The sequence below is a fragment of the Apus apus genome, chromosome Z (assembly GCF_020740795.1).
Source record: "Apus apus isolate bApuApu2 chromosome Z, bApuApu2.pri.cur, whole genome shotgun sequence".
In the NCBI taxonomy this organism is placed as follows: Eukaryota; Metazoa; Chordata; class Aves; order Apodiformes; family Apodidae; genus Apus; species Apus apus.
The window spans coordinates 28,128,034-28,416,391 of record NC_067312.1 but is presented as its reverse complement, the minus strand read 5'-3'; the positions used below and the strand labels follow the sequence as shown (position 1 = coordinate 28,416,391).

At 41.8% G+C, this 288,358-nt stretch overlaps 3 protein-coding genes across 7 annotated transcripts in view; all 3 read right to left on the bottom strand.

The window, feature by feature from the left end:
- Positions 1-46,754, bottom strand: part of DMRT1 (doublesex and mab-3 related transcription factor 1) — a 56,233-nt gene extending 9,479 nt beyond the window's left edge. Inside the window, exons 1-4 of the mRNA XM_051642105.1 lie at positions 46,461-46,754; positions 43,539-43,722; positions 25,239-25,522; positions 15,495-15,657 (exon numbers count right to left, since the gene is read on the bottom strand). Coding sequence (XP_051498065.1) covers positions 15,495-15,657; positions 25,239-25,522; positions 43,539-43,722; positions 46,461-46,745 — 916 coding nt within the window. The 5' untranslated portion in view covers positions 46,746-46,754. The remainder of the gene's footprint in view (positions 1-15,494; positions 15,658-25,238; positions 25,523-43,538; positions 43,723-46,460) is intronic.
- Positions 46,755-62,231: 15,477 nt separating this feature from the next.
- KANK1 (KN motif and ankyrin repeat domains 1) lies at positions 62,232-190,270 on the bottom strand. Of its 5 annotated transcripts, XM_051642084.1 has the most exons (14): positions 190,212-190,270; positions 182,774-182,865; positions 162,128-162,261; positions 119,592-119,708; positions 89,326-91,980; positions 77,501-77,722; positions 76,561-76,669; positions 75,431-75,640; positions 73,386-73,473; positions 70,402-70,621; positions 67,636-67,778; positions 66,907-67,107; positions 63,848-63,946; positions 62,232-63,223 (listed from the first exon to the last, which is right to left on the bottom strand). In XM_051642084.1, the coding sequence occupies exons 4-14, from the start codon at positions 119,626-119,628 to the stop codon at positions 63,161-63,163; spliced, it is 4,047 nt and encodes a 1,348-aa protein (XP_051498044.1). In that variant the 5' UTR covers positions 119,629-119,708; positions 162,128-162,261; positions 182,774-182,865; positions 190,212-190,270; the 3' UTR covers positions 62,232-63,160. The 5 variants fall into 5 exon arrangements, with proteins under 5 accessions (XP_051498044.1, XP_051498043.1, XP_051498045.1 ...); XM_051642083.1 differs by lacking the exon at positions 182,774-182,865 and having other exon boundaries at positions 190,212-190,242; XM_051642085.1 differs by lacking the exons at positions 119,592-119,708; positions 162,128-162,261; positions 182,774-182,865; positions 190,212-190,270 and adding an exon at positions 114,285-114,305.
- Positions 190,271-208,435: 18,165 nt separating this feature from the next.
- DOCK8 (dedicator of cytokinesis 8) lies at positions 208,436-277,452 on the bottom strand. The gene is made up of 47 exons (XM_051642074.1): positions 277,354-277,452; positions 272,969-273,144; positions 269,836-269,907; positions 266,661-266,784; positions 266,228-266,440; positions 265,571-265,656; positions 264,955-265,021; positions 264,565-264,714; positions 263,997-264,077; positions 263,020-263,182; positions 262,288-262,421; positions 261,962-262,055; positions 260,635-260,797; positions 254,607-254,724; positions 253,051-253,121; positions 252,245-252,383; positions 250,712-250,813; positions 249,932-250,027; positions 248,637-248,871; positions 246,483-246,647; positions 244,561-244,736; positions 242,817-242,912; positions 241,376-241,471; positions 240,913-241,062; positions 239,080-239,193; positions 237,899-238,054; positions 235,974-236,113; positions 235,215-235,384; positions 233,441-233,586; positions 232,590-232,772; positions 231,808-231,943; positions 231,303-231,390; positions 228,977-229,073; positions 227,587-227,721; positions 225,586-225,738; positions 224,429-224,587; positions 223,597-223,697; positions 222,950-223,142; positions 217,642-217,785; positions 216,581-216,712; positions 215,687-215,821; positions 215,064-215,153; positions 214,397-214,633; positions 213,561-213,704; positions 212,403-212,509; positions 211,395-211,562; positions 208,436-210,775 (listed from the first exon to the last, which is right to left on the bottom strand). The coding sequence occupies exons 2-47, from the start codon at positions 273,094-273,096 to the stop codon at positions 210,712-210,714; spliced, it is 6,111 nt and encodes a 2,036-aa protein (XP_051498034.1). The 5' UTR covers positions 273,097-273,144; positions 277,354-277,452; the 3' UTR covers positions 208,436-210,711.
- Between the last annotated feature and the right edge of the window lie 10,906 nt (positions 277,453-288,358).

Below are 288,358 nucleotides of genomic sequence, written 5' to 3'. Positions count from 1 at the left end.
CTTGCACAAAATTGCTGTGCTACAGGGCCAGCAGTCTTGGGACTCTCTAGTCTCTCCCTGTTGCTGGGCACAGCAGCAAGGCAGGGATCTCAGCATTCCACATGCTTCTCCTTTGCGGTCACCCTGGAAGCCAGATCCATGAAATAAACTGTATTTTATGAAAAACAAGTAAAACATGTCTATTTTTATTTTATTTTTTCCCCATAGAAGAGAAAACAAAGCATTGCACAGATCCAGGTCAGAAGAGGCCATGAAACCATGTGAACAGGCAGCAACTTCCTGTGGCAAGGCAGAAACAGAAACAGAACTGTCTAAAACTCCAAATCTAGGCATGGGAATCATAGAACAGTTCGGGTTGGGAGGCACCTTTAAAAGTTATTCTACACCCCTGCAGTCAGCAGGGACATATTCAACTACATTAGATTGCTCAAAGCCCTGTTGAACCTGACCCTTGAATGTCTCCAGGGATGAGGCATCTACAGCCCTTCTGGGCAACCTGTTCCAGTGGGCAACTTGTTCCAGTGTTCCACCATCCATCCTCATTGTAAAACATTTCCTCCTTGTATCTAGCCTGAACCTACCCTCTTTTAGTTTAAAAGCATGATTCCTGTTGCTATTGCAACAGGTCCCACTAAAAAGTCTGTCCCCATTTTTCTTGTAGTAAGTATTAAGTCCTAAGTATTACAAGACTCTCTTCCCCAGGCTGAACAGATGGACTCACCATCCATCTGAACCCACTGAGGAAAGAAGGCAAGTGTCTAGCTGAATCCTCCACTTGTCCCACTAGGAGTTTTCAGAAACAAGATTTCAGCAAAAAAAATCACCGAGTTACATTTTTTCCAAAACAAGTTTTGATGGGAACAATTTCCAGCCAGCTCTAAAGACAAAAACATGGTGTAACCTCTCTGTACCCTACAGTCCCCTCAGGAGTAATCTGGGGACCTCACGCTAATTTTATGGAGTCTACTTACTGTCCATCTACCTCCAGGTCTGCATCTTCTCCTACACTGGTGACACAGGCTTTTCCATACTTTCCCAACACCACCTAACCAACCAATAACGCCACACAGAGATGACTGAAATGGACATCCCCAGCTGCTGTTAACTAGTGGCAAGGTAGTCACACTCAACAGAGCTGTCATGCGGGATGAAAGACTGCTCACTGCTCCTTTGTGGGATGAGTGCTGACACTGCAGGGGGCAGACCAACAGATGTGCGGGCTGCTCCTTGTTTTGAGGAAAGACCTCATGTGCTACATCTATCTGCAGTGCAACACAGGAGGCACTGACTCCTGATCTACTTCTGGGCATTGCTACAACATAGTTGCCTTTGTTTTGCTAGGTATATATACTTAAAATCTGTCTAAACAAGAAGTTCATTTTATGTACCTCTAGGAGCATCAATTGTCCTACCTAGAAAATTCACAGCCATTTGCAATAGCTTTGGCAAAAGTATTTTTTTTAAAAAGCAATGGTAATATTAAAGGAAAGAGTGCACTCAAGGTTCAGGATAATTTCATCAAGTAATAGAATATGTGGAGAGGCAAAAAAAGGCACAAGGTTTCTCCCTTATGTGCTATACTAACAGAAAGAAATAGGATCCTAGAGCTTTAATAGTAATGTTTAATTTTCAGTGTTTCACACAGAAATCCAAACATAAGACTATTTTGGCTGAACATCCTGTTCTGAGTCAGAAAGGCTCTTAATCTTCACTAGTGTATCAGGAAAAAAAGGATTTTACAGTTTGTACAACACCAGGACTATCCACATAAATTAAATCTTAATTCTTTATGTTTTTATTGTTACCAATATAACTTTTAATTTATGAAACAAGGATGAAATCCATGCCTGTTATCATCATAATGCTCAAAGAGTAACCAAATAGCTAGTAACGATGGCATCAACTTTTTCACATTTAATGAAGTCTTAACTTTAGAAACTAATAGCTCAGTGCAAAACTGCCTTATTGTACAGCTTAAAAGATTTTTTGGAAATGTTTTGCAAGCTTTTGGAAATCAAGAGGTTACTAAACAGAGAAAATGCAAAGTCTAATGCTAATTGCTAATCTGTTACAGTAGATACAATAGATTTTTCACTTGCAAAGATGTAAATACTTTTTTTAATGCTCTTAGAATCTAAGCTTCCCAGCCAGGAAAGAGAACAAGGATGTTCAACTCATACCATCCTAGTGAAAGCAGCAGGAAGTTTGTCACTGACCAGCATGAGCAAGACTGTAGTTACCAACAACTGTGCTCAAAATTGAACAAGAGGGAAGAAAGAAGAAGCTTTATCATTTATGGTTTACAATTTAAGTGAATCTGCAGTTTAAAAAGCCCAGGAGGCTTTAAAGTGACTTAGTATTACCATAACAATACACTTTTTAATATTAACTATAATTTGGAAGCAAGTCAAACAGATTTGCCATAAAATGGTTCAACAAGTGTTGATGAAACACGCAGCACAAGGTGGGCACATGCATGAATAGAGTAAAATCTTGCTACTTATTTTAAAGTGAGATTTATTCTCTCTGAAGTTTAGGAATCTCGCTGCAATAAGTCACAATACTTGAGAAAACAGGGACAAAAAACAAATACAAAACATTTTTGAGGTAGTCAAAGAAGTTAAATGAAGCTTCACACAACATTAGGCTTCAGACAGGCCTGGTACATTATATTTATTTCCACAAACACAACAGCAGTATTAAATGCAGACTGTGAAACATCAGTGAGGCACAGAAGCAGGTCCTGCCCAGAGGTGAAGGGCCAGCCTCCAGCTCCCCATATGCCATCAGCGAGAGGGCATGGGCTGCACCTAATAATGCTGCTGGCTGCACCAGCAGTTCTCATGAGGCTTAGGAGGTCCCTGCTGACTTCCTGCCACAGTAGCAATGCAGACCTGGTGGGACAGTCAACCCTCTAGTCTCTAGCACTTTCTTCAGGATCCTGACACCAGTAGCCTTGCTAGAAAGGGCCAAAATCCTCTGAGACCAAAGGTAATGGTCTACAACCCATGGCCCAATAGGCCCCCAAACCCTTGGTTGTTTTAGTTTCCTGCAAGGATACTAGGTCACTCCAGTGTTCTTGGGCCATCTTCCCTTACTAATGTAACTGGAACGGGCTCAAGTGTGTGAACAATTTACAGTGTGCTTCCCCTGCCCTCGCTTGCCATGGTCAGCAGACAGGAAGATGAAATTTAAATCATGTTTAAGTGGCAGAAAAGTTCTTAAATAAACAAATAGATAAACAGAAAGAAAATTAGAATTTTGCTGCTGTCACCTGTTGTAGAGAACTTCAAGACAGGTTCCTTGGGTGTAGTGGGCCAATCCAGACACTGATGGATGTATCAAAGACTGCCTGCTTTCAAGAGGGCCACTCCAATGCTACACTTCAGTTAATTTCAACAGTGCGCAACTCTGGTCAATACAAAACTGATAGAACACTGTAAGGGCAAGGCAGAGAAAAGACAAGGGAAGCCAAAAGTGGAGCTCATCCTCTGCTGCATCATACAACCCTGCTGCAACCCACTGCAGTCACAGGGCGCTGACGTGGGGAGAAGGCACGGGCTGCAGGAGATTGCACCACGCAGAACAACTCCCTGGTGCTGTTCAGGGTCACGGCAGGTTTCTTCTCTCCCCTGGAACACCAGGCAGGCAGGCACCTCTGCCTTGCTCCACACACATAGCTGAGAGGCATAGCAGTTGGATGCAGCAAGGAAAGCAGATGAAGTGGTCCACCCTGGGCAGCTAAAGATACAAGGGTCAGCTCCACAGCTGAGGAGGAGTAATTACTTCAAATGTAAGGGTTAACCCACATTCCTCTCTTCCTACTCCTTTCTAACTACAGCTTAGGCAGCTGGAGCTCCCTTTGGGTTAGTGCTGGCAGAAGTGTCCATGTAACAGGAATACAGCAGACCCTTCTAAAGAAGTCAGTGTTATTTCACTGTCATGTAGATTCTGTTTGCACATACCCACGTGTAGCATTTATGCCTTGGAAAATTAAGAGACTCAACCTATAAATTAAAATCCCTGGAAACAACTGTGACTCAGGGAAGCACAAGGACAAGACATGTTTGACGCAGCTGGTAGAGATACCTCTATGAACTAGTTCATATTTATCCAAGAGAGGGGGATAGCAAAAACTGATATGAGCACAGTTTTGGTCTAGAGTATTTAGTAGTTTTACACTGCATTTAAGAGTACACAACCAGCTTAAATCGCTCAGATTGATATTTATAAAAACGTGTTTTATATAGCCAAAAGACAATCCAAAACTCTGCTAAAAAATGTAGTATAAACAGTTATTTCAGGTGGGAAAACACTCCTTGCAGTGTCTGCAACTGCTCTGAGCCAGTGTGACAAACATCAGGCATAGAGCCTTCAAACTGGCATTGCAAATTACAAAAAAGCAGTAAATAAATGCAAAGAGGTTAAATGCCATTCTTAAAGAAACAAATTCACAGTTTTTTGTTTAACTCCTACGTGACCCACAGGGAGGGCTACATGATAAACCTGACTTCCATTACGCACCAGCGTAGTGATACAAGTCTGGTATTCTTCCACTTTTCAAGGGAAAAAACACTTTGTTTAAATAGCTCCTTGTGTGTTCTCTTGGTAGGACAGACTAACATAATGTCACCGACAAGCAGAAAGCAGCTGTAACACTTGCATGTCTTACGTATTTCAACAGGTATGGAAAGAAGGAATTCTATTTATTATAGCCTGTTTAGCACTGCAACAATTGCCCTTCAAATCCCGAAGAAGAACGATGTAATTGAACTTACATGCCTTCTTCCCTGCAGAAACCTCAAAGAGCCTCAGGCAAGAGCTAATACAGATGTACTACAAGGCATTAAGCGAGCTGGATGCTGTAGCTAGCAATTACCCTGGTATTTAACCAAATCTATCTCTCATCAGGAAAGCATTTAGTGCAGTAGTCAGAGCGAGACAATCTGACACAGAGCACAGCTACTTAACTGTCCCCTCCAGCTATTACACTTTCTCAACCTGAGAGTCATGTCAAATTAACCAACTGCACATTGACTTTTCACTTCTATAAACATTAAGGTATGATTCACAACTCCTGGATGCTGTAAGACAGTCATTATAATCAGCCAACACACTGTGACCTTATCTGTGGTGTGTTTTTTTCCCCCTATTCTCAGCAACTTCTTCCTGGGCTATTTTTACAGTGCTCTGTAGATACATTTGCTTTGATTCCTTGCAGGGTCACCGTAACAGAGTGTCACCCCACCACGGGAACTTTGTATGAGTGTGGGAAGGCAACATTAAATTAAGTGACTTAATCCGGCATACAATTTGCCTTTTCTTTTCTTAGTCCTGCCAGCACCTACCCATTTAACTCACATCTAGAGATGCTGGGACAGTAACAACTGGATGCTGACACTGCACTAAGAACTATTCATGTGGCACGGTTCTGGAGTATTTTTTTTCCCCGATTCCTGTCCCAACTCATGGCATTCTCTTTAAGTCTATGTATTGCAGACACTGCAAGAAGAGTAAGTCCCCTGCAAGAATGGAAAATTTAATGGACACACTCTGTGACAGTGTTCTGAGGATGCATTTGCAAAGACCGCAAGTTTCCTAAGGCCATTAGTGTCCTTACGTCAAGACACCGCCTACTACTTTTATATGAAGCCCAGAGCTTAGTAAAGTTACTAGAAACCAAACAGGTACATAAAGCAGTGAAGGCTGTGAAGAAATACGTCACTTTGATTTTACATGCAACGTTCTGTCATCTGAAACCACTGCCATTGTAAGTCACAGCTTTACTCTCCACTCCTCTAATTCAAGCCACAAGAGTAACATAAAAGATGTCTGAAATTCCCCATTTCAAGATAAAAAGAGAAAGCATAAAAATTTTTCAATACCAGTGCTTAACACTTCTCTCTCATTCCCCCATCATCTCTAAGAAACCCCACTGGATCCTTTAAAACCGCTGGGAAAGAGGCAGGTGAGATCAATAATGTATTACTAAGTTAATTATGAACATGAACAAGTCTGCAATGCTACTGGTATGCCTGGAAGCCTCCGTATTTACCTGATTAGTGGATCTGAGGCTTTACTTTCGTACTGCCTGCAGCAGACTGAAAGGTAAGCTTTACAGTATTTTTTTAGAAAAAACGTAATAAATCAATTAAATAAAATCAGTAACAATAACCATATTGGTGAAAAGTATTCTGAGCTAGAAAAGTATGGTTTTACTGCAGTATTAATATGCACACAAAATCAACTGCAGGAGCTGAAAAACGGTGAGAAAGACAAATGAAGTACAGTTATCTCTGTGGGTCTCAGAAATCAAAAATTAAATGTAACAGTATTTCAAACATCACATCTCTCTTCTGGTTGAAAATCCAGGCAATAATAAAACTAAAACACTTCACAGAAGGGTCCACAACATGCTAGCTCTGATTCAAACATAGAGGACAAAGCAGTTGCAACACTAAAGACAGTGAAATATAACTTAATTACCAGGTTTTGCAGTACAGCACTGAAATCACACGAAGCACTTAAAAACTTTGCTGGTCTACATCTGGTCTTCTCTTTCATTCTTTTAACCAGTTAACTGCTACTGAAGTACCTAATTTTCACTGAAGCAAGTTAGTGTCCTTGTCTGTAGGCAAAACAACACAGCCTGCTTTCCACTTCATGTGGCTATTTCTGTTTAACTCCAGGGATTCTTCTCAGACTATCAAATTCCCAAGACAGCAGATTTACTTCCAAAGACTGAGCCTCAATTTAGTCATACAAAAAATGTCTTGGGTTATATTTTGCACTGACATCCTACTTAAGTAAATGGGCAAAGGCACCTATTATTTCATCTTACTATCAATGACCTCAAGTCCACACTGCAGCTGAAGGAACCGAAACAAGCAGAGAGAACATCTGTCATTCCAGCACACAGCCAGATGTACCAGGAACTTTTGTAGTTCCAGTATATTAAGGTTTCTGGGTAAATTTCCTCCCAATATTCTGTTCAAAGTTGCATCTCCCAAGCTTTGGGAGACATTTGCACAGAAAATCAACAAAACCCCAACCAAACTAAAACCCAGCAACGGGCCTCAGCTCCATTTTGGTGCTCAGCAGCCAGCTGCATCGTCTGTACATCTCAGGAATGACACTCTCCAGCTGAGCTGCTCCCAGAGCACTCTGCCTTGCCAGAGCTTGGCTGCCTGTGGGGCGCACCCAGGTGCACACTTGCTCTCCCAAGAGCAGCACACCAACTGTATCTAACACACCTCACAGGTCCCCTGGCTTTGATGCTGAGAAATTCAATATTAGCATCTGCTACCAAGAAACCAATTTACCTAAAGAAAAAAATTAATTATGAAAATTCCCACTCTGTATTTCTAGCCACAAATCATAAACCTCTAATACTCGAATAACTGTATTTTCAGTGGTATTTTCTGAAAATAAATGGCTCTTTTGCTGAAAAGTTAATACTAAAATGCAGCATTTCAACAGAATACTCAAATAATTTTAAGAAATAAGGACAGGAGCCCATCACAGAAATCTGTATTTGACCACACAGTGTTTGTATACAGAATGTGTGCACAGCATGTGTGTATCCATATATCCATGTATATATATCTCTCTATTGATATAGGCACCCACACACAAGTACAGGTATGTGTAGATTATATATATATTATATATAAAGCTAACTTTCAGTCCTCAGAAAACAAAAGCTATCCCCATATAACAGCCAAATTCCTACATAACTCAATTTCGACATCTCATCTGGTGTGAACTGCACTCATTCCTAGTGTAAACCCCAGCGCGCTCTGCAATGATATACTGTAATGTCACATCGCAATCTGGATTTACTATAAAGGGCTGCTGACGAGTTTCAGAGCAGTAAACATTGCTGCGAGGTGTATTTCACACTGAGCTGGTTTTTATGAAGAACACTTCACCGCCCAGCCACGGCACCCAGATGATGAATGGTGAAAGATGCATGACAAGCTTCATCATTGTTTGTAAATCTTAACTGTTCCTGCTCACTAACTCTGCAGGCAATTTTCAAAGACAGCGGCCGACAGAAGGACAGCACAGCTTTCCTGAAGGTTATTCAACTTGTGCTTGGCCTAAGCTATGCCTGCAAGGAGCACTGGAAATAAACTCATCAGTTACACTGAAGTGTAGAATTAAAAACACTTGATGGGCAGGCATGCTAAAGATTGCTAAATTAAGAAAGCCCATTAAGTAGCCTTCGTATCTGCCCCCCACCCTGCCCTGCAGGGTTACATACATCATGTGCAGGCAACAAATCGTTGTATTATTTACACATGCAAGATAAATATGCATATTTATAGAACAGGCAGAATGAATGATGGGCTGTCTGCTCACACACCGATTCCCCGGTATCCTATGCAGTTACACATAGTGCTTGACTGTCCCACAGCTCCATTGCCCACTGCTTGCAGGAAAGCTACTTCTCTTCTGTCAGAAGTTCATCCTTTTGACAGGGTATAATGCATAGAGAAAGGAGACTACTCATGGCACGCAAGCATGGCAGAGGGGAATGATGTTACCCTTGTTTCCTCTCAGATCATTCTGAAGTGGGAGCAGCACCATGGACTGCCACAACCTCTTGCAAAGAGTAAAAATTTGGCTCATTACCTCCTTGCTAGAAGTGAAGCCAGTCTACAGCGCTACAGTCTTAGAAATACTGCCTTTTCCTTTCTTCTTCCCCTTTCCCTCTCCTCTCTTTCCTTCCTTTTCCCCTCTCCTTCCCTTCCCATTCACTTTCCTTTCCTCTTCCTCTTCTCTTTTCACATCAGTAGCAAATTCTTCTTTTCCTACAATTTCTAACAGTCTGCTAATGGTAATGCCTTTACAAGCAGAGGAGGCTGTAGAAGCATCAGCTCTGCTGGAGACTCTCACCTAAGCTGCAAAGCTGGTGTGAATTGCAAACTGCTCTACACAGACTCTCACACACAGAATATGCAGAACACGGAGTGAGTTCCCTCTTCTCTTAACCAGTCAAGCTATGTGAATGCAACTGCACATTAAAGCAAAGCAAAGAGCCAAGCAGTACCACTGTGTGTCACAGTTACAAATTATGCTTGGATAAGCACACTGTTATCACCACTGTCGTGACATGCTTTCATTTGTTTTATCACTTTATGGCAAAGCTTGTTTTACTATTAACGATTTCTATCAATTTCTGCTTGGAGTAGGAGAAGTTATGTAGCCAGAGGTAATAAAATCAGAGCGTGAAACTCACACTGGGTGTAAAAGGAAGCAGCTTGACTGGTACTTTTTCAGTGGAGTATTCAACATACTTTATAGTGTGAGGACAAAATCCACACAGCCTCACCACCTACATTAACATACTCCACTCCACACAAAAAACTGTTCAGGCAGGCAGAAAGTAAGTCCAGGATTGCAGTGGCTACAAACCACTGGTCTTGGACACATGACTCTACAATGCTCCTAAATGCAAGATGGACTGTGTAGAAATCTCCCTCTGTAAAAAAAGGTAAAGAGAGAATGTGTGCAGGAAAAGCAATCAGAGATGTTACTTATCCCAGTACACCACTACGGCAGGGGCTTGCAGAGAAACACTGATGGCCAGAGTGGGACCCAGAGCCACTATGTGTAGTCTGTGGTGTGCCGTCAAGGTAGCATCACTTGCCACAGCACCTGTTCTTTGCTGCACCTCCAACAAGGGCCAGCAAGAGTGAAGGGTGTGCATCAAAACCCACTGTTTCAGACCAGGGTAGATGGGACACCAGGAACTTCCCTTCAGAAAAAAAAACTAAGAAAACTGGAGATTTTGGCAGTAGGCTTAAATTTATTGTCCTGTATCCACACTGGCTGTAGCCCACTGTATTGTTGATGTGATTTTCCCAGGACTTTCCTTAAATCCTTGTTTTACCATACCAATGCCTGCAAGCTCAAAACACAAGCTTGAATCTTAAAAACGCTGCACACTTTTATCCACACAAAATACTAGAGAGTGGAAAAACACATGCCGTGACAAAAACTTTTCTTCCACTGTTCAGGACGGATGGGGTCCCACTGTCATCTCTCAAGGTTTCAGGCTCCCCATTCTCTTGTGCTAGGGTGCTGGTAAGTGAAAGCATTCCTAGGTAGCTTTCATGAGAGTGTACCATTCCTCCCAGAGGATGCTAGAGCCTTACTCCAAAAATACCTGCTTTTCTACAGAAACAGGCTTGGGGGAAAACCAGCAGAAACTACAGCTTGCTCAGCTCCTGCAGCAGGACCAGCAGCTTCCCCTAGAGCAAACAGCAAGGGCTCATCAGCCACCCTGGCATGAATTAGCCAAACTCATTAATCACAACCATAATTCTGAAATTGTCCAATGACAAATTGCTTTGCTGCACATACTATTTCATTTCTGTGTGCTTTTGAGTGAGCGTAACATAAAGGTTGCATTTCAAGAAGAAACTATGAAAATAAACCTCTTAATCAGATATTAGCTGAAACAAAACCTGATGTAAGCAAATGCATACGTTAATTTCTTTTCAGGGATTCCCTTCACTAGCAATCAGACATTATAAAATTATTTTACTATTGGTCACATCTTTACCAATCCAGCCTCATTTAGAGCACAGACCAGTAACTTACAAAAAGGCTAGAACAAACAGATGAATGAGTTGCCAGAGCCTATACTGAATATGCCTCACGTTCTCAAATGTATTTTGATAGGTGCTGTTCAAGCTAATGAAATGATGAAGCAAGAATTTAAAAAAATCAGGGTTAGCAACTTGCTTGGTTTAAAAGACCCACAAAAATCCCCAAACTCAACAACTGTCTCATTAGTTAAGCCAAAAATTAATCTTCTTATTGAAAATTAAAATGGCATGCTAAAGGACATCTGCATAAAAAGGTTTGTAAAGTCTTGAAATGCACATGCACAACCAGCAGTGTAACCAGGGTTGGAGAAACAGTTCAAAATCTGTTTGCCAGCCTTGTAGTAAGTGCCTAAGGAAAGCTGCACACACCATAGCCATCTGGGACTGTAAGTAGCAGCAATGAAAATGCATAAAAAAAGAGAAACAGTTGTGCAAAGATTAAGTGACCCACCTGAACTGACTATTCAAGTTCTCCAGATTCGTATTATTATCCCTTTGTCTCTTCTTTTGTCTTATTTCAAAATTTACCAGTGAAAGTTTTGTGTAAGATGGATAGTGGAAAATACCACCTCGAGTTTCAGCAAACACTGCTTGCTCCTTCTTCACTACAGACAGTGTAGGATTTGAAGAGCGCTCACTTTTTAAACAAAAGACGCACAGAGAGAGATACCAAAAAACACAGAAACTATGCATTACTGAACTGGATCAGTTCTAGAAGCAAATTTATATGCTTCCCACGTGCCCCCTCTGCTGCTGAAACTCCTCACAATTCAAGAGGTATTTCTAGTGGTGTTCTGCTGAAAAGGTGCACAGAAAAGAAGTGGTACCTCTCAGGCTTGACAATGTTCAGATCGCAAGACGCTGCAACAGCTACTCTTCAGCTTACACTGATGGACAAAAGCTGGGCTATGTTCTACTTACAGAGGTACCCCACTTATCTTATGTTCTTTATTAGCATAGCTCTGCCTGCCAGCTGGCTGTGAATAAACTGTAAATAGATGCAGGGTTTTACTCCACTCTTTGGGGCAATTTCTTTGCCATACCAAAACAGCCTGCTTTGTTGCAGTGCCTTCTGTGTAGCCTGAATACTTGCAGAAAGCCGTTCAGGTTCAAGGAAATGGTCTCAAAGACCTTTTGCCTACCAGGACTCCTTGGCCTCTCTAATCCTACAGCCAGGGCCATCTGTGGCTCTGGAGCATTACTCCCACAGAAATCAATGGGAATAAGACACTTGGCCATTCAAAATCCTCCAAAGGAAACACATGTTTTAAAGTATGCTTTGCATGTACAGGGACTGGTAACAACCTTTCATACACCTTTTCCTCTCACTGCTCTTGAAGAAAAAGGGAGAGGAAAAATCTTTTGAAAGCACAGGGTGCAAAATCCTTCTCCTATCTAGAAATTCTTATATACAATTTACAACCTGGTGATCTAAGAGACCCCTCCAAAAACATCCTTTTGCCATTTGTCACTGGTTTATCTTCTTTTTCTCTCAATTTTTTTCCAGTTTCAGCTAGAAGGGCAGCAGCTGTGCTTAGCTGGAAGCAAACCCATTTTACTTAGAACCACTTCAGATTGCAAGGAGGTTGACTGATGGTGTTTTGCCATTCAGAAAATGTCAGCCCATTACTACATGCAACACACTGTAACATGGTATGACCTCATGTACAAATGTCAGAAGCTTCCTGAGAACTTCGCATCATTCATAAAAACAAAGTGTAAATTGTTGATCTGCCAGCTCATCTCTCCTCCCTTTCAATATAACTGGTCCAAGCAGGCAGTTAACTTAGCAGAACGGAATTAATGAAATAGTCTGACTGAAATAATAACTGAGGTAATACATGAACTGTCAAAACCTCTATAAAGCTGAAGTTACAACTGAAGTGTGGGTAATAGACTGCATGTGTTCTAAGGCTATCTCAGACTTGTGCTTGGGAATTTAATAACCATTTTTGTTAAAGGTACATATTTCTGATGCTTTGAAAGTTCGGCTGCAAAATGAGTTTTTTATTTTGACCTGTTGCTCTTCTATACACACTGTTACCTTTCTGTAAGATTTCTGAATTAACAACACATAAATCTTCACATAGATCTTAACAAAATTAGTTATGGGCTTGCTGCATGAGTTATTACGTGAAGTTTTACAGTCTGTGATATATATAGCAAGTAAGATTAGATGATGTTCCCTTCTGGACCTAAAATCTATGTACACAGAAACAAAACAAGTTCATAGAAAGAAAGCAAGTCTCTGAGCACGGTTACCACTTCAACTGCAGAGAAGGAAGGAGTAAAATACTACTTTTTTATTTAAAACATGCACTAGAGTTGTCTTTAGCAAACAGCAACCACTAACGCTGCAGAGAAACGTCACTGGGCTTCATATAAAGTGACTGGGATTGCACAGGAAGTTCAGTCCAGCAACCAATGGAGAAACATGTAAGAATGTGTCTTTTGAATGAGACAGCACTTGAAAGCATGGGCAGTCAGTACTCTGGGGTAAATGAACCATCCACTTTATTACCCAGGATCCACTGGTCACAGTCTGCTGAATGACTCAGCACTCATAAAGATGAAAATAAAGAAGCAAAAAATCTCAAACCCTCTGAGGACTGTTGAAAGCATCAGAAGAGAAGAAATCATGGGAGTACAAATAATCAGCTAACACCCTGGGAACATTACTTTGTCTGTAGATGGAAAAAGTAAAAGCAGCAATCTCTTCCAAGAATGTGCATGATGAAAAAGAAGATGCTTCTACGAAGCCCATTAAATGGGTATGGTCTTGCTTTCATGTTCAAGCTTCTCACAAAAATACTGGTGCCTCTTTCACCCACTAGCTCCCTGCTATGGAAAAACACTTCTTCAGAGTCTGGAAAATGCTGTTTGATCTCAGTAAATTACATCTTACTGCTTGTCAGTAGCTGATTGATGGTGTAACTTAGGGAACAATATCTGTGTGTGGAATACTGTCTGGAGAAGCAGTCAGGGATTATTGAAAATACAGTATTTATGCAGTTTAAAAAATCAGTGGCACATTGTGCACAACTTTTTTCTAGAGTGATGAAAAATTACAGAAGTGCATTTGGGAACAAAGGGTAGGAGGTCTTTTGTCTATTTGTAAGAACACTCGACTGGTTAGAGTTCTTAGTGAGTTAGTAGTGATGGATGCAAGAAAAAGAGTCAACTGTGGTTGAACATAAAGCCAACTGCTTCTCTAACCAATAGGCAGAAAGGAAGACGTCACTGTTCAGTCATGGTCAGAGAAGAGCGAGGAAAATAAAACTGAAGAAAACAGATGGAAAATGAACCAAGGATCACTGATTTCTCTAAGCCATTTAAAACACTGAAGATGGAGGAAAAGTCTAAGGTTTCATCATACCATGATTTGTTTCTTCATCTGTCTGACATGTCACAGTAGTTGGAAGACTTTCAGAAAACAGCCACTCTGAAGGAGCAACCACCTCCTCAGCATAAGCAATTCTTGAGTTACTGAATTCAAGGGCTCAGTACAAATTTACACTAGCCACATATATTATGTTATACACACATCACCTTCCAAAATTTAAGTCCCTAAGGTTCTGCCATTATATAAGCACTGTATTTTTCACCACAACACAAATTCAACAGATAACAGGACATTGGCCACAGAAAGGCCATGACTGCAAACAATTATGGAACCTATGCAACATACATCCTGCCATCAGATATAAAGAGAAGATTAACTTCAATGTGTAAGTGCATCAGACAAGCAAATGAGAATGGAACACTGTTGTCAATGATGTGACTCTCTAAAAAAACCCCACAAAAACAAAACAAAAGCCACAGAAATTTGGCAGGTGTAAATACAAATATATACTTCCCACAGATCATACAAAATTAAACTGCTAAATTAATTGAAAACCACAGAGAGACAAAAAGTGCAAAAAACTTATGGAAGGATTAGCTCAATTCATGGAGTGCAGGTCTGCTGCTGGTAACTGATATAATGGTTCAGAGGCCATCAACAGCTCAGGACACCTTTGAATGCTGCAGGGGTATAAGGATTTTGGACATACCAAGTAGGATCACCCTATTCTCTGCTTTTTGTTTCTCTAGCACCAGTTACTGTCCCACTCCAAAGGCAGGGAAGCAGCTCTATAGAGTTGGTCTACTCCAGCAGGGTCCTGTTAACACCTATGTGTGTGCTCTACCTGCTATCTGAGCAAGGGAACAAGAAGTGAGAGAAACTCTGTCAAAACCACAGGGTAATTTCACAAACACTCTCCTGGAAATTATCAGATTTTGGTAATCCTTAGGACAGCCAAGAAGCACTGGATATGAAAAGAAAAAATTAACTACCATAGTTTTAAATGAAGTTACATGGTATGAGGAGTTTGAAAGCAAACAAGGAAGCATGTCTGCAAAGGGCTTCCTGACATGGTTTGTGACACAGGAAGAGTTTCCCCATGTGGTTCAGAAAGAAGAGGACAGCAAAGACTCAGTGGAAGGCCTGTGGAAAAAAAAATGGATGATACTTCTGAGAAAAAACAAAAGAGAGGAAAGATAAATCTGTGGTTGGGGCAAAGATAATCCTTTGTTCCGCTGAGGAAGACAGGCAGTGAGCACCAAAGACAGCTCCTCAGGTATATCTTCAGAGATATACACAGAAGCAGAAAGTTATGACTAATTGTGCTCCTGAACCACAAGACTTTTGAAGTTCAAGCTTGCACTTCTGTACAGTAACAGCCCTCCATTGCCACCACACTACAAGGCCACCAGAAAACAGCCACCATCTTGTTAACACCTACCTTCTGAAGCCTTCCTGCCTTCCCTGCAGCAATCCACACCACCTGGGTGCCTGTCCCAAGGCAGTCCCAGATGTCCCCCTGGTGCACTTACCTCTCGCTTTTGACTCCGAGTAGGAGGGGATGTCATCAGAAGTCATGACTTGGGGGAGGCACGTGGGAGTGCCAACGCCCTGTCCCAGGTAGGAGGCGGCTGGGTAGTAGGAGCACATGTGGTACTGGGAGCTGACGGTGTGGCGGCTCTCCATGCCCTTCACCTGCCAGAGAGAGAAGCGCAAAAGCTGAGCCCCAGCACCATGCGGGCAGCCCGCTGCTCCCTACACATGGCTCTGAAGGAGGTCACAGGGGGGGCATGGGATGTAAAATTCTGACATGCTAACCTTGGGTTTTTGCTTTGGTTGGTCCACGGCATGCCCACATCACTCAGCTACAGGTAAGCTGGCGTGGTATGGGATGTGACCCAGCAGCAGCACTGGCATAGCAATGGCTTGTTTACCTTACCTGAGGTGAAGCTGCATCTGGCACACAAGCACATACCCCTCACTACAAAGAGCTTCCTGGCAAGCCCCCTGCTTACGGCACAGACAAGACCAAGGAAGCTTTCCAGAGCGCTTCAACTGCACGCACCCAGCCACTGTCAGAGGTGAAACGTCCATCCACTCCCTACCCCTCCTCAAAGACTAACCCATCTCAGGCTGGTGGTAACTGCTCTGACAGGGACCTACAAGGTGGCTAAGGAGGACCACTCATTTGGGACACGCTGCATGGCATTTGAGCAGTGACACACACACATTCTTTCTTACAAACCAGCAAGGTGAAAAAATATTTTCCTGATTTATCCAGAGAAACCAAGTTGTGGACAGACTACATGGGAAGCCCGTAGTGGAGCAAGAGCTGGACACCAGCCAGCAGGTCTGCTATGTCTGCAATGTGTTCACCAGACAACTTCTTCTCCCTCCCACAGCCTGCAGCTAACTTGGCAGCAGTCAGGAATCAAACTTTATTGTGCTCCAATGCCTGAAAACATCCAAACCGATCTACTCAGAGGTGGTAACACTTGTTTAAATTTTTGTTTTATGAAAGAACTACCATCTACTATTATTTGCCCCAAAGTCCTACAACATCAAGTCACTACAGTGCTCAAAATTATGTAGCCAAACACTTCACAAGATCAGGATTTTCAACAGAAAAGGAAACACTACCTGGTCTCCCTAAGTCTGCTAGCACCGAATGACATTAAGATGGAAAGCTTCCAGGAGAAAAAAGTATCACAGTTTCATACTAGGTATAATGGTAGCAGCGCCAACAGTAATGCATGTCCACCCATGCCACGAGATGTCATCTTTGCAAGCAGATGTGCTTGACAGCCCTTTCAGCTGCATCTTGCATTGATTAGAAAAGCTCTGCCTGCCCCACTGTGATTCCCTTCAGTCCCAGCCAACAACACTCAAGCACTGCCCAGTCTGCAAAGCTTGGGCTCATGGAGCAGCGTAGGCAAGGGTTGAACCTGCTGTCCCGTGGCAGCTGCCCCATGCCAGCAGACCCCCAGGGTCTGGTGCTGGCAGAAGGTGCCACCGGTACCTTTTGGAGAGGCAGCCAGAATGCAGTCATTCCTTGTTTTCCAGGGGTCCACTTAATAATTCAATATTCATTTTATTCTGCCTAGCTGGAAATAATGTGATACAAGTCACATAAAATCCTGCTGGTGCTCTCTGAGACAGAAGGCAACATCCTGTTTTCCATGCTGAGCTTGGCCTGCAGGGAGATTAAGTGCCGAGAGTGAGGAGTGACTGTATACAGGAAGCAAAGTGCATCTATGCTTGTCTTCTGACAGCAGCACAGTTGCAGACATTTGCACATGTATTGAGGGATCCGCAGAACATCCTTTTAGTCCATAAAAATTTTTCTATTTTAAATTAAAGTAATACTCAAAAGGTTATTTTTGTACCATTTGCACCCTGTGCATGCAGAGAAAGTTTCAACATGCACCAAAGTTTCATCCATGAAAACCAGTACACTGGTCTTAAAAAAATGTAAGTTTTTTTTCCTTCCCCAAAGAAGTCTGAACTCAAAAGAGCCACCTACATCCCCTTTGCTGCTCTAAATAAGGGCAGTCTCCTCTTGGAAACAGTCATCTGTACTTTTGCACAGACTCCCTCAACAAAACCCAAGCTGCCTCTGCCCTGAAATTATGGATCGGCTACACAAATTGCCCAAAAGCTCAGTGCAAAGGCCATTTTCAATCTGCACATCTGCAAAGCTCAATAGGTCTGGAAGCAGTAGGGAAAAAAGTTAGCAAACTCCTCTCTCCCTGCCATTTTCCACACACCGCCTTCCTTCCCTTGGTTGGGGAAGGACTGTGGGCAGCACACACTTGTCTCCACATCTCCACCTCTCCCCTGCACAAGTACCACTAAGAAAATGTCACATGCAGGAGACAGCCTTCTTTCAGCTGTTATAAAATGGAGGGATCCCTCCCTGGCACTGAGACACTGGCATGCACGTTTCCTCTCCCAGCAGAGTGGATGTAGTGACCTGTTTCCTTTCAAACAGTTTTTTAGGGTTTTTCTCCATTTATTAAAAAAAAAAAAAAAAAAGTCTAAAATCTCTGGATGCAATGCGCTATTACTACTATTATTACTATTAGTGTGTGGCTAGCAAGAGACATGTTTTATAATCTTAGTATCCACACCAAGTCTATGAACCACAGTTTGACCAACAGCCAGAGGCTTGGCCCTGCAAAGAATATGCTGTGCATTAACCACTGGAGAAAATCTAAAAGCTTTTGGTTTTGTTTTATTAAACTGTTTAGAATACACACTGCAGTAAATCTGAACTATAACATTTCCTTTTTATAGTGCTTAGCAATCCCATTTTACAGTAACAATAAAAAAACAACGAGTCATAAAAATTCTTGACCTTAGCACTGCATTAAAAAGGGGGCTTAGGAGATCATTACCCCATGAGAAGGGGCATTTGCTCTGTATTAACTCCTACACCTCTGGAGAGTCTTTGCACACTTTTAGGTGCCAGAAAGGGAGGAAAAAAACCCAACAAACCTGGAATATTCAGATTATTTCTAACCTGGGACAGTCTGGCCTTGAATACTGCAGCTGTGTACCAGGTTTGGGATCCTTCCCTGGGCCCTGTTCTGGGGGAATGCTGGGGTCATGCAGGGATCACAGGAGGAGATATTGACTCTCTGGTGGCTTCTCCTGCCTCTCTCACCCCTTCCTCCCCTTCCAGCCCTATAGTGAGACCAAGACCGGAAAGAGCTGGGACAGTCCCACAAGCCATTCTGGTTTGTATCACCACAGTAAGAGCAAAGTATGTTTTAGGTGAGGAAGTGCTGTGGAAGGGAAGGGCATGGACTTGGCTCTTTGCAGAGAGCAAGTTGAGCTCCTAAAGTGAACACCTGAGCTGCTACAGCTTGTCCAAAAACATGCAAGCTGGAAGCAAGATCCGTCCATCACCAAGCACAATCAGTGCAGCCCTGCAGCACTGCCCAACAGTGGCAGAACATGTACTAAAAGCCAACGAAGAATGAAGAAAATTTTCTTGCATCAGTTCAGACCAGTCTTACAAAAAAGCTTTCTCAGTAGCTGACAGGACAGCAACATAATGCCCAGCTCCTCCTTTCAAGCTCCTGCCAGCACCTGCATAATCTCTACGTATCTTCACTGAGAAAGAAACAAGAAGGTGGCCAGATCACTAAGGCAGGCACAGGCAGTGAGTAATTTCTCCTTCCAGCCTCAGAAGCTAGAAAATGAAAAAGACTGCTTCCAGCCTCAGAGACTAGAAAATCTGGCCCTTCAGAGATTATTTACTCAGACAAAACATCACCCAGATAATTCTATTATTTATGGAAACACCAGAGAAATGCCATTACAAGTTTTAACATAGCCTCCCCCTTCTGCCTTTGTCTTAAAAATAAAGCCAGCTTTAGGGGTTGTATACAAAAATAGCATTTTGCATTTATGTGTCTGCAAACAACAGAATTCACAGGTTGGTTTTTGGCATGAGGCTAGAAGGCACCCACTAGGTACCGGAGCAGAAATCCAGACACCAGGTATCTTCCCACTCTGTCACCTGTGGGCTGTGAGACCGTGGTCAAGTTACTTAACACCTTCTTCATTTAACAGTTCCCCCAGCTGTAAAAAACAGCATTGTTATTACTCTCCTACACTGCAATGCTACTGGCCATGAGCTGACCCCTCACAACTACTGCTGCATTGGCACTGCCCAAGGTGGCTTTGTCTTGTTCCTAAAACCAGCTAAGCATGTTTTCCAGCAGAAGGGAAAACTGAGTCTATGATACCCTGCCTTGACTTACTTTGATTCTAGCACAGAAAATACAAGAGACATCTATATCTGTCCCTCCTTGATAGACAAACTTAATTAACCTTTGCTATTCTGTTCCAACCTACTCTTTTAGACAAAGGCAGTGACCCATAAACAATATGTTACCATCAGAATCTCAACTGCAGTGACACCTAGAGATATAGCCCTATCAGCAGTATCGGAAAATAAACAGCTTAGATTAGCTCCTCCAAGAAATATGGATTGCATTCATGTCACACATGAGCTGTCAGAAACATTAGGATACTTTTAGCATAAATCTGTATTGTGAAGGGTATCTTATGAATACAGTATATAATACACTGCTTACACATAAAATTAGGATTGCGAATGCACAATGTGTGTACCTTTACACACACATGCACATATATGTTACACATTTTACACCTATTTCAGGAGAGTTAGACCGCACATTTCTGTACGAAGGCCAGGCTTACTGGAGGAAAAACTGTGCCAGAATCTAGAAACAGGTTGTGGAAGTTGAAAAAAGAAGTATTTTTTACTAGCAAGCAGCTATTCTTAAGAGTTCAAGTGCTAGCTGTCCTATGATGGCCAAACTTTCCTGGACTTAGTTAAAGACAGTTTTGTATGTTTCCTACTTCTGAAGAAATCCTAAAAAAAACAGGTTTCCTACCTCACCAAATCGTAAATACCATTCCCATAATAGAAAATGCGTTAGAATTTCACAGTTTGACTTTCACCAACACTTATTTCAGGTTTTTGGTCTGAACTGGTTTAAGCAAAGGACAAAATACTGAGGTTTGGAAGTGAGGACACTGATTTGTCAAGCTAAAAAAAAAAAAAAAAAAAAAAGGAAAGAAGGAAAGCAAAAAAAACCTCAGAGCATCTTTCTCTGAAGCAGAATCCCTGGAGTAACAAAGACAGTGCAGCAACTGGTCCTTAGGTGTACAGGTACATTCTCCATCCTGCATGTTAGTCTGGCTGTAGGAACCAGAAGAGTTTTAACCATTTTTGGGGAGGATGCCTACTCATGGGAAGCCATATCCTTATGATGTGGGTCACAAGCCAACAGTTTAATTGCCAGCTTAGAGAATTAAATCTAATTAGATTCTGGTGTGTCCATCCTGGCTTTACTTTTGCCATGGTAGAAAAGACTGCAGTCACCTCAACATTTTCCAGTTGCTGTCCCTAAGCAGGTCACAGTGAGACTGGTTTCAGAAGCACCAACTTCCACTGAACACCAACACGCTCTGACTTGCAGTACTGATGTTGGTGAACTCATTTAACTGTTAATTGAATTGAATGCACATAAATTCTTGTTGTAATGAACAATTACGAGAACTCAAAAGGAGGGTTCAGATGCCCACACAGAACTAGAGTGAAAGGAGATGCACAGTAACCACCACATCTGCTACATTCCCTTCTGACATAAGCTTGCCTTTTCTTAATTTGCAGTCCTAGTCACATCTGATTATGTGCCTTAGAGCTGGCAAAACCATCAGAATATAAATGACTTAAGTGGTCTTAAACAAAATCATCATCTTCATTATGCTTATCAAATAATGATAGATACAGCTGTATCTATACAAATTAACAAAACCTACACAGAACTATCTAAAAAATGTGCACCTCTATGAATCCACTCAAGTACGCAAGCCTCTGCAAAGAACAAAGACTAATGAAATCTGACATTAATCTACATTAGAGATTCACCTATTCAGTTTATTTGCCAAGGCTCAATGATGCATTAATCCTCATCACGTCCCACACACACTCACATGTTTCCTCCCTGGCTTTTCTCCCTTCTCCTTAAATTCTGAAACAGCAGACAGCTGGGCTGCTCAAGGCCTTGTCTGCATCCAGAAGTATGCAATTTTCCTTGTGTGGTTACAGTTATTCCAGGACAAACGAGCCTCCACCAACACAGCCTGGAAAAGGGAGGGCTCTTGTCTACACCACTTAAACCAGAATAGCTTCCAGGCTTATACCAACAGAGAAACCATCCTATGAGCTCACAGCTTTGCAAGCTGCTCTGATTTGGTCACAGGTGGCATTGCACAGCTATCAATCTGGTAAAGAAAAAAAAAAAAAATCCGAAACCTTGATCAAAACAGTTACAGCACGACCAGTCAATGAGCAGATTCACTTGTACTGGAAGATCGGTTAAAAAAGCCTGTGCATGTAAAAAAACCAGCCAGTACAGGCAGCCCAGCAAAAATCCCTGTGTAGATACAGCAGTGTGTTTCCTCTAGAGAGAATCAGCCTGCATAGCTTTGCCAGCAAAACCCCCTGAAGGTGTAAGCAAGGTCTGATTCCTCTTTATGGATCATGCTTTGAAACTCTTAACTCCTTACTATGTTTGACTGAGAAACTTGTTCATCCTTCTCCATTTAACACTGTATTTCTGTGATCTTCCCTTGTTGGTAACCTTAGAATAGTAGAATTATAGGGGTTGGAAGGGACCTCTGAAGATCAAGTCCAACCCCCCTGCTGCAGCAGGAACACCTGGGGCAGATCACAAAGGAACACATCCAGACAGGTCCTGAAAGTCTCCAGAGAAGGAGACTCCACAAGCTCCCTGGAAAGCCTGTTCCAGTGCTTCATCACACTCATACTATAAAAGTTTTTCCTCATGTTGAGATGGAACTTCCTGTGTTGTAACTTGGTGCCATTTCCCCTTGCCCTATCACAAGGCACGACGGAAAAGAGACTAGCCCATTCTTGACATCCACTCTTTAGACATTTGTAGACATTAATAAGGTACCCTCTTCATCTTCTCAAGGCTAAACAGCCCCACGTCTCTTGGCCTTTCCTCGTTATGACAGGACCTTCCACTTGCAGAATCAATGTTTAACCACGTGTAGCAGCTGAGAGCTTGTTCCCCTTGCAACAAACCATCATCAGTGCTGCACAGTGTTTTACAACCTCAGCATCACTGCACCTACTGCCATCAAGCATTATCTAGCCTAGCTCTCACTAAAACTTTTTATTTGTGCAATATTATGCTGTCGTAACAGTATGCAACCCCCGTGATTTATAACTCTTCCAGCAATAACAATCCTTCTTGCAGATCAGCCTCTGAGAAACAGCTAGTAAGCTGCATGACACTGACCTTGGGTCCTGGTTTTAGGCCCTTTAGAAGCTGGGGAGATGTCACCTCTGCAGGCAGAAAGCACCACCTCTAGTCTCTCTTCACAAGCATTTTGCCAGAACACCACTGAGAGATGCCAAAAGGATCAGCTAGGGAAAGTTAAAATTTTAGGTGAGGTAAATAATTAAATTCCCATGGAGGTGAATGGAATCGTGCGATACATGCTGCAAGGTGAAAATGAACATGCAGGACTTGGAGCCTGGAAGAAAAACGGTACTTTTTGACAACCACCACCTCTTTTTTCCTTAATTACCTCTTCAGTATCCCACAAACTGAGCGGCACTCAAATCAGAAGATACTTTTAGATTCTGCAGGGCCCCAAGATAAAAATGCATGGTAAACACACTACTGCTTTTCTTTCTTTAAGGGGTGTCAAAGGTCGCACCAGAAACAGGAAATTTCACAGTGAGACAATGGACACGCTAGACTAGGACTTCACGCATATACAGTCCAGTTTCAAATGACAGCACAGAAATGAGAGGACACTCCTCTCAGAGATCATCAGTCTTCACTGCAATGTCTAACATATTTCATCATAACCTCATGTATCTCTTCCTCAAATGCTATGCACTAGTGCAGTCATCACCTCTAATTTACTTTCCTTTTTCTCAAGCAAATAAAATCACAGAAGTCTCCACTGGCTGGAGGAATGGTGAAGTGCGGGACCAGCACCTTGCAAGAACATTATTCTCACAAGACAAATGTGCTGCCCCTTGTTTGCGTTGTGATGGTGTCTCCAAGCTCAGCAGTAGGCTCGTACAAACTAGGTACTATAAACCTTCAGAAGAATTAACTTTCTATGTGAAATACACTGCTATGATTTATCAGGTTATCTCAATCAACCAAAATGAAAAAGCTAAAAATGCACTGGCACCTCACCACATTAACACGCACAAATCCTGTGCCCACTTTGCATTGACTAACTCTCCCTCTCGTCTGGTGATCAAATTCAGTAGCTAGAGAAGATGCTATTAATTAACCTAAGTGAAAATGTGCACCTCCATGTATTTGAAGGTTATTTGGATGAAGCCTATCAACAGACTAACAGAAGAAAGCTCTTGTGGTGTGGGCTGGCACAGCAGAAGAAAGGGAGACAGCTCCTTCCCAGCTGTACCCATGGTGAAAAAGGGACATGGAATAGTACTAAACGAAGACTGCTGTAAAGCCATGATTTTAAAATTCATGGACTGGCCAGCTGTTGCCCCAGGAGGCCCCTGCATTTTCAGAACCCTGCCATGAAATAAGTGTCTAATGATAGTAAAGCCTCACTGAGGACAATGTGGACTGCTACAGCAACTGTAATCATCCTGGTCTTAGTTCCAGCACCTTGGTAGAAGAAGTTAAAATGCCCTTTCAGAGCTGGTCCCTGTGCCAGAATTGCTAGAGAAATTCTTTGTCAGCAAAGGGGGACGACCCATCTGTTCCCTTTAGAAAGGAGGTTTTGGTGGATGTTTTATCTTTCACAGTCGAGTGGTTTCACAACAGAGTCTTTGCAGAAGGCAGCCTGCCCTCCCTTAATACTCTGCAGAAGAGGTCTGCCCTTGGACAAGGTACACAGATGTATGCAGACTCAAAGGGTGCAGCCTCCCAGGTTCAATCTCAGACGGAAAAGCACCACTGCAGCCCAGGACCAAGCAGTCTCAAGGTCACTGAAGCAGTTCCATTTACTACGCCAAGAATCCTCTGCCTTGGCAGACTTCCCCTTTTTCCAGTCTTTGACAGTGCTGAGTAGCAGGCTACAATTATCAAGTCCCAGAGTGAGAGGGCTCTGCTGGCTTTATACCCAAACTAACAAAGAACAGCGCTCAGGTGCCAACTTCTAGGCACAGCCCGTAACTTCAGCTACCCAAGTGGAAATCGCAAGCCCTGGAGCTGATACTGTTAGAACACACCATTAGCAACTCATCAGGCTACATTCAACTGACTGCCACCAACCCACTGTGAAATAGCATGGTCTCCTGGGTCACTTCAGCACCTTGGATGTGAAAAATAGAAACAGAACAGATTCCTGATGCCTCTCAGAAATGACACCTGAAACTCCCAGGATACGATGCTGGGTAACTCAGTTGGACTCCTCTTCTGGAAAAAAGCCCCAAACCTACTATGATGTAACCAAAGATAAAATCAAGTGGGTGCCCTTTTCTCTGCTTGCAGCAACCTACCTATACTTGCATCATTGCTTTTGTTGTGCTGCATCATAACGACCCATTCTGGCTAACTCTCCTAACATGGGTCCTAATCCCATCCTGGAATCTGGTTCTGGTTATGCACTGTCAAGAGACCGGTAAACAGGAGGTCAGAATCAGGCCCAAGAAAGACCTTACCGTCCACCTCACGATTCTGTGTAACACCTCTGTAACATCATACCTGCCACTGTTTTCCCGACTGGCTTGGCATGTATGTTGCTGGGAGGCTTCGAAGGCTGTTTTTCACGGCTGACCCTACAATCGTACCCCCCACTTCACTTGAAGAAGGCTCACTGGCCATGGCCATTTGGTACTGGGAGTAGTTGTAGAGGTTGTTATAGTAAGGATACAGAGATGGCTGGTAAAAACTGCTGTAGTAGGTGGAGTCCACAACCAAATCAGACGTGCTCTCCAAGTGCCCCCTGCTGGGGATGGAAGAGATGTCCTGAATGAGCATCCGTCCCTCTGGAAAAGAAAAAAAACAAGACCTTATGAAACAGGAGGCTCCATGAAGACCACTATTTTTCACCTTCTGATGAGCTGCCACTTCTCCTGAAGGCTAGACAGATAGCAGTAAAGAGGTGAGAGCTGAAACAGAAACACAGCTGGATGCCGGTGGAAACTCAAGTAGACTGACGTCAGCTGAAAGTCCAAGACAACCACCTACACATACTGCAGACTGCAAAACAGGAGACAAACCAACTGCATGTTAAGACAATGCTCAGAGTCCTCAAGCAGCATCAGTTGACCTAACGATCTACACCAGCTAAGGATCCAATCCTGTATCATTTTTAAATTGTACAAGTGTGCCAAGTCTTTTAACTCCCTGGAAGTAGAAAGGCTCTAGCTACAGAATGACCCCTCTCCAGCCAGTGTCCTGCAGGTGAGCGACACTTTCTGAACATGCTTCTAGAATTGGCTAAGAGCCACAAGTCCAAGGCTGCACGCTCCATTGGTTGTCTGTGCAAAAGTCTGCCTCCCTGTTGTTCCCTAAGATGGGGAGGCTTCTCAGGATATTTTAGGTCCCATTTTTTCTCACTCCACTGCCAACCACTGCTTTGCAATATTTGCAGGGATTGAAAAAGGCAGGTGCTCGTTTCACAGCCAAGCTCTCTGATGCTCTACATCAGCTACTTGCTCAAGCCAAACAAAAAACTGTCACAACCTTAGAAAGTCTAACCACGCAGTGAATACACATTTACATCTTAACAAGAGAGCAAATGTACATTCCAACATTAACACAGCCCTGGTTCCAGCTTGCATGCCTGCAACCCTGCCTTCCATCAACCCTCAGAGTGTCTGTAGCATAATGATCCCTTCTGCAAGGTGCTGCTGCTCTTCCCATGATTCTGTCTAACTGCCATGGTGGAGAAAAGGATGTGCCTAAAAGCAGCATGGACAACAGGCATGTATGAAATAACAGGTCTAAGAGAGATGTCCGGTAGGCATTGCCTAGTTTGTTTTGTGTCCTTCTCTTGGTGTATCTGTACCTTGGTTATTTTCCTGAGAAATTAATATAGTAGTAATCACTGGCCTCTCAGAGTCATGTAACAACTCCCACTGTATTGTGTATTGGCTGCACACTAGATCCAATTATTGGTTCTACCAATTATTGCCATTTACAATGCAATTCTGTTTCCCTTCTTCAGCTGCAACAAAAGCTTTCAGCAACCATGGATAGTCTCCTTCCGGGTCACTAAACTATACAGTGGTACCATTCAGCTCTTGATGACGTTTTGTTGACATCAAGGAACTATGCCCATTTATTAGCAAATGAAGTGTTTTATGCCTTCTGTATCTGATTTTTCTGCTCCTCAGCCCTAAGTGAGCGAGAACCAGGCCAGCTGGCCTTTGTCATCAGGAGTTCCTCTCAAATTTGCACAGAGACCAGAGAAGTCTGCAATACCACAAAAGACCCTTCATAGTTTTCACACTTTTATATTTTAATTAAATTTTATTATTGCTATTATTCTGCTCCCCGGCAGGCCTCCCAACTCCTTTTATCCATGCTTTCAATGAAATCAAAACTTAGACCACTGGCACTGAAAAGCCAACAATTCTGATAAATCACAGCACAAGCCTGACTGCCCTCTCCAAACTTAGCTTCTAATTAAAGCTTGCAGTGCATCATAAGAAGGGATACATCTTTCCCCTAAGAACGTTAGCACCAGAAGGTGGGGCCTCTTTACACCTAGACATGAAAGGTCAGCTATACTGTGGTGTCAGCAGCTAAAGGAAGTGGGAGGGAAAGCAGCAGGCTTTGCTGCAACTTTTGGAAACGTCTTGAGCACTACAATTCCTAACCTGTGACAAGATGAGCTATGCTGCAACAGAGACCTGCCCATAGCTATCTACAAAATCATAGCAGTAACCTTGATCTCTCTGTGATGTTCCAGTAGCAGGTAGTGCTTCAGATTCTTCCTGAGGAAAGACCTGTGGTGACAGTCTTCTGTTGCATTAAACAGGAGGTAAAAACCCGTGCTATTTCTGCTTTTCTCTTTCTACACCCTATCTGTGATTTGGGTTACCATCATTTGTCACCAGAGGTGCAACAGGGTTGACTTGCTACCCCCTCTTTTTTCCATTCTCTATCAGCACTATAGCAGCCAGCAGTTCAGGGCTGCTCAGGGCTGTTACAAATCCACCAGAATACTTCTCTGCTTTCCTTCTGCTGTCCCTCTGCTCTGCCACAGCCTCTCAGATGCCCTCTCAAGACTCAATGTTGAGTCTGTGGAGCCAGTCACCTGCTCATTCAGTCATCCATGCACCTATGCACATAAATCCCCAGCTGTCAGGGAGCAGGGGCTTTTTTCTTTAATAAATACAGAATGATGGAATCCACGGTCCTCGTAACAACCCTAGCACACAACGCCTCTAAGCTGTGGCCACATGACAAAATGTGCCCCAGCAGATCAGCAGAAAAAATAAGGAGCCAAGAGAAAGCAACAAGTTCAAGTGAAGGCACAGACTCATCCAACTCCACACAGAACTCCTGCGACAGAACTGGAAAGATGTCGAGAAGAGTTAATCTCCCTAAATCCCAAGCCACATCATGCTTCTGAAGATGGAAGGACTGGTCACATTTGACAAAGAGCACAACAGCCAGTTCTCTCCAGCTGAAGTCCCCTAGCCAGCTGGTGGGCAAGCACGTTGCTTCTGGGCTGTGGCATCCTCAAGTACAGCCAGTGTTTGCAAAACAGAGAAGATATATTGGAAGCAAGGCTGTATGTAACTAAGCTTTAACTCACTGGGGTTCCTCTGGCCTGTCTCTGGCCTGTACCTGTAATTCTTCACTCCTACCTCCAGGCTGAACTTTCCCACAGACTTGCCTTCAGCCGCTCAATGAGCAAGGTGTCCTCCTCAAGGGAGTATGTCAGCCCATGGATGTGTTTTCTGACAGCAAGGAGAGGATACCAAGGTTAAGAAAGCAGCGTTCAGCTGTGGTGTTGCTTTTTCCCCCCACAAATTTAATTCAGCTGAATGGCTCTGCTGCCTCAGAGCTTGCTCCATTACAACACCTGCACATAATGGGAAGCCCTGAGGTTCACTGCTCTAAGAAGAGCAATATTCAAGAGGAATTAAGCTCTCAACACGGTAACTGCTACAGTGCCATCAGACTCCCACTCTGCACCACCACCTGCCCTTTAAAAGAAGAGGGCTGCTGCAGCAGCCGAGCCCATGCTTCATCTGTCTTCACCTTCCACGTGGAAAAAACTAGGAAGGGCTCCTGGGTCTTTCCCCTGCCACTAGCCACAAATACTAACATTTTGCAAGTTGCAAACAAGACACAATTAAAACTACGTGAATGAACCTGTACAAGAATTAACAAAAAATAGGGGAGGAAACCAAATAAAGAGTGGTTAAAATTCTCACTCCATTTTTGGAACACTAAATCCACAACACAGGGCCGTCAGAGGCCCTCCATCTGTAAGCAATGCTCTCACAGGAAACAACAGTATCCCTTCATGCAGTTGTGCCCTTGGATCTCTAAGCTCTTTTCTATGTAGAGAACCAATGCTACTTTTTTTGCACTATGTACACAGGGTGAAATATGGCCCACTCTTTCATAGAAGATCAATATGATGCACAATAAATACTGTTATTGATCTTGCAGTGTTGTAGACGACTCTCCAGCTCTATGGCATATTAATAGTAGTTAACCAGTAATTCATTTCAGGATGGCTGGGATTTTCTTTTAAGGAAGGTGAGCTCTCGAGGTCAGTTACATACATGTGTCTTATACATTCAGTAACCTGGGGGGCTCCTGTCTTCACTTAGCACAGCATGGTGAAGAACTGTGGTCCAGTCCCCAGTTAATGTAAACCAGTCTCAGACCAATTATTGCAATGAAGCTACAGCAATTTACACAGATTACAGCTATGCAATAGCAAAATCAGCACAGAAGCCAGTATATAGATCATTCTTTCCCTTCTTACTTTTTGGGAAGAGAGAAGAAATGTCAGGGAATTAACAGCAATTTTTATCAACATTTCTATCTCACAGATGCAAAGGTGTTTTTAAGCATAAACATTGAGAAATGCAAATGCTAAAGTTCTGTCTGTAACATTCACTCATTCTGTAATATAAGCACTGAGTATTTTCTATTCCTACCAGTACAGTTAAGGGCCAGTTATACATTGACAATATTACTAATTTAAACATGCCTGGGAAAGCTTCTAATGCTGAGGTCAAATGGCACAGAGTCCATACTATCAGATGTCCTTAGCACCTAAAACACAGTTGTAGCACCAAACTGCCTTCTGGGAATGGTTACTGGACTACACTTGGCAATCTGGGGGAGCACATTAGTCACCCTGGGACAGACGCACACCAGGAACTGCACAAATCAGGATAGCACACAGTCACATTTCAATGTCTGGGCCTGTGTAGAGGCATTGTTAAATTTACTCATGTGGCTGCAACACCTGATTAGTCTCCATCTGATTGTCTATTTCAGAAAAAAGATTCTGTAGCTGCAGTGTGGCAATTAAGAGAATTTCACTGGCCGTACTTACTGACATGAGTCCTTACACCTTATGGTTTGTAGTTTTTATTTCTTCTATGCATACAGAGACACTAAGCACACAGACATGCTGCTAAAAATGTGAAACTGTGACTACTAAAGCCACACATTTACTCAAGGGAAGCATAGCTATTGCCCAGTGAACAGAATTCAGCTTCTGGTAGTTTATACATTTCCTGTAGTTTTCAATTCAGAGTGACTGCTTGAATCACTGCAGTGTCAGCATCTTCCTGCAAGCCATCCTCATTGGCAGGAAACAGCTGTGCCATTAAAAAGCCAAAAAATTAGTTATTCAGTTAGGAAACACTTGTTCAGACCTCAAAAGAGTCTAAAAACTTCCCCTTGCTCAGTATACAAAGCATCAGAACACTCCTATTAACTTCTTTGGCAATATTAGCTCTTGCAATGCATTGGTTCAATTCATAGCTGGCTTTGAGGTCGGACAGTAGCCTTGAATGAGGCTGGTGTGAAATCACTCCCTAACATTATAATCAGAAACACTGGAACAATATGTTTCTCCCACCACACAATCACGACAGAGCTATTTCAGATGTCAGACAAAGCTGGCACCATTACTGACTTTCTGCGGAGACACTGTGCCTCCCGAGGAACAAAACCTGCATGCTCACTCTGCCTTTGAGAGAAGTATTTCTGTTCTCTTTCCATTAGAAGTTGCGGATTATCTTTGGTTCCAGCACTGAACTTTTAGCTTGCTATAAAGTTAATGTGCTAGACAATGTTCATTTCAGGCAAGGCAGTGGGACTGTGTATTTTCTGCCACCCCCAAAATAGGTCATTATCTGTAATTACCCATTACCATGCATAATTGTTTCTTCTTTTCTGGTCTATGGCCCCCAGGACTTTATGCTGTTACAGCTCACTGCATTACCTTATCAAATTTGTTAAGGAAGCTTTTTTGACCTTTTGAGCACTTGTCACAGCATATAGGAAAGCCAGCAGTAAATTGCCTAAGCATGTAGCATGAGATTTATTTTTTGTACCCTGCATAGTGATACCATACAAAATATTACACACTAACACCTTCCCTATTCACACTCCCCGCTCCAGCTAAAATGAAAGGAGGAAAGGAAACCTCTTAAGTAAGCGATGGAAGGGAACGGGAAGAGGCTGGAGTCTCTCAATGGGAATTTGAGGAACACAAGAGCAACACATGGCTAAGCCTGAATGTCAGGCTCTGCAGAAGGTCCCAGTTCTGCTGCACTCCAATGCCACCTTTTCTCTTTCTCCTCCATCCTCAGACTCTGATTACCTCATTTCAGCTTATTTTAGCATCTGTGTAACCTTGCTGAGCTCTAGTCTTTAATACAGAAGCACATTTAGTGCTCTTTCAGTAAGCTGAGAGGTGCTTTAAACACACCACCTCCTCCTCCCCAGTTTAGCTTCTGTCAATGCAGTATGGGTTCCTAAGAGACAATTTAGATCCAGTATGAGAATCGCAGAGATTGTTCTTTATGATTACTGATGTGAGTTCTCAAAGCACAGGGGTTTTGTCTCCACAGCACTCAAAGCTCCCAGAGAAGGACCAGACACTGACCTGCATCGCAGCATCATTTGTTTTGGCTAATAGTCTCACTGCACTACAAGTCCACACACATGAGAGATGACTATGCATCCTGATTTCTGTTTTCCCCAGAAAAGCACCAGAGGGTGCTTTACCTTAAAACCTTTCTTTCGGGTGCTTTTATGTATAAAACTCTCAACCCACAGCCCTATTTGAAAAGAGATATTTAAGAAATTATAATTTAGCAAGTTCTAATAAAAAAAAAAAGTTATGCTTTTGAACTCTGATTGAAAAACTTCCCAATTACATGGATAACAGATACTTTTCTACTGTCATGACAATTAAAGAAAACATCAAGGATCAGGTACATTTTGGACTATAAGCACACAGTATAAATTACTGTAGCACAAGGTATGCAGAATCAGGCCTTACAGCCCCGACAGTGAAAGGCTTCTCCCTAAAAGAAGAGTGAAAATACAGAGACCCTGGACTCCTGAAAGCACTCCTGAATTCAGGTCCTAAGATACAACGATCTGAGCCACTGCTATGAAGACAAAACCCTTCTCCATGCTTCTCCACAGTTTCCAGACCTCTGGCCCATCGCTCCATGCTGGCTCTTGGGCAGTGGGGAGGTGGAGACCCTAACAGCGGTACAAGGAAGAAAGTCACCTTGGGTTCAACAAGAGCCAGCAAATGCAGGTGAAGAGCAGTGTCTGCAAAACAGCAGGGGAGCTTGCACTCATACCCCTGACCTGGAGCCTGGTTTGTGAGATGTATTGGGCTGCCCCACTCTCATTTGCCTATGGAAAACCTCCCAATTGTCTTTATCAGAAAGCTTTCAAGTAAAGTAAGTTTCTTCCTCCCTCCTTCAATTGCCAGTAACACTACAACCCCCACCTCGAGCTCAAAGGACAAATCCGGTGGTTCTTTTTCCTCCTGCCCAAACAGCCCTGGATGCCCAGCTGTGCTCCAACTAACATCTGTTAGAGGGAGAGGTCAAAAAATATGTTATCAGCTGCATCAGACGCGTGGGCTAAAAGCAGCTGTAACTCCAGGCTAAAGAGAATAAATCATGGCCAAAACACCTTATTGCCATTGCAGTCTATACCTATTTCTTCAGCTGTACCCAAGAAACACAACTGCTTAGCAGAGATATTTTTTACAGAGAAAAAAGAAAATAAAAGAAAAAATGCACAGTCCAGCAACTCTGAGCCTCTTACAGGCTCCTGGCCTCTTTCCCTGGAGCCAAAGTGTACAGGGACTGATACACCATCCCAGCTTACCATGGCTATGCCTTGCCCAGGCACTTATTCCCTGCCAACTCTTACCACACTTTTCACCTCCTCCCACCGCCCAAAGACAAAAAACAACCAGTCATGGCACCTCTTGACAGCTTGGCAGAGCAAGGATGTTCTGCAACACTCCTCACCAGACGGAGAAGCTGGAGTGCAAGCTGAGCTGGCATTACTGGCGAGTAGCGGGCATAAAGGCAGCAGTGTCTGCAGGTACAAGGCTCACATCGTGGGAGCAGGAGATGGCTTTATCCATTAAAACATCAACAGCTGTGCTCTCCTGCTTCTCAAGGTTAACTCGACTGCTAGAACAATACTAATTTTCACCGCAAAGAAATGAGTATTACTTTTTCTTCCCTCTAGGAATAATGCTGGAGTCATCATTTGAGCAAAGTGCAACAAGTTTTCCAGTTCCACCCATAAAGCCAGTCCTAAATGGGACAGCACATCTTACCAAGAATGACATTTGCCAGAAAGAGGCACTCCAGGACAGAAGTTAAGCAGCAAGGACAGAACATTTTAAGAAAACCTGGGAGACCCTAGAATTTAGGCTGTTCATTATGATCTTGCTTGAGCCCTGTGGTGGATGCACCCAACCCACAAGCTTTGCATGGGATTCTGTATCCACATGAGGCTTCTGTTCACAACATCGAAGTACATCCTGTGAAACAACACAGAACTTCAACTCAAGCTGGTCTAATGTGGCAAAGGCACAAGTGACTCAGAACAATCATATGGGGATCAATTAACTCTTAAGATGAGGTGGTCACTACAGGGTAACACAAACTGCTCTCTCTTCAGGATGTTTTCTGGTCTCTCCATCATTCCTATGTATCCTTCCTAAGCCCTTTCAGGTGTGCTGGTTCAGACCATGGTTATATCCTCACCACCAGCTTTATAAAGGAAGCCTAAGACACAGCACGAACAGGGCAAACAAACACGATACCTCCCTCACCCCTCCCCCAGCTTCCCATAATTTTTGGCTCAGTCATGTTCCTGAGCCTGGTGTGCTATGCTTCCTTAATAACCACCACCAACTGCCCTTCCAATATCCATCAAGAGCCCACCTTCCTGTATGTACAGAGTCACCAGGAAAGAAGTCCCAATAGTCCCAGACACATCTCACCAGTTTCAGGCACAGAAGACACCAAGCCTCCTTCACGTCACCACAGGTCTGTCTGGAAGTGCAGCACCAATCATCCTTTTCCACAGGGAACCACTAACACTCAGCATAGACCCCTCCTGGCCACCATCTCCTCTGCAGCTATTATGTTTCTCAGGTACAGACTCCTCCGTCTTGTCTCCTCCACTGCTTGCCAGTCCATGTACCTTTCCATCATGTACCAAGACAACCCTGGTGATTCCAAGCTTGCTTTCAAGATACCAGTGGGAAGACTACACAGCTTACAGCCAAGGGCAGGTCCCTCTTGAGACTTCTTCAGAAACAGCACTGCATTAGAGTCCCCTACCAGACCTATATTTTCAGACAGAGAGCATCATCCTTCTTAAAGAATGTAACACATAAAATATTGATTTTCCGCCAATTCAGTTTTCTAATGAAGAAGTTAGGGCATACAAAAATCTAATGCTTTGCAGAATTTGATTGCATCAGTATGGCCACTTTGTCAAGCAATTTTGTAACAAGAGAAGATTATTAATTTCACAGACTCTTTTTATGCATAAACTTCTCTTAATCCACATTGTCCGAGCATCCTTTAATGGTTGCCTTTCTCCCCCTCCTGCACATTTCAGTCTGCTGTGAACTGTACCACTATTCTTAGAAAAACTTAAGTCAGGCTGACAGATTTGTAGCCATGCATCCAACCACACTCGCTACTCTTACATACTGGAATGAAATCAGCTTTCTTCCAGGCCTTACTAATTTTACCAGTGTTCAAACACTTACTGGAAATCTCTGTTAATGGACCAGAGGTTTTCTGATGTTTTTTGTGTTTTGTTTTATTTTTAATTCTGCATCAAGTAACTCAATCCTGCCGATTTCAGTTACTGCTGGAAATGAAGGCAGAATGTCACCACATCTATATACAGCAACACAGCCAGCCTTTCTTCAAAAACTAAGATCAGAAAAAATTATTGAACATTTCTTCCTCTCTTCTACATATAGATATTGTCCCATAACTCTGTGCATGTGTGTTCCTAAATACAACAAAAAAACCCTACCAAATTTAAGATTTTTAGTTAATTTAAAACTTAACACACTCTTTCTTTTCAAAGGAAAATGTAATTTGGGAGAAAAAAACTAAGAAGGTAGAAAACCCAGCCAGAAGACTGCAGCTCGGCAGAGTAAGTTTCCCAGTCCCCATCCAGCCCCAGCTAAGGTGAGCTGAAATACCACCCCTGATTTCAGCAGAACTAGAGAGGGCACATTTTGTTCACATTTACCATACACTTAATAAAAATGATCTGTTGCAAACATTTAGCATGCAACATAAAAATCCTCCTGATACAGCCAAGAAATAAAACCTACAGAAAATATTTTTTTTTATTTCCACACTTCAGGCCCTCAATAAGATGTCTACAGCAACAACTCCACTTTCACTATCTTCTGCCACTGATTAGAGCAGCATAGTTCATCTTTTTATGTGAGCTGGGGGCCCATGTTTGTTCTTTCCTTAATTGCATTTTTGGTCTTTACAATTTCAAATCTGATCAATTCAAATTGGCAAAAAATAATGTCTCTAGTAAAGAAAAAGCATTCAAATCTTTGAACATGGCTTTTAATCTGTGAAGATGTTAGTCACTATTTTAATGCTCCAGTATATGTTTGTCCATGTTGAACTGAGATAGTGGGATTATTTACATACCTAAGTTAATAGCATGCATAACAGCTAATAGGATCAGGACCAATAAAATTAGTGCTTCACAAAATTAGTGCATGAGAAACAAGTGCCCTTTTCAATCCTCAGTATAACACTTGAGAGTGTGACTACTATCTGTACATATATTTGTATATATTAATCTGGAGACACTTGATTTGAGAAGGAAATTTACAAACACTTAACTCATTGCATTCAAACATTACCATGCTACTAAAGCATGTACAGCAGCAAAACTTAAAACCAACACAGCTTCTAGAGGAAGAAATTAAAAGAGAAAGGATATTAGGAAAGAAAATCAGGTTTCTTGACAGTGATGGAAAACAGCCCAGACACCTGCAGGCACAAAGAAGCTAACTGAGAGGAGGAGAAAGAAACTTGGTGTGGATTTAACATAAAGAGATTTAAGTCATTAACGAGATCAAAGAGAACATTAGAAGGGAGGGAAGGCTTTACAAGTGTCTGAGATAGGAGACCTTGGAGAAAATATGACTGGGATAAAATCATTATGCCTCACACGAAAAATAATAAAGGGAGTAGGACAATGGTTGGAATTGGCTGGAGTCAATGCTTTCTTATAAGCTATATGATGACAGAAACTCAAAAGGTTTCTAAAAAACACCAACTAGAAATAAAAGGAGGGTTTTTTCATTCTGTCTACCTAGTATGTGATGGAAAAACTAGTATCAGGAGCAGTAACAAACCACTATAGACACCAACTGGACTTGGGCAAGTAAGCAAAAATTGCATGCACATACATCACTCTTGCACACGATCAGCAGTGTTGAATGGGTGCAACAACATTTGCAATCAAAAAATCTGCTTCCATGCAAACGCAATTTGATCACTAATTATTTTTCATCATGCAGACAGAAAAGCACAGTGACTAGAACTAGAACTAGACTCAGCTTACATCTGCTGAGGTTCAGTTGTGCCCATGACCACAGGCAGCCAAGTCAGCAAACAGTGGCCTATGCTGCAAGCAACAGAAATAGCATCAACAGACTAGGGATAGGAATTGAAAAAAAAATTACATACATATACATACATATATATATACAAAAAATTAGGCATTCAGTCTCATTGCAAAGGAAGAGAAGCTCAGCGACTAACCGACTTTCTGCAAGCTCTTCAGGAAAACAGAGAACAGAAGTGTAATTAAGTAACTGAGCTATTCAAAACTCTTTAGAAAAGGTTGCAAAAGGGGAAAAAAAAAAAAAAGGAATTAGAGGAAACATATGAAAAAGCAGCCATACAAAAGAAGACTTCAAAACTGCATTTTAGTCCCCATATCATTGAATGACAAATCTACTAAAAACAGAAAATGGGCCAACAGGCTGAATTCGGAAGTTAGCTGATAAATAAAGGCAATGAAAGCAGTCTTCAAGGTAAAGAAAAAGAAAGCATGTGAAAAAAAGAAAACGCAAGAAATCAACGCCAGTGCTCAGTTAAGGAAGCATGCAGTCCTCCTTCACTCCCCACTTCTATCTTTTCTAAAAAGCAAAAGAAAGACCCACACATTCAGATAACTCATAATAACTGTTTCAAGGACACAGAAAGGAACAAGAGGTTAGCTGCAGATAGTGTAATAATTCGCCCATGGATATAAAATTCTTAGTACATCTTCTGCTCCTACTCCATTCCTTATCTCACTGTTCATAATGACAAATGGAAAGCACAAGGCAGCACAGATAACTCTAAACGCGAATGCACAGATGCAAATGCAAGCATGGAAGACGAAGAGCTTCTAAGGCACAGGGGGTGCCGACCAGCCCTGTTGGACCCAGCTGCTAAGACAGTGCGCCTGGTTAAGTTGGTTCAGCACACACCAAACACTGCTTAGCGGGGACCTTGCTTTAACAGGTAGCTCCTCATTTGGAAACCTCACCTGATTCAAGGACAGAAAGATGCTGCAAACACAGAAAGCCCTATGGTGAAAGATTCTGGAATATGCAGGGGGGGAATCTGCTACCAACTCTTTAGGGGAACAAAGCTCTTCTGAAACATGAAAGAACGACAGAAACACCTCCTGAGCTGCCTGTGGTTTTCACCTCCACCTCTACAGCCAAAAGGCAATCACAGAAGCTCTGGGGCTGAGCAGCCCTTCATTCGTAAAATAAGCAGGTCTGGGTAGGTCACAGTTGGTCCCCAGGCACTCTTGCTTCCCCAACATGCTACAGAAAGCTCCTCCCAGCCCCTGCCTCTGGTGAACACACCCCTGGAAAAGATTCACAGTATCTCTTGCAGAGAAAAAGAAAAGCTATCTTCTCTGAGGTTTTAAAAATCTTTTTACCTTACTATTTATTACATTACCACTGCAGCTTCAGACAGGATGAAAAGCCTGAAAGGAAAAATAAAACTTCTACATGTAGAGACTTAACTCTGATATTGTGTCACCAACACTACAGAAATGCCACATTATTGACAGAGTCTGTGCCTCCCTGAATAAAGAGGTATGGCACTTCAGACGTGAGCTCAGTTTAAACACCGACACCTGCACACACACACACACAGAAGAAGCAGCAAAGACAACAAACGACTATTGCTTGAAAAGAGGTGCAGATAAAGTGCAAGCTTTGCAAGCTGTAGGCTCCAGAATGGGAGAATTAACTGGAAACATCTAATCAGGGATGCAGAACCCCGTAACATCATGATTTATTTAACACGGTCAAACAATGGCCAGAGGCAATGAATCATATAGGAGATGACAAAGCTGCAGGAGATTTCAGTCATCTAGTTTAACCTGCACATTGATCGGAGTTTACCCCCATATTAATCACTTGAGATTGTAATCTAACACACTCTTAAACACCTCTCCTGATTATGCTTCACTTACCCCCTTGTCCTTATGCAGGTCACTCCGTCGGTAATTGTGCTTCTAGTTAGGAGAAAAAGTGTCTACTGTCTAATTTAATTTTGTCTTTTTTAGTTTCAAGCCGTTCCTCCTTGTTATGCTGTCTCAAGCACTGTAAATAATCCCTCCCCCTCCTCCATATTATTACCTCTCAAATATTTATAGACTGTTATATCCACCCTTAGTCTCCTTCTCTACAAGCCATACATCATTTTTGTCACTCTTCCTTCTATCCTTCCAGATTTATCTATGTCCTTTTATAATGAGATGCTCAGAACTCCTTTGCAGTGTTCCCAAGTACAGTGAAACCAAAACCAGAGCAGCAGATAAAGGCAGAAATGCTGCCCTTGCTTCACAAGCAATATCTCTGTAAACAACGCCAAGCAAAACACATGTAATTTCAGTAGAAACTGAAAATTACAAAGCCATGGCCACCACACTGCAGAATGCTTTGTTCATCACATAGCTGTACCAGTCAGAAGTGAAAAAAGCCTGCTAGGGCAAAGTTTTATCCTAAACAAAGGAAAAAATTTTCAAAGTGGAACAGTCTCCTGGTATTAACTTAGTCCAGTTTGAAAGAGATTTTAGTTGACTGTGAAAACTACCATACAGACAGAAGACCATCTCCAGCAACTGCTTCCCAAGACAAAGTCCAACTCGTGCTGTCAAAATAATGCCAACAAACTAGAGGTAAAACAGTTCACAGACTCTTAAAAGAGACACATGCAAATGTGTTTCTTCCTCTTTCATCTTAACTTCAACCAACTGGACACATTAATAGGGATGGAAATATAATAGTTATTCACAGGTGAAGGATGTAAAACTTGTTTCTTTGCCAGCTGTTACAATCCAGTGAAGACACAGCGTGTTCAACTACCCTCTTTTCTTTGGAACAGAGATTTACTGGCTGTGGCAAAAGACGGAAAAAGCATCAGGAAGCAATGGCTGGGCTGTTTGGCTCTCGGTATCAAAAGAGAGTTGACAGGAGGCAGGCAGCAATTAAAACTGGTGAAGAAGTAGTAGTGGGTGCAGCAGAAGAAAATAATCATTAGAAAGTAACAAGGAAACAAAGCCAAAAGGAAAAAGTAGTATGATGAACTAGTACCCACTGCAGACCCACAAAAACCTATGAGGATGTGTAGCCACCATGTTAGCTCTGGCACAGGCAGAAAAAGCATTATGGTTACTGCTAAACTCCTGCTGAAGCTGCTGCCATCTCAACTAGCAATCCTCTGCACCACCTGCCAACTCTCATTATGCTAATTTTTTCTTGAAATCTACCACAGATTTAGTCAATGAGTACTTTTAGGTCAAAAGACTGAGGATTTCCTTCCCAGGCTTGCAAATGCTCATCATTATTGAAGCTGGTTGAAGTTCACATTTCAATACAGGAGGTATTTCATATATCCACAGATTTGTTTGGTTTGGAAAGGACCTCTGGAGGTCGGTGGCCCAAACTCTGATCAAAGGCCAATGGGATGTCGACCATCACAAAGCACAGGAGCAGGAGCCGGCACTTCACCTCATGCTGTAATCTTGCCTGTATTGGATGCTGCTAAACTGGGCCAACATGAGCACAGTGTAGCAGAAAGAATGGGTGCTTTCCAGTACCTTCCAGTCACCAGGGGAAGTGTGTTGCACCCACCCCACCGCATCCACCAAAGGCTAAACATGACCCTTTCTCTGTGACAAGAACCAAGAAAAATGGAGGAAAGATGAAATGCACTGTGTGAACAGCTCCCACTTTAAAAGTATTTCACTTGGCCTTCCCTGCCTGCTCCCCCACCAAGCAATTTCTAAGTATTAAAATGGCAGAGATACCAAACTGACATGGAACATGGAAGAACCCAGGCTTTAAAAACTGAGTGTATCTGAAAGGCCTGTTTTAAATGCCTCACCATGGTCTCTTCCTGAGCTTTGCACACTAGTCAGCCTAACATGTTGTACTTAACCTACAGAAAGGACAATTACTTTAGATGCCCCGGGATCACAACTTTTTGCTGGTTGGTACAATTAAATGGCCTTTGCTCTCAGCAACCTGCAACTTCTTACGGGAAAATGCACAGAAACCACAAAATCTGTTGGCAAGAGGTCCTGCTAGTGCCCTGCGACCACAGTCCGCTCCCTTTCAACCACCCTACAAATTCCCAGTTGGTTTTCGAGTGAGGAAGACATGCTTAGTCCAAAGTAAACATGGTTTCAAGCTTGAGAGGGTAAATGCACAAATCCCTATGCTATGACCATAATTCATTTTGCCCTTCCTCAAAAACAGCATGTTAGGTAGAGATCTGAAAAATTATCTCTGGTCTCTCCAGGTGTCACAATATTTCTGACCTGCCGATAAAATGGATACAGCAAGAAAAGACTCCCTCTCTGGCACTGTCTGATTTGTTTGACTCATTCAGACATCACTACTCTGCTAGCAAACAACACTGCATGATGGGAGTCCAAAAGAAAAATTGGTCTTGTGAAGCCAAAAACTTACGGGAGGAACAGAATTACTGCTGTCGAAACCACTCTCTCGCCCGGCGTCATGTGTGTCGCACGGGGCACGCTGCACTCCCAGGACCTACCACTTCCCCTGGGGCTTGCAGGGAGCTGCTGACTTCCCTGCCACAAAAGGTCTCACTCTCTCTGCCTGCCTTAAAGATTACAGAAAGTTCTTGCTAAATCAGCATCCCAGCATACCAAACTGAGACACTGTGACACCTGCTCCCACAGGGTCTCTCACTTTGCTTGCAGTTGGCGGTACTGGCAAAATGATAAAACAGCAATTTAAGAGTCCTTGAAGTGCCTGATCCTGAAACAACCTGACACCTAAAATAAGAACTTCACACCTCACACCTGGCAGTTTCTTACCTAACACGATTTTTATATACTAAAAAAAGAAAGCATTGGAATATTTAAGCAGTATTACTCTCTGAAAAAATCAGACTTTCCAGGATGAAGCTCATACTCTGACATCTGATTAAACTACCCTGTATGTCTTGCTGAACGCTGAGCACTTTCTCCAGCTTCACAGCCAGCACACAGTCATCGGTGGCACTAAATCCATATCCCTGAGTTACTTACACTGCTTTCAACAGATGAAGCAACATTATTTGGGAAAGACCTTTACAGTGCAGTCGTTTTTGAGCTAAGCATAAATTTCTGTTGCTACTTAGGTGCCTAAAACCAAAATTATTAACCCGACTTCCTAATAAGTCCTAGATTCTTCCATTTCTGGTAAAAAAGGCTGACCCTGCCTTGATTCTTGGCTGGAATCATATCTTCTCTCTGGATAAGAAGCTGTTTATTTTCCATGTTGTCACTCGTACACAGTTATTTAGTAAAATACTTGAGAAACAATGTATTTGATTGCTCACAAATAAAAATCTGCTGTAAGAAAGATTACTGCAAACAATGTACAGTCACTTCAACCAAAATTTTTCAAATAATTCAGTTTACTTTAAAATTAGACATTTTCATGTTTTCAAGTCTTTACACAAGAATGAGAATATCCTTAGGCTCATCTAACGAATATTTTTCATCAGATGACCATAATTTAATATGAAATTTTTGAAATGAGACTAATAAATACTGCCACTGAAATTTTTTAAACAGAAAGATCAAGGCTTATGTAAATTTTGTTGACAGTAATACAATTTGTTTTCAGCCTTTCTGTATAAGCAAGGGTTTTCTTGTTCTCCTGAGTTACACACAATCTCTATACGTTACTGAATATACTACTTTAATCTTTACCCAGCTTCTTCCATGTCTATAGACAAAGCATGCAGTAATCCAAATGTGAAAGGTGTAATTGCATCGATTCAAAGGTGACACTAACATGACTGCAATCATGAAAACAAAAAAGCTAATAAAAAGCTATCTATTGTTTTATCAACCGTTTTTTCTAAAAGCCTCCCAAAGAAATTCCTCCACATTGGTCTGAAACTGACGGTCTGCAACGGATACAACAAATCCACCTGTAGATCATTCACTGGCCTGCAAAACAGTGTGATGTTTGACAGACACACATACGTACTGTCCTTTTATTAGTTAATGCAAGGCATTGTTCATTTTAGAAGCATCTTTTTAACCAGGAAGTATATTCACCTGTATTGCTGACATCAGCACAGGTAATTAAAAACGAATGAAATTTCCTTTTCATTCCCACTATGTTTGTCTGCTTTTTTATTACACCTATACAGCAGAAATAAATTACATCAGTTTCATTTTTATACATATTCAATTGCTGCATGTCAGGCATAAGCTCTGCATAGGAAAAAACATTTTGCCTAGCATCTTCATTTCAGTACCTTTAAGTCCTGGTTGTGCTTAGCAACTGCTTTACTGAGTCTACAAAAAAAAAATTGTTTGGGGTTTGGTTTGGGTTTTTTTTGTTTTGTTTTGCTTCATTTTTTACAAGATTTAAATGGAATACAGTAAGGTGCAGCAGAGTAAAAGTACTGCATCAGTCTTTCATAGTTCTTCAATACCTGGCCACATGGAACAGATATAACAAAACGTCAAATCAAGTAAAATGGGCAGCCCTCTGCTGCTGGGGTCAATGGAATTACCGAAATTGGCTGCTTTTCTGCTTAAAACTCTCAAATTTAGACAAAGATGCACAGCCATCCAACACGCAGTTGCCACGTGGCAGCTGCACATACCTGGGGAGGAGCAAGAAAAGCTCCTATGTCTACTTGCAGGCATACGCTCTACTGAATTCAACTACGCCACCAGTCTATACCAACCTAATTCTGATTTTCAAGTAAAAAGAATTAAAATATGCAAGACTGATCCTGGGTTCTTCCCTCTTGCTAACCATACCAGAAGTGCAACACTGTCCTTGGAGAGGGGGCTCTCCACAACTCTGTGGCTTCAGGCAGGGGAGGAGGTGCAGGAGCAGGCAGGCACAAGCAAAGCCAGCCTTTGCTCCAAGCAGTCAGCATTGCTCTCCCAGCATCTTACCTGACGGTATGCTAGCTGCCGTCGTGGATGTACTCGTCGAGTGTGTAGGGCTGCTGCTTTCCAACAAGAGACAAGAGCCGCCACCACTGTTCTTCTTGATGAATGCCTCGGGGGCACTGGGCAAGGGCACTGGGTGGCTAATTCCCAGTTCCTCTTCCTGAGCTTGCTGCCTTCTCAGCGCAACCTGTGGACAAGAAGACAGACATTGGTCCTGTTCTCTGGCTTGAGCACAGTTTATAAAGGCAGCAACACAAGACTCAAACTCAAGTCTTTTTTTCCCTCTGGGTATTCTCTATGGTGTTGATTTCATGATCCAGCCAGTGCGTAGAGGAGGATATAAAGGTTATACAGCTATTTACCATCAACCCCTTTTTTTGCCCTAACATGTATGAACAAACCTATGAAATGCCATAGACGTCCTCCTCCAACAAGGGCACATGAGGATGTTTTAAGGCCGACTGCACTCACTCTCTGTGCTCTTGGGCAAAGCATACTGCGAAATGTGTAGTCGCTACCACCCTCTCCACTCATACACAGCTGCAGGAGATAAGAAATTGATCTGCTTGCAGGGCTCTGCTGTGTCTCTTCAGCACTATAACGCAGTTCTTCATGAGGACTTAAGCCTGCATCTGTTGCTAAGTCCAAGCCTGCTGGGATCACTCTCTAGCTCTTTGCTAGATATCTGGGCTTGAGGGAATTTTCATCAAGGGAGTACGTCAGAAGGGAATTTCAGCACACAGTACACCATACAGAGACAACCACCATGGAAGAAGTACAGCAAATGTGGGGAACCATCCTGCAAGCATCTCAGCTAGCATCACACAAATTGCAGGTAGCTGTCCAGGCCTGGAGCAGCAGGAACTCCCCATCTTTCCCAACACTTGGTGATTTTGTAAACCCCAGCCAGCAGTGGCCAAGCCCACAGACAGTACACAGTCCGGACTTTGGTGCAAACAAACCATATTCATTGCTTATTGATGACACAGAGGACCTCTTGTGCCTCATGTGAGCTGGCAGACCAGTTCTGCAAAGCTGCCTACCCATGCCAAGTTGGAGTGTCTAGGCAGTATATATGACACTAGGGGTCTTAGAACTACCTACTCTGCAACTTGCCAGGTGACTGATTTACATTTGTATCTGACCCTTGGAGATCTGTCCCAAATTGCAGACTGGGATCATGGGCTTTTTGCATTGGAAATTCTTCTGGGTAACTTGGAGGTGACCCTCCCCCATTTCCATGTTCAACAGCAACATTTTTCCAATACAAATGCATAATACCACTACAGAAATTAACAGCAGGTCTTGCAGTAGAAACACCCCAAACAGAAAGAGTAGACTTGAAAGCACCACAGCTAACTTTGACTTCACAAGACAATAACCTTGACCTGTAAAATTCCACCAGAGCCAAGGGGCTTAGTGCAGAAATATATCAAGATGGGGAAAGACAGACTTTCAATGTGTACTCCTACACATAAGTTTAGTCAGCGAGGCTTTCAAAGCCACTTTCAAATACTAGGCAGGAGGGCCACTGCCAGAACCTGCTAGCAGGAGGCATTAACCATGTGACAGAAGCTGCCGGGCAGCAGCAGAAGAGTCCATGCGGAACGAGACACTTGTGCGGGCAACACCCCATGTCGTTCCCCCTCCCCCAAAGCAAGCAGCAAAGTTTATTACTCCGTGGTTCAGACTGCGCTGAGAAAGAGCAAGAAACTTGGGCATGACCATCTCTGGACTGCCGTCCTGCCGCCAAGGAGAAATTATTTAAATGAATGAAAGCTCCCAGTGGCTTCAAAGGCCATTTAGTGTACCTGCACCGAATAACTGAGCAAAAGCAGGGAAAGATTTAATCCCGGACTGTTCAGGAATTTTAAATCAGTGGGACATTCATTCCACGGGGGATCATGAAGCTCTCAGTGCACATTAGTTGCAAAAAGGCTCGGTGGGTGTCATGCTTTGGTTGCACCCGGAGTCCTAACGCTTCGGGTTAATTCGTCTGCAGATGACGGTGAGCACGAAGAGAACGTGCAACCCCACTCCCATAGAGCTCAAGCACTTTGTAGCAGCCATTGCACGCCCAGGACCCCTTTTTGTGAAGTTTTCAAGAAAAGGATCAGAAAGTTTAAAACAGCGCTCATTTACATTACCGAAGAGCTGCTACTTCAGCGGGAATACCTAACGCAAAGAAGTCAGTCCCACACAGAACTGGATGCAATCGGGTTTCTTGGCGAACATTACCGAATCCTCGTTTAGATGTAAAATGACCCAGACACACAATCATTTGCGGAGCCGCTTTATGCAAAATCAGGAACAACGCCGTTAAAAAAAAAAAAAAAAAAAAAAAAAGGATTTTTAGAAATGCACTTAACTAGAGCCACTTAATACCAAGAAAACCAGATACACCACATCCAAAGCCACCAGTGAGAAATATCTCACTAACCAACTAATTGGGTAGACTGTTAGCTATCTAGTTAAAAACAAGCTGGAAAACGGCGTCTTCCTCTCTGAAGGTTTTAAACCAGCTCCGCGCAGTTCAGAGCTGCCAGCACGTCTCGGCTCTGCCCGTTTTCAGACGGAGCAGTGCTCCGACGTGCTCAGCAGCCAGCGGCCGAACCTCGCCGCTGCAGCTCGCCACCGATCGCGAACTCAATTCCTACACGCCTTCAGGGCATCTCCTGTTTTTATGCAAAAAATAAACTAATTTTTAAAAAACAATTAAGATAGGAGAAGGCTAGCGAAAAGCCTCCCTACGCGAGTCGCACGGCGACGCAGCTGCAGCGCGGGGCGAGGCTCCCCGCGGCCGCGCAGCCCCAGCGCTCCGCTCCCGCGGGTACCAAAGCCCGGCGCACGCCGAGGAACGGCCCCCGAGCCGGCGAGCAGCCACCCCGCCCCGGGCAGACCCCGCCGAGGCGAGGCAGGGCTCACCTGCGCTGCCATCACCCGCTGCCGCTCGGCGATCAGGCTGCACTTCTTGCACTGGCAGTCCCGCCACATGCAGAACCGCTTGTGCCCCTTCAGCGGCGAGGAGTAGCCGTGGTTGCGGCAGCGGGCACACTTGGGCAAACGCGGCGGCTTCTTCCCCGCCGCGGCGGCGACCCCGTCCGCCGGGGCGGCCGCCATGCGGGCCGCCGCCTTCCCGAAGCCGCCCGCCTTGTCCCCCGGCCCCGCGGCGTCCGGGGGCTTGCTGAAGGCCGGGGCGTCGCTGGGCATCGCGGCGCGCTGGGGGCAGCCGGGCGAGGGCTCGGCGCGGCTCTGCCCTGCCCCGTCCCGCCACCCCGCGCTTTTTGGCGGGCGGCTGCAGCCCGACGTCGCCCCTCCCGCCGCGGCCCCCCCCCGGCCGGTCCCAGAGGCCGCGAAACCCTCTCTCCCCCGCGGGGCAGGCGATGGGGGTGGGGGAGCGGCCACCCCTCCCTCCCTGCTCCTCCCTCTCACCCGGGCCGGCTTGCGCCGGCCGCACGGTGGGGAGCGGGGGCCGCTGGCCGGGCGGGCCGTCGGGTGAGCGGAGGGGCGGTGGGTGCTGCGCCAGGGCGGCCCCAGACCCACGCCGTCGTGGCAGGTCCCCGCGGGGCTGGTCTCGGCCGCGCTGCCCGCAGGCCCCGCTTGGACAACGTGCCTCTCGCCCCGGTGGGACGCGGCTCCCGTGGCCGCTCTGCGGCCTCGCTGTCCTCCCTCCCTGCCGGGGCAGGGGCCGGCCCGGGCCGCGTCCATGGCGGTGCCGCCGGCCGTGGTCGAAGGGAGGACGCCGGGCTCGAGGGAGGCCATTTTTAAGCCCTGTTGCCCGCGGCTGCACAGGCCGCCGTCGTGGCGGCCAGCGTGGCCTGGTCAGTGGCTGTTCTTCCTGACGTTTCTGGTGCCTTGCTGGACTACGTGTCTTGTTTGCGGGTTGCCTTACTCCTGTCCCTAACGGGTATAAACACACTTTGATCAACATCTGTGCGGGCAGCTGATCCCAGCAAACAAGGAGATGGCGAGCGTGCACTGACTCGGTAGCCTGCAGCCTGGAGCAGGTGTGGATGTTGAGAGTGGGTATGATCTGCAGAAGAAGACGGGAGGATGTTTTTTCTTTTGTTGTTTGTTCAGGTTTTTTCACATGGGCTCCCCTTCCAGCTCGGTGCTGTGTGATTTATAGACCCATGCAGCTCCACAGGTATTATTTACAGTATTAATATTTTGTCTGTTACAGCTTTAAATCTTTCCAGGCTCAACTTAGATGACGCTATCTTCTTGCTGAAATGAAACTATTAAATTACATCTCAATCTAAGATGAATGACAACTGTCAAATGACTGACTCAACAGAGATGAAGCAGTAAGTGCCCGAGATTATGTGAGGCTGATTTATAAAGATTGCATAAAGATTTCTATAACTCCAGCTTCATGACTCAGCATATCAGATGGTAATAAGTTACAGCAGGTGGAAATTTATTTCTGCTAGAAGAAGCCAAGGGAAGCTTCTCCCTCTCCAATATCGGCTATCTCCCAGCTAATTCTGCTCAGACTGAGCCTCCTTGGCAGAAACAACCAGTGCCTATCCCAGCCTGATGACAGCCCCCGATCCTTGCTGCTTGGTGCTTTAGCATGCACTACATTACATTTAAAGAACTGTTCAGCTTATGGTGAAATGTAGCAGACCTTTATGGCGCTTTGCCTTCCAGAGAGACCACATTAAAGCACTCCTGTTAAGCCCCAGTCTCGAGCAGTCAGATGCTCCTCAAGTGGGGGCAGCAGCAGAAGCTGGGTGAGCTTGATGTGGGGGTGTTACAAGTGTTCCAGCTTGCAAAACCTGAAACTTTTCTTTGCATTGTTTTGCTGCAATTGACATTTCTGAGTTCAATAACTGCTTGTTTTCCTGCAAAATGCATTAAGACAATGCTTAGTGGAATGAGGATATGATTTCCTTATATGTCTAATGGTCTGCATGACTAACATTTAAGGAGGTGAACAACGCATACAGGCATGCTTAGCATGCTTAGCCTCCTATATTGAAATACGAAATTCCTCCCTGAATGAAGTCAGTTGCTATCTTCCCATCTCTTAGGGGCAGTGGTAGGCTCTGGAGCTGCTATCTCAGAATGAGTCTTGAAAGTGAAACTCCAGTTTGTGAAGTTCTGTGTGTGGTTGAGCACACCACAGGGATGTTTTCAGGTGCTCAAATGTAAATTACCTTATAGTCAATTGAAAATGTGAATTAGAAGTCTAAGTCAAGAACAAGAAAGGCAAAATAAAACCTAGCAAACTGAAGTATGAAAAAGCAGGAGAAGAAAAAGCACATCAGAAGTGATGAGGAGGAGAAAAAGAGGAAGGAGTGAGAAAAGTGAAACACAGTGCATAAGGCAGGTAAAGATAGACAAAGGAGGACTAATAGGACTCACCTGCTGCTTATATATGGCTTTTCACTAGGAACTAAGTGGGACAGCAAGTTCACAGTTTAATTACAAGATGAAAAAGATTCAAGAAATCCAAGAAGAACATAAATTCAGCTGTCTTTCACATAACCAATATTTTCTGTTCCTGCTTTTCAGGCTAATTGCACAGATTTCTATTCATAATGTTACAGAACCTATTGGTGAGGAACAAAATACTAGTGTTGTTAGTACCTATCTAGTGTTTTGTGTTCTGGATGAATGCCACCAAAATACCTGGATGCGTGATGAATATATGTATACAGTTAATCCTTTAATAATTAATTGCTTTGGTTTTGCTAGCTTAAGTTGCACTTGGAGCATGGGCTTAGTATCTAATATTTGTCTCAAAAAATTTTAATGTGTATTTGGAGGTATGACTGCACATTAGTGGATTTTACATTTGTTGGAGTGATGAAGGAATAGGAGTGATTGTAAAGTGCCAGAACAATCTCAAGGCAGGTCTTCAGAAAATCCTAATGATTCATTTAATGTAAGTCTCGGTATCTCCTGTTTGAATCCAGCAATGATGTCAGTGACTAAACATTATTCAGTTTGCTGGCACCTTCGGAAATACTAGTAATTAATGTTTCTGGTAGAAAAAAAGCAAAACAACAGAAGCAAACATCAGATGAATCAAATAACATTTTTGCTTCTTTGGTAGGTAGCTGATAGTTATCCTTTCGCTTCAATTTTTTTGCACAATTCAAGTACAGATTGTCATCTGTTAGTGACATCTGTCCTTTGCCAGTGCATGCCTTTGGCTGATCCATTGAACCTTGCAAAAACGTTTTATTTGCTAAGAAGATCATAATTTTGAGGGACATATGTGAACAAACTATGTCCTCATCACCACATTTGGCTGGACTCAGTATCTCAGTAGAGTGGTCACATATTAAAGAGGACTCAATTCTGACACCATTGCCTGGAAAGTGAAGACCTTTAGTTTCACGTAAGTCAGCAGGGGTGAGGACGTTTACTAAGTCCATCTTAGAGATCTGCTAGTTCTGATTCTGGTTAGTATTTTTTTGTGGTCAGTAGGTCAAGCCAGAGGACTTTTGCCCTCCCTGTTCACACCAGATCTTTTTCACTCTCTGGTCATTTTGCAGACTGTGTCACCAGTGCTGGTTTTGGATTCCCACCGGAGCCTCAGCTGCTGGAGTGGTGAGGGATAGAAGATACAGCATTCACACTGCTAGTCCACGTATTTTTAAAACATTGATGTGTCCATAAGCACTCTGGACATCTAGAAAAAATACCAAAGGCAGCAGAGGGAGTCAAGCAAAGGAGAGAAACGGTGCCAGCACATTCCCCTTGAGGCACTGACAGGGGCTGGGGAGCTCCTCGGTGCCGGACTTAAGTGCTCGCCCGAAGCTCTGGGTGTCGTGGCTGCCCTGTGGCTATCAAGTTGGCAGAATAAGCAGGCATACAGCTACCCGCATCTCCAGCACTGGAACTGTTAGTCCACATATGTTATTTACTCGTATGAGCCACCAGCTCTATGTCAGTTGGGGTACTTGTGCGAGCAGCCTCCGGTGCAACCGTATTTGCTGGAGTGACAGACGAGATCGTGACGGCTAAACCGATTGAAAAGATACTTCAGGAAAAATCCAGTAGGTGGCATAAATAAGCCATGTATTTTTTTTTTGCAGTTTCACTTGTGTGCTTGTGCCGTTCTTCTCTTAATTTCATTAATTCATTATTTTAAACCTCCTTTAACTTAGAGGACGGCTGAAGTTTTGCACCCGGCTCTTAAAGCACAACCTCCCATGCAAAGATTTATATTCCAGATGGAGAATTTTCTCAACACTTTGTGTCAGCATATAAGTGAGTTGTTGGGTTTGGGGTTTTTTTGTTCTCTGTCTGTAGTCGTGTTTTGACACTTGTTGTTTTCAGGTTATACCTCTCAAACTGCCTGCACCACAACAAAAAGTGAGGCTTTCTTCTTAGGACAAGCAGATCCAAGCCCAAATCTTGCCTTGAAATACCAAATATTTACAAGAGTTTAAAATCAATTCTAGAGTTGTTGCTTCAGACACTTCTCAGTGACACTGTAACAGTATTGGCATCAGCAGCATTACTCAAGATCAGTGAAGTCTGATAAGCCACTGATGACTTTTGCTTACAGTCCATTCAATCAAGCTGAATCTTTCATTCACACATAAGATTTCAATTACTTCATTCTTCCTTTCTCCAAAAAATGTTTCTAGGGCATGGGGCCTTAAGTCGTAGAGGCCCCCAATACTTGGTCCTCTTCTCCTCAAACTCCTTTTTCCTTTGCTGGTCTTGGTCTCGGGTTGTTGTTCACTGAGTGAAAAACAGAAGCAATTTATAGCACTGCCAACACTTGCTTCCTTGCTGATTTTCCTCACTGAGAGTTAAGAGAGTCCCTGAGGAAGAGATCCGCAGCTTCTCATCAGGGAGATCAGGGATGTCTTTCTGCATCAGTTGGAAAAGGTGCTGTGCCCAGACCACTACTTGTTGCAATAGATCAAAAGAGCATAAGCTCTGTCCCAAATTAGAGAACGTCTGCCACAACAGGTAACATGCCTTAATGGCCATTGAAGTGGGCATTTCATTCACACTCTGCTTGCTGGTGTTCTTACATGTGGGAAGGGAGCCGCCACATCAGAAACTTCAGATGAGCTGCAGCTGAGAAAAGCCACCAGAGATTCTTGCCTGAACAAGTGCATGTTTGTTAGAGAGGTACAGACCAGTTAGAATCTAGAATGTAATGGTCCAAATGTCTGACTTCTGGTAAAAGCCTGCCTATAACAATGGATAGCTCTTCCCTTTCATGGTTGTGAGCTTAACCAATAGCACTGGCCCACAGTGCTCAAAAAAGATACAGTTCACTGAAAACAAAATTCACTCTTGCACATAGTGCCAGAGATACAGTACAAGGAGAAAGCAGTTTTCAAGTACATTGAAGCAAATAGAATTAAAATATTTTAAAAATGCATATGTTTGTCAAATCACCACTGTAACCATGATACAAGAAAAAATTACTGGGTTTTTTTCCATTAACAATTACATTCTCCATTTCTTCTTCTTTTTTTTTTTTTTTCTTTTCTTTTTCATGGAAGTCAGAATCATTTCATTGCAGACTTGAAGGCTGAACAGAACACACTGTCAGCTCCTTGGAAAATTCAATCATTGTTAATAATTGATTTGGACAGATATTTGGAAGCAATATTAGTTCTGACTTAAAACCAGAAGTAAAACAGTGAGCATGGGGAAACCACTGGATTGCTTCCTCTCAGTCTTCATTGTTCATTTTAGGCACACTTAAAAATTAATCGGATCCAGTGACTTAGAACATTGAAGACCCTTGCATGACTCATTAAACTGACATCTCTAACATTTGTAATTTACACTGTAAGAATTATAGAATCACATAACCCATCTATACATTTGAGCTTTTTCATCAGGGTAGGACTGTTGCAGAGAATGCCTTTAGTTTTGAATATCATCATCAATTCAGCTCTAAGACATCTGTAATGGAGCTGAATTTGATAGACTGCCAGAGTGTGACAAACTAAGCTCCAGCCTCTTAAAAACAGGCAACACAATTAATTGCTATTTTTTCATTTGTGATCTTTAATCTTTTAATAGATACAGTTAAATTCTCACTTCATTGAGCAAGTCCATTGGTATTCAAAGGAATAAATAGATAATTTCAAATTATAAAGCACTTAATTTATTACCTATGCTTTCTTTTGAATTGTTTTTATTGTTTTATGCTCTTGATCTTCAGAACCTAAAACTGCTGGAGCTCCATGATTGTGAGGGATGGTTACCACTGAGGTAACTGAAGGAGTAAGTTTTGCTGTGTCAATTTATTGGTTGTCAAATTTATTTCATTATTTGTGCATTATTATTTGTTGCTTCTAATTCCAATGCTTGATAGAAGCAAATACTTTGTTACAACATCTCCTTCCAAACGTGTTTTCTTCTTTTTTCTTTCAGCCTAGATAAATAGAAAGTATCTTTTTCAGGTATTATTCTGCTCTCAGGGAAGCACATTTCATTCTGTGGGCCTTCCCATTAAAATCAGCCAGTGTAAGACATATTTTGTGCTGCTCTCCCCCCATTTCTCCCCCCTTCCCATGTGAAATCTTTCAGATTCTCTGAGGAGGTGCAGGGCAAAGGGGGAAGGGGTGTCAGAATTGCCTCCAGCCACAGCTGAGCTCCTCCAAATATTTTAATGAAAGTTAAATGACTGTTACTTAATCAGCCATGCTGTGAAATGGTTTGATGTGAGCTGCTGACCTTTTGCATTTCCTAGTCTGAGAAAAAGAGTTTCTTCTTCCCTGTCTGCCCGACTGCCTTTCCCTGCAGCCTCTCCCATCTCCCCTTGGTGTGCCAGAGCCTCCAGAGAACCGAGCAGTTCAGAGATGGTCCTCAAACACTGCAAACAGTGAATTGGGTCCCCCATCTTCAAAGGCTGATGGGCTCACCCTTCCTCCGTGGTGGGAATCCAGTTCAGAGGAAGGACCTGGGAGATCTGAGTCCCAGGAGACCTACACCTCTCAAGTAAGGCTTTGTTTAGTTATATCATGATACAGATAATAAGAGCACTTAAGTTAATTGGTTTCCTTAGGTAACAGTTTTCTTCCATCACTTGAATGTTGGTCAGCAGTGTTGAGGTTGATGATCTCTGTACATCTTATATGCACATGGGTTAATTAGGAGTAACTTGAGTTTCACCAATTCTGTTGGCTAGGAGGTGCTAAGGAAGATGACACATTGTTAGAAATTATTACAACTGTCACGCTGTTAATTTTATTTAGGCTGTCCTTGTCTAGACACAGTGATGCCTTGTCAGGTGATGGGAACATTGTGTAGAAACTAAGTAATCAGACTTTTCTGTCATTGCTATGCAAAAAGTGACTCTTGCAAGTGCCTGAATAAAGGTGTTCAGAGCCCAGCTCAGCCATCCTGGAAGTGCATGCAAATATTCACATTGCCTTACTAAAGTATTTTAAAAGATCCTCTGAGTTTGAAATTGTAACATGTAACACACAGTAAGGTTGAGAACAAAGAGTAGCTTTGCTGCATGGTTAAGCTATTGTTTTCTCTAACCTGTTTAAGAGAAATTAAAGCATGGCAATCAGGACTTACTCTGTTACTCCCAATTGGCAACACTAGAGAGTCAGGGATAGAAGAGTTGCACATTTTCCTTGCAGACTCATGCTTTCCCTAACGCTTCATTTAAAGTCAATAATAAATTTCCACTTGCAGCCTTCTCTCCTCCTTTGCCTCACCACGGAGAAAATGTGGCAGTTCAAGATGGCAATTTAGGCATCCTTCAGCTGTGTTTGTTAACATTGATATCAACGCACTCAGCTCTCTCAGCCACAGGAAAGGGTCAGGTTTGCTGCCCGTGGAAGGCAATCAGCTGTTTCTGGTACATTGAGGCAGTCTGTGTTACACTGCAGGTGAAAGTCTCAGGGATAGCTAGTTCTCCAGCTCAAGTGTTTCTGTGTTGGAGCAGTATGTCCAACCCAGTTAATTTTCATGCCCCTCAGCAATAATGGGTGCCAGCAATGGACTGTGGGATCCCGTGGACAGGGCTGTGGTAGATGAGAGCCTGTTTTTCAGATTGGTACCTGCTGTTGAAGAGCCTTTTTCTTTCAGGCTTGAAAAGACTAATACCCTTCTGCACTTGGAAGAAAGTTTCAGTCTCCATCCTCAGTTGACTGCTGGAAATTAGGGCAAATGTCCCTATTGATCTGACTGCTGGTCAGGGGGTAGTGGGGTGTGACATGTCTTTGTGTTTATCACACTTTAGCTGGAAGAGGCACACCTGGACACTAGAAACATGTCTCCTGCACCAGGTTGCATGGCAGGTGATTTTTTTTTAGCATCCTCAAGAAAATAATCTTATAACTTGAGGGAAACTTTAATTCCTGGAGCAGATGTAGATCTCAGGGGCTGTAATCCTAATACTTCTTGGGTGAACCAATTTCTTACAAACCAAAAATCGCCAGCCTTAGATCTCCTAAAAGGTAATGTCAGGCTCCTGAACTTCTTCCACGCTGACCTGGTGGAAGAGCTATACGGGTTCTGCAGTTTAGCACAGGGTTACATGGCAAGCTTCCTTTCTCTATCTATGTATCTTACATCTCTGTTAGCTGTTGTTTTGCAATGTTTGTCACGTCTTCCAAAGGCAATGCTAGGGCACGGGCCATAGCATTTTTCCATTTCCTGACCCCAGATCTCAGGAGAATGTTTCTGGGCCTCCTTGTAAGCACAAAACTTGGGTACAAAGCAGTGGGCTACTAATGCAATATTAAGTTAGGTAGAGAAAATAACTACCTAAGACCAAAGCTTGCATACAAATCCTACATGCAGGCCCTGACATAGCAGCTCTTGAAGAGATTATTAAAAAAGAAAGAAAATTAATTAAATAATACCAGAATACTAAATAAAAGTGCCCCCCAACCAAACCCAAAACCCCAGTAACTAATGGTTATGTCAGAGTCCGGTTGTTTTTCCCTGCACTCTGGTTGGATTTATCCTGCCTGCAAAGGTCTCCCCACTGTGCAGACAAGCCAACAGGGAGGCCAGAGCAGTACGGGAGGACTCCTGGGCTGCAGCTGGGCTCTCCACCAGACCAGCAGGGCATGGCAGGAAGGTACTGGATTGCTTAATTCACACAGCTTAACAGAGGGATTTACAGTCTTCTCTGTAGCATGCTTTTAGAAACTTATACTTACCCATTTTCATGTATCTATATGTATTGCTTTTGTCTCAAATTTTTTACCCTATTATGAGTTGTTGTATGGAGGCCAGAATGGACAATTATCTCGTGACACAAAAAACAGAGACTGTGACAAGCTCATATTCATGTAAAAACTCACTCAGGCTTCCCAAGAACTAAAATCTGTTGGTTTTTTTTTCAGAACTGCCCTACAGAACTTTCGCACCTTCAGCTGTAGCACTTTGCTTTGCTTTACTGCCCTTTTGCAAGTAATCTATAGAGCTTATTGTATCAGCAGTCACATACTGTGGGATGTTTTAAATTCCTTATTTACACTATTTGTGTCTTAGCAAATCAAAACTATGCTTTTAAACTTTTCCCTTATTTTTAACTCCCAGCTTGTTAACAGCTGTTGTTGGTTGGGCTGATGGTGGCAACCTTTAGAACTGTCTCATTAGGGACATACTGACCATAGATGCATTGCCTCTACCAGGGTCAGGTGCCTCTCTCCTCCATCTGAAGTGGACAAAAATATGCATGGACCGTTTTTCACTCTCATCATCCTGTCAACTGTGGTAAATTTTTGCTGTGATTGCACTGCCAGTTCTTGCTTAATTCACTTTCTGGGAAGTTCTCTTTCAGACTGAAGAGTTTTCTAACTTTCTCTCACTCTCATAAACTCTCACTCCCATATTTTTCCATAGTTGTTTCAGTCTGATTTCCCTAAACCAAATCTCATTATTATACCATGTTTCTTATCTCTCTCAACCTCTTTGTACAGTTTTTCTGCTCACACTCCTCCCAAGCCAGCATTCACTGTAGAAGGCATTAACATGCCTCTTGCTCCTCCTGCTAGGCTAGTGATGCAGATTAAACCCGCCACAATAAAGGACATCTGAGCAGATATATGTGGTTGGACTGGAAGATTCTCACGCTAAATTTGCAAGAATGAGTGCATAGGGAGGCGGGGGTGCTATTTCCTGGACCAGCCTCTGCCTGCTCGTACCTCCCCAGTACTAAGGGCTTGTATCTGACTGTCGCCAAGTCTCATGAAGCCCTGGGACGGGAAAAAGTTGCCCTTTTTGTCTCAGAAAATGCCCATGAGCAACACAGGAGCACCACAGGACAACAGTCAGAGACAGCAGGTGGCTTTTCATGCCTCAAAAAAAGGTGTGATACCATGGCCAGGAAATAGGGAAGGATGTGTATTAATCTGCTTCTTTGCCAACAAGGGGGGGGGAGGGGGGGGGGGAAAGATTAAAAAAAAAAGGAAGAAGAAAAAAAAAGAGGCAGATCTTAATCTCAGTGAAGTTAATGTGGCTGAGTGAGGGGGGAGAATATTACTGGGAGAGCATAAGCTACTCTTTCAACTCTGCAGCTAGCCAAAGACAATGCAGCAAGGGCTGTTTCTGCAACATTGGCTAAAACCAATTAAGTGAAAATCTGAAGAAAAAAATTACCAGGATATCTTCTAGAAGTATCTCTTTGCTACTTCCATTCAGATCAGCACTTACAGATCATACAAAAGCATGTGTAGTGCTTTAAAAACCTGTTAACCCCTTATGTTATCTAAATAATACTTCTGGAAATGGCTGTAGTGCTGGTTAGAGGACATGGATGGAGATTGACATCTGCTGTTCATAGCTGAATGTATAATGATGTCTTTATTTACAGGTCTCTACTGTAGAAGTCTTTGAAGGGCAGTTTTCTATAGCAAGAATTATTTAAACAGCAATTTATCTTTGCTGGTGCTGGCTGTGTTCGTTAACCAAACAGAAAATGCACAGATGTGGTTCCCAGTGAGACATGGCCAAGGGGAAAGACTGCTACTTCCCTAGTAGCACAGGGCAAAGGAACAAAGCATGGGATAAAATGACAGAAGGGGGAAAAAAGATTCATCAACTTGTCTCCTGAGCCCCTCACCTAACCTGCCACTCCCTTTAAGGACCCACAACAGGTGCTCACAACAGGTACCAACTGATGAAGGGTCCCATTTTCCCTGGTGACCCTCTCATTCCTGAGATCTCCTCAGGGATCACACATGGGTGTGGGTGTGTGGACGTATGTGTATCTTTTAACATGAAAAGTTAAAAGTGCATTATATTAAGGAAGCAGAACACTTACAACAGAGGTTTTGAGGCACTGAATTAATTAATCACTTATAATACAGAACTATCTGATATATTGACCAATGTATGTATACCGCTGTAAGGCAGTACCACTTCCTGCATGTTTTACTCCTGTGCTTTGTTCCCATTAATTGGAACTGTAATTTTACAAACCCTGTAATTTTACAAACAACTTTAAGGAGTTCTTACAAACATCTTTGGAAATAATAATAACAAAAAAGTTACAGTATTTTCTGCATAGTATCTTATACAGAGGTTCCCAAAAAATGCTTATTGAGAAGAGATGCATCTACCCAGGCTCTTCTGTTCAGCATATGCACACACAGAGACACAACCAACCAAGAACAGTGAAAAGGACAGGGATTTTTAAATTTACTTCCTTGCATTAGGCTGTGAGTAATGAAGGCTAATACACAGTTCCCAACAGAAATATGAAACAAACCTGAATCTGGGTAGCCCTTTACTCTAATCTCATTGTGGTCATTTTATGAGCGTTCAATGCGAAATCCTCCTTGCAGGTTTTCCAGCACGGCTCCTTGACCCTCTACATCTGTTCCTTGTCCCATTGCCAGACTCTCAGAGGCAGTCCCAAAGCATCCCCATGTGGACTAAACATCTCTAAGTATCTTTCTAGCAAGGAAATGCTTGTAGTTAAGCTTTCAGTCAATGGACCTGGATGCAGGCACAAGAGCAGGAAGGGATGAAGTTTACAGACCCGCATGCAGACAGAGCCCAGTGAAGGGGGCTGCTTGCAGCTGAAGGAAGAGTATGAGCACTGTTTTGGCCAGCTCTGCTGCTGCCTTTCAAAGGGAGGAGGACGTCTTTAGCCTTTGGGCTGCTTCCATCCCAGCAAACAGAGCCAGTCCTGTGTCAGGGATTGATGCCAAGGCTTGCATTATTCACACCATGGCTGAACTGGACCCAGAGCAGCCAGATTTCCCAGCCAAAAGTATGAGACACCAGGAGAAATAGACATCAGAACTATTTCTAAAATAACTTGAGTTCTTCCAGCTGTGTCAAGGAGATACTCTGCAAGTATGTCTTGCAAAAATGCGCTCCTCAGTCATTGCATTTAAATCACTATTGACTTCGCTAATTTCCATAATTTTAAAACCCAGTACCAGTAACCCTCACCTCTTATCCCTTAGGGTGGTTTTAAATGGCAGCTTCACTTAATGTATGACAGTGTAACTGGAAAAAGACAGTGATGTATTTTACAGTCTTGAAAAAGTGCCAGAACTTTGATATATTCATTGACAGAGTTCAAAGGTGATGACAATATCATGCTTGGATATACGGAGAGTCAATCATCATCTGATCTGAACTGAAAAACAAATGCCAAGGAGAGTGTGTAGGGGGAGCTCAGTTGAGAGCGGGTATGCATGGTAAAGCCCTTAATCCTGGCACCTGTGATAAAGGCATTAACAAGTGGAATTGAACTTGGCTTGCAGAGGGCACTGGTGGATTCAAATGTTTTTGAGAATCTCTTAACTATTTCCTGGGAAAGGGTCTGACTTCCACAGTGCTCAGGTGTTGAGACAGGAGTGCCATCCAGAATAAAATGCTAAGGGAAGTAATTATTCTTTTATTCTTTCTTCTTCTCCTTTTTTCTTTCTCCCTAACCGCATAGTCCAGTAAAATAGTCAGTTTACTCTGTGCTTTTCACTGATACCCACCAACACATCCAAAATTTTGGCTGCTTATGGTGATCTTCCTGGCATGTCACACCACAGTGGCCTACTTCACCATACAGCTAAAACTGGGGGCACTTTCCTTTACAAGGCATTTTAACTCAAGACAGTAAGCTTTAGGGAAGAAACTTAACATTGCACAGAAATGCAGAGTCCACAACTTCAGTGAACATTTTCTAATGCTCTAGGAGGCCAATACTGGGTGAACCCTTTTGCTTACCCGAAAGATGGCATCTAAATAAAGCCAGGAACTCCTAGTTGCATAGCCTGACTCTTGCATGCTGTCAGAAGGGTCAGATTACTCCTTGGCCTTCTGACAGTCAAGACCATTAAAAAGCAGTGCAATCACTACAAAAATTTTAATGCCTAATCTGTTAGTTTATGGTATACCAATTCCCTACAGTGTGTGTGGGGGGCGGGGGGAGAAGAAGAAAAAAAATAAAGGGATGGAATGTTTATTTTGACATTCCTCTTCCTATTATTATTTCCAGGTTAAAAAATATATATTAAGCTACATTTGGTGACTCTCCCTTTGTCGTTAGACACCTAAACCACTGGACCAGGTGTTCTTAATATTTCTACAATAGTCGCACTCTCAGGACTCCCTTTGATTTGTGGAGGAAGAGACAGGGACTTGTGCCAACCCAGAAAATAAGTCATGGCCCTCTGCAAAGCCATTTCCCAATTTTTTTAGCCTCAGGCTACAGTATGTTTAAATACATGTATGCAAATTAAACACAACAGCAAGGTAGTAGAGTAGTGACAAAGATAATAGTTTAAAAAACCTGTTTTTTGAGGCATGTTACTAATTAAGGTAGAGCAATACAGTGGCATTACTGAAGAAGACATTGTCAGAAAACTCTGCGTACTCTTTAAACATGTCAGACTTTGAAGCATAATCTAAAGGCTACTACTGAATCTAAACTACTGTCATAGAATTACTGAGTGTCTCCAGTTGGAAGTGACCCATGAGGATCATTAGTACAACTCCCTGCTCCTTGCAGGACTACGTACAACCACTGTCATGAGATGCAAGTCAGAGTTAAAAGTATGATTACTAACTTCCTTAAGAAAGCACAACTAGACTGTCTTTGGTCAAACCAGTGCTAAATAAAAATTACATTCTCGGTAAACCTGAAAATAGAAATCTGCCCCGGATCCAAATTTTGTCCTGGCAGTATGATATCTCCTCACTAGACAAGAATTTAATCTATTAGATACAGGCAAGACTGTATAAATAAGTGAACTGGATTTTCTGTAAAATTAGATCAAGTTCTAGAGAAAGATTAAAGCAGTAATCTATTTCTCCACTTTGTCAGCTTGACTTAACTCCAGCACTGTGTAGATTTCAAACTCATAAAGACAAGAACAGATTATCTTGTCTTTGCTTTCCAGACAGTTGTTCAAACTGTGGCAAGCAGTGGCAGACCAACAGATCTGAAACGGAAACAAAAGCCACTCTTGCTATGCCAAAGGCAGGGAGATCCAACTTGTGTTAATTCTGCTAAACAAGAAACCCTCCCAGCTCCCGAGCAAACAAACAATTGATGGGCCAGCCTGCTCTATTGTCATACACTGCATGTGACCAAGTCTCAGGTCATTGGGTAGATGCACACGTGGGGCAGAGCGTAAGTCCCTGCTACACAGGACAGCCTGCACTCACAGTCTCTGACTGAGATGGCAAAATGAGGGGCATTTTTTTCTGTTCGTTTTTTTACAGCTGCTGCTGCCATTTGTCTTCAGAGGGAAGGCCTTATTTTCACTGTAGTTTGGCAAGTTGGTGACATACCTCTTTTTAACTAGCAGGTAGCACCCAAGTGAGACACCATCCACAGAAAATTAAGTGAAGTGTGAACTAAGTGAAGAGTGAAAAGGAAAGTTGGCTAAACAAAGGGGTTCAACAGTAAAAACTGACTGACCTCAAGGTGGGGCAGGCCAGGTCTTGTTTGGGACTGCTATGTTAAGACATGACCCCCAGCAGAGATATTTCACCTGCCCTTTGCCCAGGGGACACATGCAATCATTGGGCTACCAGCCTGGCACTGTTTTCACACTGTACCTGCAGAGCTGCACCAAACCAGCTCTTGACAGCTCACAGAAATTTCATGCAGCCCAAGCCACCAAGTCCAAGTAGTCCAAGTGGACGGGACTGTATTTCAAAGGGACTACATAGGAAAAGCTGTTTGATAAGGATGTAGGCAGGGAAGGAGGAAGGACACAGAACAACACTAGTGTTTAGGTCCCTTGAAGGAGGGCACTGAGTTGTGGTTCTCTGTCTCATCAGTTAGGTCTGAAACAACAAGGATACACAGGAACTAGTTTAGGACTTGCCTCAAGGCCATCTGAAAAGTACTCCATTCACCAAGCTGCCAGGTTTCGAAAATCAAGCTCAAAACCAAAAAACTTTTCAGTTTTCAGCTGGTAACTACTTTGCAGTCCAAGCAAACCACTTAAACACCATCCTTTGGTGCCTCTCCATGATGCATCACATGGCTGAGATGGAAATTCTCTCCCAAACCGTGAAGGGTCCAACCTTTGCAGCATGTGCAAGACCAGTGATGGCAGATTGTTCTGGGAAAAGCTTTTTACTCTGCCAGTCAGTAGGAAAAAGCTAGTTTAGGTACCGGTGCTGCTGGCATCAGCAGCCCCCAAGGCCTAAGCTAACCTGTCCTCCCGGCCTTGACTCAGCAATCTACCCTGTTTTGCTGCTTCAATTGTAATTTGCAGCATTTGTGGGTGGTGACAAATCACATGTAAAACAGGAGAGGAGTAAAATAGCATAATGAAATTTTATTCTGAAAATATGGCAAGAGTCTAAGGCACTTCAAACATTTCAATACACATGACTAAAGTGAATGTGACAAGGTAATAGCATTCCATAAATATGCACTGAAAACTACACTCAATTCCACTCAAGGGGAATATATAGCTGGTACCTCTAATTTTACTCTCCAATGAACATGTATGGAGCTTATAGACTGACACAGTTAATAAAAATATGGTAACAGGACATGTAATTCTTCATGTATTTTTTAATTATTAAGGAATATAAAATGTTGAAAATACTGTGCGAGTTAATTTTATAGATACTAGTATCTTTCATAAAAAAAGTTATACATTATCCCCAATTAGCAAAAACTTACTTAGTGAACTTCAGACCTGACGAGAGGCTCTATCCCCAATACCTACCCACTCACCCACCAGCTCAAGATCCATGGAGCTGACTATACAAGCAACTGCAACTTCTGAATTTCAAAGTAATTAAAAACATCAAAATCATGTTGGAATGAAATTTATGAAAAGGTTACTGTGATAAAATCTAGGTACAGTAAATATGTTTTAGAATTATTACAAATAAGCCACCAGGACACCCCTGCATGAATAGCTTTAGAAGTCTTAGGCTTCACATAACACAGGAAAGGATCATCTATAGCAAAGAAAAACAGGATTTATGCCAGTGTACAGAAAGACAAGTAGGTGAGCAAAAGAATAGTTCTGGCTAAAGTTCTCAGCTGAGCACTACTTAACTACATGCTTGCTTCAAGTTTACAGTTTTCTACCTTTAGCACTAGATCTCTGCTTTCACTTTGCTGGTGAGTCCAGGCACAAGACAATTACATTCAGTATCTGTCTCAGTAAAACAGTAACATTTAGCAGCTTAAAGATGGCATAGAGATTTTTACAGATATTAATGCACTACTACTCAAATGTGGCTCTGTGGGTTGGACCAGGAGATGTCTTTCTGCTAAGCCTAGGAGTGCCCTAGAAAAGAGGAAAGAATAATTAATCAAAGGGAAATTAATACAAGAACACAGCACTCACAAGCACTCTTTTCACTCCTTTGCCTTTAATTACACAGATTAAGCTTTCTTTTTTTTGCCCCCCTCCATTTTAGGAAGAATAGTGCCAGCTATCATACAGCCTGCTAACTAAGAGTGTGTATTGCTTTAGACGCATAAACATTTAGCAGTAGTTTATCAGGAGAGTAAGTTGGGGCTCAGAGAGCAGGTGGATAGCTACCAGAAGCATATGACAGCTGTAATTCCAGAACAGCTGTGTTTTGGTGACCAGGTCAGTAATTAGTATTATAATGATGCAACAAGCACCTCTGAAAACTAGCCAGAGTCAGTGAAGCCTGAGAGTAAGCTGTCTGTACCCAGAGAAAGGGGAGGAGGTATCCTTCAGTAAGGGTTCAGCTCTCTGCAGTCAAACTGTATTTAAAAAGGTACACTTAGCAACATAAAAAATACCTTGTGAATAAACTCACAATTTAATGTGCTGTACGGCTGTACAGCTGCTGGGAGGGTAATTTTTTATGTTTATGTTTTACTATTATGTTCAGGAGCAGTAAGTTAAAATATAAACTGTAGGAGGTTGTGTACTAACCGGTGACTGGGTTTTGGAAAAGTTGACATGGGCATAAAGGAGAACAGCTATGTCCTTATGTCCAGCTTCCAGGGCTATTGAAAGTGCTGTGCTGCCATCCTGAGAGAAGAAAGGAAGGAATAAGAGAATTAGCACTTGTGTGCATTAACAGATCACTTAAAAGCCCCATCAGCCCACAGAGAAGGGGAATTATGGAGACCGTACTGCTCAGAGAGACAGCTGGGTTAATTCAGAGTCTTATTTAATTTATTTTGTTATAATTAAGTAACAATAAGCCTTGCACTGCTGTTTTATGAGGTGGTCCAATTGTCAGAGGCATCATAATTTCTCTCAACAAGGAGTCTCGATTATTGCTGAGGAAGAATGAGCATGCCATTATCACATAACATTACAAGTAGTGCTGTGTATGACCAGTGATTTCAGAAGATGGGATGTCTGTGAGAAACTACTGTCAGTGAGGAGTAGAAGAGAAGACAACGGAGACAAATACTAGTCTAATATCACAATACTTGCTGTGTTACAATAGTAATTGTGTTAAGAGCTCCCACTAAGAGCATTTGCACTCATAATGCCAAATGCTCCTTTATGGAAGTCTAGTTACAAACAAATAGACTTACCTGGTCAAATACCGTCACTTCAGTTTCTCAGAAGAAACCATTGCTTTCAGAAACCATAGCTGTTGAGGCTGCTAGAAGCTGAGTGCATTTGTTGAAAGAGTAATTTAATAACCTGCTGTTCTGCCTTTAGACCATGTTTGGTCCAGGAAGAAGTAGATGTCAAACAACCTGTGATGTGAACCTCTGAGCTGTCATAGGGACACACTTGTGTGAAGCTGCCACATCCCCAACTCTGCCTTCCATGCTTCCTTCCCTTCCTGAAATTGGTGCATCACATAGCTACAATGATAACTCTCCAATGGTAACTCTCCGATGGTGTGTAAATTACAAGGTGGGCAGCTAAAGCCTCAGCACAAATCTCACAGTGGCTTGCTGGTCCACTGCCTGGCTTTTGGTTCTTGTGCATGGAAGTTTCCAAAAAAATGCCACTATTTGAAATGTCCTCTCATAAAGATTGCCTCTTATGTTGCCTGTCTGAACAGAGGATGTTTTCCAGCCACTGCCATAGCACTGGTATTGGGGAGGTCAGCACCAGTTTTTTAAGGAAACTGGTTTAGGGAAACCCTTTTTCTGGCATGAGACATGATAGCACCCAAGTGCAAGTCTTCTTATGACACTATAGAGAGTGATAATACATAGATTTAATTGTCCTGAGCAAACAGGGAGCTAGAAGAGCTATCCACTACAGTACAATACAATGCACTACAAATGCACAACAAAAACTCCACAGTCAACACCAGGAAAAGCCAAGTTCTTAGAGGGATGCTGAATCACTGTCAGAGTGGCACACAACACTAGCATGAAGCTCAGCTTAGTACTACTGATCATGCTGACTGGAAAAGCATCACTGTCACATTCATAATAGCTAGGAGAAAGCTAAAAATCTCATAATCTCACAGCACAGACCAACTAATTATAAAATGAATAATAAGCAGCAGACAAGCTGTGCTGGGGAAACAGTATCAAACTGTCTACAGAAATAGTTTAGTGTCCTCTTCCCATAAAGACTTTAATTATTGATTAGATGATTTATAGTGCTAACAGCATCCAGACTGAAGTAACCTTGACTGCCCCCAAAAGTGTTTGTTACACTGAGGCCTTCTTGCATTTTCCTCTCAGGCCAGCTGTGACATCCCACTAGTGCCATCAAGCAACTGAGCCAGCTCCTGCATTAGGTGAGTGAATGAACTGAAATAATGTCTCTGCTTCTCTGTAACAGCTTCAACAAATAACCACCTACTGCCCTCCCAAATCCCAAACCCAGGTTCTACTTTAGTGGTCAGTGGGTAAAGCAATAGGAAGAATGGAAACATACCCAAGAAGCAATGTTAATGAGAACACATTAGTGGCAAGTCTAAGTCAACATTTTCATGCTTGAAGTCTACAGATCAAATTGTCCGCTGCATTATAGGCTGCAATGATTCTGACAACGGAGAAATATGCAGGTGCCTCCCTAGGCACTGAAGTCACAGCCTGTATCTGTTTATTGCCAGGATAATGTATCTTCATGACTAGGACCAAACTTGTACACTCAAAAGTAATGGTGTAGATACTGTGTGAACATTCTGTAAAGAGAACTGTGGGGCTGACGTTTGCCATGGACACAGAAAAGCAACACAACAAGGTTGTTAAGTCTCCAGATAAGGTCCTAACTGAAAATTGGAAGATTCCTGAGAAAAGGGGAAGGAATGTGGCTAGGGGAAAACAAGTGTGACAAGCAGGTCAGGGGAGGTGATTCTCTCCCTCTGCTCTGGGGAAACCCCACCATGAGTATGGTGTCCAGTTTTGGGGCCCTCAACACAGGAATGAGCAAGTCCAGAGGAGGGTCACAAAGATGAGCAGAGGGCTGAAGCACAGAGGCTGTGGGTTGCTGGGGTGGTTCAGCCTGGAGAAAAGAAGATTCTGGGCAGACCTTAATAGCAACCTTCCAGTACCTGAAGAGGGCCTACAGGAAAGCTGAGGAGGAACTTTTTATAAGGGCATGTAGTGATAGAATGAGGGGGAATAGTTTCAAACTGAAAGAGGGGAGATTTAGGTTACACACTGGGAAGAAAATCTTTCCTGTGAGGGTGGTGAGACACTGGAACAGGTTGCTCAGAGAAGCTGTGGATGCTCCATCCCTGGAAGTGTTCAAGACCAGGCTGGATAGGGCTTTGAGCAACCTGGTCTAGTGGGAGATGTGCATGCCCATGCAGGGGGTTTGAAACTAGATGATCTTTAATGTCCTTTCCAACAGAAACCACTCTGATTTTCTGAATGTGAGAATGGAAGATGTTTTACCATGAGATAGCAAATGTTTTTTTCTGTTCAAGCATTTGGTAGTTTGGTGCTGTGAGTCAGAGATTTCAGCAGCTCTCCACTGCCTCAAAAAAAAATGGAACTGAAAAACATTTTAGAGCAGAGAAACTATCTGATGAAGTACTATCTGGAAAGGCAACTCACATTGTCCTCAAGGGTGCCATTACACCCAGTCTGAGCCAGCAGAAGTTTGACAATCTCTACATGTCCGTGTTCACTAGCACACATCAGAGCTGTCGAGCCCTCGTCGTCCTGGATATTGACGTCTGCACCACAGCCTAGTAAAGCTTTAACCATGTCTATCCGCCCATGACTCACAGCTAGCATCAGTGCCGTCTGACCAGCCTGCATGGAAAGAAGAGGAAATCCCAAATAACTACACAATCAGTGACAAAGCATGCTCACTTTTGTTGTTTGGCACTGTGCTTCTGGTTGAAAAAAATATGGTTATTTTATACAGCAGTCTCAAGGCTCTGCTTGCTGTTATTGAAATACCTTTTATGCATAATATATCCCACATCCACACAGCTATTTATTAAATTGATGGAAGATATTTGGTCTATTTCCAGATATCTGAAGTTCCTCAGAAGCTGCTAAATGCTGTATTTTGTAAACGCCCCCTGAAACCCAGTATTGGTTCCTTCATACAATAGTCAATCTTCATTTTTAGAAGAGATCCAGACCTAAAGCTTGATTGTTCTTCCTCAGCTCCATTTTGTGTACAGCAGTCAAAACATATACAGGAACATCAAGGACTGTAGAAGGCGAAGTGAGTGAGTGCAAAAGCTGAACCGATGGAATGGGGGTGGGAGCATGGATGGAAAGATAAAGACATGGGAGTAAAAATGGTGTCTTGTGAACAACTTGACTGACCTGGCTGGCTTTAGCATTCACGTCCCCACAGCTGAACAGTTCCTCCACTATCCTCATGTCCTTCTCTGCTTCCACAGCTGCAAGCGCAGCAAGCATGATGGGGGTATAGCCGGCCTTGTTCTGATGATTTACATTACAGACATCTGCAGGGGGATGAGATAATTTCTTTGGAAAGCAGGAACCCAAAACGCAGCAATTGTGCTAATGAACTGAATAAACTGTTATTAGAACAGCCTATAAATAGAAAAGGCACTAACTGCTCTCATAATGGAAGCAATTCAAGGGAAAGTGGAGAAGAAAAAAATAAATGGGTGTGCTCTTGAGCCTGAGAAAGAAAATGATTATTTTCTACTATGTATGCAACACAAGTGAGAGCACAAAACCATTTTATATGTCATTATTTAGGGCTTTTTTTGGTATTTTTTTTTTTCTGTCTTAAAAGCAAGTGGTTTCAAATTTGACATGACCATCAGGGTCATGGGTCCGAACCCCAGAAACACCATCAGGAGAGTATTTCAGCTCCTCTCCTGAGGGGATCTACACTGCAAAACAAAAACAACCCAGCAACATGGTCAGCAGAAAAGCTGTTTCTCCTCAGCACAAACATTTTCCTGTAATTGGTGTTACTTTAAAGATCTGCAAGTGCACTTGGACATGTTTCAGTGCTGCAGAAAAAAATCTTTCAATTAAAGACTGTTTCCAGCTCTACATAGTCTATTTGACTATGTACAAAAGTACTCTGGGAACAAATACAGTCAAGTTCTCCAATAGGTGCCAGTAACTGACAGTTCTTTTTGTTTAAGTCTAACCTCCAGTCTGTCTCTGTGCCTAAAATTCTGCAGGAATACAACAGGGCTGATTATTTACCAGGCAGCAGGACTTTCAGTGAGCTCATCATATAGGAAAGCAAGAAGTCAGGCTTACATAAACAATGTCTCTAGACTCGGGGTTAAAATGCACCACAGACATCGTACAAGCAAAAAATCTTCCAGGAAATTCTTCAGATTATTGCCAAAGGCTTTTTTTTCTTCCTTTTTTTAAAGTGAAAAGAATGTTGCAGAAGTGATACAAGTGCAGATATAAGAAAATGCACATTTTTTTCATGTTCCATAGACAACACTTGTGCTATCTCATAACTAGTAGCTTAACCCTATTTTCAGATGCCACTTCTAAGAAGCCACTGAAACCACAGAACATGACACTGCTACATGCAGTAATGAATAATTACTGGAAAATATGCTTTCCTAGCTTGACAAGACTTCTTCAGCAAAGCAGTGTTTTTCGAGGTCACATTTCAGCTCCTTTTCTAGATGGCTAACAAGCATAACTGTTTTCCTGTTTGTCCTCTTAGTAACACTGCATGGGGATACAGAGGAGTCTCTTGCCCCATCTGCTCTTCCCACCAACACACAGACACCAAAGCACACAGAGTTCTTGCACCAAGAATCTGCCTGTGATATAACCACACTGTAAAGTTGACTCTAGTGACCATTTAGACCCAGTCCAGAGAAAGACTGTTGTAACCTGAAGGAATCTGCCTGTTTACAATTTTCCAAGCTGCTGGCACATGCAGTGTGCTCCTGCACACCTGACACACATTGTGGTTGTTGCAGTTCACCGTTGTTACAAATCCACTGTGTTCCAGCTGACTTCCAACAACAGATGAGTGTGTCCATGCTACCCTGAGATACCCAGAGCCAGCCTGCTGCAGTTCACTGCGCTCCTGACATTCCCTGCATTCCCCCACCGTGACTCACTCTTCCCAAACGGCTGCCTTCAAACAGGACCAGAGATATCAAAGTGCTCGCTTTCCTGCTGAGGAGGTCCCTGCATGTGTGTCAGATGTGCTTTGTAGGTTATCAAAGCTGAGATTTCTATCATTAATATCATTGTTTATCTGATGCTACCCTTCTGGATTTATAAATATTGCTAGGCTTACACTCCAGATGTGTCGTTGGTCTAGTTAAGCCTCACAAACAGTTGTGACAGGCTTTATAACTAATTTAGAGAAATAAACTTCCATCATGGAGCAAAACTAGGCTCAAACAGACCACATCCTGCCTGGAAGCAGTTTCAACGTGTGACATCTGCTGGCTGCCTTCTGGTTTAGTGCATGTGGGGAACAGACACCCTAGAGTCTACCCTTTGCCACTATCCTCACTGTGTGTGTGTTGCAAGGGGATCAAGAGAAGGACGCAACAACAAAAACAACCAAATGAGGCATTATCACATTGCTCATGGACCAGGAAAATGCTCCTGTATGGCAGAATGCCTGTTTCTCAGGGGAGCAGCACCAACACATCAAGAAGGTGGCCAGAAGAAGCTTCTGTACCACTCTGGTAGGATAAAGCTAAACTAGTTTGAGTGTTTAACATGGATTTTTATAGCTGAATACATGTTCCTTCACCAGTATCCTACCTCTGACTGAGGCTACATTTCCTCCAGAGAAAACTAGTGGAGTCTGGTGCTGCTGAATTTGGACAACAGTCCAAGAGTCGGGGATCTACCCATCTGTCCCAAACATGGGTCAACTCTGTACATAATGTCCTTGAGCATTTCTGTAACTTCTTTAAGAGTCACCACCATCACCTCCAAAGCCAGTGCTAGAAACAAGGATTCTAGACTCCCCAAGTGAGTCACCGTGTAACTGTTAACAGTTATATTTGCTGCTGGAGGAAGCCCAAACTCTTGCTCATCAGGAATTTCACTCCTGAGGATTGCAAAAACCAAAATAATTGAAAATAACATGCGAACAAGTCAACCTACTTGCATCCAGAAGAAGCTTTACAATTTCAAAGTTAGAATGTGAGACACTGTAATGCAGAGCTGTGTTTCCGTTTCCATCTGCCATATTGATGATATGTCTGAGGACAGCAGGGGAAATCTCTTCAAAAGTAGTTATGTAGTCTCCAACCATTTCAGGGACAGCCGACTTCTGACTTGAGACACGAAACCACTCATGCTGGATGGTATTTAAACAAAACCTCTGCCAAAACCAAGATAGAAAAATTTACATATGGGCAATCTATTTAAAGGATTTTCCATCCCACAAATCAGCAATGCAGGAGGTCAAGCCTTTTTTAGTCAAATGTGGGAAGAAAGTATTCAGCTCACAAACAAGATAAAACCCCCTCTGACTTAACCCTTCTTTAAACCACCAATTTTTTACTTCCTCTCATTTCACCTAATTTTCAGGAATGGTTTGCATCTGAGAGCACAGAAGTTTAGGATGAAATTCCTGCCAGAATTAATGAGTATAAAACACTGGTGAACAGAAAAAAGGCTTGGAGAAAAGCATTGTGATGAAATACTTAACTCAGTTTGTAAATCACTGATGGACTCAAGAGTAAGAGCAGTGGGAATGCACATTTCTCAGGGCATTAAAACAACAGCATGCTAAGTCAATTAGGTTCAATCCCAAGGCATGAATTAATAAATGTATAAAAGTACAGGAGAACTGGCTGGACACCAATTCTGCAGGAGAAGAGCTGGGCATTACAGAAGATCACAAGCTGAACCTGTGTCAAAAACATCATGCTGTAATGGGAATGGCAAATACTGGTTTGGGGTGAATAAATAGATTTATAGCTGGCATAGCATGTGAAACAGCACTGTGAAGGCAACAGCTGGACCACGTTGACCTGATCAGATCACTCAACAACACAAAAAACTTGGCTGAAACGTTTTCAAGGGTGAGCAGCGAGAACAATTAGGTCAAGGAAATCTGACATATGGGACAGAAAGGACTGGAGATGCTCTGCAGAAAGAACAGCTGGAGAAAGGAACCCTGTCACATTTTCACAGTGCAAAAGGCTGTTGCACTGAGGGAAAAAAAAAGAACCTGTTTTTCACCTGCAGGCTGGCTGGCTGGCTGTGTAAGGGATTTTAGCTGCAGTAAGAAGATGCAGGCTAGACATCCAGGATAAACTTTCCTATTGGTACACACTGAGGGTGGAGGGATAGGAGCCCCTTAGGTCAAGTAACTGTCTGTTGGGAACAACATAAGTAGAGCAGATCTAGCTGTAAGCCAAAGAGGTTCCTTCAGTCACCAGCCACTTCTGACTTCCCTAGACAAATCCTCTAACCTGGAAGGACCTTCTCCTCTCATAAACCCTACCTGTAAAGTGGCCAGTAGGTTCATGGACAAATTTGCAGATAAGACACTCAGCACACTTCTCTAGCCTCTAGAATAAACAAAGGACCTGTAGCAGTAGCTCCAGAAGGGACCTGTATCTGGTAAAGGGAGAATATTCTGCACAGGTCAGAACTACATATGTATCTGTAACTACACATACCTATATACAGAATATTTTACATCAGTACTACTAGAATACAAACTTTAAAGGCCCAACCATTTGAGTTAAGAGTCCACAAGTACTGTGAACATATAAAGCTGAAACACAAAAGTGGTCATAAAGTGATACAATATAATTTAAAAAAAAATTTTTAGGCACTACTGAGTGCAAAACACCACTAAGAATTTTTTTTTACCGCCACAGTATCACACACATTATTACAAAAATGGCACACTTTCTTAAAAAATTAAAGTAATCCATCACATCCTAAAGGGAGCAGCCTGCAGCTATTCCTGGTTTAAACAGCAGCTACAAAAGCTGAGCATGTTGGAAGAGGTTGGGACAATTTATACATATCCTTAGCTGCACTGAAGTTTACCCTTTTTTGGCAGGACTTCTTTATCAGCAGACAGAGAACAAGAGCTGATTAGTCTGCAATTTTCAGCTACAAAGCACAACTTGTGCTGGCAAGCACTTTAAGCACAAGAAAGATACATGTAAATTCTAATTACACTTCCAAGGCAGAGATTATCACCTGCTTATGCAATTTTTGACACTTTCAACTCTAACTGGGCCTAGAAGCATTTGTTGTTTGAAAGCCTAAACTACTCCTGAAGGACTGACACAGGACTAAAAGCTACCCATCACAATTGTATTAAACAACCCTTCAAAACATTCCAATGACCACCAGTGTCAGAACTGGACACAGATTTGTCTGTGTCTTACAGACAACATTATTGTGTGTAAGATGCAGATGCTGTACAGTAGGGGAGACTGGCACTGGATTGTTGCCTTTTGCATCATCGCACAACTCTAACAAATGCAAAATTCAGTTTCATCTCACTAAGCAGTGTTCCTTTGCTTTCTGATTGCTCTTACAAAGTAGCACAGGCAATCTGTAAATTAGGTATGTAGGCAATTCCTATATGAAGCAAATACAACCTTATTTCTTGAGACTGAGTATTGACAATGAATCCTCCAGACTCCTTGCTGCACTGATAAAAGCCACCAGAGTAGTAAGCAAGATGGGAGCATCCCTGTGCTTAGAAGGAGGCAGAGCATCTGCAGCTTCAGAACAGACTCAGAACTTTTGTCATGAGAAGAAACAGGCTCCTCACCCTCTGCAGTTGCTTAGTGCGAGGCCTGAGAGATGCCCACAGCAGTGCTCAACCAACACTTACAAAAATAACATGGGAATGCACAGATGTGTTGAAACTGTGCTTTCATGTTACTATTTTTATGTGTGTGCCTTGGGACGACAACACCCCAGCACACCACAAGTACATTCTCTGGACAAAAGTCTCCTGATAGAAAAAGAACTTTGTGACTCTTCCAGGCAATATTAAATCCTCTTCTGCCTAGCCAATGCAGGGCTGGTCCTGCAAAAACAGAAGTTAACTCTCCCTGATGTTTTTCTGTTGTAGCTCAGGAAGAATTTTGCCTTACATTACTTACCACATCTTTGTTGGTCAATGCCTTGGGGTCATCAATGTTGTTCCTCAGCAGATGACAGGCAGAAAGCATCTTTTCACTTAGTTCATATCTGAGGAAGACAACAGAATACATGGTGCATTTCACTTTCCTCATGTTTCAGCACAGAAACATTTACCTTCATGAAAGCTGTGTGGGAATGAAAGTTTCCATCAGCTGCTGCAATAGAGAAGGTGCTCTGGCAGCTCTTGTCAGCAGGGACTCCCCCTGTGGTGAGTGGAGCCGCTGGCAGGGCTGTGGACTTCCACGGGGAGGAAAAATGTGTTTCCCAGATGTACATGAGGAGCAATGGGAATAGAGAACAGGTGAGCCATTGCTTCTGTGCTTTAGATTTGGCAGCTCTTCTAGTGGAAATTCTCACCTACTGCGGTACAACTGCACAGCATGTAATATAGACTCTGTGCTTGATTACTTCATTAACAAGAGGAAATGCCAATAGTTGTGAGGGAAATGGAATTAACTGGTGGGAAAGGGCACAGGCGGTGCCTCCCTAATGGTTCCTATTCACTGGAACCATCCTTTCTCATCCCATCCACTCCGCAAATTTACTCTTTTTCTCCAGTCCCTCTTGATGTTTTCACTCCCCCTCTTTTCCAACACAAATTTCAAAACAGCTGAAAATGCCTCATGCCGCACAGCATGTCATGCTGTGATCAACCATCTTTGCCTACAACCTGTCATAGAGGAGAATGGTAATTTTCTAGGAAAATTCTCCTAAAAAGCAGAGAGGCTAACACACTCATGGGTAAGGCAGGCATTCTAGCCCTCCAGGGTTACGAGCCAGCTGCTAGCACTTCCAGAGAAATGAAATGCTCCACCATTGCAAGGACCATGCTTGGTCCCAGGTGGCTAAGTGACCTCCCTCCTCCCCTCAAAGGGCATTACCAGGACAGTCAGCTTACAAAGAATATGCTCCAAAGTATAGATGGCTATATAAGCTGTCATGTTGCTCCTCTTCACAATAATCCTTGCTAGGGTAAACATATATTAAAGAGATCCATTGAGAGACTGCCCACCTTTTTATGCCACCTGTAAAATAAGAGGCCATCCTACAGTACTGTATACATAAAAGCTTAGGGCACTTCAAAACTCACAGTTCAAAGGCCTACAAATAGCTCTTAATTATTAATTTCTGCATCTCTTATTAAGCAATTAATAACTACATATAAGTTTGATGCTAAGCTATATCTCAAGTGGAACATGACAATAATTTTGCCTTAGATCTTTTACTGTTATTATTCCACTTCCGTAATTTTCCAAGCACACTTGTAAACACCTAATGAACACACTAACTGTGAAATATCCCTTCACTGTCTATGTTTATTCTTCCTTTTGTCCATTCACTAATCAAGAATCAGTAAAACTCTCCACACTATTGCTTTCCATGTGCTAAACAAAACTAAAAAAGCCTTGCCCATCAAACGCTACTTTACATTGCTCATTATCAGCAATTTGAAGAGTACCTTAGACATGAAATACTGAACAAGTGTGTGACGGTGGCCTTAAAGTATATTAAAGTATATTATACTATATGATCTCATATGAAGTATGTGATCTCAGGATTGGAAGACCTCTTTGTTAATGTACCCCATCATCTTACTGAGCAGTATCACCCACAGCTGAAATGCTGTGGAATGTGCAAATGCAAGATGGAATCCCAGCAGGCTGCTGATTTGGTGTGCATTGTTCAAGATTCATTTGCTTGCGTACTTACTTACTGTTTTAAAGACCAAGGTGTTAACAAGGCATTGCTTGCTCCAAAATGAGTGCAGTTTGTGACCTGGGAGAGCCTCTGCTTGGGGGGAGCCACCTGGATCTCACCACAAATGGATCATTTAAAGCCATTGGAAACAGCCACTGGATAGGACACCCTCACCCACTGGAGGAGGAGGGAGGTGGGCAGCAGTCAAGCAGAGATGGGGGGCTGGATCCACCAGCACGGGCACAGTGGTAACCCTCAGCAGTGGTAATCCCCTCAGAGGTGCTTGAGAGAGGGTGAGCAAGCCTACCTCTCTCTGATTTCCACATCCTCAGCCTCGCTTTCTGGAGGGATGCTGTCTCTCTCTGCACCCATGGCACAGACCTCTGGAGCACAGGGCACAGGCTGCCCCTCCTCTGTGTGCCGGCTGTGGGGGTACTCTTGGTCTTCACAGTCCTCCTCTGAATCTGAGGAGGAGCTCTCCTCAGAGCTGGAGTCATCGCTGGATGTCGTCTCATACCTGGGGGCAGAACAGGCAGGGAGGTTGCTTGCTCAGTGCCATTCAAGAGCCACAATTTAATTATTTTTTTTTTTTCCTGTGACAATCCAAAATATTTTTACATTTTAGGTGGAATTTAAATTATTTGAACAATTATAATGTTGACTCTAATTAATTGTCTTACTTCACCAACATCAGCAGCTGACAAGTTAATGTACTAAGACTATTCTTCCAATGTATAACAGTGATTTTTAAGTGACAACTTTCCCCTACTGTAAGTAATAATACTTTTAGTCAATATGTAAGGAATGAAGTAACTGATATTTAGGCTATATATTGCACAAGACATTTGTACTAACATTGAAAAACTAATCTGAGGAAAGGGCTAGAAAAGCTTTATAAAAACAATTAAGTGAAACCATTTTTAAAGTTCTTTCCAATATTCTGCAAAGGTAAGTAATATTAAAAGGTCATTTTCCATACTGTTTTCTGTATCAGTGTAGCAAAGTTTCTGCATTTATCCAGTGCAAAGACAGAAAAGTTAATCCTTAGGTAATGCCATCTCTTGCTGTAAAGTTCACTAGCACAATGCTGCATTTGTCAGCTGCCAAAGGCATATAAAATTTTCCTTATTAAAATATTGCCTAAGAAATGTTCCCATGGATCTTTTAGTTTGTTTCATTTTCCCTTGTTAAATTTGGTAGGAATCTAATCTGCAGGTACTTGAGACTGATGCCATGTGTGAGTTGCAAGCACAAAAGGTTCACAGAGGATTAAGATGAGCTTAGCTGTTGCATTTTTCCCTCTAACCCTTAAATTCAAAAGATTCACCTCAGCCTAAAAGACAGGCCAAAGCTATGCATGTACTCCTGGGTTCCTCCTTTCCTTCCCATTATGAAAGTGCTACAATGGCTACAATTTTTTGGAGACAGGTTTCTTACCCGCCGTTAATGCCAACAAACTGCAAGTTTTTCTTGGTGTTGCTCAAATCCTTCTTCCCGTCCCTTTTCTTCATGATAGATTTGAGTGTGTTTTCATTATTAGTACATACTGTTGAAAACAGAGACAAAAATCAGTACAATTCTGTAGCTCACTTTCACTGCAGCATCTTTAGACAATTTTTGAAAGCAAACAGCTTCTGTTAAATTTATCAACTGAAGCTGGGCTTTCCAGTCTTTTAATACATACAGTCATGGTGTGAGGTGCATATTGGAAATACTGAAGAACAATTGCAAAAATAACTCAGGAAACAGAAAAATAGTTTAGCCTAATTTCCCCATCTTCCAACATACTGCAAATCTATATGATGCTTTAGGAAACTTTAAGAAAAGACATGCTTTGGGGTTTTTTTCTTCGTTATTTGTGAAAGACCTCTAACATTGAAATGGCTTACACTGCTCTGTTAAGAAAATGTTGATTCTTCTTGTCAGATGACAGCAGCTCATTGCCAGAGTTATTGCTTTAGTACATACAGCACATTTAACAATAACCTATTCAACAGGGTGGGGACGTTAAATCAAGGCTGGACTTTTAGGTTTTAGTATTCACTGAAACTACTTTTTAAACCAATTTCTAAGCACAGGAGAGATACAACATTCAAAGAAATGTGGTTTTTAATATATATATGAATTATTCTCCCTTCCTCTCTCATGATGTTTTTATTATGAAGAAACTAAATGGCATCTCACCGATGTGCTGCAACCTGCCATTTAAAAATTAACCACTGTCTGCAGAAATATCTAGTCTTGACATTGCAGCTTTCCCTGCTGCCACATCTTTCCCTGCTTTCACAATGCTGAGAACGCTGAAAACCTCCTTTAACTGTATTTCCTATTCAAACTCCATCAATACAATGAAAGGTGAATGTGAGCCAGTTATTACCATAGAGGCCAGAGGCAAGCTGGTCATCTGTCAGGTTAATTGGAGCAAGAGTTTTGTCTTGAGAAGAAAAGGACTTCCTTCCCCGAACAGCTTCCACCAGAGGAGTCTTCCTCTCCTCCTGAGCAGGCACAATGTCCTGCTCCAATTTCAGCGTTCTCAAATTTGAAGTTAAATGGGGGTTTGCAAGTTGGCCATGAGGGATGTATTCCAAAGTAGTACCTGCTAGAGAACACAGTAGGCATCACCAAAGAGTTGGACCAAAACATTTCTGTCAACATTGTAATCAACAGGGGAAAAACACCAATCTGGGGGGAAAAAAAAAGGCAACACTGCAAAACTTGTGCTTTAAAATATTCTTTTCTGAGGACCCAACAGGAAAAGGGTGTGATCGCTTTCAGAAAATAATTTTTTTAAAAAAGACTAGTTTTCTTTCCAAGAAAACATACAATAGAAGGAAAAACTATAAAGATATTGGCTTAAAATGGATGAAAGGAATGGTCCTTCCTTTTCCTTCTCTTTTGGTACATGCCGTAACCCTGGCTCCCGCCACTGGCTCAGGGCAGACTCACTTATCTGCTCCTTGCTGACACACCTGAAGAGCACGCTCATGGGCTCTGCAGGTTCCTTCTGCAAGAGCAGTGCTCTTGGTATCTTACTTTTTAAAAGGAAATTGCATTTTCCATGAAAGAAGAAACTTTTCAGGAAACTTTCCTTTTTGCCATTATTCTACTAATTCAGAAAGTTTATATACTTTACCCATTTACTGAGACAACTGCAATAAACTCCCACCCACTGCATTTCTGGTTTGGTTTTGGGTTTTTCGGGTGGTGGAGTGTTTTGTTTGTTTAGGTTGTTTTGTTGAACAGGATTGTACTGAGCCAGTAGTTGTATTTAAATAAAATTCCAAATGTTTGGGTTATACTTTTTTTTTTTTTCTAATGTGCTGGCATCCACTCATTTTTTCCTTTGTGTGTTTAAAAGCTGCGCTAATTACGCACAGACTTTTACAGATTCCCCTGGAATTGCTCCAGCTGTTCTATTACAACTGCTCTACAAAGCTGCACAAATGCTTTTGTTTATGGAACACACTGTTTTTACACACACATTCTTCCTTACATGATCTTGCTAGCTTTTCACAGATAAAAAGCCAAAAAGGTTTAACATACTTTAAACACTGTAACTTCTTTATTTCAAAACTTGCTTCAATCACTTGTGCCTCCATAGTTTTTTAATTTGTATTTATAAGGAATTAAACCACAGCCGCCTCATTCAAACAGATGAGTGGCACTGCAGAGGATGCTAACATAATATAGTAAGGTAAATTCCAAACACTCACTTTTAGAAATACAGCTGACAACTTCACTGCTCTAGCTAGACTGCCTTTCTCCCTTCTTGCTTCACCTCAGTACTTTTTTTTCCTATAATGAAGCTCATTTTTCCAAGCACTGTCACTTCCCAGCAGCTTTCTCTTCCTTGCTCCCATTCCCACCCAGGTCTCCAAGCTCCCAACAAACTCTCCCCTGACATGGATTTCCAGGATTCCTGCTCCAGCAACAAGACCTGTAGCCCACTTCCACCATTTCTTATAGCTTCTCCAAGCTATACCTGCAGTGTATTGTCAGACATGTCACTACAGGTATAGCCAAAAAGCTTCTGCCCATTCAGGGAAATGGGAGGTGAAAGCAGCAGCTACCCCAGTGACCCCTGTGCAGAGCAACCATATCATAGAATCACAGACTGGCTAGGGTTGGAAGGGACCTTAAAGATCATTTAGTTCCAATGCTCCTGCATGGGCAAAGACACCTCCCACTAGATTAGGTTGCTCAAAGCCCCATCCAGCCTGGCCTGGAACACTTCCAGGGAGGAGGCCCAGGCAAACTGTTCCAGTCTCACCACACACACAGGAAATAATTTCTTCCTAACGTCTAACCTAAATCTACCCTCTTCCAGCTTAAAACCATTACCCATTATCCTATCACTACACACACTGGTGAAAAGTCCCTTGTGACTTTCCTGTAGGCCGCCATCTGGTACTGGAAGTCTGCTAGAAGGTCTGCCCAGAGCCTTCTCTTCTCCAGGCTGAACAACCCCAACTCTCTCAGCTCGTCTTCATAGGACAGGTGCTCCAGTACTCCAGTCATCTTTGTGGCCCTTCTCTAGACTTGCTCCAACAGTTCCATGTCCTTCCTGCATTGAGGGCTCCAGAACTGGACATAGCACTCATGATGGGTCTCCCAAGAGCGGAGCAGAAGGGCAGAATCACCTCCCTTGGCCTGTGGCCACATTTCTTTTGATGCAGCCTGGGACACGGTTGGCCTTCTGGGCTGCAAGTGCACACCAGCAGCTCATGTTGAGCTTCTCATCAACCAACACTCCCAAGTCCTTTTCCTCAGGGCTTCTCTCGACCCATTCTCCACCCAACCTGTATTTGTGCTTGGGATTGCCCTGACCCAGGTGCAGGACTTTGCAATAGGCTCGGCTGAACTTCATGAGGTTGGCACGGGCCCACATCTCTAGCCTCTCAAGGTCCCTTTGGATGGCAATGCTTCTAGACACGCGCCTGTGTGCTTGAGATGTAATGGACTCCAGTGGAAATCAAAAGGGTTGCTCCCACAACTCTCCTCACTTCACAGTGGTGACCAGCTTTGGTCAGGTGCCTTTCCGACAATGAGCGCTATCCCCCATCTGCAGCCAAGGAGAAAAGGACTGCCAAGGCCATGAAGCACGGAACCAAAAACAGTGATTTTTTTAACTTCTGTAGCTGAAATTCAAGGAAACTGCCACTCCCTCTGCTTGCTTGGAGCAGTGACAGCTACAATTACAGAGTACCAAACAGAGTAACCACTTCAGCTGCAGCTAGTTTTAACAGGTCTCCCCTTCTGTTTCAGCCTCACCACCAAAGGACATGAGGAGGGAGTGAAGGAAAACTGCTCTGAAGCAGCAGAGATACGCAAAGCCTCTTAAGCTGCCTGGTTTTACTGCAGCTGAAGTCTCTCCATCCTTTGCCAGGCACTACAGTCCTCCTCTACAGGCAGCTGGAACAACCAATTGCAGCCTGTCCTGGGGACATCAGTGGGCTTGTGAGTGCTGGAGCTGAGGGATGCTGGCAAGGCAGCACAGAGCAGAGGTCCTGCCTGATGTGAACCAACAGTGCGCTGTCATACCCCTTCATCAAGGCTCAGGAAGGGCCACAGGAGTGGCTCAGGTAAGAAGCTCCCCCTGCTCCAAAACCCCCAATGGGCCATTAGAGAGAAAATAGATGCGCCTCTGCCATTAACATACCAAAGAACTGAGATAACACCTGAGCAGAGAAGGACCTGAGAGAGAAGAGCTGTGCTGGAGCAGGAGAGCTGGTGCTGATGGTTGGTGAGGAAGAAGGGGAAGAAGGTGCCAAAGCAGAAGTTTCCCTGCAACCCATGGCGAGACGGCAGCTGTCCCCCTGCACTCATGGAGGAACGTGGTGGAACATTCCCTGAATGCACCAGGAGGGGTGAACTCGGCCAGCGGACTTGGATTTTGTGGCCAGTGGATTTGCTGCCTGTGGACTCTGCACAGCTTTGGAAGACCCCAGCGCCAGGGGAGTTGGGTGTTCCCGGAGCAGCCCATGACTCTGTGGGAAGCCCAGGCTGGAGCAGCTCCGGACCTCGTGGGAAGGACTCATGAAGGAGAGGTTCATGGAGGACTCTGCCACGGGAGGGACCCCATGGGGAAGCAGGGAAGGACTGTAAAGAATCCTTCTTCCTGAGGAGGAAGGAGCAGCAGGAACCACCAGCCTGTGAACTGACTCTAAACCCCATCCCCTGTCCCCCTGTGCCGCTGGGGGGAGGAGGGAGAGAAACCGGGAACAAAGGGATTTGGGCCTGGGAAGAAGAGAGGGGTGGGGGAAACATATCCAAGCTCTGTGTGCTGTGTCCTGTATTAATCCCATTAGTGTGAAATTAAAAGTATTAATTTTTCCCCCAAGTTGAGTCTGTTTTGCCAGGGACCTTAATCGGTGAAGAACCCTCCCTGTCCTTTGTCTCGACCCATGAGCTTTGTCCTCCTCATCCCAGAGTGTGTGTGTGTGTGGGGGGAGTTGAGTGAGCAGCCATGGGGCTGTTCCTTTGTTGTCATGTTGGGCCCAAACCATGACACCCCCCAAAGCCAAAGACTGAACTTCTCAGGTGTTTCCCTTCTGCCTTGGGACACTGGGGAGTGAGCTGCAGGGCAGGACAGAGAGACAGAAGGACAGCGGCATACTTTTCTCCCTTGCCCCACAGCCACTCTCCTAGCTAAACCTGCCGCTGATGCAACAAGTTGTCAGTAGGTTCCCTCTTCTAGTTCATTCCTCAGTGTCTGAGAAGTGCCAGAGTGCGTTCTGGATCTGGGGCAGGTTGTCCATGCCTTCAAACAAAGAAGAAAAGGTTTATTGTTTGGCCCCCAGCACCTGACAAAAGAGGATGACATCAAGGCCTGAGAACAAGCAGACAACAAATTATTGTGCATTACACACACTGGCTGGGCTACACTCATTCTCCCAGTACAGCTGTTAGATGACTACACTCACTGTGCCTACAGCACCCAAAGTTCAAGGAAAGACAGCTTTGGGCCAAACACAACATTAATGCTCCAAGCTATTAATCAGCATTTCCTACCAGCTCTCAGCCCTCCCCCTTTACAAGACAAGGAATACAAAGATGTTTGGAGAGCAGTAGCATGGAGCAAGTCACTTGAAAACATGGATGAAGGAAGCAGCTGTGCTACCCAACACTATGATTTAACAGATGAAACGACTGCTGCCCAACCCAGAAAACTTGAACAAGCCAAATTCCCTCTTCCTCCATTATAGCTGCAGGGTTGCTGTCAGACCTGTCAGAGCTGCAGACTTTTAAAGTCTGGAAACGAAACCCTGGCTAAATATCACCACCAGTCTGCACAGACCTTAAAACACACTCCTCATCTCACCTCACACAAATCTCAAGTATGATTGCATAGAACCCTTCTCAGTGGCACCAGGTTGTGGTGCGCAACGCTGACAGTCCATCAGCCAACAGGCTCAGTGCTAGCCAAACACTGCTTCCAGACAGAGCTGCTCACGTAGACTTGCTCTGCTCATTTTTGTTTGTTTGCTGTTGGGGACAAATAATGCAACCTTGATAAAAGCTTCTAAGTATTGAAATAGCATAGCTAACCACAGCATGAAGCTGCCAGGAATTTCTAAATGTATACTGCCATATATAGAGGGACCTAGGAAAAGCTCAGGATTAATTTAGAAGCAGAAATATGGTAAGACCAAAAAAACAAACAAAACCAAAAAAACCCCAAACCAACCAACCACAACCAACTTAAAGATGTCAACTGTTCATAAGTCCTTATGCAGAAAGCTACTCATCAATTTCAGTGAGTGAAACAAGTGACTGAACCATTTTCAGTGGTTTAGCCCCACTTGTCTGAGGGAATTACAGCACCTGTTTTAAAATTTCTAGAAGGAATCTCCTAAGTCACTTGTGCTTCTGAAAATCTCACCAATTTAAACAAGGGAGACAGCAAAACTATACATCAGTAGCAGATTACCCATGCCATTTCTGGCACCTAGAAGATCCATCTATTGTTATTAAGATGTTATTTCCCTTCCTAACTGCAGATCCCTCTCATTTATGAGAGTATGAGGAGTCATGTAGTGAGCAGGTTCAGGGAACTCATTGGGCAAGTTTTAAACAGTACTTTTTCCCCTGAATTTGACCTGAATTTGTGATAGCAGAAGTCCATCCTCTACCTACTTTTGAAAAATTCCATTTAGTATGATCGAAGCAGATCTAAGCATTACTATAAAAACAATTTAGCTTGACAATACTTTTATACCACTGGAAATCAAGATGAGTGCAAACAAGGCCAGGGGAATCAAATACCACCAGGATGAGAACTTAGCTCTCTGTCTGGAACATCACAGGTTTCTAGCTAAAAGAAGTGCACAAGCTTGATGCCTGTGTGTTAGCCACACAAAGATTTTAGTTTTAACCTGTTGATCAGTGCAAGTGTTTATTTGCACCATATGTTTATACAAGAAAATACAAATAATACACTCGCTATAGACAGTGCATAAATGCTATCTGGAGCATATACAGCAAGGAAATACTTCTTTCACACTGTATGATTTCTTCATGGTGCAAATAAGCTCCCTATTAAGTTAGTTTAGCTGAAGAACACAAAAATCTTCTTGCAGGTCTTAAATCTTATTAAGCTGCTTTGTCCTGAAAAAAGTTATTTTTTCATATAAATAATTTTTAATCCACTTTCCATTTGGTCTACACATGAGAACTATTGAAAAAAAAAAAGCCCATTCTACTATGGGAAATTAAAAAGTAGTGAAAAGCAAACATGTTACATTTAAACATTCACTATTGATATTAACTCATCTACCTAATAAATGTTACCTTGAGAAGATTAGGCAGTTAAATTTTAAAAGGTACTTTTAAGCCATTCCAGATCAAAAGTCAGTGAATTTAAAAGTTCAGAACAAAAAATTGCCACATATGAACTATGGTAAATCAACAGAAGCCAGATTCACTGGGCATTCAGGTGTACATAAATGCTGCAGCTACCATTTGCCTCTGGGGAAGATGCTCCTTCTTACAGGAGCACTCCTCTAATAGGATTACAAGAATAATCTCAATTTAACTTACACTCTCGCTTTAACCATTTTCTTTGTGTTGAGAAGCTGTTTTCTATCCCCAAACTAGCCTGTGAAGCCAGTTTGTTGAAACTGGAAGTCAAAACCAATTCCTTTAATTGAACAAGATTGAACACTAAAAAATTACATGTCTGTGAAGCAGCTAATCATCTTATTTATTAAATGCTCTCTTTTCCTAGACAACTGCGTGTGAACCTCGGTGAAAGCCATCCTTAATTTCCCTAATGAGTGGCAGATCAAAGCACCTCATGATGCTGGGCACAGCAGGAAGGTCCTCTCTCCCTCCTTTCCTCCCTCCCTCCTTTCAAGGAGTTATCTTCTCAGCTGATGCTTTATTGTTGCTGCAATACAACAAGACTTCCTTGGAAAAATGGGAGTCTCCTTAAATATTCATAGGTGTGCCATTACCATGGGAGTTGAACTCTAAACAAAGCTCAGTACCTGCACATCATGTCCCTGTGCCACAGCACTGGGATGGAACTGGGGTTTTATCAGTCACTTTAACAGACAGGCTAGCAGGCTAGATCATGCCACTTTTTAAGCAGCAATAGATTTAAAGGAAAAAGTTATTTATACCGTAACAAATTATACTCTTTATTAACCGGAGCAGAAATTAGTGGGTAGAGCAGCTGTCAGATTCAAGCCCTCCGTGTAGTTCTGCCACAGAACAAAACTAGCAAATATTCTAATGACAATAATAAAAATAACAAGCATGTGTTAACACATGACCAACGAAGGTTCATCAAATCTCTTAAAAGAGGTTTTACAGAGTTTCACTTGAATAATGTCTTCATAGGACAATTGCAGACCAGGTTTCTGTTTATCTTGTGATAGAACCAGATGGGTATTTAAAACAACAACAAAAAACCCAACCCTGCTAAACACCTCAGTTTCTAATATAAAGGTTGCTACCGTTTTCAAATGACATGCGCACTTGAGCTTTAAATGTTGTTACAACTATCAGGTCAATAAATACCACCTGCCACATGAAAGACACAGAGAAGCACTGTATTCTTTGAGATGCCAGCCAGGCATATGTGGATAAACGGTGCTCATCTGACACACAGATGGGACCATCTGCATGACTGTTTTGCATCATGCACTGCCTTACAGGGAATATGAAAAATGCTCCCTGTATGTCAGTCACCCTCTCCCCAGCAGGGAGATGGATGGATCCTCTTTATTACACAAACAAGCACATCTGTACAGAAACTTAACCTAGTGATTAAGGCATGGATCTGGCAGAGTTGAAGCTGAGGGTGTCATTCACTTGCCTATATGTAGATAACCAGTGGTAGCTTTGTAGCAGCCCAGAGCTTTGCAGGGCCCACCAACATGCCTGCACCTCCAACAGCACTGGATCATGATCCTCAGGCAAGCCTCAAGTCTTCAACTGTGCCAGTGTGGTCCATGCTGCCAGAAGGGGGGATACCAACCCATCAAGCTACACAGTATTTGAAAGAAAAGGCTACAAACTTTGTCAAACGGAAGAGCTGTGAAGAGAAAATAACTTTATCTGATTCCCTGCTGGTTTTGCATTTTGAATGATGATAGGGCAAGAGAGACAATCATGGCCCCAATACCTCATTATTCCTATACACCACCTTTGGAAAATCAGGTGCTTCTTACACCACCATCATTCCTTCTGTCTTTCCACTGCCCCTCAGCCTGCCTCCCCCACTCTAGGAGAGAAAGTTGAAAACCTTGAAAGATCTTTCCACCAGATGGCACATAATGTTTTCCTAACCCATGAGACTTTCTGACATCACTTGCCTCCCGCTTCCTTTCACTCAAGTTTTAATTCAAGAAGTTGCCTTCTCCTCACGATTAGTGTAATGCTTCCACTGGGGTGCTCAGTCTGGATTACTCCAAAAGTGATTGTAAAACTGATACTCCAAAGATCACTGAGGCAAAATAACCCTGCTTTGTCATGTCAGATATGCTCAGATAATTTTCAAGGTTAACAGCACAGCAGTTGTTTTTAAATATCACCCTTGCAAACTCCTTGTCTATGAAAGACATCCACCTATAAGACTTCTGGAAGAGTCCATGTAACTAAAACCCCTACAAGTGACATTAGGCCTCTGGTTCGTATTCGCAAAATTAATCACCTGCACACTAAATTGTAACTTTCTGAAACTTCTCAAAAGTTCTGTGACAATAAACTGAGAAGAACCTGAACATGCTCACCTCTTCTAGTGCTCTATATGCTGTCTGCTCCAAGAGTAAGGATCAGTTCTCATCTAGGTTTGTCACCCACCTCCATACATTCCAGCTGGACACAAGAAGTGTGCCAGTGCTGGCTAACATGACTTTGTGGAAGTCAACCTGCCAGGCCAGCAGGTTTGATTTCCCTGACGTCACTAGGGCTTCTGAAATATAGTGTGTATGTAAATAGGAGTTGCTTAGCTACGGAAGTGAAGGTGTTTATTTTGCAACAGCAATATACTCATTGCTTATAGACCTGGTTGAGAGATCACCTCAGAGGTCCACTTAGCTTGTGTCTAAGGATGCCAGCTGCAGGGTCAGTCCACGTCCCGCTCAGCAGGCTCCAGCTCTTGCGCCTGCACCTCCACCACTTGCCACAGACGGTGTCAGGGGCTGCGAGGCTGCAGACGACCCTGCAGCACACCCCTGCCTCCCAGCACTGGCAGTGAGAAAAGTCTCTGAAGCTGAAAATTTGACTGATGTGCTCCCTCAGGTATCAGAAGCAGTATAGACCACTAACCCTTTTAACATGGCAAGTTGGTACCCAAATCACACGACTCAAAAGCCAGCTCAGCTATTTTTGCCCTAAAAGGACTCTGGTCTCTAAGAGGTGCTTCCTAAGGATGATCTTTCAATAAAATAGCAGAAACTACACTACTGCTGCTAATCTGAAACCAGACACTTCTGCCTCTATTTTCAGACCATTTTTCTAAGAAACCAAGGCTTGCAAGGCCATGCTTCTGCCAATAACTTAAATCCAATTGCTCATTTTAACCAAACAGGACTAGAACCTTGGTGCACTGAAGGATTTTTATCTTTATACAAGCTTTAGAGAATCTGGCTTAGATGCCATGCCTGGTGAAAGGAGTGCTGGCTGAGTTCACACACGACACCTGAAAAACTACATCCAAGAGACATAAACATGAGGAAAGACTTATTAAGAGCTCACAAGTTATCATGAGATACTGATGCATGGGGGGGGGGGGAAGGTTTTGTTAGTTTCAGTGCTCACACAATTATTTAAGTTAGTGCTTCATTCTGAAAAAAATTATTCTGCAGAAAAAAGTAATATATAACCTGTAAAACCACTAGAACAGGCAGTAGGACCAACAGATAAATGCAGAAAAAACAATATTCTCAAAATTAATAGAAAGAGAAGGGGAAACATTTCAGGCTTATAACCCTTCCACTCCAGTTCTCCACAGTCTAAACTGTTATAGCCAGAGCTTGATTTATGCACACAATCCTGGTGTGTAGTTCTCACCAGGGACTAAAAATAAAGATATTTTACACTCAACATACATAGCTAAAGATAATGGAATTACAAGTTAAAATTAAATTATTCCAGAATAATTTTATCAAGAATGTGAAATCTGAATCTGCGTAAGAAAATCTTTAGTAAAATATGATCCATCACTTCACTTGTGTCTAAATACTTTCAAGTCTCTAGCACAGCACATTTGATACTGTGCAGCAAAAGCAGGGGATTGTCAGCTAACAAAAATTCTGGTTGACTCTCTTCACAGACACTTTTAGTGTTGTCTAGATACTCGTTTTATTATAGTATCATTATGTGTAAGAAGTCTGAAATACAAAGTGCACACCAGAAAGACAGTAATATTGCATATACAGTAACACATTGCACATATGCAGACAGGATATCATACATTTTCTTTACTGCAACATAAATGTTGCTTATTGCTTCACTATAGGAAGCTAAACTTTTTACTTCATCTCATTTAATGAATGGCTCCATTTAGTGCATGAACATTGAAAAGAATAATTTACCAAGCTGCCTTTTAACAAAAATGGGTAAATTTCAAGACAGTAAATTAACTCCAAGAGCTTCACATAGCAGTGCTATAAATGGTATTTACTTAGGATTTTTTTTTCCAGTTCAGCACTGATGGCACCGAGCACAACCTTTTCCTGATTTCCTTAACCTCTTGTTTCAGTCACTGTATGACAGGACCAAGAAGACTAACCAATAGTCACTGCTAGGCATTACATACTGGTTTCCTATAAGCCAACATTTATAATCTTAATAGTAATGTGGTTGGATTCACCTACAAGGTATTAGAAAAAATGGCTAAGTTTTAAACCAGACCATCAGATGCTCAAAAATAATAATTAAAAAAGTAAGCAACTTTACCCTAGGGAATAAAGAAATCCCTCAAATTAATTGTGTAGATATTAAAGTTCATAAATAAAATGTAATGAGTATTTAAATCTCAATTCTTGCCTTTCCTGAGTGTCACAAAAATTTTCACCAGTAATTACAGCTTATGCCTTTCAAACATGAGGCTATAATTAGGTATTAGGACAAACAGTTATTGGAACAGAGAAGATGCAAGATGTGGTTTCTGTGAAGTTCTCTGGAGTTGCCTATTAAAGCAATCAGCCCTGCTGGAATGGGGAAAGCACCCCACAGCTCTCTGGCTGAGAGGCACAAGGAACAATGTCAATGGAAGAAGCACTACAAAATCCTGGGAAATATTGCTAGTAACAAGCCAGTTTGACACAGATATTGAATGTGACTTTCAACTCTGACAAATTTGACATCACAGTCCTTAAAAACTGCCTATCAAGTTTAAAGGAGAAAATTCCAAACTTCCAGGCATTAACCTCACATTATAAAATGGAGTCAGCACTTTGCATGGCAGTCAAACCCTGCATACTTTTAGATACCTCGCTGGCATGGCCATCATCATCACCAGGCCCTTCAGACTCTGCTGGAGTAGGAGAGACAAAATCACCTCTGGTTTCTCAGTTACCAGTGGTGGGCTAGAAAAAATACCCAATTGGCACATTCAGCAACAACCTTATGTTCCACATTTCATTGGGGAGGATTACACACTTGTTACCAAACCAAGCGAGAGCCTAGCAGGTGACTGACCTGTGGTTCTGGCAAGAAGTGGACCAAACACGTGCCAAACACTGGGCTTACCTGATGTGCTGCTTCTCTCCATGCACTGCTTCTGCAGGTCCAGACTCCGTAGCTCTTCTGTGCTGGCGTATTTCATGACTGAGTTGATGGAGGAGAGAGTGCTGATGAGCTGCGAATTGAGGGATCCAATCTGGGAGTGGGGCTCCCCAAAGGCTTCTGCCAACTCACTGTAGTTCTCAGCAAGCAACATCTGCTGTTCCTGCAGCAGCTTCTGCACACGCTCAATGTAGTGATCCAAGCCTGTCCTCAGCTCAGTTGGAGGCAGAGGGCTTTCCAATAGACCACTCATCGGCTCATACACTGACTCTCCACCAACACCAATGCTCCTGGTGCCAGCTGGCACAACTGGCAATGGAGGGGGTCCACAGGCAATGCTCCTCATTTTAAGACCAACCAGGTAGTTCTCATGAACATTTATCTGCCCAACACCACAGTCTTTGGTTTTTATTGCAGAAGGCTTTTCAAAGCCAGGGTGACTAGAGAGCAAGGTGCCCACTCCAACCGAACGCGTTTTAGCAGAGGCGTGTATGTCCTTCACACGGCCGTCGCCTACTGCCACGCTACGCATCTCCACGCTCTCTGTGTTGGTCTGTTTATCACAGCAGCTCAGAGAAGTGTTTGTCCCACAGTCCACCAGGGATGCCATCTCCGTGCTTGTGCACTGGCTCACCATCTCCAAAGCAGTGCTGGTTTGCTGGCTAGCCATAGAAGGCACTGCCATCACAGTTGCCTCTGCTCTCGGCACAGCCTCTGTGGCTGTTTCTCGGGACACACTCTCCTTGGGGGTGCAAACCACCACGTCCACAGAGCAATCCCCACAGCCCACAGACCTCACCGCTCCGACCGCCTGCACCATCCGGTGGGGGCTTGGCATGCCTGCTGTCTCCTCTGTGTTGACACCTGTCTCACAGAACCTTGTCTCTGCACCCACCGCCTTATCACGCAGCTCAACAAACTTCCCCGTGCCCTGGTCTCGCACCTCTGCCCTCTCCCTCACTAGCCACTGGCTCATCAGCAGCTCGGGGCCTGCAGCCATGCTCCGCATGGCAGGTCTGCAGGAGGTGCCAACACTGCTCATCTGCAGGTGGTTTCCCACCGATGAATCGGTAACGTCCACGTGGTCTCCCACCATTTGGTCTCTCATTTGTACAATGGCCTCCACCGTCCTGCTGACGACACAGGGCTGAGCCATCACAGCTTTATCCATTTTTTTCCTAGAACCAGCTGCCTGCAGCTCCTGTTTTAATTTGGTCATTTCCCTGTCATGGGTCGTTTCCTTTAACTGAACCTCTAGTCTGTAAATCTTCTCCTTAAGGGCTTCGATGGTCTGCTGCTGAAGCTCTATCTCTTTTTCGACCTCCGTAGACAAGCCGAGCATGGCCTCTGTCACCCCAACCCCAGACTCTCTCATTTCCTTCTCTGTCCCCACAGCTACTTCTTTGTGTTGCCTTGCAGATCTGTTGTATATAACCACATCGTTCATATTCTCATCAGCACCTACAGCAACAGATCGGGCTACTTTTGTCAGGCTTTCTCTGTTCATCCGAAGATTTGCCGGACTTTCATAGTTGCTATCCTGGATTTTTTTCTCCAGGGCTTGCATCTCAGCCGTCAGCTGCCTGAACTCCTCTATCCTCTGAGAAGTCTGCTCTGCACTCTCCACCTCTTCCTCACAATCTATATACAGTTCTCCACCTCTTCTCACCTGAGACATGTGTTCCCACTGGTCTGCATTTCCCGCACTGTAGGATCGCTTTCTGAAACCATACATGTCATTTTGCGTGGCTTTCCTCTGGTTTTTGAGTTCAGCCATCATGTGCCTCTTCTCTTCCTGTAACACTGAAATTTTGACCTGTAGCACAGGAATGGTCTTGACTTGCTCCTCAAGTTCCTTCAGACGCTTGAGGGCAACTGCCATTTGCTCCCTGATGTGCTGCAGATGCACTGGGCTCACATTGGTGACTGGAGTGGATATTCCTGAGCTCATGGGGCTGTGACGAATGGAACTGCCCATGGAGGAGCTGAAGCAGGCACCGTAGTCACCATTCCCCTGATAGCCATTCTGCAGCTGCTGAGACATGTGACTGTAACCACTGGATCCCACAAAAGAGGGGAGGGAGCTTGTGGAGCCCATGCCTCCAAAGCTCGAAAGCCGCGGCCTGCGGACATCTCCAGGTGTGACTTGCATCATCCTCTCCTGCTCAAGTCGCCTCCGTGTTTCCATGAGGGTTTTTGTTACATGGAGGTTGTGCAGAGGAGGCTGGGGGGAGGGAGGAGGAAGCTGCTTACTCTCAGGGATGGTTAAGCAGGAGGGAGATGCTTCAAAGGAAACCGAGGGTCTCGCAGCGACAGACAAGGTTACTTGACTCCTTGCTGCCAAACAAGACTGCTTGTTCTCATCACTGTTTGATGAAGAGAGAGACTCCGTGGAGGTCCAGCCACTGCACTGCCCACCAGAGTTCTTGGTACACACTAAGGCTGGTATGGCTTTCCTCTTCTTTCGGAGGTTTAGTTTCTTAATGGTATTCCCCTTCTGTATATCATCCACGTACTTCAGAAAATCCAAGTCTAGCTGGTAGCCATAAGGCGTTTCCACAAAATAGGGGTCTTTCCGTCCTTTCTCATCTTCTCCATTTATAAGAGCTTCCTCTTTTTCTGGAAAAGAAGAAACAAAATCAGCACTGGAAAAGAAACTATACCTCAGTAAACTAAGCACCGAAACACAAGCACAGAAAGACGGCCACGCCGGAGGCAGAAACTGCTGCTGCAGCTCAGCAGGCAGACCAGCTTTCCGCTGACTGACCCTCAACACTAAATCCTGATTAACTTTTTAAAAGTTAATCAGTAGGTTTTCAAATGCTGAGAAGTGCATACCCACATAAATGTGGACACATGCATACACACAGATAACGTCTGTTAACACAGAGGCACAGAAGTGGCACAGCTAGTAGCTCAAAGCTGTCCTTCCCCGAATCCCTCCCACCTTACCGTGTCTCACCAACCTTCTGCACGCACTACACTGTCATGTAAAGATCAGAGGATTACAAAGTACTGCACAAATCATCTGGAGACCAACTTCTCTAGCGTGTGCATTTGAGCAGGCGACAGGAACTCTGACCCCGCTCCTTATGCAACCAATGCCATTAAGCTTTACACAGATCTACAGCTGTTTTATGGCTTTGAGAACTGCTGCCACAAGAGCAGCAATACCAGTTTGGTTTCACCTCAGCTCATGTTACTTCCACTCCTGCCTCTGCCTCTTTTACTTTGAACTGCACAAAGCCCCCAGCACCACGACAGGCAGCAGGACTCCCTTCCCTTCCCTTGCCCGTTCCAAATCCCACTGCTCAGGGAGATGGTCAGCTTGCATGGGAGGAGAACCTGTCTGCCCTCCAAACAGAGGACGTGCCTGTCCCCAAAGCAATCTAAATAAAACTTCACCAGATCTGCTGGGCTTTCTTGAGTTGAGTATTTATACAGATTGCTGCCATACAACTTGCTCCTCCCTGACCCACTTGAGAGAGACACAAAAAAAAAAACCCAAAAAAACAAAACCAAAAACCAAACCAAACAAACACACACAAAAAAACTAGAACACAACAAACAAACAAACAAAAAACCCCAAACAAAACCGAAAAGGGGGGAAACAACTGTTGCAAGTTATGAGGTGGAGAAATAATAGAAGCCAGCTTTCCGGTTACCTGAATTAGCCACATGCCTCTGCTCCCACACTGCAAATTTTCCAGCCGCGTACGGCTGCCCCAGCTTCATATGTCACAAGCCGAAGCCCTGCCTCCCTCCCGGCTCTCTCCTCCTTCACCCCATAAGGAAGGGCCGCCCGCGGCCGCCCTCACCGGCTCCGCCACCGAGCTCGGCCCGCCCCGCCGGCCCGCGGTGCGGCCGCTGCCCCCAGCGCCCCGCCGGCCCTCCCGAGCTGGGGGTCCGCCCCGCGCCCCCCGCCGCTGGGCCCGCCCAGCCCACGCCCCACCGGCGGGGCGCAGCGGGCTGCTACCAGGGCTGGAAGCGAATTTGGCTCTGTGCTTCGTTTTTAAAAGGCGAGGTTTAGAAGCTGCGTCCTCTTAAAGGAATATAAGCCTCAGGACTGGGGGGGGAAGACGGGGACAGAAAAAATAAAAAGATAAACTCTTGACTTAAGGCAGCTGCAGGTAGTGACTTAATGTTGTATTGAAACGGTTTAGGAGAAGGGGGGGAAGCTCCTGTTTTTCCAGTTTCCTTAGCATGCTTAAGAAAAGCTTTGTCTGTAGACTGTGCAACTGCTTTCATGGCGATCCCCTGCGCTTTTGGCACCCCGAGCAGCAGACGGGAGGATGCTGCAGGGAAAACCTACCCTCCCTCGCACGGGAACGGGACAGGAGGGAGACACACGCTGGCAGGCACATGTGAGAGCCACAGAAGTGGGGCTGAGCTGACCGCTTTGGTATCTCGGTCCCGCAGTGTAGACAGACAGTTCAGGAGACAAAAACACCACCACCACCCACCCTTCTGCCAAGATGACATGTTTCTGCTGAAACACCAGTCTCAGTATGCTGTAGTATTTACTTATAGATGCAACCCAAAATAGCCATCTAAATACCAGAGTGGAAACAAAAATACATGCATACACACACATACTTTAAGCACATGAAGCACACATAGCTCGTTCCAGCAGGACTGCCTTAAAGTCAGGCAGAGAAGTCTCCAGGACTTCCACTGAAAAGGAGAAAATGAGACAGAGCATACTCTCCATATTATTCTTCCTTCTTCCCAAATTCAGTGCTCTGTTCCCAGATTCTCATCCTGGCTGCACTCCTCCCAGACAGACAACTCCCCTTGCCACACCCCACAGTTCCTCGCCCTAGGTTGGACACTGTCCCTTCCCACTTGCACCATAGGCTTGTCCGCACTGTGACTCTGGCACTCATCCATGTACTATTCTGGTCTCCCTCTGCCTTCTTCGCATTTCTCACCCATTTTCACAAATTCCATACATTTTCTTGATCCACTAATTCTAACCCAAAAATCTGTTTATAGTCTCATCCCTCATCCCAGGCTTTGTTCTAGTCACTTCACCCAGAGCACGTGAATTCAAGCTCTATCAATTTTACCCATTCTTCCATCTTGCCCAGTTCCTTTCATCTGCTTGTCTTGGTCCTTGTCTTGTACCAAGCAACATCCCCAATTCTTCCACCAGCGAAGTCAGGCAGCTTATCTAAGCTGTCCTTGGGCACAGTGCATAAATGTTGGATGGGAGGAACAGACTCTTTGGAAGTTGGAAGACTTAAGAATTAATGCATCTTTAGAAGAACATTCATGAAACCTCTAAAAAGACATGCAAATCTCATGTTAAGTTATGAGAGCCAAACTGGAATCCCAGATGTTTTTTAGTTCTTCATGGAATGGTATTAAGATTACTCAACAGAAACCTATAAAAAATACCCACACTGACACCAAATCCCTCACTAAACCTCTTCACTACACCTGCAGGCACCTCAGTACTTCTCAATGAAATCCCTTTGGTCCTCAGCTTAAGCAGGCAGCACTACCAGGACACAGGTCATTATCTGCCTCTCCACAAGCATGATACTGTGTGCAGAGCTGACTGCCCACTACTTCTCCTTAAAACAACACAGTGAGCATTTCACCAACAAAGTCCCAGTATTAGGAGTTGATCTCTGGAGATGTTGCTTGATACATTAAGACAAATGAGGATCAGGCATGCAGTCACAGAATCACTGAATCTTAGGGGTTGGAAGGGACCTCAAAAGATCAAGTCCAACCCCCCTGCCAGAGCAGGGTCACCTAGAGCACATCAAACAGGAACGTGTCCAGGCGGGTTCTGAATGTCTCCAGAGAAGGAGACTCCACAACCTCTCTGGGCAGCCTGTTCCAGTGCTCTGTCACTCTCACAGTAAATAAGTTTTTTCTGATATTTATGTGGAACCTCCTATGTTCCACTTTGCATCCATTGCCCTTTGTCCTATCATTAGATATCACTGAAAAAAGCCTGGCTCCATCCTCCTGACACTCCCCCTTAGCATATTTGTAAACATTGATGAGGTCGCCCCTCAGTCTTCTCCAAGCTAAAGAGACCCAGCTCCCTCAGCCTTTCCTCACAAGGGAGATGTTTCACTCCCTTCATCATCTTTGTGGCTCTGCACTGGACTCTTTGAAGCAGTTCCCTGTCCTTCTTGAACTGAGGGGCCCAGAACTGGACACAGTGTTCCCAATGTGGCCTCACCAAGGCAGAACAGAGGGGGAGGAGAACCTCTCTTCACCTACTAACCACCCCCTTTCTAATACACCCCAGGATGCCATTGGCCTTCTTGGCCACAAGGGCACATTGCTGGCTCATGGTCATCCTCCTGTCCACCAGGACCCCTAAGTCCTTTTCTCCTACACTGCTCTCCAGCAGGTCAGCCCCCAACCTGTACTGGTACATGGGGTTGTTCTTCCCCAGATGCAAGACTCTACACTTGCCCTTGTTGAATTTCATCAAGTTTCTCCCTGCCCAACTCTCCAGCCTGTCGAGGTCTCCCTGAATGGCAGCACAGCCTCTGGTGTGTCAGCCACTCCTCCCAGTTCAGTGTCATCAGCAAACTTGCTTGATGAAAATACTGAACAGCACCGGTCCCAGTACTGACCCCTGAGGGACTCCACTAGATAAAGGCATCCAACTAGACTCTGTCCCACTGATCACAACTCTCTGAGTTCTCCACTTCAAGCAGTTCATGATCCACCTCAATACCTGATCATCAAGACCAGCTTTTGAATGTCATCAGCTTTTCTACAAGGATGCTGTGGGAGACTGTCAAATGCTTTACTAAAATCAAGATAAACCACATCCTACCACCATCATCTATCCACCTAGTTACTTCCTCATAGAAGGCTATAAGGTTGGTCAAACATGACTTCCCCTTGGTAAAACCATGTTGACTGCTCTTAATGACCCCCTCATCCTTGATATGCCTAGAGACAGTGCCAAGAACAAGTTGTTCCATCACCTTTCCAGGGATGGAGGTGATGCATACAGGATCCTGCACTCCACCATCTTATGATCACTGCAGCCAAGGCTGCCATTGACCGTCAGTCTACCAGCAGCAACACATACCGATGCAGCATGCAGGAGCTGCACCAATCCTTTGTGCATTTTGCTGACTCAGAGAAGGGGACAAAATGGGTGTGCCTGTTATGCATGAAACAAAGCAAAATAGATGGCTGTTTTCAAGCAACAAAAATTGTTTCGTTCATACCAAAAGAAAAAAAATTCTAATGAAAAGGAAATTAATAAACATTTGATAAAGAGTGCAGCCCTTCTTCCTTTCAGTCCTCAAGTCCTGGATGAACCATGGACCATGGATGTTCTTATTCCCTTGCTTTGGTGTGTGACTATCAACTGCTACACAAGCAGCTACCTCAAATTATCATAGAATTATATGATACTCCAACTCCCCTGCCATGGGCAGGAACACCTCCCACTAGACCATGTTGCTCAAAGCCCTGTCTGATCTAGCCTTGAACAGTTCCAGGGAGGTAGCATCCACCCACCACCTCCCTGGGCAACCTGTCCCAGTGTGTCACCACCCTCATGTCTAACCTAAGTCTATCCTCTTCCACTTTAAAACCGCTACCTCTCATCACTACACACCCATCTTGTGGCCCTCCTTTGGACTAACCTTGGAGGAAGCTGTATCTAGTTGCCCTTCAGCTAGAAAGGCAAGCCTTCTTGCCTGGAGACTTCAAATGAGCAAGAGATGCCCAACACACACAAAGTATTTCAGCAAATACCAGGCAGTACAAACACTCTTGTTAAGCATCTTGGCTCATCCTTGGCCAGCTGATCATAAGCACTGCTAAAATTAGAACTATTCCCTAGTCACTGTAGTAGGTCAGGCAAGTATTAATCTTTTTGCCTCAGTCTTCACTGGCAAGGGCTCTGCCACACCACCCAGGTTGCAGAAGGCCAAGGCAGGGACTGGAAGAAGGAAAAACCACCCTCTCTCTGTAGGTGAAGAGCAGCATCTAAAAAACCTTAAAGTGCACAAGTCCATGGGACCTGATGAGATCCATTTGCAGCTCCCGAGGAACTGGCAAATGAATTTGCAAAGCCACTTGGCATCGTATTTTAAAAGTCATAGCAGCCTGGTGAAGTTCCTGCTGACAAGAAAAGATGAAACATCACCCCCATTTTCAAAAAGGGAAAAAGGAAGACCCAGGGAACTACAGACTAGGAGGTCTCACCTCTGCCCAGCATGATCATGAAGCAAATCCTCCTGAAGGCTCTGCTGAAGGCACATAGGTAGAGATGGTTGGTGGCAACCATCTTGGCTTCATCAAATTGTGCCTGACAAATTTGCCAGCCTTTTACAAGGATGTCATAGCATCAGTGAACAAGGGAAGAACTGACATCATCTACCTGGACTTGTGGAAAGCATCTGACAGTGTCCCACACAACATCCTGGTCTCTACATTGGAAAGATATGGATTCTATGGATGGCCTACTGGGTGAAAAAGGAATTGGCTGGATACTCACACTGAAAGAGTTGCTGTCAATGGCTTGATGTACAAGTGTAGACCAGTGATGAGTGGTGATCCTCAGGGGTCAGTATTGGGATCAGTGCTGTTTAACATCTTTGTTGGCAACATGGACAGTGGGATCAAGTGCACCCTCCCAAGTTTGCTGATGACACCAAACTGTGTGGTGTGGCCAACATGCCAGATGGAAGGGATGCCATCCAGAGGGACCTTGAGAGGCTAGAGATGTGGGCCCGTGCCAACCTCATGAAGTTCAGCCGAGCCTATTGCAAAGTCCTGCACCTGGGTCAGGGCAATCCCAAGCACAGATACAGGTTGGGTGGAGAATGGGTCGAGAGAAGCCCTGAGGAAAAGGACTTGGGAGTGTTGGTTGATGAGAAGCTCAACATGAGCTGCTGGTGTGCACTTGCAGCCCAGAAGGCCAACCGTGTCCCAGGCTGCATCAAAAGAAATGTGGCCACAGGCCAAGGGAGGTGATTCTGCCCTTCTGCTCCGCTCTTGTGAGACCCACCATGAGTGCTATGTCCAGTTCTGGAGCCCTCAATGCAGGAAGGACATGGAACTGTTGGAGCAAGTCTAGAGAAGGGCCACAAAGATGACTGGAGTACTGGAGCACCTGTCCTATGAAGACGAGCTGAGAGAGTTGGGGTTGTTCAGCCTGGAGAAGAGAAGGCTCTGGGCAGACCTTCTAGCAGACTTCCAGTACCAGATGGGGCTTAGAGAAAAGCTGGGGAGGAACTTTTTACCCAGGCATGTGGTGATAGGATGAGGGGGAATGCCTTTAAACTGGAAGAGGAGAGATTTAGATTAGATAGTAGGAAGTAATTATTTACCATGAAGGTGGTGAGACACTGGAACAGGTAGCCCAGGGAAGCTGTGGATATCTAATTCCTGGAAGTGTTCAAGGCCAGGCTGGATGGGGCTTTGAGCAACCTGGTCTAGTGGGAGATGTCCTTGCCCATGCAAGGGGGTTGGAACTAGATGATCTTTAAGGTCCCTTTCAACTCAAACCATTCTATGATTCTGTGATTAATCATGTTGTTGTGTTAAACTGAAACACTATGTGCAGACAACCACATATACACTTTTGTCTGTGAAAATGCTTCAGATGCTCCTGTTTTCTTCTGAAATGTCTCTAAATGTAACGAGACACAAACACATCATGCTTTTAGGCCAGTACCTGAGAAGTAAAAAACTCTGTGAAGCACAGAGGCCTCGTTGTCATACTGTCCTTATTAATGCATTTCTCCAGAAGTATGCAAAGACTTAATTTCCTTCTCCCTGCTGCAGGACAACCATAGGCAGGACAGAAGCCGCATTTTTAAAATGCCCTCTTCAGTTCTCACCTCCTGCACTGCTGGGACTGGCTCTGTCCAAACATTCCAGTCTTGCCAACTTCTATTAAATTATATCCTATCCAATGCACTACACAAGAACATCAGTATGTTAAAATATTGAGTCACCCTACCAGAGTCCACACTAACCATGTCTGCTTCCAGACCAGGAGAACTGGAAAAAATAGATTATGTAGTTGATGTGTTTCAAGACTTCTCAGGGAGAAAAGCACTGAAATGTGGGCAGACAAAGTTTTGGTTCTGCAAGCTAGGAAAATTTTCTTTTAGAACCGCCTTGGAAGGTCCAGGAAGAGCAAAGAGAAACAACTGAAGATTGATTTCTGAAGCTAAAAGTCTCAGGTGCCTTGAAAAACAGACATCACATCTAAAGCTTTCTCTTCCCATCTGGTTATGATGTCTGCTCTAAGGCATTTTTATCTTGGATCTGACTGGTATTAAATGAGTCTTTTCCACTGAAATAATGCTATGAATAACAGAGTCTCCTTCCAGAGTTATGGAATAAGACAATTCATAAAGAATGCTGCAGAGAAAAATACAGAGGCAATAGCTGTCATAACTGGAGTTAAATCAGTACTTCTATATGCTCAACTTCAGTTTGAAAGGTTATCTGGGGCAGGAAAAGATGGGATAAAAAAAGAGTTCTGACTTTTTGATTCTTTACTGCAACACAGAAGAAATTTATGCTTTTCCCCTTCTTCCACCCCCAATATTACTTTTTTTTCTTTTCTTTTTCTGTTCTTCAGCATATACAAATATCAGCCTCACCTGAAAAGAGCAAAAACACATGAGGCTGAGCACTTATTTAAAAAATCAAATGGAATAATAATTTGTATTTCATTCTCCTTTTCAGGAGTTGGGATTTGAATGCAAGTTTAAAAAAAAAACACACCATCACCACCACTAAAAGCACTTGGAAGTTTAGCCTTGCAGCACACTCATTTGATCACTTTTCTTTTGGCTAGCAATATATAGAAGATGGCATGAAATTACTAGCTCCCCAACAATTCTGCCTACCTCCCCAGTATTTTTGAAGACTAGGGGGAAAAAAAGCCCCAAAGCCAAACTATCAGCCTATCAGGTTGGTTTTTTTTATTATTTTATTCTGGGAACTGAGAGGGGAAAACTTACAGAAACAGAAAATTGTTTCTGTACTTTGCCAGACACAGTAGGAGTGTCAAGTGTATTATTTTTCCCTTTGCAGCAAAAGCATACAGCCACAGTGTGAAGGTGTGGAGTGTAGACTGCCTAGGCTGGCTGCTCAGCTCCTACCAGGCGGAGAGCCACTGCAGCACAGCACAGCCAGGCCATGAAGCTGCCCATGATGAGACCCAGATACTGGCCTCAGCCAGCCTTCCTGCAGTGCCAGGCTGCAGCGCTTGGGCGACCCAGCTCAGGCTGTACAAGTAATGGCACAACTGCCTAGCAGTCACTATAGTGTAGACATGGCTGGTAACCTTCCCCTCTTTTTCTGCTATGAAAAAACAGCCCATAAATACTGCCTTGTAAGAAAGGCAATCTGTTGTGCTATTACTCAGCTACAGCTATGCCTGGAGCAAATATGAGTTAACTTCTGATGTGCCTGAGGCTGTGGGCTATGGGGTACAATAGTCCAAACCAAAATCCAACAAGACGATTCTTCTGTTCAGAGTAATTTCATTTGCTCCTCATTTTACTTGGAAAATAAATCCTCGGTGTTTGCTGCTAACTTAATCTCAAAAAAAAAAAAAAAAAAGGAGCAGAAAAAAAGTAAAGTATTTTTATAAGATTTTTAGATTACTTTTTAAAAATTTTTGTGTCAGTACCCCAGCTGGGGAGCTGACTTTTAAATCTGACATCTAAATATTAATTACTTTTGGTTGGTAATAAAAAAATGGGGGATAGTAACTTCCCTGATAATAATGACAACAGAGAAAGGCTGAAGGCTACAACATTCGGTAATAAACAGGTTTTTATTTCAAGGTGTACAAGCTCCAGCACAGATGTTTGTAGTGGCAAATTCACTTCACAGAAGTGAATTAAGGACACCACCACCTTAAGTTAATGAACAAAAGGAGCAGCAATGTTGAAGAAGAGGGTTCAGAAGGCTGCTGTGTTTTGATTGCACTGTGAACTCAAACACTACGGCACTGGGCTACAATGCCACATTTACCATGCAACATTGGTAAAAGAAGGCATTTTAAGAATGGATCTGCTGTCTTAATACCATACTTTTTCTAGAAAGAGTAGGACCAATACAGACATAGCAGAAAACCCCAAAACTATTGCAGTCATTATGCAAATCCCATTAAAAGCAGCACAAGTCTTTCCATAGACTTAACTGAGCTTCTCCATTGACTTGATCAATCCACAGTGAAAATAGTCTCTTGCCTAGTTATGTTCCTCTGAATCAGAAAAATCTTAAGTTGTTTAGCATTATAAAAATCTTAATTTTGTAGCATTATAGCAAAAACAAGCCAGCTTTCACCTTGATACTGGTGATCAGATGGATGCACTAGTCTGGATGTGCCACTGTCACTTCCTCCTTAAGGGCCAATTCCCAACCCATGGAACCATTTTGTAACCTTGTAGAAGACTTTGGCTTTTCTTAAGTCATGTCCCTTTGCTGCATGTTCGCTAACTAGGTGCTGACTACTGTTCACAGCTACAAAAAGCAGAACATTTTGGTATCACACAGAAAATGCTTAGAATGCTCACCAGCCTGCTACCCAAATAAGTGTGTATCTATATATAGTCAATAGCCTTTTTGGTGTTAGAAGGTTGTCTTTCAAGGTCACATTATCTTTTTTTACACCATTAAAGGTTTTCTTTCACATGGTAAAAAAGAGTCACCTACAAAGTTTATTTCTGGACACCATAAAACCACACCTACATTTTTTTTCTGTGAACTGAAAGAAAAAAAACACCTTTCAAAAAGCACACCTCCTAACCTTCTCTAGTCTTTTTAATGTCTAAAACTTTTAGTTCTAGAATCTCTGAGCTGAAAACTTACAGCTCAAGCAGAAGTTTGTTTAAATTATAAAACACAGACTTTAAGAAAGTTGTGCAAATTAATTAACCCTGAATAAAGGATTAATCTTGTTTATGAGAAATCTAATTTCAGGGGGAAATAAAAAAGCACAACCAACTGTACTGAGAGTGACTGCAATATGGCCCCATATCAAAATTCACAAAAACTGCTTTATATGCTTGACAACTCCCTTATTTGAATCCAATAATAGACCTCCTTTTTAACTAGTCTCACCTTCTGACAACAGCTCTAGATCTGGCAGTTCTGTGGTGGGACATCTTGTGTATCCACCACCTCAAGGCTGCTAACCATGGAAACTCAAAACTAAGAGGCTAGTCTGTTTTGCCTCCACCCTAGTTTCTGACTCACAGGTCGCAGAGGAAATCAAACTATGGCTGGCAGGATGCAGGGAACAAGTGGGAAGGGATATAGTCATTCACTGACTCTGCTGACTGCCCCACCAGCAGCAAGGAAATGTGGAGCAGAAATCATGTTGGGGGGGTGCTGCTGGTGTCAACAGCATTGCCACCTCTGGGGAGAAGCTATTATAAAATCAGTGGTCGCTTGGGCATATCACTGTCCCAAGTGACCTGTGGTGCTCTGTGACTCTGAGCGTGACCAGCAGGTCCACCAGCAAGCAAGTCAAAAGCAAGTGCTAGCCTCAGCTGCACTGCACTGATGCATTTCCCAAATCCTCCTCTGCCAATGTCACTTTGACCAATGTGCCATGTCAAGAAATGTAACTGCAGAAAAAAGCTTTCCTTACATTGAAAACAAACCATTGAACCAGTGCTGGGGGCTCAGCTGCAGAAAATACTCTCCCTTGAAAGACACTAATTTCCTCATAGTAAAGTTAGCCTCCTGTTCTTTTAGGTATCACTGGGAAAAGCAATGAGACACTGACAGTCATACTTTACTTTTGGTGTTGAAATGGGGCAACTCAGTCCTATATACTTACATTTGAAACCCACATGCCAACAAGGCAAGTCCAAACCAACATGAATTTATTATTTCCAAGCATCTGATTACATGTGTGGTTTTTTATCTTGCAGTGTTTTTCTACTTGTGAAGTGAACTTGAACATCACCTGAAGCATTTATTTCCATTCAGTTTCTACTGTGTGCATACTTACTGGCTCCAGGCACATTTGTGACCAACAAAAAGAATTCATTTCAAAGATAATTTCAAAATCGGACTGATTCAGGCCTAGCAAAGCAACACAAGTTACGGCGAACAGTAGATACTGCTCACAATCTCCTTGCAGCCTGGGAGAAAGCCATGCAATGACCTCTACTCAACACAACAGGAGAGCAGCTCAGTTTCAGACCACCATAGCTCTCCTTTCCAAAAATACAACCCAATACATCTGGGCTGTTTCAGCCAGGGATGCTGATGAACACAAGGTTCAGCCAAAGTGCTGGTAAGGCACCTTGCTGTCATCTGCTGCCCAGGAGAAACCCCGAAGCTCTCCTACCTCCCTTGCCAACCCTTGAAAATATGGCATACCTGCCTTGCTCTTCCAACAGTACATCATCCCCTGTTGCTTTACACCACTTCATTGTCACAAGAAAAATACCAAAGGAAAAAATAATTACAAAGACCACAGCTTGCATCTATACAGTAGGATGGGCTTCAGAAAACTCAGACAGAGGGCTGGCAAAGCAAACCCTCAAATACTCTTCTTCCTTCTTCACTCATCCAAATCATCTCCCCACTTCCCATGGTGGCCAAAGAAGTCATGGGTAGAAGCCAGATGTTTGCCTAAAAAAGTCATTTAACACAGCTGTGCACCCATGTTACCTGCTGAAGCCCAAGGAAAGAAGGCTGTTGGCTTTCTAGCCAAGAACAACTGAATCGCAAACCCAAAATATTTAGATTTATAATGTCATAACACTTCTGTGCCTATGAATCTGTAAAGAGGTGAGAAGTGGAGAACAGATACATAGGGCTATTGTAACAAGAGTAACCATCAGTAAAGAACCTAGACTTGTAGGATATAAACCTGCTATGGAATATTAAAACTGATTTACAGTTTCAGTTTGGTCTTACAGCTGTGCACAGGGTGGAAAAAATGGGAGAACTGTCTTCTGCAAGAACAGTTCTACAAATATTTGTATTTATGAGTCCTGGAAGGACATTATTTTGTCATATGCTTACCTCTATAAGGAATATGGTTTATGCTGCATAATCAGTATATTATTTCAAACACCAGGAATTGTTCCCTCCTCCTCTTTTTTATACTAATCTGGTACTGATTTTTTCTGTGAGATAATACGTGAGTTGCCTTCCAGACTTCAAAAGCATGAGGGATTTGCATTTTTTAAAAAGCCAGAAAGCTTTCTCTCTGCACTGTAAATAGTTCAAACTGATTAAGTGATTTTCTCTAAGTTAAAAAAGTGACCATCAGAGAAAATACTGAGAAGTCATTATTGGAATTAATCCTTTATGCACATTCTAAATAGCTAAGAAGAGTGGCTTATAATTAGAAGTCTATGAATGATATTCAAATTTGGCAATTTTACTTGATGAGCAACAGTTACCTTTCTGCCATTGAAGCGATGCCTGACAATAAATAGATGCAATGCTCCCTTCACTTAGCAGTTCACAACAGCAATCTCCCCCTAGAAAACCCACATTTATTGAAGGAAACAAACTATCTGTATATAACAACAAAAAGAGGTGCATGAAACCGGAAGTGCAGGCTCCCTTCAGACAGCAGCACTTGCAAGACAACCCAGGTAAGCGGGTGCTGTAAAAAAAAAACAAACCCAAAAACCAAACCAACTTAATATCCTGAAAGAACATTGAGGGCTGTTTTCATCTGAGCTATCCCAGACTGCCCCCCACCCCCTTTCCCAGCTTGCCAGCAGCAGCAGAGCCAGCCACCCACATCTCAGCCCTCCCCCCACCCTGTTCGAGGGTCTCACTCACCGATCCACTCACAAGCAAACGCTTGGACCTTGCCACGTTTAGTTTTTCAGGAAATTAAGTCTGAAGCACACTTTCCTTTGCCTTAAAGGGAGTGCGTATTCCTGACACACGAGCAGGCAGGGAGCCCAGAGGTTGCTACAGAGCATTTATTTATACTCATTTGGAATTTCCTGAGACAGCCCCAGCCCGGCAGCCAGCCCAGCGCAGCGCCAGTGATTTCCTTCATGGCGCTTCAGATGCTGTGCAATGCTTATGCCTCCCCAAGGGTTAAAATGCATGAAATGGGCAGGATAAAAGAAACCGTACCAAATGACATACTAAAAAGATGTATTTTTTTTCTGATGAAGACAGATTTACTTCCCAAGAGACACTGACAGTTCAGGTGACATCTCTCCCACCCGCTATCCCTTCCTTCCCAAGCCCTTCACCTCCACCCCCTCATTTCTTGCTCCCACGTGTGGACTGAGAGCACAGAGAGGTTCATTGATATAATTTGGGCAGAACAATTACCTCTGTTGTAACCACCACTGCCTGAAATTTTGCCTGTGTTACATTCAATCCGGTTTTGTTTACTCTTCTCAAATGCAACTTATAATTTGAGGGATAAAAATAAAAATTTTTAGTACAAAGTTACAGACAGTTGTGTTTGTTTTTTTTTTCTGAACCAGCCAAAACATGAGACATCTTTCATGCTAGTACACCTCTGAAATGATGCATGCTTATTTTCTTGTATTCAATATTCTTGTTTCTACGAAACACCAAGTATTCACAAGTAAAGATAACTGAGATTCCAGATGCAAAAAGGGTCACTTCTCAGCATCACAAAGAGACCCTCAAAGGCCTCAGCTCCATCTCTCTTCATCCCTCCTTACATAACAGTTGCTGTAGTATAGCCAAGCAAGGACTGCAAAGGTAAGCAGGCAAGGGGAGAGGCTAATTTATCAAAGATAAGAGTCCTAAGACTTCACATGAGTAAAGGAAAAGAACTTTATTTCCATCCACATTCCCAGGAACAGTGAAAAACTAATAAAAACAGAATTTTAAAAATTATTTCCAAGATCACTGCAAATTGGAAGAGTTGTGCTTCAAATAGAGTGGGATCCTCTGCTGAAATTACAGAAGAAAGGTTCGTCTTCCACAGCACATTCAGCTAAAATGGCACAGACTTGCAGTAGAATTGTTCCCTGAACATGTCTATTGGCTTCAGTGGTACTTAATATAAAGCAAAGCAATATTTAATACTTAAAGGCAATAAGACTATAAACTAGGTCCTACCCTCTAAGTAATTTTACATTCATTTCCTTGAATTGAAAGTCATTGATGCATACATTATAAAACATGAGCTCCCAAAAAAAGTGTGAAGAAGGTTGTCCCTAGATGTAGCCATCTTGTTACATCTATGGACCAAAAAGCTGCTGAATTTTAAGTGAACTTGGTTTGGTTTGGTCTCTGCTCTAACCATCCCATTCATAAACAAAAGCAGAACAATGCTTTGGGAACAGATTCTAACCATGCTTTGAAGTTTATCCTAGAAGACAGGAAAACTCTAAGGCAGCTGAAACCTGACCCACGATTTCTGTTCAGGGAAACGAAAGCAAATATTCAGCCCTTGAAACACTGCCCAGCCTAGAGCCTGCAGCCACTGCTTTGCACTTGCTGCCACTCAAGCCCTGTCTTTCAACGTGCAGAGCGAGTGACCAGCCAGGTGAGGACCAGCAGGGCACAGCAGCACTTGGTGTTACAGGTGGGCATCTCTAGCTTCATCAGCAGGTTCTTCACACCGGGAAGATACTTCACACAACATGAAAATGCCCGTCTAGTTTTCTGCTGTGAAAAAAACCCATGACATTTGGGATCAAGTATGAGAATAGAAGGTATGGCCAAAACTTCCTTCTCAAGAGTAAGTATTCTGTTCAGAGAAAAAAAAAATAATTAAAAAATCTAACATATTATTTCATTTATCTAAAAAAAGACAGCATGATATCCTGTTTAGAGAAGAACAAATTTTAGCAGCTGTCTCCACATGCTCCATCTGTTTATCATTACTCTGTGGTTTCAAGGGCTTGACATTTGAATGAGCCCTGCATCAAGTCATGCACCTTCTGTGGACTCTCCTCAAAGCTCAGTTAACTCAGCAGGCTCAAGAAGACTTGCCACGAGTGCAAGCAATAACCCATAACAGGTAGTAGCACTTTGTCCCTTGTTCAACAAATCAAATATGGAGGCACATATCTGGGTTGGCACCAGTAAAACCTAATGGCAAAGAGCACAAGTGTATTTATTCTCTTGGCCTTTGAGACCATTATGGTGCCAAATAAACTCACTCAGCTACTGTTCACAGTAGGAAGAAAACTGAGGTCAGAGCACAGCTCTACAGTGACCAACAAACCTGACTTGATTTGCAGCAGAGTGAATGCAAGATTTGGCGTATGGGCAGCCATCCAGCTGGTGGATTCTTATCTAAAGAGCAGGTTATTTCATACCCCTTTTGAAAGCAAAAGGCAGAAAGGGAACAATGGATCTGTGAAAGGCAATGGATGAAACATAGCTCTTTAAAACACTGGCCTCCAACAGACCATTTCCTGAGCACTGGAGTGGCTCTGCTTGGAAAGAATGAAATAATCTGCCTGACTATCATGATCTAGTCCAGGGAAGCACGGAGCTTGGCCTGACCCACCACAGTCAGGTTTTTGTTCCTACCCCCAAAAACATGGCTGTTGCATTTTGGTGAAAGTTGGATATAGGGTTCTTCTCAGTTTTACTTTGGTGGATTTTGTTATGGGTGTTGGGGGTGGTACTGCTGTGGCTTTGTTGTTTTTTTTTTCTTTACAACCTTTCGGAATTTGGCAGCCAGTTTCCACAGAATAATTTAAAAGCCGCTACCCATTCAGTGCAGGCCTGAGACTGATCCCTTCTACTTCCTAGCAGAAGCTTCTAGAAGGGCATAAGAAGGAAGCAGACATACAGCCACATATCTCCTCTCAGCTTCCATAAACCTACCACCCAGAGACTTTCTGAGTAGTCCAGGATGGACTTTAAGTCACAGTGTCAAATGTTTATTTTCAGGGTAGCTAGGAAGTATTTGATAACTGGATTCAAAATACCAGACTGCAGCTGATGTGTTAGTACTGTAAGGAGATCTACTGGTCAAGAGCCAGGAGATGCAGTTATGGATGACTTCTTGGAAGGGTCTGTGGTAAGAAGTCTTGTTGTAGGAGCAAGCAGACCATTCAAGTCTACAGATTTGTTTGGTTTTGGTTTTTTTATGGTGTTTTTTGTTGTTGTTGTTTGTTTGTTGTTCGTTTGTTGTTTGTTTGTTGTTGTTTTTTGGTATGGACAGTCAGATATATTTGCTTGTTTCTACTGAGGTGTTAGAATTGAGTGAGCTATCAACTCTGCTTCCAGCTTGCAGTATGGCTTTATGGGTCAGCTTCGCTTTCCCATTTCGTAGAGAGAAAAATTACACTGAACATGAACACAAGAGAAAGGAAAATCCATGGCTGTAAAAGAAAAGTACAGTCTCAAATCTGGAAATACACTCACAGGCTTCTTATGCCACAGACAAGGGTGCAAAGTGAGCTACTCTCTGTTGGGATCTCAAGGGAAGGTGTCAGCCTAGTGGCTATCTCCTGGTGCCTTTTAAAAAAGCAGACCAGGTCATTCAGGGTCAGGTGGCAGATCCTGCCAGCATGGAAGGCATCCTGTGTCCTTCAGTCGTCACCCCCTACCTTTCCAGCTGAGGGACAGGGGCTGCAGGAAGGAAGTCACGGTTTTGGCAGGGAGATTGTACAGGCTGTAGTTTCAGGCACCTCTTTCCCAACTGGATCAACACTCTGCAATCAAACACCATGGATTTCTAGTAACAATTACTAATCCAGAAATGCTGCGCAATGCCTGCAATAGCATACAGATTACAAAGAAGGCTGAGGCAAGGAAAAGAGGCACGTAACCTCGGGAAAAAACCCCAAGTGCCATGCATAACTAATAAGAACCCATGGACAAGACTACACGTGTCCACCATCAATGTGCCATGTAACTGATAAGGAGCACATGCAACATATCACACAGCAGCAGGAGGAGAGAAGGACAATAAAGCTGCAATGCAGCAGGAGATGCTACACTCATTTTCACACAGAGATATCTCTCCTGCTGCTGCTGTCTTGGCTTTACCTGGTGTCCTGTCCTACAGGGACACAGGCTGAGATGGTCTGGCTGTGCCACACGTGTGCTTGCAGACTTGAAGCCTTCCAACTTCTGTCTGCTAAAGGAGAGGGAAGTAATTGTCCCATAAGCTTCAACAGCACAGTTTTCCACAGCACTGGAGACGTGTTATGAAGAAGCCTCTGAGCGTTAAAGGCACAGGAAGGTTAGATATAAGGGGGGAGGTGCAGGCTGCACTCCCCAGGGATTGCAACCAAGGAGAAGTCCCTGCACGTCCTCAAGGAAAGCTGGCACGAGACCAGGAGAGGCCAAGAGGAATATCAGGAATAAAAAGGAAAGGACAAGCATCCTGGATACAGCACATGCTGTCTGAGAAAGGAGGAAGAGAACAGGACTGTAACTAATGATGGCAAGTAAGACTGATGAAAGTTTAAAGTGTGATGCAGTGGATGCACACCTGTGTGAGCACCTTACAAGTACTGGCAAACCATTTGTCTCTATGTAGAACAACAGGACAGGAGCAGAAGAAAATTATTCCGAACTACACTCTTTTTTCAAACCTTTTAAACTTAAGATACAGAAAAACATACAAAATTTCAAAATACTAATTTCTGCTGTAAGGAGGGAGAAGAAAGGGCTCAGCCATGGAATTCTTCAAGTGAAAACCCACTGCTGAATCTTGTAATCCCTTAAAAGATGACTGCTCTGATATTCTCTTTGTGCTTCTATCATATGCAAATGTCAATCCTCTTTTTTAAACCACAACCCATGCATTTTATTGTATTTTCTTGCACTGTATTTTTTTTTTTAAAGCTGCACACTTTAGATTTACTAAGCAATATAACTGAAGTGTTAAAACTTTACTTGTTTGCTAGGATTCCAGTAACAGCAGCTAAATTACACAAGTGTTTTCTTTTTATTACTAGATCTTCTGCAACCCATGTGACAGTGCTTCAGGAGGAGGGATTGGTTTTGTGAAGTGAGGGTAGGGAAGGGGCTAGAAGAGTACCAACAAACATGCCCCTCGGCAGTAAGAGACTACTCTAGACCAGAGATGTCTGGTTTACACAGGAAGAACAACCTGTTCCCAATTATCAGTTAATTTGATGCTCACCTTTATCTGACCAAACCTTCAAATCCAGCTATTAAAAACAGTTTCCATCCTCTCTCTCCATTCTTCCCTCTACTACTTTCAAACAAATACTGAATCACAGAATCACAGAATCTTAGGGGTTGGAAAGATCACCTAGTCTAACCCCATTGCCAGAGAAGGATCACCTAGAGCACATCACACAGGAATGTGTCCAGGTGGGTTTTGAATGTCTCCAGTGAAGGAGACTCCACAACCTCTCTGGGCAGCCTGTTCCAATGCTCTGTCACTCTCACAGTAAATAAGTTTTTCTGATGTTTATGTGGAACCTCCTATGCTCCACTTTGCACCCATTGCCCCTTGTCCTATCATTAGATATCACTGAAAAAAGCCTGGCTCCGTCCTCCTGACACTCCCCCTTAACATATTTGTAAACATTGATGAGGTCGCCCCTCAGTCTTCTCCAAGCTAAAGAGACCCAGCTCCCTCAGCCTTTCCTCATAAGGGAGATGTTTCACTCCCTTCATCATCTTTGTGGCTCTGCACTGGACTCTTTGAAGCAGTTCCCTGTCCTTCTTGAACTGAGGGGCCCAGAACTGGACACAGTGTTCCCAATGTGGCCTCACCAAGGCAGAACAGAGGGGGAGGAGAACCTCTCTTGACCTACTAACCACCCCCTTTCTAATACACCCCAGGATGCCATTGGCCTTCTTGGCCACAAGGGCACATTGCTGGCTCATGGTCATCCTCCTGTCCACCAGGACCCCCAGGTCCCTTTCTCCTACACTGCTCTCCAGCAGGTCAGCCCCCAACCTGTACTGGTACATGGGGTTGTTCTTCCCCAGATGCAAGACTCTACACTTGCCCTTGTTGAATTTCATCAAGTTTCTCCCTGCCCAACTCTCCAGCCTGTCGAGGTCTCCCTGAATGGCAGCACAGCCTCTGGTGTGTCAGCCACTCCTCCCAGTTTAGTGTCATCAGCAAACTTGCTGAGGGCACACTCTGTTCCCTCATCCAGGTCGTTGATGAAAATATTGAACAGCACCGGTCCCAGTACTGACCCCTGAGGGACTCCACTAGTCACAGACCTCCAACTAGATTCTGTCCTATTGACCACCACTCCCTGTCTTCTTCCTTTCAACCAGTTCATGATCCACCTCACTACCTGACCATCAAGAGCACAGTTCCTCAGTTTATCTACAAGGATGCTGTGGAAGACACAGCAATACAGAAATATCATAGACAAGTCCTTTATGTTGAAGGAAAGCAACATATTGTTATGAAGAAAAAACATACGGGAATATATTAATAAAAAAAATATAAGGCAATTACATAAAATACTCATTATGGTGTGAGATAACTAGGGTAGGAAAATTGAGCAGGGAAAAGGGATGGACTATGATAGGGGGTAAGGATCATATTAGCGACTTCTACAGGGAAGAAGGCTTTGTAAGTAGGACAGATCAAAAGCATGAAAACATGCAATGGGATCTCAGATCCACCTACCTCTCCAAGTCTCTCATCACTGAGTTTTGCCAAAGTCTGTGTGAAGACAGGTGAATAAAAACCTCAAGAGACTGTATCTAACACAGACCAAGTATATGCTATGAGCAGTTTTAAAGAGTTAGAGATGGGGGAGTGAGAGAGCTCTACTTGGGCACTGTTGATCTGCTAACTCCCAGCACTGAAAGATGCAAAGTGCATCCCACACCAGAGGTCAATCATTGCTCTCAGCCAATGTTGGCAAGTGAAATTTCCGGATGAAATCAGGAGGGAATGGTAGAAAGGAAAGCATGCTTCTGTCCTGAAGCTGGTCACATAGGGACATCCTGGCAAGAATCTGTACTCTGCCACCAAAAGGAGTCATGTTTCCTGAGGAAGGAAATAGAGATACAGCAGCAATGCCAATGTGGGCAGCCTGAGCGTTCCCTCAGCCCCTAAAACTGCTGTGAAAACATGATACAGGAAGGGCTTCTCTTCTGACATCTCTAATCCAAAGCCTTACAAATGGCACAAAAAGGGAGGAGGAGAGGGGTAGCCATTACAAGAAGCTTCCCAAGGACTTCTGCTCCAGCAGTAACCCTTCTGAAAGGAACATGCCTAAATGCAGGCACTCACTGTTCATTAACAGAAGATGACCAGCTGAAAGCAGGCTGTTTCCATCCAAGGCATTTCCCTGGGGGACAGTATCCTTTCAAAGACAACTAAATTCCCCTCTCCCTTTCCATAGGAAGGACATTCATATGCATTATTCCTAACTGTTTTTTAGCAGGAGAATCTGGAAAGGCAGTGAGGAATACTGAAGCATAATTTTAAGGAAAAAAACACTCTTCTGGGTTAAATGGCCACAGGAAAATTTATTGGGTTGTGTATCTTGAGAGTGGGGGGAAGAAAGAAGTTGCAGAGGGAGTAATTTTTAAGTCTGGGAGAAGTTTATTTTTGGTATTTTTCTTGTGACATGTGCCTGCACTGCTACTGGTGCTTGCCCTTCACCCAGCCCCACAGGCTGCTGCTCCACAGCCAACCACCACCAAATCAGTGCAAAGCAGTGACATCTATCTCAAGACCTAAGGGCTTTTATCACTGTTAACTGCCACCAGTTCAGTGAGGATGCAGGGTGCCATAAATGGCAAGGCATGCCTGTTTAGTCCCTAGACCATTACTGGCTTTAAAATACAAGACCAGCACCCTTAGCTGCCTCCAAGGGTGTAGAGGACACGTATTTCCACAGGGAGCAGCAGCAGGTCATATGAGAAGGTTCAGGTGCTGCCAATGCAAGTGCATTTCAACAGCTTAGACAAGTAAAGCATGCATTACTCCATAAACAAGGCTTTTTGGAGAGAAGAATGAAAGCAGTCCTCTTTGTAGGTGAGATGTAAGAAACTTCTGGGCAGCTGTATAAAATAATCCAGAACAAGACACAACTGCAGTAATCTCTAAGCAAAACATAGACCAATTAAATCTGTTTTGTTTCTCACAGTGCTTTGTCATTCTGCCAAGAATCTGCATCTTACATGGCTTTGTTGGGCCATCTGCTTCCCACCACATCCACTTTGCATTTCTAAGGACTAGGCTATCTGGGCCAGACTGTGCAATGTCCTCAGGTCCTCATGCCACTGTATTCACTGTATCCTTTGTAACTCCTTCCTGCCCCTTCCCTTTCCAGCAGATTTCAAAATCAGGCCTGAAAGTCATTCTTCATGCACCAAGTCCTATCTAAAGAAGATAGGAGATCCCTGATCCTCTAGGTTGGGCAAATGCAAGTAAATGTATTTTCAAACTTTCTGTTGCAGCAGCAAATACACCCTTGATTATAGGTATCAACTAGCAATTGCAGAAGAAACAAGTATTAATTCAAATAGAAAGTTGGCACTGGCTCCACCTCCAGCCATCTGTCCTGAAGGCAGATATGGCATCAGTGAGTGTGCTACAGCACACTGATGGAAATTTTGATATGCCTTATGATAAGAGCTGATGTGAAATGACTGGATGCTCACTCACCCTTCACCCCACAGATTTCAGGGTCCCACCCTAGCTTGTTTTTAAATACTGGGCAACACCAGAGTGACTCACGAGATCACTTGTGGGTGAGGCAGAAGCAGGATCCCAGTGACAGCCCTACGTGCCATCAGCCCATCCAGAAAGCACAAGACTACGTGGCAATTCAGCAGGCTCTCCTGATGACAAGAGTCTTACACAAGCTGCCAAAGTACATCTTTTAGTGTACACCCATCCCCATTAAGTGATGGTTACTGGATGCAGGCTAGAAGCAGGGAGCATGGCAGGGGAGCAAGCCCAGGCCTAATAGTCTCTCATCACACAGACCTGACTCAACCAAATTACCATTGCTTGCATGACTGATTCGATAAAAGTACAAACTCACCTGAACCCTGGTCATTTGCATCTGTTAAGTTAAGCAAACTCGGTGCATTTAAGGCTGTGAAGCTCAGGGCCTGGGGTGTCGGGAGCAGCACAACAATGCCTTGGTGGCCCCAACCCTGCAAGAAAGCAGCAGAGAGCAGCTGCCTGCTGGGCTCTTGCTGCAGGCACCTGCAGCCCTCAGGAGTAAAGGCTTTATCGGCCTGGCTCCTGCCTAGCCATCAAATAATTTCCTTGTGTCTGTAAGTTCCCATTTATTGATTGAAGGTTTGCAATGAAAACCAGTGGATATTCTGCTACAGGTGGAAGAAGAGGCAATGTTCTAATGCACAGCACTTTCTTCTTAGAATACGCTTCAGGATCACTAGGCTGGAAACCACACTGACTCTATGCATATTGCTTAAGATTATATGCACCAGGAAAATCAAACCATCAGAGAAACTCTAATTCAAATAATTCAGTAACTGAAAGGAAAATGTGTCTACAAATGTTTGGTAAGAGTTGTTACAAATCAATGCGGAGGATGTGTATGACAACATTTGCTTTAAGCAAAAGTGTGCTCTCTTTATTGGCTTCAATAAAAAGGGGTTAATAAGCCAACAGGGTTTTTCATAATACTTTACAACAGTTGCTTAAGCATTTATATACCAGCAGATGGAAAACACATTTATTAAACATTTGGTCTTTGAGTCATGCTGACGTTAATATCTCAAGCATTCATTCAGGCAACAGCCTCTTGTATTGGACTCATTCTGCAACTAACTCGTGCATAGTTATACTTCACTTAGGAGTCAAGAAAACTGCTCAGATACAAAGAAAATCTAACGAGAGGACCACAGGGTGCTGCAGAGTAACTGTGCATATACAAGATAACTAGAGGGTCCAATGCAGCTTGTATCTGCGACCAAACCACCCGTAGTCCCACAGACCCTGGCACACTCTCATGAGCAGAGGTGGATACCCAGATTTGCCAGGAGTGACATCACCCTTTCTTTCCACAGGAAGGCTGAAATTGAAAGGAGTAAACTTGGAGCAAAGACACTTGAGGCCTGCACACTGGCTATTAGAGCAGCAGTTCTTTACTTTACAGGTGCAAAGAGACCAACAGAAGAAATTATGGTGAGTTGCTGTGATGATGCTGCTCCAAGAACTGTGTAGGAATCGGAAGGAGGTAAAGCCTGTGGCTGAGTTAAACACTCAGGGAAATAGTTCAAATGAATCTGTGTAAGATACAGTACTCTGTATTAGAAGTGGAAAGGGAAGGCATGGAAACAAAAATCCTTAAGCAAGAGTGAGGGGGAAGATACAGAGACAAGAGAGAAAAGAGAAAGTACCAAGGGGCATCTCAGGCACCATGTACAGAATCAACATACGTTTGCTTCACAGCAAAGGGAACGAAAGCAACAGGCTTGCTGTACTGACCCCTGCAGCCCGTCCTGCTCAGGAAAACTGCAACAGCTCCCCCTCTGTTAAAGGAGTTTCTTATGTCCCTTTTAAAGGGATGACTGACAATCCCGAGGTCTCTGGATACAGAGCATGAAGTGCTTAGGGAAGTAAAATAAAACAGATGCTTTCATTATGGTTAGAAACAAATAGGGGTTTTAATCCTTTATCTTTTTTTAATCAGTCTGCTATGTTTGTTTTCCTGCTTCCTTGTTTCCAACATCAGAATAAATGGAACCGGACTTGAATTTCATACTATTCAGTGCCTTCCAGAACATGTGGTTTGAAAACGAAGTTTCACCTAATCAGGTATTAAGGAAAGAATGAAAATCCAGCCAGAATTATTACCAAACCACCTGTTGAGTTTTAGGCTGCTGTGCACTGTGCTTGCTGTAGCTGACTGGAGGACATTTCTACAGATATCACTATGGAAATGTTTGCAAAGACTCATTAAATATATGATTTATGCATCAGTCCTAGCAAGCACAGAAGCTAACAATTACTGTAAGTTTCACCCAGTAGTTAATGAAGACACCAATACTAATTCAAGAAACAATCACCTCATATATTTTTTTTCTTGTACTGTGCAAAGATAAATTAATTTGTGTTGTGCACTAAAACCAAGACCAGCCTCCCAATAGCTTCCCATAGATGCAGAGTATTTCCTAGCTCCTGTTGCAGCTCCTTGGACCAGTGCATGACACGCTCTGGACTTCCACTGCACTCTTTAGCCCTGCTGAGTTTACCAGTCTGAGCAATAAGCTCACTTCCCAGCACGGCAGATTCGAAGCAGCTAACAGTTGAGACTACCTAGCACCCAAGTAATAAAATACAGTACATTTCTCTACAAGCACAAATTTATCTATCAGTAGTGTTAAAGAGATTTCAGCTATTTTCTGAGCAGATGGTGCAAATTTGACAGAGCCAAGTCCAAAATCCATGTGACGTCTCAAAAACAACTGTCAAAACTTATAAAGATGAACAAATAAACTTGCAGCTTTGGTACAAGATCTCTGTGCAATGGAACTGGGAATGGAGTGATCAAACTTCAAGTCAGCAGCAAGCAAAATTATTGACAAAAAGTACTGAAGTCTAAATCACAGCCTGTGTTATTTATTCACCACATTTAAAGCTCATGTCTTTACCGAGATATGCAAGAGGCTAAGAAATTTATGGTAGGTGCTTTTATGATAAAGTTTTGTAGCTTATCTCACATACATGCTCACTGAAAATATTTACACCAAATGTACTTCCCATAAAAAAACCGATCTCCACACAAATGCAAAATAGCTTAATCTTTTCCTGGAAACAAGTTCTAAATTGACGCATTCTTCTACAGATTTTATCTGCTGCAGCAGTAGTCCGTACACACACGTATACTGAAAAAACTGTCAGAAATGGCACACAGGTATAATCATTTAACAGTGCAAGTACTCACATTCTCGAGTTAACCAAAGTAAACCACTGCTCCTTAGTCACCTCGTACTTGAATGCCGCTGAACATGTGATCAAACTTGCCAAAATATTAAAGTAGTATAAATGCAGCTTAGTAGTCCATAACAAGTCTTTCTAGTTCTTTTTCCTGTTGCTGATTGATTCAGAGAGTGCAGAAAACACCACCCCTTAAGTTTGTCTTTCCACTTGTAGAGCTCCATGCAATTAAGAAACTAGCTTCAATAACTCCAACGCCCAAATCAGATCCTCATCTAAAGGCATTCTCTAAAGGCAGCACAGCTTGGTAACAAATCACAGGTATTTGCAGGCCAATACTTTGTCCATTATGAACGGCTGAGGATTTAGAGACACTGGCATACATATCTGCATGTTAGAACGCCAGCCTCACAAGTTTGCAAAGCCAACAAGTCCTGACAGTCTCTGCAAAATGTCATCCAATTTAGTTTTTAATTAAATACTTGCAATTCATTATATTGTCCTTCTACAAATAAGGGAACAGTTTCTGCTGTGCAAGAAGCCTTGTTTGCATAACAATCCTGAAAGTAAAACTTTATCTTGCGTTAACACATCCCCAGCAAAAACATTTAGCTTCTTTTAGACTTATGTATCAGCTTATCAACTTTTCCAGTAGCCAATTCTACCGTGCTGGTGGGGGTGGAATTAGTAAACCAATCAGTAACAGTCCATGCACAATTTTTCTTTCCTTGTAATCAGAGGGAATTGTTCTGCATGACTTAAGTTAAAAGCGTATTACTAAAAGAAGTTAGGTGGGGGGGGGTTGTCAGTAAACAGCAACAGTTAAGTCACACAGCAGGGGTTCTCAAATTCATCTTGAAAGGACTGCAAAACATTACAAAATTGCATAGTTTATTTTTTTAGAGTATATACTTTTACTTCTATAAAAATAGGAGGTTGGAGGTGGGGAGGAAAGTAATATGCTTTTTCAACAGTCTCAGGATTTAACAACATTGCTAAATTTGGCCTTAAATCATAAACAGATAAAATTGCTATGTTTTCAAGTAACCTCCACTAGCCTTTAAAAAAACATTTATTCTTTTGCATGAATTGCAGATAATGACACTCCATTTCTAATTTCCTGCACACAAAATGCTTTTATCCCTTGCACGAATTAGAACGATTCTACAGTGAGCGCAGTGAGTAATTCAGGATTTGTTTCCATACCAGAACGTACTTTGAAAATAAGGCTGGTGCTAAAATCCACCAGATAAACCTATTCTCAGTACACGTGTGTCATGATCTAGCAAGCAGCACTTGAACATGAATGCATGAGCCTTAGGGGAAAGGAAGGAAGGAAAGGAAGGAAAGGAAGGAAGGGAAAGAAGGGGAGGAAGGGGAGGAAGGGGAGGAAGGGGAGGAAGGGGAGGAAGGGGAGGAAGGGGAGGAAGGGGAGGAAGGGGAGGAAGGGGAGGAAGGGGAGGAAGGGGAGGAAGGGGAGGAAGGGAGGGAGGGAGGGAGGGAGGGAGGGAGGAAGAAATTTCTATTTACATGTGTTAACAAAAAAGATATTTAATGATCCTTCCCAGGATATTCAGAGTGTTCCCAGCCACCCCAGCCTTCATTGATAAATCCATTTCCCATCATACCTACATTAGAAGGTCTCGAAAAAGCACACACAAGCTCCTGCCATGCACTTGAAATTTTCTATATAATCCCACTGTAGCAGCTTCAGCTTTAGTAGGCTAAAGCTGTATTTGTGCAGTGATCAGGAGAACAGAAAAATATTGACACAATTGCAGGAAGAACACTGCTGCTGTGCTGTTATCAGTCCTTCTGCAATCTCTGCCCCCTCCTGACCCATCAGTCTTCCTCAGCGACCTTTGAACATGCCAAGTGAACTATTTCAAAGCATATCACCCAACCCAAATAGACACATCAGGAGCTTCTTAAAATAAGGAAAAAGTGAAATTAACTGAACACAACCACTTGATGTTGCTTGAGAAATGGTTGTGTTTTGTTGAGAAGTAAGAAACAAAAATCAGCCTGACCAGTACAAGTAACCAGGAAAGGCTGGGAATTCGATGTGTAAGAGTTGGTTAATCTCAGAAGTTAATTACAGACACAGGATAACAACCACATGACTTTCTGCAGCAAACCCCTAGGCCTCTCAAGAGCTGGGTGTAAGCCTGCATAGAGAGTGCTGCTGCAGGATGAACCACTGAGTGCCAGTCCTTAATATCTTTGCAAACAACTTTCCACACTTTAAATATTTAAAAGTTTATCAGGTGTGGTGGTGGGAGAACAGGCAGGCTCTCATCTACCAGGAAATTAGTTTCCAGTATTTAGATTCAGCTGCTGTTACTTCCCTTCTCTGCTACTTTAACAATTGAAGAAAAAAATTTTTTTAAAGATAAATCAATAATCCAAAGGGGTAAAGTGTTCCTGATTCGTTTACCTGTAGCACTGCCATTAGTATTTGCTGGGTAGGCCATGTTTGCTCAGTGACACGTCCAGAGCTAGGCTGCTAGCTGTCATGCAAATGTCATGCATCAAGTCCAAAGAGACATGCAACCTGGAACAGACAAGAAAAAGGCAGTTAAAACCATACAGTTTTAAAAAGTTAGGAACATGAAGCAATAGGCATTTCTGAGTGCTTAAAGTCCCATCTTCAGTGCAAGCTTCACCATAACAGTAACCTAGATTCCACTTAATCAGTGGCCTTGCCATCACAAAAACCACAGCTGTCCTGTCATCTGAAGTTGAATTGTGGCTATCTGACAACCTCCCAAGGAGGACCACAGCTTTGGATCTGTCCTCAGTTGACGATTAAACCAGTTGAATTTGCAACTGGTCTTCGTTTTTTTGGTCTATCCTTGGTTTTTTTGGTTTGTCCTTGTACTCTATCTTCATAACAGCAGCTTCCTCACATTTGCTGGCACCTATGTTCAGTTTTAGACTACCCAAAGGTTTGGATAGGCAAGGTCAGAGGATTTTTAGGTGAAGAGCACCTACAGAAGAGCTGAACCAGCAAGCAGGGGACCAGCTATGATTTCCGAGCTCCTAAGCTCCCCAGGGGGCTGAGGGCAGAAGGACCCCACTGCAGACACAACCAAAGCAAGCATGTGCATCCCCACTGCCTAACAAATCCGGTGGCTGTTGCATGAAAGCCTGAAGGGGGAGGACCACAGTTGACACTGACCCAGCATGGCTGACTGTTAGACCTGTCCCTTGCAGGTCCCAGTGGTGACAGGTTTTCTGGGTGTGAAATTTTCTTTCAGCCCACGTGTGGCAGATTCTACTGGGAAGCAGTGCTGGCCTGAAGGTCTGGCTGTGGGTACAGAAAAAGGGCACAGTTGCCCTGGGAGGGTGGCCAAGCAAAAGCCAAGCAAGGGGCAGAAGGAAAACCAGCAGCAGTTTTGCAGCTGGCTGTCTGCTGGCTGGATCTGCAAAGCTAGCCTTACTGGCTCTGCAGTGGTCCTCCTTCCCTGTCCTTCATGGGGGCAGCCTGATCACAACCCTCATCCTCCGAGCAACAGATTTGACTCATCCAGGGCTGCAGAGACACCTCCTCTTGGCTCCTCTTCACATTTTCTACAATCCAAACAGCATTTCAGTCTGTTGGCTCGGATAGGTGGAGCTTAGGTGCAGGAAGAACACTCTGCTTCACCAAACCCAGGCTGACTTTGGCTGACAGCTCCTTAGCAAACCAGTCTCATTTTTCCAATTATAGTTGATTTGCCTCTGACAGTACGTGCGTGGAAGTATTTAAAAGCTAAGCAGATTAGCAAGGAAAAGAAAATCCAAAAATGAATTGGTGCAAGCACAGTGTCGATCTGAGACAAAGTATACTGACTCGTTGCGAAGCTGTCACTCTTCTACAGCTGACAGAGGTCTATCACACAGGCTATTATAGCTTAGCCTTTCCCTTCAAGGAACAAAAGCACTAATAATTTCATTTTTAGTACAACTCTGACATCAGTCTTCCAAGAATGCAGAGAGATCTCCAATGTAACTCCTCCTCCCCAAGTTCTGCCATATACTCTTAAACTTACAATCTCTTGTTCAAAGGAGGGCAGGACATGAAGCTGTCCTAAGGACTGTACAAGCAAAAGGCTACAAACAACAAAATAAAGCAGGTGTCCAGCACAGACCATGACACAAAGAGGCCCATCACAATATTCCAGGGATAACAATAATTATCAGATTTTTGAAACAATGAAGCATAGTGAGCGAAAAAAACCACAACAAAACACAAAACAACACAAAACAAACAAAACAAAAAACCAAAACAACAACAACAAAAAACCACAAAAAAACCACAATGGTACTGGCTGAGTTTGCAGCCAGGACCCAAGTTTGAAATCTGTGAGCTTTTAGGAAAATACTAACTACTTCCTTTCAAAGGGTGAAATTCTAAAGCATCATTCCCATCTCTACAATTGCCACCAGAATATAGTTATGTTTTAATTTCAAGAAAGGCAGCTTTTAGTGAGTCATAATGAATGCTTACAGGAAAATAATCATCTGTCTCCAGATGAAGTTTCTCAGGGCTACTGTCCTTAGCTGGACATTAGACTCTACCAGCAGCGCACCCAAGGGTAAACAAAGCTGAATTAGTTCACCCGCTTCTACTTTGTTCAGCAGAGCTCTGTGCTTCTCACTAGCACTGTAAGGGGTGTGTTTCCCTGCTTTCACCATGTATGTTCACTGGACGCTGCTGCAGCAGAAGGCTTGCACCACCGTAAACCTAACCAACGGAGCACAGTAAAACACGCACACTGTCTACCCTTTTATCAGGCAATGAAGTGACGAAAGCTCAAGGGGGGGCTGCTCAGGAAACACAAGATTTGCATTCATCTGGCCAAAGTCCTCCCAGGTCCTGTCTCAGTGCTTCTGCAGGGCTGGATGTTAACCAGCTGCTAGAACTTACTTGGCTCACACCTACTATTAACACTTGTACCAGAAGAAAAGTGAAAGCATGTACCCAGGGATGAGGATGGGCAAATAAGTAGCAGGGGGCCTTGCGGAGGACCCACCTCTTTTAGGTGGAACACAGTCCCAAATGACAGCAGATCCACCACAAAAGAGTGCTCTAACCTACATCCCATGCTGTGGTGTGCGATGGGTTTAAAAGTAAAATCTGTTAAGCTTCATCTAGCAGTTTGAAAAACACTAGTTGTCATCATGGGCATGCATTAGGAGAGCTTCTTAATACAGCAAGAAGCAAATGCAATTGAGGTAAGAATTGATGTAAAAGTAATAAAGACATTGCCAAAAGCCAAAACAGAGCCTCAGGTCTATATTTGTTTATGGCTTAAAGAGATGTAGTTGACCAGGTACAAGCTCCGTTCTCGGTATGCTTCTATTGGTTTCAAGGCTGTGCAGGTTTAAGTACCTCCTTTAAGAAACAAACTCAGCATTCGTTGAAACAAGAATGCATCTGAGCTAAAATTAGGATTAATACAATAATTTAGGAAGAAATTCAGTCCAACAGATCGGAGAAAAGGAAAAAAAAATCATAGGGTCAAATAATTTGCTACCTAGGGTAACTGGAAAAATTGGTTCTGTTCTCTTTCCTTTAGAATATATGATAACTGCAGCTGAAAACAGCTGTTAAAGTATGGAAAAAATATTATCTAGCTCAGCAAAGTCATGGAGGAAGGAATTCATGCTGCTTTGAGCCACAACAATACATTAGGAACTGAATTTCTGAAATTGCACCCACATGCACCATTTTTAGAAAAGTATTGCATGTGTTTCCCCAGCAATACACACCTCCATTGCTGTACTTCGACAGAAGTCTCTGGTGCAGGCAAGGCACAGGGTGACACTGGAGGCCAGCTAGAAAGCATAGAGGGGGAAAACTTAAGTCTGCTCTACCACAAAGCATGTTCTCCAGTACAGTCATCTTACATAAGAAAATTAGTAGAGCAGCTTATATATGCTGTTCCCAACTCCTCGACTTTCTGCCCATGTGTTTTTACATGCTCACCCCATGCTTGCCTGTGAATAATGTGATTTACAGACCCTAGGGCAAATGCAAAACAAGCAGAGACTAGCTCTATGAAGTGTTATTGCTCAATGAAGCAGTTGTCTAAAGTGTTTTGTGTTAAGATATTCAAACTCTCTTCTGCCCTGAGGTTCAATAGCAGAAACCTTAAACACATATGATCCTCAGTTTCCGCAATCTATCACGACACTCTAACCTCTACAGGTTTTTCCAGAATGGTGATTCTTTAGGCAGAGCACAAAGCCTATGTCCTAACACTGTCCTGATCATGAGGGACAAGAATCTTGCTCCTCCTTTGTGCTGCATCTTGTTAGGTCACCCAGACCTGTACTAGTATTTCTTCACCAAAAATATTTCAGTGTATATACATCTATCTATCTATCTATCTATCTATCTATCTATCTATCTATCTATCTATCTATCTATCTATCTATCTATCTATCTATCTCTGTATATATATATCAGTTCTGGAATCCACACAGCAGAGCTGTAGACTCAAGAGGCACAGATCTTGCAGAAATGCAGGCTCCTACTTCAGTCTGATGTTTTCAAGAGGCTTAAGATAGAATGAGGTTGGATCTAAAAGCAGTTGTGGAGTGGCATGTTGGCAACACAGTAATTAGACGTGATGTACAACTCAGCTCTTAACCCAGAAAAGCAATCATGAAAGTCCCTTCTGTCAGTGTCACAGTGACATTTGGGAAATGGTGATGCACACACCCTTGTTTGTGGGATTCCAGAAGACAGGCCTTGGCTTCCCAAGGAACGGGGCTTTAGGCTAAGTAGATATGCATATAACTTTTATTTTTTCTCATGGCACACACAGACTGTTAGGCGTAAATGGTCACGTAAACACTCAGCACAAGCTACAGATCTGCAGGTATCTTGAATCCCTTCACAGGATGAGTGTGGCTGAGACACTATGATGCTATTGCTGAAGACCTGGACTGCTAATGGGAGCACTGTGGGGCTGAACTGTGTAGTGTTCAAAGATACTGGCTCTCAGCTCTTCAGATGGATGCAGTCAGAGGATGATCCCATGAGGGGAAACCAGCTCTTCAATCCTGTCCAGCAAGTGCAAAGCAGTGATTAAGTAGGCCTGGGATAGAGGGGCTTGACAAAGCAAGTCGACCCACAAGATGCAACACTCGAAGAAGAACTGGTACTGCTCCATTCCTGCTCTACAGCAGTGCAACAAGACTTTTGCCTGACACTTCCCTCTCACATGTGTGTCATCCTGGCAGTAGAACCCGCCTAGTTTCATTCTGCAAGATGCTGATAACATTTGCGAACAAGAGCCAAGGTAGATGCAAAACCCATCTAAACACACAGATGGTAAATTTGCAAGCTGCAAGAAGAAATTGGCACTGGAAATCCCTCCTTCTGCTCAGCCAGAGGGGCAAGCACTTTCCAGACTTGTGCGGCTCTACAGGAAACAGGAATGTCTGCAACCTAATTTCTATCCTCAACCAAATATGCCAGGTGCAATTTAAATGAAGCAAGGGCTGAAGCCAGCAACAGCAAAAGAGAAAGTATGTGAGGAGCTGCTCTGTGGTTGGTTATCTACCCTGGGAGAATGACTGTGTATCTCACTTATATTTTCAATCTTAATCCTGCTGTGGTTGCGTTCTTCTTATCCATGTGTTTATTAAAACAGGTGGCCGATACACTGAGAGGCAAAGTTTGTAAGGGAAAAATGATTTCTTTTTTTTTTTTTTTTTAATTAAAGTTACAAACTAACTAAGAATGCAGGCATCTGAGGATTTTTTTCAGGTCAGACACAGAGCAAGTTAGCTTTGAGAGAAGGGTAAACTGTGACTGATTTTAAATTTCACTTAATTATTTAGTCATGTAACAATTCACCCGTTCACATAATTTCTAGAGCAAATGTCTTTTTAACATCTCCAAATCACAAGCAAAACTATGCCAAGTTCAGTTGCTGCTTAACTCTCACTAGCTGAACAAAATAAATCACTAGCACAGGCTGCTTGCCTAGGCCACCCTAAAATGCAAAAGTAAAAATTCCCTGGGACCAATGTTTCCTTCAACCTCTCTCAGTAAGCAGTATGCTGTGATTCAGCCTCTTCCATCAACAGAGATTATACAAAGATGATTCTCACTATATGCAATATGACAATTTCTTTTGGACTATAATTAAGCAGGCAACCAAAAGAAGCCACTTCTCACCATGGTTATGTTTTTTTTCTGCAGGATCTGCAGAAAGAGCAAAAGAAGCCTTGTAAATCCTTTCAACAGGCAAGTTAATTAACATGATATGGCTATGGTCAGCATGAAGTTACCTGCATGCCTTCCTCACTCCCTGCACTGATGGCATTGGCCTGAAAAGGTCTCTCTTTACAGGAGAGCTCTAGGCAAAAACTGAGCTAATCTCTGTTAAGAGAGTGATGGCTCAGAAACTCTGAGGCCCGACTCAGCAAGCCAAAGAAAAGAGAGCTCCCAGCCAGGGCACATGCTTCCCTTCTGCCACAAAACCCCCAAGTCAGATCCAGCTCTGAGCTTCACTGCTTTTGAACCACAAACTCTCAACTACTGCCAGGCCAGGCTCAGATTCTCAAGTTATGCTGTCACTTCTATGGGGGTGTCCTAAACTCTCTTCCCCCATCTTAAGCAGACTTGCATTAAGCTGCCTGCCTTGATATTTCTGCATGTAGAGAATAAATGTACAACCTTCAGTAACTTAAGGGTCTGAGGCGTTTTCTTCTCCATACTTGAAAGTGGTCTCCTCCTCATATTCTGAGCTGAGCTTCTACAAAGCTTCTACTTCAGTCTCTTGAGCCACCTACCTACTGCACAGGAGTTGATCTCTACTGTGCAGCTTTCAGGACAGAAAATGGACATATATTAAAACCTTTCAAAGGCATCAGATCCTTCTAGCTACCCTAAATAACCCAGCAATTTTCTGAATTTCCCCCAATACTGCTTTGTTACATTTTTTAGCAATGACAGCAATACTCTACCATCAGCTGTTGTGTTTTAGTTTCCCTTCATACGGAGTTATCCCAATGAAGACTGGAAGATACAGAAAATAAATAACCTGTTCTACACAAGCCACTCATTGACTTGCCTGTATTAAGCAACAGGTGAAGGATTTCAGACAAACACAACAGGCATCCTGTGGAACCAGACTATCTTATTTTCAATAGTGGCACCAAGGAATACTGTTTCAGGAGAGTGTAAGTGTCTAATAATGAGCTTCTGTGCTCTCCAAGCACCAACGACTGGAGTGGGAAAATCTAAAGGTATATCTTTAATGTGTCATTTTAATATCCACATAAGTGGCCTCTGAATTTAACTAGCTCCTTTCTGACCTTGCTGATGCCACCTGCCTCAGGCTGTCAAGACCCACTGCATGTATTTTTGTTTTTTAAACTGATGTCCTACAAATTTTAGTGAGTGCTACCTAATTCTTGCATTGCAGTGCTTGGTTTGTCCATGCAGATTCAAGTTACCCACAGCCTTTGTGATTTTCTAAACCTCTGTATTGTCTCTCAGCTCTTATGGCAACTCCGTCATCATATCATTTTACTTGCCCTGTTTGTACCCTTTCACATATACTCACATGCAGAAGACCCTTTTAATGAATGGCATCTTGATAAAATTGTCTGTAAGAATGATCTCACAAAATGGGATAAAGTGCATTCAGTACTTTTCTCAGCATAAGTGAGCTTGTCTCCAACAACCAGCCAATACACAGGAAGGAAAACCCCATCTCTCATGAATGGGCTAAAATCTTGCTTTGTCCAGCCTGCTGACTTGGTTTCCCATGTCTAATGTGCAAGAAAGTTATCTTTGCTCACATGATGTGAGCCTGAAGACAGGTATGTTCAGATGACATCCATCACACAGTGCTGCAAGGCCCCATGCACCCTGAAAACATTCTCAGACCACCCATCTCTTCTGGAAATCATTCCTGACAACATAATTATCATCACATTATATTACAGAAGCAAAAAACTAAAAACCACCTTTAGAAGGCTGCAGTGTTTTAACTCAGAAATCAATTTCTGTTCACATTAGAGGGGAAAAAACAAACAACAAAAAAACCAATTACCATCAAGGGTAGAAAACCCAACTTTTTTTATACCTGAAATTCCTAACGGATGATGTAGAAGACACTCCCTTTGGTTTCTGCCAGTGAATAATGACTCACATGAAACTACATGAATTCAGGGCAGTATGATATTGCTATGGGTTGTAATGGTTGCTGTGACAGGGAGCCCAAAGGATGCAACAAGGCTATCCACATTTTTCTTGTGGAGGAGTGGGGGGGGGCTGGGATTTCCATGACTTGAAGTAGATCAGTCTGATAATATTTCAAGAGGGAAATGAAATTACATGTGTGCTGGGCAGCACTTCCATCTGCCTGAAGATGGAAAAGGTCCAAAGACCTGAATACAGCACCAACACAAATGAAAAGGTTTCCTGAACAGGTGTTAGGAGAGGAACAAATGCATACTAAGGATGATGCATGCATGCCAGCTGCAGTATACCTGTGGCCTCCAAGTGCTGACAACCCTGGAGCTACTGTGCCTGGCACAAGAAGCAGTTCCACCTTTTCCTCTATAAAATGTGCATAAACTACCCATCACATCTGTTCACTCTGTGGGGCAGGATTTAACTTGATTTTAACATCGGATTTATCTTTGTTTTAACACTGAAAGTTGCATAACAGTTGTAAAAACAGATCTGCAGATCCCAATACTTTAAAATGAATTCATTTACTTAATGTGAATTTAAAGGTAAGTAAACCTGAGATGAATAAACCAATCAAGGATGTTTATAACAGTTCATGAAATGCACTATGACTTCATTTAGACTTTGCACCTAAGACAAGCGGAAAGGATTTTAAGGCACAGACTCTGGTAAACAGACAAACTTAACTCTTCTACAAAGTGCCCAAGTACTTAGTATTTGGTGACACTTCATATACAGTGGCACAAGTATGAAACATATTTAGAGGCAGACAGCCAAATCTTCTTCTGATTTTAGTTATAGAATCATAGAATCGTCAAGATTGGAAAAGACCTTCAAGATACAAAGATCAGCCATCCACCCTACACCCCCTAACTACTAAACCATGTCCCAAAACACCACATCCACCTGTCTTTTTAACACCCCCAGGGATGGTGCCTCCACCACCTCCCTGGGCAGCCTGTTCCAATGCCTCACCACTCTTTCTGTGAAGAAATTTTTCATAATATCCAGCCTGAACTTCCCCTGGCTCAGCTTGACCACATTTCTTCTTGTTCTGTTGCTGGTCACTAGTGAGAAGAGGCCAACACCCACCTCACTACAACCTCCTTTCAGGGAGTTGTAGAGAGCAATGAGGTCTCCCCTCAGCCTCCTCTTCAACAGGCTGAACAGCCCCAGCTCCCTCAGCCTCTCCTCAAAAGACCTATTCTCCAGACGCTGAGTTCTGAGATGATACACATAGACAGAACAACCATAACACTGCTATGACAAAAGGGTGGTGTGCATTATAACTGCGATGTTGTGGTACAGATGGTAAGTTCAAAGCCTTTTGTCTAGCAGTATTTGCCCATGTAGCTGTTTCATGGTGGTCCCAGCTGAAGGTTTATCTTTACGTGAGAGCTTCAACAGCAGATCAGCTTTTCCCACATATAGCTCTACATGCTGCTTCCTGCCTCAAAACAAGACCCAAAGCCTGCTAGCCCTTTTCCTTTTTTCTCCCCACTAATAAGGGTACTGTGATACTTCAGTATGAGTTAGTGCTTACCATACAGGAACAGAGAAGTTATGGGTTTTTTCCACAATGATAGGGACAAGGAGACAATATTGCAAAGGCTAGCCTCTCACTTTTCCTCCATCACTGTTTCCAGTAGAAGACTGTAACATCTTACTCCCTAGAGGCAACTCTACAGCCCACACCAACAATGTCCATCACAACCAAAAAATTAACAACCAGAAATGTAGAAAGACTTCACCCCCACAACTTTTCCATTGCACTGAGACCACAAACACACAGCTTCAGCTTGGCCAGGCAACACATTGGAAACATCCTTCAGGCTGCTTTCCCCTCCTACCCCATCACATAGCATCCCTCAGAAACAGCCAGCATATGTTCACAGTTTTTCCTGCCACCTCCTCTGGCCACAGACTGTATCTCTGAGGCTTTCTGCATTCATCCCAGGGATGAGCAGGTTTCTCTGGTCCCTCCTCCAAAGCCACTATCTCCACACCATAGCCTGGGGACTGCAAGCCTGCATGCTCTGGTGGGAAGGACATAGGATTTCACAGCATCCACCCCACCACACACAAAATTTCCATGCTACATTGTCTGCAAAGAGTCACCAAACCCAACTAATATTTTGACCTGGAGCTTGCATGAACCAACTGGAGACGATCTAGCAGCACCTGTAGTGGAGTACAGCAGATCCAGGCTATCTCCAAACTGCTCCTGATCGACATCTCAGGAAGGAAGACTTCACAGCCTTCTGTAAGTGTCATACTGCTTCTGCCTTGCATGTGGCTAAAAGTATCTTACTGCATGCAGCCCCCTGCAGAAAATTTACACGCCCAAAGGAGGGGACCACAGGTTGGGGCAACGCTCACAGGGGCTGCTCCTCTCTGCCAGCTAATCAAACCAACATTAAAACAACCTGTTCCTAATACTCAGGGACTTTGTAATTTAATCTGAGTAATTTAAGTCAGCATAGAGTTCACATAACCTGTCTTCCTCCTCCTCAATGAGAGGCTGAGCTAACACTTCTTAATTATTCAAAGCATCTTCTCATGCTCCCCTTCTTTTTCAATCAGCTGTGCAGTGGAAAGATTTGAGAGTGTCACTGCCCATTAAAGTGTGTTGATCAACTAGTTGTGTAAGAACTTTCCACCTAAGGGAGCCCCACACTAACACTTGGGGAACTATGTCTCTCACCTACAAATTCTAATCTAAACCCCTACATCTTGTTGCTGGCATGAGGCAGGCCACAGGGTGAGCTTGTGTGTCCAACAGTTGAGACACATGCAGTGCTACTGTCATGCTCAGCACTGAGGCTCACAGTGCTAACTCTTGTTTTTGCACCAGTCAGTCACGTCTCAATGATCTTGGCTTTCATTCACATTGTCTATCAGCCAAGACTACATCTTGGTGCTGACATGAGCAGACATGCTCTATGAACAAGGGAACATCTATATCTCACAGCACACATCAAGCTAGAATAAAATTTGTAATTCCCCAAATGACATATGGATCTGAAAGTCACCCCCCTATAACCCTGAGACAGTGGATCAGGTTCAGCACAAACTGCAAAAAAATGTACCTTTCTATGGAGATCCATAAATACATTACCTTTAAAGTCTTTTTGGTTAATTTATTATTGGATAGCAGAACATTAATAAAGAAACAGCAAAATAAGACGTATCTTTATCAATCACCATATGAGCACACATGTAAATAGATGGCAGTGCATCTTTCACCGCTAACCAAATTCTGGGAAAAAAAGCAATACAAGAACCTAATCTTCTGAAAAGCAGGGACAGCAGGACTGTCAATGAAACAATGCATCTTCAATGTGATCTGTGTGCTTATTTGCCGAAGGCAAATCCCAGGCAGGAAAGTATGTGGCATGTATAAATCTAATACTAAATCAGATGTTCTTAGTTACAAAATAATGGCTTTCAAATTCACTTGCATCATCTGGAGAGCAAAATAAGCTGCTGCACAATTATCAATGCCCTTCTCAAACCATGCCACCAAGGCCTTAGCAGAGGGGTGCTTTTTTTTGTTAGAGGTTATTCCCATCCCACATCCTACTTCCCCAGGAAACAAAGCCATATTTCAAGCTCTCCCCAGTACCTGTGGATTTGTGATTAACACCCAGCCCCAGAGGGCCAATACAGAGCTAAAAGCAGACCCATCTGTCTTCTTGGAAAAACTGCAAAAAAGAAAATACACAACTTATTTATATCTGTCCTTCTTTTCCCTCAATCCATGCATAATCAAGAACAGAGAAGCTGAATTTGAACAAGGTCTGCCCCGGTCAGATAAAAAGGAGAAGTTTTTAAGATTTATGTTCTGTTTTTCTGGGTCAGAACAGAATATAAACATCCCTTCTGCGGCCACTGTAATTTCGCTACAAAGCCTAAAAATTCCCCTTTTAAGCGATACAGTTGATTTTTTATTGGTTTTAAATCTTGAGAATTGTTTTAGTAGGAGAAAGGTGTTAGACCAAAGTTCTATCCTGGCTTTGTCCTTAGATATGCTGAAGCTCTTTCCCTTCTACCTTACTTACTTGGAAACACTACTTATTTTTGCTGTTTCTGTCACCAAGGATGCATGCAACTTACCCAGGGCTAACCAGCCCTAATTTTCACCTGCTCCTACTCCTCAGAACAACAGGTCCAGTGCCAAAAACAGAGCAATGGGAATTTCTGCACTTTTTTCATTTTTACTGAGGGAAAAGAACAGACAGCCAAAAATCTTACAAGACAGCAGAGCATGTCAGGATTAAAGACTTTTGCAAATACTTTTCCCCCTCCTAATTTTAATTTCTTAGTTTACTAAAGCCATGTAATCACCATATGAGGAAATACTATCTTTTACCCTTTGCTCCTCTCCACTGTACTGGAATGACTTTTTTCCTTCCCCCCCACCCCCCAATATAATAGCAAGGCAAACACAGAGGTTACAATTGAACTTCTGTTGACACACTTATTGCTAATTATTAATCCATGTTTTGCCCTTTGTTTCTCACAATGTGCATCCTGTAGCATAACATCACCAAGAAAGTGAACAAAAAGAAGACAGCATGCTTATCTTAGCCTGCAGTGAAGTTTCCAAAGTATAAAAGGTGTAAGGTAGGCAAAAGCTTGCCTTAAGTAAATATTTAATTTTCCATTCCCTATTTCTAAATGCCATTACATATCTCATATATACATAATTACACACAGGGCATACCCCATGGTCTGCCATTAAGCAATACAGTAAGTAAAAGACTAAGAAATTAGATTGCACAGTGTTTAGAAATAGTCTACATTTCCCTACCAAAAAAGCAGTTCTACTTTCAGGGAGGAAGGCTGCCACCAATGTGGAAGCTCACTGACCTTGTTTAAGTAGGGGAACTCCTTCTTGAGAAAAACATGCTCTGATTTTCAAAGACTATGAAAGTACAAAAACCTGTTGCAGTTTACCCCCACCAGTACAGAATTACCAGTACAGAATACTAGCTTGTAAACAGGATAACAGCTTTTTCAACACAATACAAGGATATCGGCTTCACCGTAAGAATGCAAAGAAAAGAAAAAAGAAAGGTCAGACAAATGATGCTAAGACAAAGTTTGTGGAAGAGAAACTTTAAGAACTGAAATGTTGAACAGTGTGTGATTATTTTAAAGCTCTGGTTTAAGAAGTACCTGTATTTATTTATATTTAGTAAAATTCAAGTCTGTCTTTTTTCTACATATTATTTTACAGCATATTTAGAATTTGAAAAAAGATAAATAAAAAATATTAAAGTTATCCTCAGTTATCTGAGGACATGAACAGTTTTCAGTATGCTTCTGACCTGCTGCCATCACACTGAAGTGCTATGGAAATAGGACATTAGCAAGAATAAGAATAGGCTAGCTAGGTCACACATCAAAATAAAGTTCTTGAAGGGTGAAAGCCAACATTGGTTCCCTTCTAAGTATAGCTAATATTCATCATATGATAGCTCAGGCACATGAGCCTTTCAGGACACATAAGCAAGCGCTATTTTCACCAGTAAGTGTCAAGTAAAGCATGCCCTTCAGGGGACATTTTTGAGAAAGGTAAATGGCATTTAAATAACAAAACTATGGAAACTTTTTCAGTTTACGCTGTCTCTCCATCCACAAAAATTTGGAAAGCAGATGGCAAACACGGACATACCTAAACTGTTGGTCAAGCCTTACTGGGCACCATGCATCTCGCAAACTGAGGTGGCAAGCGACACCACATTCTTCACTGAGAACTACACTTACGGCTGATAGCAGATAAAAAACTGGATGATTGCAAACTTCATCCCTCACCCAACTCCTGCAGGTGCAGCCTAAAACCTCACAACTTTGTATGCATCTCTCTATCTGTTCCACTAAAACCAGCTTTCAGCTAGTTTTAATGGAACTGTGGTATTTGTCTGTCGGTGCATAAATCACACAGCAACAGTTGTTTTAGAATAACAACAAGGTAGTTATGATTACTTGTGAGATTTGAAGTCGGTGCTTTTTTAAAAAAGGAAGCTTTCAAGGCCAGGCTCAACGGGGCTCTGAGCAGCCTGATCGAGTGGGAAGTGTTCCTGCCCATGCAGGAGGGCTGGAAATCAGGCACCACAAAAGATGGGAATATCCCTCTCTGTGGTCTAGTCTGCTCCCAGGTGCAGGGAAAGGAGTAGCATAAAAAGCAGTCAAAACAAATTTCTTAGCACCATTTCTCATGCCATAACTAATGGCGTTTTTGTCTCAAATAGGGGGCAGCCTGTCACAGAAAAGCTATAAAGATGCACCACCTACTGTAAGTCACCACCATACATAGGGAGTCAGGGTTTACATGCCCACCCTGCAGTAAGGCCAGCTGCCTTGAGCAGGGAGAGGGAAATGCTGTGAAGACCCATGCATCCATGTATGTCACTGGCAGTGCTCACTTACAGTAGTGTATTTTGGAGTTGGGCAGTTTTTAGCTCATATTGAAATAAAACCAGCTGCACATGTGCATGTCACTGTCATTTCCCCTCCTGAAGCAGTTGCATGTGGCTGTTACGCCCCAAAAAGCTACAGATACAAACCTTCCTGGGAAGGCAAAACCTGAAGAAGCATGACATTTGATGGCAGCAGCGAAAAAAAAAAGAAAAAGAAAAAGAAAAAAAACCACACAAGAGAAAAACCCCAACTTTGGGTTGCTGACTCACAGCAATGAACAGTGGCAGAAGGAACGTGACTGCTGGGAGAACACATGGTTCTCAGCAGCACACAAGTTCCTGAGGCAAGGTGTGACAGAGCAGCAGCAGTTGCTTCCTATATTCTCTAGACCTGTGAAGCTAGCCCCTCCCAGAAACTGTGAGATTAGCACATATCTGTGTTGCTGCAATAATAAAATAGCATTGAAAGGCAACAAAGAGGATAACACTTTAAAAAAAATAAATCTCTAGGAATCACAGCTACTCTATGCATGTGAATATTATCTGCAAACATAAATTCCATCTTATTAAAAAGTGTTGATAAATACTGTGAGGTAGTGTTGACTCATGATAGAAAGATAAAACTGCTGTCTAAAGATGTAATTAATTTCTCCCTGTGAAAAACCTTCAGAACAAAACTTTCAGAGCAAAACAAGATTGTTTCCACATTAACAAAAGTTAATGTCCCATGCACCCAAGAGCGACAACATCTTCTACAGAAACTAGCTTTAAAAAAAAAAAAAAACAACAAAACTGTAATTCCAGAAAGTTACCCCGTTAAACATTACAATATCATCCTCTTCAGCGTCCAAACACTGATTAATGACAATAAAAATTTACTTTTAAAATTCAAACCACAACACTTAAAACTTGTTTGTGGGACACTGTGAAGAAATTCTTTTTTTCAGCTTCTGGTGTCAAGGCAGGTGGCTTTTGATCACCACGAGGTGGAACCTACACAGTTTCTTCCCAAATTTGTCAAAATGTATTATTGGCCATAGCAAGGCACACCTCTACCGAGCAGCCACAAAAGGCAGTAGGGAGGAACAACATCAGGTTTCTCCATACCCCTCAGGGCCAGCTGTGTTTTGCACCAGCTCATGTTACAAAATGGGTGAAAATTTGCATTAGCTAGAAGTAGGAGGAATAAACAAAGGGAATAAAAGTAACCAAATCTCCCAGTGGCTGTTTTTTAATAATTTCCTGCCAACTCTCTCACACCAACCTCTAATCCTAGATGAGATTATTTATTAATTTTATTTATTTATTCATTCCTTATGTCCTAATCAGTCCTATTCTTGACCTTACCAGATTTGCTGATTAAATGAAGGTTATTGGTGCACATTACGAAACCAAAGTGTATCACATCAACTTGTGGCAGACTTGTGTTGGTTTCATCAAACTTTTTTCTGAAAATTCCTGTTTGTATGGGTGTAATCAGGCAAATAACTCTGCTCTTTACAAGACTGTAGCTCCTGCCCCTAAACCATGGGTGCTGCAATAGACTGCCTAATATTCCCAACCAACACAATTCAAAGTAAAATAGGATAGGGAGACGTGTTTTAAGCCCAGAGGCATGCTATTTTTGCCAGCAACATTTTCTACCTGAATATGGAGATTACTCAGCCAAAGAGGGGCAGATTTAAAAGGAATGATGAGGACCCTGTTTGATTTTCAAATGGCAGGAATCCCCTAGAACAGCTGCATCCTATATAGAAAGAGATCTTAGAATTAGGCTACTAACCTGCTAGGTATGCATGCTACACTTTTACACTTCTAAGTCTCTGAATTTTGACCCAAATAACTGAAAGAGCTGTAAGCCTCCCCTGGCTCTAGCAGGGGGGAGTTTCACAGGAAATGTTAAAGGGACACTGCAAGCAGTCATTACCAGGACCAGCCCCACATCCAGCCTTCCCACCTGGATGCTCCCATGCAGCTTCCTGGTGGTCTGCACTGCTACTAGTTTGCACTACCTTGCCTCTGCTCCTGTAAGGTCCTAAGATCCCTCAGCAAGCCCATACAGAGAATGAAAACAGCAGAAAAAAACCCCAAAAACAAGACCAAAAAACCAACAACCAAAAAACCACAAGGAGACACTGCCTATTTAGTGAGCAATTTAGCTTCCAGACCAGCCTGCAGTGCAGGAACCTGCTGAAGGCAGCTTCCACAGTGTTGCTCACTCCAAATATGCCCCCACACCAAAGCCTGGGCTGCCCAGTTCTGCCCTGCAGGCCAGCCATTTCTCTTAGCTGAAGCCAGCAGGTACTGGGAGCTGATAAAGCAAAGCTAACAGCAAGTGCCAAGGTATTACTCCCACCTATTTCACAGAATGTTGTGGAGAATATTAACAATAGGTTAGTACAGGATGCACAAACACCCAATTTTCCCAGGCATTAGCAGTAAAAATCTACAAGCAGTGACCCATGCCCATTGATAAGCAGCTGTTTCAGGAAATTCAAAATAGACTCGAGCTCAGATTCAGAGCAGTTGCAGTGCATACACTTCATTGGATCAGAGCTCCCATGTGAACTGCTTGACTGGCCTTGTATGGGTCTTTTTCTTGGCACATGACCCACTCTGAAAATGTTTTAACTCTCACAACAATCCACTGATTGACTGAATTTTGTTAAGTGGGGCCAAAACTTCTCTCAGGTGACAAAAATAAGTCAGTTTTCTTAGGACAACCCAACCTTTTCTACAGTAGCTTCACTTATGCAGGAGATATATCAGCAAGACACAGCTGCACAAATCAAAATTCTTTTCCCTCCTGGTCAAAACACTGGCATCTAAATATTGTTCCTCTCAAAAAATTCCTCCTCTCTTACTCGGGAGGAGTACACTCAACCCAATGGTTATGGCATAATGTAAAGCAGTTATTACCCAATTTTCTCTAACTTTTATATTATAGCATATATGTATTTCCACTTATCTCTGGTAGACCACAACCTTTTCATTGGCACTGCTAGCTCTCTTTAAGGTCATCTGTCACTCCTAATTGGGAGGAAGGATTGAGGTTTCTGTTTGTTTGTTTAGTACCACATTGTGAAACAAATAGCAATGATTCTTAATAAGCACCCCTAGGGAATCAGTTTTCCAGAAATATTCCCTTATAATGGTTACAGTGCAAAAGAAACAGAGCAGAAAGGGTGTTGGGGGATTTTCTTTTTTTTTACTTCAAAAAAGGCAGAAGAAAAACATTCTAGCTTTTTAACCCTTTAAGACAGGCAGAAAAAACAGAGGAGATAAGAACTGAAGCACCATTTCTCAGGCTTTGTTTGTTTGGGTTTTTTTTTGCGTGTGTGTTTATTATTATTATTATTATTATTATTATTATTATTATTATTATTATTATTATTATTATTATTATTATCTTGTCACTGCTTATTCACTTCAGTAGGACAGCTGGACGCTTACAGAAATTTACACTAATATATTGTTCCTAAAAACTCATTAGCTATCTCAAAACAAGAAGGTAAGACTAGATATTATTTTATTCTGTATTTAATTAGGCAAAATCCTACCAATTTAAATGAAATAACAGTCTCTTCTCATTATGATGGATAAACAAATGATTTCAACAGTTTAGCAAAACATTTTTAAGTGGTTCAAAGCCCAATTTTATTATTACCATGAAGGATGGCAACCTTCAGCATGGCTGTGAATTATGGCAGAGACACGTGAGGGAGGAGCTAAAGAAGGTGAGAAACTGGACTGAGAGCTGAGTGGTACCACAGACTTCTACCAACAGCCTGCAGAATTGCAAGATGTTAGCTGAAGCTGCAGCCGTACCACAAGCTTCTCTATGTTTTTAGTTATGTCCTACTTACAACAGGAGGGCCTTTTCCCAACCACAAGAATTCCCTGGAGTAGCAAAATAAAGAGTTTCACGTTCAAGTGGTAATTGTTTTACATAGTCCTTTAGCTTTGCTGCTCAGTCAAAGCAGACAATTGCTTAAGAAGTTCCTTTGTAACTTCCCTGCTCTTAATTTGCCTGCCACGTTTTCCCACAGCTATATACTTTGAATCACTGCCTACAAGGACAGAGCTGTGACAGAGCATCAGCTCTCTTCACTTCAAGAAATATACTTTTTATCTGCATTTGAATATCTAATCTAGCCTATATCACACTATAATTTCAGCCTCATTAAGAAATTTAGTATTAACAAACACAACACAATATAGGCAGAGAGCAATGGGAAACAGAGAAAATAACTATTCATTCCAATAGCATAAATTTGTGAATAAATGTTCAATTGTATAAAAAATAATGAATAATCCAATGTGCTAACTAGCAGGTATATAAAGAAGATAAGAAAAGAATATGGACTCTGCATATAGGGAAACAGGAAAGTTTGTTTAAACATTCTAACAATTTTACTTCTACCTAACTAGCCTTAAGGATTAAGACATTTTTGCATTAGATACATTTCTCAGGCCACGAACTTCAATTAAATAATTTTATGTTTCTAAAACCTGCCTGCTTTCTCCTCAGTACTGTTATCAAAACTAGGTGCATTTTTATTTGAAACTTTTGTTATATATACACTCACAACATTACATGTATAAAATAGCTTTTGCTTAATAGATGTCAGTGAGCCAAAGTTTATTCCATTTGTTGATTTTATTTTTTTTTTAATCTCTTACACTCTTATGTCATGTGGCTAGCACCAGTAATAGAAAGATTCTGTCACCTCAGTGTGAGAGCCCCTGGCTACTCTTTGACTATTTGCAATTTAAAAATTCATCATTCTTTCCCCTACTAACGTAATTAACTTGATCTTTAAACCTTTCTGACAATCAGGCCCAAATCACTGATTTTAATTTTTGCTTTATATTATGCATGAGAACTAAAGAACATATCACATAAAATATCTGGTGAAAACACAGAGGTGCCTGTTACCATGCTACATTTTCTACTCAAGCTGCATCTTGCACATAATTAGAAACAGTTTCTTATGCTTGACAGCAATACTTTTTGTTTCCTAACTCATAATAAAAATGCAAGTGGATTTGCAATTTATTATCTTGGGTTCCTTTCCAAGAGAGCCCACCCTCTCTCCTGCCAGGCAGGTCTTGCTAAGGAAAAAATGCAGGAGCCGAAACTCCATCTTTTCACAGACAGACATGCTTTGGCACAACTAGCTCAGGACATTGACCTTTACTTTTTCCAGTGTCTAACAGGTTTATGATAATCTACTCAGAAAGGAACTTCAGACACAATGTCTCAGTTCAGGTCTGCCCCTTCAATTTCTCTTATCGTAAAGCAGTACTACCGAATTTCAATAAAAGTTTGCCAGCATTCACTAGGATTTTACTCTCATTTTGATGCTCAAGTACAGGACAAGCATCTTGTTAATTAACTATATCTATTGTGCTTAGTATTTTTTTATACAGATAAGAAAGCCTTATTTTTCTTAACTATGGGTTAAATTTTGATAGTTCCTTTAAGATACCTGTCCTTAATACACCAATTTATCCACGCTAAAACCCTGACCAAGAATCTGTAATCATAGCCAAATATTAGCTCTCAATATTTAGCAATTGTTCCTATTCATTCAGCAGAACCCTCATGAATTATGCATGCAGGGCAGCAGCCATGCATCTTTAAAAGTGAGTAAATGAACACTCAATTCTGCCGGACTTTAGCTTTTCTGAGATGTAAGAGGAGGAAATGAAATTGAGAAAAATGCACTAATTAGCAACTCCAAGAATGAGCACCTCCTACCAAAGATTTTCAAACCTGGAATACCCATTCCTTCTCGACATAGATGTGGGGCAAGCAAGCAGCAAAAGGTGCTTTTTTTCATCACTGCAGAGTGCTTTTTATGCTGAATACTGTTTGCCATAATTCTTATGATTTTTTTGCAAATAAAAGTTTCCCACAGAACTATCCACACTGCCATCTACAACAAAAAGCAGCGTTTTTAAATTTTATTTTTTTAAAAAAAAAAGAAACTGCGTGTTTTAATTAGGTGAGAAGATTATCAGTGTGCTTCTCCTACGCCATACATTGCAGTAAGAGGAAATACTTGAAGAATTCTCCTCTCCTTTCTTTCAAATGGCCAACACAGATACCCTCTACTGTTGTAACTGCAGAGCACAGTGCCTAAATATAAGGGTTGGGAAGAAAGTGTTGTTGTTACTATTAAATCAGGTATTGGGAACAGAAGTGGTTTTTCTGCTCCCTTTTTTAATAAACACACCAATTATACAGAAACTAAGGTGTGTCTGGGAACCTAATGAAATGTATCCAGCAAGTGTCAGCCCATGGGGAAAACAGGCAGCCTCACCCCAAGACAATGGCAGATGTTACGACAAAATTATTATTTGCCTGTTACACTAGTCACTACCCTAGGTCTGAAGCCAAAGCACCGCTGGCTGTTGTTGATGTCAGACAAACCACACAGGATGAGGGTTACCCAGCTGCTTCCTGCCATGGCTTGAGAGGGGACAGGAGGACAAGAACAAGGAGCCAAGTCAATGAGCAGGACCTGGGGCCAGTAGCTGCCCCAGCTACCTGCCAAGGAGGAGGCAGAGCCACAGGGTGCAATGCTGGTGGCTGGGTGTCCTGCCCGTGCAGCCTGGCGCCAGGGCATTGCGGGGTGCTGAGTGGTCTACATCCAATATTTGTCCTTCTTGTGGTCAGCAGAGACAGGTAGGAAAATCACATTGCCAATTCGACATCAGGTCTGGGTCTTTCAAGCATCACTGTCCAGTAGAAAGAAAGGACATCTTTTTAGTGTGAGTTTTAATTCAACTAAGATGTTTTTGTGACTCCTAACTCTGTAAGTGGTATGCTAAATGTTAAGTGTGGAGATCTGTCCCTCCAGAGACCGAGAAGATGCAGGTCCTCCCAAAAGCAGGAGTCAACACTCCGAGTAAATGCTGTAACTTACCCACTGCAGGAGTATGCCTGCTTCCCCCATCAACCCATAAAGGGAAAGTAATGAAACTCATCTCTCTGATTAACTGTTCAAGTTACAGGTTTTTAATATCCCATGAGGTTTGCATTTTGCTTAGGGTATAGCAATGTCTCTGCATGACACCTGGAAGCATTCAGTTTTTAGCAGTTTAGAGTTTTTCTAGAGGAAAAGCAGGAAGGTTGTGTACAGAATGTAACACCTTCCTGCAGCAAGGCACCTGAAAAGAGACACCCACAACAGTGGGAAAAAAAAAAAAAAATCCTTAAATCAGTAGCCTCCTCACTGTCATTTTTGTTTTTTATTATGCCCTGGCTTAGTCACCAAAATTATACCAGAAAATGTAGTGTCCAACTAAGTCTGCCTACCCACAGCTCAAAAGAAGGACTTGCTCAGTACATCGGTGAAAGGAACTAGAGTGGTTTTCCTGCTAGGAAAAGAAAATTCTCCTTAAAGCAAGTCTTGTGCATGAGTTTCCTTTACACACTGGGGCTAGAGACCTCCAAAGCCACAATCCAGTGATGATCTCCTAATAGCATCCCAGAAGAGGATCGGAAGTTTTTTGGTTTTGTTACAAAGGAACAAGTTCCAACAATTCACAAAAAACATGCGGGTGTGAAGACAAAAGCTTTTTAGAATTAACAAATACTTTGCTACTGGCACAGTCTGGAGGAGACTGCATATTGATCAATTGCTAAAGGTTTTCTGTGTTGTTCCCTAAAAATATTCTGTAGGGAAAAAAAGCCCAGGAGTCCATGTATGTTTGTACACCATGAAAAGTGGCTTATTTCTGTGCCACTTAGCTCACCTGTACTGTTAAACAGCTCCCAGAGACAAGATCAGCAATCAGTGGACATGTCCCAGTCTGGCACCTTTCTTTCAAGTGGAATTACAAAGCTTTTTGGCTTGGTAACAGGAAGAGTTAGCTTCAGAGGAGTGGACAGCACTGCAGGCAAAACTAAACCAGCCCATGGCACAGACAGCTGCCTGGTAAATCCAGTCCCTCTTTTTTGTGACTGGCAGACCAAGCACCACTACGTGTGGACAAGGCCACAGAGTCACTTCTATCTACCCTTCACCAACAGAAAACCTTTGTATAAAATTGTATAGCTCTATTAATTACAGTTGAGCCTTTAATAAAAAATAAATAATAAATTAAAAAAGACTCGCCTTTCCCAACTTAGCAAATAATAAGTGGGGAGAAAGTTAATGGCCCAGTCTGAAAGACACCATGGTTAAGTAAGATGATAGCATTAAGTCTCCCAAAAGAGGTCACCACTCACCACCAAGGGCCATGGTGGTCATCTCACCTCTTCAGTCTCTCTGAAAATAACAGCCATCAGCTGGTATGGTGAATTCAGGTGGTATTAACTTCACCTGCAGCTCCACTCGGCTATGCTGGCTCCAGGGTAGCTGCACTCTATCAGTGACCACACAATCCAGAGGGACAGTACTGGGTCACTTGGTACCAAGGACACTCCTTGGTGACATTTTACCCTGCCAACCAGCCCTACTGAAAAGGTGATCTGTCATAAAGTGTGTGTGGGGGAAGGAAAAAAAATCTTTTGGTCTGAGAGGGAGGAGGACTTATTAACTGTTTGGCCAGTTCATCACATCAGCAATTCAGGTCTCACCATCTGAAGGCAGAGATGGTGAGTAGTGACACTGATGATATCATAGCAATTAAGAGAATGAACCTGAGTGGCAAGGAAGAAGACGAATTTTGTGGGCAGAGAGAAGCATTTCCTATTCTCTCACACTACAACAATGACTATCAAATGCTATGAAAAAAGGAGCAAGTCTTTGTTAAACATGTAAAGCCTTTCATCTTTGCTAATTTATGCACAAACAGAACAGGATCTCCTTGATTCCTGCTCTCCTCCTCTTTTTAAGGGCTGGAAATACTCAAAAGACTTAAAAATGGAAGACAAAATAAATGCATTTAAAAGTTCCACAATCTTATTTTTACCAATTTAACAACAAGCCTCAGGCAACAGCAAGGACAATCACAATTTTTTCCCAGTATTCAGCTATCAACACAAGATAGAGCAGGAGGGAGAAATTCTGTACAAACCCACCAACATACACCTGACATTTCAAATTTTTTTTTAAACTTCAGTAGCTTTTTTTTTATTACTGTTTGGGTTTTTTTTTACTGGTGTATATGAGAGAACATTGAAACTTTCATTAATAAAAAGGCATATTGAATGTGTGGCTTGAAAACTATGAACAGGAAAAGAATTATTTCCAACTTTGGAAAAACTAGGGGAATGTCAGGCAGGATAAAAAGAGAAAGTAAAAGCAAGATGCATTTACACAATGCATTAACAACACATGAAACTCCTTGCCACAGTGCTATGTGGTTGTGCTAAAAGCTTACACATTTAAAAACTTGATGGAAGAAGAATCCAACATACTTACCCACCAACAGCTAGTGAAACAAAGAAAAACTACCTGTGGCTAGAGAAAGCTCTGGACCTCAAATTGTTGGAGGTTGGTGGTTTATTCTGGGAGTGGCATTACGTGCCTGCCCTGTTCTTATGTTTTATTCCCTGGGCACATTTCTCTGGTCAGCGCCAGAGAACAGACTGAACCTTGTGGACCTTGACCCAATGCAGTACAGCCACACCTGCGTAAGACAGAGTAAAGTGACAGAGGGAAAGCACCACTTTCTATCACTTCTTCCCCTATTAGCAGCATTAATAGGAATTATCTGAAGCAACTGTATAATTTTTAAGTATTCAACCTCATCATTTTATGGACAAATGCATGCTAAACTCCACAACTCTAGAAAGAACCTTAAGTATAGTGTGGTTAACTTGCACTTCTCTTAAAGCTTTCCAGACAGCTGGCTTTCTTTTTAAAAATCAACATTTAGCATTTTCAAGTGATTTAGAATGACATTTCAAAGGAGGCATAAGCTCTGTATCCTACCTCCACAGACACATGCCAAAACTTATCCAGAATTGCTAACTAAATTTCAAAGGCATGGAAATACTTGACTAGCTCTACATCAGGTTGTGCGAGAGTGCCCACAGACAGAACTTGTTTGTGGGGGTGTTGTTCATCAACTAATAGGGCATTTTACTAAGGAATGCCTAATATAAGCTGCACATTTATTGAGAGAAGCCTGGCAAATCTAGGGATTACCACCAACTAGGAAATAAAGGTCCTTTTCACACCCACAGCATGTTGTTGTGAAAATTGTTCTTCTCAGACAGAGAGGAAAATCTGCTCACCTTTCTAATTAGCATGATTTATTTATATACACAGCATGTTATGAAAAACAGTGTTTGCGAAGGAGGCTATCCTGTTGAACAGAGAGAACATCCTTCAGGGCATACTCATGCAGATTTACACAGATATTGCCTGATGGCTTGGTCCTAAAGCAGCCTGGCACTTGAGAAAAACAGGGGCGCTTGCTGCCAAACTGCTGCAGCTGCTCACCAACTCATGACTGTTACAGAGACTCCTGGGAACCTGTGAAGGTTGCTTTGTTTATTCTTGGCTTTTCTTCCTCACCTGAAGTTGTGTATCTTGAAGATTACTCCATGCAGCACCACCATCTCTGCTGAGCTACGTGCTGCATGCACCAAGATTTTTGTCCAGGGAAGAGCAGAGCCCTAAAGGAAAGCCAAGCCTCTGGAGATGTTTTCTGCCCAGAACATTCTACCATTTAACAAGCAAAGCCTTTAGTGTATCTCTTAAAAGACTTTTCACAGAGGTTTACCAGGAGCAAAATGTGAATCCCAAACTGCATCAGCTTTCATCTACTGAAACTCCTGTGGCCCCACAGCAAAAGTCCTTGGGTTAGGGAAGCACTGCAGCACTCTGGCTGAAGGAGGCTGCCAGACACAGCCCTTCCTGCAGACTTGGCACAAGTGTTTGTGTCTTTGGGGATGGTAGGGCTGCTGGTTTCCCACAGGGACTCCAGAGCTGCCCACAGTTCAAATTCTGCAGGCAGAGGGGCAGCAAACTTGGATGCACAACTTGGGATTCTCACCCTGATTTCAGTTATGCCCTTGTGATAGATGCTAGGGGTGAATATATGGTAACTGCACTTAATACAAGCCTATGAAACCCATCTATACTGACTCACCTTTCTGCCTAGTTTGTCTCTTGTGGCTTCTGTATCAGGAAACAGGGAGGCTAGCAGGAGACTGATTAATGAGTCACATTCAAATCCTGAGACTAATTCTCTTGCATATGACATCGAAACCAATGCAGAACAATTTGTATAGTATTAACACTGTGCAATATTAATGTTTCCTTTTTATATTTTTTAACCAATCCAATGCAGACAAGATTAATAACAATCCTATTTCCACATGGATCAAAACTCTGTCAGGCCTGCAAGGCACCTGATCAGTTCATGTACAGTATCTTTCTTGGGGGTGTACTTCTCTCTTAGGCTCATCCAGCACACTACAGGAAGGCTGACCAGCGACACTCCACCCTGTAAAATAGACACAGCTGTGAATTGTGGGAAACACTAGGGTGACAGAAGGGAGGGTGTGTGGAGCACCCCCAGGGCCATACAACACGGAGAGGAGGCTGCTGAGCACAACAACACACGCAATGCCCCACTACTGCCAAAGGAGGCTGCGTGGCCTCCTCTGGACCATGAACTGCTGCATTCATAAAGACACAGCGCATAACAGAACATACTGCACCATGATAAAACTCACACTTCCTCTTGCCAGGTTTCCAGACTTGCTCTGCAGCCAAGCACAGAAGGGGACTGAGGGGTGACATCATTCAATGGCTGTTGTGCTCACTGGAGGCATGCCTTGTCTGGAGCTCTGAAGGCATCAGAAACTAGAGGAGAAATATTTAAGTGGCATGACGGCACCAGCTCCTCTATAGTGCAAGTGTTCCAAAGAGGGTTTTGTGTAACACCAGAGATGGAACCCAGCCTACTTGGGTGCTCTTGGGCTGAGGGAAAGTACCACAGCATACCTCTGACTTCCTTCTAGCTCCAGGCTGTAAGCCCCAGTGGTCCATAAATTAATGCCAAGATGCACCCACTCCCCTCTTCCTTCTAGCAAGAGCATTTTTGGCAGGGTTGATATGGATGGCTCAGAAGTCATGGGAACCATCCCACTATATATTACTGCCTTTAATGTTTTCAGTGTTAAGCTTCTGAAACCCTACAGCCAAGTTTCAACACTTGTTATTATTTTGGAAGTGAGTTGTGCCTTCATGCACAGGAGACAATAGGAAGACTGACAGTATTCATCAAGAAGCCAATACATGCACTTAGAGACACTGCTTCGATGCAACTTTTAACCTCATTACTCAAAATGTGGACACAAATACACACAAAGCCTAATAAAAAAAAAGAGTGTAAGATTTCTCTGATACCTGTTGCTGCTGTCATCTAAAACCTAGAACAGCACTGCCACGATAATTCTCTTTTAAAAGGACAAAGTCATAGTGAACACAGAAGAAAACATGAGTTTTACTCACCCGAGCACAGTAAGGCCACCAAATTATCTTTCCTGAGTAGGAAGAGTTTAGACCAGTTTTCCCATGATCACTATATGCCTAAGATCTTTTGTTTTCTTCAAACATCATATGCATCTGGTGCCAGGCTTGTAACTAAGATTTATCAAACCACTCTCAAGCATAACATATAACACTGTTGGGATTCATGCTAAATTCTCATAACAAAATAACATCCCACCAGTGGAAGAGTTGTCGATTAGTAACCTGCAATGACTGAAGCTGTACAGCAACCTCTTATTACATCTTCATATATCAGATGTAGAGTATCAAATAAGGACAGAGTACATAAGCTGCCTTTCAGAAATTAAACCATTTTGGCAGTGCCAAATAGAATAAGCATCTGTACGTACTATCACAGAAGACATATGGGGAGTCACGTATACCAGATCTGGTATAAAATTTGCATGATTGCTGAAATAAAAACAAGTTAGGTTTATCTGCATACTGTTTCTTGGTAAGGTACCAAAACCCACAGTAAGTAACACTACTTCTTGTCGTTTTTCTCTGCTTCCCCACCGTTATGTGATTCTCAGGATCTCAGTTCCTCTAAAGCTTATCTCCTCCCTTACAGAAACCCAAGACAGCAGCCCTACTTTCCTTCAGAAAGACATTTGATACAAATGGCCCAAATGGGAAAAAGTCCTCATTTTCTTTGAAACTTCTTCCTCCAAGCAGTGTGACCTGTGTGCAAGCACATGAGGTACTCAGAAGAACTCCATCTCTGCTACTTGGACCAAGCAGATCAGAGCAGACAGCAGGGAGTCTTCTTGTGAGTCTGCAGCAGCTCTTAAACCAGTAGTCCTACAAAATACGTCAGCCCATCTCACCTGAAAGGTGAGGTCTTTCCAGCCCCACCACTCCACCTGGATCCAGCTGCTCCCAGGGTGCTTCACTGTAAGCTAATCAGGAAGCTGAATAGCTAGAAAAGTCACATTTCTTTCCCTGTTGTGCTGGTTTTATACTGGTTTACTCCCCTGTCCCACCTCATGTGCAGGCAGGTAGATGGGCTGGTGTGTCAGCATGTGGGGAGCTCATGGGAGTGGAAGGTTTAAGCCAAATTAAAACCAAGAGGCACGAACAGGGTGGCCCCTCTTTGCTGGCCAGATCTCCCACGTGCTCTTCATCATGCCTGCTAGCTTTCAAGATGACAAGCAAGAAATTTGTGCTCTTTCCCCTTCACACAAAAAGGGTTTGTTTTCCCACTTGCAATACACAGCCAAGGCAAGTAAGATGCTTCCAAAGCTTCTCCTTGGCTTCCCACAGATATCCAATCTGTGGAGGGATCTATAAGACGTAGAAATAAAGCTCGAAGCTGTGCTGTTTTGCTGCAGCCTCAGGGAGCAGAGGACTATCACACACAGCCTGGATTCTACTCCCCTCTTCAAGAGCAGCACCTATGGCAGTGCCCACAGCACTGTACCAACTTCAGCAGCACTTGCTTTGCATGTTGGACAGGATCTAAAAATCAGTCTAACCATCATGGACAATGTGCATTTGGTATTTATAACCTAATTTAACTGCAGTAATTATTCTGCAGTACTAATTGCCCAAGGAATGGAAAATGACAGATAAGTCTACTCAGAGGTTGTTCCAGTATGCCTGCACATCCAAAGCCATGATTATCACCTGTTGCTCTCAACAGGGCTTCCTCATCTCTGTACCATCTTTTACTTCTAAGGGCAAACAATGACAGCAGCTTAAATTTTGCAGAAGCAAAATGGGGTCATAACCCCCATTAGTGATTTCATTGCCTTTTCAGCTTCTTATGAAAAGGACATTTTTCATAATGGAACAGCATAATAATTTTTCAGTAGCTTGTAATAGACAATAATGCTGTCTCCAAGCATCTTAAAATCTCACTTGTAGAACCTGCAACAGAGAACAGTTTATAAACTACATAAGCAAGCCGGGAGAGGGCAGTATTTGCAGAGCTGCCCAGGATAACAAAAGCTGCCAGCTTCTGAGGAAGCCTGAATTTATGGCCTCTTGGTTTGTTCCAACTGCCTGACAAGAAGAAAACATAGCTAAATGTCCCTTAAAGTTAGTCTGCATGTAGTTTAAAAAGTAAAATCACAACTGAGGGAAACTGCCTGCTAAACCCACCCCAAGGGCAACTCCTGGCCTCAAAATAAATTTCCCCTTTATGCAGCACAGAGGCTCTTGCACAGCTGCCATGAGGTTTGTGACTTTGGGAACCATGACCCCAAAATCTCCCAATTTCACAAACATTTGCCATTTTGGAAAACAGACTCACATAGATAAGTGACAAAAGCATACCAACAGTTTACTGGCAAAATGCTGGTATTCTTTCTAAACACCCACATTTTGATATGCACCGAGTGTTAGAATCAAGAACAGCTTTTACTTCCCAAGAGACTGTGTTTATGGAGGCAAGCATGAACAACTGCTCCCTCCTAAAATGAAACTGAGTAATTTTACATTTCACTCTCCATTGCCTAATGATTAAAGCTTTTGCAACTGCACAGTGAAACTCAGCATGTAGCATTTCCCTGAATTCCTCTGTGAAGAACACAGTGAGTGGCAAAACAGAAAAAAACTAAGATAAATTACCATTGCCGTGCGGTTCTGTCCCATTCTTTACACAGTTTCTCCCTCTGAATCTTACTCAATTGATTCATTTCATTCACATGGTAGAAATCTTTCTTTTGTTAGGTTAGTTTTCTGCTGACCAGCATGTTGAATTAGCACTGCTTGCTCTCCAGACCGTCCATTTCTCTTCCCTTCCTTGCCTCTCCAGAGCACAACTGTTCAGCCTTGACTCAGACTGGGAAATTTCTCCAGCTGAAGCAGAACCTGCTGATGGACAGCCTGCTGTATGCAGAATTCATATACACACACACGCCTTCTCTGTTTTCCTTAAGAAACAGTTTTTTCTGGTACTCTCCTCTTCCTGTGGCCTCCTCAGTTCCAAACCACAGTGCAGTACACACATGTGCTTTCTGCACCCAACAGCAGCAATTCCTACTCTGTCCAAAAAGACAACTCTAAACATATGCTAAATATATACAGGAAAAGTAAGGCCATTCTAGTTTTAAAACCCAGTGCTAAAGAAAGGTGTATGTTTTATAACCTCAGTAACTACAAGGTTGTCAGTAGGGCAGGATATACAACTGGTAGGCCTCATTAGTATGTTCAAAAACACAGAACAGCCTTGCAAGAACTGTGAATCACTGGCCATCTGCTGAGGTACTGTCACTTGAGGTCACTCGCCCTTCTGCCCACCGGAAAACTCACAACCAAGACTGACCTCTGAGATCAGTGCTTTCCGCTTTCTGCAGCACACATGGTGAAGGTGCTCAGTAAGCACCCAGCACCAAGCCATGGGGGACAACCCCGAACATAATCAGTGTAGCAAAAATTTTACTGAATGCGAGCTAATGCCAGGTAATTGCTTAAAATCCGCACTTACTGCTTTCTTGCACCTGTTTTGTGATAGTCTGTACTAAGAGAGACAGGGCACTAATAAAGCTCCGCGAATGAAAACTCCTTGACCTTATCTGTTAATCCACTTTATGGCCACTACCTCTGACTGCTCTACAGGGAACACTGGCAAAATATCATGCTGAAGCAATATTCATTATACAATTGCATCGAAAGGCAATTGTATAATGAGGACTCAGTGGAGAAAACACAAGGAAGACAGAGTGACTATAAAATATAGAGAAAACAGGAGAAAAAAGCTAAACACAGAAAATAAAACACAAAAAATCTTTTACTTTCCTTTCTCCTCCCCCCTCCCCGCTCCTTAAAGGAGCTCCTCTTGCAAGGAGGTAGGAGCCACCTGCAAAACAACAAATAAAAATCACTGCAGAGTTCTGGTGTTCAAAATTAAGCTTTTTGTATTTCCAAAGTTATTAATTTCTCTACACCAACAATTGTATTTATTGAGGTTACAGAGAGAGAAATAGCTTTAGGCTATACAGAATAACTGAATATCAACACATTCCCTACCAGAAACTATTTTTAACCACATCATTACGACAAAAAACTCTCATAACTCACATTTGGGATTTACAAACAACTGACAAACTGATTAGCATTCATAATTTTGAATCCTTCATTTTCCACTTCCTGTCTGGCCTGATCAGAGACAGCCATTCCCCCTCTGAGGAGTTATCTTCCCAACTGCTAGTAGCTCATACAAAAGACAAGGTCATCTGTTGCAATATACTTTTTTTTTATATCAACTTACAGTGAACTGTGTACCTTTGCAGTAAAAAATCAATCTGTTTTTCCCACTGTGTGTGAGAACAGTTCCACAGAGCAAAAGGCAGGGAAAAATCCCGTTAAACGAACTTTACCAGAAACATGGGGGAAGTGAGGAAGTCACCACCCCTAAGCACAAAGTGATTCTGCACTACTGGGAACTAGTTTAAACTTTGCTTTTTCCCCTAAAAGTTACTGGAATGGGAGATTAATGGACTATGACCTATTTCATGTTCACTGGGATTAAAATGCTGCATAGATTTTCAACTTTCAGACCCTTAGTCTCTCTCTTCTCAGTCTCTTGACAAGATAGCTGCTGCTGAGATACTCAGTGTGTTCAATCTTTTATTTCAAATCCTGTAAGAAAAAACAGAAAACTACTCCCATGCTTCCCACAAGACTCTTCCAGCATGATCCATACACCATGACAAGCCTGACACTGCATCAAAAAAAGTCTTCACAAGTGGAACAGTGTTGTGGCTTGCCACCTTCTCTGAAGTTCTCTTATCTCTTACACACGCTTTGTTCACACCTGTCTTCTCTTTTTACAGGCTCTCATGATGTCTTTTCATGTGGTCCTGGCCAGTATTTTCATTACTTCTATATGAAAAGCACATAACATCTGGAGATGCAGGTTCACAGTTCAGTTTTCAGGATAATAACTGCTATCATCAGCCGTATCTGACTTAAATGAATTATCTGAACCATCACTCTCAGAGAGCCTTTTCAGAAGTGCCCAAGAACAGAAGATTTTGCAGTACTGTATTAGGCAACCCTTAATCACTTACACAAGAGGAAGCATGAAAGTCAACTTCTGAAGCTCTTTACTGCTGAAATAATTCTTACGATGGTCCTTTCGAATTCCTGGCTTTAGAGCTTTTGTTGCTCAATATACGTGCAGTCTCAAAATTAAAAAACAATTACCCATCTCTAAAGTACATGCACAAGTCTTTACAGAATTAATATTTAACTCAACTTCATGTGTTCAAAAAATGCTGTGCAGGCAGGTTAGCACCACAGCTAATGCTGGGCTAGGCTGAGTTAAGCAGATACTCTTCCTCTGAGGGCAAATCTGATATAGAAGAGATGCTCAAGGCTGCAGAGAGAATCAGCAGAAGAAAGCTCCCTTTCTTCTCTCACCTCCTTCAGACCATGGTTCATTGCCAATGCACATCCCCAAGTTCTCTTCGTGTTTGTAAAACTTCTTTGCCTTCAAAATTCCTTGAACTTCTGAGCACTTTTTTCCTAGGTCTCTAAAGAAAAAACCTGTTTTCAACACAGCCCATACAATTATGCAGTGACCATGGATAGATCATAAATTGTTTCTGATACCCAGTAAAGGACACAATGCCTCTTTAACCCCCTTCCTTTTTAGCATAAAGAAAAACTGCACGTGCTGTCCAAAGGCTGATTTAAGTTTTAAATAAATTACTGATTTCCCTATGCATTTTCAATTAAAAGCCAAGCCCAGTTAACCAACCTAAACCAAGTCCAACTACCATGCACTTAAATCTGTGCTTTCCTGCTTAGTCTGATCTCAGTCATGACTAAAAGGAATTTTACAGGCACCTTGAAATGCACAGCCAAAAATTAAATAAAGACACACATAAAACAGTAAGATGCGTATTTCTGTTGCGATGTTACATTAAACAAACCAAACTCTTCTCTGAATAGAAATGCTATCAATTACTGTGACTCTGAAGGGTAGTCCCCTAGCTTCTCTATTTCTCTTTAAAACACCAAGAATTCTGCTGAAACGTGTGGTTTATTTTCCTTTTCCAGAGGGAAGTTTGTACTTCATTTTATAATGCAGAATTTGGAGCAAAATTAAGGGAGCAGTTAACCTGAAGTGATGTGACAAAGAAACTGGTGTGGGATGGTACCCACAAATGAGAGGTAATGTGGCAAAAAAACTTGCCTTCTTTCCTTCAATTTTTAATTTGGCCAGAACAAGCAATGATCCATCCTTCTCTGAGGACATATGTAAAATGAGATCTCTTGCTAACCCTTTTGGATTTGACACAGGAACTCTTCTACCCTTTGGGAAACAGAGACACATTCCAGCAACTCCGAAAGTGGGTTTTCCTCTGATCCTTTGTAAGTTATATGTAAGTAATATGAAGTTCAAAATTGGGTCCAGAAACTACATTTAAAAAATTCAACATTACCTGCTTACCTTTCAGAGAATAACTTTGAGGGATTTGAGGAATATTTCAAGCACAGTAGCTATTAGCCTTTCAGCAAAGTAAACGACCAATTTTCCTTTGACACCCCAAGAACTGACAACTGCATTCAGCTATGATAACTCCTAAATGCCTGTGCCTAAATCTGTCTCACACCCCCATGGCACTGTTAGCACCTGAACCTTTACACTGATATTTGGGAAGCAGCAGCACCATGCATCTTCTCTCCCTTGCATCCTTCTGTAGCAGGAAGATAACTTATCCTTACTGATGCATCTGTCTGGATGCAGCTGCAGCCCCTCATCAGCTGCTGCTGTGTAGAAGCAAGGCAGCAAAAGATGTCCAAACACTTGAGGCCAAGGCTAAGAAAACACAAGGCTGGAATGAAGCCTGCTGAAGTCACTTGTGATGTCACTCCAAAACAAACCACATCAAGGAGGTCACTCCTTAGAAATTGTACTTACCTCCAAATTACTGGGAAGGTGGGGGGAGGGAGGGTGGGTGGGCAGAATTCCTTGGGTTTGAGAAACATTAAGCCTTATAGTTTATTATACCTCCTTAAAATGAAGTTCTTCAGCCCATTCTGTATTTTTAACCTCACCTTCCAGCACAGCCTTTCCTATACACATATTACAGAAAGCTTTCAGAATACAATTTGTCTAGCACTAAATAAATAAAGCAATATAACATAAATGATATAAACAAAATTCTGCATTTTTATAGCACAGCATTCCAGGTGAACAAGAATATCCTGCATTAAACAGCTTAGAAGCATGCTGAATCCAAACCTTATTTATTCCATCCATTTTCTATTTCAAAGCAAACTTCAGCACTAAAAAACAGATCCTGTTTCATATAATTAAAGCTTGCAGTGAGGCAACACATAACTGCTTATTCAATTATTTTGTAATTAGTTGGAGTTTCTCTATCCTGCATATAGCTTAGCCATGTTTGCACTGATGGATATTGGGAAAAATCTGTGCAGCTATCCCTGACCATCCTCATTAAAAGCAGCATGGAAGGGAAGAGAAAATACAGAAGAGGAGGAAAAGAATATGAAAGCACCCTGTAGCTGTACGTGCTGTGTAAAGCAGATGGGAAGCGTACCTTGGCACACCACATTTCATGGAAATGCAGGAAAATTGCCAGCCAAAACAGTTGTTGGGAGAAGAGGGTTAAAAGTGTTCTGCCCTCTGCAAAAGACGGGAGTTACCAACTTCACTGTAGAAAGATAATCAATAGAGGCTTCTACAAGGACAAAACATAATTAGTTATCATGGTTAAAGATACTGGGCAAGACCATTGCTCTATTTAAATCAAGTTTTGCAGAAAACTCATTACTTTTACAGCTGAAAGTTAGTTTGGGCTGAGTAGTGAATCCACTAAATGGTCTCATTAAGAATCAGTTTCTGTCACTGTACAACCCCTCAGAGCAGGTAACAGCATTATTATCAATGGTAATTTGCTAAATTATTATTTAGCAAATTCATTATTATCCTAATCTCTTTTAAATTAGTGGTGGGCAATATAATGTAACAATAAAAAGGAGAAGAAACAAATGTTTTATCCATGATGCTGTAGCTGTGTTGCACGGTGAGCATGTCCTGCAATGCAGCCAGCAGAACCAGTGCTGGTGTCTGCAATAAGCACTAATCCCACCCAAGGCTTCTCCCAGCTGTGTGGCAACAGGCTGCAGATTTCAACTGTGAGGTAATCAAAGCACAAGGCAGCTGCCTTAGAACCAAGACAGGTTTTTCAGCACTGATCAAACCTGGAAGAGGCTGCTGAAATTTGTCCCACCCAAACAAGTTTTATACACCTTTTTGTACCAAGAGAAGGGAGAAGGGAAAGAAGAGGAGTTTTATTTCCCTTATAATAGTGCATGCTGCAACGTGCCACGGACTAAGCCTTTGGTGTTACGCCTGGGTGGGGATGGATACGACCACACACGTTTTACCCTCTTGTCCCACACTTCCAAAAAGAGGTATTTTAGGCAGTAATTTTCAAAAACAAAGGGTGTACCCCATCCTCATCACCCCCACCTTAATTCCTATCCACGAAGAAAAAAAATTAAGTAACATAATCTATTTTGACACAGTTGAAAAGGAACTGGAAAATAATGAAAGGCTGTCAGATAACTTCTCTTCACAAGCCAAGCCCACTTGCCTAACTGCTTGCCTACCACTTTGCATTTATACTGACTGCTAGGATAAGTGTCTCCATGTTTTCCCTTCAGGAAACTAAACTATTTTTTATGTTTAAACCAACTACTTTTGAGCCCCTTTGCATCATGCTATTCCTGCAACACCTGTACCAGCTATAGGGTTTACAATCAAACACTATATTTGTTTCATTTCTTTTCCTCATAGTTTTAAAAGCCATACTTACAGGGCATAGGGAAAAGATTTTTCTGCAGCTGTCCCTGTATTTTGAGCATGGCAGAGATCAGTCACGTGCAGGTGGTCTCTTACCACCTGATCTATCCCACCCTCAAGGTCTCCTCCACAATTGCCTTCCCACAGGTAAAGAATTCGGGACAGCAGCAAGCAACACTCAGGTGACTTACGTGGTAGATGTCTAATCTAGGTAGCTTTCTGAAAGTCACTTGACCTTTCAAGTGTCTGACTTATTCTATTAGTATGAAGAAACTAAAAAATGACAAATTGCATTAAATCTCTTTTTGTGTTTGACAGACTACATGACTTCCAGCAGCCTAAATGAAAAGGTCAGAGTAACTTCACCCATGCCTGCAGAGAGGGCCCAGAAGGACAGAAGGAGAATCCATCCCCACTATAATTTGTGATGTTTTCTTACTTTAGTTTCTCATTACAGCAGCCACCAGCAACGTCAGTGAAAGATGCCCTTTTAAATAAACAGCAGAAACATGGAACACACACTCTCATACTCCCAAGACAATCTGAATAGAAGGTTGTAAAAAAGCCAGAATTGCAGTAATACAGCTGAGCAACCTCTTTCTGTATGATAACACCAACAGCTAAACACTTGCTCTAAAAACAACATCACAGGCAAGTCAATGTCCAATTGTTTGTATTTTCTGTAAGATCAAATCAAACATATTTCAAAAAGCACATAATTTTTAGTTGCATGCTTTATGCCTGAATTGCATAAATATTTAAAATACTGAAAAAATTGCCAGTTTTATCAATTAAGTTTAATTATATCAGACGGATCAGATAATTTATGGAAAACCTCCCCTTCCACAACAGCTTTCTGTGCATCAAGCAAGCCATAAAATTTATGATGTTGGATATCAAAATAGTCTGCTTCACAATGCTGAAGCTTTCACTTAAATCCTCACAGTCCCAAGACCCCTTTTAAGATAAATGATTTTATATTAGCCATGAAGGAGTCAGAGATTTACAAAGTCAGTAAGAATTAATAACTTCTGCATTTTAATCATTCATAGCCAATGTATTTGATTTACCCTACAATTTCCATCAGAAAATGAAAAAGTTTTGAAGAATGACTTACTCTCAATGTAAATCTCGAGCAAGCCACCTCTGCCTATCATGTTAGTCCTTTCCCTGTTAGTTTTTTCTGTCTCCAGATTGAAACCACACAACAAGCTTAATTACTTTGTTACTTAAGGACTGCAAAGGCTGTAAATACATGGAAAGCTAAAGAAATACACAGCAATTCTCCATGGAATAGAGAAAATAATTATAAACATGAGTATAGCTCACGAAGATCAACTATATTTATACTTTTCACTACCCTAGCACTTCAACAATGGAACAAAAAAATCTGCAGAAGTCTGGAATGCTTCTAACAAGGGATATGTATGCACACACATAAAAGAGGAAAATAAACAATTCCATACACAAATACAGTACTTGTTTGCCACACATTGTACATTCCCTCCGCTGTATTAGAATAACAATCTGTAGAAAGCTACCATTCCAGAAACTATAGCTTAAAAAAAGCTTCAGTGTTGGACATTTGTTGGGAAGACTAAGCTTTTGGTAGTTTTGCTGGCAAGTTTTATTTTTTACTTATTAATTTTCAGTGTGTTGAGCAGCTCATTGTACCTTTGTTCAACTACAGGGAAAGAACTGCATAGTGTAAAGCACAGGTTTACAGGCAAATCATACTCAATAGAATCTCTACTCATCCTAAGTGTCAACAAGAAAAAAAAGCTTTACAAATTTAAGACTGTTGAGATTTTTCATAAACTTCGAAGGAACACTGACATTACAAAGCACACCTAACACCCTGTAAAGCATTTTCTCTAAGCATGTGTCAAATCATGTGTATTAAAGGTTTTTTTAAAAAATCTGCAGTGACACTTCAAGCTTTATTTTCTATTTCTAAATATTTGTGACAATTAAAGAAGTCCTGTCTTCTGCATATAGTTAAACTTACTCTTTGCTTAGCTGTCCTGGAAATGACACTTGTTCCTACTCCATGGAAACATTTCCAGTAGATTCAGTAGCACTGGAGAAGAGGCAAGCCTTCACCCCCACACAAATCAAAATTCAGGAGGAAATTCAGTGTTCAAAATGAAGAGATATTTTACTGCCAATAGGCAAAAAAAAAAGTCTTTAACAAATCAGCCAGCTGTTGCACTAACAACATAAAATAAAGAAGTTGTGGAGCTTATTCTACCCTTTATCAATAATGCATGGCTGCACACAGACAATTTATAGCTGTTTTCCATCACTGGGTATCGTGTAGTAGTAAATTAAGTCTACAAAATTCAAGGACAGTCCACCCACACAGCTACTGTAAGCCAGCCAGGACACTTTGAATAAACATTTTAAAGGCATAAAGTGAGTTTTATTAGCATGCTGGGCCACAGTTCCTAGCGGACAAAGCATCTCCTTTGAAAAAGTAAAAGTTCATTTAGCAGAAAGAGAGATGAGTTACTCTTGTGCCTTACATGCAGGCAAATAGCAAAAAGGAAAAAAAACCAAAACATAAAAATGCAACTACTCAAAGCCATTAATTTGTCAAGATTAAGACATGAAGTGAGAAAATATATTTTCTATACTTGAAATTGATTGTCATTCTCAGAAAACCCTGAGAGGTACTGAACAGGTCATGTGGTGACAGCTAAAAAGCTAAAAACCAAAGATGGTTTTGACAGGTTTTATTTACATTTGCAGAGCTCTAAAGATTAATAGATTTATTTTTTTAATCCTTCACAAGTCACAAATCAGAAAAGCATACACAAGGCTTTCATCAAGGTAAAGAACTAGTTATCCTACTGTGATCACCTTAAAAACATCTATGGGACCAGTGAACAAGTGACAGGTGGGGCCCCTTTGGTGGGGCCAAAGTAAGCAGTAGGTGATTATGCCACAAGTTGTCTGCTTTCAGTCAGTCCCAAGTCCTCCTACTACAGCAGCCCCAGTGCTTGGAAGTCTAAGACACAAAAAGCATCAAGGAATTCGGAGCAAACAAGCTGGTTGCCAGCAGCAGAAGGATGCAGCTGCTAAGTCTGCATACCTGCCAGTTTTACCCCAGCCCTCCTCCAGCGGTGGCCAAGGTGCCACCTGGGTCCTCCCCACTTTAGCTTCAGGTGTAGTGTAAGGTGTAACTAGGCACAAGGTGGAGAGCAGCACCACCAGGAGGTGGGTCTGGGTTACACTGCAGACTTCCAGCTGCTGTTTCTTCTACAGTCAACCTGCCCAGCTTCCCTCTAAAAAATACTGGCAAGTATGAGGATTGTGAGAGCATTTTTTTATAACCAGAGCACCCACTTCAGGCAGACCCTCCAGGTCTCTTTGGTAACTGGCATGACAAGATGATGTCCCTACCTGGAAAAACTACTTTCATACAACGTGACTAGCACAGCATGGCTGTGCAGCTTGATGGCTTTGTGGCACATTTAAGCACAACCACAATTAAGAGCTGGAAGGATGCAAGAGACAGGGCTTAAGCCACATCTCTGGTAAATTGGTCAAGTAAAAATGAAGGACAAATGAAAAAAAACAACACAACTGCTTTTATCGTGCAGGTGTGGACAAGAAAAACCCACACATCTCTGATCAGTGGCATTTGGATTTGCAGACATCTTTTCTAGCTAAGGTGTATACTACTGTATAGCAAAGTTTAACTTCATTTACAATAGGTATGCTTTTTTAAAACTCAGACATCCTTTGCAGATGCTGCTATCACATGAACCTCTGAGGCCAACTATTCATTGTGTTAAAAGTCTGATAAAAATGCTCCATCAAGCCCAGAAAATTAATGAAAAGCCAGGCTTGATTAAACATTGCTGGGACAGGGCAACCAACCCCCAGCCTTTGGTGAAGCTGCTAAATCCCTGTGAAAGCAGAATCTGTCTGCTCTGTCCTACCAGCAGAATATATCCCAGATTAAGTTGTACTGAAATTTAGTAATGTGTTTTAGAAATTTTTAAAAACATTTTTAATATAAGAAAGAGCCTAAAAAATGGAGAGCTTCGGACTTTGCTAAGGAAAGGAACTGCTGGGTATGTGTATTTTAACCTGTCAGAAGTGCAAGCTCTTCTTTGGCAGGTTGGTTGGGCTTTTTCCCATTTAATAGATTCACTTCGTGCTGCAGAAAGCAAAATGCTGGTTTTGGAGTCTAACGAGACTGGAGTAAAATCCTTGGCTAGATCAAGGCTACAGGACATGGCTTTGACAAAAAACAAACAATCTCGCTGAAGCAATCTTGGCTTTATAAATGGAAATTAATTTTCATAAGCATGCGGTTCACCTCACATCCTGAAAGCTTGCACTCCAAATAGAAAAACAGTGCCTTAATGACCTGCACAAGGATCACATTCAGTGAAGTCAAGAGACACACAAAATGCTGTCAGGTCCCCTCCATGGAGCATATCAACCCAGCAGGATGCTGCCTTTATAACTCACAGCAAAGCATTGGGGTGGTTATGTTAGTATTTCAGAGTAGCATTTATCAGGATAAATGCAAAACAGGAGCACAACAAAGTTTTGTTACGTTACATGCAATTATGGACACCCTATGTTACTAAGAGAAACTGAGCCCACTTCTCCAAAGACTTCCTACTTAATAGCCCTATTGTATTGAGGTTTACCCTGTAGAACCTCTCTTCAGGGATGACTATTGCTGTTAATGCCTATACTTTCTTCTCTGTAACACCAAGTTACAGTCCAGCACTGCTCATATGTACAGTGAGACAGATGCTATGCCATTTCGGTGTAAGGATGTTTAGAGAAGGTATGTATGTACATATATAACATGTTTACATGCAGTACACCAAACAGTCTTCATCCTGCTCCCCTCTGTAGTCACTGCCTTCTGACAAGAGCTGACATAGGAGCTGCCTTTACTGTCCATTTCTTAACTATTGTACATGATGCTCCTGTACTTTCTGAGAAGCCAGGCACTCTGCAATCAGCACTACTTGGGCTCCACAACAGCAGATGCAAGTCTGCTCTGTGCTTTCTAGTGCTTCTACACCCATACTTTTCCTCTTTGCACACTTCCCTAGAGCCTCCTCCCCACCGCTCCTATCCCATCCGCTGCACAGCCACCAATGCACCCTGCTGGACATCCAGGCTGTAACTACACTAATTTATCAACACCTGCTGCAGCACATCAGGAAGCCAGGTCCAGAGACCTGCAAGGGCAGTCTGAGAGCCCCTCTACACACGTATCCATGTTTCCTTTGTTTAGAAAGCCTATGCTTGGCTGAGGGGCCACACTCCTACAGCCAGAATACGGCTGTGGCACACAGCCATACACCAACTGGGACAAGCCTAGCCACAGTGATAATAAGTTTCCTTATTTAGCCTTTTCTAAGTGTTTGTCCTCCCTGCCAGATACAGCCCAGTCTCAGGTACCAAGAAGCAGTGGTGGCTGCTCAGCCCCAACTTGCTTCTTTGCCACCAGAAGAGACTAAATTCACCTAAAAATGCTTTTCCTGGTGAAAAGAAGGAGCTCCAGAGACCAAAAGCCCTGGTACACCTGAGTGAAGAACAGCATCCTACACCTCTTACAGAGCAAGAGGTGGGGTTGGAATAGTTTGTGGGACTAGGAACCACTCCAGGAGCAAAAGCCTAGGACTGGTTTGAAACGTGCTGATGTGTGGTCTGCAATGAAGTGTAGGAAAGCCTCTTGGTCACAAGCAGCACTCTGCCCCCTCTCTGAACTGCATTTTGCAGAAGAGAGCAAAAAGGAGAACTAGTGGAGTCTGGGTGCATGCATATACACCCCCCCACACACATCTAATGGCAAGTTTAGAGAGTAATGAAGAAAGGCAGGAGATCTGCTCTCCCACACTTACTGCATTTCACAGTTTGGGAAAAACTGCTGGAGCCCCTGCATCTTTGAGATCACTAGATTGAGCAGTCCTCCACCTCTCCCAACAGCTGTCAGCAATTCAAGGCCACATCTCTAAGCACAAGATGTACTGCACACTCAAAATCCAAACAAGCTGTCCATCACTGCTCTGTTTCACTCTAAAGCAGTGGAAGCAGAATGAGACGAGATAATCTGCCATGATCTATCCTAAATAGCGGGAATTGCCAAGTGACTAAATCTTTGCACTCCAAATGCCGAGTTCCATTTTAAGTGTGTCTTACATCTCATCGAACTTGCAGTGACAGCCTCCAAAAGTAAATAAAAACAGGAGCCAGCTGCCACATCAAACAGCAGCTGGCAAACCTGGGAGAACCTACGAGCCAGTAGCCAAGAAAGCCTTTACATGGGGATCACCCATCTGGATTTGTTTTATTACAGATTTAATTCAGGCCCTCCCTTTGGCACTGCTCCTAACCTGACTTGTATCTTTGCACAGCTACACTTCTGTACAGGCCTGAACCAGTGGGGCACGTACACCCAGCCCCCAGTCACTGAAATGACTGCAATGAGAGGAGACTATGCTGTGCCCTGGGCATAGCACAAACATCCCCTCTTTTGGTCTTAGTCTGTAGCTGGTCAACAACTTGGAGAAAGAAAGCAGCAGCAGCACCACACTGCAGTGGACAATTCAGCTATGAATCCAAAAGATGGGTACAAAATATGGGCAATTAACTAGTGAAAATGATGGTGGCAGCAGCTGTAGCCAAAGCAGAATGATCGCTTCTTCTAACTACAGTTGTATTTAGCTTCCACAGTCCTCTCTTTCTCTTACCTGTGTTTTTCCTGGTGAAGAACTTGTCTCAGCCTGACATCTGATAGGCACTGAAGACTAATTGTCTTTACTACTAAAACATTATTAATACATAGATTAATTACTAAGGAATTCTAAAGAGAAGGTAAACAAGCACTTAAAGAGTGTAGCATCAGTGATTCAGGAAAAGTAACCAAGTTGTTTCTTGATTGCATCACTCTTTACCTGACTAAGTCAGTGAATTTACTCATAACAAACACTGACAGGCAGGTCTAGGCTAACACTTCATGTTAGTATGACTTAATAATGAGGAAGATTTGGGGCTGGGACAGTGTGTGGGGACCATGTCCATCCTCTGGCCCCTGCAATCTCACCTTACCTTACAACACTGTAACAGGAATGGCAGTCTTCTCCTTCCCTTTAGAGCTTTTCAAACATCAGAAATAATGCAGAAGATTCAGCTAGTTAGATGCTTCAGCATTTGACTGCACATTCAGGAACCTGAGAGTTATCCTACAAGGAGAGAAGTTAAAAGCACCAGTTAGTCATTGTACATGTTGGGCAATATATCACATGCTTAAAACTGCTGATGCCTGGTAAAGCCACGCTGCTAAACAATAGTGAAATTACTAACAATCACAAATATGAAAGGCTAAGTACCTTTTTGCTTCCAAGGTGAAATGCACAAGCAATATTTTGGTTACAGCATACTGGAAAGAAATCATGCATCTTGCAATAGTTATGTCACATTGAAATCCTCTTTGTTCAAACAATAGTTCATGTGAATGAATGGAAACAAAGCTCCAGGCATGCCAGGATGCACCAGCCATGCTCCTTACAGAAACACAACAGTGGGTGTTTAAGGAAAGGCAAACTGGTACTAGTTTGAATTGGGAAATGCAGCCAAGCCCATGGAAGCTAAGTAGTAGCACTGTATCAGCCAGAGCATTGGTGTACATGAAAGACACAAAGTATTTTATGGACTGCAAGTAAAAGGCAAGACATCTACAGTATGGTTTACCTCATTTCCCTAAATAGGCTTTAAAAAAAATTCTTATCTTGCAAGGACTCAAACACACCCTTAACCCTTACTAAGTGAAGACCTCCTGCAGTTATTTTCCCACCTGCACCACTACAGTGAGACACATCTTCCACAGCCATTCAGCTAACATGTTCTGCCACCAGTTTATACACTTTTTTTTGTTTAATTTCCAACTCACTTGGCATGTTTAAAAGAGCAATTTTCACACAACCTCAGGCACATGCATACAGAGACAACATTCCTTGTACACACACCTCATAGCCAGCACCTGAGGCCTCCGCTGATGGTGAACAGTTGAACAAAGCTGCTATGACATTTGACAGCTATGGAGAGATGAGACCAGATGAACAACTTATCTATACCTAGCACGGCTACTCCTGAGAATTTTGAAGATTATTTTCAGGGAAAAGAAACTTCTCATCATCCAGTACTTTCCTAAAGCTTTGGTATAAAAAGACACAATGACCTTTGTTACAGTCTGTAAAACTAGAGGAGTGGGCTTAATGAAACACAACGGAGTCACATCAGGTAAGAAGTAAAATTTTTCATTCTAAATTAAGAAATAAGCTGGCATTCAGAGCATGTCACACAATAATGCACATACACATATATATATATGGTTCTAATCCTGCATTGTTTACAAATCCCTGAAACAGCCTCCTAAGGGCCAGCTGTCTTCATAAACTAAAGTAACAAGCAGCATTTGAAAGAGAACTATAGGGTCTATCTGTGGAAGGAGGAAAGGGGGAATTAAGTGGAAGACATTACACATTGGAAAACTGGACCATACATGCAACATCTGCTACAAAATGAGAAATTCCAAAGCCCCACGTTTAGGTGAGCTTTAAAATGGTACACAGTGCTTTTAAGTTACCTCAAGGAAATGGGAACCAATTTCTTCTCTGCTCTAACAGTTCCACAATACTTTTAGTTACATTTTCACCTATTTTTGTAAAATATGAACTTCTTTACACTGCACATTAGCTGTTCATGATACCCTAAAAATGCCTGTCTTGTTTTAATTGTGTGTGCATTCCAAGATTATTACAGGTATCTTCATTTACATAATACTAGAAACTGGAGACATTCAAAACCCACCTGGATGCAGTCCTGAGTAATGTGCTAGGCAACCCTGCTTTAGCGGGGAAGTTGGACAAGATGATCTCTAGAGGCCCCTTCCAACTCTGACAGTTCTGTGATTCCATGATTAGGAGATGATAGAAAACAAATTATATCCTTGGAACTATATACTCACAGGTAATTGGAAATACCACAATCACTGTATTTCTATATAACCTCCTGCTCTACACTTCCATAAATGGTGTTACAGCACTTTCCTGTAAAAATCCTGATTATTTCAAGACTTCAGCCTTCATCTTCAACATGTCCATCGAGGACCACTGTTCAAGGATGCAGTAAAACTGGCTTTCAAACTCCTACTACTATACCCAGCACCCCATGTCCCCATGACAAGGTGTTAAGATAATTCTATTTTTTTTCTCATGGATTAATTTTGCCCCAACAGATTTCACATATTGTCTCATAGCTAACAAACTCTGTACCATGTACGCTGTGTAATTCAGCTGATAGGAGCATTTATGCCTACACTTGATCCAGATCAGTTTAAAAGCACATTAACTGTACAATGACAAAGGCCAAGATGTGTGTAGCTCCAAAATGAATTAGTGATAACTCTGTGGGAGTTTCTCCTCTTTCTCAGAGGACTGTCCAAAAGTCAGATATCCTTCGGGAGCCAAGATTTATCCCATACATTGCCATTCTCCATGCCAGATGGAAAGAATGCTTCACTTTAGCTTTTTATCCCAAACAAATCACAGCATAGATGCATACATAATCATCTGACTCCTACACATCCAAGCCCAATCAAACCAAAAAAACATTAGGCTGCACACCCATTTTTTTTTCCCCGTAAGGAGAGAACAAACCACACCTAACAGGTATTAATAAAAACATCACACATTAGAAAAAAATCTGATACAATAAGGATTTAAAAAACTGTATGTAATATTAAAAGCAAAATTTGCATCTGTATAAAATGGATTTATAAATCCCATATCAAAAGTATTTGTTCTTCTAAACTGCCTCATAAATAGCAACCTAAATGAATTTCCAGTCAGAAAACTGACTCAGAGATTAGCACAACTGAGTGCTAAGTAGAAGCAAAAAATAAAAAAGGCAGACACTAAAACACAGTAAAACAGTTAAGCAGAGACATTGCATATAGAGAGGGAGTATATTTGCTGATTGTCATTTTTACAGGAAGCTTTAACTTTTATAATATCTTATATTTAAACAAAGCTTGGATGCAACAGATTATTTCTTAAATTTCCAAAGAGATGGTTTCACTTTTTTCACCGAAAACCAACATCTTTCATAGCATTCTAGCTTGACAAATTTTCCACAGGCAGGTAAAACACACATATTCCATCTTTTCTCCTTTTCCATTTTAATATTGTTCAACACCTCCTCCCACACACTCCTCCAACACATGCACCTCCCTCCAGCAAACAGCAGACAGATTCACTTATCTAAAGAGGAATTTATGCTGGTCTGAAAAAACACCAGCCCTCTCAACTGCAAGGACATGCCTGGATAACATATTGAGGTATGTCTCAGATATTGCATCAAACACTTCAAAGTTGGCTAAAGATTCACTGCATAACACCAGAGGGTAGTTACATCCTTGCTGGGAAGGAGACATTATTTTCAAATAAATTTTAATTTGAAGGTAATGTTTCCTGTGATAAAGACACTGCCCTCCTGGTGAATACGCTGTAAATTCTCAGGCAGAAAGTCTTAAGTAGTCAGAACCAATATTCAATCTTAGCAGACTTTGTTGGTTAAGTTCTCATACTTGCTAAAGGAAATAACTACAGCTATGTCTGCATGGAACTAAGCACCATGCTAATTAACCCTGCAGAGACACTAATTAATCTGGGCAGGACGCCACGATAACATGACTACTCTGCTGTCTCGGGAATCTCCCCATGCTGATGTATCACCATTCGGTCACACACACAGCCCCAAGCAGTCCCTCTCACATGAAACTAGAGTCTTACACCAAAGATGAACCCCCCACAGGGGCGTGTCATACAGCTCTTTTTTACTGAGTCTGTGACATACAGAAGACAATACTGAGCTGTACACTGCACTAGTTCTTACATAGCAAAATCAGTATTACAGAGGATCCCAGGCTGCTAGGAGAAGAAACACAAGTGGGTTTATCTAAGGACAGTCTCCTTTGACCAGGTACAAAAGGCGCAGGACAGCATCTCGGAAGAGCTAACTAATGATAGTGATGATCATCTGCCAACCCTTCAGCTGCAGCAATTCACCCTACATCAATTTAATTTCTCACCTGGCCTCAAAACAGAGAGGAGAGAGCTTGTACGTGCTAGTTTATATGTTCCAGAGTCAGTAGGTTCTAAATAGCAGATAATGGAGCCACTGTGGTTGTTAGCACATTAAAAAAAAACAACCAGAAAGTTAAATTGTTGCCAAAGCAATTCCACAGCTTTTCTTTCAGCATTCTGGTGATAAAACAAGTATTGCGCTAAAGCCAGAACACCTTATCTGCTGTACCTGATGCCACCTCTTGGTACAGAGACTTGTTCTTCACGTAATGCAAATGGACTTTGAGCTTCTTGTGACTTGTTAAAAAACATAGCATAAAGAATAACGTACCCAGCAGGAGCCTGAAGTGCGTGTCCCAGCAGGAATGGGTTTTTGAGTAGCCATAGAGCAAGAAACAAGGGGAACCCCTGACATACCATACAACCTGCAGCAGAAGATGCAGAAGGGTCATCCACATCTAAAACCAGGGCATTTCCAAGATAATCCTATTAGCCTAGTACTTTAACAATGGCCTCTCACAAGAAACAGACCTTCTGCAAAGCACAGCTCCATGAATATATGCATTAGTTACTTCAGCAAGGGGAATCACGTTGCTGGTAAATGGGACACACCAGCTCAGCTAGAACCTGGCGGGCAAGGCTGGCTTCTCGCGTTTCAGCCCCGTTGCGCAGGCAGAGGTCGCAGCGTGAGAAAGGGCAGCCTCACCTTGGTCCAGGGTTTGCACTACAGCCATCAAGAACTGGTGACTGGTTTCAACAGGTAGCTTGTTTGTTCTTGTGGCAAAAGGACAGGGACAACTGTTAGCCTTGTATAAAGTGTGCTGTGTTGAGACAAGGAGAAACCACATCAAATAAGCAGGACTGAAACACTCTTAAGCCTTTTGTGTTCTCATCAGAGCAGACAAGTACTCAAATAAGTCTGCCAGGTCCAGCAGGGATTAATACAATATGCTTTCTACTACTATAGAAATCATAACCATTAATTTACAAGAAATTAAATTGCATTTGACAAGTAGAACAATTCTCACACTTGGATCCCAACTGCCTAGTTCATGAAAACTGGAAAGGTCTCACAAAAGACATTTGCTATCTGACTGCTTTCAAAAACAGTAATTTATTTTTTTCACAAGCATCTGGTGTATATGTAAGTTTTAAGACTGACAAATAAGAGGCTGTCTCCTTCAAAACATTTAATATTCTTTTTTGACTTAAAGGTAGACTGTGAGTTGTACATGGTAGAAGTGACTGCAATCTCTAATGAACAAAATACTGGTCAAGATTGTGGCAAAAAAGTAAAACCCAGCAAGCCATACAAAGAGATGTGCTGAACCTTAGCACCTTTAGCTGTCAAATCAGGTGAGAATGACTCACCATTCACTGTACCCTTAGAGGCCAAACACATGCCCCACTTCTTCCTCCAGTACCTTCCCTACAGAAACTGTGGGATTCATCATGGACTTTGTGAATAGAGAGTTCCACTCAGCAGGACAAACAGTGCCATGACACAATCACCTATGCAATGGGGACCACAGCTGGCAAACAGCAACTTAAAGAGTTAACCAGAAATGGGAAAACTTCTGAAAAGAACCAGCACAAATATCCAGCACTCTCACAGCCAAGGATGGTACCATAGCTGAAGCTTCACCGACAGTGCTAGAGTGCACCTAGTGCTTCCTTTAAGCCCATCAGAAGGAATTCACTGCTCGTGGATTCCTCAGGCATATATATACACATATATATATATATATATGTATATATATGTATATATATGAGGAGGTGAAGTCTTCTCAAGTTTTGGTTTGGGGCAGAGGTGTCCCTTTTCATATGCACCCTTCTGCAGGGAGACCAGATCTAGTTCTCTGTAAGACAAAGCTATAAAAATTTGGATGGCCCAGATTTAAAAAAAAAAAAAAAAAAAAAAAAAATCAATGTATTTCCTAAGAGTCTAAAGCAGGGTGGACTTTACATGGCCATTGTAGTTGAGATACTGGATGTTAGGCAAGGAATGGAGGGAAAAGGTGGAGTCAGAACTGAAGCACTGATGTGAAGGGGTCCAAGAAAGGAAAAGAGGGAAGACCCTTGGCTACAAATCATCTTCAACATTTTTCAGTAAACCAGTTATATCCTGGACTATATCCCTTATCCAGGGATAGCTTGTTCACATTGCTGTTTTATGAAATGTCTCTGATAAGCAACAACAAGCAAGAGAAATCTGTGCTTGCTTTCTTAAGGATAGCAGAGATTAGGAAAGGGCATGGAGGTCATCCTTTTGTCTTGCAATGAAAAGGAACTAGAAAAGTGGGGAATGAAACTGAAAGGGACCATAAAAAAAAACCCCTCTCTTGCTTGCCTGGTTCCTAGGTCAGATGGCTTCTCACCTGCCTGTGGGACACAGGCTTGGTGACACAGGCTGCTCCTGATGAGAGCCACCTGCTTATTTCACTGGTTCCATCTGAGCTGGGCAAGCAGAGGAAGAGGACAAAGGGGCCTGCTAGCTTTTAAAAGTCAGAAGACACTTCACTAAGTAAACTTAATTTTGCAGGTTAAGATAAAGATACAGACCTGAATTGTTATGTTCAGAAACTGTAGTAAACTTGATTAGCTGCAAAAATTCATAATTGCCCGATTTCAAGTTACAACAGCAAACCATGGTAAGAACTTCACTGTTTCTACATTCTCCAGCTGTCAGGCTTTACTATGTATCTTCATGGGTGTAACACAGCTGTAGCAGACAACAACAAACATAGGCAATTAGCTTGTTCTAGAACCACACCAAGAACCTGCATCTTAGGGAATCCATATATCTGTATCTAGACTTGGAGGCTGAAGCTCCCATCTGCTTCACAACAGGTAACACCCCAAGGCATCAAGTTGGTAGGAGGGGAAAAAAAAAAAAGACAACAGGACTCATATTCTACTCTGGCACAAAGATAAAACTCGGACCAGGTCACTTGGCTTTGCAGCTCATGCTTTCCACATGTGCCTTTGGGATTTTCAAATAGCCCTTAACACCACCTTCCTAGTAATATTCCAGAGTGTGTACTCCTAAGGGATGGGATTTTTGGAAGGGATATGGTAGACTGGCCTCCGTAAATCCTGCACTGTTAGGGAATGACCCTCAAGGCCCAACTCACAATCCTGTAATAGCTCTAAGAAAACATCAGTTCTGAACCAAGTGGAAAATAAGCCTCTGTCATACTTTCAGCATAAGGCTTTGGAAATGCAACAGATTAGTGAACTCCAAGCTTCACAGTGCTATTGAATTTGGTCCTCACTACAGCAGGCTATGACCACGGGGAACCTGAAAGGTGTAAACACAGACACATCACTGAAGGGCCAATGCCATGACAATACTGTTTCCCTTGTGCCAAAAGGAAAAAATACAACATTCTGAATCAATGTTGAAGCAGGTAAGATAAAAATTGTTTTTCTACCTTCTGTGAAACAAACTAATCCAGAATATAACCACTGTATCTCCTTACACCTTCAGGGGCACCATGTTTCCTATGAGGGGTGGTAGTCAAAAATAAGCATTTCCAGGGAATCAGTGACCAGTAAAATTAATTAAACAAGCATGTGGTCTGCAAAGGAAAGGACAGATTGCTTTCCAGAGTTCTACCACTAGCTCTTAAGATAACTCCTCTAATTAATTTTGTATCAAGCCTTGTCACCTAAGAGACATTTGAGCATGTATCTCAGAAACTAAGCAGGAGAGTATCTGGATCCTAATCCTAGGATAAACTAGAAAGACTAGCTAGGAGAGGACAAGTGGAAGACATGCAGTGCTTGTCAGGATGTTCTTAGTTGAAATTTTTATCACAGCTAGCATAATCAGCAATGTCACAGCTCAGAAACTCCAGAAAAGAAGGCATCCACAAGTGGCAATATTCCTATCCCTTCTGGCTAAAAATAAGTAGAAGACTGTCATGACAATAATATATGTAATATACACAGAGAGAGTCTATATACACACACACCCCACTGGATTTTCAGGCTCCAGCTCACAGAAATTCAGGTTGTAATCTAAACAGCCTAAACTCTCAAACGAGACTGGGGAAAAACATGCAGGTAAACTGCGGGATCTTCAACATGCTTCCCTCAAGCAGCCGAAAGAGTAATAAAATCAGGTTGCAAACATCCCCTCTACCCACACGGTCTGTAAAACATGAAGGTCACAGAGCAAAGTGCCCTGAACCGATTCTGCCTGAAGTGCTGCAGGCTCTGCTTCGCAAGGGCAGCTGGCAGAAGGCGAGGGAGAGAGGGAAAGGACGGCGTGGAAAAGCAAATGAGAAAGCCAGGGCAAGCTTTGCAACACTGCTTTATCATGTCAGCGTGAAGGCTCGGCCTGCCCGCGGGTACTCAGGGTCACTGCGGATGAAAAATCGCCAACTTAATCGTCATCCCGCCACGGCTCCTGCCTCGCAGGCTTTCATTCGAGCAGGGCTGCCCGGGTTGCTGCACCAGTTCGCGAACAGTTTATCCACTGGGAAGAGATACCGACGGAAGGATTCCTCACCCACACAAGCATGCATGCATGCTCTCCGTAACACTGTCCCGACATTAACTGCTGCCATTCAAAAAGAAATCGCCACTTCAAGCTACAAGGACTCTCACATTTACATATATTTTATACAGTCCATTAATTGTAACAAACATCGAAGCCTACTCTGTGACACAAACCAGATCAGATTTAGCCATTTCACAAAAAATAACGAAGAAAAAAACAAGAAGAAAAAGAAAGTTTTTTTAAAAAAAAGGTGTTTGGTTTTTTTTAAAAAAAGACAACTTACAGGGCTGTTAGTCCACCGTTCTCTCTAGCACACCGTACATCATTGAACTGCAATGCCTGAAACAGTAACTTGACCTCTCTGGGAAGGTGGGCGGTATTATACAAGCTGAAACATTAGAAACATGCATAATTACGCTGGGTATTTGCCACACATTCTTTCATCCGTGAACAAATATGAATGGAAAAGTCACACTGACACTCCAGACTTAGATTATGTCCAAACCAGCAATTAAGAAGATTTCTATGAGGCCCTGAGAGAAGAAAAGAGAAAAATTAAGAGCAGGAGAAATTTTCTTTGGACTTAAGCTGTGCATATGCTACAATGACACGAAGACAGTGCTGCCAGCTCAAAACCAAGACAACAGTGAGCTACACACGGGATTTTCAGCTTTCTGCACCACCAGCGACAATACAGTGTCACTTGGTTCTCCCTGGACCCGACGCACCCACTGCACCCACTGATGCAGCACTTCTGAGGACGCCTGCAAGAGCACCAGCTGCACCCTGTCGCTCAGCATCCACTCGTTCCTGCATGCTGATGCCTCTTCTACACCTGTGCAGTGCCTGCCTGTTCTTCAGCACTACCATGCACCTCTATCAGACCAAAGACCTTTGGCAGAAGCAGTCACCCATAGGGCTGGTTGGGCTGAAAACACTCCTGTAAGGACAAAAGGAGCAGGTAAATCAAGAGAAGGCACCATGCCTGCTCCTTGCTGCACTGTCTACCACAGCTCATATCACAGCTGCTTGCACTTCTGCACTACTCCCTTAGCACCAAGCATATGGAGTGCCCTCACTGCATGTAGCCTCCTCTTATCCTCAAGGAAAGCTGCACTAATCTTTTGCATTTTGGGTGGCAGAACCAGAAGACAATAAATTACCACAGAACAACATTCAGGGCTGGAGCCATGAATACACAGTTTCAGGCTATTTCACAGAAAACCACACAAACTACTTTTTTGTTTTTCTTAGCAGAGGGAAAATGCAGTTCCAGAAAAAGTAGAAGAACTGTGAATGTCAGTCTAACTACAGTCTTCTCCTGTTACATTACGTTATCCTACTCCTCAAACTCAAGACCTTGCCACACTTCTGACCAAGTGAGATGCAGCAAGGTCTGCAGTTGCTATGATCCCAGCTGCCCCTGAATTTATTTTGCTACCAACATCCACATGTCGCTGTTGAGGGCAACTAACTTGCCTATTCCCTTTTCACAATTAAATGCTTCCTGCATTTGTTTGCCACAAATAGATGTGGAATACAGAGTATTTATTTCAGCTAATTCCCTGTGCACTAAGGACAATGCATACATTTGGAACACTATACCAGCAGGGAGACATAAATTATTCTAGAATAATTCTTCTGGTTTGTATTTCAAGCAGCCCAGCCCCCTCTGTGTCTTCCCCATCATTACATACTTCCAAAGTCTTTGAAGGCTATAGCAACGCATATAGAGAAGTATTTCTTGATATATTTAAATTAGATTTTGCAGCTTCCAAGATCTGTTTCCCCTTTACCAGGATAACCATATACATCAGGGAGTATGAATCACCATAATGACCACATAGAAATAAAGAAAAAACTTAAGAGCAGAGTTCTTCCATATGTATCTGACATCTCAATATATGAAAGTTGATCAATGCCAAGTTATTAAGACAATACAAGCAGAAATCACTGGAGATGTTTTTCGTTAGTTTTTAAAACTTATTTTACAAAAAATGTTTTACTCAAAGGTTAAAGCCTGCATACTCTCTTAGACACTTCTGAAAACTACAGCCAGCTTTATTTTTAAGTTTCTCTTCCTCTTCCATATAATCTAAATATCAATTAAAATATGAGAAAGCAATCCTTTTGAGCTTAACTTAAAGTACCTGTTCAAAACATCTGAGCTATGTGATGAAAATGCTTGAAGTCAAGGAAAAGTGGTTTGTGGCCAAAAGAAAACTGATGTGCATTTCAGCACAGAAATAGCTATAGAATTAAGACCTGAGTTTGCATCAAATCCTGGTTGGAATAATTTAATCGCCACTATGTAAGAGTAGGACTTCCTCAAGTCTTTTTCAGTATTTTCTTTTTCAATAAATACAAGACAAAGGAAAAGTCAACACTATCATTTTAAGACTCCAATTTAGAAGTGGTTTGCTAACAACCTTCCTCAAGTCATTCTTCTAGAAAAGAACTATTAGAGCACGGAGCTAATTAGGGCTTGTCAGTTAAGCTCCTTCTCCTGCTTTGTTCAGAAAACCTAGACAAATAGCTTATCCATGGATAGACCTGGGGGTGTTTCACAAATATTTTGTATTCCACTGCAAGCTTAGGCACATTACATAAACATCTGGAATATCCACTAAAATGTGAACACCTCCTCCTCTGCCCTGCAGTGTCTTCATGACACTGTTTCATCAACACTGACAGAAAGAAAACAGTATTATAGAGGGCTTCCATAAAAAAAGTTGTAATCTACAGCCTGCCTATACACACACCAGGGTTTGGTGGGAAAGGGAGGAGGGGAAATTCAGGTGCATAAACAAGCTTTTCAATACTCCTTATCAGTGCTTAACTTCTGAGAGAAAGAAAGTGCCTTCTATAATTAAAGGCTGTTTCCAGAAGAGACTAGTCTGCTCTGAAGGGAAATGGCAGTTAAAATGAGGCATGTTCATCTGTTCCCTGGATGTGCAGTCCATTTTGGAAGTGCTTTGAGCAGCCAGAACCAAAGGCAATGCGATGTCAGCCTGGTGTACTCTGACACCACTGTGGACCAAGAGCACAGAGACAACCAGACACTGTATGAAACATGGGTTTCTAAAAAGCTCCCAGCTGTGTTGACTATGCCAGGGCTCATAGGTAATAAACCAGTCGCTCACAAAGCAGCAGATACTTTGATAGCACATTTCACAGCGCAGCTGGATTGAAGCCAAGGAGCTACTTGCTGCATGAGCCAAGCTTTAAGCAGGGAAGGGCTCACCTTCCTTTCTGGGACACCCTCCACAAACTCCTTAAACAGCAACGTTAGCACCTTCAGCTTTGACCATAAAGAATTGCAGCTATCAAGCCTAACCATTTGGCAATTTTTAATGTATTTGGTTTTTGAATGTGTAGAGAAGCTGCACCTTACTGGACATTTCAGCAGCTACATAATAGGTGCAGCTTAGTTACCTCACAACATTTCCTTAGCAAAACCAAGGAAACAAAGTCTTCCTCTTCACTGCTACTCCACAGGAGAGCACTGAAATCTCCTGGTGAGATAAAGGCAGCAGCAGACAACCGGTGTGATAAACTGTTACTCACATTTTATTTCAACGAGTAATAATTACGTGGTTTAAAAATACATAAAATCAATGCATATGTTAAACATGAAAGAGGGAGCTAGATGCTCTGAGATCACACTTCAAAGCAACACAGTATTATTCTGTTAATCTTTTGGGAAAACCAGCATGGATACTCTGCTCCAGCGTGATTAAGGCAGGAATTCAAGCCTCTCCATTGTGACCTTCCACAGAAACCTCAGGGGTCAAGAGTAGCAGCTTGTATGTGTCATGCTACAATGCTAATATATCTGTACTATCAACAAAAGCCTTCTATAACAATAGGACCAACGAGTTTTGAAGGGAAAACGTGATTCTCCACATACACACTCTAAGACTGGCACAAAACATCTACACAATCGTTAATTGAAAAGTTGCTCTTCTACAGTTAGTTGCAGAAATTTCATTTTTGCCACTCAGTTGGGAAAAAGAGTCTACAGATTTACTCGCATATTTTATCCTCAACAAATACCTACACTCCACCAAAACACTAAGAAAAGATTGCTTTCTTAGAGCCATCACTGAAGACACCGCCCTGCCCTGCAAACGCCCTGGGCCCCATGAGAACTAGACCGAGAAAATTTAAACTGAATCGCTCAGCTTGCTTAGTATAAATAGCCTCAGGAAGTCCACCGTTAAGCCATGAAAAGAGATCATCAGATGCGTTTTTTCTCCTCATTCTTACCCTTTGCAATTTGAGAAGAGTGAAAGAGGACACCAGCGAGCAAGAAGGCTGCTAATTAATTCCTCCTCACCCGTGCACCAAAAAGGTTCTAGCTGCAAAGTACCTGTTGATCTAGGAACAGGGCGTTGATAGCATTTTAAGGAAGAGTCTTGATTGATTTTGAAACCATTAAAAGAGACAATCATCTCAGCAGCGAATTCCGTAACTTTTTCCCTATCAACAGGAAGAAAAAAAGCAGCAGCACACGTTATTCTAAGCTTGGTTAATTTTCAAAGCACCAAATCACATTTCACAAAAATTTTGACGAGACCTCAACGTGCCACAGGCACAGATGCTTTCAAAAGGACCAGTTTATGCGAAGAAAGCCCTGGCATCATCTCTTAGGTGAACAAGTCTCCCTGAAATAAGTGATCTCTGAATAAGCTGTCACGGGGTAGAATTGTCTTGTTGTAAGGGAAAGACCAGAATGTAAATGCAGGTGATATGCCAATTTAAGACACAGGTGCTAAAGAACTTTAAGAGTAAGGGAGCAGCACTCTTATCTTAGGTGCTCAGTCAACCTGTCTAAAAGGCTATAAAAAGCTTTGAAAGGGCACTATGACAAAGATGAGCCTGACAGAAGGAACAATGGAAAAACACCAATGGATCCCACAATGAGATTTCAGCAGACTTCAGCACTGAAGATTTCAAGATTTCTGCAAGAAGCAATAGTTTGTTTGCCTAGCAAGGCTGTTCTGTTAGTACTATCACAACACAAACAAGAAGTTCCAACAGCAAGAGCAAAACTCCTAGCTGTCAGTAGACAGATACAGCTTTAAATCAAGTATCACCTGAAACATCTGCAGCTCATCTATAGCCCACCTCCATCTGTGCTTGCAGTTCATGCTTCTCCCACCAGTGCTGCCATCTACACTTGCCTCCCAGGGAAAGAGGGAATCCCAAGCACAGGATCTCACTCCTTCTCTCACTCTTCTTCCACAGTGTGGTACGCCCAATAAATTATTTACAAACACACTTGCAAACAGAAAGACAATAAGCCAAACTACTTTTCATTCTTCTCACTCTATTTAGGACTATAAAGTCCCTCATTTTAGCTAGAACACAAGTCATGTAGGTATTTGAATTAATATTTTTGGGTTTTTTAGGTCAGGAAAAGCTATGAACATGTGCAACACCCAGTGTAGGTCTAATATTCACTACCTCGCTCTACCCAGGGCAAAGTGGGAGCACCAAGACCACCTCTTCACACTGCCTGGGTCTAAGTGCGCAACAGGCCAACTGAGCAAACACAGGCAACAGAAAGGATTTTTCTTTACTGTGTTATCAGGTCCTGAGCTCACAGAGTGCATGCTGAATGCACAGCAGATGTGCAGCCTAGCCAGCTGTATGCTCTCTCAATTTTTCATCCCTTTCTGCCCATCCTGAAATTGCTTTTCTATCAACCTAGCAATCTCAGCTACATTTTTATTTTCTCCTGAAAAAAAGGATTCTAGTTTCTGGCCTTTACCACAGCACACGGACTTCACTGAAATCTGAGAAGCAAGAATGTTGTACTTGGTTTGAATCTGAAGACACCTGCAGTTCTATCTCAGGTGTGCAATTCAGAGCCAACAGCAGAAGAATTACGAATTACAAAGCCACCCTCTGGGTGATTACTGAGCATTTCACACCAACACTATCAGATTCGAAGAAGCAGACAAAGAACACAATGTGTCCATGCATTTCCTACTGAACCACGTTGGTCCTTCTCAAAAGCAGTAAAATGCTATTTTTAGAGTGTAAAAGTGAGGGCGAGTCCTTCCGTACTTGGAATAAACACACTTGTTCACATTCCTTCCTTTATACTGTGTACATCTCTACTTGGCATCACAAGCTGCTACGGGATGACTCACTTTGTAACTGATTAACAGCTCATTTCTAGCCTTTTCAGTGTGCCTCAATCCAACTCTGCTCACATCAGTCAGGTGTCCTGACACCATCCATTTCTTACTACTGTGCCCTCAGGTGTACCAGATCAACACTAACTCAACAGTCCAGAATTCAGCATGTACCAGCAACCTCCTTCCACCCTCTCCAGAGCACAAACCCGACTTGCTTGCAACTACACAGTTCTGCAGCACAAGTCTTTCACATCCCCAAAGGCTCAGCAGTCAGCAGAGCAAGGCTGTAGTCTTGCTGTCATCCCAGATTTCCACACACAGGGAGACTACAAATCAAAGAGAGGTGTCCTGTCAAGGGAAGGCTCTGCCTGATGAGGCACCTGCAGATACCTGATTTATATGGGCAGATGGTAGATGGCTGGACTCCCGTGCAGTATATTGCCAGGCCCTGCTAACCAGGAAAGGGGTTATGTGCATGTACAAGTAGGGCAGTTACTTTACCTGACTGGCAAACATGATGCTTCAATTCAGAGACCAGGCAGAAAACAAGGTACTTCAGTTTTGGGTATATTTCACCCAAATTACATGTATTTGTTTAAGAAAAAAAACCAGTAATCCTTTTCCTACATATCCTACATGCTTCATGTAAGTATTGGGACTGCTGTCTTGAATAGTCATCCAAAGAAATGTCCTGGTGTGGAAAAAAGGCAGCACCTCCCAGCAAACTTTGCTGTAACAACTGCTGAAAAGTGATACTATCCAGCAGCAAGTACCTCACTGCCTTCCACTGACACCCCCCACCACCACACCTTCCCTCCAGACACCAACTGAACCTCAGTCAGCTTTGTTTTCTCACAGCACACAGCCTCTAATCAAAGCCCACCTCCATCTGTGCTTGCAGTTCATGCTTCTCCCACCAGTGCTGCCACCCACACCTGCCTCCCAGGAAAAGAGGGAATCCCAAGCACAGGATCTCACCCCTTCTCTCACTCTTCTTCCACAGTGTGGTACGCCAAATAAAATTATTTACAAACACACAGAGGCAAGCTGTGCACACTGCAAAGTCCTGCTCAATGGTCTTACCCTACCACGTATCTGCATTGCACAATGAGTGTTCTCAAGCTGTGCCCTGAGTGCAGTGTGGGGGTGAAGTCACATCTTCACAGCCTCACAAAGCCTCCAAAGGCTGAGGCAGTGCAAAATGGCTTCCAACCATCTTTTAGAAATGGAGGTGGAAGAGGAGGCAAAGAAACAAGTCACCCCCAACACTGGAAGCTTGTTTGCTGGTTTAAGAGACGGATGAGAAGACAAGCTAAAAAATACCTTCTACTGTTCCTCTGCATGCAACTACTGGCACAACAGGTCTTATTTCCAAATGCAATCTCTAACAGTCCATGCAGGCTGCTCTACCAAATTAGTCATGCTGACTCCAGCGTGATGTGGGTGGTTAGCCAGAAATCATTCCTGTGTCAGGAGCAATGATAGTCCCTAAAAATATCTGACAATATTTACATCTGCGTCAAACCTGCTGTTTGGCAAAAAGAAGTTAATTCACCCAAGAAGCTTTGATCCTTTGGCAAATAATTTCCTGATTCAAGTTGAAACAACACAAAGGACTTTGGACACCAACCAGCTGTCACCCTTGTGTTGTGAGCTGGCACTAAAACCCATGCAGCCAGAGAGAAAGATTTAGGTGGTGGGAGGGGAGCAAATGGTCCATTTACATTCACAGCATGTGAGAAGTTCCTTCTATTGCTACCTACCTGATGCAAGCTGACAGACCAGGGATCCATCAAAATTCACCAACAGGAAAGCAGCTGCAGGACACTTTGACAGCACTGACACATAGCAAAACCTGTTGGATGCACTACATCTGGGAGAGGAGATGGTTTTTCTTTCTTTTGCTGTCCAAAGGATACTTAGACACTAACAGATTTCCAAACACAATGACCAATTTGCGACCTTTGGGCCTGAGCTGAGAGAAAGAAACAAGTAGTGAGCTTAAAGATCTGAGACAGCAGCTGGGAAAAGTGAAGACAGAGCTGAGGTTCAATAGCCATCCTCTTTTGTTCTGCTGAAAATGAAGCATTCACACACAATCTAAAAAAACAAACAAACAAAAAAATCAACACAAAAAACCTGATGCTAGCAGACTGCTTTCAACATCTTCCCTCAGATATTCTGCCAGTAAAGAGAAATTAGTATTTTTCTGTGTCTCAACTAGCAAATGCAGCACTTGGCAATTAAAAAGAAACACAGCTTGGGGGGGAAACAGATTAAAAGCATAACTTGCTACATAGTTCTGGTATTATGACGTTTTAATTAAAAAAAAACATTATTAAGTCAAGGTGTTGAAAGACCCAGTCCACAAAACTAAGTAGTTTCTTCCAGTCTCCCTCCTCATTTTAACTGATATGTTTTACTACCGGGTTTTGAGAAATTTATTCTACAATCTTGTAGAATACACAAGCCAAAAAAAGTGTCTGACTAGCCCTTGAGATGCTCTTGATGTTTACTAACTTAGTTTTACTAGAGGTGGCATAAAACCAACTCCTGAAACTTCTCCTTGTGACAGACTTCTTAGTCTTTTATTATTTCTCATTAAAGCAAATTCTGGTGGCCAGGCAACTCTCAGATGTGCTGCTTGACCTGCCACCTGTCTAGTTCCAAAACAGATCAGCATCTTCAAACTCAGTATCACAAAGGGATCAACTTTATAAAACTCTCATGCCTGGTGCTGTGAACTGCCAGATCCAGAGCTGACAGTAGTCCAAGCCTCTCATGGGGCTCTCTTGTGATGCAAACAATCTACAATCCCCAGACACAAAAAAAAGTCATTAAACTGGAATTAGGAGTTACAACTAACAGGCAACTTGAGGGAAAAATCAGGGTTAAAAGGAACACCGAAGAAAGATGTGCAAAGAGGAAAGCAGGAAATGGCTGCTTAGAATTAGGCTTCAGCAAACATAAGGAGGCAGAGGCTCAAGGACAGTGCGGCTTTGCAGCAGGCAGCCTCCACTGCAGGCTCAGCCTACTTGCCTTCTTCGGTGGCAGCTGCACACCCCGTCACCCTTCTGCCCTCACAGGCTTGGCAGATTTTGCTTTCCAGCCCTGCTTGTGGACTGAGAGCACCAACAGCATTTTAACGTTGCAGCCTCCTGCAGCCAGTCACATCGGTCAGCAGACAAGGCAACAGCAGCAACAAGCCAGCTCTGTGTGAGCCTGCAGCCAAGCTCCCAGCAGCTCCTCAGCTACTGACCAAACAGGGAATTCAGCAAACTGGGCAACAGCAGAGGAAACACTCACATGGTATTAGGTCAGGAGTTGAAACATCTCAATGACCTGTAACTTCCATCATCAACACAAGTGATGAATGCCAGAGCCACAGGGAAGAGAAACCCATCTACCCAGAAAAAAAAAAACAACACACAAAACCCCCCCACACACACACAAAAAAACCCCACAACAAACCACAAAAACACAAAACAAAACAAAAAAAAAAACAACACACACCAAAAAAAACCCTAAAATGCAGCCTCTGCTGCAACTTTTGTCACTCCGGATCACCAGCACAGTGAAAGAAAGAAGAGTCTCCTCCCTTCAGACAGAAATTAAACCATTGCTTAAAAAGAAGTTTTCAAGAAACAACTGAAGAAATGGATGGAGACAAGTGGAAACTTCCTAGATCGGAGAGAAACTCAGCATCTCAACCTAGCAAGATTAATATAATCCCTTTTTCATTATAAGAAAGGTGACTAGGAGACTTCTTTGCCTGGAACTCCATTTTCAGCTTCAACATCAGCAGTGACCATTGTTCACCTCATTTGACTTCAGTCCCCAGTGGGCCATCCAAGATAAATTATAAGCCAGTCATGGAGCACAACAGCTTTTTTCCACAGTAATGGAACATTATTCATACAGGAATGCAAAACACAAATTGGGGCTATTCTTCACCCAAAATGTAAGCCATTCTGTAACAACCAGCTCACAATTAACAGGTTAACAGTGAAAGGAAATCAAAAGGTCAGTTAAAAAAGAAACAGGCATAAATTAGAGTAGATGAGTGCTCACAGATAAGAAAATACCAAATTCCTGCAGAAAGCAGGAAGACCTTAAGAGAGAAGCTGGCAGAGCAAGCACATGCTTTGTCCTGCAGGCTCAGCTGGTCACAGCCCATGGCCAGAGGGGAGGGCAGCAAGGGGGTCAGTCCAGACTACACTACCCATCTGCAAACAACCAGGGCTAGAGAGTACTCAGAAAAGAACCTGTGGCACCTCAGAGCATTTGCGTGTTGCGACCCCTGTCCCCTATGCAATTTCTCCAAGGCTGGATTCTGTTCTATTTGTCAGAAGATGACAAAAAAATGCAAGTTCTCAGGCATGCACGAACAAGAAAGGATTCAGGCCAAAGTCTCCTCTCTGCAAGCTGCCTTGAAGAATTGTACGTATTAGATACACATAAATTTTCTTTGCAATGCTGAGGCTTGAACTTGGTACCAAAAATAGCCCAGTATGTCTTCTTTTTCCATTTCCAAGGAGGACATCTTGTAAGACTGCAGTGCCTGACAAGTCACAGTAGCTGCCCACTGCTGCTGCGTTACAGTGAAAGGCAGCTATGTCTTTTAAATTTTTCCCCCCACTTCCAATGAGAAGAAAGAATTGCATATCTGGCTTGTCACTTCTGCTTCTGCAATAGCCCCTTGAGACAGAGCTCAAAACTAGCAGAAATGTGATGACTGAAAATGTGAAGGGAAGAACAATTTTTCAAGAAAAAAGTTTTTTTTGTCAGATTAGACAGAGGAGCCTGAATTCTGTCAGGGACAGCTCGTTCACTTCTCCCTTTTATTTCTTGCATTTTCTTTTTTTTGCCTCCCTTTTCTGCATTGTCTCTATTAGAGACTTTGAATAAACAGAGCAAGCATTCAGGGGGCAGAGAGGAGCAGGCACGACTTGACAGGCAGTGAACAAAGCATGCACTAGATAGAAAAGTTACAGGAAATAAAAGGAGTGTGGAGAACTGAGGCAAAGGAACAGCAGAAGCATGAGAACTGCAGAGATGTGGCATGCTTCACAGACACGTCTGGGCAAAGATTCAAGGCCACGAGGTAAAACTACCAGAAGCCAAGAGTTACATTGTACTTTTTCTGACTGCCATAAAAATTACCCTGAATGTCTTCCAGAAGGGACCCACAAGCAATGCAACAACTTGGGACTTCAGTGACTTGTTCAGAGCTGGGAGAAGCCAGCTGTGCTAGGCATCCAAGCCTCCCCTAATCCCTCTTAATCAATATGTGGCTGGCAATCAACCTGGCTTAAGTGGTCAAGATGAGGCAATGGGCACAGATGGGACGATGAACTCACCAGCTCAGCCAGGAGGCTGGTTCGCCAGCATGGACCAGTTAAAGCTGCACATTGTGCATGTTCAACCTCCAGCATTAAAACTAGTATTTCTAGCAGGGATATTTTAAGAAAGCTCATATCTCTGCAGTACAGTCAGAAACTTCCTGGTAACTCTCCAGAAGTATTCTCCCAATTCTCCAAAGCCATCAGGAAAGTTATTTCAATTTTTCTCAGGACACTGTAGTGAAATCCATCTCTCCACAAGCTGTCCAGCCACCCCACTGTGGGCAGATGACTCTTGCTGTGTGGTAGGCTATGCAGGTGGAGCAAAGTACCATTTCAGCTACCTACCTTTAATTTACCTCTGCATACAAGTCAAAACCATCTCAGCTAAGGCCAATCTCTCTCTAGCAAAAGCTAGGATAATATACTGCAGTTAAATCCTCACCTGCAAGCCACCATTGCTTTAATTAGATTCAGTCAAATCCAGGTCTTTGCAGTCTAGACATGGTTTAGCGAGTGCTTTTATGTGAGTAATTCATTTTGAGAGAACACAATTCTTAAAGGAATTAGAAAGATAACTCATCACATGTGAAGTTTTATCTGGAGCTTACCTCAGTTTTGGCAAGCAAAACCTTGTTGGATTTTGACAGGGCAGACAGCCTAAACTAAGTATTCAAGCATCAGTCCAAGCGAAGATTTTACTCTGGGAAAGAAAGAAAAGAAAATATTCATCTTTGAGCTTAACACTTTTTAAAAGTTTAGCCAGCCACAAAAGGCTTTCTGTTCAGAGCAAGGGCATTAACATTAGTTTTGCAACACAGCTCAGGAACATGAATCTTGAGGCAATGCAGAACACAGACTTCCATCTGTCCCCTTCTGTGTGGCCTCTGTACTACCCTGGGTTGCAGGCAAAGGTGTGAATATTTATATGAAGGAGAAAAAAAGCAAACACGGAGTATGTACTGCTTCTGACCTACAGCAGAGAGACACTGGTCACTATTTGAAGGACCTCCCATACTCACACAGCTATTTACACAAACTTAAAGCAAGAATATCAGAGAGCAGCTTTGTAGCTTGACAACTTCCATGTTGAAATCAAAGCAGCATGATGCTCCAGCTCCACCAAAGTCAATTTGATTCAGCTTTAACATACATAGAAAATGGCTTATGGATGACTGAAAATCGTAAGTGCCAGCACTATTGTGCTCCTAACTGTGTGTAAATACATTATTTTATTGCTATTTATTTGCTCAAAGAATCTTTGGCAGAGTGTTAGTAAGACATGAGGAATATTAGTCCAGTGTTTCTGAAGACTGGATGTGGAGTCCAGTCTTAGACACCAAGTTAATTCAGCTACAGGGCAACACTAGTTTCAACAACCATAGGCCAGCCAGTCATCTGCCTTGCAGTGAGACTCTCTCCCAGCACCAATACAAGAATGGATGAAACTGGATGTTGCAGTTATACAGCATTAACCAGCTGAATTAACAAGTTGTACTTGAATGCACCAGTAAGCATAAAACAACCCATAAACTGTCTCATTTTTAATCAAACAGTTGAAGACACCTTTATTTTCTGCACCTTGGTAAGGAGAAAATCCTCGCTCACTTTTGTGAGCAACTTAGGCAGTTGCTTGGAGGAAGAGCTGGGGGAAAAGGTCTTTCAACTGAAATTACAATGAAGCTTCCTCCCTACATAATCCCCATAGAAATACCAGCATCCATTGAGCCTCCTCCAGGACTTCACCATGCTCCTTCAGACTGTGCACAGTCAAACCTACAGACCCTTGATAATACTTTCTCCTCACTGCTGCATGTCTGTCAGTTCACTCACCTGTAGTCACCAAAGAGACCCTGAACCACCTACAGCTGGCACCAGGTGTGTTAAACTGTGCTTGAAACCAGGGGACATAAATCATTGCCCTTCCATTAAGATGTACAAGGAAAACTACCAAGCAGTAACAGCCTCCAAAGCAAAACATGTCCTAAACGAAATGTGACTCAGGAATGCAAGCTATGTGGGCAGGGGGGGCTCTGACGGATACTGAGGGAGTACAGGAGCAGGCAGGCTGCTGCAGCAATCAACAGTGGCTTCCTACCCAGAGGAGAGGACCAACCCCACTGCCCTCCCACAGCCCACACGTGTGCACACAGGCAGGCTGGCACATGCAGTGCTGGGGAACGCGAGCAATGCGAACCAGAGGCCCGGGGGGGCACCACCGCCCAGGAGAGAGGGATGAGCAGGTACAAGGGAAACATCACGACCAAGAGGCAGCTGGGGTTGCTGCAAAATTGTAGGACTACCTTTAAGGGGTGGGGGGTGTCTATGGAGGGTCACAAGGCTGGACTGCATACTGTGAACCAGCCAAGGGTCCCTTCATGTCCCACTCAGGCCATGCTTGTGGAAACAAAACTTTACACACAACTTCGCAATAAACCTGTCATTAATTTCTACCAGCTGAAACAAACTGCAGATCCCTCAGGTTTTGGCTAGTTGCTGACATGAAAAACATAGCAGCAATAAGAGTAATAAACACATGCACTTAACACTTCCTGAGCCAGAGATCTGATATTCAGCTGTACAAGCACAAGCCTCTTCTCCCTCAGGCTAACAGATGATGGAATCGCTACAGATAAAACATCCCAAAAGTCTCCCAACTCTATTTCAGCCAAAACAAACCATTCCTTACAGCATGAAGAACATACTCAGTCACCTGCTATTTTTAAGGCTCCTGAAGAGCTCTATTTTATCTCTACCCTATTTCCTTGGTCCACAGGTCCGGCTGAACCAGAGGCAGAGAACGAGCGTGGGCTGTGGGGCAGGCGCTGCAGCCCCCCGGGGGCACAGCAGCCACCTCCCAGCACCGGGTCTGGCTGCAGCAGCCCCGACCGACCGCATCTCCTCAGCACGCCTACCGCGCCACTCGTGACAGTCACGATGTCTGCACGGACACAAAGGAGGGCTTGTTTGCCTTACATTTCCCCTGCTAAGAAGGCTCTGGGCAGCCACTAGTATTTTTGTTGATACACCCGATCTCGCACATGGCTTAAGAACATGACAAGTGGTCACAAGCAGCAGCAATGATCGGGTCAGAAAACTGCAAGAAAAACACGACAGAAATAAAGTCCAAGTGATAAATCATAGATGCGATCAGGTTTGAGACTAAGTAGACTCCCAGCACACATCAGAGCCCTTGTCTACTTGAAAAAAAACATGAGTAAAACAGCTCAGAACACCGCAAGGACAAAGTAAGAAGCATGATGAAGTCTGTCAGCCCAGTTAACCCATGCTGACAAGATACATAAACTGCAGTTAATCATGCCTACATCGTTTTCAGCACCTCCTGGTTTCAGAGAGATTCAATCCCAAAGTCTTCTTGCAGGTGATTTTAACTCATCTGAGAAAACTACTAACTTGCCATGCACAGAAAAGTACTACAGAGCAGACTGCTGGTAAAATACACGTGGAGAAAATGCTCAGTGATGCCAGAATAAGGCTAGCATTCATCTAAGGAAACAAAACTCTTCAAGATCTTACCATAAAAAAAAAAGTGGGGGGGGGACACAACTTAAAAGTTTAAGAACCAACTCAACACCATATGTCAGCAAGTAATGAAACTTAAAGTAAAAACTTCTTCATTTTGCTTTTTGTAAGTCTTCAAGATTAGTCTGGGATAAAGACTGTTGTTTTAAAAGCAAAGTTGTTTATTGAAAACTGAAATGCGGTTTTAAAAAAATACCATAAAGCAGCTTAATTCTAATCCCACTCGTAAATCCACACTGAACACCTGAAAAGAGCCAGATTTTAATGCCTTTACAAAAGAAACAAAAAACCCAAACCTGACTCCATTGCTAAAGAACCGTAACATTTTACAGTTTGTTTCTTGTTGTGCTGTGGGGTTTTTTATTTGTTTTTAAATACCAAAACCAGATTTTCAGCAAAACTGTCCAAGGGCTAAAACTGTGATAAATCAAGAGTAAAAATAGAGACTTCCTGCTCTTTGTTTTCTGTGTGGAAAACGAGAGATTATGAACCAACTTTAAATCTACTTTAAAACTTACATTTCTACTAACATCTTCATTGTGGAGTGGTTTCAAAATGGAGCGGTAATTGCTCTCCACTCAGCAAGCCCATTTTTGATTGCCACTGTGCAAGACAAGGTGACACTGCCAGACTGACAGAAAGATGGAGAACACAGAACAGGTTTCAGAGAGCAAGAAAAGGGCTCTGAAAAGCACGGTAACTATAGAAATCCTACTTTGATATAGCTGTAAAGTCCCACCTTGGTATAGCTGCATGATATTCCATAAGGTCCAAATGCAGTTTTGACAACTGTCCTCCACTTCATCAGGACTTCTCCAACCAGTCTGCACCCATCTTTTACTTCTGCCCTCCTATGCACTTACACTGCATGGAACAAAAAAGCTAAGCCTAGTCTGCCAAATTACTTCTGCTTCCTGTCCCTGTTTGCCCCAGAAACACAATTACAAAGTTAACTCATGCTAATGGAGCCTGAAGGGATGCACACTCACACTCAGCTAGCTACATGACAGGTCACAGTGAATGAACAGCCTGATTTCCACCCTGGTTTGGTATCTGAAAGGTAAACAATGCACATTGAAGTTTTCTGTTGCAGAACTGCAGATACATCTTGGTCTATCTGTGGGTAATTGGAGTGAAAAAACAGATTCCAATAGATGAACCATTGTCCATTAATGCATTCTTCTAAAAAATAAAAAAAAAGGAAGCAAACAGAAAAACTCACCAAAAACCCCAAACAAACAAACAATTAAATAAATAAATAAACAAAAAACCAAACCAACAAACAAAAACACCAAAAAAAACAACACACTACAATTAACAGCATCAGTTTTTAGTCTGAAGAAAGATTCAGCTAAGCTAAACATCTTATCTCAGCAGATATTTTGCTGTGTCTATTGAGGCACATCCACTCAGAAAAACATGCCCTCTGAAAGCTGGGCTGCAGTGGGAAGTGGATTGTCTTAATAGATCCATCTACTAACCTTACAAAGACACTGAAGAGAAGGAGTTGAAACAGTACAGCCTGCCTACTAGCAGCTGGGTCAATAACAAAGTACTGGGGAGAAATAAACCCGAAGGCTTAAACTGCCTTTGCCAATCTGCAAAACCGAGAAGACCTACCAACTCTTGCATTCTAATTTCTTCTGTCAGAAGTCTGGAAATCAGAGATAACCTCTGCAATATTGCTTCATTTAATAATTACGCATGGGTCATGTCCCTATGCTTTTGACACATAATCAACATCTTGACTGTCCTTTGTTACTCTTTATACTCTAATTTTGAAACACTCAAAAGCCAAAAACAGAGAGAAAGGCTCTCTCATCTGAATACAAAGATTTTCTTTTTTCTCCATTCACTACATTTCTTGGCAAATTCTCTCTAGAGAAATACTGCAAAGCCACAAAAAAACACTTATCTTTCTTTCTCTGTCCAAACCAGATTAGTTTGGAGTAACTCTTAGAGATCCTCTGCATAACCATATGCTGAGATAGGGAAGAAAGAGCAACATTTACAGAGAGTTCACTATTGTCTGAGATCCTTGGGGGTTTTTTTGACACAGCTGTTCCAAAACAGCTCAGGAATGAGCCCTCATCCTTTTCTCATTTAACAGCTCATGAAGTAAATGAAAACACTGTGCCAGAAGCCCCACCATGCACAGCCATGTTTATGCACCTAAACAAACACACACTCAACCTCTGACATTGTCTCTCTCCAGGGGAGACTCCCAGCCGTTAAACTGGGAAACAGCTGCAGTTAAAAAAAAAAAAAAAAAAAACAACCAAAAAAACCCCAAAAAACCCCAACCAAAAAAAAAAACCCACCCCACAACACACACACAACACAAAAAACCCCAACAAATAAACGAGTCAGAATAACTCAGTGGAAATTATTGTTTTAAAGTACTATGCCATCTTTGAGACAAACAAGCTGCAGGCTGATGGCATGCAAGAATATGAAATGCAAGGCGAGGAGCTTTCCCAATCCCACCCTCAGAGCAAGATGCTCCTGATCGTTATCTGTCAAGACGGTCCTAATAGACCAAACTTTAGAACAAGTCGTGCTGGCTTCCAGTAGTTTGTAGGCTCAAGAGGGAATCCTAATACCATGATTTCATGCCTATTAATTTCTGACACAACCCTGTGCTGCCGCTGAGAGGCTCCCCACCCTCTCGTGGGATGCTGTGCACAGAGAATAGCCCGGGGGGCGTATTTTAGCAGTTTTGTTTCCAGCCAGATCAGTGCTCCGATCTACTCCATCCCACAGCCACATAAATATTAGCACCATCACAAAGAAGCTGGCAGCAAAAGTCCAAGAGGACAGCTCACTGCTTTTCAGCCAGGCACAGATTTACTGCCTACCTGCAGCCTCTGGAAGGTCCCTGTGGCAGGGGCAGCGGCAGTCAACGGGAAAGCCAGGAGGTATTTAGATTTGTATGGATGCTGACTAAAAGAGACTTAGTTCTGACTATAATTTAGGAAGTCATGGGGTAAAATCATCTGGATCAATCTGGGCAGCATCCTCCCCCCTTCCCAGGATTGGGAAGGAATCAGAGATGTGCAGAAATCATTAAAAAACACTTTGAAAAAACACTTCTGTTTTTATCAAACCAAGCAAACATTATTTAGGAAAGACTGGGGAATTACATAAAACAATGTAAGGTGCACAATAGCTAAGTCAGTGTTTTTCCTTATCTCAAGAACTAGGAATGATCAAGCTATGTAATTTAGGAGGCTGAAATGTGTGCACATACACATTACAGAAGTCACTATTACTGCACAGCAGCCACGAAGGCTACCAGCTCAGTGGGACTAAGAGAAGGACTGAACACCTGTGTGTATAACAGTCCTATCTGAAGCTATACTTAGGCATACTAATGAAAGTCTTCACAAAAAAAAAAACAAAACCAAACTAAAACAAAAACCACAAACAAACAAAAAAACCCACTAAACAAAAAAAACAGACAGGGCTTAAAAGTCAATGTCCACTAATTAAAGACCCATACAAGACAGATGTAGGGTAGGGGACATTAGCTCTCAGCCTTAGGTGTATGGTGGATACTGCACACTCCTCAGAGCCTCTACTACAAAACCCCTCAGCACAAAGCAGCCTTACTAGGGCTGGCATCTGGTCCAATACCCAAGTTTTAGACTGTTCTCACCTCCTTGGAAAACAGCACCAGCACAATCTGCTCCTGTCAGAGCACTATTGCTTCATGAACCCTCTGGGCAGGGAAGATCTTAAGAGGAGCACAAAATCCCCCAAGTCCTTGGAACAAAGCACGGGTAAGCTTGTGCAGTGAAGGACTCAACAGAAATGCTGGCACTTCAGCTCTGCACAAACAGCTGCAGTGAAACCCTTTTGTAATGCCTCAGCATCCTGCACCAACAACTCAGGGTACCTACAGCCAGGAAGGGCATCCTCTACTTCAGAGCACTGGCACACAGTGAAACAGGTTTAAGAGATACCAAGCCAGAGAAGACCAGCAATCCATCCTGGGAAGTATGTTGCTATGAACATTTGCTCAAGAGACCCAAGGAGGTGTCCCCACTGCCCTCCTGGACTTCAACCATCCTCAACCATCAATGAAGTCAGGAATGCCTATAGCTCGTGACATACACAGCTGCAGAGGAGATGGAGAAACAGCCCACGTTTTGCATCTAAAATGACTCTTTTCTCACTGCCGTTCCTATGTCCTGAGCTCTACGTGCCATATGGTGACACCCCAGCTCTTCAGGGCAGCACAGACACCTCCCTCTCTGCAAGGAACACATGGAGACAATCTTCCTCAGACCAGAAACAACCTCATCCCAACATCACTTTCACCAGAAGATCTTCTGGAGACACTTCATTTCAGAGAAACACGGTTACAGTATCTAACCCATAAGGGCAGATACCTGACTCTGCTTTCAGCTTCTGTGTGCAGCAGGGAGTCTGCACACTGAGCAAGTATGTGAACTGCAGTTTGGCTTATAAAAAGGCTAGACTGACTTTGACAGATTTGCTTACCCATAATTAAGTTCCAACTGCTCTTGTCGGACTCCTCCATCTTCAGTCTACTCATATCTGTAAAGAATTAAAGTAACATGCAAAACACTCATTCATGACTCATGTTTAATTGTCAGCTGTCCTTCCCCAGTACAGCTCTAATTAGAAATCAAAAACACATTTTTAAGCAGAGAAACACACAAAAAAAAATGGCATTAACTGCCAATGAAAGCCTGTGGGAGCACTTAAAGTCTTAACAGGAAGCTGCCTTCTAGGTTGTGCTTTAGCCAAACTAGTCATTGAGCTTAATAGAGGGTTAAGAGCTCAGGGCCTGTGACAGACTGGAACTTTTGCCATCCATCCCAGATGATATAAGTCTTTTCATTATTATGCAGTATTCACTATAGCACCTTTAAAGTAATTATGTCTTTTCCTCATTATGGACAAGTACATCTTTATTGCTGAAGAAGTTATTCACACCATACACATCTTTCTTCTTTTTTTCAGATTTTACGAGGGAACCTTTGGCAAAGTCAAAAATATAAATACAGCCTAAACCCTTATTCAGTTTTAACTACAAGTCTCAACACTGCTGTCATGACTGCAGAAAGTTTCCCAAAATAACAAATGGACAGCATTCACAGTAGAACACTGCTAAGGACTAACCTGCATAAAATATATAAACTGAAAAAAAACCCAATCATTTATGCTGGTTGCTCATTCTTGGCATGTATTATTACTTCCCTTCAGATCCCAGTCTTTTGACAGTTGGGAACAGCCATATTAACTTGCTTGTTATTTCCCCTCAATATGTAGCATCTATAATGGGAGCAAGAGAAAACTTTGGAAACATTTGGAACAAGCCTAAGTGGTTTTCTTGACTTCTCCATAAGATGCCTAAACGCCTTTTTACAGCACCACCAGTCATTCAGCCATGCAAGCAGACACTTAAGATACTTAAAATCAGTAATTTCACACCAGAACCAAACACTTTAAAAGTTTTATCATAAATACGAATTTCTAGTCAAGACAAACTTGTTTCAGTGCTTACATATGGTTTATAAAAATATATTGAGATATATAAAATATATAAATGCTACAAACAAAAAAACATTAAGTAAATCCTGTAAAGAAATGGCAGCTGGTATTTAAAGCCATCTCTAAACTGCATTTACTGAACCTTTAAAAAGTCAGGTGGAATCTGAACTTCTCACAAGTTGTTCATTGTTAGTGTGTGTTGCAATTGCACATGAATTTCTCATGACTATGACATGACGATATAATTATTAACTTAACACTTGCCATCTTGCCACAGCCCCAAAAAATTTTTATAAAATTCATACTTGTGCATGCATACACATAAGTTTTCAAGGCACTTTGCAAGTTCTGTGTTTCTTACCTTTCTTAAGCACACAGGCAAATTCAGATGGATCACACAGTCCAAGCAGTGAGGCCTGGAACTTCTCCTATGGCCCATTAGTCAATTCCATTAGCTAAATGACTAGGAAAAAAACTCTCCTTCTCCTGTGACCTACCATTAAAATAGGTGCTGACACCACAAGAAAATCTGCAACTGTCCTCAATTAACAACTAATGCTTTAGTAACTAAAAGCATGATCAGCTGCCCATTTCTGACAGCTCTTCACTGTTGCTTTGCATCATTTGCAAAATAAACTCTTCATTTAGAGGTTTTAATTTCACTTTCATCATCTATTATTTAGACATGCAGGACACTGCAGAAACAGAGACTACAAGCTGCACCAGGGGCCTAGAAGACTGGTAAAACAGCCAGAGTGGGAAATGGCAAACAGCTACTGAGAGACTGAACAGACTCATCTCATTCAAAAATAATTTGTGGTATGAGAAATACATCCATTGCCAGTTCTCCCAAGGAAGTGGGATTTTCAGAGACCTGCTAAACTACCACGTAAAAACAATCCACATTCAGTTTTCAATTTAGTGACCAAATTGTATTTTCAGTTCCTCCAGCGCCATGTACAAGTAAAGCCCAATATCAAAAGAAAGCAAATGTGTACAAATTTAAAAACCAAGACACTGGGGACTCCTGTGTGGGCCGGAGTGGTACAGAAGCTGCAACCAAATTACCCAGAGTGGTCATAAGTAATTTATTTAATGGCAGTATTTCTGGGACAACAGTATCATGTTTGCCACTAGAGAACCCTCCACCTCAGCTGATTAATTTCCATCTAGTTAGAGGTCTGCCAATAGAAAGGAAAAAAACCTCAGTAACATCAGATAAAGGAAGCACAGTTCAGCATAACACCAAATCCCATCAGGCACAAGCTCAGCAAAGTCACAGATCTTGAGGCACACAAGAGCCTGCATCAACCAACACTTCTGCCCAAGCAGCTCTCTGGCAGCTGGAGTTGCACTGCGTCTGGGGGCTGCAGCATTGGTGTGACCCGCATTTCCTCACACCCATCACTGTGGGAAGCTCACACAACAAGCTCCCACACCCAAGCCCACCTACACCTCATACACCAGAGCTGCAACCTCTCTTGCTCAAAATGGATGCAGGACCCAGGCTTCCCTGAGATGGGACAACACCTTGCCTTCCACTGAGGAGACGGTTTTGGGGTAAGATCCCATTTCACCTAGCCAGTAATATGAGGCAGGCGTTCCCAGCCAGAAGAGAGAGACAAGACTTCAAAGATGCCTCTTGCAGCACAGAATGGGGACAGCCTCAATGCCACTAGCCAGCCCACTGTGCCCAACTGGCACCTGCTCCCTTTGGAAAACAGATTCCAGACCTGATAACCCAAGCAGCACTCCCAAGGGCTTGAAACCCCACCTGAACAAAAGTATTAGGCCTTTCTTTGCACACCTTGGGCACTTACAAGTTTTAGAAAGGCTGTGCTAATTTAGTATCAACCCGATCAGCCTCCTCTCACCTCATATTTTCCTTTCTTCACAACATGCACCCACGCAACTTTTGATCAGATCCAGTCACCCTGCCAGAAGGGATGAAATAAAAGGTTAAGATACACCTGATATCTTTAATCAGCAAATGGTCATGGTCACCTCTCTTGGCTGGCTGAGATGCAAGACTGTCAACTGAGCCACAGAACTGTCGGATGTGCTCTGCTGTTATAAAATGTTTGAGAGCTTTGATTTAATGAAAAGCACACTATGCCTGACCATAGCACCAGGACAAGAAAGTTAAACTTCTGTGGTCTCATGTGAAGAGATCACAAAGAAATCACAAGAAAGTCAGTGTCATTACTAAGGCTTCTAAGTGTGTCTGAATCAGTTTTTACACTTAACTGTGTATTATGCTATCAGGCCTCACAATGTGTTTGTTTCTTTCTTGTTGGGGTGGCTTTTTTGGTTTTTTTTTGCTTTTTGTTTGTTTTCAAAAATAATACTGTTATTTTCAAACACTTCAGAGTGTCTCTAAGTGCTTTTTGAGATCCATAAAGAGCAGTCAAAGTTAACACATATTAATAAGCTGAACGTCAAAGCCCAAGACACTCCCCAGCTCCTTTCTCAAACAAATTCTCTACTGCCTTTTTAAAGTACCAGCTCACAAATTAAGACTATATCCAAATCAGTCCGTCTAACAAAGCATCGATGAACACAACTCACGTCGCGGCTGTGAGCCATGTCCCGCACGCCGGTACCCGCTCTCCCTCCTCTCCCCCGTACGGATGCTTCCCACCCCGTCTGGCCACACTTCCATCCCCAGGCGTGCAAGAAGGCGGCAGCCAGCGCTCAAGGTCGGGAGGAGCTGCTGAAACCTGCGGTGGGCGTGCCACGGCCTCTCCGAGGAGCCCACAGGCCAGAGGCGCGCAGTGTGAAGCACTGGGCTGGAATGCCCCTTTGCTGCTCCAAAGTAGCGACGGGATGCAAGGGTGCACAGAATACGCCCACCCGTGTCCCCCTAGGCAAAACCACGCGTTCTCACTCACCCCGGGGAGCGGGTGCCGCTACCAACAACTCTCCCCGACGCGCTCGCACATCGCTGCACCGCGCCCCGCGGCCAGCGCAGTCCTGCGCGCCCGCTCCCCCGCCGGGAGCGCCCCAGGCTTCCCGGGGCGGGCTGCTCCGCCCGGCCAGAGGGGCGGCAGCGCCGCTGTGCCCCTGGCCCCGCTGTGCCCCTGGCCCCGCTGTGCCCCTGGCCCCGCTGTGCCCCTGGCCCCGCCGCCCGCCCGCGCCCCATCCCACTCCCCGCCCGCTGCTCACCGCCTCCTGGCTCCGCGCTCCGGCGGGGCCCCACCGCGGCCGCCGGCGGGGGGGTGGGCAGGTGGTGGTGGTGGTGGTGGGGTCACGCTCGGGAGCCCCGCAGAACTCCAGCCCCCCCGCCAGCCCGCACCGCCGGGAGCCCGCAAACTCCTCTCGCAACCGCTTTGTACCCGCCGTCCGTCCGCACTGCGGCTGCGCGCTGCCCAAAACCAACAAGGCTCGCTTCCAGCCCCCCGCCGGCACCCTCGGCCCTCCCGTGCCCGCCCCCGCCCAGCACGGCTATCTCGCCGCCCGGGGCCATCCCTCCACGCTCCTTGCAGAGCAAGTCCTCCACCCCCACCCGACATCAAGTCCTGTTACCCTCGGCCACACAAACTCCCCAGCACCCCACATGCCCCCTCCGACACTGCAAATCCTCCTGCACCTTCGGCAGTGCAACCCTCAGCTCCCCGAAAACGCAGTCCCTCCGCACCCCTCGATGCATCCCCCGATGCAACCCCTCTGCTTTGTGGGGTGGGGGGGTTATGGCTTCAGGCCGGTCGGGGGGGCGCGTGGCCTGGCGTGGGCGGACGCGGCAAGTTCCCCCCGCAGCTCCGGGGATGCGCGGCGGGGCGAGGGGCGGCTGCCGAAAGGAGTTCTCTCGCCTCCATCTAGCAGCCTGGGTCAGCGGGTCATCGGTACGCTGCCGGCCAGGGAAAGCAGGGGTACCGTCGGGGCTGCCACCGGAAATACAGCATCCACGGGAAAACCTGTCTGGGGCTAACCCGAGTGAAGACTTCCCTGTGCTGGGGCTGGAGGGACTGACTCGAAGCCAGCGACAAAATTGTTGGCCTCAGCAAGTTTAGGTCAGATCCCATACCTGGTCAAGGCTGGCCCTGCCCGGGGCCGAGGGACTGGGATTCCCCACCGGAGGCTGTTACGTGAAACGCTTTTTTCAGTGCCAGAGCCCCGGCAGAACGTGCCCACCCACTACCAGCTCTTCTGCTGGTAGGGTCCTCGCCAGGGCTTTCAAAGGAAAGCTGAATGTGCATCAGCTCCCTCTGCATGGCTTTGTGAATCTCAGCTTAAAAGCAGATTTTAAACTTGTGCCTTGATCTTTACTAGCCAGAAGAGGCTGTGTCTTAAGTCTGTGTCCTGTGAAAGGACATAGTGGTCTCTTTTTGGTGAGCCTTGAGCTTTTAGCTTACCAGTTTGAATATTCGGTATGGATTGATGCATGGTTTCTTTCAGTCCTCCCACTCTAATCTCAGGTGCTATCCTTGTTGCTCCAGGGCTCCCAGGTCCCCAGGAGCAAACAATGCTTCAGAGGCTTTGTGGTGATGTAGGACGGGTTTCAAAACTCACACAGTCTGTCCCTCCCAAACCCAGAGAGGTCAGCAAGTGAACCCACAGGCCAGGAGAAAGCAAGATGGAGGAGACTCAGCAAAGCTAGGAGTGTGACACTTGGTATTCTTTTCCAGATCTGGACCTGGGATCCTGCAAGGTGATTATTCTGAATTACTTCACAGCACAAGAGGATGAAACTGTGGCACCTCTCTTGCTTTTTCTAGTCTTCCCTGTAGTGTGCTGTCAAATGCTGGCACCTCTTGACCCTCCCTTCTAATTTCCTTCTCTCTGTGTCATTCTGCTTTTCTTCTGCCTTTTCCTGGATAATTCTGCTGAAACTCTGCATATTTCAAGACGTGTTTTATTGCAGACATGATACCTCAATCTCATTAATGGAAACCAGCAAAGCTTAACTCAATTAATATTGATCCCAGCATAGAACAAGGAAGATATTAAGGAAATTTTAAAATCTCTCTGGTTTTCCCAGTTGACCACACTCAAGGGATGGTAGACAACAAATGGCAGGGTTTTCTTGTTGTATTAGAACTAACAGGATCAGTGATATTTCTGTCTAAATAATTTCTAGTATTTCTTCTGAAGTCTCTGAAACCATTAAAACATTTTAGAGATTAAATCACATCAAGTATTCTTCAAGTAAAGCTGCTATGATGTTGACATAAACCAACTCTCAAACCACTAAGCTTCTATTTCAAAAAAAGCTTTTATACTTTTTAATTCAATAACACATCTTTTTAGAAATATTTGCAGTCCAAATCTGCGACCAGACCCTGAAAGTCTTTAAAACAGTAATAATTACTAGTCCCAACTGTGCTAACTTTCCATCCAGAGGCTATTTTTTATGGCTGAGTTACCAAACCTAGAAAAACATGGGGGACTGATGAAAGAAATAGTTGAGGCAACAGTGAGCACCACTTACCATTATTTATATTAACAACCCAGAAGAAAGTACATTCAAGCCAGCAAACAACTCCTTAGCATCAGCTTATTCATCCAAATAGTTGGGTCAGGACCATTTTGTACCAGAAACTGTACAAACACAGAATGAAAGCACTCCAGACTACATCAATGAACAGAACAAGCAGATAGGGCTCTTTCCACTTCTCCCACTTAATCTTTTCTTTCAGGAGTTGCCAGCTCTTGGCAGTTTAAACAAGAGAAATTAAATAAAGAAATCAATTGTTGTGTTACCTGTATGAGAGTGACAGGAAGACTTCAGTGTGGTCATGCAGTTGGTGGGGCTTTTTTTTAATGGTGCAATTAAAACCACCAGGTCTTGGTTCACCTTTCAGGTCCCTGGGGCTGGTCAGGCACTGCAAAGAGCATGCAAAGTGCAGTGACCAGGAGCCTGGGGATCTGCCAAATGGGGCAGAGAAGGGATATAAGGGAGCAGGAAATGAGGAAAGCCAGTAGGCAGCTGCTGCTCTGCTCTCTCTGCCCTGGCTTCCTGGGCACTTGGACATGGAGAAGACTGGGAGAGGGGACATAGATCCTCCCTAGGCTCCCTGTAAAACACCAGAGAGAGAGGCTGACTCCAGTCTTAACTAAACCTAGCAAAGCCTCAAGGAAAGAGAGCGATGAAGGTGTCAGTATGTCCCTCCCCTTCCACAGATGGATAAGGAGCAGGGTGCTACTTCTCAGCTGGGCATGCCCTGGCTGAGGCACTGCCACTGGCTGTGTCACCCTTGGAGACACCCGCATAGCCCCCACTGTCCACCCAGGGCTGTGCAAGTAGGTAAGTGAGTTTGCCTCCCTTAGATCAAGCACCAGCAAGAATCACAGAGAGGAGGGAATACATGCTTTTGCAGGGCTTGTCCAGCTTCCTGGCATTTTCTGCTCTGGCAGGTAGGAAGGCTGGACACAGCATAAACACTTAGCAAAAAAACTCCCATCCACCCCAAAAAAAAACCCAAACCAAATCCAAACGATTCAATCCCACTTATTTTTTTCAAAAAGTCAAACACTTCATGTTTGCAAATAGGTAATCATGAGTGGCACATCCAGAAATAAGTAAAGGTAATACTTGAAGAGAGAGAACGTGCTGTATCTTTTGACTATCTGGATCTGGTCCAGATAAATATTTTGTATGCTTTGGCAGAGTTTTCTGTGTGATTTTAGGCTGCACACAATACAGATAAATCCTGTGTGCATATAACATGTAGGTAAAAAAAGGCTTTAGAGAAATCATCCTGCCTGAAGTCATCTTCAGTGCATTGAGCAGCAGCTCCAGCAGAATGAGTTCCCATGGACTCTCAGGTGCCAGTCCTCTGAGTTTTAACCCTCATCATGCCTGAGACCTGTTTTGTTTGGAACATCCCACACAGCTTAATTGGGAGCCATGGGGCTACTAGAACATGAAGGTCATGTGCACCTGAGTGCAGGTGGTCTGGGGGGTTAAAAGTAAAGGCAGGTTGCACAAACCCAACTCTCAGCTGTGGCCTATACCCTGTTTGGAACCATGGAAATGAGAGGTATCAGACATCCCACCTGCTGCTGTATTTGGCAACAATTCTTTTCTTGGTTGCAGCTATACAGGAGCACAAGAGGCCACGTGTATCTTGGATTAGTTGCCTGAGGTCTTCCTCTGACTGGAATGAGCATCTATGGCCCCACAACAAGCAGCTCCTCAGCAGAACAGCGGGCAGAAAAGGTGGAAACTCATTCAATTTTGCACAGTCTCCCTCTCCCTCCTTCCCCCAGGACCTTCAAAGGCTCACAGCTCCAGTGCAGCCCCTGAAGCCACAGCAAACTTCACATGATTCATTAGGGTAGTGGAAACAGTCCTGCCCTATAAACAAAACAATCCTAATAAAATTTTATAAACAGAATAATTCTGGTTTCACCAAAATAAAAAATGTTGAAACGTTCTTTCCATGAAAAATGGTGATGCTTTCCTCTGCCTTATTTTGTCTGTTCTAGAAATATCATTTACCTGAGAAAATCCCATGTTTTTACCAAAAAGAAGCTTCAGAATATAGGAAGCAGTGTTCACAGCACCTGTTTAAGCCTGACCAGAGCACTGCAACTCCTCTGCCTGCCCAGTTCCTCCCTGCCTTTGTGGGGTCTCACACACACAGCCAGGGGCTGAGAGGGGCAGGGCTGCACTCCTGGGAGCATCTCCCGCCAGGGGGTAGGGCTGCACTTCTGCCTGCAAAGGGCACTTGGAAATGCTGAACCCTGCCAAGCAGCTACTGTTGCCAAAGCTGAGTACCAACCTAAGGAATTAACTGAAGCCCAATTTTAGAAGTGCCAGACCTTTGCTGCCCTGAGTATTGTTCAAACCATTGTGAAAAACAAGGGCAACACTTTGCACTGGTGTGAATGACCCCACACAGCAGGCATGGCAGCTGAGAGTCAGAAGAATCCTCAATACTGACCAGCCTGTAAAAGCCTAACTTCTCCTCTTTGTGCATTGACTGTACTGACTTGCTTCTAGGGCAGCAGTGGTTTCAGTTGGTGTGCACATTGTCAGTCTTTTCTCAGTGTAGCACACTACCAGCAAATCACACTGCATGGCTTGTTTCTGAGCACTATCTACAAAGGAGGGATGATACACAAATACTAAAGGAGGCAGAGTGCTTTTTCATCCCTGGTTCAGGACTCATATCAGTGGCAGCCTGGAAATGGTACCACATGCCTGCCTGTCAGTCCAAAGTGAGATGAAATGGTGCAGCATGTGGTTGAGTTTCCATCCTCTGTGTTTTCAGTGCTGGAGGGTATGTGTTGCTGTATGCCACACATTGTCTTGGATCTCATCATTAGGCCTACTGATATTTGAGACATAGCAGCGTTCTTGATTTGTGCATGAATGCACAGGAATGCAACTCCAGAAATCATTTACTAGATGAAGCACTTGCCTTTCTCCCCTTACCTTTAAAGGAGCAGTCTCAAAATGCTATACTCCCCAAGGTCTGACGAGGTCTAGTAAGACAGAGGAAAAGTTGCCCTAACTTCACCTCTAGATTTTATCTACCTTTCATCACTTAAATATTTTAAAGAATGCTTGATTCTCCAGAGTTCCCAGACCTTGACTTTACCTAGGAGCTGTATAAAGAGGCCACTGCAGTTTAAGTTGAGCCAACAGCATCATGCAGTTGTATTACCAAACTTATTCTCCTCAAAAAGCTTTACTTGGACTTGACATCTGTCCTGGGCTAAGAGATTAATATAATTTTCTTAATGGGTAGCATCTGAGGTCTAGAACTGCATTGGGGAATCATGCTAAAACCTAAAATTACCACCAAAGATCTATTCAGACATCTGTGATGGGGGAAGTGCGCATGTTCCCATGCCAGCCCATGAGAGGGAGAGGTGACTTCGATGAGTAGGCAGAAAACATTCCACAACACCCCAACAGCAAACTTGAGATCCATAGTAAAAGACAAAAGCGACAACAATAGCAAGAAAGCAGGAAATATAAAGCTTTGGCAAATTTTTGCTGGGGCAAACAATTTTTTAAATGAACTCCTGATCACTCAATTCAATTGACGTGTTCCTATATTTCTGCATGTTCACCCCAGAGAATGGCAGAATCATGAAATTAATGACATCAGTATTTGCTTTCTTGTTGTGTGGCTTCCAGGTGAAGTTCCTCCCTCATCACAGATTTTGGCTTCACAGTGGTAGTAGATAGGACCTGAGGGATACTTTGAAGAACCTTTGCATTTTACATACATTTGGAGTTTTATTTCTATCTTTGTACACTGCAGATTCTCAAATTAAAATGAGCTCTGTGCCAGAACTGGGCTAGCAAGGTCTGCTCTTATGCACAGACTTCATATAAATTAATATTTACTTCATATAAATGATTTGATTTCTGTGATGATGATTTGATTTTATCAAATTAATTAGTCAATTGTCCTCTTAGAACGGGGTTCCTCAATCCTCATTCTAGTTTCAAACTCACAAGGGGATTTTAACTTAGAGGCATGGTACCTTTTTTAAAAAAGTGTGATTAGGAAATAGAGAGCCTTGACTGTACCAGTGCAAACAAAAAAACTTCATGTACTTGGGTATTTGTTGAGTAGGGTGGTCGAGCTTTCTTCTCCTGGTTTTCTCACCTGCTGACTGACTTAGCAAACAAAGGCCCATGTGATGGTTATTTAGTGGCAACTCCGAACACTAAATCACAGAATGCTCACAGGAGTTTTGGATTCTGTGATCATGGGATGATTTACTCAACACCTGGGATGCTAAAATGGGACTATATGCACCTTTCTCAGAGGGGAAAAAGAGTTCTAGCACAGGAGCTAGTGAGGCTTGTTGATAGAACTTTAAAGTAGCTTGGAAGGGGATGGGGGACAAAACCAGGGTTGCCAATGGTGAGCAATGGGGTGGTATGACAAAACTTGAAGAACCAAGCACTAATGGGATCCCTCATTTTGCTTTGCAAGGTGTTGGCCACAATGTACCACACCTGAAGTGTTTCCACAGGAATGCACACAGCATGAGGAATAAACAAGATGAGCCTGAAGCCTTGGCCCAGTCCCAGAGATTTGACATTATTAGCGTAACTGAAACCTTGTGGGATGAGTCCCGTGATTGGAGTGCCCTGTTGGATGGGTATAGATTCTTGAGGAGAGACAGGCAGGGAAGAAGAGGTGGGGGAGTGGCTTTGTATGTGGTGGAAGGGCTGGAGCGTATTGAGCTCACAGTTGGCAATGGCAAAGTTCAGAGTCTTTGGGTAAGAATCAAGGAGCAAACAATTAATGCGGTTGTCGTTGTGGGAATATACTATAGACCTTCTGGCCAGGATAAGAATGCTGGTGACCTGTTTTTTTTAGGAACTAAGGCATGCTTCCAAATCAACCATCTTTGTTCTTACAGGAGACTTAAACTTGCTGGAAATCAGCTGGGAGCAATGTACAGTTTGCACAACATGAACCAGAAGATTTCTAAGCTGCCTGGATGACAGCTTTATGGAACTGGTCATAAGGGACCAACTCAGAAGAATGCCCCCCTGGATTTGCTGCTCATCAACAGAGAGAATCTCATGAGTGAAGTGGAAATTGGAGGTCATTTGGGCCACAGTGACCACAAGGTGATTGAGTTTCAAGTTTCTGTTGACAAGAGGAAAACTGTCATCAAAACTTCAACACCGGACATGAGCAGTGCAGACTTCAGGCTGCTCAGGGACCTGCTGAGTCAAATCCCCTGGGAAAATATTTTTGCATGCGCTGGGGTTCATGAGTGCTGGTCACTCTTCAAACATCACCTCCTAAGGGCACAGGAGCAGGCAATCCCAAAATATTGCAAGTCAAGCAGATGAGGCAGAAGATCTTCTTGGCTGAACAGGGATCTGCTCTTGCAGATTAGATAAAAAACAAAGGTGTATGCCCAGCGGCAGCTAGGTCAGGTGATGTGGGAAGAAAACAAAGATGCTGCTAACCACTGCAGGGAGAAAATTTGAGTGGCCAAAGCTCACTGGGAGATGAAACTGGCCAGAACTGTGGGGGACAATAAAAGGAGTATTTTCAAATACATCAAGGGAAAAAGGCAGTGTAAAAACAACACAGGTCCTTTACAGGATAAAGACAGTTACCTCACCAACAGGCATGTAGACAAAGCAGAGGTATTTGATGCATTCTTTGCCTTTGTCTTCAACACTGATGATGGACAAAGGGGGACTCAACACCCAGAACTGGAGGACCATGACTGCAAAAAGGATCAACTCTTAGCTGACCTTGAACTTGTATGGGATCTGCTACTACAGTTAGATCCCTACAAGTCCATGGGGCCTGATGGGATCCGTCTGAGAATCCTCAAAGAGCTGGATGATGCCATCACTGGGCCTCTCTCTGATTTTTGCAAGGTCCTGGGAACCTGGAGATTCACAGAATCATGCAATCATAGAATGGTTTGGGGTGGAAGGGACCTAGAAGATCAACTAGTTTCAACTCCCCTGCAAAGGCAGGGACACCTCCCACTAGACTAGGTTGCACAAAGCCCTGTCCAACCTGGCCTGGAACACCTCCAGGCAGGGGGCATCCACAGCCTCCCTGGACAAACTGTTCCAATGCCTCACCAACCTCACAGTAAAGAATTTCTTCCTAATGTATAACCTAAATCCCCCCTCTTTCAGTTTAAAACCGTTACTCCTTGTCCTATCACTACACACCCTGGTAAAAAGTCCCTTCCCAGCTTTCCTGTAGGCCCCTTCAAGGGGAAGGCCACTCTAAGGTCTCCCCCAGAGCCTGCTCTTCTCCAGGCTGAACAGTCCCAGCTCCCTCAGCCTGTCTTCATAGCAGGTGCTTCAGCCCTTGGATCATCTTCATGGCCCTTCTTTGGACTTGCTCCAAGAGCTCTATGTCCTTCCTGTGTTGAGGGCTCCACAACTGGACACAGTACTCTAGGTGTGGTCTCATGAGTGTGGAATAGAGGGGCAGGATCACATCCCTTGACTTGTTGGCTGGAACTAATGGCTAATGTTCCAATATTCAAGAAGGACAAGAAGGAAGACCCTGGAAACTACAGAGCAGTCAGTCTAACTTCAGTGCCTATTATAATTATGGAAAAGATTTTTCTGGGAGGTATTGAAAAACACCTGGAGGAAAACACAGTCATTGGTTACAGCCAGCACAGCTTCACAAGGGGAAAGTCCTGCTTGTCAAACTTAATTTCCTTTTATGACAAGGTAACCCACATAGTTGATCAAGGGAAGCCAGTGGGTGTAATATATCTGGACTTCAACAAAGGTTTTGATACTGTCTCTGACAGTATCCTCCTGGACAGAATGTTCAGCATACAGCTGGACAAGCATATCATACAATGGGTGAGCACCTGGCTCACAGGTCAAGCACAAAGAGTGACAGTGAATGGAGTAACATCAGGCTGGTGACTGGTCACTGGTGGGGTCCCACAGGGCTCCATCCTAGGCCCAGTCCTCTTCAGCATCTTCATCAACGACTTGGATGCAGGACTCGACAATTCTGAGCAAGTTTGCTGAGGATGCAAAGCTGGGAGGAGCAGTCGATTCCCTTGAGGCCAGGCAGGCTTTGCAGAGAGACCTTGACAGGTCAGAGAGCTGGGCAGTCACAACTGCATGAAGCTTAACAAAGGCAAGTACCGGATTCTGCACCTGCGATGGGGCAACCCTGGTGTTTAAGTACAGACTAGGGAACAAGTGTCTGGAGAGCAGCACAGCAGAGAGGGACCTGGGGTTCCTGGCTGATGGCAAACTGAAGATGAGCCAGCAGTGTGCCCTGGCAGCCAGGAGGGCCACCCATCTCCTGGGGTGCATCAAGCACAGCGTTACCAGCCAGTCGAGGTTGTTGTCCCTCTCTGCTCTGCACTGGTGCGGCCTCACCTTGCATACTGTGTGCAGTTTTGGGCAGCACAACATAAAAAGGACATCAAGCAATTGGAGAGTGTCCAAAGAAGAGCCATGAAGATGGTGAAGGCTCTGGAAGGGATGATTTATGAGGAGCATCTGAGTTCACTTGGATTATTCAGCTTGGAGGAGGCTGAGGGGTGACCTCCTGGCTTCCTCACGAGGGGAAGAGATGGGGCAGGTCCTGATCTTTTCGCTCCTGTGACCAATGACAGCACCCAGGGAAATGGCAGGAAGCTGAATCCGGAGCAGTTTAGGCTGGATATCAGGAAAAGGTTTTTCACCCAGGGGGCTCCCCAGGGAAGTGGTCACAGCACCAAGCCTGCATGAGTTCAAGAAGTGTTTGGATGATGCTCTCAGGCACATGGTGTGATTCTTGAGGTGCCCTACAGAGGGACAGGAGTTGCACTCGATGATCCTGATAGGTCTCTTCCAACTCAGCATATTCTATGGTTCTATGAAATGTCATGGTTGGAAAGGACCTCTGAGATCACCAAATCCCACCATAAAAAACAAAAAAACCCACAAAAAACCCCAACCAACCAACAAAACCCAACACCAAACAACAAATACAAAATCCACAAAAGCCCCCAAACAACTACAAAAAATCCCACAAAACCCTCCTACAACCTTGGCCACTAGACCATGCCTGAAGCACCACATCTACACTTCTTGAACACCTCCAGGGATGGTGACTCAACCACCTGCCTGGGCAGGCTATTCTAGTGCCTGACCACTCTTTCAGTATAAAAATTCTTCCTAATATCCAATCTAAACCTCCCCTACCTCACCTTCAGGCTATTTCCTCTGGTCCTGTAATTATTTACTTAGGACCTCACCTTTACCAGTGATCAAGCTGAAGAAGAGAACAGGTTCTCTGTACCTGTTTTACAAACACAGTGTGGAGCTGCTTGAGCAGAGACTGGGGAAAGTTTTAGCTGTTCTTGAAACACATGGCTTGCTGATTAATTTGTGATTTATAGTGCTATTCTGGGTGTAGATCCTCTCTTACAACTTACAGAGATTCTTAATCCTGAAGCATCTGACACTGGCTGCTGCACAGGTAGGAAACAGTATGAGCTAAACAGCATGCCAGGTCTTGTACCACTATACTTACATTTCAAGAAACTCACAACTGCCAGTGGAAGTCTTCAGCCTTCAAATGTACCTCCTGACAATACAACTTGGCACAGATAGTGAGTATGCATTCCTCCATAAACTAAGCTGACCTATTGATTTATTTTTGTCAGCCAGGGGCTTCACCTGGCATCTGACAGTTGTTGTATAGTAACTGGTACCCTCTCACTGTTTCAGACCATCCTGAAACATATGAAGAGTCCCTGTTTGTAATGGACGGTATGCAGTTCTCCTCTCTGGATGTATTGAGTGAACTTTGGTATTTTACTGATGCAGAGCTGTGGATTTAAAAAAATGTGTCAATCCCCAAAGCATTTACAGTGTTTGGGCAGTTTTCTACTCTTCTTCCAGGAGTGGCATTGAGCAGCCCCCTTGGTGGCATGTCCCAGCTCTTCTGTAGAGTGCCCTCCTGCAGCTGTAACCAAAACTTTGTGGCTGCTTGCCTTCTACACTGGACTGCCCTACACTGGACTGTCCTACTCAGCCCATCTGTGCGTAACAGTGACTAGGTACAGGGGTCTTGGGCAGAGGGTGAGTTACAGCAGCATTGTGGAGAGCAGAGATGTGTTAAAAGCTGGCAGCATGAAGTTACAGCAAAAATGGCATCCTTCCAGGCTGCTGAGAAATCTCCAGCCTCTGAGGCAAGAAATATCCCCTTCCCCCTTCTCTTCCTTCCCTTTCCTTCCCTTTCCCTTCCCAGAAAACACTCTTTGGGAACACTTCCAACCTTCCTTTGATACCTGAGAAGGGGTTGTTCGTTTCAAGTTGAGCTCCAAACAAATGAAAGGATATGGTTTTGTGCCCACTTCCTTTCTTCTCTGTTTATTGAGTCCAGAAAAACTTGTTTGTTTGAGGTTTTAAGATAGCTTTCAAGCTCTAGATATATCAGCAGTCCTAAGCTGGCTTTTCCTGTGGTGTTTTTTGTTTGTTTTGTTTGTTTCTTTTTGTTTGCTTGTTTGCTTGTTTGTTTTTTCATGGAGCTTACCTAGGGGAACAGAAATTTGTACAGATCTTACATTTGCTAAAGTCAGAAATGTGTGGTAGGAAATCTTCCCTTCCACCTTCCCTTTACAGGTGTTTGATAAATAGTGCAAGATGTAGTCATCCTGCCAACCACTTGGATTTCACCATAGTAGGCATGCAATGCATGTTTAGAAATATTCCGTGAATAGAGGCATATACCTTATTGCTGTAAAAATAAATTATTCTAAAAGAACTATTAGATATGCAGATAGACATAAAGTAAATTTCATAGCATAGGAAAAAACTGTAATGATTTAAAGCATTTATATTTGCATTTAGGTATCTTTTCATTCTGTACATGTGGCATTTAAACCAGTACATAACAACTTTTCCTCTCACAGCTGTTGCTTATAAACTGCATCTGTGTAGTAATTGGGAGTAAATATGTGTTTAGCTCTGGACACTGCAGCATATGCCACATAAATTAATTAAATAAAATAAATAATAACACACACACACACACAAAAGTAGAATTCAACATGGCATTTTTTTCCTAAAGGGAAAATTTTGTTTTGGAGGACACAAAGAATCAGATTGCTTAAAAAAGGTGAGCGAAACAAAATGTTGCAACATCTAAGACTTTCTAGATTAATCATAGAAAAGCAACTGTTGAGGATCTTCGGAGTTTTAGTTTGCTTATTTTGATCTGCTAAACTTATATTTTGATATATTCAGGATTTTTTCTGGGCAATATTGAGTGACTACATAGTTTGCAAAAAACTTTATGAAGGTTAGTCTTTTCATTCTTGAGCACTTGGAAAACACTTGGAATGTTTTAATAAGAATTCTTAATTTAAACAAATCCTTCACTGTGAACATAAGGAGTCACAGAAACATATTCAATCTAGTATGTCGAGCACTCAACCAGTGTCAGATTTTACTGTTACCTTCCCAAACACTAATTGAGCTCTGCTGTGAATGTGCATTGCCTTTATTAATTTAATCATAAAGGACTTTTACCACAAGGGCCCCTTCTTCTTTCAGTGCAATGATTAGACTGGAGCATTACCCAACCTGAGATGACTTATCAAGATCTGTTTATTATATTCTAATCACTCTGTTTGACTGGTTTAAAAGATGGTTAAAACATTGTCAGCTGAGCTGCTCCCCAGATTATTCCACTCCCAGATTCAGCACTAATAGCAGCACCCTTTTATTAACACTCCTCAAGACAGTGTTACTGTCTTCCAGATGGCAGCAGCACTGCAGTGCAATAGAACAGTAAAACACTGTTACCATGTGCTTAATTTTCCTAACAAGTATTGCTTTGAGAGATTACTGTACCTTAAATAGTCTTAGCTGGCTCTGTGTCAGGCCGTCTGCTAAGGTCCAATTCCCCTTTCTGAAATATTTGCAAATATGACACTTCAAACAGATGAAAAGGAAAAAAAAAATAACCAACCAATAAAAGGAATTAAAATGTTTGCTATCATTGCTTCAAGTCTTCACATCAGTAGGAAACCTAACAAGGAAGTGTTCAGCTTGCAGAGAGAGTTCATGTAACCCAGATATGCTGGTTATAAGGGACAATACTGCGTTTCTCTACCAGGCACAAGTGAGTGACAGCTACTCCTGGTCATGCCTGAAGGCCATCACCTGCTGAATGTGTGACTGTTTTTATGCAGTACAAATGGTGTGATCCCTTTATGGCTGCTGTTCTGCAAACTGAGAAACCTAGCATGAGGGCTGCCCATGCAGGATCAGTTGTGCTGACCAAAAGCACCCACCTTGACTGTTCAAACATGTTCCTAATGTGCTGACAGATTCATTTATAGTTCTGGGTACTACTGCTAGTCTTCTCACAGCTGGCATGCATTTCTTATATATGCATGTTGTCTGAACACTGGCATATGTGTGTGTCCATGAATCACCCAGATGGTGTGTCATTCAAGAATCAGGCATGTTTCTGCTCTACACCTATGCTCCGGAAGACAAAAGGAGGGCACTACTGTCACTGATTTTCCCACTGCCATTTTACATGGACACTGACTGCAAAAAGAAGTTAGGAAGCAAGTTATTGCCTGTTACCCCTGCAGCAGACACTATTTGTCCTAAATAGAATGACACTTCCACTTCCCAAACCTTTGTATTTTCTGCTGAATGATTCTTCCACAAGGAAAGGTTGGTCCTACTGAAATTGTCTTTCCAGCTGGTTTCTGTTGAGGTGTAAGTTCCAACATAAACGCATTTCTGAACATCCTGTGGAACAGTAACTTTATTGCAAAAAGAATATAATAAAGTAGAAAATTTACATTTCATATAGTTCAACCCTTGAAAGAAATGTACAAACCATGTTTCATTTGTAGAAAGCATAACATGAGCTACAAACTAAGGGCAAGACTGGCCAACTGGTTGAGGGGTGCTCAGCTTGTAAAATGTGAGTGAAGAGTAGTCCTTCAGTATTCATATTATCCTGAGTATTATTTCAGTTCAGGAACATGAAACACTTAATCACTTTTACCTAGTATATTGTACACCTGTAGGTTTGTTGTTTGTTTGTGTTTTTTTTGGTGTGGTTTGGTTTGCTTTTTGTTTACCTGAGGTTTCTGTTATTTATGCTGTAAAGGATAGGCATCTTGTAAACAATGAGGTTGGATTATGGGTTGATAGATAACAGTATTCTGACCTTCCTCCCAAAAAGGCTGTTAAAAACAATAGACAACAGGCTAGGTTCTGATAGGCAGAGATCTCATAGCTTCAAAGCTTAGGAAATTAATAATCTTCAATTTAGAACTGTCTCAAAGCAGCTTGAATATAGAGAACCACTCCATGGAGGCATCTTTTGTTTGACCTTTTTATACTGCTTGCCTATGTACTCTGGATGCATTCACTGCAAAATCACAGTTGCATTTAACAATACTATGAATAAAAAGGCCAATGCTTTCTTATATGCCAAGTGCTGTGCAAGTACAAGGTTTATTTCAGCTATTTCCACTTCTCATCTTGTTTGATCATCCCTGTGAACCTTCTACAAAGCACATTCAAAATCTTACTCACTGAGATGTCAATGATGTGCTGGGAAAATTCCTATTATCAAATGGCAAGGCTGCAGATGACCATAAAAAGTCAAAATGTTTCCACTAAAAGTAGCAGCCTCAATCTCCCCTATATTTTCAGAGCAAAGAGGCTTTGTATTTAGAAACATAAGGCATCAGCTCTGAGAAAGTTCACTGAAGTTTTCTAAAATGAAGTACAAAGGAAAAACTTAATTCCACCATTTCATTTAATTTTAACATTAAACTATATGTTTGGGCAAACAGGATTGGTTACTTTAATCATCATTATACTATTATTTCCAAATAAAAAGGAAGGAAGGCAGAGGGAAGGAAGTAATATCAAGGGATGCTTTCATGATTTTCGTTTCAAAGATTACATGGTAAGTGTGGTCATAGCAAAAATTTGTGGTTCTGCCATTGTCTTACTAATTGAGTTCCAAAATGAGTTCTTAATATCTCTCTCTCTACATCCTGATCTGAAAAATCATAATAATATTTCCTTAGTTCAGAGGCATGCTGTAAAGATTATTTAGTAAAATGTTTGCTCAGGGTTCAGAAAATACTAAGCATTATGTATTATACGTTATGTGCGAATTTATCTTAAGCTGCAGTAAAGCTTGAGTGAAGTGCTTTGTAGGCAATCCCCAGTGTATGCTTCTGTAGTTAAATTTAGATAAAGTTATCTACATAAGAGCACTGTATAGTAAAAGAATCACTCATAGCTTAGCATCTTTTTAAACTATTACTTCTTAGCCCTGCTAAACTTGACACTGATTATTAAGAAATCCAACTGCATGTCAGACAGTAGTCCCTATACTTAGAAAATATTTAGAAGATCTATAAGAATTATTTATTGCTACTTCTTTCTTTTCAAGCTTTTTTTGAGAAAACTTGTGCAGAATTCTTCCTGCAGTGAAAGACCGTGATAGAAACTGATGACAGAAACTGATTTAGGAAATTATTCTTTCCTACAGCTCCAGCTCAGCAAACACTGAGCAGGGGACCATTTCCTTCTTCATTAAGACAGTATTTAAGTATGTGACTAACTTGCAGAAAGTGCTCAATTGCCAATAGCACATGAATAAATGCTGTATTTGGAAAATGACCATAAACATAATTTGTCAGCACCCTTTACTCGTGTTATTTGGATTCACAGAACAGCTAAACCAAACTACACAGAGTTCTGGGTCTCTGGCTACTGGTTACTGACCTCATGCCACTGACCACTCTAATGGTCCATGCCCCTGCATTATGTGGTTGTTGTACAATACATGCAAAAGTATCTAAAAAGCATCCCCTTCTTTTCCAAGCACTCATGAGATGTGATTGATTAGGAGTCATCCCCAGTTCTCCTTCAATGATCTTGTGTAAACGCTTTTCTGCATGATGTCCAGAAAGTGCACATGCTGTCTTGCCTTCATAGATGTTGAATATCCCTTCACTTCTGACTTGCAGCATGAAGCTCTTCCTTGGCCAAAGCAGCTAGTCCTTAGGTACTTTGTGAAGATGTCTGGCCATCGCATTTCCTAAAACTATGGTTACGAAAAGATTCCCTGCAATGAAACAGATCCATAAATAAAGTTGGCAACTGAAAAACAATCCAAGAAATTCCTGCTTTGTGAAAAGGAGCGGCTGGCAAATCACTAGCTGAAAGATGCTATGTGTGAACTTCCACTCCCATCCCATGCTGGACACAGTGGCTTTGTGAATAAGTGTATATTCATAAGAACCTCAGTCGAGATGCTTCTGTCTCAGTCAGGGGACTAACCTAGAGTATGTTACCTGGGAATGGAAGAATCATTCTTATTTCATGCTGGCTAACACCACATCGTACCATCTGTTCAAAAAAACCACATACTTTTTCAATCTCCTTCCTGCTTTCAAATATTGAAGAAATGGCAAGATGTTTCCAGTATCTTTTCATTAGGGTAAGGGAGGAAGACTTCTCTAAGAATTATGTAATTAAAATTACATAAATCCATTGCCCCAGGAATAAGCAGCTTGAGAAACAGAGTCAATGCTACATTCAGATCCAGTGGGAGTCAGCAGACTTCTTTAATCAAGTATGAAGTTGGGAGAGTATATTATGGCCTGTTTGTAGCTCCAGTAAAAGTTACTTTCTTCCTTGCAAAAATGGTATAGCTGCCACAGTTAACCCTGCCCAAACTGTACCTTGTGCTATGGACCTTCACTACAGGTTTGTACAGCTCTGGGATCTTCCTTTCAATCATGGGCCTAAGGCTCTCCTTCAGCTTCCCATAGTTCTTTCTGAGCTCTAGCTGGTATTCCCGCTGATCAGCTGTAATAAGGCGCTTGTTTTTCTCCACTGCTTCACCACACCTAGGCAAAAAGAAAAAAAGGCATGACATGTACCACCTACTTTTGTTAAACTCATTATCTTTGTGTTAGGTAATCTGAATAGCCAAGGATCCAGCTCCTCTGTGCTAGGCATCTATTCGATAACTTGTCAAGTTCAAAATCGTAATGAACTAAGAAAATTTGTCTCTTCCAAGTACACAAATTGAGGTGATATTTTTGGTCACTGGAGATGAATGAGGGAGCTAATACAAACCATATTTAATGACCATAGAATGCTGAACTACCCGCTTATTTACTATTCACAGACTCAGTGACAACTCTGACAACTCAGAGAGCAGACGCTGTATCTTCTGCATAAGGCTCATTTTTATTTAACTCAGACTTACCCTTCAGCAGTTACTCTTTGTCTGGACTAAGGAGATTAATATCTTGCTATGTGAGTATGCTTGTTAAGATTTACAAATATATCTAAAGCAAAGGCCACACGTGTCTACCACTACCAAATTGTCTGCTTGACATGTTTCCTTATGAACAGCTTCCTACATAAAAATGTCATTTTAATAAAAATAAAATCAAGGCAATAATCTGAAATGCTTGATTTCTCTAAAATGTCAAAAGAGAAAACAAAGTGAAGATCTTAAGTTCTATATTATTGTTTGAAATGTCAAAATTTGCTCCCATTTGGGACAAAAACCTACCAAACACTGACCGTAAAGACAGGAAAAGAAATGTCTGAGGACTGCGATGCCAGGATTCATGATTCTAATTTGAACAATTAATTACATGGTCATATTATCGTTGCATTATTGTCATTATTTGCTTTATTGGCGCAATTCAGCATTTCAATTTTGTTTTACTGACCTCATTATAAACTCTTTGAAGCACAGTCTCAGCTTGTTGTGATGGCGATAAAGCTTAGGGTCTGCTGGAATTTCAGCCAGGAACACTTGCGCTACCTCTAGCGGTCCCTTATAGGAATAACACAGGAAAACGTCAAAAACACCTGCTTAGTCTGAAAACAGACCACACGTACGTTTGTTATTTCACGAGTGGAATTACGAAAGAAAATAAAACTAGGCAGTCACCATAACAGGATGTTTTTTTCCACCTTCCTTGCCACCACCCTGATTTTCCCTTTGACAAGCATATTTTTTTTCCCACACCATATTTTATCCTCTCCTGTTTTTCTTCATCCTCCAGACTCACAAAAAAGGGAACAGACAAATTCTGCTCAGCAGAGGAAAGCTAGTATAGCTCTCCTGCCAAACCCGATTACATGGGAGAAACACAGCTTCTATGTGTGGCATTACAATACCTTGAGGGAGTGAAATAAATGCAGAGCAGAAAAGGACCACTCTTTCCAAAGCTTACAAGAATGTGTTATTTCAGACTACAGGCTTTGGTTGATGGAAGAATGTGGAGAAACTGAGAGTATTTAGGCTTTTAGCAAAGAAACCAAGCTCTATGAAATTATGGATAATGCCAAGTTTTCTCTCAGTTATGTCTTCATTCTTTCATTTTCTTTTAATCGCCTTTTTTTGTTAGGAGGCGTATTTATGTTATAAATATTGCATAATAATAGGGTATCTTGACTTTCTTTTGGGGCACTCACGTTTTGACTTAATTTATTTTCTGTGATACTGGTACTTTGTGGTTGTCCCACAGCAAAATTTTTATAATTCCCATTTCTAAAGGATACACCTGGAATGAAGAAAATGGCTGAGATGGCTAGTGTGCTAGAAACAGAAAATCCTTGGATGCATTCATAAGGCTTCTGTCAGTTTCTATACCTACAATCAAGACAGCATTTCCACAAAAACTTTCATCAAAAACATACCCAGTGAACAATATACAATGACCAAACACCAAGGGATGGAGTTTAAATGCACATTGTGACTAAATGTGTCTGACTAGATACACTTCTTTCAGTGCAAGAGGTGAGAATTAAAAAGAAAAACACAGTGGTAAAAGTGTGTAGAAACTCTTAACTTGAATCCCTGACATATTTGAATCCTTTACCTGATTTACAGTGGCTCCAACTGAGCCCTGCAAAACCATCTGGAGCATTTTGGCATCTGGTGGCTCTTGGTTGGTGGCTGCTGTTAGTTCTTGTGTTTTTTTCCGCATATCTTCAATAGCAACTTCAATTGGGGTTAAAATAAACTAATGGAAACAGAAGAAAGATGCTTCATTACCTGAATCATGTGTGCAGCTGACCTGTTCTAAATCTGGCAATACCACTATCATTCTACTATGCCAAAAGCAGTACCTGTGAAACTCAGGAAGTCATTCAACCTAAATGTCATCTTGGTAGATGCTGTATCTGATCCAAATTTTTTTGACATCTTAACCATTTGCAAGAATCTTCTTTAAGGTACCTTCCAACCTTAACCATTCTATGAGCCAATGATTCTAAGAAGAATAGGATGTGGAACTAACTCCCTGTTTGCATAAATTCACTATTATTCTAAGTTACTGACTTAATGTCTTAAATGATTTTGCACTTTCTACCTTCATAAAACTTCCCTGCCTCTAAACCAGCTCCAAACCCAATTTAATTCTTTGATTGTACTTTATCAACTAGAAGTACAGCTGTAGAGTTCCACACATCCTCCTAGGCAGCACTACAACCAGGAGGTCAAAGGAAGAATACACACTTGCTATCCTCTCTTGTCCACAGTAAATACCCATCTTGAATTTGTTTACCCATTCTATGCAATTCCTATTTATAAGAGTAATGTGTCTGAGAATTTAATCTTCCTTTATTTTCTGCCAAGCGTAGAATTTGAAAATCCCTCCACCCAGAGACTCCTTCAGCCCCTGAGAAATTAGATCTGTCCTCAAAACCCAATTACCTCTTCTTTTTGGATGACATTTATTCTAGTTTTTATGTAGGGGAAAGCATGCATTGTGGTTAGGATGGTGTTCCGCTTGTACTGCTCGCTCAGCTCTCCTCTGGGGCGCCCATCCATGGTGAAAGGCGTAGTGTACATGAACCGACAGAGGTTGAAGTTCTTCTCATAATACGTTACCCTGTCTTTCATCTCATACTCATCAAAATATGGCTCCACAAAAGTTATTTGTATGTATGCCTGAAAAAGAGGGAAGAACCATTACAGCATTTTATAACCCAAGAAGCATAAAAGGAATGGCATATGTGAAATATCCCATAGTATGCTTTGTATAAGCACAGTCTTGAAGAGCACAGAGCTGCAAATCCTTCAGGACTCCTTCTTCAGAGCTGACAAAACTTGCCCCTGGGGAGGACACAGCTTAACCTTGGGAATCAGAGCCAGAAAAGGGACCAGAGATTAGAACTTACAATTTCCACACTCTGTGACAAGCTACCAACTAAGCCTTTCACAGAGACTTCAAGGACACTCCTAAGCAGAAAGATACAGCCAAGTTGGTTTACTTTTTCAGGTGCTTTCATGTTTGAGCATAAGAAATTCAGGAGGATCCCCCTCTCTTCCTTTGTCTCCTGTGACAAAGCTCTCAAAAATCTTAGTAGTACTTTCATACCTTACTGGGATCCAGCTTTCTTTTGTCTACAGGAGCAGAGTCCTTAATCACTTCCACAGCATCCTCGCCAAAACACTGGCCATAAAATCCCTGGAAAAGAAATAGGATTATCCCAGAGTGTTTTTTGTTCTTAATACAATGCTAATGGTCTATATGGCTCTAGAAGAAAGGAGTAACCATGACAGTTTCTGGGCTCTGTACAGTCAGTACACTGTTTCATGAATCAAAGCTGGCCAAGGTAAGGCATTTTCCAGCAGAGGTCAGTTTGAATTGCACAGAAAAATGCAGAATTCAAGGTAAATCAGATCAGAAGGGAACACTGCAGTTCCATGAACAAGCTGAAAAGATACCAAAGCAATTATCTGGCATGCTCAAATAAAATAATTCAATAAATTACAGCCCTGCCCATAAGAGACATGGCCTCAAAAGAATGGATCACTTTCATCACGATGATGTACAAAGGTGTACAATGGAAAGGATATACACAAAGGAAGTGATCTATTGTACAAATCAGCTTGTTACTGACTTTTATATAGCAATGAGACTATTAGAACTGTGTGAGTTCATTAGGAAGTACAACATAACATTGGAGATTATATTAACACAATGTGTTTTTTCTTTACCTCTAGTCTGTGAGAAATCTCAGGAAGTTTGGTAATTGCAGGCTCCTTATAAACAAATTCCTGTTCATCCAAGTCCCCAAATTTGGATCCATAGAAACCAACACGGAAGTAAGTTCCAAATATTCGCTTTTGACCCTAATTGATACAAAGACGGAAAATTTACAATTACTTATTTTTTATGTCAATGTTGTAGTACTTGGATGCCTTTTTCGCCCCTATTGATGTGTAAGAAAACACACTAATCCAATATTTTTCCTACTTCTCAGCCATGTGTGAACTATGTATCATTGGTGATGATGAATCCACCAGCAGGTGTTTATGAAGGAAAGCATACAAGCTAAGGGGACATATGACTGAAATAAAACTTAAAATTTAGGCTAATCATGAAGTGACCTTTGCAAAACAAAGTAACTTATTTTTTAATTCCACTGAATACGTTAACAAAATTAACATTTTGCAATGAAAATAGTTAAGAACTTGAAACTGACAAGATTCCTCTGGAAGAAAAGAAGGAAAGGGGTAGTATCAGTGCCAAGAATTTAGCTAAGCTTTTCTATTTTTTTGTTTTATAACTGTAAACACTAGCTCATTGACAGGAAAACTATTTTTCTTCAATCAATGTGGCCAGGTGGAATTGCACATGTTGTAAGTTTTACTTGTTCAGTTGTTTTTCTGTAACTAAACTAGTTTTGTATTAATCTCAGCTTTTTGCTAGAGAGAGGATAGGGTCTTTTTTTTTTTACTATAGAGTACCCTTTGTAGGTAGGCCAAACCAGTTGGAAGCTTTTGTTAGAAAATAGATCTACTTCACATGAAGAGCTTTACTATCACCAGTCTTATATACAGTTCAACCCAGAAATGTGTCTTTCCAGCAGTGCCTTGCCACATGAGTACCTTATTAATAATGCTGTCAAAGGCCTTCTGCAACTTGCTGTGTGTCAAGGTAAGCTTCCTGAAGTCTCGATGTGCTTCCAATACGGGGATAACAATTTTGTAGACCTCATTCACAGTTTCATACAATCCCGCCTTGGGAGAAAACAAAAAAAAGGAAGTAAAAAGTTAGAAAAAAAGGAATGAGTCCTCATGCCCTCTGAAAAGAAACTAGATCTGCATTAACAATCTGGGTGAAAAGGGGATTTGTAGGATTCATCTTTTAATCTGCTATGTTGCTTGGTTTAGCTTTCTAAAAACAGGTACTAGTAAATGGGTAGTTCCGAGCCGCAGACAACCAACCGGATCAATCTAGTTTGGATCTCTGATCTGCTGGACTCTCAGCAGATCAGCTGAGAGACAGCTTTCCTGTGTAAAGCTCGTGGTTTCTACGTAGGGGCTAGAAGACTTAAAAATGCAGGTGAGCAGAAGGAAATAGATTTGTTTAGCATGTATGGTTCAGGGCAACCAGAGCTGGACAAAAGGAAACAAGATGATACTTTGAGTGATGCTAACTCGTATATCCTCCTTAACACTACAACTATATGATGAGCTACTTGAGTATTAACATTATGACTCTTCATATAGAAAGTGTAGATTGTGAGGCTAGTGTTTGATGTATGCTGTGTAAAAGCACAGGAATTATTCCCATATGCTTTCTAAATTCTATAGTTTAAGCAAGATCTTTTTCTTAAATGTAGCATCTCATGAAAATATCAACAAAAATAGCTTAGTTAAGGCCTGGGATAATGGTTTTCTGCTGATGCAGCCTGTAGCCTGCACAGGTAGAGGTGGACATATGGGCTGAACTAGGCTACCAGAAAAGCCTAGATTAGCCAACTTGGCTGAGGCAGGGCTGGGTCAGCCATCAGATGTGTCTCTGTCACTTGTGGTTTGCAGTGCAGCAGATCTGTGGAGTATGTTTGAGCAGTAAGATTTTGTTTCTTTATGTGCTGGGAAAATAAGCTATGGATCTGGCCCAGATAGTTCCATTCCATTTCTCAGTGATTTTGTCCCTCACTCACCGTGCTGAACAGCTCTGCTGCTTGTTCCAGCAGCCCTACCAGGCCACTTTCAGAGAAATACCTCCCAGAACATATACCATCTTCATCTGGAGACAAAACATCATCCGAAACAGCAGATTCTTCCAGCACATTGGATGAAATATTCTAAAATAAAACAGAACAGAGAAATCAGAAATCTAATCAATAGTCTATCATAAAGACCAAGGCAGAAACAGTTTCAACATACTTCTACAATGGAAGTAAGTACATGCAAGTGTAGCCAGGAGATACACAATTAAATTCCACTTAGACATGAACCTCTGCAGATGGCAGATCAGGAGTTTTGCTACAAGAATCCTAAATTTTCTTTATTGCCTCGGGTTTAAAAGGCAATGAGTCACAAACTGGGCCCCCTCTGGTGCCCGGATTTCCATGGACCTGCAATGAGCTCAACCTCCCAGACAGCAGGAGTCACAACCAATATTCCCTTCTTGCTGCCGGTGCGTAAGGGTGGGAAATTCCAAGGTGCACCCCAGAACTCCTGCTACCTGCTGAAGGAGGTGAGCTTTTAAGTTGCTGATTATTCTTTTGCAAGGAGAAAAATCTGACACAGACAATATTGTTCCAAAAACTGCAATAATTGAATGCTGCTTCTCATTTCAGCCTCCACCATATTACCTCTTGATCCTGCAGAATTTACTTGGTTTCTTGTTAACATTATTTGTCTTATTGATCTTAAATAAAACTAGATAAAGTACACAGTGTCAGTCACTCTTTGAGATTCTGGACCATGAAATAAGATTGCTACAGTTCTTCAGGATCCCTTTGAATAAATGACACTGGTTAGAGTCAACATTAAAAAATTGAGAATATATATCAATACATGTAAATTAGCATAAAAATATGTGTACATACAGTATGGAGCTAGCATATGTAACTTTCAACAGCAGGAGGAATGCTAAGCTTCGATTTGCTAGTAATTAAAAGGAGTTAAATTAGTGTCATAATGTGTCTCTTCAGCAGACACCGGCAGACAGCCTGTCTGAGTGCAGAATAGATGCCAATTGGCTAGCTGGCTGAGTCCTTAAAGACATCTTTATAAAACTGTGGACACACTGAAGGCTGTTACTATTGATCAGATTTCAGATAAAGAATTGGCACCACATATCACTAGAAACATGGGACTTTCCCCCTTGGGTTTTGTGGATGATTTATTTCTCCATGGGTGAAATTTACTCCAACCATGCTGCCATCACAATGCCTTGTCTGCACATCATGTCAGCTCCAAGCACAAAGCTCAGGGCAGCATTCACAGGAGTAAAGAACATGTCAGAATTTCAGCCAGAGGGAAAACTGCATCCTGTTTTTAGCACACCCATGCCACCTTTTACCTGCCAGTCCCATTAAAGACAGTTACTTCAACCAGAGATAGCCTATCTGACACACACCTAGGGCAACGTGTACAACCCATGCTGCAGCTCCATTGCTGGCTTTCTCTTTCTGTAGTAGTGGCCATTAAGGACTGTTTTCACAGAATAGCACATGGCCTTTGGTAGCTTTTTATTTTTAGCAAAAGGGAAGGAGTCCAGAGGAGTGATTTATTTATGAAAGTAATCTAGAAAGTCTCAGATACTGATTATATCTTCTTTGCGTTTAAACCTAATGTCCGGCACGTATTTCCCTGTTTTAGAGCTCACACACTCCAGCCTTCATGATGCATTCTTGTTCTTGAATGAGCTTTTGCAAAGTGGACATGCCTCACCCAGATTTTGCCTTGATCTGCCTTTCATAATGAACACTTCCTGATGTCCCTGTGCTGGTTTGGTTCCGGCATGGTTTTGGTAGCCGGGGAGGGGCTCCAGGCATGGCTGCTGTAAGAAGCTACTAAAAGCTCCACCAGGCAAGGCTGAGCCATTAGGGAGAGACAACAGATACACTTCTGCGATTAACATAGGGAAGAACTGATAGAAGACCTGAGAGCAGAGAGAGCAAAGTAGAAGGGCTGAGCTGGAGAGGTGAGAGCAGTGCTGGAGTGGAGATCGCAAGGTTGGTTACGAAGAAGGGGGAAGGAGGGAGAGAAATGTAGAACAAAGTAATTCGGGCCTGCGAAGAAGGTAGGGGTGGGTGTTACGCATTTAAGCCCTGCCCTCTGTGTTGTCTGTGTCCTGTGTGCATCTGATTAGTGTGAAATTAAATCATTATTTTTTCTCTAAGTTCAGTCTGTTTTGTGCAGGACCATAATCACTGAATCCTTGTCCTTTGTCTTGGCCCAGGAGCTTCTAGTTGGCCTTTGTCCTCCCCATCCCAGCGTGTGTGGGGGGGGGGAGTTGAGTGAGTGGCCACAGGGCTGGTTCTTTGCTGTTGTTAGTCCCAAACCACGACAGTCCCTTTTATTAAAAAAGCAATACAGAACTTACCATGTATATTGTTGGGTATTATTGTGGACCACACAAGCCAAGTTTCCTTTAACAAAAATAAATACCTTTGTAAACTCCAAGGGCTTTACTGTGATCCCCAGCCATTATCACCAGGCCAAGTATGTATGGCTACGGTGGCCTGCAACCTAGATCCCCAAAAGAGCAGTCAAATTAGGTTACTGCTAATTAGCCCTGTGCCTCAGCAGGTAGATATACACACCAAGTCCTTGTCTGTGGTAATACAAAGTGGCTTTAAAGTTAGTCCATATGCAACTCATGCTCTAAGTCCAGCTTATCACTTGGAAAGGGGATTTAGTGTAAACACAAATTAAGCTGAAAGGGAATTTCACTGAAAATGATCCCATTCCAATTTTGGGGGATAGTTTTGATTGCATGGAGGGAAGCATATACAGGTCTATCTGTCAGTGTAAGGAAAAGTGTTACTCTACTGACAATCAGTTTTCTGGACACTAACAGAGTCACTGCAGAAGACCTACAGCAACTGATTTAATCCTTTGCTGTCTTATTTTACTCATCTGTAAAAAGTAGACAACACTTCTGCTTATCCAGAATAATAATTTTAATATACATTATTACCACCTTCAATTCCACAACTAAATGTATATCATCAGTATGACTAAATTTCGTATCTGTGCTAAATGAAGAAATGGACACAGAAAGAGTCAGTGAGTGAGATCTGCAACTCCAGGTAAAGCTGACTCAGTCTGAGTTGTGTTTTCCTCTTTTAACAAGCTCCTCTGAACAAGATCTTCACAGATACTACAAAACACAAAGCTGTTTCTTAAGAATGGGAGGTCTTCTCTTGGAAGACTTTGGAAAAATGTGAAGTGTTATTATTATAGTTAATTATTGTTATTGAGCAAACTGAAATTCAAAATTATGCTGTCAGATAATGAGTTGTGCAATTGGGTTTCTGGTCATTAAGGCATTTCATTACCTCTCTCCTATGGAGCAACTGTTCCTGTGGCAAACATGTATTTACATAAGCATTTTATGAGAGAGATTGATTTGTTCTTTTTAAACTTCTACATTTTTGCTTGCATAGTGCCGTGTAGAAAAGACTTCACTTTTCCAAAAAATTACTGGAAACAAACCCATTAATGGCAACCTGCATATTCTGGGACCAATGGAAGGAGGAATTGCATTAGAGTCAAGTGTGCACTATTACAAGCATTCAAGGCAGCCTGGGAACAGGATGACATTCAGAAGGGAATGCATATTTCTCCTGTATCTATGTGATGATAATATATCACAAGTAGGGAGTAAACAACTAAATAGAAGTAATGAATGGAAGTCAGAAGATGCAAAATGGCAGAAGTATAAATCTATAGCCAGATGTTTAGCCAGTAAAAAGAGTATATATACAGCTATCTTAAGTGTAAAGGAATTAAAGAGTAACCCTAGTCCATCACCTGATTGCTAAGGTGGAATTGAAAATAGTAATATTTGCAATACTAAATGCAAAATGCCAATCATTTTCATATTTACTACTCTAAAGTGAAAAACAATCCAAGATGGCATGGTTATTTACTGTTCTGAAGGGGAAGAAAACCCAGGTGGTATGGTTATATCAAGGGATGATGAATGTACCACCAACTAGTGTTAGCTATTTCAAAATCACCTTGGACCATAAGATGTGCTCCTCAGGAGTGCAGAAGAGCAAAGCAGAAGGGTATTCAGGTAGCAGTGTTCCAGAGGAGGAAATAACCTTTGTGGCCCACATTTTTTAAAAAGTAAACGAAATGAGCAGATAGTGGTAGGTTTATCAGCCTGCATCCAGGACAAAGTGGTGAAAGTACTGATACAAAATTTTACCAAAGAAAAATTAAAGGTATTGTAATTAATATTAATCAACACCAGACAATAGAAACCCAATACTTCAAAAGATATTACAATCTCATAAAGGCAATAATGATAAAACAGGAGATATCTATATAACATCTGAGTTGATTCTGCAAAATATTTCCTCTAATTAGTTGGAATGATTCATAATAATTCCATTAAACATTCTGTAAATTAATAACTGTCCTCACTGGTCTTAGAGAATAATGAGAAAAGTAATCATGAACACATGGGAATACTGAAGGGTTAAGCTGTATCTATTTTTAATAATGTGTGAAAAAAAGCAATAAAATTTCTGAATTTGCACAAGAAGTCAGTTCAGGTAAGGGTAACCAAACTGCATAATCTGATAAACAATATATAAATATCTGCATTTCAAAATGTCTTAACAACATTATGTTGTTATGACTTCATCTACATGATGTAGAAAAGAGAGAAAAACAAAACCCAAGAAAACTCTCTGGAAAAGATAAATGTATTACTGAGTCAAGAGCCCAACAACACCAAAAGAACCAGTGGAGGCTTTGGAGAAATAAACTGAGAGACACCTTCCAGGCTTAAAGAAATTTTTCTTTCTGAAGGACATTTTACTTGACTTTGATGTGACTACATATAGATTATGGTGATTGTGTGTTTCATCAATCAAAAGGGTGTTGGTTAGTAAATGGAGGACAGTGAAAGTTTATCAGGCAGAACATGCCTAGAAGAACTCAGTAGCTACAGTTACCTAGATTATAAGGAAAAAAATTGAAAGATCCATCTGTCACAATTGATAAGTATCAGTCCTATAAAAAGGCATATGATAATGGAGGGATTCTGCTTAGCAAACAAGAGATTACAATATCCAACTGCTGAAAATAGAAGCTAGTGACAGCCAGACACTTAAGTACCAGTTTTCATGAGAAAGCAACGTAAGTGGTGACAGATACTCTGCCACTGTAACTCTTCCTATACATGCACTTCTACCCTACTTCACATAAGAAGGAATAGACACACCAGCACAGGCCACTCCAGCCTCAGGCTGTCAAAACTTGGGAGCTGTTTCTTACCTGGAAGGTGACACTGCCCACTGGGAGATAGTTTCGATCTTCAAGCATGCTGAGATACTCGGCCACCAGTGCTGCAGCATGGACCAGGCACATGGCTGCTTCTGTGTAGCACTTCCTCTTGGTGTGCTTCTCTGCCATGTTCTGCAGCCAAGTCAGCCTCAAGTCAGGAGATGTCTGGTATCCTTTGGCAATTCTAAAAACACCAGGCAGAAAGGAGGTGTAAACAATCACTTCTCAAATAACTAAGAAAACCTTTGTAATTCTCCACTGGGCTGGATGGAAGGAGACATCTCTGTCTTTATTCTGTGTAATTCACTAAGCATGGGGCAAAATAAAACATTAGGTGGGGGTAAGTAGGATACACAGGGATTATGAGGAGAGTAAAACTGCAGAACCCAACACTCTTTAGTGTTCATCAGTTCCTGACTCCCATGATTGCCCAAGCCTATGCCCAGCTTTCTGTGGCTCCGGTGCAACATGCTCAGCCTGGCAGCCTGGGCCTCCTGTGACAAATCTGCTGTGCTAAAACGGCAATGTATGCAAACATAACAGCTAGACAGCTTGTCCTCAGCTTGTCCCTAAAATACACAGTTCTTGTTCTCATCTCACTGCAGAATTTCTTCAGTAGTAATTCTAAATAGATTCACCTGTACATAAGATCCATTAGCATCTCCGGATCTTCCTGAAATTCCCTCATTTTCACTGTATCTGACAGAATGCTGTTCAGATTACACAGCAGCTCCTCCACCTGCAGTAACACAAAGATTGACATGCATTTTTTGCCCCCCCCCCCCCCCCTAGAAAAAGAACAGCATCTGCACCAGATGATGTTACTCTGTTTTAGTCCCTCTCACCCACAGAAAAATCAGAATGCTGAATTGCTTGCTACAAGATATGTTTTTTCCAACTCTATTCATTTTAATGAATGAAAATGAGCTGGAATTCTTTGATCTGTTTATTCCTGACAGAAGAAAAATAATCAAACCTATGTGCTACTGTTGATGTGATCTGACAAGGAAACAGTGTTTTTGCAAGACTTCAGCAGAAGCTGAGTTAGTGTAAGAATTTTAGCAAAGTCTCTGACAGTTTTCTGAAATGTATTTCATTATTGCTGCTGCTGCCTTATGAATTGAAAAAGGGAGAGAAGTTTCCATGATGCTACTTGTCTGAAAACCTAATAAGTCAAATTCCTTCTCTGAAAACTTACAGGGTATAGTTCCTGCTGGGGTCTAGAAGAAAGTTATACACAAAGATACTACTCATGTAATGTGATTTCAATGGAACTTCTTGAGTTTGTTCTATGGAATTATGTCCTCAACTTATGTTCCCCACTTACAGTTGTGTTAGAAATAAACTCATGCAATAACCTTTGCATCCTTATTTTCATTGCTTTGGAAGACCAGGATTTAGGACTTGCTCCAAGTGCATTTGGATGTGAAAGCTCCTGATAAAAGCCACAGCTGTCATAAAAGATTTTACCTGAACGGGAAATGGAGTTGCCTGCATAACCACATCTTCCTCTGCATAGGCTAGGATGGTTCGTAAGGATCGTCGAAGGAATTCCTCATTAAACTCAGGTGATTTGCCAACCAGAGAGGCTAGTGACATGGTCACTTGCATCTTCACTCTTGCAAAATTCTTTCAGAAGAAAAACCAAAAACATGCGATAATGATGGCTGCACTGTATCTTGTATATCAGTTCCCATCTCTCTGCCTGCTCTATAGTCCAAATGCACTTTCTCCTGCCCACACTTGAGTGCGTTAAACCCAACACTTAGACCAGTGGCCTCCAGTGCACCAAAGCCAGTCCTTTTTTATCTGGTTAAGACAAAGTTCCCAAATTCTTACATGTCTGTACTTTGGGCCAAGAATGAACCTTGGAATGCATATACTTGCTTGAAACAAGGGAAGACACCTCTGCACAAGCCACTGTGGGTGTGTAGATCAGGGCACCCACAGAGGAGAAGAAAAGGAAGCAGGTCTGGGAAACCATTCTGAAAACAAGTCTGGGAAGCAGAAGGCCTCTGAGGGCTTCACGTTGTGATGCAGTACGCCTTGCTGATCATGGTGTCTCAGAGGCATACATTTTCCTTCTGCAAAGCCAATACTTTTTACGTATTCAAGGCTTTTAAAGTCTCAACTAGGGAAGAAAATGCTGTGCAAGATTAGATGCTATACAAAATGCTAATGCATGTCCTTTCATACTGGGACGCTGTGGACCTACATGCATTACATACATATTTTGATCCACATGTATGATAAGAATCAGAGCCTAGTCCTGAGACCAAGGGGATAGCGAAGAATTCCCATTAACACAAGCATACATCTATCAAGTTTATAATTGCATTAGAATAGAAATAGTCTAAGTTTAAGTAGTTCTGACACAAGAGAAAAAAACCCAACCAAACGTAACAAAATTAAGAGTATTGCTTATGCATGGTATAGTCCTTGAACAATAATTAGAACTACTCTGCCCCTACACTTCTAACACTTATTCTGGCTCAAACATGTGAAAGCAACTAACTATGACTACTTATCTGTAGGTGCGTTCCACCTGCTATCACGAGTTCAGTTTCAGTTTCAATTCATCACAAAACACGTGGCACAAAATAACGCAGCTGTTCTCAAACTCTTACACTGGTAGAGCTGAAGCTGTATCTCATGAGGAGATAAAGAGTGGCACAGGCTTGAGTTCGTGTAACATCCATGCTGCTGCTGCAGTGATGGAGGACTCTTTGACACAGGTCAGCACACTGTTCAACCTCCTCTTCAAACAGGAAATCTCCAAACTGAGGGAGATGGAGAAGAAAATATTTATTGGTCTAGTTCTGGCAAAAACCCACAGGATTCTGACAAAGACTTAAGTTTGCAAAAATGACATTTTAAACTTTATTTTAACTTCTTCTGATCCCTGTGATTCTTTAGATTCAATTTTCAAGCCTTTCTACAGAGAAGAAAGGTTTGAAAAGTCTTTGTGTTTAGAAAAAGAGCAGTAGAAAGAGAGAAGTTAAAAATATTTCTCAGAGTCCCATGGCTCCAGGAGCTTTTGAAAACACCAGATATTGCAAAATTCTTAGAAGCATGGACAGTTGCTATTTTCAGAATATGTTAATTGTTGATGAAACACACAAAAACTTCCTTAAATATAAGGAGCAATTACTAGCTTTTTCCATCAATGCCCTACCCTTTCCTAGCCCTCCAGTGTGTTCTTCCTAAAGTGTGCCACAAAACTTCTGTTGCCCAATTTTCACTGCCCTCCTTTATAGTGTCTCTGCAATACACCTAGCAAGCAATAAACCCACGGGGCAGGATGTCTGTCCTTAGAAATTCTCAGTATAGACAGCATATCCAACACCCATGTATGGACATACAGAGGACTGATAAAGGCATGTGAGCAGAATACAGGATATTATTTATCATTTGCAGGCCCATTTCCCACTTCTCAACCTTTCTTCACTCCATTTTTCTCATTGTTTTATGTCTAATTTATATTACAAGTCTGCTGGCACAGGGTTCTATCATTTTTATTTGTAAAACAACAACTATACACCTACAGTGTAATAGAAATAACGGAAATGATTGCTTCATAAAATACAGAAATGAGTCAGCTTAACTAGAAGATCTATTTCAACAAGAATAATAACTGCCTCACAAAATTGATTATTGTAATTGGAAGTTAGCTTTCAAAGATAAAGTACACTGAAAACATAATTATGAGTTTCATAACTACTCAGCTATCTACCCTGTAATCAGGTGTTGTCAGCCAATCTGCATTTAACACCAGATAAGCACTAATTGGACAGGAGTATCCTGTTTGTTATTTGCAATTTAGAATATTTCAGGTGAAAAAATATTTCATGGATTTTTTCCTTTGTGAAACTGCTTTTCTTTGTAGGAGGATACATTTTATTCAGGTTTAGTGATTCCTCATGAAGCACCTAATCTTTTATGATGCACATTATAAAAATGCTGGGTCAAATTCTGTCTTCATAGACATTTTGAATTTTTTTTTAATTATTGTTGATACAGAAATTAAAGAGACATTAGGATTTGGTTTAATTTTCAGGCAGAAGGAAGACTAAATCAGTCAACGCTTTGATTCTAAGATGCTGTATTTAGAATTTCACAATCTATCTTACAAGTAGAAACTTAGAATGATCCCTCTGATCTCTGATGAGTTAGCTTTTACTTCTCTGCTACCCAGCTGGTTGGCAACTAGTCCTGATGATATGATAATTTAAATTTGACTTTAGGGAATCAGTGCAACTCCTGGCATTGATATTTCTAATTCAAACCAGAATGTATTTGAAATACAATGGGTGGAATTTTTTACACTTTTATTAGCCAATCTTCTATATTTAAGAGTAGACTGCTAAACCCACAAGATTATTCAAATTCACTTATTCCATCTGGTGTCATCAGTGAAATAGCCTTACAACAGAAGTAGAAGTCCCTTAACACCCCTACCCATAGAAAGTAATCTCTATTTGCATATGCAAAACGTATTTTGTGAATGCCAAAGGAACAGTGGTAAGTGAATGGACACAACTGCTCTAGAAATGCTCCTCTTGATTGGAAGCTTGAAATTGGAATACCTTGATTGGAAGCATGAAAACAGAAGTATGTCAAGAGCATACCTTAGCAATGAGTGCTCTGAGTGTTGCAAAGCAGTGAGTCAAGTAAGTGGTGCTCTGATCACAGCCAAGAGAATTTACTAGGACCTTTAGAACTCCTCCCAAAAGATTGTCTCTGCACTCTGCTGCGAAGCTTGCCTACACATGGAGGAGAAAACCAACAATAACTGCATGATGTAATTCAGCAATGAACTGGCACATAGGAATGGAAGTTCTCCTGCCCATGAGTCACATTCAGGAGTTTAGAGATTGCAGGTTTTTTCATTTGTTAATATCTGCTTCAGAGGAACTGCAAAACATTTTTGTAGTGATCAGAAAGAAAGAAGGAAACATGTCCAAACACTTCTCAATATACATTGCATTTTGAAGCTCAGCCACCTTCTGCAGGGTTTCTTGAAGTGCTGTCCATCTTCCATATTCCTCGGATAAGGAAGTGATCCTGTGGTGGGCAAGCACAATCCTTCCCCTTGACTCTTTATTGTCTGATTTACTGGACATAGAGGCTACATAGCCATACTGATATGCTTTGATTAAACCCACAACTCAAATAGTGGGGAAACTAGGTGCTATGAGTGGTGTCATGTAAAAATCACATCCAGAACTGCAAAAGTCTAGTAGCTAAATGCATTTCCACCAACAGGTTTTCAAGAGAGAAAGTTTTTTCCTTGCTATTAATGGCTATGCATGTTGTTCCAATAGCAGTATTCCCATACCCATGAATTTGTAGTGTCTCTTCTAAACCAGGAGAATATATTTGAGTCAATTAACACAGCTTCACTGATGTTAAAATACCTGTGAAATCTTACTACATCTGTCTCCTGAAAGTTCTGCACATTACACTGTTCTAGGGGTGAAAATCTCTTTTCAGAAGAAAAGAGGTGGAAGTATCTTCCATGCAGGTGGAACATACTTTCCTGAACTGTGTGTGAATCAAAGTAAAACCCTTTTGTCTTACAGTATAATACATGCAAGTATGACCAAAGGCCACCCAGCAGTCCGGTTCCAAATTACTAATATGTTCAGATACATTCCTAGCATAAATGAAGGTTTTTCTTCCCTCAGCCTCTCCAAACTCCAGGATCATAGTAAGCCAGTGGAAATGGCTTTCAAGACTATCTACTGAAGACAACATGGTGGATTTCCCTTTCATTCACAGTAGTGCAATGCTCTACATTAGAAGGGGCTTGTGGCAGCAGCATAAGGCAGGCATAAATTTCATTTTTTGATTAATTAATCTTCCTTTTTTTTAACCTCTAAGATTATAGAATTTCACAGAAGACATTTAATTAAAACATTCTTCACTGCCTAAGAAACAAAAGAAGCAATGAATCTTGCTTTCAATGGCTTCTGAGGGAGAAGGGATTGGTACCAAGCCAGCTCTGCTGTTTCTTACCTGGATGATGTTCTCTTGCATATCAAGAATGATCAGGTTAGCTTCAGTTGCCAGGTTTCCACTGATCAGAGCTTCTTGATCCAGCTCAGCTTTTGTCCTGAAAAAGGAAGTTCTATTTAAAGCATGCAGAGAGTACCCTAAGACTTAGATGGCCTGCAGTGTAAACAAAGCAAAAATACAAATGATAAAATTCTGAATGATCCCATAAGAGCAAATAATTAAAATAGTGTTCAGAGGTGTTTCTTTAAGAACTACAGAGGCAAATGAGGAGAGCTGATATCGTAGAATAAAAGTCCCAAAGGGGACACCTGAAAACTAGGCCTCTGGATAAATCAAATAGATGCTCGTGTTTCCTTAATAGCAATCTGTGAAGTGGCTACTCTGTCCTCAATATCACACTCAGCTGCTCAATAAGCTATGCAATAATTTCCGAATTCATTGCCTGTAGTAGAACACCAAAACCCAAAAGGGAATAACAGGGAACTCATCCAGCACTTCCAGAAAAGCAAGCAAAAATAGCAGGCTTGGGCAAAGGGGAAATAGCTTCAGTGCCATAGCACCAGTGTTTAATGTAGGCAATTTAGCACATACACTCTTGAGACTGTTGACAACATAAGACAGCAGGTCCAAAAGCTGCAGGGCCAACACAGCAGTGCTCCAGGCCATTTAAGAGCAGATGAAACATTTAGAAAAGACAGAAGGTGGTGGTAAGGCAACACATGATACCCTCCTAGCTGAGACTTAAGAATGAGGTCTGAAACACAGCACTTCTGCAGCTGAATGCTCTAAGTATAGATGCAGTTCTAATGAAAGTGCCTTATCAGAGATCCCTTCTATGGCAGAAACACGAAGAAGAGGCTTTGCTCTTTTTCCTAAACTGCTCAGAAAAGGCCTATTGCATGGCCAGAAGCAGCTGTCTAGAGCTTGAAATAAGACCTGCTCTGACTCGGGCCAAAGTTCTTGTGGTTTATTTCTGTGGCTGGAGCAACACCCTTACAATCACACTTCTGAGTTACTTCAAAATCTGTGGCTTTTCTGCTAAATTTACTCAACTTTTCTGCCCAGTGGAGTTTTACTGCCACCCCCCAAAAAAACCCCAATCAACCAACCAACTAACCAAACCAAAACAAACAGGAAATACAGAGCCATCCTTTTGGGTACAACCAGATAATTCTGGGGAGGGCTAGGAAAGGAAGTAGGGCAGTCATATGGTTATTAATCAAAATTACTCACATAAACAAAGAATAGAAGGACCTGTCAAAGGCTGGTGGTACAATCAAGGCAGAGATCACTAATTATGAGTAAGAACTGCACAAATTAATCAAACAGCATAGCTGTTTGAACCATTTCTAGCAGCCACTCAGCCTTGCAAATTAATGATGCTGACTGAATCCACTCTGACACCACACATAGTTTATAACTGCATCTACAATCCAAAAGCATGCTGGACTCAAAGAGAAGCAGGCTGAGTAAGGCTGAGTTGTAGCCTGTGCAAACCTGCTGTCCCATGTACTACCTGCAAACATCTTACTTACAGGACATATATATTAAAGGGATCCACAAAGGGTGAGATCAAAGATCTTGCATACCACAGTGATGTCTCTGTGACAAACAGTGGACCGTTTAGACAGTAATAATTCAAACAAGTACCTATGACCAACTGACACGCCTCCTTTAGGGAAAAGCAACAAGTTTCAGGCTTACCAAAAGCTGGCACATACCACATGAAAATGCTGTTAGTAACATAAATAATTCCTGAAAATACAGTTTTCCATAAACCTAGACACTGACTTGTCTACTACCATACAGCACTGATAAGGTGAAATGCACTGAGAAATCCTAACTTTAAACCTGAAACCAGAAAAATATTTGCAGGATTATCTTCCCCTACTCCTGCTAGTAATTCTCAATTTTAAAGTAGCACATCAAACCCAGCACAACTGATTTGCTGTAGCAGAATTATACCACAGTACTATATACCGTGAGGAACCATAGCAACACCAAAATAAATGTCATAGCAAGCTTCTGTGGAGTATTTGATACAACTTGTATCAACAGTCAGTGTTTAACACACTGCTAATAAGAAGGAAAAAGTATGCTATTTAAACTTCTCATTCCAGTATTTGTGATCTCTTTGTTGTTCCATAGCAACAGTTGGATGCTTCTGCTGCATAAATATTTTCTGTTTCGTTCTCTTTGACTGAAGAGGGAAAGGATTGAAACTTCTGATTTTGTAATAAAACATCCTGGGAGAAGGCAAAAACCATAAACCCCCTCAAATAGCTTGGTTCTAATAAAAGCAATATGTATTTATTAAATTACTTACTTATCTTGTCTCTCATTTGCCTGCCGCCACTGAGTCTGCTCCTTTCTCCAGCGCAGGTTTTCATTTAGCCCTGCTGGTCTGTCATTCCCTGAAAGTGCAACATATATCAGTGAGATGAAAGCAAAAGAGGACACCTGAAGTCAGATAGCTCACTGAGGGAAGGAGACTGTAGCAGTCTGTCAGAACTAAAACCTTTCAACTTTACAGTGAAAGGACAGAACCCCATCATCTTCTTCATTCAGGATTTTTAGAATATTAGCTTGACCAAAATACAAATTAGTCAGCCCCATTTTCTTCACTTGAGAAGAGCTCAGTCCTAGCTACACCTTGAGCAGTTAAAAGCTAATGATATTTTTATCCATAGAAAACAAAGAAAGGTCTGCAAGGAAAAGGACTATGGGTGAAAAACATAAGGATGAAAATGGGCAGTATGCATAAAACCCAACAAACTCATTTATATCTACAACCTCCTGAGATCCTCTCAAAAGACAAAACTTAGAAGTACCAGCCGGTATTCTGCAGCGCTTCATCATTTCTCCTCTAGCTCCTTCACCTCTCAGTAAAGCCTCTTCCAGTCGGGCCTTAACATCTCGTGACTTCTGCAGTGCTTGGGTGCTAACTTTATCTGAGCTTTGTTTGCCCTGAAAATAAACTCAAAACAATCAACATAAATGTCTGCATCTTTGGACATGAGTCCAAATTGCACCTTCAGAACTTCACACAACAGAAGAGACTTGTAGAAGGCCAGAATGAATATGATTGACTAACATATAAAGGATAATTAAAAGTTACAGATGAGAAAAGAGGTAGTATATGTACTGCTAACAAACACCAGTATGTAGCTCAGTGCCACGGAGTGAGAAAATGAAGATAAGAGAGGTTATTTGATTAATTTCAGACAGACACTGTCAGAGAGGGGAGTCCTGATGTCCAGTCCCAGCTCTTAACTAAAAGGTCATCCTTAGTGTCCTGTCCAGAATTTACAGGAGCTGTCAATATATTGCCTACCAAAAATAGCCCTCAGATCTCCAGGAAAAGGAAAATGATAAACCAACGTATAGGTTTATTCAGGACTTCTATATAGGACTTCTTAAAAAGTTTTGGTTGCATTTGGTGTTAAGAGTAGTGTCCATTATTCTATCCAAATGAATTTGTCCACTTGTACCATGGATCAGACAAGAGCTAATTTAACAATTGTCAGTAACAAATTTCCCCTGGATAGCCAGAAGGTAAGGAAAAAAAATTAAACAAAAACAAGACAATAAAATCAGTCCATGTTTCACTTACCTTGTACTCAAAGCATGACACACAAATGAAGAGGAGGTCTAAAATCCTGTTTAACTGCATGGACGGAAGGTCTGCAATCCATTTCTGTATTAGATTCTGATCAGCATTTTTCATGACCCAGAGGAAACAGATCAAAAGGTTGCGAGTAGTATCAGGACCTAATGTGGCACTCTGTCTGTATGGCTAGGAGCAAGCAGATAAGTAAATGTCAGTTGCAGGAAGAAGAAAAAGAGGGAGGTCATTCAGGTAAAGTAATGTGATTTAAATTTTAGTGAAATCAAAGCTCACAACTGGCCTTCAGTAAGTTTAGCTTCTTCCAGGTTATACTGATTGTATTTTTTGATTGTATGTGTGTGTAGTCAGTGACAGGACCAGTTGTATGAATGCAAAAGACAGAAAGAAGCAAAAGAGTATTGTTTACTAGATGCTTGTAATTTAATTTCCTTATAATAATGTAGAAAAAAAAAATATAACTGTTTGGTCCCCTCTTGCCATGCAGTTGTGTCAGCCAAAATGAATAGAAGATTAAAAAAAATTATGCAGGTACAGAGAAAAAGAAGAAGTCATAGTGGCATTTGCTAATCTGGAAATGAGACTAGTTTGGGTGTGAATATGGGTAGAAGCATGTGAGAGAAGAAGTGGAACTACATATGGTAAAGGAGTACTTAAATGGCTAGAACAGAAGAGGGAAAAATGACAGGAAATATATGAGGCATTCTTTGAGGCTGGAGGAAAGAAGAATACAGTTTCTCATTACTGTAGTTATTAGTGACAAGAAAGGAAAAAAAGGGAAAAACAAAGAAAGAGGAAAACAAATATAAGAAAGGAGACTGGCAGAGCACTGGACATACCAGGGACACCAGAGATACTCCAGAGCTCCTGAGGTTGAATTGATTCCCTGCAATTGCAAGGGCCACGTTTTGGTTGATTGCACCTGCAGACTCTTGTTCTTCTTCGGAGTTTCCTGTGCGTCCCTTTCCACTGCGAGCATCTGAAACTAGATTTGAAATATCCCACTGGGGCTTCAGGAGCAATCCAGCTGCTGTCATGTCACATGTCACAGTCTTCCATTGGGTTGTAACCTAACAAAACATTTGGCACCTCCAACCTTGATGCTGTTTATCTGGCTGATGTACCAAACAGTGAAAGGGGCACAGCAACAGCAAGACGGAATGCAGCCATCTGCAAAGGCTGCCAAATTGTTAAATAAACACAAGGGAAGAAGATGTGTCCAATAAACTCCAGGTGTTTAAAAAAGCTAAATTAAAAGCAAAGGCAATAGCCAACATGAGGTTATCTCTGAAGTTCTAAGCTAAGACAGAGCTTCGCAGGACTTGAAACCACCCAGTTCCAGCCCATTTCAGGCAGAAGAATCAATGCAAAAGCTGTAAAAGGGCTTGGTGATATTCCACAAAGTATGTAAATTTGCTAACAGCAGACTGCTGACAAAGGCAGTATTCCCTGCTGGCTAAACAAAAAGTTTGATTTCAGGCATCTAGCTGCTTCTATTCCCTGCTTGTTCTTGACATCACTTCCAATAAATAAAGTTACTTATACTTTAGTTTTGTAAAAATCTCCTCTGAGTGTCCATTTTGTGTTTTCCAAGTTTTTCAGAGAAGTTGAATGACTAGCCAACCCTAGTGTGTTCAAAACAAGGTGAAGAGCCTCTTGTGACAGACGCTCCGAAAGAAAGACACTCTAAAAACTAGTCATACACATACACCTGGGATTCCTCATGTCTCATTTTCATCTGCAGTATAAGGATAACACTTGGATTAGAAGAATGGACTGAGATCTAATTAACCAACATATAATAATTGCTTTTATCCTATTAGACTGGAAGTGCTAAATGATACTTTCAAAGTAGTGAGGTTTTTTATCCAGACATCTAAGTGCCAAGTATTTTCAAAATCAGAGACAAGAGTATATTCTTTACATACTATACTTTTTTTTTTTTCTTTATAGCCTTTATTTTATTTCTGGAAGTGGAATGTAGTTTTCCAAGTAGCGCAGGTCTGCTAACTTATAAAAAATGTGAAATAGCAACATCATAAGAACACACATGTAGCAAAATGCAAGGAAACAGCTTAAATAATGTTATTTTAAAAGGCTTTATAGTGTAGAGCAAAGTTTATAGTTATAACAGTTGATAATAATATATCTCCTGTCTGATCATTATATTTGCCTGAGATTAATTTTGGGTAACATGTTACTAGTAATAAAGAGTAATACAAGAAGATAGAAGGAATACAATCCCATTTCTTTAAATATGATGTAACATGATGTCAGTATTACACTTGCTTTCTTCCCTACTGCTTGCTAAGCCTATCTAAATCTCAATATTCTTGCAGGTCTTGCAAGCTTTATTTACAGAATCGTAAGATTTATCCTAAGAGATAGGCAAGAGTACTTACAGGTACATCTCTGGTCTATTATTTGCTCATGATGTGAGGACACTGGAGTTTATCCTGTCTCTAAAAATCCAGTTTACTTGTAAGTAAATAAATAGTCAACCTTACTAGACTGTGAGGAATTTCTGCACTTAGTGTGGTCTCTTTTATATTTGATAGACTGTTTAGACAAGTCACTCTAAGAAGCTGAAAAAAATAGTAAAAAAAGTCTTACTTGTAAAATCATGGAGTTGAGGCAGCGAATCCAAAATTATACCAACCAGAGGGAGGTAGAGAGCTGCAATTTTAATCTTCATCTCTTTTTTTGAGCAACGTGGGTCTAGGTCATGGGAACTCAGCAGGCTAAGGACAGCATTAACAGCTTTTCTTTGCACCTTGCTAATCCTGTTAACACAAAAACCATCCATGACCTCCATTAATGGGACATGCACAAATTATTTATAAATCAAAGATTTAAGAAACAGTGGAGGTGAAATAAATTAATACACTGATATTCATTAATTCATCTCTTCCACTCTAAGTAAAGAATCATGTTCCCTGCAAAAGATAGCTGTCCTACATCTCCTAGCCACTTCATCACAATCAAAGAGCATCCAAGCATTTAAAACTTCCCATGAAAATTCAATACGGTGAAGAAAGGTACTTAGAGAAAAGCATCAGACTCTGGCCAAAGTTCAGCTAAACTCTTAAGCTCAGACAAAGTCAGAGTTGTTCAGAAATAAGAGTAACTGAAATTTTAAGTTGTATTCTCAATTTGTGTATTTAGCCAACATTACTGCAACAAATAGTGTATTTTTATTCACTGGGACCAACATACTGCAGATAAAACAATGACTGGGTTATTGCTGTGTTACAGAGTGACTCACTGAAAAGAGTGGGGGAAACAGGACTTCCCTGAAAGCAACCTATGACCTTGCTGAGAGTAACAGTGAGACTCGATCCCATTCCAGAATCTGCAAACTGGGATACCCACCCCTCGCTGTCCGCATCCAGTGCTGCTGCCAGTTCAGTGAAAAGCAAGCCAGTCAGAAAGTGCTGCTGACGATATTCAGCTGAGAGGTCAAACATACCAGCGATTTTCTGGTCCTGGAAACTAGAGCAGGAGCTGGAGTTCTGCAGAATAATTGTTAGGAGTGTTAAAAGTAAAAGATCATCAAAACCAAAGCTTCTTGAAGAGGTTGTAGTCATAGGCCACATAGCTAATGGAAAATCTCTACCAGAAGAAAAACATAAACTTGGAAGAAGACTGGACATTTTGGAGGAAAACATCTCCTTTTTGAAACAAAAAAGCATTTAGTTTCAAATGAGTTGGTTGTTAGGATGCAAGCTCATCCTTTCCATGCTGTGTAAGCAACTCATTAGACATTTTTTGAGACATAAAATTCCTGCCCTATATTCATTAGTTTGGACAAGATACAGAGTCAGAATTTTCCCCATATTTACAACTCTTTACATTACTCTTACAGTTGCAGAGCAGCCATTGGGCACTGTACAGCAAGAAGCTGCCCCTACATTAAGAGTGAACTCAGTGTCAGAAGTTCTGCACTGTGCCTTCTTCTGTCTAGCACCGAAGTAAGGTCAGGAAAGATGTGCAAACAATGTTTCCTTTCACCTGGAAATCCTTACCTGAGCTTGCTGGCAGCTGGCATAATTTAAAGCAGTCTTCAAACTGCTATAACTTATAGCTATGACTGATACATAACCAGTTCAGAAATGGAAAGTTGCTGCTATATGTGCCTTGTGGACATCTTAGCTTCTCTAGTCATAGGTCTGTGCCACAGGTCACCTCAAAGTGTTTTTGTACGTCTCACCATTCTTAGCTTCAGTTTCATTTCCCTGCATCCAAGGACTGTGGCAAGTGTGGGGCATTGCACTGAAATGCTTCATCCCAGTCCTGACCTCTGCAAGATCACTGAGGTGAAAGACAGCCTGGCTAGTGCCCTTTGTTAGGGTGTCAGCCCCATGGCAAAAGGAAGGTACCATCTAAGCAGAATGCAGAGGAGAAAAGCACAAGACTGGCAATACAGTGTGTGGCATGCCAGACAATAATTTCTTTATTGAATGTGTTTGTGAACTCCATGCTCAGGATGATTGATGGGAGGTCCTGACATTCAGGAAGTCTAGAGCTATGTCACTAGCAGGTCATGTCTGGAAAACTGTGAGTGTACTGGGAATGACATTCTGGGAGAAATGAGAAGTGATTAGGAGGGGTATTCACAAAAATTGTGTCTACTCAGGACACACAGAAAAATCATAAAGTCCAAATAAAAAGGAAAATGCTGTCCAGAAAACAGAGAATTCACTGGCAAAGTCGTATCATCATCTGCACCACTGGTATGAGGAGGAACCCAGAACAAAGAATGCTGCTATTTCAAAAGCAAAGCATGATAATCCCACTCTGAACAACACTAAGGTTCAACAGAAATCCATTATTCCAGGATATTGAAAATTGCAGTGTTTTAGTCACTAACGCCTAGTGGTAGCATCTACACCCACTCAGAGAACAAGAAGTTCAGCTAGAAGGATGGAAAGTTTGCTGTGCATTCCTGTATGCTGTAATTCTCCAAAACAGACACTGAAACATGAAACTGTGGTTGTCTATGGACAGGATGTTCCTTTTAGACCTTGTACTTCTACCTTAAGAATAATTTTTTGTTTGCACATCTCCAGATGGGCACGTATCTGTTTAATGTTAAGTTTTAACTTATGTAGATGCAGTTTTGCAGTAGTATTCCCTTAGACTTCATTCTTCTCCTCTTCTTTCAGGAGGGAAGTTGCTCTCCCCAACCCAACGGTGGCTAATTCTAATCTAAGTATCTGAATACAGAGCAATGTAAGTCTTCTATTACATGAATGCTTCATGTGATGTTCATGCAATTTTGTCTAGTGGATGCCTACCTGGGAGGATAAGGAGGGAGAGGGTGATGGTGGAGCAGAGACAGAGGTCATGAAGAAGAGGTTCAGATTGAGGTAATGCTCGTGGCTGCAAAGAATTCTCAGGAACTCCAGCCTCATGGAAATCAGGGTGGAGAGTGAATTCAGCTTATTGGAGAGCTAGAAAAACAAACAAAAAAAGTACCATCTGATGGGTATGCACCATTTAAATTACCATGCTGTGAAATATCCTGTTTCCTGAAACGGAAGTAGACAAATAGCCCAGCATGCATGAAAATGTTCATTTGTTCCTGTATCTAACTAGTTTCCATCTGTTAGCTGCTCTTTATTTGGCTGTGGTGGTTTCTCTCTCCCCGGCTGGCTTACCAGCTTCCCAAGAGATAATAAATTCTTTGGGTTCTTTTTCCTCCCCGAAGAAAAGCATACAATATTTTTTCTTTTTTGCATGATGTAAAGATGAAACCAACCAAAACTTTGCCTAGCCTGTGGCAAACTCATAAAAAGTCCTGTGAGGTAACACAGAGCATCAGTGGTCTTGTAATTTGTCTTCATATCAACAATGACATCAGTAGAGTATTGCACATACTATAGGAAGCCACCTCGCCTTCTCCAACGTACCATCAGCTGACAGAGCCTTCCTTTGGCAGAAAAACTACAGCAGGTATATCACAAAACAGAAGCAAAACTTTTCCCTTCAAATACAACAAATAATTTCATAACAACACCCTGCATCATCTTTTTTTTTTTTTTTTTTTTTTTTTTTTTTTTTTTTTTAGGCTTGTAAAACAAGAAGACAGAGATTAATTATTTTGATTGAACCACTCAAATCTAAATACTGGCCTCACAGCAGTACACTGGAAGAGTCAGAGACTGAAAGATGCTGTATGGCCTGTGGACCCTGCTGCTGGGAGATGTCAAATAGTAGGGGAAGAAAAGTGGGTCCATGGATGTGCTGCAGCAGTGCAAGGCATGACATTTTCAAGAGTCTTCACCTCCACTCAGTTTTTTTCTGCAGACTACAAATCAAAAGAGGTTTAAAGTCTCTGCATATGCAATAGGAAATAGGAAATTTACCTGTCCCTTTAACACAGCTCAAAGGATCTTGATGGATAAATTAATCAAACAGAACAGAACACTGGGCTGGCCAAAAGCCAGATATAATCCCTATCATGCATGGTGCCTACCTGATTACAGTAATGTTTGATGAGATTAAATACAAATCCTCGGTCCATTAAAGAAAGAAGATCATACAAGAAAAATGCCAGGCTGATATTAATTTTTTCTGCTTGGTCACTTTCCTTAAAAAAAAAAAACACAAACAACCAAAAGAAATGCAGTTATGATGTATAAAACTTATATAAACATATAATACTTTTCAGAATAATTTAAAAATAAGTGTAGGGGACAGCTCCCATAACTCTCATGAAACATACTGGACAGGATTGTTTCAGTTCTTCAATTTAAATTATCTTTTAAGAATCATACAGAATTAATCCTGTAAATTATTTCACCTATTGTAGCTTTCACAGAGGAATATCACAGGATGAATTAACAACTTTATCTATGCAAACCTTTAGGCTGATAACAATGAAAGGCAATTGGGACCTGTTCTGAATTCCCTATGGGCTGCAACCTTGCAACCTGAAGCTCTGACATTAGAGAATGCTGTTTCAGGTACTTAAAACATAAAACACTGTTTTAAATTATTAATAAAAACCTGCAATGGCTCTGCCAAGCATCTTGTTTAGAAATTGTAAGTGTAAAACTGATGATAAAAAGGTACTGGTAAGATAAATCTGTGGGTTTCACCATTCAGCAGCTAAGCTCTTGCATGCTTAGAACTGGCCTGATTACCAGCTGTGCAGCCCCCAAGTGAAAATCAAAAAGAACTTCACCTGCCCTCTAAATAAGGCTACAGTTACTTCAAACACAGCCATTTAAATAACAGAAGCTCAGTAGCATATGAAGTTCACCAGAGAAGTTTGTGATGGTGCCTGAGGGATCTGCAAACATTTAATACTCAGGGCCCTAAGGTAGGTTCTCTGAAGACTGACAGGAGATGACTGAGAAAAATGTTGCCTCTACTTGTGTGTCTGACTAGTGAGAACAGGTGTGCAGTACCGCAGGGTGGTTATGATTTAATTTTTCATTTTTCAACATTTTTGTTTTGTTTATTTCCTACGATCTGGAATTTATACAGCAAAACATTTTTCTACTGTGAAGAAAAAATCAGTTTTCCACTACCTGACTGGGAGGCTAAAATATTCCAGACATATCACAGTAGAATCACAGGGCTATCTGACATGCTCAACCATGTATTGAAACACAGATTATTACTGCCTGGGTTTAAACATCAGACAGACATTACCTACTGCTGCTCTGTACAACAAACCAATGGCCCTAATTCTGCAAACACTGGTGTGGGATTTTCACACATTATCGGGTTCTATACACTCACTTTATCAAAATCATATTGAGTTAACAGCCCATAAAAACCTGTGTATTTCTTGTGAGGAAGCTATAAAATACTAATCTCTTGGAGAAACCTATAGTTCCATTAAAACATTTTTGATGTAACAATTTTTTAGCTTGAGAAGCCAAATGCAGAATAAAGCACTATATGCAGTAGGAAGGAGGGTAACAGGAAAGGGGGATAAAAGGAATAAGCTCTGCTTGGGCTGCAGTTTGATGCCCTGCTAACCTAGCGTAAAGGAGCACTGCCACTGAAAACTGGCATCCAGCCTTTCCTGTTGGAAGGAAAGGGGATTCTGTCCCCACACCCTGCAGCCACACTGAGAAGCAGGCTGGGTAGCTACGCTGCATAAAAACAGTCTGCCAGGGGAGCACAAAGCTGCCCCTTGCATAGCCACAATTCTGTCTTAAGGTCTGTGTGAAAACACTACCTTGGTTTTGCACTAATTCTAATGATACTGTTGAAGGTGAAAAGGGGTTAAATACAGGTCAAAATAAAGTAGGATGAGTAGCAAGAATCCATGGTGCGTATTTCATGCATTTACCTTCTGTGGTTTGACTAGAAGTGCAGCAATCTCTGAAGTAACCACACTAACTATAGTGGTAATATCATCTTTGAAGCGATCAGAGAACCGGCTTCTTCGAGGGTTATCTTGCTTCTCTATGTTGTGCACATACTGAGCCATACTCTTTATCTGTAAAGCAGAAAAAAAAGATACCTAAAAATGCCCAAACTGGAAGTAAAGCTACTGCTTCAAGTTAATAAATGGGAATAAGATACTTATTATATTTAACAAGTATTTAATGGAGGACTTTGCCATTACAGGCTGTCAGTGGGAAATCTGAGTGAATATGGAGAATTCTTTAGTTGGACTTCCATTATTTGGGACCTCACCTTTTCACAGTAGGCTGAATATTGAAGAGATCACCATCCAAGTAAATCTGTGCCTGGAACACCTCCTACAGTTCAACATTTACTTATTCTAAAGTATCACTGTCAAATCTTACCAGGAGCTCAAAGAAGAACCAGGCATATTTGAAGACAGATTCTCTCACCATACCCGTGCTGACCACCATCTGCAGTGCCAGCTCCTCATGGAAATGCTAGATAATAAACAGAGAGTGTTGGGAAATAGTTTTCAATCAACTAATCCTCTAGTTTCAACAACACTCCTCTTCCCTGTGGGAAACTTCTCCATACTGGAGAATCAGTAGCGGATGGGGATCTGTGGACATCCCTGTAGGATCAGAAGGCAGAATTGAACAAAATTACATATAAGGAATGTTGGTGTCAAAATTGGGACCGATTTTTCTGTGGATTCAGAATCCTGGATAACTAAACTGGGAAATGCCTTTGGTCTGCCCTCAGGCCATTGGCTGTGTACATGACAGGGAGGAGATCCATTCTCCTCTCCCCCCTGCAGCTTTCCATTTAGCACATCCATATTTTTTGAGATAATGTAGAGGGGTAAGATTGTCCCTGTGGCAGGAAAGAAGGACACAGCAATAACCACAGCAGAGCTTGTACAGAGGTTTGTAGATGGAGACAATACTTTGTGCTATGAGATCTGGCCATAAGACACCCAATTGCAATGATCTAAACTTTAGGAAACTAAAATCTGAACTAAAAATTTATTGCAATGTCTATTTTCTTTTTTTTAAATACCTTACACAAACAATAAAGCTAATGAGATTCCTAAGGACATGTAATTTGAACAGGATGTATTAATCCACCCAATATTCAGATTGGTACAAACCTCTCTGCTTTTTGGCAGAAATCAAACCAATAAACAGGAGTAAGAAAGGAGAGTTTATTAGCTGTAACTCAGATTCTGAACTGCTCATTGCAGGGTTTTTCCCTGCTTTTTCATCTAAAGCCACAGCTGCTGATCAATGCCAAACATGAGCTGCAGATCTGAAAAAATTATCTATGTGATATGGTATCTTCTATGTTGTTAAAAAAGCTATCTGGGAATACATACACAAGAGAGGAAGGAATTCGTTGGTTCTAAAAGAAACTGAAAGGGGTAAAGAAAAACATTCATTACAGAAGAAAGGGATGGAAAACATTTCTGAATGCAATTTGCTGTAACATGTAAAGGCAGGTATCCGAGGGTAAACAGCAGTGGAAAAAGACAGAAGTCCTAACACCTTGAGAACAAGAGCAAAGGGAGGATCCAGGCAGGCTGCTACTTGTCTAAATCTGCACTGGAAAAGGAATCTAAAGAGTCTGGAGCAGACGCAGAAATGTTTGCATAATATTTACCCACTGATTCAATATTCCACCACAAACTCCTTTTTCCATAAAACTAGCTGGGGTTTTTTTTGTTGTTGTTTTGTTGTGTTTCTCCCCCTCCTATCTCCTAATTTAAAAGCACTAATGACCAGAACAGCCTCAGGAGGCTCCAGGCTTTGCTAATGTGCGTTTTCATGCTTACTGGTAAGCTACCTTTTTATTGGATGGCCTTGGACTCGAACAAGCGCTTTGCATGTCTTTTGTTCCTTCAACATAGAAAGACATCCGACTGGAGCTGTGATCCACAGGCTGGAGGGCATAACCAGAAGAAACACATAATAGTAAGTTAATAAATAACCTAAGCTAATTAACAGAGAATAAATCAGCCTCGCTGGTGGTTTTGTGTGTTTCTTTGTTTTTTGTTTTGGTTTTGGGTTTGTTTGTTTGTTGTTGTTTTTTTTGTTTTTTTTTTAAGGTATGCGCAGAGGTTCACCTAAAAAAGCTTTTCTCTTTCCTCCTCCCCATCCCCCTTCCCAGTGGAGGCCAGAGATTACCTGAATGCAGCAGCAGGAGAGTGCAAATGACAACAGTGACATCACCTGCCCAGTTTTAGCACTACAGCCGCATTTTAGAATCACTACAATTCACCCTACATCTAAAATTAAGTAGTCTTCCTTCCATTAAAAGAATGACGATTTAAAAGGCAGTGAAATGGACGCAGCCAATTATAAACTGCTACATTTATCAATGTGCTGAAGCTGTACTATCAAACGTTTTAATTTTGTATTAATTTTGGGAAAAAAACCACCTTGCGCTCCTTTTTTTTTTTTTAGGACACAGTACATTATAGTAAAATTCCTAAAGCTATTAAGTTCAAATTTACATTATATAAACTTGCTATGGATTAATGCATATGTCCATGTAAACAAATCGAATACATTGGCAAATCCTGTAAATCTTACTAGCTCTGGTTTAATTGCTGAAGATAAGCAACCATTCACTTAGGAGAAAAGACTTCAAAATGTTTCTGAAAGTAATCTGCTAGAGAAGCAGTATTTTACATTTGTAACAGTCAAAGAAAAGGGAGGGTTCAGAGCTCAGTAGATAGCTGCTGCAGAACTTTGCCAGGGCTGCAGCTAGGAGCAGGCTCCATGCACAGGAAAAAAAAAACCGCTTTTGTCAGGGGCAGAGCTTCCCAGCTCCTGCTGAATGGGGAACTCTAGATTGTGGTTTCCCTAGAGAACTGAGCACAGGTGTCCTTATAGAACTCTGAGATGAGCCTGGGATTCTGTAGACCAGCAGGCATCAGGTGCCAACCAGGGAAACAAAATCCTGCTTCTTAGCTAGCATTGTCCTTTCTATCCTGAAAGATACAACATATGCATGTGGTGTCTGTACTTTTGGCCATACAAAACCATGAGGCTGCTGTCATATTAATTGCCTATATTTTTTTAAACAGGAAACTATTCAGCACCAAACAGACTCTGTGATTTAAAAAAAAAAAAAGAAAGAAAAAAAAGAAAAAAAGAAAAAAAAGTGTCAAAAGGTTAAAATGAGGGAGAATAATTATCAGTGCATTTTGAGAAAACTATTTTCATTCTGAGGAGTCCTTCACTCAGTCCCCAGTGTCTTTTCTCAAACTGACTCAGTGCAACCTCGACCAGCCCATGTCACCAGATGTGAACATAAGCTAAATGTCTGGAGGAACAGGAAAGTGAGGCACATCAGAAAAGCAAATCCTTCTGTGGACTTTCTAATCTACTAAATAGAGACAAGAGTTCTTATATTTTGCCCTTTTCACTGGTAAGAGACATCAAAATTTAGCAATGGGATTTAACAGCAAATGCTTCTGGAGAGACATACAGTGCTTTTACAAGAAGTAAATCCAACCTGCAAAGACTGTAACTAGATTATTAGGTTTCTCCAAATCTCCAGATATTTGACTTTGTTCTCTTACCTTGGAAGACATGATGTTTTTGACCTCCTCATCAGTAGCAGCTTGTGTAACAGTGATGTCAGGATTGCTGCAGCTTATCACTCTGCTCTGCAGGAGTTTACTGCCAACAGACGCTGCGGAAGTGCGTCCAAATGTGTAATAACGGGACTCTGTCAGAATGGCACTGCTGCCTGCACCTGCCCAGGGAGAAGTTTGAATTAAGACTGAAGAACATATGTAGGAGACAAACATGAGGTTCAAGACAGCTTTGCTCAGTGCTGTTATAGGATCAGCATTTTACATAGCATAAGGCTCCTAAAAATCTCACCACCAATTACTTAATTAACAAATTGCATAGGCATTGAATGACAAGGTGCTGATGTCTTTCCAAGTCAGTAGCTCACAGGGGGATTGCACAAGCAGTAACAAAAGATTAACAGGGCTACCTGAGCAGCAAGCACTATTATAATACCTCCTTCTTCCCATCACCTCTTTTTAATTTGCTCTAGTTTAAGGCAAGATTCACAGGCCTAAAAAACAAAGTATCACATTCAATATACATAACATTTAACACCAGATTCAAAGTATCCAAGGAAGCAAGAACTGCCAGCAGGAATTTCCCTGAATTATTATCTAATTTTCAGCCTCCCCATAGACCTTATTTTTCAAGGATAAAGAATTTCCAAGTGTAGGCAAGCTCAGAGATTTTAGCACATTCTAACATCAGTCTAAACACCCCTCAAGGGGTATTTAAATAAAAGGGCCTACATATCCTTAGCTCCCACAGCACAGGTGGTATTAACAGTTAATACATAGCAATTGATCAAGTGAATCCTATAGGCTTTAGGACAATGGACTGCAGAAGAATAACAATGGTTGTGGTTGGAAGGAACCACTGGAAGTAATCTGGTCTAACTTCCCTGCTTAAGCAGGGCCACCTAGAGTCAGTTGCACAGGACCACATCCAGATGGCTTTTCAGTATCTCGAAGGTGAGAGAATCCACCATCTCTCTGGGCAGCTTGTGTCAGTGTTCCATCACCCTCACATGAGAGGAATGTTTCCTGATGTTCAGAGGGAATCTCCTGTGTTTCATTTTGTACTCATTGCCTCCTGTCCTGTCACTGAATACAAATGCAAACTGCCTGGTCCTGTCTACTTGGATCTTCCCTTCAGGTCTTTGTATATACTGAAGACCATCCATGAGCCTTCCCTTCTCCAGGCTGGACTGACCCAGCTCTCTCAGCTTTGCCTCACAGGAGAGATGCTCCAGTCCCTTCATCACCTTTGTCACCCTTTACTGGTCTTTCTCCAGTATGTTCATGTCTCTCTTGTACTGAGAAACCAAAACTGGACACAGTACTCCAGATGTGGCCTCACCAGTATGAGGAGAGGGATTACATCCCTCAACCTGCTGGTTAACGTACAGGATTCGATCGTCTGATGACATCCATAATGTGATGGAGAAAATGGCAGAGCCTGGCCCTATGCTGCTCGGCAGTAAGTTGGTTTGCACGGAAAGTAGTTTACTCACGTACAGGCCAACTGGCATCTTAAGCCAATTGTAATTTTTGGAGGAAATTCCTGTAAAGAAAGCCTCAGTTTAGATGTCTCTCACTTTCATGTTCATGAAACTACTCCATTGCATGTAGCTGTGGAGTCCTCTCACTTCAACCCTGCATCTTAAATGACAACTGATAGACAGAGATTATAGGGGCAAGTTCATGTTGCTTTCTGCAGCACCCAACTCCCTGACCTTTCTCTGAAACAAATGTTATACCTGAACAGTGTTGTGTTTAAATGCTATGCAGTCTGGGTCTGCAAAGTTGTCTTTCCTATTTTATAGGCCGGGTCACAAAGTCCTCCTCTCAGAAGCACTGAGTACCTGCTGAATAGCATGTAAGGAGAGAAAAGAATGCTTTTGTAGCCCTTGCACCAGTATTACCTGGTTTGACTACTTCCCTTTGAGGGTCTGGCAGACGAAATACATAGTAGATGTAAGATGCCAGAAGGCAGTTCCTCCCATGCTGGTCTTTGCTCAGGTCTTTGCTGTTGTGCAGACTGTTCACTATTGCAACCACAGATTCAAAGGCAAACTGTGAGAAGTTGGCTGTGAAACAAAGGCAAGAGTTAGTCTCAGCTCTGAAGGGTACAATATAATTAGGGGAGGGTATTCTTTATACCAACAACTAACCCTATATGCTTTAATTCAGTCCTTAACAAATTCAAAGCTCTAGACAGCAACTGCTATACCTGACCAGACCTAAGGTCAGCATAAGCAAATAACCACTCTTCAGTAGACCAAATTACTTTCAACCCAATCACTGCTACTCCATTACTTTGTGCTGCATAAAACTCTCAATGACCATGTTCTGGTTTGGTTTGTTGGGACTTTTTGGTAGTGGGGGAAGGGCCCCAGGGGTGGCTCCTGTAAGAAGCTGAGAAGCTCCCCCTGCTCCAAAACCAGGAAGCCAAGGAGCCATTAGAGGGAAAACAGATGGGCTTCTGTGATTAACATACGAAAGAATCAAGCGGAGAGAGCAGTTAGAGGGAAAGAAGAGCTGTGCTGGAGAGGTGAAAGGTAGTGCTGGGGTGAAGATCCCGGGTGGTGGGTGAGGAAGAAGGGGAAGAAGGTGCCAAAGCAGAAGTTTCCCTGCAACCCATGGCAAGATTGCAGGCTGTCCCCTTGCATTCATGAAGGAACGTGGTGGAACATTCCCTGAAGGTGCCAGGAGGGGTGAACTTGGCCAGTGGACTTGGATTTTGTGACCAGTGGACTTGGATTATGCATCTTTGGAAGACCCCAGCGCCAGGGGAGTTGGGTGTTCCCGAAGCAGCCCGTGACTCTGTGGGAAGCCCAGGCTGGAGCAGCTCTGGACCTCGTGGGAAGGACTCATGAAGGAGAGGTTCGTGGAGGACTCTCTCCCATGGTAGGTACCCCATGGGGAATCAGGGGAGGACTGTAAGGAATCCTTCTTCCTGAGGAGGAAGGAGCAGCAGGAACCACCAGCCTGTGAACTGACTCTAAACCCCATACCCTGTCCCCCTGTGCCGCTGGGGGGAGGAGGGAGAGAAACCGGGAACAAAGTGATTTGGGCCCGGGAAAAAGGGAGGGGTGGGGTAACATATGCAGGCCCTGCTCTGTGTGTTGTCTGTGTCCTGTGTGTGTTTGATTGGTGTGAAATTAAATTATTATTTTTTCCCCGAGTTGAGTCTGTTTTGCCAGTGACTGTAATTACTGAGGAATCCTACTTGTCCTTTGTCTCAACCCATGAGCTTCTAGTTGGACTTTGTCCTTTCCATCCCAGAATGTGTGTCTGTGTGGGTGTGTGGAGCGGTGTGAGGGGGAAGCTGAGTGAGCTGCAGTGTGGCTGGCTCTTTTTTGTCCTGTTAGGCCCAAACCATGACACACCATTTCTAGAGCATTCACACATTTCATATAAAATACCTATCTGAAGAACATGAAGACTCATTATTCTCCAGCTGACAGAAAAATGCAAGCTAGCAGGCTTTTCCCCATATATTATAGTGGAAGAAAAGTGCTGATTACCAAAATAACTTAAATAAAATATACCACTGTTTCCAAGTATGCCTTCCCTCCAGAGTTAACATCTGTAATGGGAAACTGGCAGCCTTGTAACAGAAAAAGATGTGTATATTAGTATACCCTCTCTTTTTTTGTGCTCACCTAATTTTGTCTAAAGATATTTGGGCAGAGGATATGTCTGCCCAAATGTCAGCAATGTCTGCTGTAGCATAAGTGATTTTGCTGGTGTTTGCCTTGCAAAACCACCAAATTCCAAATGAAGTTAATCAACAACCCACTTTCTGACATATATTTCCAGGTAAGTAAAGTATTACAATGTAACATATCTCCCAACTAGAGTCTGGGAGTCTTATATGTAGGGGAAAAAGGACAGAAGGCAGTAGTTCAGTTAAAACTGACTGAATTGTGAAGTGAAACTGTCTTGAGAAGAACAATGCTTTTTGAAATTGGGTACCACAAATACTAAATCTGAGTCTGGATGTTTAGCAATCATTTACCCCACAATTCTAGGTTGCTTGCACTACCATTCCAAAGCCATGCACCAGTAAATACCTGTCTGCCCAGCTATGACCATGGGCTGTACAGCCAGCTGGAAAAGTTTATCTAGTACCAAATGTAGAAACAAGACAAGAGGTTCAAGGCGTGAAGAATTCAAGCAGATGATGCTGAGTTTCAGTTCATGTTCCAGTGCAGCCTCTGTAATCTTTTGGTCCATCAGTCGAATTGGGAACGTCACTTGACTTTCAAGAGAATGGCAGAGAGTGAAGAACTTCTCCAGGTGATTGTCCTGCAAATACAGTGCAGCCATAGCTAAGAAAGTCAGTATAGTTCAGCCTGCTGCTAACTAATCAAAGCCTGATTGTCCCACCTGATGAGATGAGATGAGAGAAAATATTTTCACCGTTCTGGCTTGCAGTGGTAGCTAGCCCTAGAGATCAATTTGTAAAGCAGCTGTAACAGCCTTTTGTTTGTTCCCTTTCATCTGGCTCAAATTCAGATTCTGGTTAGATCAGACTGAACACAGAAAAGGTAAAGCCTTAACTAATGTGATTGCTTCATTTAATGTTCCCTTTCTCTAAAAAAATTCCATCTGTAGTCCCTCTGCCACCCACACCTAAGTTCCAGCCTTATGAGTATGCCCTACTTGTATTTAAAAAGCATGCTGCAAAGTGGTGATGGACCTGCTTCAGACACAGGGCCTCCAGTTGTTCTGTCATAGCTACCAGGGTTATCTGGAAGGGGATAATGGGTAGGAGATGCTGTAAAGCAGCAGAAACAAAATAAAGCTGCTTTGCTTCAACAAGTATCCCAATAAGACGGGTAAAGCTCCAGTTTCCTCTCACATTCAAATAACGAGAATCTAAAAGTTCTCATTCAGCACTAAGCTTGTGTTCCCACACCATGTGACACTGACAGCTAAACTGCCTGAACCACTCTGGTTGTATAACCTGTCACCAGAGTGGGAGGTGCTCTCTTTGCAGATGTGGGTACATGGCTTGAACTAGCTTTGCAGAATAGAAGATGCAGACTGCAGAAACTGGCACTGTGCCCTGCCAGTGTCTTTCAGAGCCTAAGCAGATCCTTGCTGAGCTGAGAGGACACCAGGCTTCCTGTTGCTTGATGTGACTTACTGCTGAATCTCCTCATTTGTTCATTTGTACCGATAGATTTCATTACACCAAATGATTTAATTCGGTGAGTATATCAGGTTATTTCCATAGCTGTTAGCTGTTTCTAAATGTATGAAGGCTTAAACATCTCAATTTCCTAAACCTCCTAAGTCATCTGGGACATCTGAATTCTCTTGGAAATGAAACTACAGCCGTGTGTCGCTTCTGATGCATTACCTGAGTATGAACAGACGAAACAGCCTGCACTTCAATATTGAAAACACCCTTGTGTCCTTCAACCCACTTAATAGGTGGTGTCTGACATGGAACTTTCTGTGATAGAAAAGAAATATGAGAATCATCATCTTCCTTTTAATGATTAAAAAGAAAGTCTGTTTACGTTGGGGTCTATATGGTATTTGTGCTATTCACTTCATTTTAGACATGTGAATACAGTGCCATAGACAGGACCACAGCTTTCTCTTCTCATAAGACTAGATGGAGAGAAGATAATTAATTTAACAGTGTTAATATATATCTTCTGATGGGATATTTTAAAGGTTAGAAGTTCCCAGTTAAAGCACTGCCAAAGGCACTCCATAGTGATGTGGTGGGGGTTTAACCCTCTGGACAGTTTCCCATATTTACTCAGGGGGCACAGTTTTTTGCTCCAGTAGCAACACCTGATTCCATTTCTCCTCTCTCTCCCACACAGCCACAAAAAAATGAGCAAATAATCCTGTGGAAGAAAGCAAGTTATTGACTTGACACCCTCTAAACAAATGTGTCCTTGATTAGACAATTTGTAAGGATTTGCTTGCATAACTACCTTTAAAAAACACAGTATAACAATATGAAAAAATAATAAGAACACTGGTGACAATAACTCCAGACCTTTCCCCTTCTGAACTACAAAAAGGAGGCATTGTTTACAAGTAGACAGCAATGTTAGTTTGTGAAACACTTATGATGTTCTTCTACATTAGGAAAACATTATCTTTTCATAATTTTCTTTACCTCAGGAGAGTGGATCGAATAGTGGGAAGGCAGCTTATCCAATGCAACAGGGAGACAATAATGTCCAGTTTGAAGACGATCATTTAATAGAATCGGCAGCCACTGAAACAAATGAAAACACAGCAATATTCATGACTATATATGATTAGGACTATTTATCTAATTTACTGTGTAGAGTCAACAAAACAACAAATGAGATATTGACCTAAGCATCTCTGTTCTAACCTACTCAACATTAATTTCTTTGCATTTTGAATTCACTGATAGCTACTGTAGAAAAATGTACAAGACGGCTTTACAAACCGTCTCTTTTGAAGAAAACAAACAGAGCTTTTCATGTTAGACATATATTTTTCTCATAAATGCTACCAGAAGGATTTAGTAGAGTCCGTATTTTTCTTAAAAAAATTACATATCTTGAATACACTGATCCCTAGCTTTGAAGCAGATTAACGGTTAAAGTTTTGCTAAGGATGACTTCACTATCTCTGTCATGGTCACCGTGATGATTAAGGCCAGAATGACCCACTATAACTCTGTACTGATATTTGGACACACAAGTTTTCTCCTATTGACATCTGAAAGAGGCTGTGCGTTTGGGCATCATAGGGCAGAAACATTTTATATTTAGGTGATAAGGAGCTTGAAAATTAAGTCCTCACTTACGTCAAGTCCTGCTCCTGAACTACAACTTAATTTACTTCTTACCAATCCCATTAACATTGGTGGGACTATACCTGCCCATAAAAGCAAGCCTATTCAAAAGCATTGTGAGCCCTGGGATCAAAAGCAAATACAAACTTCACAGCAGCAATTCATGGAAAGCACTTGTCTGGCCCCACAGCTCAACTGCTGGCCTTGGTGTTAGGACATTTTCAAATCTTAAGTATTATCATAATCTATGCCTTCCTCTTGTTTTACAATCTCTCCAGTTAAAAATATCAGTTGTTAAAGAAAAGGGTTAAAGAAACTATGCTACAATATGTATTTCTTAAGCTAAAACACGCTAGTCTCAAAGTGAATACAATGAATGCAAGAGAATAATATTTTACTTTCTAAATTCTTTCTGTTTTTTAATTTTGATGTGGGTAAAAGACATTTTAGAAAATAAACAATATGCCATACAAAACATAACTGGAAACATTTTATTAGTTATTACCTCATATATGAACATGTTAGATAACAGTCAAGAATTGTAATTGCTTATGTTTTAAAGGGTTTTTTTTGCAACAAACAGAATTTACCAGAATTAGGCAATATGCGATTGCTGTTGCAAATATTTAGGTGCATAATTAACTTCCGTTGCATCAGGTGAATTCATCAACTTCAAAGACACTTAACAATGTAAAATCATCAGATGAGGACACAGCACATGTTGCCTATGGTTTCAGTGAATTAATATTAAGACCTTCTACTGTTTTTGATATATTACCATAATCAGAAAGTGAGTATTTGACAAAATTATTGACAAGCAAGGAGTCTGTTTGTATGGGATGTAGATACACACACGCTTACGTATCTCTTGGAACTTACTGAGTACCCCACGAGGGTTTCCACAGATGCTCCCTGCTTTGGCTGGCAGCTAATGTGATAGAACGTGAACAATAGATGGTGTTTCTCTGTGAGTTTTGCTGGCAACTTAATTTTCACTTCTTCATAAAAGTCAGGGGACCTGTTTAAAAATGTCAAGCATGTTTCCCATGTAAGTATGAGACTAAGCAGAAGGCAAACTTGCGAGTAGGGTTTTAGATGCTAGAGTTATAATAACTGTATAAATCCTGAAAACAGCACTTAGAGTTGAGTTAAACAAAGTACATACATATACAGCTGTATTTATGAACTATCTACAGCTTTGAATCAGGAAGAGCATAGCTGGTATAAAGTGGAATGTTTCAGCTTTTACCTTTCTACAGTTTCAAAAACATTCAATCTTAATCTTAGGTTGCAGCAGGTTCATTGTGTCAATCCGAAATCCTGAGTCCACATCCATAACAACGAGAATGTCCCTTCAGCTCATTTGGATCTATGAATTAGTTTAGGTGAATGCTGTTATGAAGCTGTGCTGCTGCTTTCTGCTTGTGCTCCCTAATCTTCAGATTAGGAATATTTTCAACTAACCTCTGAAAACCTCCAAATATGAAAAGCAATGATTGCCTGTGCAGTGGTCACTGATGCAAATACATGTAGCAATCCAAATTAGATATGAAAAAGCCAAACTAAATGTAAATGTTTAAAATGGGTTACTACTAGCGTTGCTTGATTAACTATGCAGGCTAAGAATTATGTACAGAGGTCATGATTAACACTTCTCAAGTCATACAAACAGTAACAATACTTACTTATTATGATATGTGACAGCTGTGTGTATTTCTTGCACAAATTCTGGACCCGAAGATTTCCCAAAAATTACCTACATTAACAAGAAAAGAAAGTAATAACAGTCAAGTCTAAAGCATGTAATTGCCATCATCTTGTACAAATTTTAAGATAGTACCCAAAGCCTGAAAATTACTCTTCAATTTTATCTTAGCATGTTGACATAGATATCTTACTACCAAGCATCTTCTCCACACACCATTCAGTGTAAAACACCAGGAAAATGGAGCAGAGGTGATTTCCAAACCACTGACTACCTCATGTGACATTCTACAGTCATGCACTAAAGAGTCAGGAATTGCCAGAATAAAGTTATGGCAAGTCTTTTACATATTGTCACATTGCCTTTAACTAAATGATAAAAAGTTAGACTAAAATTATGTTTAGAACTTTGTTCTTCAGTTGTAGCCTGCTCATTTAGGGTGAGATGTGTGTCAATGTAACTTAGAGGTCCAAATGAAGACAATCGATGATGAGAAATGGGGATTTTTGGTGTTTGATTTGCTTCCCTCATTTTAGACACAGTCTCATAGTAAGGTCCGGCAATCCAGTAACTTTAAAGGGAGCTCTGGGAGATAAGCTTAGACAAGGATATCTATAAAGCACAGTCCATATATATTGAGATGAGGCTGTCTCACAGCTGAGAGGGATGCCAGATGAACTGCGTCTGTCCTAAAAAGCTGTCAAAACCTGACTGTAATTATGGGCAGAGTTCAAGGAAACGAACAACGCAGCATTGTGTAAAAGATGCTACATTCAAATGGCACAGCTCCAACCCTGGAAGTAAAGTGGCTTCAGAAAACACTGTGCTGATGCTCCGATTTCAATTCCAGAGACCATGTGGCTGCAAAGTATGCAGAGTTAGCACACTGATAAAGGCTGGTTTGGTGTCAGTCCTTGCTCCAACATATTGTTGGATTCAAGTTCCTCAGTTAAATATTTGCACTCATTTTTTCCCCACCTAACACATTAAATCACCTGCTCTGCTAATAGTGCACATGTATTCCTTACCATGCAGTGTGTTTCAATCACAGAAAACCTACACTGCATGATTGTGCACCTGTTCAGATTCAAGCAATGAAGATCTCAACTTCTACCTTCCAGTACTGCACCTGAGTATTTGTGTACATGTAGTGCATATGGAAGAGTTACACTGGAAGACAGATGGCATAATTTTTAAGAGATGTCTAAAACCCTATTCATTTTACCATTAGAATTTCCAACACAGCATTGATTGAATACAGTGTTACTCTTCTAAAAATATGGCAGGAAGACCTAGATAAGAGAGAGTAATATGTCTTTGTGCCCCTCAAGTGACAGGTATTTCCTGTTGTGGGTAAGGACTACAGCTCTATTTTCTGGTGGGAATTACAAGCTTCACAAGCTCTCTGATGTTAGGCTTCCTGAGGCCTCACTAGAAACTGTGGTGATGGGAAGTAAACAATGAGTTATCTCTTCAGAGGCTCTTCAGAAATGCACATAAGCAAAAAGCCTGCTAAGAAATCCCAGCATTTATTACTGGCATGGCACAGGACGGGTCTTCACCACACATGAACTGGATCTTGATGGTAATGTTTCTTGCAGAAGCTGGTCGGTTAGCAAAATTCAGCCTCCTAGGATATACATAGAGGAGATTTCTGGAAGAAAGAAAAGGAAGAATAAAATGTGTAAATGACAAACATTTGCATTTCAAAACGAAGTGCACTAACTAGTATTTTGCAGTTTCTCTCCCTGTCCTTCACTTCCACCTAAATAGCTAAAGTTCACAAGGAAAAGGTAAGTTCTTTTACTGTGACACTTAGAACATCCTATGTTTAAGGTTTCTCATATAGTAAGCTATGCCTTTGAGAAGGCAGTCTTCCTATCTCTCTCCCTCTTTTTTTTTTTTTTTTTTTTAATATGCAATTCCCATTTTAAATTAATAAATATCTTTTCTTACTGTAATGATAAGCAGGAATCTCTCAAGAAAGCTACTCCCTTCTCAGCTGTGAATAATCAGATTTTGGAAGGGGTAAGGAATCACACGAAGGTGATAAAAACAAGTAAATCAGCAAATGAAGCCAACAACTGAAGTTCATACATTCCTAGCTTATAGCAACTAATGGTATATATCTGGAGACTATGCAAATCAATCAGCAGTACCAATTACTTTAGCAAATACAAAGATGAATTTTCTTAATAAAGACAAATAAGAACTATAACTCTAGAAACGGACATTTTCCAGTAATTAATATGACTAATGCTTTTAAATACAGCATACTTTGCTTTTTACTATCCTCTGTACATGGACACATCACTAAAGGTAAAAAGCACCTTTAATTTCTCTGGGGAGTTTGGCAGCACAGAGGGTCTTCCAAGTTCAAAACTCAACAATTCTGGTAGAAGTCAAAATGCTTATAGCAAGCTTTTCCTCCAGTGAAGTCTATGTCAGGTCTAAGATTTCAGCTAAATCTGGATTACACACACTCCGGCATCATGATTACATCTATTTAATGTCTAATTTTTCTAGTCTGATACAGAATTCTCACTGTTTATCCTCTCAGTGTAAGGAATAAGACTAGTGTTGGTAGAAGCCTGCTGCCTTCCAATGAGAAACAATGAGAACTTGTCATGGGCTTTCATGCTTTCTTTTTGTTTGTGATAGTCAGAAGCTACACACAAAATTGCCCCATCAATATAGGTATCTCCTCAGCACCACTGTCAGCTGAAAATGTGGAGCAGCTTTGGAGAATGTTGTCATCAAGTTAGACAGCCCACCATCTATTTATTGTATCCCAAGACCTGGAAAACTGTGGTTGACTCTCCTTATTGCCATGTGTCACAATGGGACAATACTCTTCAACTGCACAGTCCAAGCTGCTTTGCTAACCAACACATGCTACTTGAGTCATGGCTTGCCTTAGCAAACAAACATGTAGCTTGCCTTTCCCTTTGCTCAGAATAGGACTCCTGCCTGCCACACTAATGCACTTTCTTCCCTACTTTCTTAAATGCAATTTCTGCTCTGCCAAATTCTGCCCAAGATGAGATTATGAAAACCTAAGTGAAAGAGAGGAATATATTGGTAACCTCCACTGAATTATGTTTGGGGAAATGACATATTAAATGAAGGTTATTATCAATATTACATCTGTCAGAGGAGAAGGAATACATGTAAGGGAGGCTGCATAATCCAGTCATAGCTTCATTAATCTGCACCCCAGCTGAAGATGTCACAAATCCATATAATGTCCCTGAGCACTGGATTTTACATTTACATGTGCCTTGTGATGAAAGATACATAAAAATCACAGAGAGCTCTTCACTGACTACACAACCAAGGAAGCATTATTCCAGCAAGTACTGTACCAAAGAGCTACAGCTTGTGCCATTTATGCTCAAGCATAAATGCTCAAGCATTATACATCACCAGTATTTCCTCTCTCAAAAATACTCAAGGATGGAGTAGAATGCTATCACCAAAGCAGAAGGCCTCCAGCACACACTGCAGACTTTGGCAAATCTGAGCACAATGGCAAGCAGTTTGCAACTAAATGAAACAAAACAGCAAAGGAAAGGGCTTTTCCCCCACCTTCCTCTGAAAATCCCGTAAACATTAGGCACTTCACTACCCAAGAGAGGAATTCCTGAGGCTGGTTAAACTGAGTTACTGCTGGAGCGACGGGACAAATCTCTCTTCCTCAGCACCAACATTTCATACTGGCAGTAAGTGGCATAATTTTAATTTATATTTAATGAGAAAATAAAGTTATAAACAAACTTTAAATTATATTCTTTTTTCCTATTAAAAATAGAAGGCTATTGAAAAAATAAATCTTGGAATGTTTTGACATTTTCAGGGAATGATTTTTATTGAAGAAATGTAGGTACACAACAAAAAGAAGTGCTCAATTTCACAGTGCACAGAGAAAGTGGGCTGGCTGATCGCTCCGGCATAAATCAGAAAGAGCATAATTTAAAATAATGGCATTACACCAACATAAAAACTAGCAAGAGCTAAGTTCAAAGACCGTAACAGAAGACTTTGCTTCACCTATCACAAAGGAGAAAGCTATTATTTAGCAAAAAAAAGACTTTTTCCTCTGAAAAAATTTACATTGGCACGTTCTGTCTCCCCAGGATAAACAAAACCTTTGCATTTCTTTTTAAATATTCAGGAAAAAAACTGAAGCTAGAAATATTATTAGTATTTGTCTGGACACATGCAGAAGTATTATTATGCCAGTAAGAGCTTACCAGCCTGTATTTTTATAAGTTTTAATTTATTTGTTATTCAAATACATTTCTATATGTAACCCTCTCCTACATTCATGGTAACTTTAACAGAAAACAGGTAATTATTTCATTCACTTTTAATTCTTCTTATACTTAAATCTATACCACTGGTAAAAAAAATTGGTTTTCGGACTTATATTTAAAAATTACATTTAAACATAAATCACCTGTAACACACTAGCAATGGTATCCTGGCTTGCAGCAGCAATAGTGTGGCCAGCAGGACTAGGGAAGTGATCATCCCCCTGTGCTCAGCACTGGTGAGCCTGCACCTCAAATACTGTGTTCAGTTCCTGGCCCCTCACTACAAGAAGGACATTGGAGGTGCTGGAGCATGTCCAGAGAGGGGCAATTGAGCTGGTGAAGAGTCTGGAGAAAAAATCTCACAAAGAGTGGTTGAGGGAAATGGGGTTGTTTAGTCTGGAAAAAAGGAGGCTGAGGGGAGATCTTATCACTCTCTACAACTACCTGAAAGGAGGTGGCAGTGAGGTGGGGGTTGATTTTTTCTCCCAAGTAACAAGTGATAGGACAAGAGCAAATGGCCTGAAGCTGTGCCAGGAGAGGTTTAGATCTGATATTAAGAAAAAATTCTTCACCAAGTGAGTTGTCACGTACTTGTGAAGTTACTCAGGAAAGGGGATGAGTAAGCATCCTTGGAAGTATTTAAAAGATGTGTAAATGTGGGATTTTGAGACATGATTTAGTGCTGGACTTGACAGGGTTAGGTTTACGCATGGACTTGATGATCTTAAAGGTCTATTTCGAACAAAAATGATTCTATTATTCTAAATACATTGGCTTACATTCCCTAAATATGCTTTGTCTGTCCAAATGGAGCACTGATGATGTGATTGTGTGGCAAAAAGTGTCTCACATGTGGCTAGGTGATTCTGGCTTGTCAGAAAAGGAGGTGCTTTCAATGGCACTGTGCAAATGTAAATGTTAATTCTTGGGCGCCACCAAGTTCCAGACTCTGCTGTGTCCTAATGTTTATGAAGCTGCCTCCTCTTACTTTCTGGGAAACTATTGCTTCAGTTAATTAAGTTTCAGTTGGCAACTGCCCTTTCTCCTTCCAAACTGGTGTGTTGTCACAAGGCAGTTGAAACATGACCTAGCACTTCTGCATTTTTACACAATTTCCTTAGTGTATCTAACTAACTGTCTTTCAGATTTTATTTGGGTATTAACTGATTGAGTTTCCTGTTTACAGCATAACACTACTTATGGCATGTCAGTTGTGTCATCACCATTGATTCAGTAATTAAAGATTAACGAAGGCACCTATTCTTTAGAGATACTGTCTTTGTTACTACAAGTTAGGATGGACAGATCCTACCTTTTTTTTTTTTTTCGTTACCAAGGCTTTTACTTAAGGTGAAAGTCAACACAGAGCCCAAAAAACCTGAAGAGATTAAGTATACTGGGTGTGAACTCTTGCTCAAAGAGTGTAACTGTTGAGCTATAGCAAGAATTTCTACTAATGTGGGTGTATGTATTCAACATAGACACCCTAGCAACTGAAGGATAGTGTGGAGACAACCAAACTTGGTTCACAAGATGCACAAATTAATTTTCAGCATGGTGGCTTTGATATTCATAATGTCTGGATGCCGAAGTTTATCTTGGTGAGCACTAAAGAGAGAATATTCTGTGCAGACTCAACTCTCCTTCCTGCTTTTCATTTTCAAAAGCAGATCTTGAGGCACTACAAGGCTGCACACTGGAGTTAACACATGCTGCTCCTTGTTGGGGCCAGACAATGAATAGGAAAATTAAAATTCTATCTTATTTTTTCATTTATAAAAGGGGCATAATTACTCAAGTTCACTTACATTTGCACATTAATTTGTGTATATATACAGAAATGTCTGCATAACTCCCCTAATTTTTATTTTTATTTTTAGAATATTTATTTCTATTTTTCACACACAGAGAAGATAGAAGTACCATACCACTCTGCTTTTTAGCTTTCTAGCTCTTAGAGTGCAAAGAAACTGCCCTCAGGAGTTTGAATATCACAGATTCACAGCACAACCTAGGAATAACTCCTCCAAAACATCTAATAAGGTGATATCCAAACTGGCTTGCTTATTCATTTCCCAGCTGACATCACACTGCAAGTTGGTATTGTATGATATGATGGCACTTCCTCTTTCTACTTTTCTTAAAACCTGAGATCCAAATCCAGGTGTCACCAACAGTCCCACTGACTCTCCAGTTTACCATGAAGTTGTGGGGCATCTCCCAAGGACAAAGCCTGCAGCTTTGCAGTTCTGAGTTATACTGAGCCACAAGTCTTGCCCTTCCCTTCTCCCCTCCTGCATGGGGTCAGGTGCGTGAGAGGGAAAGCTGGCTCTTTGCTAATCTCTGCTGCAGTAAGTGAATTAGCTTTACACCCCTTTAGTCAGCTTCTTTTGCTATCCCTCACACAATTCAGTACCTAGCTACTCTTTTAGGGATCAAAACAATCCCTCAGAATAGCATCAACTACTGTTGCAAGAAGCATTCTGATTTACTTCTGTGCCTTCACTAACACAACAATAACACAAAAGCTGAGATTTCTGTATCTGTAATACTCTGATGCACCCCTTCTGAATTATTGCTGCTTAGCTACTACCAGTATCACGGTACTATTATGCTGCACAAACGTGTGCAGCACATTATTTTGTTACTAATCTCTTCTTGGAGACTCAGATGTGCCAGGCCACTGAAAAACTAAAGGAACAGTTCATCTGCATATTACTGAACACTGTGGTCTCCTTGAAAAAACCACAAAGAATAGATTTAAGAAATGACATAGCCTAGAGTCCCCTTGTTCATGGTGGAAAAGTACAGAGAGCAATTTGTTACTTCCTGAGATACTCAGATGACTCAAACTAACAGTAGAAATCACCCAGCACAAACATTTACCAAAACTGCTAAAAATTATCATAAGATGTATTGGGAAAAAACACAGCAGAGGGAAGATATAGCGACATATACAGATATGTCTATATGCCAAGTCAATGAGAGATGTGAGGGATTTTCTTTTTGACATTTCAGAAAAATTTTCACAGGACAACGTAATTAGATTAGTAAATACACTACAGAACATTCTGCAGGTGTTTTATCTTGTAAAGGCTAGTGTGATCTAATAATCAGCCCAATGCAGTCTTTAACATTTAAAAAATGTTTTTAGTTTCTATTTTGAAAAAAAACCCCAACAAACCTGAAACCACAAAAATTTTTGAAAATGTATCTTAAGAAGCTGAAAAATATATGTTATTTCTTACCTATAGATAGTATGGGGAACATACACTTCTCTAATTGGGAATTCCAAAATTTCTTTGTGAGGACGACTACGATTTTCTGTAAATGGCTTCACTGGTAGTAATTCTGGTGTCAGACAATAACCAAGGTTTTCTGGAGCTGGGGAAATCTCCAGTTTAAGAGTGCCTTTAAAAAAAATCACAAAATGTCAGCTAAAATACAAAAAATAGCCAATGTATAATAAAACAAAAATGAAAACAATATGTGAGGTTATATAACACCAGTGCATAAGTAAGAACTGGCTCTTTGGCTTGAAGGCTGCAGGAAAATGAAAGCATAGGTGTAGGAAGATACACAGGAAGTAAACCACACACATCCCTACACGTCAGGCCAATATGTAGCTCTTTATATCTACCCTTGTACAATCACAAAGAAACAGGACAGAAAGAAATATACTATATGCTGGCTTGATGTACTAGTATCTTTCACACACAAATAAAATTTGTCTGGGAGACATATAAAAGATAAAAGGGCCACTGTCCAATATAGTTCTCTCTCACTCCTCCACTCAGATTGTGCCCTGGTTAATCTCTGCCAGAACAGACACCACCCATCATGAAAGCCAGGCTTTCTGCGGTGAGCAGTTACACAGTTAATACTGATAGCATTTACTCAAGCGTAGCGAGGCTTTCAGTTTAAATGCTCTGTTGTGATAAATGAAAACCGTTGGAGAACTCAGACTTGTCATTTCTGGACATCAGCTAAACAGGAAAAACAGCTTTGCACTCAGTTAATATTTTTAAGGTTCCTCTACAACCCAAGAGAGCTTGAGCTGTAATTTATGTAAAATGAAAAAAAAAAAAAAAGCTGGTTAAGTTTTTGACAGTAGCCAAACACTGTCTCTGCTTTCATACTTTGTTAACTAACACTGACCCAAATACCCAAATAAGAAAAGTCCATGCATTTTAATGTCACTCTGTAAAATATGAACCATTAAAACACATTGCAGGGAAAGAGCAAGGATCTGAGAAATTTGCTTTAAAGCACAGTCTTCAAGCAGAGGGAATAACAACAAAAAAAATTCAAGAGATACACTGTAAATTAGGGAGTAAAGCAAATAATTATATAATGTCACACTAAATATGAATCTCCATACTCATTCATACAGAAAAAAACCTTGAAAGCATCTGTGCTCAGGTAGACACTGGGAACCCAGAAAGTTCTACAACAGAACTACAGACTACTATAGACTTAATACCCAAGTTAATTATATTTTGGGGTTGGAATTTACAGAACAATTTAGGGGAGAAAAGTACATATATCCTATTTAATCCAAAATGAATTACATACCTGGTAAAGTCTTAATTCTTCTCTGCAAGGAAGATGATCTTTTGAAATCAGCTAAAAATTTGAACAGATCTTCATCACTGAGCCTGTCTCCTTCCTACCAGGAGAAAGACAAAAATCAGTACCTTTATAACAATACTTAATAATAGTGAGGAAAGCTTCTGAGTGAGCCTTGTCTTCGAGGCATGCAAAGCAAGCAGGTCACTGCCTCCTTGATAGCAGTCATCCTCTGTTCCCACACAAACATCACCAGTTACTTTTCCCTACACAGTTCGCATTACATAGATAAAAAATGTCTTAGGCATTCTGAAATAAAGAGTATCAAGCACCTGTTTAAAGAAGGTGCTGAGGGTCAGAGAGGTTGTTTTGAAGTTTGATACTGGATAGTTGTCCTCTGAGCTGAGACTTCTCTCAGAAGGTCTTCTCACTTGTAGCAGTGCTGTCCTCTTGTCAGCAGAGGATCCTTTCCCTTCAAATGAAAATCAAGTTAATTTGCTTTGTGTTGCTTCAGTAGAAAGGCTATTAGAATACACTACAAATCCACAACTTCCCAGCAACAGCAGAGGATAGAAAGAGTGCTTAAAACATTCCACTACTTTTATTTCAGACTATGTGAAATAGTGGAATAGCAGAACACAGTAAAGTATTTCTGCTGCACAGTACAAGCTTATTCAAACTTGTAGTTCATGGCTTCTAAAGCACATTCATCAATGCTGTTGGCAAATGGTCCTGTGCACTCTAGAAACTAAAACAGTACGTATTTTGTATTGCAAATTAACTCCATATGGCAAAGGGGGTTTTACTTCTACAAAGCAAACGTTAAATGAAAATTGGGCTTGAAACATAGAAGAGTATTTAGCATACATAAAAATAATATGCAGAGATTAACAGTAAAACAGTGAGCATATTAAGTTGTAAATGTTTGTCGCACTGAAAAGGAAGCCTGAGAAGACACGTCTTCAAACCTGTTGTTCATTCTAGATGCCAGAGTGAATGACATTGTTTCTTACACACAGTCCAAGCAAAGAGTTGGTTTGCATTAGTTAGAAAAGTTAGACAACTACCGTTTAAGCCTTCAGCTTCAGCTATATCTCTTTCAAGTGTTGAAAGGTTGAAGAAATTAGTTAGGCTTATGGGAATCCAGGCAAATGGCATTCTGTATTTCCCCAGTCGCTGACAAAAGGATTCAGCCTGGGCTTTCAGTTTTTCAATCTTTTCTTTTGTCTAAAATAAAGGAAATAATAACTGTTTAAACCCCAATAATTTATTTTAATGTTACTGTAGATAAAAAGAAAAAAAATACATGTTTACAGTTCAGTAAATAATTTGCATTATTGTATCTTGTGTTTTCTTGCTACACCACTGTGAGAATCCTAACGGTTTCGATTTGACATTCACTTCTCATTTCTTTTCAGTGAGTTTATTTTCATTACAGAAAAGAAAAATGCAGATCTTTTTGCAGCGACCCTCGATCCCAGCATGAACAGTAACCATGAAATGTTAGCAGATTCTACTTAATTCATCAGGTACAGAAATAACACTCTGCTGAAAGCAATATTCTAAAAGTGAGAAACCTGTGAAAGTCCAGCAAACAGGGTCAGTCTGATCCAGTAGGTAAATTACTTCCCTGAACAGCTCATGTTATCTATGGATGACAGCTCTGACCTGGCCGTGTACATACCACAGCAGGTTAGCAGGTTGTTTGTCCACCCAAATCAATACAATGTCTCTGTGGTACAAATATTTCCGCTAACTCCACATTGCATTATCATCTCCTTTGCTCGCCCCTGTCTGCTTTGTGACTCAGCACTTCATCCGCATTGATTTTGAAAGGGGTCAGTAATGAAAGCGTACCTTGTCTTCTCATGACTTCTTCCTATTGGTCACAGACACCAGAGTGCTTGCACCAGGGATGCACCCTCTGGTTTTGTCCTTAATATTCTTGGCATTCTGTGCTTTTCTGAAGGATCTGTTCTTTCTCTGTGTTTTGCTGTGCATGCATTTTTTGATCCAAACACTCCTATAGCTATTTACTTACCTTGCCAGCCTCACTTTCTTTAAGAACTGTGTAGGGTTCTGCACAGTCTCCAATTTCTCCTTGCTGAAGCACTTTTTCTATCTACAAAAAGCAGTAAAACAAGACACCCGTAAACAAAAAATACCACTCAACCAGTAAGATACTGCTTCTCTAGCAATACAAAAAGACTGCCTAAAATGCACAACACAGAAATCGTTAAAACTGTCTTTATGGATTAACCAATACTAAATGTTCTACTAGTTTTCCATCTGGTTTGTCAGAAAACAGAAAATGCATATGTGACAACACTGTAAATCAGGTACTACTGCATTTTCTCTGAAATTAATACAGGAAAATTAACACATTCCAAATGAAGTGGTTCAGGCTAACTCAATTTCAAGATTAAATAAACAAAATTTTACAAAATGCACTAATCCGCTGCCACAAAATCTCCACGTAATGTAATGGCAAGTTTTTAAAATGGCTTATTTCACCTTACTGTGAATTTCCTTTAGGTAGAGAGAGGAAATTTTAAATACTTAGTGCAACCAGAGCATAGGGATGATGCTGAAGTACCCCTGTAACATACCTTTATTACTAGGTATATATCCGAAGACGGATAAGTGACAGAAAATACAGCTGATCTTGCTTGACTAGACAAGTCAACGGAGGGTGTATGAGAACGCAAGAATCCTCTTAATGAATCAGGGTTGAGGTCACAATGAAAATTTTCTGAGATCTTGAAAAGAAAAATGAATTAAAATGTATGGCAAAACAGAAATGCCTCAAATTTTATGTTAAAATGTCAAAAGTAGTAACTAGAACTAGAAAATAAAACAACTGCAAGCACGTGACTTTGACTGAATAAAAAGAATTCTGGATCAGACTGCATGTGTGAAAAAGCAGTATGTTTTTTGTAAATTATTACTCTAGAGATGAAAACCCAAGCCAACTGAACAAATACTACATGCACACTTACCTTTTTTCTTTCTTTTATATCATAGAGAGCTATGCATGCAAACAAAGGTTCGATCTCTATATCAAATCTAAGGAAAGATACATAGGACACTGATTAATACTGCAGTCTTTTGACTGTGCAATAAAAACAATGAAAGGGCTATATTTTTACTTGCAACTCCATTAGAAATATTTAGTTCCACACTTAAACTCTGAAACCCTGTAGGTTTTTTTTTGTTAGAGCATTTTATTAGATGATTTCAAGAGAAAAAGAAGGGAATTAAAATGCATGCAAAATATTTTCTAAATTTTTCAGAAAGGTGGTCTCAGATACCAGTTAAAAATTGTCATATTTTTATTGATTTTTTTTCTTTTCTGTTTTTCAACTGTAGAGTGTATGGAGACCAATTTAGTTTGTTGGAAACACAAAGTTTGGGCTCCTTCCCATCTCCTTTTCATCCTGACAAGTTAAAGACTTCTGTAATAGTAGAAAGAAATAGTCCTTTGCTACACGAAGAAAGAACAAGGAAGCATGCAAACAGTTGCTGGACAGGATGCCTGCAGTGGTGCAGCAGGGTCAGCAGCATACACTGCCGTGAACTGAGGAATGGAGAGTGAGGCCTGTGAAGGATACTTACTTTAGAGTCTGCAGCTTCACCAAAATCCTGTTGCCCAGATGTTCCTTTGGCCGATCTGGTACCGGCCGTATCTCCACTGCATCTTCCTATCAGTAAAAAGCTGTTCTAGTCATACTCAGTTAAAACAACTGTAAATTTACATACTTAAATAAAACCTTTATGTGATGTTTATTTGGCCTCTGCTACAGACTAACACCTTCCTCTACTGAGTGGGCATTTTATCTCTTCAGAGAGGAAAGAAAAAAAAATTATATTTCTGAATATTTACACCTCTGACCCCCATCTGTCATTTACTAAATATTTACACCGCCACATTACTGAATATTTACACTTCTCGCCCTCAAGCAAGTGTTACGTAAAGGGTAACACCCTGACACAACCATATCACCAGCACAGGGCTTGATTCTCACTGAGGCAAGTGTAACAGAACTTGGGGCAACACCATGAGTGTGAGTACAACCCTCCAAGTGATGACAGGATAGCTCAAGATAGCTGACAGAAGCCCATGGTTACATGCTTTTATCGTGTTATTATCCAAAGGAAAAGTATTCAGGACTTAACCCCTGTTTTGCAATCTCAGTGCCCCTTTAACCTTAAAAGTGCTGGAGAGCCAGCACAGGAAGGCTAGTGGGCCAGTCAGCCCCCAAGCTCACCTACCTCCTCCACGGAGGGGTAGAGGGCGAGGAGCTCGGCGTGCCGGTTGGTGCGCCGTGCCTCCTCGTTCTGCCTCTCGAACTCCTCGGTGCTGAGCTGCCGCAGCAGGTTTTCGAGGCGGGGGTCCGGCTGCAGGCTGCGCAGGTCAAAGTCACAGGAGGCAAGGGTTGTCCTCGAGGCCTCCTCAGGGAGCACCTGGACGTGTCGGGGCCCCACCTGTTGGAAAACAACGAAACGGTGAGCTGTGGCTTGGGCAGTGGGGTGTCGTGAAGTGCACTCGCTTGTCTGGCAGAGAGGGCCCTAACGCCACCTCTGCCATGACATGCTTAATGGCAAGCATGGGGCCCAGCTTGATGCCATTACAGACATCCTGGAACACTTCCTTTGAGAAAAGCTGCTATGTCTGGTCACTCTTCCCAAAGTGAAAAAAATGTACCTGAAAGTTTGCATCACTGGAATCCAACGTTTCTGATTCAAATGTCTGTTTTTGAAGTGTCTTGTGAAAATCTTTTCGGGATCCTTTGTTTTTCAGGCTACAAGTATCTGGATTCCCTTGGTTCCTTTCACAGAGAAGCCCGAGGAAGTCAGGATTGCACACCAAGGAGTTAAGGGCAAAGTAAAACAGAAAAGACAGATGTATAAAACTATAAAACAACTGGAAACATTTTTGTGCAAAAAAGCAGTGTAACACAGCTTTTATGCAAAAATATGACATTTCACAACACTGTTTTATCACACCGCTGCAACTTTATTATGTATATTAAGGAAAGCTACATTCAGGTAGCTTTTGCATAGACTGTGAGCCTGAGACATCAGCAAAACCTGGCCAAGGTGCAATTTCAGCTCTGATCTCCTCATCAGACACAGTGATTATTTCAGTGACCTTAAGAACATGAATTTGGATCTCTTTATCTCTTGGCTGGTTTTTTGCTCCTGCAATTATATATCAAGAAGCTTACTGCTCTTGTCCTGGACCTAACTGATACGCCAAGTTAATCACATAAAACAGTCTACAGTGCCTGTTTTTGAAGAGGGATATTGCTATGGCACAATGTAACCCTCTCTGCTGGCAACTTCTCAAAATGTTGCAGAAGGGTACCCATTTAAAGTTTTTGTGACAGATGGAAAAAGCCAGCAAGAACCCTGAAAAAAGACACCAGGTGTATCCAGAGCTCAATTTCTTCAACTTCATTATGCAAGTTGCTAGATCCTCTGATGGTCTTCTTGCAATCAGCCTCCTTAGTTACAGTATCATACTTAATTTTCCTTCCCATAGCACTCCCAAAGCAACATGTAAACATCTCAGTACTTTCCTAAAGATGCCCTATGGGATAAGCAATCATTGATCAGGGAGACACCTTTTTATTACTTTTGGGAGTCACTGAATTAGATGCTCTGATGTGTTTCAATTTTAATTGTTTGCATTTTAATCATTTACCAGTTCACTGCAATTGAAAACTGAAGTCATAAAAGCGACAATCCCAGCTCTCCTTGGACATGACCTTATTTTGTAGCTGTCTTAATCACACAGAATGAAAGACAGAAATTCTGCACAAGTTTACTTTAAGACATTTCAGCCTCCCAAAGAAGTTTTGTTGATTATTTTTCACTACCTCTGGTGGCAAACAGATGATTCACGAAGAAATGTATGTACCTGAAATCACACTTTCCCTGCTGTATACAAGCTACACTAAAGATGCCTTTCCTCTGAAGTATTCCCTGAAAATTTAGTTACACTGTTTATTTATCTTTTAAAGCTTGGTAGCAATTAAAACTCACCAAGAGGCAAAGCCTGGTTTTAGCACACATGTCGAGATAATGGCCACACACTGAATTAAGGGGATGAAGAAAACTAACAAAGGACAACTGAAAGGAGAAACTGACAAGCACAGGAACAACTCTCTCATTCTGCCCCTGGCAAAAACACACAAACTCTTCAGCTATGTTCAGTCCTTTATCACATCTGCCTCTGCCCTGGGGTGCTAGGACTACCTCTGCTCATGCCACCCACTGAAGACTCTTCTATCTCTTGTTCTGAACTTTCACATCTCTGAACGGATGAAAATCACTTACACACTCATCTCACCCATAGCTCACCAGATCATACGTTTAGCAAGCTGTCCTATGAGTCTTTGTCTCTCAAGTAGGCAACTACAGTTTTCCCAGCCTTTACCAAAATAATGGAAAGCTTTCTATGACTACTTTTCCCCACTTCTCTCTTAACATCTTTCTTCCTCTCATGTATGTTTGGAAAATAGTGTCCAAGCATAACATGCGACTCCCAGTAACAATCTGGCACTGGTTTCTGTGGCACTGCAGCATCTTTTATACTGTCTTGTTCTTTACAATTTTTTATAACTTGCTTGCTTTGTTAGCCAGTCAGCAAAGCTTAGCTCTCTGGCAGGGCTCTTCATAATTTACTGCAACTCAACTGCTCAATAAAGTTTTTGAATGCAAATTTGCCTTATCTAAGTGAACAAAATAGTAAAACATATGACAAATCTTTTCATACATGAGTATTTCTACAGCTTAGTTCGCATTTCTATAAGCACAAGCAAGTGGAAAATCTGCTATGTTCTGTTTTTCTCCACACCTGCATTACTGCTGGCTCCCTGCTCGTGCACAAAGTAAGCTGCATGATGACTTAACAGCTCTCAGAACCAAGCTGGTGACAGACCTAGCGCCTCAGCTCTGAGCACTGCAGGTGGAGAGCCTGCCAAACCCACTAGCGTGTTTTCAGTGACTCACTGTGGAACACTTCTGAGAACTCAATCAGTTTCATCAGCACCCCCAGAGGAAGTATCCTAGTATGCCTCAGTAGCTCCTCTGCCCCTGCATGAGGCTCACAATTAAGGAATGCAATTCCTTTACAGTCACCAGGAGTCAACCCGTAATGCACTGATTGCTGATGTATATCAGGTCAGAAAAACAGAGAGTAGCAAGGGCAGGTACAGGGGGCACAATGAAATGACAGCAAATATGCAAGCACTCTACCATCAACTGCTACTACTACTTCTCCAGAGCAGGCCATGAGCAAAGAGGGGATGTATGGGAACTGGCACAGAAAGACAGAGCTGAAAATCTATTTCTGATGAACAGGAGGGGGTACTGAGGGAGGAGACAAGCTCTAACAGCACAGTGAATGGCTGAGAGTCTGGGAACACACACCCTCACTCAGAAAGCACTGAGAGCTCCCTTCACATTTAATATATGAAATGAAATTATAAAATAAAATCCAAGGAAATTAAATTAAGTTAAATTAAATTAAATAACTTCTAATGACTACAGGTCCAACTTTATGTGTTGAATTACATTGACCACAAATGCAGAAATCATGTACTGATGTAAAATAGTCAAGGTGAATGTCACACTAATAATCCTATGAATACAATCAGTCACTGCTGGGAAAGCCCATAAGCCTTGTTTTTTTAGCTGCTAGCACTCTGTTTCATTCTCAGACACCATTAGAAATCAGTTCTTGTTGGATTTTCAGGGCATGGAGGAGAAAATCTTTATCTCTGTTATAACAGCATTCATCTCCTCTCTGACAAATAATATGCAATTTATTTTATATTTTATTTAGTTTATCTAATTATTTATATATAGCTTACTTTCGATTCACAATCAGCCACTCCCGAAGATACGTGTGAACACAGTCTCTGACATGTGAGTCTAGTTCAACCCTGGGGAAAAAGCAATATATTGTAAATATTTTACTACCTATGTCACACCTTCAGGGCAAAGAAATTTATCTAAACATGCTGTTCAGATAAAGGCCTCTCTATTAGTCCTCTTCTAAATATTTATTTCACTGCTAAACTATTGTTTGAGTTTTAGAAAATTATGTGTACCGCATTACTTCCCTGTTGAAGGTTTTTGTTACTGTACTTATAAATTAACAAACACACATTTAACAGAGGTAACCACTTGGCAGACTGTGCATTCATGAAGGGGTAAGAGGAATGTTGCCACAAAACACAGCAAAGTAAAAGAAATTATACCAGATACCCATCTTTGTGATTTTTAAAACATGATAACAAGTCTCAACATACATTCTCTCGTATCACCATAGGGAGATTTTTCCGGAAGCCGCAGCTCCTGGACTCCTGCAAATACAGTGTCTCTTGTATGTTTTTATATATATTTTTTTCTCATAGAAATGAAGAACATTCTAATTTTCTAATTATATTTCTGATTGCATATTTATAATATAATTTTATTATTTTTTCAATTAAGTCTCGTTTAAAGTATGCAGTCTTCAGTGCTGTCTGATAGACCTGATACTGATGGGAACTGAAACATTAGGGAATATGGCTTAGTGCTGGACTTGGTAGAGTAGGATTAATGGTTTGACTTGATGATCTAGAAGGTCTTTTCCAACCTAAGTGATTCTATGATTCCGTGATTATAAGCCAAAGTCGATATCCATCAATTTGTTGTCATGATGTTGTAGCATAATTTCCGTACCCCTATTCTAAAAAATTTTAGGCACCTGTGATAAAATCACTTTTTTAGTCCTCTGATCCAAGTGATTAAAAGAGTAGGATACACATGCAATGCAGGAATGGGTGAAAGGTATGATATTTTTTAGCACTTGCCACCCAGAACTGAAGATTTGCAACCGATTGCCGACACTGGGTAACAGTGGAGGATGGAGCCTGGGCTGATACCAGGCTGCTGTGTGCCCCCTTCACCAGTGGACTGATGCAGCACATGTTCACTTCCTGCATCTGGTTCAGGTGGATGTATGTTTGCAAGCAGGCAGGTTAACCCAGTTTAGTTGGTGGTATCTGTTTCCTGCTCTCAGTGCCAGAAGACACCATGGACTGCATTGCCTGCGGGCCTGTCTTCAGTGCATGCCTGTCCTGTGCTCTCATCTTCCCTAACACGTCCTGGCATCCTTGATGAGCATTTCTGGTGAAAGCACTAATATTGATCATGGCAGTGTGAACGGCTAAATGGGAAGCTGCTGTGTAAAAAAAAATAAATCTGCTGAAAGCGTATTTGTTAGTATTAACTACTTGAGATTTGCTAGAGACTCCTTACAAAATCCCTCATGTCACTGTGGTGCAAATCAGGCCTAAGCCTGATTGTACACTATGAGTCTACACATTGTCCTACTGGAAAAACAAATACATTACTGCTGGGTTAAAATGCAGTCATGCTGGGAGGTAACCTTGGAAAGAGGGGAGAAATGGTCATCTCACCTTAAAAGTCTCATTCGAAAGTGAGATAATTTTTTACTATTTTCGTCCATCATTAAAAAAAAATGGGAACTTCAAACATAAAAATATTCACTGTCTCCCACACCCATTCTTTCTTCCCAATCGAGAGGAAAAAAAGAACTAATTCTAAATATTTGAATATTTTCTAACAGTAGGTTCATTTCCTATTAATAATTTCAAGTGAAAATCACCTTTTGTGCAAAAGTTACAAAAATCCCCTAGGGGCTGTATGATTGAAAGAGTTCTCAGGTGACCTAGCATGGCACCTGGTCTCTACGGTCTTTTCTCTCCTGAACTTCCTGAGAGATGCCTACAGCGAACTTGCAGGCTGAAACCTTTTTTAAAGGTTTCAGCTCATCCACAGCTGGCAAAAATAATATACACTGTGATTCCTGCTTAGTCTTATTGTCTTTGGTATGTTAAGCAGAAACACTGAAAAAATACCACTTTTGTATAGGGCTCTAGTTTATACGGCTGGCTGGTATAAATTAGGCTGTAACAACTTTTGCAGGAACAGAGTGGGATGCAGGTCTACCCTCTGAGCCAGAACACTAAGCTAAGCCTGTTTGTCCCTTCCCTATTTAGGTTCAGCACAGCAAAGAATGTAGACTGTGCCATTCATCTCCTGACTCCACTGAAAGGAGACAACACCACCTGCCTCCCCAGTCCCTAACACAGTTGGAGCTAAACTGGTGCCAACTTCACTTTATCTGACTGTTACTGCTTGAAAAACTCAGTAGGCCTTTGTGGTTCTACTTGAAGGTTCTATTTACAGCTAAACAACCCCTGAAAATAATTTTGTATACAAGGCATAGGACTCTGTGAAACCACAGTAGAAAACTACCCAATGCATCCTTTCTTCCCATTCAGAAAAAATCTATTGCCCGTAGTTTGCCTGTTTATCAAATCAGTTTAAATATTTCCAGGATAGCTAAACACCAGTATCTACATATACTACCTATTTTAATATAAAAATTGTTGAAAATAGAGGAACTATTTCATCAATGTCAGCCTGAAAACACAAGTGACTCCTACACTAGAAATTAACATATCCTTTTTTCCCCAAAACTTGTGAAGTATGAACTATTTCCTTCCATTTAAGCAAGAAAGGTATTGAGAAAGAGATGCTTAGTGACCTGATTGATGCCACATAACATTTAACTGGCAAAACCAAAACAAAACAACCCCTCAGTTCTATGCTTACTACATGATCAGAATCAACTTGCACTTCTGGGATCACAGCACAAAATTATTTTACATACTACCCTCCTGCCCTTCTTCACTCTTTGGTTTTTTAGGCCTACCTCACTTCAGCTGCTACCAGCTATCTCAGCAAGTTGCTTAAGTGCTTGCATGATTTTAAGTGTGCAAACAGGTCTAAGATGATCAATGGCAAAGTTCAAATGTTTAAAGTTCAGCAAGTGTATAATGGCTAAACGGATGGAAGAGTGAAGTGTCTGGGCCAGCTTCTTCAAAACTACTTTTAAACTTGCAGCACTTCAGAGGAAAGTCTCCTTACCCATCTTCTGGCATAGAGGGTTGCAAAGTCCTGCACTCTTTGGGTGTAAAGATAACGTCCAAGTCATCTTCAGGAAAGTCACCAAGTTCCTGTGCTAGTTCTGAATCCAAGTTGTTCAGCCGTGTCATTAGGAAGCCTTCAAAATCTACAGGGTCTACTGCGTCATAAAAGGAAGGCTAATGAAAGAAATAAAGAGGGGTTTATTTTAGCAACAGAAGTCTTTTCTTAATAGTGTAATCTAGGCTTAGTTATTTAATTCTTGTCATAATCCCATAATTCACTAAACACAGGAAACAGACTTCTGACATTATATACAGCGCCACTGCACCTAGAATCATTTAATGCAGAGAAAAGTTGCTAACAAAACATTTAGCTAAAAAATGAGAGATAAGTTTTTAAATGCAAAGAAGAAATGGAAGGCACTACACCTAAATCCAAATATATGCCTGTTTTCACAGTTGAGCTTTCCTAGACGCTGGTAGGAGGGCTGCTTGAGATAGATCCTGGATGCTCTCAGATGTCTTCACCCAGATTCCCATAAAGCACACACCGTCCCCCTTGTCCAATCCATGGTACCAATCAGAGTTAGAAAAAGGCAGCAGAGTGTAGAAACAACAAGTATAGGTGACCAAAATGACAGAGTCAAGCAGCACCACTTGGCAGGGAGCTGCCAATGGACTCTACAGCACATGTGACAAAAGGCACTAGTAATAGCAAGGCCAAGGCAGTAATTCTCAGGAGTTATACTGAGCTAAGGACCAACCACAAGCACCATGGCTGCCACCATGAAGATGCCACTCATTTGAGGTGCTGTGTCAGATTCAGGACAGAAATGCTGTGTGCTTTTGACTCCAGGGTTACAGGCATGATCCACCTCAAATAAGAAGAAATTATTATTTACAGTCTCTGGGTGTTACTGGTTTGCATACTTACTGGATTTTTCAAGGGTTAGTACAGTAACTGCACAAAAGATTACATGAAACTACTGAAGTTGTTCTTGCAAACTTTAGATATCCGCCATTTCTACAACACATGGCATTGCACCTTGATAGAGAGCCATTGTATCTGGTTATATTTCATCTGCCACTCTTACACAGGATGTTCAATCGAAACAAAGTTAAACAAGAGCAAGCTCTGTCACTCATACACAGTTTGAAGCTGTCTGGCTCTGCTTCTTCTCAAAGATAGAGGCAGAAAACCTTGTTTGATATGGTACCTAAGAAATGTTCCACATACACGTAAGTGTGCCTTCATATATTAAAAAGTAAATGTTATTCTATGCATAAATAAAACTGAAAATTATTTTACTTACTCTATAGCCAACCAAAATGGCCTATATGTGTTTAGAAAATAGAACAACTTCCCAGTTGAGTATGGAGACCAGCATCTTGCCTTGTCAATTTTCTTGACAAGTAACAAATAGATCTAAAAGCTACAGCTTTAGAAAGCCTATAGTTTATGTTCTGTAAGTTCCCAAAAGGCCAAGGACACCTCAGTGTAATGAGAGCACAGAAAACTATTTAGAGCATTAGAATAGCAGCACTGGAATAAGTTACTTACTAGAAGGAAGAATTCTAGCAAAAAAAACCCACAACAAACAAAACAGCTATCAAATCATCCTTGTCTGTAAATAGCAGAGATTGCAATGAATTGCTCAGCCCAGATACCTTTCACATGACTGCCTTCTGAAGCTGTCAGCCAAAAATAGTCTGAACATAGATCAACTAATCTACCTCCGTGGTGTGATTGATGAGGAGTGGGAAAAATAAGGAACCCAATGTCCCTGATATCATCATTGCCTTTATATTCTGTGTTACTGTGGCTACTGTCTCATCCAAGACGCATTCTGGAGCTATTCTCCTTATACTCCAGTGTTCTTCTCCACAAATAAAATCTGTGGACCAAACTCCCGAAGCCTTCACTCATTATTACTGAGTTGTCCCTGTGCAAGGCTCTCAAGAAAGTTAACAGGATTTTTACCTGAGCACTAAGTGACCTCTGCATGTAAGTGTTACACCCAGAAATTTTAGCTCAATAGATCAACGAGGAATTTCACAGTTTATGAAACATACAAAAGTGCTCAACAGTGGCAAAGCTTTGGGTAACACTGAACTAAAATGGCTCACACATAATATGCCACGTCAACCACTGCAGATAGGAAGATGAGTTAAAGCTAAATCGTGGCAAGTGTGAGTTTTGGAGCCTTATTAGTGTTCTGGAATTGTAAGTGAGGAAGTTATTAATCTAACAAAAATGCAGAAACATTTTGAAGAAAGTGAAGCATATTTAGAAGAAATCTGCTAAAAACATCTAGGAGAAACAAATAATTTTAAACTTTTGAAAAAACACAGATGAGGTAAATACGACTGCAAAAGATGTAGTAGAGACCTTTGAACACAACCAACCATCCCACCCCCATCCCTCCACCCCCCCACCCCAGGCTCCCCTTTATAGGGAAACTGTATTGGTCTCTGCATAAATAAAATATCTTAACTCACCCCTCTGCCTGTACATTTAAGCAATTTATTGAATACTCTGAAAACATCTTTGGGAAAATCTCTTTCTTTGCTCTTTTTTATCCAAAGGGAAAAACTAAAGCTGACCATAAGTTCAGCAAACCATGAGGCAGTCAGCTGAACAAGTAAACCTTTTGGTTAATAGATATTTAGGTTAAGCACTACCTCTGGTTTATTCCTAGTGTAGTGCTGACCACCCTGCATCAACACTTCTTGGCAGTGATCTTTCTCAGCTATTTATTTTTAATTAATTGTCAGCTTAATATTCTTGAAGTTCACTCAAACTACTGCTAGTGGGTAAAACATTGCATATTAGTATATAAAAATGAAGACATATTAAAAAATAAAATAATGGAAGATTTATGTAAACCAGCTTAAAGTATACAGTAGCATATTACATATTTTCAGGTGCTGAAGATGTAATGTTTAGCATGCAAAATATTTTTGCTTAATACAATCTAATTTTTGATTAAGCATCGCACTTCCTTTCAGAAGTCACTTTTCCATTCTGACAAGTAAAATCCATCTTATTTCATTATATCTTCTGCCTTTCTCTAGTTGAAATGTTAATAACAATATTTAATCACTAGAAATGCGTGCCTTTGGATATCGTAAATCAGACATGAATGGAAAAAGGATGGAGAAAAAGGTAAATGCAGATTGAGGGTAATGGTCTCCCTAAAGAGTGGTGCAAGTTACCAAAGGAAACAGAGATCCTGTTTCAATGAGAAGCCAGTGCTTCTTTTCACACATCTAAGAATTGTGCAAAATCATTATTCTACAGAAAATACCACAAATCATTACTGCAAACATACCTTTTTAAGGACGATGGGTTAGAGGCATGTAGATTGTGACAGCACACAAAATGGCAGCTACGGCGTAATACTTGGTAAGCGAAATGTTATCAAGCTTCTCAAGAGCAAAAGCAGTTGTCTGCATATAGAAGAAGGACCTAGCCTCCCCAGGGCGAATAACCGCAAAGCACAAGTTAAAACACAACAGCATTTCAGATTAAGGAAGTGAGTAGTGGCGGGAGGCCCTGACACACAGGAAGTAACCGCGTACATTTAGTGTTTTATATTTTTCACAATCACTGGTGCACAAAAACACTTACTGCTTCTACTTACAGGGTCTTACAAAACTAAGAAAAAATTAGAAGGGTAAAAAGAAGAGTATGAAAAATCTTGGCCAGTTTTATTTAAAGCATAGTATGTTTGCAGAATACACACCTTCACTAAAGGCAATTTAAAAGATTTGGCATTTTTTCCCTTTGTCATAAGGTCTGTGTCATATAAGGTCTGACTTCTTCAGAGGGGAATTGTATGTGGAAGGCTGAAGATTATTTGGAGACATTAACAGTTGACTTAATTATATCTATGCAAATCAGGGCATACTTCAGCATTTCTCACTTAACAAGCTTACCCTACAGCACTGAAAAACAGGTCAGTGTGCTGACTCTGCTTCTAGTTCTGGAAACTGTGTATTGAGCCAAGATAGCTGAGCCTCTGTCTTTTTTCCTTTTTATTCACTGACCTCCTTTTGCAAATCATCTGTGATCACCACACAATGCATTTATTTGATGGAGCTGAATATTTCCAGCAAGGAAAGGATGTAATACACTCCAAAACTTACCATCTAATTTTTGTGAACAGCAGGATGCAGAAAGACTGTCTATTTCAGGCTCTAAGGACCATTCTCAGCTTTTTCAAATGTGTAATATCCTCAGCTCATCAGGGAGGTTTTTTTTAACAGCTTCCAACAGAAGCCAATGGAAAGCAAGACTGCTTAAGAAGATCACTTAATTTACCTCAAAAGCACTAAGCATTGTAGTTGCCAAACCTATGTAAAGAAGGTACATCCAGAACTTACCAGGTGAAGACCAGAGAAGCCAGGGGAACTTAAGCTTCGTTGACAGAACTGTGCAAAGCCTGGTTGAAGAGTAAATTGCTTTCTTATTTCTGCAGAGGAGTGCCTTCAATTAAGCAGAGAAAACCCCTTATAATTACAATTATGCCCATACAAATTCCAAATGCCAGACTTCAGCCAATTTAATCTCTTGCTCCAGTGCTTAGAAATGTATTTTGATAATGTTCTAGATTATTCTTGTTTTGCAGTAGATGCAAACATCAAAAAATATTTGCAATCCTATATAATTAAGATTCTGACAGAATCCAAACAGATTTTTGTCATTTTACTTAAGTCCTCATAGTTTGGAAAGGCTATGCAAGAAAGAATAACTTTGCCCGTAACTGACATGTGACTGCAACCAATACAGATACATACAGATTTGTTTCTGCAAAGATAAAGGATAGTAGAGCAGAGAAAGAAAAATTGACAGCACAGAAGCAAATATTTTAATGAACTAGTAATTAACCAACAGATAAAAATAAGACAGGACCACTCACTGAACAGTGTAAGCTCAGACTTATATAAATAATGCAGTCTGCTCTGAAAAGTACAAGACAAACCAAAGCATGACTTTAAAAATCAGCCTATTAATATTTAAAACAGCCACAATCTATCAGCTGAACATTTGAAGAAAACACATCTTAAGTGCTAATTAATTTATTTCAGTGGGAGCAGAAAGAGGCCAGTACTGAATTCTTCAGAAATTCCAGAGTGACAGTACAGTTGCACATACCGAATCTAAAGATTCAGTAATCAGAGTAGCTTTGTCATTTTTCATGGAAATAAATCAATTAATATTTAGCATGATTTAAGGATAATCAGCCATAAGTGGGAACAAATAAATGTTCAGGACAAGATTTTTGAAGGAACGGAAAATCACACAGTGGCAGAGGCTGGAAGAGACCTCTGGAGATCCTCCAGTCCAACCCTCCTGCTAAAGCAGGTTCACCTTGAGCAAGATGCACCTACAAGGTTTATTCACACAAGATGCACTTGAGCAGATTCCAAGTGAAAAAACACAAAACCCTGCAGCCCACCAGGGCAGTTAACTGTGAGAAAGGAAAACACAGAGGGAATGATTTTTCCTTTCATATGAGATTCTTTTCCAACTCCAGCAAGCACTAATAGCCATCTTCGAATTACCAGATGGCACAGGACAGTTTGTCTGTTTGGTCTCCCTTCTCTCCTCTGTGAACTCTTGATTTCTATGACTATTATATCTGTTCTGTGACACTTTATCTCTTACTACTGCTTTTCTTAACAAGTGTGACAATACCCTAAACCTCACTTAATGTAGTTCTGTAGGCATCTCAGACAAGGCATTAAAGGCATTAGGCCTGATTTCTAAAATAAAAGGTGTACAAATAAGAGTAGCTGCTCACAGGTCAGAAGGCCACACCAGGTGTGAGTAGAACACTGCTCTAATGTGAAGGCAGCAGCAGTTGCAGACAGAGCAAAGCTGGAGCTATACAGAAAGAAGACAGATAAATTTGGAAGATAAATTCCTACTCTTCATTGGTATTCAAAAAATCAGACAGGATGAAATGGGATTTAAAACAAGTTATTCAATAATTATGTAAGTGGGAAACCACATAGGGAGAGTGAGGAAGTCTGTGCACGCCTTAGAGTACTTTTGGCCTATTTTAAAAAGAAAAGCTGCTTGTATATGGAAGTTACTCTTACTCATCTTACTGCTGCAAATAATCTCTGGTCTTTAATGCACATAGCAAGGTAGAACAGTAAACAAAATTTATTTAGAATTATTATTTTCCTTCAAACTAGTCAGTTTCTACCCTGTGCAGAAGTATCTGTTACTGATGTAAATAATAGATGTAGCAGCAGATGTTGGGTTAATGTGTGTAAAAGGCTGCATTACAGTCAATTGCAGAAGCTGCTGCTGTAAACAATGATAGAACACATCTCCAAATTGCACTAGTTAGGGGGTCATCATAGTCTTTGAAGAGGAAATTTTATGGATTTTAATCTACAAAAGAGGAAGCATGCAGGAGGATGAAGGGCCAAATTTGCTGTCTGGTAAAAGCCTGTGCAAGCCCAGCTAACTGAAAGGAAACACATTTCAAAAGCACAGACCTTAGTTCAAGAGTCTCCCCAAGATTCAAAGAACAATCCTAGTGCAATGGAAGAAGTGGCCTATAATACAGAAAAGTGAATTTCAAATAGTTTGTGTAGTTCAATTGACTGATTTTGTGTTTTTCAGATAATGAAATGAAGAAAGGGAGAGGAAACATAGTAATAACAGAAGACAGAAAAGTTGGTTTGATCCAACTAAGAAATGAGTGGCAGAATCTACTACGAATAGGTAAAGAAAAGGCAGAGCTGCTAAAAGACACTAAACCAAAAACACAAGTTAGCTGCCCTAACTAGGAGAAATGTGGCTTGTACACACAGAGATCAGCATGGAAAGTTCTGGGAACCTGAGAAACAAGGTGGAAACAGAGGTCCTTCTAGATGGCTCTTCAGTAATACCAGAATGGCTGTGGTCTGTGAGATGCTTCAGAAATTGCCTGGGTACCCAAAGGAAAATGGTGGTCCTTGGTAACCTAGTGCATGTGGTGTCTCAGCTTTTACGGAGGCTGCAGTCCACTTGTGCCATGGCCACATTTTCACCCTCCCTGTCTGCAGAGCAGCCCTGATTCTGAGGAGAGCTTTACAGTCACCCTTAGCAGCCACGACAGTCTAGCTATGTGCTAAAATACAATAAAAAAGAAGGCAAAAAAGGGTAGTAGAGCAACTTACTGGGCAATCAACTTAGAAGTAGCTGGAACATCGAGTCCTGAACTGTGGTCTCCAGCTGAAGCAAGGGGACCATGAAATAATACTTCACGTTTAAATGCATATCATCTTAGTAATGCCTGTTTTTTAATAGTCTGATGATGAAGTGTATGGTGGGCAACCAGAAACTTGTGAACTGCAGTAAGCTATGGTCCAAAGAGTTTAGCAATTATTGGGTAATGACGAACAGCCAATATGGATTTATCAAAGGGCAGTCACATAAAACCAATCTAATACTTTTCTGTGATACTTTAACTGGCTTCAGTTAGGCTCTTCATAGTATCCCTCATGACACCTCTATAAGCAATATAAAGAGATAGGGGCTAGACATAATTGTAACAACTGTTTCCAAAACTGCTTAAAAAAACATTCAAAGTGTAGTCATCAATAGTTCAGAAAAAGATCATGAATAGATTTTGAACAATGTTCTGTTATAAGGGAAAAGCAAATTAATTTTTCTTCAGTCTAATTCAAGTTTGTGTTTGATCTTACAACACTGATGATGTTAGAGGTAACAATAATAAAAAGTGTGGATCACATCAGACTGGAAGGAGTTGTGAGTACTCTGAAAGGCAGGACTAGCACTAAAAATGATCTTGTATTTTAGAAACAGTCTGAAATCAGATTCAATAAAAATAAATGTAAATCCCTAAATATATGAAGGAAAACAATAAAATGCAGAAATATACCAAGGGAAATGAACAGTCTAAATAAATAGCCATGCCACAGAAGAGGCTATGAGCAAGTATACTGGGACACTTACTAACGAAGTACCATAAACAAGGAAAAAGGTAAGTTATTTCTATTTATTTAAGCAGATGATACACGCTGATGTACACACTTGGAATATCACAGACTAAGATGCAATCAAATTTAAAGGGCTTCAAACGAGAGCTGTCAAAATACTAAAAATTTTGGGAAGGATGTTCTATGAGGGAAGACTGGAAAAAAACAAAAGAGATGACTGGGGGGAAACAGCAGTTGTCCATGACTGTAAAAAGGCAGCAATCTGTAAAGAAAACAGTGAGCAATTTGTGTCCACAAAGGGAAGAAGCACCAATCAGTTTAAACTGAGGCTGGAAAGATTTAATAAGCTATTAGGAAAAATGCTCTCCCTGCGATGGCATCAGGACCGAGGAAGTGCCTAACTGGTAATGCCACAGTGACAAGAGCATGCTGGAGATGTAGATCATGTCTCTGAACTACCTGGAGAACAGGATCTGGGCAACTGCAAGCCTTTCTAAGTCCAGCAATGGACTTGATTACTTAACACTTGGTAGTATTAATAGCTCTATAGACCTCTCATGTTGGTACATGTCCCTTTCTTTAGGATAAAGAGGAAACATGAGCTGAAAGGAAAAAGGTGTAGATCTGAGAGACTTTTTTCCATGGAAGTCCCTGCTGAATGCACAGTCAGTGATCACATGGCATGTTGTAAGGTAGTCTAAGCCTATAGAAAGATGGGAGATGATGGCAGCCTAAGGCTCTCCTAGACTTCTCAGATGCTTGGCTGCTCCATGGTGTTGGAGCCACACTCCTCCAGTGTCAATCTTGAAAAACCTGGTACTCGCCACACTTCCTGATCCACCCAGATGGGACTGGAGAGTAGCCAAAAAAAAACCCCAAACCAACAAAAAACTGATGCTGCTTAATCAGAATTTCACCTGTGTCTGTCCCACAGGTAGATGCAATTCTCCAGCAGTTCTCTTGAATTGCTAGCAGAAAGCTGAGACATAGTTTGTATTTCACAAATACTCTCCAGGGCAAAGCATACAGTTTGCATCATCTATCAAAACAACAGTGTAACCAAAGTAATAGACTACACCTGGAGTTCTTAAATTTAAATTTAACTGGTAGGTCAAATCCTCAGTTGTTTTTCAGAGCAGAGCTCATTGCAGGATTTGGAACTTGGAGATGTGTGTTATTGGTTTGGCCTACATGTGGAATCTGGAAAGTAAGATGAAACAGCCATCTGTTTTTCTCTCTCTAACACTGTTGGGTTCTATAATTAAAATTTTATGAATGCCCATAACACATAAAGCTGGTTTTGTAGTTTCACCATAAATTCTGTTCAACAAAAGAGTTCTTTGAAATATGTTGTTTAAAAGCAGGCTCAATGGGTATTTTACTAGTATGTAAATGATAAGAAATCTTAGACAGCAATTTAGAAATAAAAGAAAACAGGAAAAGAACAGCTTCAAAGTTAATCTACTAACTGGAATTCAGAAACTTCATAAGGAAAAAAATAATTGTAAAAGTATGCTTCACATGCCTAATGCATCAAGTTATCCAAAGTTACCTCCTATTAAAAGTTACCAAATAGAGCAAGGCACAAAGAGTAATCCTTAACACTCTTCCAGTCTCTTCCAGCAGACTGAGGAACACCAAGTTGTATTCTGAAAGATCTGCACACACAAGTAAGCAGAGATGAAAAAGATTAAATAAAAGAACTACAATAACTATGCCCAAGGATGGAAAACATTCACATCTAAATGTATACACACGGAGGAATCATAAAGTAAAATAGTGAAAACTTTTGCTTAACAGGTAAAATATTAAGTCTTGGCTACCCTGAGGAGTAATCCCTTTCATCTGACACGGACATAGAAATTTCTGAACCAGTTTTTGTTATTTTTTTGACCCTAACATGAAACTTCTCTGGTTACAACTAAAAACAAGCAACAAACAACTCTGGAAGACAAAAACATAATAATTATCCATCCCTTTTCTCCCATACACAAACACAGACGAAGTTTTGGGCAACAATCCAGATCTTTAACTAGCAAATAGGGTGTTTTGCTAACAAGCCCTTTTCTTCGTTCCAGTGGAACTGCCTGTTTTTCTTCTAAGTTTCTAATTAGTCGTTTAGGAACCAGAGCCCTGCTTTATAGCTACTGTTTACAGCAGTGGCAGATCTGAATTAGCTGCTATTTCCTTGATGGCTCATGTAGGCTATGCACCCTCTGGCACACTCCTGCTTTGGAGTCTAGCACATTAAGACTGTATCAGCGAAGCAAATAAAGATCCTGTTCAAGACGGTTGAAATCTAACCAAAATCCTTGCAAAAGAGATGGTGCAGAGATCTAGGAGAGGAAATTTTCAACTTCATTATTTTGGCAGCTTGTAACAAAACAAAACGGGCAAGAAGTCGATTTTTAGTTTTGTCCCAGGTCATGTATGCCATTGATTTAGTGAAGATTTTTCGCTGCTGCTCAGTTCACTGTTTCTGCCTCAGGAAAAGACATAAGAACACATAAAAATGAATTTTGTAATCCTGGAAATGGAGGAAAAGGACAACTACATTTTCATGCCATGCAAAGAAACTGAAGACTCAGGGTTTGGTCAGGATGAACCATGCTTTTATGTGTTTTTTAATCACTGTGCCCCATGGATAGCATGGAAAAGCTGTGATAAAATGTCTGAGCATGCAATGCTCTTGCAATTAAAGTACTTTTAGGTGTAACATTTCATATAATAACTTACTGGTACTTCCTGGAATGCAGAAGTATAAATCAATCTTATCAGTCCTCCTATTACAGACTTCAGCTGATCATGACAGTTTATATATGTAATACAAAGTTTCTAATTAATATTTCACAGGATGCTAGTTAATGATGCTCACAGAAGATGAATTTGTGTGAAAAAAAACAGAATTCTGTCTTTATCCCAACTAGCTTAAACTCTATCAGTGTACAACAATATGTACACAAACCTTTCGTATTGAAGAGATTCACTTCAGTTTATTTAAGGATAATTTCCTGTGCTTGGCTCAGAGCACACTAAAGCTTACAATGGTGTTTCACTAAATGTTCATTTAAACTGAGATGGTTGATGAAAAGCTTTCTAAAAAACATGCCTCTTAAAGTCCCAGAATGCTCTACAGGTCTATGTTCCAGGGCAAAACGTACTTGTTTGTCTGCTTGGGGTTTTTTTTTGGCTTCTTCTTTGCTAAGCTGTCTAAATGTCTTCAAAAATCTCAGATCCTCTACAACAATAAGGACAAATATCCCTAAGAATATGTTACCATAATGCTGATAATTTTGTAAAGCCTGTGTCAAGTTTAGTAGTTTATGTGCTTTATTTTAACTTTTTTTCTAATAAACAATTATTAATAAGACCAAAAGGCCAGACAATAATACTAGTAATAATAATAAAGAAAAATTACTATTAATAACATAATGAACAAATAATAAAGTCAATAAATATTACTAACATTATAGCATCATCATCAATATTACAATAATACAACCATGTAAATGGTACCCTTCCGTTTGCTCATACAGGGTTGTTTTTATTTTTATCAAGATCATGGTTAGTATTTTTATCAACAAGAAAAAAAAAGAGTCTATTTTGCCTCTTTCATAACTGACAGCTTCAAAGAAATTCACCACAGATAGGTTATTAATGCTGTGAATACTTCAAGAGCCAGAGAAGGAGATAATGCAAATGGCACAGAACTGGAAAAATAATCTATGCTCATATTTTGGACCCTCATTTCCTAAGTACACAGATTTCTGGAGCTTCAGCGTGACTTTTTCATGACAGGAAAACCATGAGTTGGGCTTTTTTGAGTTATTTTTTTTTCTTTAGAGCTGCAAGCTTAACTATATAAGGTAGGATCTTTTATTAGGGCAGTATACCTGAAAAAAACCTGGCCCAATTTCAAGTACCTTAAAAGGTATTGCCATTTTCAGAAAGGGAATTTGATTCAAATTCAGAGGGAGGAAAGCTGGATCTTCCACTCACACTTTTGCAATAAGAATGTCCACAGAATTTGGCATAAGAATTTGCTAGCAACTATGTTGTTAAAAAAATGTATTTTTGTATCTGCTGGCTACCACTACAGGTACAAATTCCATAGCGATTATATTACACACCCTCACAAATGCATTTGGATGATGTAAGACATTTTATATTGTAAGTTACAAACTGAGTTTCACTTCATGATTCATCTGGAAAATTTCAAGTTTGGGAAAAGGTTAAATTTTACTATAACAATGTTCTAAGTATGAGGTTTTGTTATTGTGGTGATTGTAAAGTTCAGATTATGTGACAACTGAAATAAAATATATACTTTAGGGAAAAATACTAATATCAAGCCCAGGTGTGTTGACTCCTTTATAAAAATTCTCCATTATTACTGAGGCTCAGGAAACTGTGCAATTCATTATGTTGCAAGCATTATTCTACAAAGGTCACAAGGAAAAACATGGTGTAGTTTTTATATTAACATGGCTCAAAAGCTGACCTAGGCTTGGTCCTCTTTTTCTGTAACTGCATGCAAAATGGCCTGCATTTAGTGTGAGTATGTTATCAGGTAAGCACTTTTCACAGGCTATCCTTTTCATACAGCTACAAACAACAGTATAGTCTGATGTGTGTTTTTCAAATAAAATTTAAAAAAAAAAAAAAAGGCAAGTCCAAATAGATAAAAGGACAACTATCTGAACTGTGCTCATAAACTGTAACTTTTAATGACCATAAAAACTAAAAGTGGTAGATGGTATAAAACATAACATTAAATATTTCTTCCTTGCTGGTTTTCACTTCATGACTGGAAATGAATACTGTTTGGAAAGATAAATAAGGAAAGTTCATAAGCAGGACCTGGTGGACATAAAGATGTTTCTAATTTACAACTACATTTTTCTTGGGTTAGCCAAAGATTTCCTGTACTATAAAAAAAACACCTCATCATAATTGGCAGGCTAGATTTCACAATGCACATGTATGTCTGAAGTCTAAGAGTGGCCTAAGATGTTAAAAAAGAATTTTAAAATGCAGCTTTTCTGCTCAGAGCCTGAAGTCCATTTTCTGCTCACCAGCCACTTCCAGAGACAAAGCAAAAACGTCAGTACTCTAATCATGTAGCATATTATGTCTGATTCCAGTGATTGTACACATATTTAAGTACAGTATAATACCAGTCTTCAACAACTGTAAAAGAAAACAGATGGTTATATTTTAAATACAACTTGAGTGTGCAGTCAAATGAAAATATTAGCACCCTGCTAACAACATCTGCCAAGAACATCTGCCTCAACAGCAACAACAGTATTATGCTTGCATGATCAACTGTTCTCTAAAGGCTTTTGTTTCTACAGCTGCCTACTTGCTGATAGAGTACACTTGTGTTATTGAGGCTGTCTTTCCTGCACTTGTAATTTTCATAGATTTGGCTGGATGGGCCTGTGCTAGTCATCAATACCCTACTTAAGTGGCTACTATCACCTTGACTGTATAGCAGGTAAACCACTCCAGAAACGGTAATCATGAAGTTTGGGGTAAACAATATGAAACAAATGGGAATAACCAAAGGCACTAGTACCCTCTGAAAAGTAGCTAACAGGGCATTTTCTTACTCTTTCTTTTCTGCTTCCTAAAAGCTAGATGGTTTTTAGGCAGGAAATATTGTAATCTCTTGCACAGTGTACCAGGGGAAAAGTCTGTGCACATGGTCTTTGTGATGGTCAAGAAGATCTAAAATCTAGTAAGAGTGTCCTGAATAATCTTGTATTTGAAAAATAAGCAGCTACTTACAGCAATATATATTAGCACTATGAATTAATACTCTATGGCATAATATTGATATATACTACTGTTTCCTTCCTCAACTTCTGTAACTGATTTATAATACACCTTTGCTAGAGAGGGAAGCCATGTTCACAGCTTCCCATCATAATTAGAAACAGCTTAAGGACACACACACAATGTTGCACAAACATGGCTTTGCCCATTGTTTGCTTTTCTTTTTATTAATTTTGTGCTTGTACAAAACACGACAGCTTGCAATCTAAGCCTAGTCCATAATAAATATTTTAGCAGTGTTCCTCCTTTCATGCAGTTGTCTCCCTTACAGCCTCCAGATACATTCTAGCTCATACAGTCTACATACAGCACAGCTTACTCCCAGATGTAATTCAACCTGTGTAGATGTAGACAGACTTTGACATAGTTTGGCTTAAATGCAGTAATTATCAATGCCAGAATGTGAGATGCCAATCATCTGATAATAGTTTGAATTATACATAGTGCCCAGTTTAACTATATATATGCAGCTTAAATTTGTCTTTTGCTCAAGTGTGGTTGTAGAGCATGTTTAGAAGTGCTGCACTGACATAGATTTAGTCTAATTTGACTGCTCACTGGAAACACCGTAGCAAGGCAAATATGCATTATCTTTAGGGCTGATGAAAAGATAACCTCACAGAGATTAGACAGTTCCCTCTATTATCTGCAGAGCTATTTACAATAGATAGGATAAATCCCTTTGCCTGCATTAATATTCTTGACTTTGTGGTACATTTAGAAAGTTGTTATTTCTGCAGGTTATGTCTCTCCTTTGGAGTGGAGGAGTACCTGTAACAATGTCTCAAAAGAAGACAGACAGGTTAGTACATCTAACAATACAGTCATCAGCAGAGTTTATCCAAACATTGGTGCCATGGAAGGTAAAGTATCTATGTGCAGAGGCTGCAGTGGGGACTGGCCTTTATGATTAGAATATGAAGGAGCAGACCTCCCAGTATTCTCTCCCTCCTCTGCAGCTGCCATGTACAATCTATTTCTTATGCTGAATACAAATCCAGAAGGCACCAAATCAAAGATGGCATAAAAACCTAGGGGAAATCAGCTTGCAGTAAGTCAGGAAGACAAAAATTACTTTTTCTGGGAAGAAGTAATAGTTAGGAGAATGCATTCTTCATACGTCTAAAGGAAAAATGTCTAAAGCTGGTGGAGTATGAGCTGGATAAGCAGACGAAGATTTGAACTGAAAACTGTCTGAACAGCCAGACCAGGGGGTGGCAATCAGTGGCATGAAGTCTAGTTGGAAGCCATGAACTAGCAGTACACCCCACGGATCAACACTGGGTCCAATCGTATTTAACATCTTCATTAATGATCTGGATGATGGGGCAGAGTGTATCCTCAGCACATTTGTTGATGACACAGAACTGGGAGAAAAGGCTGATGCACCAGAGTGTCATGCTATCCTTCAGAGGGACTTTGGTGAGATGGAGAAATGGGCTGTCAGTAACCTCATTGAGTTCAACAAGGAAAAGTGCAAAGCCCGGCCCCTGGAACATCCTCGTGCCCCGATATACTGGGGGGGCCACCATCTGGAAAGCAGCTTTGCAGAAAAGGACCATCCTAGAGGACCATGACAACACTG

Bases quoted from the DNA above. Each gene is read 5' to 3' on its own strand.
- DOCK8 (XM_051642074.1), bottom strand. From the start codon at position 273,096: ATGACACGGCTGAACAACTTGGATTCAGAACTAGCACAGGAACTTGGT. The intron at 244,737-246,482 runs GTAATACTGGTG...CTCCCTGGGCAG, and splicing joins AAGGGAAGTAGTCAAACCAG to GTGCAGGCAGCAGTGCCATT. The intron at 210,776-211,394 runs GTACAGTTTGGG...GTTTCATTGCAG, and splicing joins GTGAAGGTCCATAGCACAAG to GGAATCTTTTCGTAACCATA.
- KANK1 (XM_051642081.1), bottom strand. From the start codon at position 93,096: ATGAAGCTGGGGCAGCCGTACGCGGCTGGAAAATTTGCAGTGTGGGAG. The intron at 76,670-77,500 runs GTAATAACTGGC...TGTTTTCAACAG, and splicing joins GCTTGCCTCTGGCCTCTATG to TATGTACTAATAATGAAAAC. The intron at 63,224-63,847 runs GTTAGTACACAA...CCTCTTTTCTAG, and splicing joins TTTCCAAAACCCAGTCACCG to GGCACTCCTAGGCTTAGCAG.